The 231,852-nt window shown below is 40.2% G+C and overlaps 4 protein-coding genes and 1 long non-coding RNA gene across 23 annotated transcripts; 3 read left to right on the top strand and 2 right to left on the bottom strand.

Annotated features, from left to right (window-relative positions):
- Positions 1-7,784: 7,784 nt before the first annotated feature.
- On the top strand, positions 7,785-74,813 carry APBB1IP (amyloid beta precursor protein binding family B member 1 interacting protein). Of its 3 annotated transcripts, none has more exons than XM_054192693.1 (14): positions 7,785-7,877; positions 23,761-23,832; positions 24,930-25,017; positions 26,804-27,096; positions 32,848-32,925; positions 35,726-35,885; positions 38,939-39,060; positions 47,205-47,279; positions 48,588-48,731; positions 52,197-52,307; positions 65,307-65,405; positions 66,377-66,494; positions 70,465-70,556; positions 72,902-74,813. In XM_054192693.1, the coding sequence occupies exons 2-14, from the start codon at positions 23,761-23,763 to the stop codon at positions 73,430-73,432; spliced, it is 1,983 nt and encodes a 660-aa protein (XP_054048668.1). In that variant the 5' UTR covers positions 7,785-7,877; the 3' UTR covers positions 73,433-74,813. The 3 variants fall into 3 exon arrangements, with proteins under 3 accessions (XP_054048668.1, XP_054048666.1, XP_054048667.1); XM_054192691.1 differs by having other exon boundaries at positions 70,465-70,562; positions 72,902-74,812; XM_054192692.1 differs by lacking the exon at positions 7,785-7,877 and adding an exon at positions 14,159-15,689 and having other exon boundaries at positions 70,465-70,562; positions 72,902-74,812.
- Positions 74,814-79,966: 5,153 nt separating this feature from the next.
- Positions 79,967-105,287, bottom strand: LOC128905967 (protein adenylyltransferase SelO-like). 4 transcript variants are annotated; one of them, XM_054192694.1, is made up of 19 exons: positions 104,871-105,287; positions 103,412-103,530; positions 103,036-103,164; positions 102,217-102,281; positions 102,057-102,113; positions 101,859-101,957; positions 97,793-97,860; positions 97,008-97,095; positions 95,093-95,162; positions 94,399-94,471; positions 93,593-93,676; positions 91,966-92,095; positions 91,260-91,304; positions 91,092-91,173; positions 90,915-91,007; positions 87,791-87,870; positions 86,867-86,910; positions 81,224-81,303; positions 79,967-80,892 (listed from the first exon to the last, which is right to left on the bottom strand). In XM_054192694.1, exons 1-19 carry the CDS (start codon positions 105,067-105,069, stop codon positions 80,770-80,772), a joined length of 1,728 nt encoding a protein of 575 aa, XP_054048669.1. In that variant the 5' UTR covers positions 105,070-105,287; the 3' UTR covers positions 79,967-80,769. The 4 variants fall into 4 exon arrangements, 3 of the variants coding, with proteins under 3 accessions (XP_054048669.1, XP_054048670.1, XP_054048672.1); XM_054192695.1 differs by lacking the exon at positions 93,593-93,676; XM_054192697.1 differs by lacking the exon at positions 90,915-91,007.
- Positions 105,288-105,297: 10 nt separating this feature from the next.
- PDSS1 (decaprenyl diphosphate synthase subunit 1) lies at positions 105,298-129,877 on the top strand. Of its 3 annotated transcripts, XM_054192712.1 has the most exons (11): positions 105,298-105,675; positions 107,376-107,440; positions 108,324-108,447; positions 108,807-108,937; positions 115,863-116,004; positions 116,783-116,894; positions 116,983-117,092; positions 123,650-123,730; positions 123,919-124,032; positions 127,605-127,685; positions 128,413-129,877. In XM_054192712.1, exons 1-11 carry the CDS (start codon positions 105,439-105,441, stop codon positions 128,551-128,553), a joined length of 1,338 nt encoding a protein of 445 aa, XP_054048687.1. In that variant the 5' UTR covers positions 105,298-105,438; the 3' UTR covers positions 128,554-129,877. The 3 variants fall into 3 exon arrangements, with proteins under 3 accessions (XP_054048687.1, XP_054048688.1, XP_054048689.1); XM_054192713.1 differs by lacking the exons at positions 105,298-105,675; positions 107,376-107,440; positions 108,324-108,447 and adding an exon at positions 114,223-114,317 and having other exon boundaries at positions 108,805-108,937; XM_054192714.1 differs by lacking the exons at positions 105,298-105,675; positions 107,376-107,440; positions 108,324-108,447 and adding an exon at positions 114,220-114,317 and having other exon boundaries at positions 108,842-108,937.
- A 616-nt stretch (positions 129,878-130,493) lies between these two features.
- ABI1 (abl interactor 1) lies at positions 130,494-211,911 on the bottom strand. Of its 11 annotated transcripts, XM_054192708.1 has the most exons (12): positions 211,642-211,911; positions 186,725-186,892; positions 159,425-159,601; positions 149,388-149,402; positions 148,557-148,657; positions 145,014-145,154; positions 142,735-142,835; positions 141,475-141,555; positions 139,765-139,941; positions 136,811-136,897; positions 132,389-132,574; positions 130,494-130,687 (listed from the first exon to the last, which is right to left on the bottom strand). In XM_054192708.1, exons 1-12 carry the CDS (start codon positions 211,756-211,758, stop codon positions 130,512-130,514), a joined length of 1,527 nt encoding a protein of 508 aa, XP_054048683.1. In that variant the 5' UTR covers positions 211,759-211,911; the 3' UTR covers positions 130,494-130,511. The 11 variants fall into 11 exon arrangements, with proteins under 11 accessions (XP_054048683.1, XP_054048673.1, XP_054048674.1 ...); XM_054192698.1 differs by lacking the exon at positions 149,388-149,402 and having other exon boundaries at positions 211,642-211,900; XM_054192699.1 differs by lacking the exon at positions 141,475-141,555 and having other exon boundaries at positions 211,642-211,900.
- Positions 211,912-212,025: 114 nt separating this feature from the next.
- Positions 212,026-220,708, top strand: LOC128905971 (uncharacterized). Of its 2 annotated transcripts, none has more exons than XR_008465035.1 (4): positions 212,026-212,300; positions 212,627-212,802; positions 213,801-216,639; positions 219,734-220,708. It is a non-coding gene; the product is annotated as an uncharacterized LOC128905971 (long non-coding RNA). The 2 variants fall into 2 exon arrangements; XR_008465036.1 differs by having other exon boundaries at positions 212,026-212,133.
- Positions 220,709-231,852: the final 11,144 nt, after the last annotated feature.

Here is a 231,852-nt window from a genome sequence, read left to right on the forward strand (position 1 = left end):
GTAGTACACACACTTGCTACTCTCCTACTGCTACCAGTATTTAGGAAGGTCTCTGTCAGCTGGGGATAATCTAAATGCTGCTGCAAAGGATTTTCATTTGAAAATGAGCAAAAATAATACAGAAGAGTGAAATGTGAAGAGTATACCAACAATTTGAACTACGTTCAGAGATAATCCAAAAGATAAGAATAATGTTACTGTGTCAAAAAGGGAGCAGAAACAGAAACCTCAACATGAATAAGAAAGCACAGAGTATAAACACCAAACACAGTAGACTGAACACAGGTATGGGACAAGCACTTCCTTAATTGCTTTGCTTAAATACAGCCATAAACTAGAACACACCCCTTTTCCAGAAAATCCTGGACAAAATTGGTAAGAGCTTGAAGTTATTTGTTAAGTCTATTTGAAAAAATAATCTGCTTACTTTCAGAAAAACATTATCAGCCAAAAGATCTTTCATGGTTATCATATTTTTAGAGCAGAAGGAACAGTTTTCTCAAAGGCAAGTTTCATTGTTTGAAATACTTTTGGTGAAAATTTTACCCCCAAACGAAAGCCACATCCTGCCTTAATGTGTCCTGCAAGAAACTCTTATAATTGCCACTGACATAGCTGGTACGTAGAAACCCTCATCCCCAGGAACATGAAAGACTGGTAAAGCATATGAGTCTGGGCTGGAATACTCAAGCTGTATAATGATTTCAACTACTGCTGCTGAGACAAAGCTCGCTTTACCTTATTCTCATAGAAAGCTCCTTTGTGGTCAGCAGATGGTTGTGTCACTAGCCAAGAATAGAAATGTCTGACAACTGGGCACTCAAACCATCATATGAGGAAAATATGACAGTATTTGAAGTATTTTTATAACCATATTCTAAAAGTAATACAAACCGTACATTGCAACTGTGCAGTGTAGAAACTTAAGTTATTAAATGGAAGAGGAAGTGACAATTCACTTCCTCCTACTAAAATTCGAAAAAAACCAACCCTACAAAAGGAAGCACAATGCTATTGTCAAGTTCCTCTTTTATATATTATTTGTTTTTTTGAATTCAAATACAGCTCATCTTTGACTTGCATTTTATGGAAAACTATATTGTCAACATCATCTGGAAAATACTGTTAGGTTACAACATCTATCTCAGTAAATCATTCATTGTCTTATGCTCTTGTGAATCATGTGAGATGCTAGTCTTGAGCAAAAGTGATGCAACTGGCCACAGGTGGGGTGATGTCATTTCTTTGCACAGTGGAAGGAGAGTCTCACGTTGACTCTTGCTTGGCTCACAGCACCAATTATAGGCCATGGAGAGCTGTAGAAGAGGAAAGGATAGAAAGGTCAATGTCTCCAAATTCTTAATAGTAATATTCAGAGCTCAGCTGTACATTACCCGAGCAGGGTACGTACTACCCTTCAGGTAATCTATAATTTTATGGAGGCAAATATTTATGGACTCAAGTGAAATTAAAAAGTTCCCTGGAAATCTTACACTTATTTATCAGCAGCAGTGTAAACCATCAAGCATGAGCTGAGATCACCACTGCAGTGTCATCAGCTCTGGCAGGTAGCTTTTCTTTTAGCATGCACCACACAAGATTGTGGTAGGGTGGAAATTGATGAATTTTTACTTGCTTAACAGTTGTCCTGTATCTTACAGAAATCTAACATAATGTTTTGAGGTGGTCAAGACAGGACAAAGCTGTCATGGTGTGACAAAGCTCTTAGCCTCAAATATACCTTTTCTGTAGACTTGCACTGCTATGACATCAATTGGTCTGGCTCATTGGGACCTACCAGAAAGGACTGTCTGTGTACCCAAATTCCATCTGATGATTTCATATGCATGAGTTAATTTCATATGCACCTCCCTTTGTGGTGGGGCAAGAAGATGAAACTCTATCAGTTTTCCCCATCTGATTCCATATTTAGTTCAAGGACTTCAAGCAAGTTCTGCTTCCTTCTTTGGCCCCTTATGAGCAGTAAGGGCCCCACAGCTAAAACCTATCCTGCAGGAACTATCAGGATCTTTTGTTGTAGAAAAAAATAGGTCTGATGACTATTTCTGAAGGTTTCTATCAGTTCCTTGCAGACAGTGCTTATGCTAATGGGAAACAAGTGATTGTGAAAAACCTCCACTTCTCACTTCTTCACATTAGAAAAGAAAATACAGCTACTTTATAGGACTACTTTCCTTGTACTATCCCTCACCCTCACCAGTGTGTAATTTGCACATTATAACCGGCCAAATGCTATCCACTATACATATGCTCCAAGGGACAGATATATTTACTATAAACAGCAGAGAACTTTGCAGCCTGATATTAACACGCAGCTACAGAAAATCAAATGCATGTGCAAAAAGATGTAACATAGCATTTGGACTTGAAAACTACACACTGGGATGGAAAGATGAGTAAATACATACTCAGATTTTGGGGGTACTTTCCAACAAGCCAAAAATACTGACAGTTATTTCCATAAAGCTTTCTGTAAAACACTGTGAAAATTACAGGGGAAGGGGAGTGTGTCTGTGGGGGCGTGATACAGGTTTATTTTGAACCCTGAATAACAGGAAAAAAATCTCAAAATAAAATTATGAAGTTTTTTTCAACTACTATTACATAGTTGTGGGCCTCCAGGCAATGGGGTAAATTTTAATATTCATGTGAATGTAACCAAACAGTCAACAGGGAGCAAGCAAAGGGGAAAGTTTAACACTGGTGTGATCAGGGGATCAACTTCAGAGCTGGCTCTCGCATGAGTTAACACAGGCTGACCTTTGGAAGAAACTGTAAATGAACATTCTACCTGTGTAAATCACGCTTACAAAATTTTAACAATCAGGAAAAAAGTGCACAGGGAAATAAATCACAGAGGAAAGAAATGATTAAGGAAAGGGTTGAACAGCTTCAACCAAGTAAAATACATCATTAATTTATTTCTATTAATGGAGCCAGGTAATTCCATCTTCTTTTGTCTTCAAATGCCTTTTATATTTGCTTCAGTAAGAAGCTTGAAAACCTTGCTCATATCATGCTTAGTTTGTCACACAGGTGAGATCTAACACACAGCATTAATAAAATCAAATGTCCACTTTTAAATGATGCTTCTCATTAGGCTAATTTTTGTACACATTGCTCTGAGCAATGGCTAAAAGCCTATCTTATAAAGCTAAAGAAATACTGTTAATAATAAATGCTGACATTTTCAAATGAAGACCCTCTGGTTACAATTTTCTAGTTAATAACAAGCAGCATTCTGAATAAGTTAGATGAGATTTCAATATTCCATTTCACAATATTCACATTTCCTTTTAGGGGTGCAGACAATTTCATTTTATTATAAGATTAATAAAGCTAATAAACAAGATATGGTAGTCAGGCTTTTCCTACCTCAGCTGCAATTTGTGTTAGATGCTCAGCTGTCACCGTGAAGTGGTCTGACTTGAACAGATGTTTTCGAAGACCAGAAAGGGATATATATCCGCTATGTATAAACAGTCACAAGAAACATGGATGTACACAGAGTGGTATATGTGAGAGCTGGAAAACTTAGGCTCTGATCTAAAACTCATTGAACCCAGGGAAAAAGGCTCCCTCAGGCATCTCCGGCTTTTGAATCAAGGCCTTTGAAATTTTAACAGTGTAAAGCTTGGACACGTAAATTGTTGCCTGAACATATTCTACATGTAGAAATGGAAGCCACTGACTAACCTGAAGCCTTACCATACACAAAGAAAAAAAAAAAGTGGAAATCCATCTTGAAATCATCACAGTGGACAGAACTTTAATAACTAAGCTTTGATCATAAACTTTTCAGAAGTACTTCTGTCATAATTTCCTGCAGTTAAAAGTGTGAATTTGCTAGGTTCACTGCTGACACTTTCAGATAGACTTTGAACCTCTTCTTCAGCTTTTCCTCCAGGTTGGGGTTTCGTTTTGCCTTTGGTTTTCCACTGCAAGAACCAATGTAAATAAGCTTTCCCATGAATAGTTACGGAGAAAAAATTGTATTCTCAGTTCTGAGTCGCTGAAAGATGCCATCAAAAAGACGGAAGGACAGATGGGCAGAAAGAAATTCATCTGGCCACATACCTGCTCTTCAGCACATTGAGATTTTGTTTTTTCATTTGTTCTAATTTTAAAGAATTGTATGTGCTGTGCTTGTTCACTAACTTCTGTATTCAATGCAGTTGTACTCAAATTCAGTTTTCTGTGATTTGTCAAAAGCTATTTTTGGTAATTTCTTACATATAAAATCTCAAATGAGAGCCTTCTGGCTTTCTTATAGAAAGTTTTATAGTTTACAGGTCTTCCACAGTATTGCGCAATCACAAAGGAATATGAAAAAAAAAACCCACCCCAACCTTAAATAGAATTAATTCTTATTGGAAGAGCATAAGAAAGACCTATAGTTGCTACGTGCTTATCCCTATACTTTCTCCTTTTGGCCTTATAATCTAGGAAGATGCCAAACAGAGATACAAATTTTTCCAGAACGCCCTGACATTGCAGTCTGATGTGGTGCTGTAATTCACTTCACACTAATTGCAACCTCTTTAAGGTTTCTGGAAAAAACAGTGTGTTGGTGAAAGAAATTATCCAGTGTACCCCAGAGGATCATCCAGTCACTGTACCAAAGATTTTCACAGTGTCTGCAGGGTACTAACTACTTGAAAAGAGGATACTCCATCCTTTAGATATCACTTGCCTTAAACTGATACTTTTTTATCCTGTTTTGTAGCTTGTATCTATGCCTTTGCCCTCTATGATCAAAACTGTCATTCTTCCATCATTCCCAAAGTTGCTTTGTTTAAATAACAAAAAACCCAAACAAACCTTTTAATTGTATTTTATGAGTTTTGCTATAACAAAAGATCTAATTAATACATTGATTAATATTTATTTTCTTTTTTTTTTTTTACTGTTGGCCAGTGGCACAATGGCTTGGCAGTATTTTACACATCTGCACCCTTTCCATTCATAACGCTGAGGGCTATGGGCTGATCCTGCATTACTCAGGGCAGGTAAGATTCTAGTCAGTGTGGTGTCACGTTTACCCTGTAGAGGAAATAAAGGTCACTCTCTAAAGTCACGCCGTTATCAGTGATGTCAATGAAACTTAAGGGAATGCATATATGGCAAAACACTACCTTTTTTTGCCAATGAAACGCTGGTTTCTTGACACCAGAAACCTATCTATTTGTTCCCTTTCAAAACTAGATGTCCTGCTTTAACTCTAAATTGTCTGCTGCTTTACAGAAACTTACATTTCAATGAAATGCAATCAGCAAGGGCTGTGGAGGTTAATAAAACTCCCCCCCTCCCCGCAGCTGAGGGTGTATAATGACAGCATATCTACCCAGTGATCTACTCTCCCATGCTAAGAAAAGGAAAAGAACGATTTGTAATCGCATGGGTTAGATCTTGAGTCATGCAACTGCTGTGAAACACACGATTGTAACGTGGGTGGGGCGCGTGTCTCTTCTTTTGATCAGAAAAAGAAAAGTTTTTGGAGAAGCGCAGAATGGAGGGCTGGAATTCAGGGGAATGATTCTGCTGCACATTCATTTTAGCTGAGAGAGGAGAAAACAAATTAGGAAGCATTACATATTTCCACCTGCTCTTGCCCCAAACTTTCTCTCTCTAACAGCAGGACACATGCTGTTAATCAAGTCCATATCTGCTGCAATGTTTCACTCACCACATTTCTTCCTTATGAATACATGATGGCCTCCACCCATCCCACTGGAGCACAATGCTCGTGCTCCTGAATGCAGACCAAAACCTTCTCAGATAGCATTAAAATTTTTCTGGGATTTCTATTATTTTCTCCTTGCTTTCTAGAGATGTGCCATTCTCAACTCCACTACTCCTCTTAGGGAGAATGATGACTATCCGTTACAGACAGGTACACAGAGAGCTGGAAAATACTGCCATTCAACTTTCTCAGCCTTATTTCAGGATACTCGGAGAGGACAGGAACAAATCTAGATAGAGAGAAAAGAAAGGCTCATTTGTACAAGCAGAACAGATCTTTTCCACATTATCATAATGAGTATCTTGGTCATGTATTTCAACAACAGCAAAATAAGTGTGAAACCAGGGTGTGACCTTGTTACTGGTAGGTCACATATAGAAGTGAAATAACACTTTTTGACAACAAAATGCACCATCAAATACTATTCTTTTAATACACACAAAGTGTTTACTGCATTAATACACACAAAGTGTTTACTGCAAAGTGTTGATTTGAAAATTGACTTTGGGATAATTACAAAAAAAATTAATTGCCAATCGATCTTTTGAAATCACCTCTTTCCTTGGCACCATAATGATCCCAAAAGGAACAACAGAAAGGTGTCGGCAAAGAGAATATGCAGTATCCATGGAATGTCAGATTCCCAAGCTGCTGAACTAATGACTGTTTATTAGCTATGTGCATGATTTTTCAAATGCTAAGAAGTTTGCCAAATTTAGATGTATTTTCATGTGCCTGGCCAAAGACGCAGCTATGACCTCAACAAAGTCTCTGGTAAATTTTAGCCAGCTTCTCATTGAAATAACTTGGGCTTTTTTAAATAACATGAGCAGAACAATGTACTATTCCCTAAATGCATTCTTAAATATGGCTGAGCTGTCTCAGCTGGAATTTTTCAAAGCAATTACCCCTTAAAGCATTGAAACATATTTGCTGTGCAAAACGTGATGGTAATTTAAAATTCTACCATCCTTCTGCTATAATTATTTTATCTCCAGCAGCGTTGGTAGAACAGAACATGAGATTTCTTGGCTGCTTTGGAGCAAAATGTGGTGTTTTAATATAAATAGCCTGTAAACACAAGATTAAGCTAAACTACCTGATGATCTTTCTAAACTAAAGTAACAGAAGTAGGAGATGGTGACAACTTCACCTTCATTCACTACACTTCACTGTCTGTCAGTGCCTTAGATATCTAAGAAAAAGTTAGCTAAACGCATTGGTTTGGCAAAGTTATGGACAATAAAAATAGGATTTTAGATGAAGAGAGGGGTCTATTTGCATGCCGCCTGCAGCACTTAGAATCTCATCTTTTTAACTTGAGGACATTAACGCTGCCAGGGCCGCACTGAATTTTCTAACTGACATTTGCCTTTTGAACTTCATATGGAAACCCCTGATTATTTTTTTTCTCCCCATCTTTTTATGGAATTTTTTTAAGTGTTATAAGATTATTTCTACTCAGTAAGTACACCTCAAAGTGGCACTTTGCAATGCTACAAAATGACATAAAAATGCCATGAAAGCCATTTGCTGCCCTGCCGCAGCATTATTTAAATAAGACGTAGAGTCACCAAACAGAGTAGGGGAAGAAATATATTTCTGTCTCAAAATCAGGGAGCACCTGATGTTGCTGCCCAGCAGTGGAGGCAGGGCTGGGCTGCCCCGCAGGGCTGCTGCCTCCGCACTGGCCACAGCCTCTCGCCTGGGCCTCCAGCTATGCCGGCCTTGCAGGGCGAGCCGCAGGCTCCATTTTGTGGACACCCCACCTGCCCCTAAGGCTGCGGGGAGGCGGCCGCCGCGGCTCTCCACAGCCCTCGGGTGGGCGTCGAGCGGCGAGTCGAAGCCGTCGCAGGGCGCGAGTCCGGCTCCCCCTGCACCCACAAAGGGGGTGTCACGCCGCGGAGAGCGGGCTGCCCTCAGGGCCGAAGGCGGAGGGCGGTGCTGCCCGCACCGGGGCGGCTCCCGCTGTGGGGCGCCCGGCAGCCCGCGGGGCGGCCCCACTTCCCCACAGGCAGAGGGCGGGCGAGCTCCCGCCGTGCAAGGGCGCCGCAGAACCGCCCTGTTCGCAGCGCCTCCGGGAGCCGGCGGCCCCCGCCGCCCGCCCGCCAAGGTAAGCCGGGCACAGAGGGATGGAGGCGCCGGCCCGCCGAAGGGCTCCCCGCGCCACCCCAGGGGACACCGACGGGGCCGCCGCGGGAAGGGCGAGGCGCCCGTCTGTGGCGGGGCGGGGGGTGTCCCACTCGCGGTGGGGAGGAAGGATGCCGGCAAATGGCGGTGCTCGGGGTGGGGAGAGCTGCCCTGCACCGCCCTGGAGGATGGCGGCCCGGGGCGGCAGCGCGGGTGCCCGCAGAGGGGAGCGCGCCAGCCCCCGCCGTGCCGCCTCGCCGCCCGGGAGGCCTGTGGCGGGGGTCGCCTCGCACACACGGGCCTCCCCCCTCGGGGCAGGGAGCCTTTCGACGGCAAAGGCGGCCTCGGTGGGCTGAAACGGGATAACGGGATTTAGCACTGGGTCCCGGTGTTGGCCGATCCTTTTGGCCAGATTAACCCGAGTCAGACCTTCACTGTGCCCGCGCCCTGAGGGGGCGAGTAGGAGATTGATCCGTTTTCAAGGCGGGATTGCAAAAGCTTCCCCGCAGCCTGGTGAGGCAGGTGGGATCCTGGGTGACACCCGGCTTTGGGCGGCTGTGTTGGGGAGGTGAAGGCGGGCGGGAGGAACTGCAGTCCACCAAGTTGCCTGGCGCAAGCGGCCAAAAAATACACCACGTGCGTGTGGTAATTATCAATCTTAAACTAAGCATGTGAGAAAGTGGTGTGGTTGTGGCAAAACAGCCAGTACTAGCTGCCAAGGAGCACAGTTTACACCACTGCTAGTGGTATATTTGGCCACGTGGTTTAGGGAAGAAATAGGTGAGTCTTTGAGAAGACCCATCCTTCATGATACCCCCATCTGAATACCATGAAGAAGTAACATAAATACAGTCTCTGCAAGCTTGGAGTGGTTTTTCAATCCCTTGTGCGCCAAAAGAGAAGTTATTAAATCTATTCATTGTCGCACTGGGAAGATGTATCTGGTGGGGTCTTTAGGCAAGGTTTCATCCAGCCTGTCTTAACTGTCATTAAAAATTTGGATGCAGGAATACGGCCTACAAACAAAATATGCAGGGTGCCACCAAACTGGGATGGACAGCTTGACTTTTTGAGGTCCCTTCCTGCCCCAGATTACTCTGATTCTGTTATTAGTGTGGCTCCAGCTTGACTCTCCCCCTCAAAACTTCCGTTTGCAGAATTTTGGCAGTCATTTTCCTCTTTGATTCTAGTTCCCTTTGTGAATTATATGACATGCATGTTTTGTCATTTTTTCCTGACTCCCTTCTGAAAAATAACCCATTTCACATATGACTGTATTGATGTCACTGTTAATTAATTGCCCTGCTGCTGCACAACAGTGGTGTAAATGTAGTGTTTCCAGGGCTTGATTTAGTACACCTGTTTCATTAGAGACAAATAGGTAAGGCCCAGTGCTTCAGAGGGCTATACTAGATGACCGGCTCCACCTATGTAGGCTCCTGCTCATTCATTTTCACTAACTTTACAGAGTTTTTTTCTAGAAACTTTGTAAAGAATGTGCATTTAGGTTAAAACTTTATATTTAAACCAGAATGTTTAACTTTTTGCTGAACCTGTTCAGTTGTTTTCCCCTGTGGGCTTTCTAAGGAGACTATTACATTTAATTGTACTTCATGCTTTGTGCAAGAATTGCTTAAAAATGGAGGTAATTTGGTTTGAAATATGGATTACAAATGTCTTTGAGAGGTTTAATCAATGTAGCATTACAGATAGCTGAGTGATCCTTGTTTTGTATTCTCGGAGAATTCTGATCTATCTGGGAACACACATAACTGGAAAAATAGACTGTCTCTGAAAGGGTATTTTTAATCTTTCCCTGTGTCTTGTCTTTCTTCTTTAAATACCTCCTGTGTGTACTACAGACTCTTCTGGTGTTTGGACGCAAATATGACTGAAGGCTCAAAGTAGTTACTGAGTAAATTGTGTTTTAATTGTTCATGCTGGAATCTTTGATTATTTGATGTGCAGTATCTTCACATAGGGTGTGATGATGGGTATAATGCAGGGTATAATGGCTTTGAAGTGCTGGTTTATTTTGTTATCAAATGTATTTATTCCAGCTAAGTTTGATTTTTACAGATCAAAGTTTTGATTCTCACTATACTTGAGCAGTGCCTACTAGATCACACACTATAACTCATGCACCTATGAATCAGGCTGTAAAACTTGATCTTCTAATTTGTAAAGCTTTAGAGACTTAACACATTTGGGAGGGTAACAATTTGCACAAAGGAGGTAACAGTATAAACAGAGGGGCCTGCTGGATGTTGTAATAGCTTAACTCAGTGCTGCAGCCCGAGATTTCTTAGGGAGTAAAGAATTTACCCAACCCACTAAGATTTTGCTTTTGCTGTGTTGCCACCTTTCCTATTAGAAGAAATGTCTTAACAGCAGTGAGCGGAACAAGAGGCAGAAAGCTTTCCTTCTCTTTGTCTGCAGTATGTGGTGAAGGCAGAGGGTAGGACTTGGGCAACCTGTGGATGGAGGGATCAGCTATTCCATCTTTGGCCCTACAAAATGTCTGAGAAAACTACCAGTCTGGAGTACTGCTGGAGCTGAGAGGAGGGGTGGCCTTGTTCAAGAGAGGACCTGTCTTGTTTGCAGATTCATGAACATCTGTCCTTTTAGAAGAAGATTGGGAATGTGGATTTTCTTGAAAGAGTGTTTATGTTTCCGAGGTGGCTTTACAGGAACGTGTCTGAATTTGGTTTTCCTGCGTATCATTCATATTGCAAGGCCCCTGTCCTTTTCTGCCCTCTCTGCAAACTCTGTGTGCTTCTCTTTCCCACAGACCTTTTTTTCACCTTTCATTTCGGTACGTCTTGACTTGTTTTGTTGTAGGCCCATCTCACCTGCTGTGTTGATGACTTCACATGGTCAGGTGCTCATTTGGGGTGAAAGTGAAAATAAGCTCTTTTATTTGCCTTCAGCAAAATAGAAGCTTTAGCTTCTTTCTTTTGGAAGTTCTCTAGTGACAATGGTGACTTGCATTCATGCAGACCTTCTAAAGCACTTCTTAGACTTTATAGGCAGGATCCTCCTCACCCACCTTTAGACATTAGCGTTTTAGTTAGTCACCTGATGTTCTGAGTCACCTTTACAGTCAATGAAGAGAGGTAGATACTGCTAAAACTTGGTTCATCTGCCCAGTTTTAGACAGCTACCATGAATCATGCTCTAGAAAAGTGCCTTTCTTTTGCTTAATTGGCTAAAAGGAGCCTGGCTATGACAAGATCAGATGCAGATGTCATAGAAACTTGACCATATGTCTTTTCATGATTACGAGTCATCCATGTTATAGGAAAATTGCTCTTGGACAAGGCATTTTAGGCAGCTTTCCTTATCATCCAGCCTGTTGATTCATGGCTACCCTAGATATTAATAGTATAGCTGCCAGTCTAGAAGACAATAATGTTGCATTGTGAAAGAAAGAAGCTAGGGTGCCGTTTTCTTCTTAAGTTTCTGTAGGAGATTTTTGAGCATCCAGATGAGCATACATGAACATGTATTCCTCACCATCCCTCAATATTAATTTATAGTATTGTTCCTGGACTGTGAATGAAAAGGAAGCGCAAATTACTTTGATTTGACTTACAACTGTAATGTGGGAATTCACAAACTAGCTTGATAATGACCGTTTAAAAAGTTTAAGCCTCTCATTAGTTTCAAGGCCCTTCTTCCAGTAAAGTGACCTTTTAGATCTGTGGCTAGCTATTTGCTATCAGAATTTTTGCTACAAGAAGCTACATCAGCCTGCACACAGCACTGTTTCTTCTTGTTGAGCGTTGATCCAACATGCCATGAGTTTAGGCTCAAATAAATTAGGGTTGCAGTTATTAGGAGTATTTTGGGGAGCCGTGCATTATGAATCCTAGAAGAAAAAGAATGTCCAGTATATATGAACCAAATTTTTCTACGACACTCTGTTTAAAAATGCATACAGAAACATTTCTGTAACATTTCTGATAGAAGTTTTGCAGTGGATGCATCTCCTCAGTCCATTTCCATTTTTACTTTCATTCTGTATTTGTTTGTAATCTAAAGCAGCAGATGTAAAAGTGTGACATGTAACACTAATACTAGAGGATGAAACTCCCCGCGTATCTGCTGTCAGTGATGGGCATACCCTACATAGCTGATATCACTAACAGCAGAAAGTTCTCAGTTGTCCTCAGACAATCCAACTGATATAATAAAAGTCTGGGTTAAAATTTTGTCATTGTACCCATACCTATGAGGGAGAGAGTATGGGGAGCAAATCTGCTTCTAGTATCATTGCTAGTCCGTCAAGCATAGACAGAACATCGAGAAGCCAAAATCAGAGAGGCGCTCACCTGATGCTTTTGCTGATAAGAATTGCAAATGACCTTCTGAGTTCCCAGTTTCAGGCAAAATAATGTGCTTGCCTACAAGGCAGCTCACCAAGAGGGCGGGCAAGCTCTACAGAATTGTCACTTACCTGCTGGCATCAAGTCCACATGCGCAGCAAGCAAAAACTTGCTCCTTGGTGGCCTTAGTTGAGCCGTTTTGGTACTCTCACAGTATCTTCAGGTAGCACAAACTGCAGACACGTGATTACTTTTCTTCTGCTTCAGAATAATATTTTTATATTATTATGAAGTTTTTATAGTACTTTCTAACAGTACCAGAGGCCCCCATTCTCTCACTTGCTATGGGAATTTCATTGAAGCACAGAAATAAGACGGATGTGTCAGTCAAAAAAGCAGTTTTGCAAGTTGATGTGATTTTTTGCCTCTGATTGCAAATTTAAAAAAAAATAATTATTTAAATAACGGTCAAGTCTATATTGCTGTTCTCTGTGCTTTTTGATGAAATTTTATATTTGGAAGATCTGCTGTACATGTGACTTGGAGGGCCTAAGTTGCTGAGATAACCCTGAGCAAGTGAGAATACATGCTAAAAACATGAACACAGATAACATTCCCAAATACTTGTTGTGGTTACAGCTTAGTTTTGTACTTTGGTGACCACATCCTCATGCCTGAGGGGAAGCTGGCAGACCTAATGTTTGAGAGAGCAAATACAAATGATCCAGTGGATTTGGGTGCCAGTCCTAGGAAGGGATTCAGCATAAATTTAACTGCAGTTTTGTCCCATGGGGGCCGTGTTCTTCCATGAAATTCAGCAAAGCCTTTCATATCTGTCACTAGATTGACGTCCTTTGTCTCCCCTGTGTCATGATGGAGTTGCTATCTCTGACCAGATCAGTTGTTCCACCCCCCCTCAACGTGTTAAGGAAAAAAGAGAGGGAGGCAGTGGTATTTCCTTCTCATGGAAAACCTTACAGAAATGGAAGATTTACACTGGAAATGTCACGAGGTTGTTCTCCTCTTGCTGTGTTTTCTTCCCATAACTCTTTCCTTTGTGTGGTTCAGGGCTTGCTGTGCTGTGGCTAAAGCAGCCACAGCCATACCATATAACACTTCATCTGTGGTGACTCCAGGCTTCCACTTTCCTTGCAGATCTTCATTTGCAACATACTCATTATGACATGTTTGTGATCACTGTGTGTTATATAGACTGAAATAAATAGCTTTTGTATGTGGAAAGTTAATAATGGCCCTTGAAATTGTACCTGACTCTTCAGTCAGTAGAAAAGCTGAGAAAAAGGTTTAGAAAAAAATCTTCATTTAAATTTTCTACCACACTCTGTGGTACTGAGCACTGTACTTCATTGGGATACCTATAAATTCATACTAAAGCATTACTTATTTCATGTGATTTTAATACACAAACTATGTAAGACAAACAAAAGGGTTCAATAAAATTTTTGCATTGCTGTCAGTAATAAAAGCTTGTGATTATAAGAGATAAAATGGTGACTTAGAGCTTTTGCCAATGACTAGGGCCTTGGAATAAGTTATTTGTATGGGTAGACAGTTCTGTCATGGACCCTTAGAGCACATCTTGCACTTACCTCTAATGGCCCCTTGTGGGAGGGAGTGAGTGTTGGAAAAGGTGAACCATTGATTATTCAATGTAGCAGCACCTGCACTTAAATTTTCTACTGTAATTTTTCATTCCTTTTTTCCTCTTCCTAAGTTTGTGCTATTATTTTCATTATTCCACCCTGAACATCTTTTGATTCTGTAGGGAATTTGGGAGGGGAAGGATTTTCCCCCATTGTGAATCCCTGTATGCCTTCCTCTCTCACCTGTGGGCTTCCTTGTCTACCATGTTCTGCTTGTTAGACAGTTTATTCATGGGGGATCAGCCTACCTTATGGATTTTGTGAAGCTAAATACCAAAATCTTCATTTAGTAGAGAGACACAAGACACACTTCCCATAGCTCAGTGACCTGAGGATAGGGAATTCTACGAATAGTTCAAAAGTAGCAAATGAGAATGAAATGCTTATAGCCCATCTGCTCCATTTCAGGGTAGAGTTAGGCTGAGAATTCTGCTGGATCCAAAAATTATTAATAATCATACTGTTCTCATTTGCTGACAATTTTAAGTACAAGTCTTTTGTTGTCATGTAAGTTCCGCATAGCAATGTTGGGTAACTGGAAAAAACGGGAAGGAAAATGTTACACCAACATCAGCAAACTATAGATTATGGGAAGGAATGTGGAAATAGAACAAATTTGTGCTGCTCAAACTTAACGTGACTCTCCCACTATTTTGCTCTCCCTTCAAGGTAGGGACTGGGAGGAATGTAGAACTGAGGTTTGTATTTTCTGGTAGCATGTATGTCTGCAGTTGTTTATACCTGAGTAGAGCTGAAGTAGACGTATTATCAACCCAAGATGAATTAGCCTAGATCAGCTGTTCATTCTTGAGCTGAATCCAGCTCAGGGGACACACTTCCATCTGGATTTCTGCCTTTCCCGGGAGAAGATAAGTTGGGGGAATGGAGATCTTGTTCCTGTGTGCCAGTAATCTGGCACAGAATAGGGAATTGTTTCTTCTGCCAATCTGTGTGAAGATGTAGGACTAGAAATATGTTCCTTCTACCATTTCATTCTACACAGAGTTTGTGCTGCCTGTATGGCTCATGGGGAGAAAGTCCCCCAAACTGGACCATTCTGCAGTAAATAATTCTGTGGCAAAGGAAAAAGATGATGATTGAGTCTGTAGCCGTACAGTATTTCTATAATGTTCTTAGGCCCCCAGGCCAGGCTGAAGCACATTGTCTGTTGGGAGGTTACTATATAAAAATGAACAGAAATGGCACTGCTTTCGAGCTCCATAAAAGCAGTCCCCTTTGGGAGCTGACAGAAGATTACAAAGTGAAGTTCTGGTACACAGAAATAGCTCCCCAGCTTTCTCCTTCCTGAGTTTGTGCTTCACACTGAGGTTTCTTTTTCCCCTTCCATAAGGTCCTTTTAATTCACAGTCCCCAGCTGCTCGATTACATTTGGGATACGTTTTCTGGAACCCGGGATCCAGGCTCTGTGTCTGTGCCTGACAGTGATTCTGGAGAGGAGCTTGGTGAATGAGCTGCCTTGCACGCAGCCCGCATGCCGTATCCCTTTACACCCCTTTTCCATAGCAATAGCATAGGCTGCCTGTCACTGGCTAGTTAAATATTCTTCCTGTTCTCCCTCATCTTAGCACGAGAGCTCTTTGCTAATTCCTCCTCTGGCCTTGAGTAACTTCCTCCCGACACACTGCGCATAAGCTTTTAGGTAGTCCATCGTTGCACTCAGTCTCTCTCTTAACTGAGCCTCCAGGACCATTAGATAATCTTGCCATCCTGCCTCACCCTAAGAACGGGACCCACAGCTGCTTCTCCCAAACACCGCTCTCAGCCAGTGGGATAAAGACGACAGTACGTGTTTGGGGCAGTACATGGGGGAGGGGGGGAGGCTGGGGAGCACAGAGGCGATGGGTGCTGAGGCAGCGTCATCTGAAGGATGGCCTCAGACTCAGTGTCCCGTGGTGCTTTACAAACATACTAAAACTCTGTCTCTCTCTTGCCAGTGGAGAAGGAAGTACTCAAATATATATCACTGAAAAAGATGGTGGTGTACTTGTGCTCAGTTGCTGTACTCGTGCATAGGAGTTCCTGCGGTGTTTAAATTATCATTACCATCTTAGCAAAACGAGGGTAAAATACAACTGTTGTCGTCATCAAAGTGCTGCAGCGTAGCTTTCAGGTCTATGAAATTTGTGTCTTTTGGACTAATAAAGACTTCTTCCAAATTGAGTCCTAGCTGCAGACTTGTTCCTGTAATACAAGTGAGTGTAAATTTCCACAACTGTGAATTTCCAAAACAGCAAAAAAGGGTTCAAGCTTTCAAGAGATTTAATTGTATAAATGTACAATTTCTGTGAAATGGAAGTAGGATCTGTGAGTTTGGGGTGCTCTTATCTAAAGATGTTTGTGTGTATATCTGGATGGATGATTCTGGAATTAGTAATAAGCTTAACTATCAAGTGTGCCTTTAGTCTTGCTAGACAGATTATGAGCAATGTGATACAAGAGAACAAGGCAACTGGAGTCAAAATCGGTTCCACAGCATATGTAAAAATGTGTCTGGAGCAATCAACGTAAAATGCTGTGAAGTGTTTTTTGTGGCATAGTCACCTGAAGATGCTCTAGTGCCCGACGTTAACATTAGAAAAGGATTCTCTCACATTATTGTACTTATCTGCCGGTTTTGTTTTAATCCAAAGTCAAATGCAACTTACTTTTAAACTAGGAAGGATACTCTGCAATTGTATCAGCCTTTCTGCAGCCCCTAGTGTTTTAGTGAGTCGCTGTCATTCCATCACGAGTGGAGTTATGACATGTCACACCCATCCCTGAGATAAATATGCAATGTAATTTCAGCTGCAGATAAGCCTACAGTCATTGGCAGACCAGATTTCCCAGAAGAATAGGTGATGTGAGTAAGAAACTGCTTTCAGAGTTATCTATGTGTGCAAGCTTTTTCTTGGAAAATGCCACGCTTATGAATGTTGGGAAAGTGCAGTGCTGGAAGCAGTCTAATAGCTTTTGACCCATCCTTTTCAAAATATGACTTAGTATTAAAACAGAAGAGAGTTATGTGATGCAAGGTCATCTTATGTAGGTAAGAAAGAGAGAAGTCTTTGGAACGTACTAATTGCCAGATCTGATTGTGATTTTGAAAGCTTGGGAGCACCTGCCATTTCTCCTTTATTAGTCCAAAACTTCATTTTCCTTTCTTAGAACCTACTAGAATTAGTAAATAATTGGATTATTCTTCTAGGCTGAATTATGCAGAGATAGATATTCTTGTATTCTACTTCATAAAAATTGACCTAAATGTCTGTCAGGGACTTTTTACTACCCATGATGCAATAGCTGGTTACGGAACTTCCATCCTCCCTCACTTAAGTGGATAAGAGACACTTGAGTAGTCAGGATTTTTTTTGACAGCTAACTGTAAAAATCATTGTAAGAAAACTGGTTAGATCTTAGCAGGAGGTTGCAGTGCCGGTAGTGGCCATCTGGATAGTCAAACAGCTTGCGTTCATTTTGGTGGACTCGATACTCTGACATTTACACACTGTAGTGCAGGGACTAGGAGGTGGAGGTGTGCTTTTGGTCTTTTTGTGTGACTTGTAAAAATATACTTCACGTATTTTTGTCCTTGCTATTTGCATATGTAACAGTTTAACAACAGTGCTTTGAATTTAATGAATGTGTCCATAACCGTACATCAGATCACTAAGTGGACTGGTTCCCCTAATACTGCTTGTAGCATGAATCTGCTCTCTGTTTTTGTTCTACTGATAGCATGCTGTTCCTCAGTCCTTTTCTGTTTGTAGCCCTCAACTGAGACCGAGTTGCAGAGATGGTAATCTCCTGTGCGACACTGTTGGTGTTTCCTGTTCAGTATTGCACAAGGGCTTTGAGCTTGTTTTCAGATTGCAAGTGCAGAAGCCTCGTTACCATGTGACTTAGACCACTCTTCCTGTTGAGAGGGACTGGCTTTCAGTAACTCTCAGAGGTATCATCAGGTACTAACAGTTCAAACCCTGCTTAGTATAGATCAGGTACTAACAGTTCAAACCCTGCTTAGTATAGTACCATGCCTGGGTTTTTTTGAGCTACACCGTATGATTACCCTGTCAGCTTTCATGATATTTTTTAATAGTTTATTTTTTAAGCAGGGTGAATTTTGTGCCATTGTTTCACCACTCATTCTGTTAGCTTCCTGCCAAGTGATAATGATTCTATCAGACAATTGCATTTCCTATGTATTGTTCATAGACATAGTGCTGTTGTCTTATAAGTGTGCAAATCACAAAACTTTATTCATTCTTAAAAAAATAAAGTTGTTTTATTATTCTCTCTAGTATTTTAACAAATCAAAATGTACGCAACCATGCAGAAATTGTATCCTGATTACAGACTTCATATTATAGACCATGAAAGGCCATTCATGCTCCACCTGTCACTGCATGGCACTAAATAACATAGGTGAGGTTCTACTTAACCCAGGTAAGATTGTGCACCTTGAGAATGAGTGCGAAGACTGCTTCTCCATTCTTGCATCTGAGCAAGAAATTTCTCAGTCAGTGTTTATCTTTGATGCCCTTGAATACTGGACCATCCCCATGGGAAAACAGTGTTCACTGTCAGCAAAGTACGTTGCTCATGCAAGCGCGACAAGTTGGACCAGGGACTGTTTCCTGTCCATCTCTGTGGGCTAGCTTTCTTTATGTGCATCTGCCAAACTTCTCTGGTGTTGGAAGTCAGATAACTTAATTCCAACTCCCTAGCCCATAGCTCAAAAAATGTAGAAATTTCCATCTCAATTTCAAAGTAAAGGTATATATGCAGTAGATATTTAGGAGGGGGAAGAAGTTTTGTGTGGGTCTGTTGCCAAGTTTAGAGCACAGGAGTTTTGTATTGTCATCCAGGGCAGCAGGGCTGGTTCTTGTAAAGAGGAAATGGCTGCAGGCCCCTTCACAGGGGCACTCGAATGGATGCAAGTAGGTCTTTGGAAACGGCAACAAAGTGTGTGATGGAGAAAAGACAGATGCTAACAGGTAAGCAGAAGTAGGAACCAATACACAGAAACCATAATTTTGCCCTGTGTGAGCTGAAATACAAAGATGTACAATAAAGTACAAGAGTTTTGTTATTCACGTCTCTTAATTTTTATTTAAATTATTTTTATCAGCAAAAAGGCTGCTAAATCTGAAATTGGGAAGGTGAAAGAGTAATAGGTCTAGGAAGTCTGGGGGACTTCTGGTAAATGGTGGGACGAATAAATGTATCAATGAGTCAGAATACAATGAGTCAATATTTATTATATAAACCTGTGAGAGTTTAATATGCATAAACTAAATAGTGAGATTTGATGGTTAGAATAGCAAGCTGAAGAGAAAATGCCTCAACCCTTTAGACAGACAGTATGAGAAATGTGGGAGTATTCAAAGAAAAAAGAGAGGTTTTCATGAGAGCTCAATGAAGATTTGAGAATTTGAAATTTTGGGGAAATAGAAGACAAGGAATACCTTTGCCTCTATGCTTGGTGTTTCTTCAAAAAGTCCTCTAGAAGACATCAATCTGAAAATCAATCACATTAAAAATAGCTTAGGTTTCACATAAATGCCTTCCCACAGCTCCCTGCTTAACATGTTTATTCTTAATAACCGCAGTTTCCTCTTTTTATTTTAATTCTGACTTTTTCTCTGCTTAAAATCTTATGCATAACGTGTGAAACATCACAAAACTATTGCATTTATTATGTCTTCAGTATATTGTAGTTAATAGTGATTATAAGAGTTACTAGTATTAGTAACATATACAGAAAAACCTGACAGAAAAGTTACTGTTTAGTGGATATAGAGCAGGACTGAGTATGAAACTCAATATTCTTTTGGGGACTTCGGTAAATCTTTTCCCCTTTTTTGTTAATAATAGGTCCTACAGCTGCAGGTTTCACTTTGAGTTTCTGTTTTGAATAAGTTCAAGGCTATTTATAAAAGTCAAAAGAATTTGCTGGTCCTAAATGTAGCAACATCTTTCTTGAATGGGATAATTCCAATAATCTGCATATTGTTTTGTCTATTTGTTCCTACTGTGGCAATCAAATAAAATAAATGAAAATGATTGTGAGGAGGAGTCAAAGGAGGAGAGTGGATGGACACTCTTTTACAGTACATGAACTGTAAAAGACTCATTTTACTATCTTTTGCTTTTCTAGTTCTTGACAAAATCCCTGATGAAATTGGAGAGTTTTCATATTAATTTAAGAGACCTTTCAGTGTGTTTTAATATAAAAATATTTTCAGGGTATTTGGTGATTATGATAATTTTGTCTTCCTAAATACAAACAATAAAAATTAAAGAGAAAAAAAAAATATACCAGTAGGGGCAATGGTGACAACATGGCTTTATCAGTCTGGTGATGATGCAAGGAAATAATTGCAAGGAAAAAAGCTCTCAATTTACTACAACCTGTAGAAATCCCATAATTTAGTGGAAGTGTTGTATAATCCAGTATTCCGTTATCTTGCCTTTCTGTTTTGCTAAATACTGAAGAGGGTTCTTAGTTGTTGGGTTTTTTTCCTTTTTTAGACAGTTCTTACTCCTCCTCTTGTTAAGGTGTCCTGGTTGTAACCCAAGAATAATTTTTTTGCCATTTTTATATTTCTATTCTGGAAAAATATACAAAGCAGGATTTCAGTTTGTCAAAGGAACCAGTATGAAGACTTTTTCCTGAAAGTAGATCTAGCCAGTACTTTAAAAAAACCACAAAAACATACAAATGGCTAGAGCTGATAAGATTCCCTCAGCAGATATTTTGTTCTCCTAAATCAGAAAACAGGAAAACATTAAATTATTCAGTATTATTTAAGCGCTGATGAGGTGCTTGTCAATATGAACTGCAGCTCCATATTTTTGTTGCGTAGCAAATCAGACTTCACTCTACCTGATCAAATAAGTGCCATTTTATCTATCTTTTTTATGAAATTTGATTCTCCAAATGCCAGGTGTGTAGGAAGCTACACAGCTGTTGATTCAAATAAATGAATTAAGTTTCACTAATCATTTACCCAACCAGTATACTGCTGAATCTACAGAAATGGAATTTTTTTATGGAAAGCTCTGGATGATAACTATGATACATACAGAGAGAGTGAGCCATCCACTGCGGGTTTGTCAGGTGGAAATGAAGCAGATAAGGTGAATTTAGCTGCCCATTCGCTCAGTCCTGTGTGGTCTGTGTTCCCTGTTACATGGGCATAGCTGTGCCATCTCCACCATTGGGCTAGGGTGACCCTTAATCCTGCCAACCACATCCTATCACAATATCTTTAATAGTATCCAATTCCCAAATCTTGAAGTCGTTGATTTCTGGGATCTGAGAGAAACATGAAAGTTCAAAGTACAGTTCCTGGTTGCCTGTGCCTTGTTTAGTTATACCAGCTACAAAAAAAATAAGTCTAAATCAGGTAGAATATGCCCTGAACCTGGCTGATGAAAGATGTACATGCCTACTCCTAATGATGTCCTAATGATGATCCCTGGTGTCGGGGATAACACAGGTGGTAAGAGGACAAGTGGAAATTAGGCTGATCTTGCTTATGTAGATGCCAGAAATACCACGTCCAAAGGAGGCAGAGCAGCTCAGATTGCTCCAGTATTAACTATCGTATTAAAGACATGCTACTGAATAATTCTCAAACAACAGATACTGACTTTAGTGGCCTTTGTCATTTAACTATGGAATAGTTACGTGTCTCAGGGTGCTCTGTTAAAGGAAAAGCATTAAGATTGAAGAATGTCATACTTGCTGGTCTTCCTTTCTTGCCAGTTTTTGTAGCCATTAGAGTTGTTCCTGTCCTCAGTTGATTGCTTTCCTGCATCAGGTTGGTCCTCATCCTGTAAGGTGCTGTGGTGGGTTGACCTTGGCTGGCCATCAGGTGCACACCAGTCCAATCTATCACTCACACTCCTCAGCAGAACAGGGGGAGGATCACTTATCAATTATCTTTCAGCAAAACAGACTCAACATAGGGAAATTAATTTATTGCCAATTAATAAGAAAATAGGATAATGAGAAAAAAGAACAAAACTAAAAACACCTTCCCCCCACCCCTCCCTTCTTCCCAGGCTCAGCTTCATTCCCAACTCTTCTACTTCTTCCCCCTCAAGCAGCACAGGGGGATGGGGAATGGGGATTGCAGTCAGTTCGTAACACTTTGTCTCTGCCGCTCCTTCCTCCACACGTGAATTCCCTGCTCCAGTGTAGGGGCCCTCCCATGGGAGACAGTCCTTCATGAACTTCCCCAGCATGGGACCTTCCCATAGGCTGAAGTTCTTCAAGAACTACACCAGCATGGGTCCTTTCACAAGGTACAGTCCTTCAGAAACAGACTGCACCAGTGTGGGTTCCCCACTGGGTCACAGGTCCTGCCAGAAAACCTGCTCTATGTGGGCTCCTCTCCACAGGCTGCAGTTCCTGCCAGGAGCCTGCTCCAGGGTGGGCACACCATGGCCTGCACCTTCGTTCAGAGCCATGTCCACCTGCTCCAGCATGAGGTCCTCCACAGACTGCACTGTAGGTATCTGCTCCGGCATGGTCCTCCATGGGCTGCAGGGAAACAACCTGCTTTACCATGGGCTTCCCCATGGACTGCAAGGGAATCTCTGCTCCAGCACCCGGAGCACCTCCTCCCCCTCCTTCCTCACTGACCTTGGTGTCTGCAGGGCTATTTCTCTCACATTTTCTCTCTCTTCTCTTACAGCTGCCACGCAGCCTTTTTTAGCCTTTCTTAAATATGTTGTTGCAGAGGTGCCACCAGCATTGCTAATGGACTCAGCTTTGTCCAGCACCAAGTCCAACTTGGAGGCAGCTGGAACTACTGTCTCTCTCTGACAAGAGGGCAGTTCCTGGTGTTTTCTCACAGAAGCCACCCCTGCAGCCCCCCCACTACCAAAACCTTGTGACATAAACCTAATACAGCTGTACACAAACCCAGTGAACCAATAGGACTACTTATATGTTTAAAGTTTGATCCTAGTTTGACCCCCAGTTTTATGTGATCAGTACCAGAGTTCTCAATCTCTTGCGGGGAATTTTTTTGAGCCTCTTAAGAAAATGACGTTTATAGTTCTTGTCTCTGCCGGTGTTCTGTGTCAGACACCCTTTTACGCTACTTCTCTCCCTTCAAAGGAACAAATTTAGAGCAAGAGGAAGAGAATTATTACGGAAGCTGTGTCTTCCTAGTATCTCAGCACCACCAGCGTATGGTGCTGTCCTCGCAAGCCCCCCTCTTACAACAAGAGCCACCATTTTACTGTCATGCAGCATGTACCCATTTTCCTTGTCTCAGTGCTCTCCCTCAGATGTCTTGAGGTTAGGTAAGACTGGAGTTCTCTCAGTGCTCTAGTATTTGAAAGAAAACAGGGAGAAGTATTGAGACAAACCGTTGGTCATGTACTTAACCATAACCAGGTCCTGCACTAGGTAATGAGTAGTAAACTCTTGTTATATTAGTCATCTAAGCGAAAGAAAGCAAGCTTTCAAGATGAAGCATTCAGGAATTTCTCAACCTCAAACTTTGTTTCCCTCACCATCTCTCACTAGCTACATTTCTTTGATGTTTAAAATACAACCGTGGTTTATTAGCTAATGACTTCCTATGATATGTAAATAACACCAGGAGGTTGTTGGAACTCCTAATGAGTGTAGAGCTTAAGGGTGTGTTTAAGCATATATGGGATTGAGATTCTGATCTGTTAGTAGTTATCTCTAAACTATGGATGGAGGTTTTTCCAAGTCGTGAACAGTTGTTTTAAAGTTAATTGGGAACACAATATAAATGAATGTTACATATCCTCTGTTTTTGACCATTGCTGGCTTTGAAATGAACTTCTGGTGATTGCTTGTCGGTGGATTTTTTTCTTTCAGATGGAGCAAACATGTGATGATATAGATGAAATGTTCAGCAATTTACTTGGGGAGATGGACATGCTGACCCAGGTATATAATATTAAGATTAGAAAAATAGCTATTATATGTTAGACAAAAGAGGCAACTTTTCTACATTTTTCATGTACCTCTACTCTGAATAAATACAGATAAATTATTTTGAAAAACCTTCAACTAAATTTCTGTGCTTGACATTTAAAACAAGTGGCCTGACGAATAAGGTAATATCAGTGCAGGCTAGATTGTTAGACAGCTAACTGCTTATGAAAGACGTTTTTTCCAAAAAAAGCAAATAAGCGATTTAAATTCCTCTGGACTCAGTTCCAAGAAATTGAAAGATTCTGTCAAAACAGGAAGAGTCTGAGTCAGAATTTTCAGGTATGAATGCTTTGCTTACATGGGTTAATGGGATGTAGCCTGAGTGTCAAATCTAAACTTTGTAAATGAAACCAACATTTTGAATATATGCATAAGAGTAATCTTTAGCTATGGCAAAATACTAAGTTACAGCTAGGGTGGCATTCAGGAATTTATAGAGACGTTATTGCCAAGTGCAGAATACACCCTTGAGAGGAAACTATAAAACAGCATGAACCTATTTCTAAACCTATAGTCATGGAATACTTCCTGCAAAACTTGATGAAAGGAGAATTTTTATTTCTAAAAAAACCTCACAAGGATGATAAATTTGTTGTATTTTAATAAACGCATGCTTGAAAATATTTAAGCTGTCATCTTGGATACCGTGTGAGTTTGATTGCTTACAGCCTCTGCTTTGAGCGGTCTTTCCTCTTCGGGAATCCCAGTGCTTGTCAAATTAAATACCAATAATTCTGCGACACAGAATAGGAGTTGTGCTTAAACTGTGTGATTTCATATGACTTTCTTAGCTGTCAAATCACAATACTTTGCCCCTTGGTAGCCTTTCTGCTTTTTAAAGGCTTTTTGTAACCATGCATTTTTATTTTATATATATATCTATATAAAGAGGGAGGCATTTAGAGTAATTTAATTTCATTATTATGCCTTGAAAATTAACAAAAGACTGCTTGTCGTTTGACAAATTCAGGTAACTGATTTACAGATGTTAATATCTGTAATAGTAATTATGTCATCAGATACCTTTTTTTTTCCTTCTACCTTAACAGAGTTTAGGAGTGGAGACTCTACCACCGCCATCCCCCAAGGTCTCCAACAATGAATTTAGTTTTACAGTTGGTTTTAAAGATTTAAACGGTAAGTATCTGAATGGATGCCTTCATGCTTTTTATGCTTATTAAAAATACCTCACAGCAACAAATGATAAGAAAAACTTCAAACACCCTTGATCAGAAAACAAACCAACCCAAAACAAAAACAGTTTTGCTGGAGGAGAGGTATATTTGTGTGTCTCGATTTAGGAAACTTCAAAGGGCCCAATTTATTTTTGAAGTGACATTGCTCAGTCTTATATAGGAGTCAGACTTTTTAAAATGTCTGAGAAAAACAAAAATGAGAAGTCCCCAAAAAAACTTTCTAAAATGCAACCTTTTTTATGTAAAGATTTAGCTTAATAGAAGACAAAGTTCCTCAATGTGAGGTCAGAGCTGCATAAGCATTTTTGTCTGGTGGAAGTGTTGGCTTCAGCTGCTTGCACTTTACATTGCTTATTCTCGTTCTGGTTTGCACTGTCACTTTTGCATGTACAGCTGCTTGTTGAGGCTGTTGTGACGAACCAAACAAGGGAGTTTATCCTTTGGTTTTGTTTGTGGGTTTTTTTTCTTTTTACTGGGGGCTGGTTGTATGCATTTGCCTGAGTTGGTTTTAACCTGTGTTTTTGTCCCAGAATCATTTCAGTATTAATCTACCTAATGCCTTTACCAGCAAAGTGGGTAGAGGTATGTAAACAAAGAGGACCGTAAGCCAACTTTCCCACTGAAAAGAAAAGCTTATGAAAATACTCTATTAGCATAACAGGCAAAGCAGAGTAAACTGAGATGGTCTAGTGACATGTTCGCACTTAGCCTGATGAATGACCTATTCTTTGTTAAACTATATTAGCATTTTTGAGTATCTAGTTCAGTGCTCTCCATCCCTTTGCAATATCCCACTTAAAGCTTTACCAATTTGTGATTTATTTTATTTTAACTAGACTCTTCAAAGAGATTTAAACCACTGAATCTGTTGGTACTTAAAGAACCCTTCTTTTCTAGAAAGCTAAATTGTTCCTACAGGATGTTATTCCACAGGATCTCTTATACCGTGGCTAGTGGACAGAACCAAAGAAGAAATTGCGTATGAAGTTCCAGTATAGGAATTTATCTTACACTTTTAACAGAGTAGAAGACAGAAAGCAAAAGTTACAATATTTCTATCTGGTTGATAAGATGCTTTTGAAAAGATACTGTCTTGTTTGTTCTTTGCTTAAAGACTACTCAAAACCCTGCATATTACATGGGGTGTGTCACAGATGTTGATCACACTGATGTGCTACAAATGATACCATACAATTTCTTGTGCCTTAGAACTCTCTGATTCTGCTTCATGTTCATTTTGGAGTTGTAGAATAGTAGTAATATATGAAGATATTGTTGATGTAGCCCTCAGTTACACAGTTCGTTGTGTGTTATACCAAAACTCGCTAAGATTTTGTGTATGTACTTAAGATAAGTAAATAGCCTAATGGGAGCTAATGGAAGTTCTTGCATCCATATCATTAAGCATGTGTCCAGAAACCTTGCTGGATCAGGGCCAGGTTTCGTAACGTCATAAGGGCCTGAGACTGTATCACTGAAAGTGAAGCTTCCTGTCCTGTTTAATTTGTATTTATAGAGTTCCTTGTACTCTGAACTTCAGTATGACCAGGTTAATGGCTATTCCTAAAACACATTTGTTTCTTGAACCCACTTAAAATGTGGTTTCCTTTCCCATGACCCTTATAACTTAGAGTAACCATGCCTTCTGCAATTTAATCTCCACTAAAATGGAAACATAATGTTTTGCATTGCATTCACTCTGACACATTTTGTGGTTTTCTTTACAGAATCCCTAAGTGCCCTAGAGGACAAAGACCTGGATGCTTTAATGGCTGATCTTGTAGCAGACATAAATGATGTTGAACAGAGAACTTTACAAGCCCAGAAAAATTCTTCTGGCAACCAGCAAAGTATGGTCCCTCAGCCTTCAAGAGGCTTGGATAGTGACATTTATTCTAAATCAAGTCCTTATGTTACCATTACTGGACGGTTTGGGGATGACTTGCCTCCTCCACCTCCAGACCCTGATTTAGAGCTTCCACCACCACCACCACCACCTCCTCCTGAGCCACTCACCCAGGTAAGCCTGGGTGGAACCTGTTCTAAGCATTCGCTAGTTCTTGCAATTTTGCAAGGGGTATTTGGCATTGGAACAACAGTGGATATCCCTGGTAGAAACATCTTGGGAGGGTTCTGCAATGATGAAACAGGCATGAACTGTGGAGTGAAAGTTTTCTGTTATTGTAGGCTCAGCAATTCCTGCCTTTTCCTTGACCTATTGCCTATTCCTTCGCTTTTCTAATCATCATTCTGATGGCTCAAGACAGGCATGAATCATTGCAAATGGTTTACTGTAACTGAAAACTTGTCACTGAATTTTTTTAATAATGCTGATCAGTTAATGCCTTCTCATAGAGAACTTGGCTTTGGCGTCAGTGCAAAGCATGGCCAAAGATCCCACCAGTTTGTGAAGCTATCACTGTGTTTGTTAATTGCAGTCTGCACTATTGATGCTGATGAGACAGTTCTGTGGATGTTTTCCAGATCCATTCCTGGCCTAACTTATTTCTTGCAATAGGAAAAGCTGTTCAGTTGCGTAAAACTCAACATTTGCTAGGAGACTGGGTGCAAGGCTGAGCACAAGAAGTACCTCTCCTAATCCCAACACAGAATTGCTCTGCTCTTCTTGGTCTTGTCTTTGAAGGGAAGTAATGAAGACCATCTGCAGTATGGGACACATGCACTTTACTTAGGAGGTGCCAAAGTTATCAGTAGGTACTATTTATAAACAATTGGCTTACCTGTACACTAAAATTTCATACTTATCACAACCTCCTCCACATCTGTGTTTCTTGCAGAGCTGTTTTAACAACTAAAATCAAAGCTGGTATTTCTAGTAGAAGCGTTAGAAGTTTGTTTCTTTGACATGAGGTTGCGGAGAGGGAGATGATGTAAGAATTCTGCCCTGTCACAGCCCTGTGGGGAGCATACGTGCATTAGAAGAGTGATGCAGCCCAAAACCCATGAATCTGAAATCACGAAAGATCTAAAAGTATCTCTTTCAGTATTCATATGCATAGTAACTATGATGGAGAGAAGGTGTTTACATTTAGGGAATGGAAGGATTTTAGGGAATGTGAAAAGTGCTCTGTCAGCCCATGCTGACCCTGTACTGGTCAGTTTTGTTTAAAACCATGGGCAATTCATTGCAGTTTAAAAGTCCACAGAAACTGAATATGAATCACCTCAACATCACTGCTGCCCCTGTGTTTAGCATGATACAGCAGACATATTTAGCTAAAGGAACAGAAAATTTTGTAGGAAGAGGACTTTTCTGATTACACAAAAAGTGTTTCACTGAATAAAGCTTCATTTGGTGCGTAGGTCCTTTCAGTGCTGTTTGAAGAGTGAAAGTTGTAAGCGTGGGAGGAACTCCACCATTTTTCTGTATCTCAAAGATAATAGTTAACTTCCGATCTTAAAGGAATACCAACATTTGCAAAAACAGCAGCTGGACAGCTTCAGAAGCTGAAGTCTTTTATTTAACTAGTATAATTGATATAGAAGAGATACTATCAAGATAAGTTCTACCCATTGTCCTACAAACACGCCCTGATCTTGATTTAGACTCATGACCTTTAAGGAAGTACCAAGCTTCTAAATAGTCTAGTTTGGAATCTGAGGAAGTATGCTCTGGAAGGGTAGCTGGTTAGCTGGGCTGAAATTGGCCAAACTACCAGACTCAATGGGTAGTAATCAATGGTTTGCTGGCTGGTAAGAAGTGGCATCAACACTGGCGCTTGTATTCTTTAACATTTTCATCTGTGACGTGAGTGATGACATAAAAAATCATCTGCAGATATGCTGAAGATGCTTTTAAAGTCACTGACTGACAAGATGAATGGTAGAATTTCAGTGCAGGGTGACCTTGAGAAATGTGAGGACTGGACCAGCAAAACCCTCAGAAACCCAGCAAGGTACAAGGTTCTACATTTGGGGTGAAATAACTCCATGCATTTGTACAGTTTAGGAGGCCACAGGCTGAGCAGCAGCTCTGCTGAAAAGGAGATGGCATCCTGGTGGATGCCACATTGAACAAGACCCGCGAGCGCAAGGTCATCTCAGTATGGGAAACTGGCCTGTGTTGGGAGGAGCATGGCCAGCAGACGGAGGGAACCATTATTCCTTTCTGGTGAGGCCACACCTGGAATATTGCACCCCATTCTGGATGTGGAGATACTGGAGAGTGTCCGGCAGACAGCTACTGGGATGGCCAGGGGCATGGAGTGATCAGGGGCCAGCAAGGACAGGCTGAGGGAGCTAGGCTTGTTTAGTCTGACAGAGGAGTGATCTAATGACAGCCTAAAAATACCTGAAGGGAAGCTACAAAGCTGGTGGACACAAATTCTTCCATGGTAGTGTTAGGTCATATAATAAGGGGCAACAGCTACATATTGCAGGATGGTAGTTTTGGACAGGACATTGGGAAAACCTTTTCAGGCAGTGGTTTAGCATTGGAACAGGCGACCCAGAGAGATCACAGTTTCTCTTTCTTTGGAGATTTTCCAAAATTTGCCGGGCAAAATCATGGCTGACCTGATCTAGTGTTGGTGACAGTCCTTTGGGCAGGGAGCCAGACTACAGATCTCCAGACCTCTCTTCCAAACAGCGCTTTTATGATGCTGTGATCTAAAGCTCACTGAAATCAACAATGCGACACGGTTCTTTCTCTTGAGTCTTGTACTGAGCTAATTCTCTTTTAGCTGGCATCCTGCATTACCTGAGGGTCAAACAAGATTTCAGAGTGAAAAGAGGATACACTTGCTAAACACAGCTGGAATTCTATATGCAAAAACATAGCTGGAAGTCACTTCTGTCTCCCTCAATTAAAGTGTTTCTCTGAGACTGTATGCTGAGTTGAATGTCTAGCAGTGTTTTCTGGTATTTTTCCAGATGCAGGGGGAGGCCAGAGAGGGATGGAAACAGGAGGTAGAGACATTTCTAAGGAAACTGTCTGCAGTAGCTGATTTCCTCATTAAGGCACTGGTTCTGCTTTCTCCCACAACCCTTGCCTCATTTTCTGATACAGGTTGTATTCAAGTGCTGATGGCATACCCATTGCGTGGCTTACTCTCCGCAAAATTGCCTATGGGGTTATTACACAAGTTGCAGTGTGAATGATGGAGATAATAACCATTTAAAATTAATATCGAAAGAACTGATTTCTAATTAATATTTATTGGCTTGGTTAGTATTTACTTTGACATGACATTTCTGCTCAGTAGAATAAATGCAGCTGTCAATGGAATGTATTTTGTTTCATCAAAATCCATGTTCCTGTTAGCCAGGATTGTTGATAAGTGATTCTTGAGCCAGTCAAGGCTGATGTTTTGTTTAACGCTTCTGGTTGTCTGTAGTCAAATAAGAGTAGTGTTAATTATTCCCAGTGCACCTGTGATACTAAGACTCTATTCTCTAACCTTTAAGTGTGCCAAAATTAAGAAGTACAGCCTTTCTTTCGGGGAAGCCTAGGGCTGTCTCATGAGGTTCCATCAACTCTGATGTTTCTTTTTAAACCTGTCCATAAGCTAAATAAGGCTTCTACATTTTCTATGATATTATTTGGATTACTTTTATGTGCTTCTGTTTGAAGATCCAGAAAATGTGGTGATGATACTGTAGTGGGAAAACAAATCTGTTAGGCTGTCAAAGCATTTCTTTAAAGATGCTAAAATTTTGCATCTGATAGCTTATTTACTTTGCATCATTTCCTTTTTCTACATTAAGACAAAGGTTATGAAAACATGAAGGCTTTCAGGCGAGAGCTGTTACACAGATTTGTACAATGTGTGAACTCTGTTCAACACAGGGCGCATGCATGTGAAGCCTGAGTTATACCTGCCTAAAATTTTCAGCAGAAAACCCAGATGCACCACACTCAACCACTTTGGTTAGGAGGCTTTTCCGGCTTCCTGCGGAAAGGTATTTTGAGATGGTAAGGGGAGGGCCATAGTGTGAGAGGCTGTGTGCTCTTCCCTCTGTAGAACGGTCAGCCTCACTGTGAAAGCCACTTTTGTCCAACAGCTTCTCTTCAACTATAGAAGCTATTTTTGAATTCTCAAAGTTCAGCATCTCTGAGCTGTAGCAATGCAAATTTCCATACCTGTGGAGAAAAAAAAAAAACACAAGACTTTTTTAACTGGTTGCCTGGCATTTATAGTGGAGAATTTGACATCAACAAACATGCTTGAAGCCATCTCTTTCAAGTTGCACACCTCACCTTGGTATTTTTAACATCATAAAGGATGCCAGTATCCAGGAGAAGCAGTGATAAAACAAAAGATGTTTAGTTCAGCAAGAGGGATGTCAGTCAGGAGTACTTTAGTTATGGTTGAACCTGCCTCAAAGCTTGGGATGAATAAGATAACCTTCTTAGCTCTTTTTTTGCTTTGGTTCTATGATATCTCTGTAAGAAGGTAGTGGTGGCAATGCTCAGTTAAGTCTAGTTTCTTGCAAGTGCATCTCCTATGAGTTACAGCCATCCTTGGTTTCTCTTAGTCCAAAACCCACTAAAACTACAACTTTAGGGTAGAAATGGAGGCTGAAGGTAACACAGAGAAAAATCTTGTGTGGAAGCAGGGCAGGAACTTTCTCCCACAATCATTGACTGGAAGTTGGATTTGCCTGTGAGTACGGTAGCACAAAATCCTACGCCCAGGAAACTGCGAAAGTGAGAGAGCGCAACAGGGACAGCAAAAATCAGCGAAGAGGTAAGAAAGGAAAGACAGTTTTCAATAGAGGAAGCAGGGATTTAAAGTTGGAAAGAAACCGAACCCTCCAGTAGTACTAACAGTCCAAGGCAGCCACAGGAGCTACAGTTACTTGCTGTCCAAAATGTAGTTTTCCAATTTTGTATGTGACTGGGAGAGACTACTGGAAGACAGATGGCAAAAAGAAATCGTCACAATCTATACACCAGTCACAGAGGCAACAGTAGGCATTAGCATCTGGTACATGTACCTAAAACTCTCAGCCGCTGGGCATCCAGAGTCGTCTTGGATCACAAACCTCACTGATACTAAGAGAGGAGCATGATATTGATAGAGCTGCTTTGTAAAACAAGAGCCAGGTGATACCAAGATTTTTAGGAATCTTACTGTGTCATTCAGCAAAAGCTGGAATTAACTTGAGTGCTCTGTCTAACTGTGTCTGTGTTAATATGAGTATGTCCATTACTAGAATAAAAAGCCATGATATCCTCCAGTTTAAGGAGGTGTTCCTCCCAGTAAGTAAGCGTGCAGTAAAAGCTCATATGTGGCAAGGGAAAGAATTCAAGTAAATGAATGTACTTAACAGTAAGTATAAAATTATAAGTGATATAATTGCAAGCCAAGTTTTCAGTAAGATCCTAAAAACTCTAGTTCTCTTAACCCTGTTGAGTGGCGAGTTTTCTTCCAAGTGGCTGCATCCACAGTGCTGTTTCATTCAGGCTAGATCTTCTTTCATCTTCTCTTTTGTATCAACTGTAACCCATATGGAAACATAGAATAGTCCAGTTTTCAGGCACTCCTGTAGCATTTGAGGAGCACATCCAGTAAGAGCTGTATGACTGGGCAACAAAAGGAAAAAAGGAAGCGCTGGACCTGTAAATCAAAGCTTTGGCTCAAGGATGATAGCTCAAGGAAAGCTGGGGATTCCCTGTAATTATGAAGTTTCCCATAACAAGCCTTATGTTCTGGATATAAATAACAAGAAACAACTCTTTTCAAGTAAACATAAATTGCTGGCCTTACTTATCAAGAAGCATACCAAATATCTTGTGTCTTTTCAGGAAGAACGAGAGGCACAGGCTAAAGCTGACAAGATTAAACTTGCGCTGGAGAAACTGAAGGAAGCCAAAGTTAAAAAGGTGAGCCTTAAAATAGTGAAATGCTACCATAAGAGCTACCAGATAAGTATCTATTATCATTCTTCCTAATAATAAAGTTCTTACTAAAATCGCTGGGGTTTTTCATATTTTGTCTGTAACTTGAGACACCAAAAATATTCTGTGAAGCTGTCTTGTCATCTGCCCGAATATAAGTCTCTGGGCAAATGCTACCTCTGAGAGACTTATTTTTTAAAGAGGACTTGTAATGCTCTGCCTCTTTTTTTTCCAATGTTGGGGCAAAGCCTGCTGTTCTGATATGTTGCTTTAGAGAAAGTGGAATGTACATAAAAATGTTGCTTACTTATGCTGTGCTAATTCCAGAAGTATTAAACTGTTCTTCTACAGTGGATGTGGATTTAGCTAATCCCAATTAAATTAATGAGGGTCTTCTTGCTAAATCTTTTCACAGCAGTGCAGTAATGTACAAGGATAACAGAAATTATTTTCGGTGAACAAATTAGGAAGTTTCCAGGTCGTGTCTGCACAGTGCTGTAGTGTGTCATGTAATTATGCCCACTCATCCTAATCTAGTGTTCCAGCTGAACTCAACGGAAGCTGCAAATGTTCAGTAACTCTGAAAAATGCATGTGAAGAAAAAACAGTCATGACTTTTCAGTCTTGCTCAAATAGGAGATGGGAAGTGCTGTAGATCAGAGCCCACAGAGCTTCCCAGAAGAATTGAAGCTTCCAATAAATTCAGGGGTGTCCAGACTCGAGATGGTTCCCACAGAACACTTTACGTTCATGTACAAATTCTACTTCTGAGAGAATGTGTTGAGAGGATTTCTCCAGTGTTGTCTTTGTAAAGCTCTGTAACTAAAGTTATGACTGCTCATTGATCCTTTTGGAGGAAACATTTATTTTTAAGACTTTTTTTTTTCCCACTTCCTTTTTTCCACCCTGAATATTTGGAACCATAGTGTAGAAGTAAGGCTTAATCTTCTTGTGTCTCTGTAATGAAATTACTGTGTCATTCATGAATTCTAAATTGACTGAATAATTGTCAAGAAAACTGGTCTTCTCTCTTTTACTGAAAGCGGAAGGCAGAAGGAAGGGAGGGTAGTGAAAAGCGAGCTCACAGCCCTGGATTTCAGGAGAGCAGACTTTGGTTTCTTCAAAGGCCTGCTTTGAAGAGTCCCATGGGATAAGGCCCTGGAGAAAAGAGGGGCCCCAGAAAGCTGGTTAGTATTCAAGGATCACCTCGTCCAAGATCAAGAGTTCCATCCCAATGAATGAAGGGCCACAAAGGTGATTAAGGAACTGCAGCATCTCTCCTATGAGAAAAGGCTGAGACTGCGTAGCCTAGAGAAGAGAAGGTTCCGGGGGTATCTTGTCAATCTATAGAAATACCTGAGGGGAGGGTGTAAAGAGGACAGAGCCAGGCTCTTTTCAGTGGTGACCAGTGACAAGACCAGAGGCAATGGGCACAAACCGAAACACAGGAGATTCTATCTGAACATCAGGAAACACTTTTTTACTGTGAGGGTGGCTGAGCACTGGCACAGGTTGCCCAAGGAGGTTGTGGAGTCTCCCTCCTTGGAGGGTACCCAAAAGCCATGTGGACAGGGTCCTGGAAAATGGGCTCTGGGTGACCCTGCTTGAGCAGGGGATTGGACCAGATGACCTCTAGAGGTGTGTTCCAGTCTCAACCATTCTGTGATTCTGTGAAGATGGAAGATGCATGCATGTTTTTGAGCAGTCAACTATAACCACACAAAAATACCCTTATTTCCCCAGACACATTTTAAATTATGCACGTCCAATATTTCTTTTTCTCTATAAACTGCACTATGGCTAGTTGATTATTTTAAAGAGGAAGATACTTACAAGGGTTGGAATCAAACCAAGTTTACATTTTTTGTTACATTTTCTTTTACTTTTCAGAGGTAGTGTAGATTTTCTCTTGGGGATCATCACTCTCTGCGTCTATCTTTAACGGAGATTGTCTCTATAGTACCAAAGCTTCTTATGCACACATTTTAAAATAAGGAGCTGTTTAAACAAGACTATATGGAGAGATCCTCCCAACTCACCAGTTTAGTTCCAATTTCCATCTACAGATCCTGTAGACAATTTTTATTCTGTTTTCAATACTAATGGACCATTTTAAGTACTTTCTTATAATGTATTTGCAGTTCTTTATCACATTTTATGTACTTCAGCATTTTCTTGCTTTGTTCCTCTCTGAAGAAAAGTGCACACTGTTTCTCTTTTAACAAATGCTTCATAGAAGGAAGAAATAGTAAGTGTCTCAGGTTAATTTGGTCAACATAAGTAACTCATCTGTTTGCTTATTGATGGGTGTTGGACTACTGCCCATCTTAGTACAATCTGATTTCAGGTTAGTCTTGCTGACATGGCAAGATTCTTCCATTCTTTTTCTCATTTAAAACTAAACTTTCTGCATATCTAGCTTGCATTAAGGGACACGCTGTCCTATTGTACGTGGTTTCCTTATCAAGCATTTTCCTTAATTGCACATCTAGTAGATTTAGAGAAGAGATTAACTTCTGCATTTTCTCCGTAGCAATTTCACCTTTCCTGAAGTCATGCACAGGACAAGGTTCAATTTCCTTTTTTGAGAAAAGGTCTTTATTTTGGTGGTAATATAATGTGAAAGCTTCCAAGCTGTTTTATTCCCTCAGCTCACTGTGGGACAGGGTGCCTTTGAATCAGTAATAACCTTCAGCCTTAATCTTTCTTATCTGTGTTAGCAGATTCAGACTAGCCTTTTACTTGCTTCTGAAATTAACTGACTCTTCTGTGACTCTGTACTCAGCTTGTTGTCAAGGTGCACATGTACGATAACAGCACAAAGTCACTCATGGTGGATGAGCGTCAGGTGACACGCGATGTTTTAGACAATCTCTTTGAGAAAACCCATTGCGACTGCAACGTCGATTGGTGTCTGTATGAAATGTACCCAGAGCTGCAAATTGGTAAGTGATGAAGTGACAGAGCATATAGCAAATATAGTGCATCGTATGCTATTGATAATCTTGAAAAGATAATTAATAACATTTCTCCTGCCCATGGTGTTGGAACATTGCAGTCTCTAAGGTGAGGGATGCTGCAGGAAGGTACTTGGGCCGTTCTTGCTGTAGAAGCGAGTCTTCTATTTGTGCTGTGAGCTGCAGAAGGCTCCTTGCCCACCACCATTTCCATTATTTTATTTTACACAAAATGAAGGGGCCATGTGAATTTCACTGTGTTTGTCAAGGCAGTGACAGACACAAACACACCAGTACTCCACTCTACTCTTTGAAGAGAGGATGCAGTGCTGAAGTGCTGTCAGCAGGCTGTTACGTACTGGAAAAAAAAAGCTGGAAAAAGCCTGACTGCTCATGAGCAAGGAGATACTCATCTGATTGTAAGAATGGCAGAGACATTAACTGCCAATCTGTTCTTTCTACTCCATTAAGATGATACATGAAGCAATGTTGCTGCATTCTTTTGTACCTGCTTATTGGAAATATCATTAAACCCTAGAAATGTCACAAATATCACTTTGAATAATGTTAGACTCTTTTCTTGTCTTGGAAAGTTGCTCCTTCTGGTCTAGCGTCTGTCACTTGGACAAACATTTCTGAGTGTTAGGATGACAGCATATAAACAGATTGTTTTCCGAATCTCCATAATCATTGAAAAGAATGTACCTGTGTTTCTTCATAATTGGATAGACATTTTGAATTCCCTATCACACAATTAAAACTGAAAGCATCAGGGAGATCATATGCTACAAACATTGGGGTTAATGGTTAGACTTTTTTTTTTTTTTTTTTGGTAAGTAAAAATTACTTGTCTTACCTTAGTCCCAGCTAATGCTAGATGCTTTGGGTTAGGGTATAGTAAGGAATTACTCTCATAATGAATAAAACCTATTTTAAAAGCCAGGACAGAAGAAGAGTAGGAAAGGAAATAAATCAGTATTTGGTTCAAGAGAAAAGGAAAAGTCTATGATCTCCTGATGCAGAGGTCTATCACCAGGTCCAAATTAGCTGGGAATGGAGCATTTTTGTTTGCAAAAGGGAATTTTGATATGGATGGAATGGTACATATTCTTTCTTCTGCTTCCAGTGCACAGCAACATGCAGTTTGTTTTGATTTTGAACAAAATTATGTGAACTATTCTTTGTTCTTGGCAGTTCTAGATAGCTCTATTACTATCTACATGCTTAGAAGAGGCTTTCCTGTACTTGCCCTTTCTGCCTGCTTTCCATGTTAGTATTCAAGAGAATAAAATTACTTTTACTTGAAGAAGAAAATCTGAGCAGCAAATACTTCAGGCTGAACTGAAAGTCCAAGCTAGTTTTATATCAGAAATTCCTTGACAGACTATCTTATATATAGTGTTATTTTGAAAGATGATCATTGCAAATAAAAACTACAGTTTTAGATTAATTGCATGTTAAATATCACAAATCTCAGTAGTGAGATGGTGATATAACACTGGGCTGTACATACCAGCATGTGTTTTGCAATGAAGAGTGTTTCCTTTATAATAGGCATCCAGTTTTGAATTTTTTTTGTAACAATAATTATAAAAAAGACCCTCCTGAGGATGGTAAGATCATACCTTTTATACAAGAAAAGCCTGGTACTGGAAATCAACAAACAAAAGTATATGTGGCAAAAATTATTGTTAAATAACTAATGTTATGACCTGAGAATTATTTTACGGCTATCCTGGACTATAAGATACTGTTTACCCTTCAAATAGTTACTTGGGGTTTATATAGTGCTTTATATTGCCAGTGCATTGCAGAACTATCAGTTGCTAAATGAAAAGTGTTATATTTCTTGTGTTGTTAAAAGTTATTGTGTACATGTGAACTGGCCTTGAAGCTAATCTCACTTTGTAAATTTAGTTAATTCACATTAATTAATTTTGTGAATTTAATTAATTCACAAGTGAACCCTTGTCAAAAGGAACAAGAAGTGTTAAAGAAAGACTACAACATGCGTGCTCTGTTATCTCCTCTTATACTAGGCCAATCTAGGTCCTTGAAAGATGTCATCACCACAGACCACTGAAATGGGAGTACAAATGTTCCCAGGGCATTGCCAAAATCATACAGGAAATTGGAGCTGGGTGAATTCCCTGCCCCAATACTGAATTTGTAGAAAAATGCAGTTTGGGCCCTTCCAAAATTACCTGTTAAATTAAGCTCAATTCCTTTTCCTTCCAAAGGGGGTTTATGTGACTGTTCAGCTACTTTACACAAGTGAAACCGCAGAAGAAGAGATCGGAGTTACCTAACCTCAGCATACCCTGTGGCTTTCCTGGGTGGAGGGTCTGGGTTCAGATCAGCTCAGGAAGGGGGAGAACTGACACTACATCTCCCACATCTCTGGTGAAGTATTTAACTACAGAGGTGCTGGGCGAAACAGTACATCTTCACATCAGTCTCTGTCTTCTTATTTCCTTTCTTTTGCTATTTCTGTTTTTAAATACAGTTGCTTGAAACAAAACGTTTTATTTTCAGTGTATAGAATTCTTCCTGCTGACAAAAAGCAATTTTGCATTTGTTCCAATAAGTAAAAAGACAAGGAAATAAGTTTTTACTCTTTTTTTTTTTTTTTCAATTCAGTAGCCAAAGCAAATATATAACCCCCTCAGTCATACTGCAAACCTTAAAAAAAACAAAAGCAAACAAAAGCAGAAAGCCATTGAGAGACATGGGTGTAACTGTCTGCTCCTAGTGGGTCACTGTTTCCATCCTTTGCAGTCTTTGGTCAGCAGCACAGAGGTGCAGGAGGAATCCAGGAGCATGCGAGAGCTACATAAGGTATCTTCTGTAGCTGATTTGCCTTTCCACGTGACACTGTCTGCATGTGGTTTTGCTCCCTTATGTGCAGTGGAAAAGAGTGCTGGGCTGTCCAGCTCTGAGTGAACATAAGATAATAATTACATTCTTACACAGGAATTTCTGCAGCCTCAGGAGGGGGGAGAGAGTTTGAATGTCTTACATTACCTTTTCTGTCTCTCCAGAAAGGTTTTTTGAAGACCATGAAAACGTTGTTGAAGTGTTGTCAGACTGGACTCGAGACACTGAGAATAAGATTCTGTTTTTGGAAAAAAGTGAAAAATACGCTTTATTTAAAAATCCGCAGGTAAGCTAATATGGTATTTGGATAAGAGTCTAAAATTATGTCATTTAGTCTGTATGCTGTCTATTGCATTAGTAATTTGCTCTCGGCTCTGTCAGTTTGGAATCAGAGAAAGCAAGACTTGTACTTTCAACAAAAAAACCCAGAATATTGAATGCAAGGATTTGAAAATTAGTGCTTTCTGTTTTTCTCTGATACTATTTTAAAGTCCCGTCTGCAGTGGTAAAAAATGAAGCATGTAATTCTCCACTGGTGCAAGCTGTTGCTTAGGCACAGCTCTGAGAACTGGGGTGAGAAGGCACACCTGTGAAAACCTGGCCTTTGTCATTACTACAGTTTCTCCACAATTTTTACTGATGAAAATCAATATTTCCTTGAAGATCCAGTTTTTGACAGTTGCACGTGAAACTTCTTTAAGAATATGTTGAGTACTACAGAGAGTTTATCTGGATTTCATTTAGACTGGGGAGAAGGATTGGGTGAACAGTAGCTTCTGCACACTGACTTTGTAAAAAGAGGGTCTGCGTACTGAATTGTGTGAAATTATTCAGGATAGGTGTATGCACAATTGATTTATTTCCTGTGATATGTGGTCAAACCCATATTTACACCCTAGCACACACAGTTGATGGATTCTGGGGCACTGCATCTTTTCCCCTTCTCAGTGGTCTGTTAGCTCACTGAGCATCTGGTTTGTTCCTGAGGGCAGCAAGAGAAAAATGAGCAATTCAGCATTGCTGAACAAAGGAGTCAAATATATAATTTGGCAGCCAGTCTCACCAAGCTGCTCGTTAGGAAGTTGTTTTTTTTAGGATGAGCCAGTGTTTGAAATAAAACCTGCAGAGAGGAAGTTTCCTTCATTGACATAACAAGTATCCACAGCCAGGGAAAGAAAACTTACCCTGCAGTGTACATGGATTGATGTTGATTTTTAATATGAAACAGCAAAGGCAAGTTTGGAAGTAAAACATACATGACGGCTCAAGATGTCATACTTTAATACACATAAACATACCTAGCAGCAGAGGTTCGATTGTACATTTGATTCCTACACTACTAGTGTTACTTGGGCAAGTGGCTTAGGGCAAGTCTGAGAACCTCCTGCAGGATGTAAATGTTTAATGAAGATTCTGGGCATTTTGATTGCAATGAACTTTAGAAATAAACATGACCTAAAACAAAACCAGAATAAGGGTGTAGCTCTGTCCTCCCATCTCAGGACATGCTGAGCTTGATCTGGACATGTCTGCAGTCCTTCAGCCCCTCTGTGATAAGCTCTAAAATGAACAGCCTAAGGAAACTGGATCAGTTGTGGTTATCACACTATTGAAATATTTTGCCAGTAATTAACCATCTGTCAGGCTTAGTAAATTCAAACATTGTGAGACAGACGGAATACTACAGTCGTATCGGCTGTTTGCCTTTTTGGCAGAAAATAATCAGCATTGTATAGACAGAGCTTACATTAAAGAATGAAACATGGTAAAATACATTATCTGGAGTGAGACCCTGAAAAGGTAAACCAAGTGGAAATGCTGAGTTGGTGGAAGGCAGGGTGTGTGATTTCCTAACTAACTACTTACGGAAGTTATGGTGTAACCAATGAGAAACTGAAATCCAATGCTCTGATACTGTATTCTCAGTATATTCAGGCGCTGCCTCCTAGCTTAGTCAAGGTTGCCTCGTAAACTCATTTTGTGAGTACAGAAATTGCAAAATGCTCTTTTTGACACAGCCAGTGGTGGTAATGCAGCAGTTGGATTCTTTGTTGGGTCTTATTTAGTGCTTATTCTGTCAGAGGTTCTGTGGAGATTCCACAGTTTTGTAACTTGCAGATTTTTCTGTAAAAAAAAAAAAAAAAAAAGGCAAATTCCAAAGGTAGCTGGATGCCTACAATTTATTCTTAGACAAATTAGTGGTGCAAATTTTTCATTACAGAGGTTTGATGCAATTAAATGCTTTAAAAAAATCTTATAGAGATGTCCAGATGCATTGCTAAAACAAGCAGACCTCTGGATAAGGTCTATGACCTGTGCCAATATTCATTGTTTCTTTCTGTGAACTAGCTATATACCTGGTATGGATTAAACAACAATTAATTAAACATGTTTAATTTTCTAAGGAGGAACTGAGGTTTTGAAATGCAGGATTTATCCTCTATGTCTGTGCTAGCAACATGCTGCTCAGCTAATGCCAGTGGCTTTTTTTGAAGACTGTCATTCTCTTGTCATGCAGTACTCTGATATTTTTATGCAGCTTTTTTCTGAAAAGAATTTTTGAAAGTGTTTTTAATACATTTTAGAAAAAACATCTGCAGAATCCTCAGGTGTCCCCCTCTTCATGAAGACAGGCACACATTTGCCCTTTCTGTGATATAATTTACCCTGCAGGGAACTCACAGTAAAAGACCTTTCCATGAATGGCATCAGTGACTCATCTACAGAGGTGGAGCATCACAAGTCTATGACTAAAGAATGAAACAAAAATACGTATTGGTACGTGTGCAAATAAAGAAAACCTTTATAACATAGGTAAGGTGATGCTTTGTCATGTGGTTGAGTGATGCTGTGCTTGACTCTTGAAAGGAAAGGTTGTCAGGTCTCAACACCTCTTTCCAAAAAGCTTGAAGAATAATTCTCAGCTAAGAGGTGAAAGAAAAATGTAGGAAATGCTTTGCTTCATTTAAACAGTGTTATTTTAAGGGGCAGCTGAATCTAAAGTGCTGACTGTAAATGCTGGTCACACTCATAGAACACTGTATTTGATTTTTTGCTGACATGGATTTTGATTTCCTCTGTTTTTCTTTTGTTAGTACAAGCAGACAGGATAAATTCAAACAGTGCAGGTGATGCCACATGCATTTGGGTTTTTTGGTTTTGTTTAATATTATTTTTGGACAGTATTTATGAAATTAATGAAAATCTGTACAGTGAATACTTTATGCTTCTTCTCCCTCATAAGTAAGACAAAAGCAAGAGCTGTACTCTCCAATGGAGAACACATACACTGAATTGACATTTTATTTCTTCTGAAAAGCAAGAGTACTAAACAGTATGAGAAGGAGGTGGAGTAGGAATTTGTAATGCCTTTCATAATAGGACAGCTATAGTGAGTTTCACAGTTGAATATTTATTTTGAAGTCAGTGACATTGGGCTAGTATCCACCAGGAGATACTTTTGTTTTTCACCGCTTTGGCCACCTTTATGAATCAAGGTTTTTCTTTTGTCTCCACTGTTACCCAGTGAAGGAAACAAAGAAGGCTGGTAGGGAGCCTGATTATTGAGTGTGCTGGCAAACGCACAAAGAAATAGAAGTGAGAAAAGGGAAGTGTTTTTCACCATACTCCCACTGTTTAGTAATTTTAATTTCTCTATTAGTGTATTTCAGACCATGGTATAGTTTCAAGTTGAAGATGCTACTTTAATAAATGTATTTCTTTTTCTGACTTGGGACTGTAACACAGAAAGAGTCTTTACACATTTGAACCATTTTTCAGATGACTTTTAATCAGCCTATTGAGTGCTTTGCTGTTAGCTGCATACTAGCTTAGGTACATCTTTCATTTGTTTCATGTTCCCCCATCTTTGATGTCGAACACCATCATCCGCAAGACATGAAAAGTCAGCTGTAGTGATTTCTTCAAACATTATAAAATCAAGTAAAGAAAGTTGAAAATCAGGTTTTTGGGCTTCAGATGAGCTTTGCCTTTAGCTTCATTTATTTACATTTGTGATCTTCAGAGCAATTATAGGTGTCTTCTGATATTTTTAATGTGGGATACATCATGATACGGGTTGCAGGTGTGACTGTGTTCTGTTTCATTTTTTCTGCACAAACCATGCTGCATTCAGTACGCAGTTGCAATGCACTGAAATGGGCTGTGAGCTGGCCAGAACTGCACTCGTTCTGGGGGCAGTTTGGATGAGCGTAAACAGGCAGCTCGTTGCACAAGGAAGATAGTCTGGAGCAGCTGTCTTGTTTGCTGCACACTGTCTGATCTGTGCTGTTGCGGACCTCGCAGATCTTCTGGAATAACAGTTTCGGTAGCTTGAAAGCAAAAATACAACCTAAGCGAAGGGGAAGCAGAGGGAGGATGCTGCCTTGAACACCTATTTTTTGCTGTGTACTGACAAGTAGTTGCTGCTTTCCAGCTTGGATGGGGCTGTACATATGAAAAACATGAAAGGTATGAAAGAGGTGCTGTTTCGTTTAGAAAATTCTTTTTCACGAATATAGAGACATAGAACACCAATCAGAGAGTTTGTCAGCGCAGTAGTTAAGGCTGCTCTTTCTACCATGATCCAGGTTTGGTTTGCTTACATGCCACTGGAGATGTTCTTTGAAACTCTTGAAAACACTTTCTGTCTTACGCTGTTTGAGGGTTATAGAGTGGAGAGAGACAGCCTGAATTTTTTTACCTGCCTTTCCACACAAAAGGAGATGACTGTATTCCCAAGTGGAAAGTTTGTATGCATAGATTAATGGTACTTTACAGTACAAAGCACAAAGTTATCTTAAGCTGGCCATGAAATCTTGACAGGATTTTCTTTTGTGCATATGGAATTTCCTGCTAATGTAAAGCCATAGATGGGTCATCAGCTAGTTTTGTCGCTGTCCTGCATAAGCACAGGGAGAAATGCTGGCATAATGTCTCTTAAGGATGGCATACCTGGCTAGCAGTACATGTCAAAACTGCCACTGTAGCTCTGCATTTACCTGAGTCAGGTAGAATAGCACTGGGGAGCAACTGGGTTTATGTCAGTTTCAGCTGGTCTGGGGTGTGTAGGCACAGGGAATAATTCAGCAAAAACGCTCGACTGCTCATCTCTGCAGCGCATAACTCAAACAGTGCAAAGAAAGCAAACCCAGCGACAAAGTGTGTCAGCATACTTTTTGTTTGTTAAAATACCCTTTATGTTTGCTTTCTTATGTTATCAGCCCAAGAGGAGGAATCCATCCCGTTAAGTAAGCTCAGCTCTCTCTCAAGAGAAAGACATTGTCTTTTGGACATAAAAAATAGTTAATTCTCAAATCTGTAGACATATGCAGAGAGCTGCCCTGTAGTTCCATCTTGTCCCATTAATGACCTGACATCCCAAACCAAACATGCATTTCCCAGTGGTGTCCTCAGACAGGCGAGAGCTTGCTTTTTATCATGACCTTTGACTACTGGACTTGGAATGACCTCTTGTGGATGCATGTGGTTTGCCTCCTATTATGAATGCTTCTGATCAAAAATAGGAGACCACACAGTGATAAAACAAGTACAGTGTACAGTCTGCTCCCCAGGTTTTTAGCCACTGACAAATAACGAGTACCATGTACTTCCAGATTTCAGGGCAGAGACATAAAGGAGGTAATCAGTAATAAATGAAATGTGCATTGACAGGTGAAAGACGACAGTGTACATCTGCATAACGTTGGTTTAGGTGACAGAGCCCTGTTTCCCTAATGAAAAAGCTGCATTGTTAGAGATCCAGCATGGATATCATTATAAACTTTCTCTCCCTCCCATTGATTATGTCAGCACAGGGTGGTCTGTGTTTGTGCTAAATAAATGCCAGATGCCTGAATGTGAATCAGTTGTAATCAGAGGAGCTTTGTTTTCTTATCAGTGCGCTGAAGGCTGACTGAGCCAGATGAATGCTCTCCACACTGTTAGTAAAGCTGATGAGCCAAGCCTTGTTGAGACAGTGGTATGGTGTACTTACCTTGATAAATTTTCATTCTGTATTTTAGGCGTTGTAGTATGTCTTTATAATGATCTTTAGAAGAAGGCGGCTTACAGCTTGCATGTCCCTCTACTTTCCAAATCCATCCCAAAGCCTGGCGGCTCAGCTGAGCCTAACAGTGGCCTCTGAGGTTTCTCTTCATACCTCCATCAATGCAAAAGGGGGTGTGCCAACATTAAGCCAGCAGTGCTGTGTTAGTGCTCCCTGACAAGAAGAGCTGTTGGTCATGTGCAGAGGACTTGGCTGCAGCTGCTCACAACAGTATCTTTTTTTTTTCCAGTGGGATGAGTGCAGCGTTGTCACTCAGTCAGACCTGTGGTTTTGGACTGCATAGGCAGGCGTCTCTGTATGGGTTGTACTGAGAACACACTTCTAAGCGGGTTTTGTTTTGAGCTGGTTTGGGTTTTTTCCACTGTGAATGGTGTCTTCAGATGTAGTCATGAAGCTGTGGTCCTTAGTGTTTGCTTACCTTCGTCGGTGGACTAAAAATGTGCCCAGGCAGTCTGGGGCCAGCTATGTACTGCTGCGTATTCCAGAGAACGTTGCTGTGTTTCCTAGCATAACTGTCTATTGTATTGAATGTTCAAGTTTCTTCTGTTATGTTCATACCACAGATGTGGCATCAGCATAGCCCAGATTGCAGGTGGCTGTGTTTTTGATGTCCCCTGTCTGATTTAATGTGATCTTTTAAGAAAACGGTTTTTAAAGAACTGTTTTTGAGATCATCCACGCCCCTTCCCCTTCCTCTCCTGGTGCCCCTCCAAAAACCGTCTGCTATGAGGCTTGTGTTCTGGCAAACAGCTGTTCACAGCACTGCTTGAAAAAGACGATGTGGTTGTGTGAAGACCAGGGTTTCACTTCAGATAAACCTCCTTGCTGTAAACATGGTACGCTGGTAGGGCAGATTTATTGTTTGTTTCTTTCTTATACTGTAGCAACAGCATGTTCCTTCATTTACACGGTTCTCATTTGTCTTTTGGTAACGTTTGCATTTGTGTGGCAGTTTAGTTGTTGTGGAGTTCTGGGCATGTAAGTATGTTGCCACATTCTCATAGTCTTGAGACATGAGAAAATGGAGAGAGATGAAAAGTCAGATAAACTAGTTTTCTTCTTCTCTGTTTCCTAGACAATGGTGTTTGGTTTATGCCCTTTGTTTGCAAACTTAGCTTTTTGACTAATTCCAGGGAAATCGGTAAGACTGTCCTATGCATCAGGTATTTTCCAAACCCGAGCTCCTCTTCTACATGTACTTTTGTTTAGAAAATGAGAAAACATGAGAACTTTGAGTATTATCATTCTGGCCTCAAGCCCGTGGATCCAAACACCACTTGATGCATGGCATAGCTCCTTCATCTACCTGCTTCCTTCACATCCAGCTGCCTTACTGTCTGCAGGCAGCCAGGCTCTGCTGCCTGGCCATGCTTGCTGTTGAGCAATGCCACTGCACATGCTCCACACACAAGTCCTAGCATGCTCCAGACCTACCTTCCCACTGCCTGAATTTGCACAAATGTTCAAGTGCTGTCCTTTTGTCCACCTGTACAATGCAGATGGATGCAAAATCTGTTTTGCTGTTTAACAGTGGGTGAATTTATTTTTACTGGTAACTGCGTGCATGAGGCGCAGTGCTTCCTTGTTTGCAGGGGCAGACAGGCACTGGGTCCTCTGGGGGCAGCTGCAGCTTCACAGCCCTCTGTAACAGAAACGGGGTCATTTCAAAGTGTAGGTTTTTATTTCATTAGGCTGGAGCATATGTGCCAAGATATCATGGTGATTATTTCTTCCAGTTTCTTCTAGATTTTTGAATACCTTCTTCATTGCATAAAAATATTTTGCAGAGCATGAACGGGGGCTTGAAAGTGGTAACTTTGGATAAAAGCTTTGGCATATAGGCACTTTTATTAAAAATTAAGAGCCGAGTTAAATCCAGAGTGCCAGATATGAAGCATGCAAATTAACAAATTGAGTTGTTAGGAAAAATGCTTCCTAGTCTTTTGATACTACATTGTGTTCATCATATATCTGCATGCAATAAAATCTTATGGTCTTTACTGCCTGTAATAATGCAGGAAGCGGTGAAAATTGGAATGATAAAATCAAACCCGCTGATCCAGAAGAACAGGCAAAAACATAAGCCAGTGTTTTTAAAATTTTTGGAGGCTGTATATACATAGGCAAAAGTAATTTTGTATTACTTTTGAATTATATTCAAAATAAAGAGTTAAGACTCGTGATCAGGCAGCTGTGATTGAAGTTTTCTGTAAGAAGAGTCCATAAGCATCTGCTTCTTGCATCTGCTGGCTTGGGTTCTCAGTATTGAAAGACTGAGTAACTGTTGAATGGGTTTGTAGTGATCTAGTTACTTGTATTGCTGTCTTTATAATGAACATCAATTTCTTTTGTGTCTTAATCAGAATTTCTACCTGGTAAACAAAGGGAAGAATGAAAGCAAAGAAATGAATGATAAAAACAAAGAGGCTTTACTGGAGGTAAGCCAGCTTTCTAGGTTGGTGATGCAAATGTCACCAAAACTCTGCCACCATCTGCATCTGCTCTGCAATGACAGCATTTAGGTCTTTGTGGGCAAATGTGTAACAGGAAATTCTGTGATGGTTGGTCTCTTCGTGTCTAACATTTAATATGTGGATTTTCTTCTGCATCTGCTGCTCACCATTTAAAAAGCATCGTATGCCCTATCAGAGAAATTAAACGATGGAGAATTATTTTGTTGTTATAGACCCCAATGCCATGGAATGTTTTTACTTAGTGTTTCTATGAAAAGTAATGCCATGATAACAATAAAAAACAGTGTTATACAAATATGAATAAAAGAAACATCTGTGCCACATCCTTAGGCCAGCCCTTGTGACTTTATATTGTTAGTAAGGTTGATCAGTAGCAAACAATTATCTTCTGGGTTAGAAGCAGATATACTTCTCACTACCTCAAATTATTAGCTGTACTACAACAGAAAAAGTACCTTTGCACTTTTCTAGAAAGTCTGTTTAGCCTCCTGCCTTTTCTGATGAGGTTTTACTTCAGCTGTATGTTTGAGAGAGAAAAATCCAGAGCTATATGAAGATTATCACAGTTCTCCTGGCACGCATTTTGACCTTAGTAAAAGTTCACAAAGGAAACGTTGTTCTCAGGTGACTGAGCATTCCCATTTCAAAATTAGTGCATCTCATGAAGGCACCAGATGTCAAACAGCAGAAGTCCTGGTAAATTCTGAACGAAAACATTAAGTGATAAGTGAGTTTGCGCTAAAAATTACCCAACAGTGGGTCCTTCAAGCAAACAATGAAGTATATTTGTTTTAAATGCTAGCCTGTATTTCAAAGTGAAAGCAGAGATTGAGGGGGAATTTTTCTTTAGCTGTTTTCAGATCTCTAAGCAGTCCGTAAAGATTCTCTCTACAGAACGTATAGATACAGCAATAGAGAAAAACCAACAGCAGCAGTATCAACTACTCTATTTTATTGCCTTCATTGAGCACGTCTCTGTCTAGTTAAAACATTTTCTAGGTTTTTGCTTGACCCTTTAGAGAATGGAGGTTTTGCGAGCCTTCGTTTCCAGTGTGAGCACCCAATTTGCACAGCTGATTTAGCACATAAGCTTGGAAAAATTTCCTTTGCCTGTCTAAGGTGTTCTTCTCCCTGGTAACTGCATTCCCCATGTTCATATGTTCACTGTGACAGGAAATGTCTTTATTTTTCAAGGGAGCATTTTTCTGCTATTTATTAATAGGGTTGTGCTTAAATCAATTTATTTTCTGTATTATTATTCTTGTTGCACAGGAAAGCTTCTGTGGGACGTCTGTCATTGTGCCAGAGCTTGAAGGGGCCCTTTATTTAAAAGAAGATGGAAAAAAGTCCTGGAAGAGGCGTTATTTTCTTCTACGAGCTTCTGGAATTTATTATGTACCCAAAGGAAAAACCAAGGTCAGGAAGCCAAATAATCCTTTTAGCAGTAAAACAATTCATGGAGGTGGAAGTGAAGAACTCCCAAGGTGACATTTTCAGAGCACTGTCTGGTTGGTGCATCTGAGAGGGTTGGGGTTTTTTTGGTTTAACTTTGACTACACCACTTGTGCAAATATTGGAATGTAGTCACTGAATCCTGTCACGTTTCTCTCCTTTTGATTTCTATGGATAGATAAATGCCTTAATGAAATGGCACTCCTCTGGAAGTCGGTAGGGGAAAGAAAAACAGCACAGCGCCCTTCAGCTGGTGTTACGCTGCCAAAATGCTTCACTGTTATATGGGTTCCCTGTGGAAGAATATTTTAAAAGTTCTCAAGTAAACTAATTTCTTATCACAAAAAAGGTGGAACTTTACTTTGTTTGATATTGACTTTCTGCAACAGTAACCAGCATGCAGAAATGTTATATATTTTTTCCTACAGTGATCTTTACCTAGAGAATGCATTGTTTCTTTTAAGGCTTTTAAAGACTGCCCTTTGTGTAGAAAGAAGTAAGATACGAGCATCCACCTGACCAAATAAAATGCACTGACATTTAGCGTTGCAAAATTTTTAAAGAGTCTGAATTGCCAGCACTGGAGAAGCAAAGGGGTCCTGGACATGTTGCACTTAAGGGTGGCTGGCTTCTCATTTCCACAGTGATGAGGTAGAATGGTGGCTCCTGGGACTGGTGGTATTTTTATTTTATTTTTTTTTTGTATTCTGAAAACCAATTCTGTTATCACTTACAGCTCTGCTAATGCTTCATATTTGAAAATTCTGGTGCTGCTGGTGGAAATTTTACTGTTATAGTTAGTGCTGTGAAACTTAACTGTTCTGCTATTCCCTGAATAAATTAGAAAGGAAAACAATAATTGATAGCTTGTGAAGCAGTGCTGTGCTGCTGCTCCAGTGACCTGTGTTTATAAACAAATTTCAGTGAAACAGAGACCTAGATTACCTTGCTGCTTTTGCAGCAATTTATTTTGATTTTACCTGACCCTGATATAATGGCTTTCAGTCCTCAAATCATGTTGCACACACACAACATCCTATCAATTAGGAACTAGAATGCTATTTGGAAGGCACTTAAGGTGGAGAGTATAAAAATAGTCAAATGAAAAGCCCATCTTGGGCATTTGCTTGTAGCCTGCCTCCAATGATGGCCAGTAGCACAGTGCCAAAGCAGGGCAAGCATATACTCATAGTTACCCAGCCTTTTTTTCATCACCCAGTGATACCTGTTTCAGTGACTTAGTGCAAACAAGGGGAGTGCTTTCTTTTTTTCAGGTGATAGACTGCAAACATAGGCTCAGGATAGAACCCTGCAGTCACCTTGTAACAGCTGGTTTAGTTTAACACTTTCTTGCCTGTTAGTTGTTACAGCCCGTGTACCACCCTGCCTATAACTGAGCCATTTTAAGGAACTGTGTGAGTGCTTCAAACTCACTATGTTACCAGCTCAGCCACTCACAGGGGAATGAGGGCCTTGAATTTAGTTATTTAGGAGGTAGTCACAGCTCTTTAAAATGGTACCACAGTCAAACTGTTTGCTCCGTAACAGCCTTCACAAAAGGATGCGTATGTGCATGCCTCCGCCATTCCAGAGAAAGTCAAGTCTCCTAGCTCAAAACTCTTTTAATGGTGATTTAAGTTAGTTACTGGACTCTGTATTGGAACAGCTGAAGCTCAGGTACACATCTTTTGTGGAGACAGTAATCTCTGGTAAATGAGCAGGGTGCAGTGAGGGTGCCAAACATCTTAAAGCACTGTGGCAGAATTCAGTAGAGCTCTTTAGTCAAAGCCCTTAAATTATGAGAACTCATCCCATGTCAGGGTGGTACGAAGAGTGCACGTGCATCTTGCTGCAGTCATTCAGTTGTGGGTAGAGTGATCTTTCATTGAGGTACAGAAACAAACAGTTGGCGGACAATAGTATCTTCAGCTGCTGCAGCTGTTTTGAAATTCATCATGTTTTCACTTGTTACAAAAAAAGCAAAGAAGTCTGGCATACCTTTGGGGCTTCATGTTAGCTGTAAAATACATTGCAAACATGTGAAAATACAGGGACATGTTCAGGTAGTTTTGCACACATGCCCACCAACCACACATGCCAACACCAAAGGTGTTTTTTGTTGTTTGGGGTTTTTTTGTTAAAAAAACAGTCAGCGCTGCTGTCTTAATTTCTTTCTTCAGTATTACTCTACTTATATCCCATTTAAAAACATGCTGGGTCACAAAAGAACAGAATCATAATTGCAGATACAATTTTAAAATTTGTTTGTTGATTGCATTGCTTTGTCATGTTAACGTAAAAAAAAAAATAAATGTTCCTTACTTAGAAGACAATAACAACTGCATTCATATTGGTCTTAATTGCCATTACCTTGTTTGTAAAGGAAAGGAACAACTCATTATACTGCGTGGATTTGAGCACATTTAGGAACTTACCATGTGGGAAAATCCTGAGTCCACACAGTCAATGGCAAAATCCTTGACATAGGCTTCAGGGGAGACAAGGGAGAGAGAGAAGCCCTGTCTGCACACAGTATAGAGTGTTTCTTCTCCCCACAAATCTTACTTGCAAACTCAATTTGTAAATAACCCAATTCAAGGGCGTATTGTAATGAAAATACGAGTAAGAATGAGAACAACATAGAACAACCATCATATGCAGAAATATAACCCCATTCCTAGGGGTAGAGAGGGTTTGTGGGTTTTTATTTTCTTTTTTCTTCTTTTCACAATTTCCTCATTTCTCAGTTTAGCCAACAGTGACCATGTGACATGGCCGTTTTTGCGTTTCCACTCAAAGGATTGCAAAAGTTATGCTTTGCAGAATTCTGCACTGAGGAGTGTGCCAGCAACAGAAACCTTGTTACTTTAGCAACATATTGTGAACAAGCAAATAATATGATAAACAAAAAAGGAATGATGCCAGAAAATGTGAGAAAATTCAAAGCAAAACAGATGAAATGTGTGCTTATTTCCTGATGAGAGTTTATTTGTTATATATGCCAAAGAAAAACAAGCTCGCAAAGCAATTTAGAACCCCTAACCTTCTTTCTCCACTCAGAATTGTAAGGGTGTGTTTGCAAGGCCTATATCTATTTTACTGAAGTTATTTCTTACTGTGGTGTTCTTTGTGATCTTATTAGCCATAAGCCAAAATCTCCACACAAAGCAATAAAGCACAGCAAAACCAGAATGGCAAAATATTGCACTGTGATATATATTATTCCTAATATGTACTGACGCTCTTCCAATTGTTAGTTTAAGAATGCAAGCACTTAAAATTCATCTTTCTTCAGTCAACTCCATGACAGTTAAAAAAAAAAAAAAGAAAAAACACAGGCATTCATGCACTTGAAAGAAGTCCTATTAATGAGTTTCACATCAAAATTCAGTGTGTTCTAACAATGATATGCTTGGTTTTCGTTTGTAGACATCACGGGATCTGGCATGCTTCCTTCAGTTTGAGAATATGAACGTTTATTACGGTTCTCAACACAAAGTGAAATATAAGGCACCTACAGATCACTGCTTTGTCTTAAAGGTACTGTATGGGAAAAATAAGTTCTGCAAATATCATACACAGTTTCTTTAATTATGTAAAATGTATATTATGTTTGTTAAGTTTGAAGCTCCAGGGACCCTGATGAGATAGAATACCACCTGCAAAATCATGTCTGTTTTCTTCTTTGCTTCATTGTTGATCAGCAACATACCTTTAGGACCTTAATTTTAAGGACTGGTAGTCCTATGATATATGTCTACACTGCATCTATAAAGTTGTCTTCAAAACACGACTGAATATGCTTCTAGTCACTGACTGTTCAGGTGAGTGGACACATCTGGACAAATGGCACATGAGGTAGATACGTGACGAGAAGATGACAGTCCCTAATGTTGATGTTATGAGCCCTATGGACTATGTACTAAAAAGTATGTCTACTTTATATTTGCAGTATAGTCATACCTGTTGAGTGGTTTGTTGAACTGAAATGCTAAATCTTGCAGGAATAGACATCTCAGACGGCACATTTTATTGCACAACTATTTGTGGCAGGAGTGCAAAAGATACTGTTCACCCACTCAGGAAAGTCGGTGCTTGCTGTTGAAGTAAGTAGCTCATTGCTGCCTCTCCAGGTAGTAGCACTGCAAATAGGCTGGGAATTCTGCATTCCTCTCAGGAAAGGAAAAGAAGCCCAAGCCTTTCACATAGTTCAGATAACAGAAATGAAGCTTTGAGGTTGCAGTAATTAGGTCTTGCTTGTTATCTGTCATTAATACAGATTTTAGAATACAGTGGGATTAGAGTGTAAAATACAGAAGATACTCTTGTTGCTGCTTCTCTATTTAAGGCCTGGAGCGCAAACAAGATATTAGAAAACACAGTATCTTGCCATCTCAGAAAAAAGTACGGGAAACATTCACATCAGAGGTCACTTATAATACCACATTTCTGTCTGTAGCTGCACACTTACCAGCACTTTTTTTATTCAGTTTCAAATGTCTGCTAGCCTAATTTACACATGGGCAAGCAGAAGTGGTTTATAGACCCAGACTTATTTTCTGAAGCAGATGTATCTAATTAACACAGATGAGCAGTTTTAATACTATAGTTCTCCACAAAATGCTCTGCAAAAATCACTTTATCCATTTTGTAAAACAGGGGTGAGCCTTCTGAAGTTAGCAGGTAAGCATTATTTCTGAAAAATACAACTTCTGATAAAAAAAAAAAGGAAAAGGGGAGCTGATTTGAAAAATAAGGGGAAATTGATTTTCTAAGCAGATGACTGGTCAAAGGATTATCTGACTAATTTAATTACAGTTATTCACATTCTGTTCAGATGAAAATAAAAGCATGATTTTTGAAGTGTGTGTAGCACTGTGTTTAACTGTTCACAATCATTAGGAAAACTCTGGATTTATTGCCATCTTTTGTGAAAAGAGGTATACTGTAAATAAGAACTTACACCAAAAAAAAGTCACAACTCGACTGAAATACTTGCTTTATTGGATATTGGATGTGTGATGACATATATGTACTCTGTCTATATATATAGCACTAAACAACGTGAAATGTGAAGATCAAAAGCTCACTAGGGTAGTAGGTTTATAAATGTATGAAACCTACTTTGCTCTGATGCTCCTAAAATGTGTTTGCAGTATACTAGAGTAAACATCATATTGATAAAATCATTATATCTGAGCAATGCTACTTAATGATGAATAGATTATGTTACAATGGTAGTTCTTCATTTTAATTCCCACAAATCAGCATTTTGTAGATTCCTGACCAGCTCAGTTTCAGACTTGGCTTCTTTTAATAGCTGTCTCCTGCCGTGGCATGAGTTGGGCGGGAAGTATGGGCAAGTATTGATATGTTCAAATCTTCTGTTGTTTCAAAAGTGGAAGCCTCCCACTTAGGGTGGCTTTCTGAGGCTGATGCAATGGAGAGTTTCATATGTATTACAATTTCTGTACATTAATTTGAATTTGCTCTCTATATATATATACACACACATCTTTTTGAAGGCATGCAGCTGAAATGAGTTCTGCTGTATGCTTCTTTTACCTTTGGAGGTCGGAGGATGTAATACATCTTGAGATCTGTGGGCTGAGGGAAAGAACAAAGTTAAACGTTGGTCTCTGATTGGATGCTTGGTGACACGAAAGTGTGTGGACAGGAACACAGAGCCATTTATTACACTTAGTCACATTTTGTTCCATATGTTTTCATATGGAAGTCTCCCAGAAGGAAAATATCTCTCTTGCTGGGAAACGCTTGTCCTGAGATGTCAAAGGAAAACAAACTGTCATCCTTGAGGTATTTCTCATCCTGCCATAGTTTGAGAATAAAGTCCTTAAGATAAAATGACAGTACTTTTACAGATAGGTGCAGTGAGATTTAACAGGTAAACATTTATGTTTATTAAGCAATTTGGATGCCCAGCTTAGTCCAAGCCAGATGGAAATTTCTGCACAGCCAAGGCTGCATTGCTGTGTCTTGGCTCTTCCATTCCCCTGTGTGTGCCTCGGGACAGTGAGCGCTGCAGAGGTTCTCTTCCAGTTACTTGTTTGTGTTGGCTGCAGAAGATTATCTGTCTTTAAAGCAAATGGGGGAAAGTAATTGGAAGAGTAGCAGGCATAGCCCATCTTAGCTGTTCACTGGGGATGGCTGTGAATCAAAGGAGATTTTTGCATTTTAGAAAATAGGTTAGTCTGCAGCCCTTATTGGCTCCAGCAAGCTCTAACGTCACTTGGAAAGTTTTTGAATAGTAGCATACCACTACATTTTTTTAAAATAATTTTTGTCTTCTGAGGACCCCCTTAGGAGCTGCTGGCTGTGTCAAAACAGTGAGCAGTCGTCAGCTAAGTTACTTGCTCTGCTGTCTTTCAAACTTAACAAAAGAAACTGCCCAGCTCAGAGGCAAGAGACCAGTTTGTACTTCATAGTGCAGGAGAAATGCAAGGACGTGGCAGCTTCAGCAGTATCTTGCTTCTGTGCTAGGTGGAAAATCCTGCTGAATTAAGAACCAGACATAATTTCACAGCTTTGAGCATTGAGTTGAAAAAATACCATATTTATTTCTGAGTGGTTAAGCTAATTGGTATCCTTACTTCAAGAACAGGGGAAATGCCCTTTGCTCGTTCAAATGTCAGCAAATGGCCAGTGAGGTGGGCTGATTTGGAGTTGAATATGGCTTCGTGCTTGAAGAAAGCATCCCTTCTTTTCTCCATTTGAATGACGAGCCTTCTAAAGAAATAACTAGACTAAAACCAGTAACATTTGTACCTGCCTTCAAAGGTCCTGTCTCATATTAGCAGGGAGAAAAGATAGAACGTTTCTTTTTGCCTCCCCCAAACCCCAGTCATCTTTATGGTGTGTCTTTATGGAGGGAAGAGCCCTCGAGAGATATAAAAATGAGCAGAACATTCCTGCCATTTCTGTGTCTGTGTACCAGGCATCACCAAGAACTTATGGGAAAGAGGAACCCTATAACTTAATGTTAATCACAACCTTGGTGACTTGGTTTTAGCTAGAATAATGAGGTTTCTCAGGTTGTCTGACACTGCCCTGAACTATATGGGCTTTTGCCCCTAAGTCTCCATGACGTTTCTTTGAATGTTGCTTCGCCTGGATCTCGGTCCAGGTGGATCCAGGACCTGGATGCAGTCTTTTTTTCAAATTTCTTCTCTTAGACTACAGTCAAGTGAGGGGCTCGCAGAGACAGTGAGCCTTTGATCTTAGTGCCTGTCCTGGCTAACATGCATCCAGTCACCAGGAGCCGGCAGCTCCCTCTGTCCTGTTTCTTTTTTAATCTAGCCATTTAATTTCAACTTGAGCGGTCATACCTGGGTTACTTCTCTGATGCTGGCTTGGGTACTGATGTTAGTGTAGAAGATCAAGAAGATCATGCGCATCATGGGCAGGTTGCTTTGGTACTTAGCCAGAAGCTGGGGTAGGTTTTGCAGCCTGTGATGTTGGAGCTGCACCTAGACTAGCTATTTTAAACTAGCTCAAATATAAATGTGCTTGTTCCTCTTACAGCTAGAGAAGTGTGATGTGTTGTGAGTGATCCTTGCCTATCATTTCTTCCCATTATATCAGCACCCCATTGTATATACTGTGGCTCAGAACAAAAATGGTGTGGTTTTTGCTTATTTGTTAACCATTGAGACACTGAGGAGCTAATGGGGAAAAGGATGGTGTGCCAGAAATAATTCAAAAGCACATCACAGTGTCTACCAGCAAAAGAAAGTGCACTTTGCTGAGCTTATTCAGGAGTTTCTTTCAGGATGATTCGGAGACAATTGCAGTAACTGAACAAAGCGATTGCTTCCTCATATCAGCTCCTCTCAGGCAGCAGAAAGCCCAGCTGGGACAAACCGAAAAGAGCACAGCTGGCCGGTTGGTGTCAGAGAGCAGAGTCACCTTTCGCTGTCCCTGTGCAGCAAACCAGAACCAATGTGGCTGAGTCCTGAGGACGAGAGTGCAGCCTGGCACAGAGGCTCCAGTGGAGTTGGCTTTCAGGGATCCTTGGGCTTTGGGGCAACTATAAAGCTTGAAGAACTGTTTTATTTCACAGTAGCTACTTGTTCTGTGCTGAGCTATAACCTTCTTAAATTGAATTGTTCTGTATCACTGTTAAACAAGCTTTACTCCCTCAAAGGAAGTCCCGCACTTAAAAAAAAAAAGCCAAAAAACCAACAGCCTCTGAATAAAATAAATACTTTTGCAGCATCTGCTCCTATAAACACGCAGATTCTTCCTATTTTCTACTCAGCCTAAATGTAAAGCTTACAAAAATTTAAAGATCCCACCCTTCACTTTGACATCAGATAAAGTGAGTCTTTTCTTAATAGACACCTCCGTATGCAGAAAAGAGGAAGGGAAAGGGCAGCCAAGAGTGAGAGAAGACCCTCACTCAAACCTCCGTCTGTCAAGGTCAGATCTGTCGCTCTGTTCCAGGCAGAGGAGGCAGGAGAGGGTAGCAGCGTGGCTCTCCTCGCCACCGTGTGGAGAGTGCTGGCCACTCCTGGGAGAGGAACGTCGATGGGGCAAAAATCTCTCTCCTTCACAGAAAAAATAAATTCACACACTGCACACAGCAAGTGCGCAAGTTGGAGTGCTTTGGTTCTTCACAGTCACTTTTGCATTTAAAAATGCAAATTTTTATGCATAGATTCCCTGTAGAGCTTCTTTTTCACCATCTACTACGTTACATGGGAAATGCTGTGGAAACGGATGAGACCTTTTGTATGATTTATTTCATATTCTGAAGCTGAAAGCTCTCAAAACCAAGAGATTTCTCCATGAAGGAAGGGATCTGTTCATCGTGCTAGTGACAGCATCCATTGCACTGAGCAGAAATTGTGAACGTAATGTTTATTTTGTGCATTAAGAGTGTCTGTGTGTGTGCACGCGTGCACACACTAGCCCAGGAGCTGGTTTTGTCACACCATGTTGAAAAATCTTTCAAAGCAGACAAATAGCTGGGTAATCTATATGCAAATTTGCTGGTTTAGTCAGTCTGATGTGCCTGTGACAAAGAGTGGATTTAATTATAGTTTATTGGTGCTGGTTGTGCTTGAGTAATCTGGAGGTAATGGTGCATAATGCTGAATTAATCTAGGATGAAAAAAATTGGTTTCCTGGGGATAAACTGAGACAAAGGCAAATCATCCTCTATTTCCACAGCTGGGTACATTTTTCTGTGCAGTCGAAACAGCTAAGTTTTCCTCGTGTCATTTGGAAACTATGATTTTTTAAAAAAAAATTTCTAATGATCCAAAGAATTCTGGAAGTAAATTTTCAAGAAGAATAGCTTCTGTTTGCAACAGTGGTGTCATTCTAGCAGGTAATTTGGTATTTAGTTGCTCTGCACCTGATTCCTTCCTCCCTCACACCCAGTGTGCTCTGTTGCAGACTGAGTCGTGTACATAATACATTCAGCAAAATGACAGTTAAGAAGGTAGAAGGTGAGAATTAGCAGTGTTTGAGATAGAAAATGGTAGGAAGAAGATGTAGAGCAAATTGCTAGTGCAGGCAACGAGGAGAGAAAACAGGAGATTTTCTATTTCTTTATGTGAAAGATTTGAGAATTGTTGTGTTAGCATGAATGCTTCAGATAAATATTTCAGAGTAAAATTCATTGCTAGATAAACTGGAAAAGAAAAAGCAGAAATGTTCTTTATTACAGAACACTTTCAGACATGTGGGTTTACAGTCATAGTACATGCCTGTAGTATTGCAAGATTAGCGCATAAACAATGGGGAGAATATGGTGAGAAATGGAATATAATAGCTTTGGAAAATGTTATTTGCTGTATAAAGCAGTCCTCTGGTTACAATGGCTATTACATACATTTCTAAAGACCTAAAAATTTTGCCTCAGTGGTTAGAGAAACGTAGGTCAAAAGAATAATTTCCTTATCGGAGGACAGTTACTGTTTTATCTGTACAGTTCACATATGTCTTCTTCAAAAGATCAGTTAAGCTTGGTCATCTTAATGCAGGGAGTGCATAGTATCAGAATTTGACTATGTTTAATAGTAGACAGCCAATTTGAACCACTTCAGTGTGATTTTTGGGAGGTGCCAAGTGTTGATTCTATTTGCAGTCATAGGAGCCAGAAGAGTCAGCTTTTCTGAGACGCTATCTCAACATAGCACAAGGTCATCAGAAGAAGATAAGGTATCCAAAAACATTGACTGTTTTGTGAAAATTTGGCCTAAAGCCAAAGCTTTTGATCCAAAGTTAGTCAGTCTTTATGCTTCTGGCTATTGTTTCTGCCTCAGAAACTGAGCAATGATCCATGTATTTTGGGGCAAGGAATCCAATGAGATGCCTGAATAACTTGAGTTTACTTTTCATCTTCAGTGTTGGAAGAAGGCAAAGCAAAAGATTTTATTGGGATAATCTCTAATTTCATGCACACATGGCCTTCAGTCATTTGTTTTGGCACAAACCATAGAAACCACATAGTTCAGTTCCCATTTCTTCAGGTTTTCAATGTGTTCTATCTTTTTTTTTCCTTAGGCAAAGAGTTTACTTTGTATCTGAAAATGTAATCTGTGCACAAATATTTTTTTTTAAACCTCTCCAGAAAATAAGCTCTTTATATTCAAGTGCTTCTGCTTTCTTTATCTCTAGACAGTTGATACTTGTAGAGGAGACAGTGGGTCAGAGGAGAACACTAGATTCTGTTCCAAACCTTTTCAGTGCTTTTCCGGGTGGAACACACCACATCCTTTTGCAGCCTGACATTTGAGGTGCTCAGGCAGGTGTCCAGCACTTCCAAAAATCAGGCCCAATGATGTGACTAATTCATCATTATTAAGAGTTTTGACATTGACAGAGAAAAAAGTTCACTGTAATCAAATTATGTTGCATTTTAATACACCGTCTTATTTCGAAGCACTATTCAATTTTTTTCTGTGAGAAAAATTCTGGAGTCCCCTTCTATTTGCATAACCACTTTTCATTCAAACAATGACTTCTGGGGTGGTTGCTTTTTAAACAGTTGTCGTTCATAATTCGTTTTGGTGCTGCGTGTTTCAGAGGCAAAGGTGATAAACCATTCCAGAGGAGATGTTTTCAGTTTGCTGTCAGATGATTTTAATGACCTTTTCAGGACACAGTATGCACCATGTAACAAAATAATTTATATCTCTCTCTATGTGAGATGTCTAAACTGTGGCATACTGAGCTTAGTGTTACTTTGCCTAAAAATACAGTATTTCTCACATGACTGTCGTGATTGATATTGTTATGACCTCTGTTAGTCTCACAGAGGTGTTACTAGAGAGACTACAAATGTATTTTAGCAAAACCAGACTTGAGTAGTGACTATAGCTCCTTACATCTGTGTGCTGCACTGCACAACTACCCTGAGAGGGAGGAGCTGTGAAAGGAGGAAATTGGTTCACATGGATCTTCGCAGCAAGTCATCATTTCCTTGGACTTTCAGCTGTCCAGATACTTCTCTGAATTGATTATACTGAGTCAGCATTTTTATGTACTGTGTAATAGATTTAGCATATAGCCTGAAGTTTTTAGGGCAGAGTAAAGCTTGTAAAGGTCACCAGCGACAGCAGAGACCTGCTATTTCTGCTGCCAAAGTAATTTTACTATGGTACCGTTCTTCCCAAGTGAGCAAGCTGCTGGGGTGGGATGTGACGTTTCTTGGCTGAAAAATTATACCATCCTATCCAAAGCAGCATGCTTCATGCATCTAGAAACCACAGGAAACCAAATCTGAGCCGCTTTCTAATAATGTTTTACAAGTATAAACCTTCAGTATTAAGCTTGGTCCTGCTGGTGTTCGGTCTTGGGGTCTGGCCTTGCACACAGCTGCAGTAGGCAGCCTCTGCACTGCTAGCGTGGAACAGTCCTCCTTAGACCTGACCCAAAGCCCAGGAAAGGTAGTGGGGATATTTGCAGTCGACTTCAGTGGGCTATGGGTCCAGTACAAAGTTATGTTTTATGTGTCATCGGTAAGGTTACACATAAAAAGAGAGACAGTGCTGCTGCTTCTTGGAAAGTGAGAGAAAATACAGTTCTTAGCTGTTACGAAGTGAAGATACAGACTGCCTGCATGGCATTGAGGTCCTTATGAGAGCTGGGTGCTCAGCAGCTTGCTAGTCTCAACCCTAATTGACAGAATATACTTGTGACTTTGCATTTAATCATGGTTGCTGATTGGAATAATTTAATCAAGGAACTGATTGGGGTAATTTGGAATAGGCCCCACTGGTGAATGTCACTAGTTAAGATAGATTGCCCAGTAGAGACAATAGCTAGTAAAATACAGGGTAGAGAGTAGGCAGTAAATAACTCCCATGATGTTGTCCGTCACGGGAGACTCTAGCCTTGTTCACTGACAGTTCCCTCTCAGCTTCTCAGGATGGTGAGAACCCCCCAGTCTCAAAGTATTCATAGACAGAGTAAGCAGTGAGGTGAGGAAGCTTGCTGATGATGCTACATTATTTAGATAGTTGAGGAAAGGGCAGACAAGAATCCTGGAAGGCCATTGTGAGGCTGAGGTTCTGTACAATAAAACCATAAATAACATATGGTCTAGGTATACACACAATAATGTGCATAGGGACAAAAGTGATCAGAACTGCAGCTGTGAAATTACTAACTTTGAGCTGACCTGTACCATTCAGAAGCAAGATGCTGATACAGTATATACCTTGATGAAAGCTTTGTTTCACTGCTCAGTGGTGGTTAGCTATGTACATCAAGCATTAGGAATGATTAGGAAAGGCATATATGATAAATCAATGAATGTTGCCATACCATGGCACAAGTCCATGGTTGCTTCTCACCTTTGCAGTTCTGGTCTTCTCATCTCAAAGAAGATATAATAAACTTGGAAAAAGGATCAAGGAGGAGCAACAAGGATAAGCAAAAGTAAGGAATAACTTGAAGAATGACTGCAAAGACTAGAAGCCTGTAGGCTGGGTGTTGTGGATGCCACAACTCTCTCTGGACTCAATAAAAAGCTGAAGAAGTACCTGGAGGAGAAATCCCATCCAGCTCAGAAAATCCCCTGACCTGAAAATAGTTGCAGACAGAGAGACTACAGAGAAGGAAGTATCATATATGCTTGTCTTGTTCTTTCTCTGCCCTCAGTATCCATTTGTGGCCACTGTCAAAGTCCAGAAGCTGGATCCGGAGACCTTTAATCTGACACAGTACAGATGTTCTTGTGAAACTGATATTTCTGTAGGGTGCCCAGAGGAGAGGTCTCCAGCAGCCCCTCTGAGCTCCCCAGCAGCAGGTCCCCGTGGCAGGGCTGTGTCTATGTGCAGCACCATTACCTAGCTTGCTCTATGCCATGGCCTCCTCTGCCTTGTTTATGCAGTGTGCACTTTCTTCCAGGTGTTTGCATGAATTATCTGTTAAATTATAGAAGTTTGTGGTTTTTCTTCTAAAAAAAAACTGTTAGTAGGTGTAGTGTTTGAAAATGAGGGGAGATATGTACACCCATTGGATTTTGTTGTCATGAAAAAGGAGGGGGGAAAAAAAACCTTACTTTTTTCATTTTTGAAAGCTTTGGGTGCCATCTGCTGGGTTCAGTAGGACCTTACACACTGGAGCAAAATTGCTAATTGCTGTTTGAAAAGTGCTTGAAGAATTGAATTTACCCAGGGTTGCAGTGCCTTTGTTTGCACCTCCTGGTTCATTTGGGTCTGTTGGTGATAATGTAACCAGGTCTATGGGATGTACTCTGCCACACAGAGAAGTGCCTGCTTACAGTTCCCTTTTAAAGAAGTATTCAGACTGAATTCTCTAATGATTTTCACTGTGTTAAGTCACAAAATGGAGAATGGCAGAAGGAAATAAGGATTGTCAGGCATTGTGTGCTCGCCATGGATTGCAGTAGCAGAGCTTGTTCTGAACAGCGTTCAGGGTGTCTGAGGCTGCTGGGGATGGGGACAGGCAGATGCCGGGAAGCTGGAGAAGGCTGTTTGTCCAGGGGCCCTGGTTACTGCCTCTGTGTGATACGTGGCATAGCAGCAAGATTCAGCCCTGTACGTTGAACTGTGTGAAGGGGTGGTGTGTGAGCGTACCGGGTCGGTGAGGCACAGATCTGTGGAACAGGCGTGGTTAAGGCACCTGGTGAGAGTGAGTTGTCATCTCTGGGCTTGCAATGTGAGATATCCCTAGCTCTCACCTTGAGAGTCCCCAAGAGCAAGTTAATAGCATAAGTCAGCCACGGACCCTCCAGAGGGCTGCAGCAGACTTTGCATATCCATCATCCGGGGGAGATGGCCAGCTATGTATTTGCAGAAAAATGGCAAGCAGTATGACCTGTGTGAGCAGCTGAGTTCAAACAGCAGGGAGCTGTAATGCAGTTACCCACAGCACTGCCTTGGGACACATCTGTCTCTGTGAGACCCTTCAAGAGTAATATCCCTTTGGTTTTTTGTTCCTCACAGTTATCTCCCTGATGTGTTCACTCTTGCTCTGTAATTTGATGATACAGGGCTTTGGCAGCAATACTGGCTTGTGTGGTCCCATCCTCTCATCCATCCCTTGCTGCTACTTCTCTCCCCAAGCCACAGTGCCCCTTATCCCCATGCTGTATATGAGGCCATGCTGTGTACTGCTGGGTTTAAAACAAAACAAAACAAAACAAAAAAAACCACAGCAGGATGAAATGGGTTAAATTTAACCCAGACTAGTTCCTTTTTTTTTTTTTTCAAATCACAATGTGGCCTCCTAAACAGTTGGGACAGCACAAGCAAGGGAAGCCTGGTGTCTGCAGTGCTGAGGGGGGAGCAGGGACACGTGGCTGGGGAGCAAGACCTCTGTGTTCAGCTTTGCTTTTGAATCCATGGGTCACTCAGCTGTGGCCAGGGTTTGGCCTCCACACCAGGGATGCCCAGGCACCAGCAGGCATCGGTGAAGAGATATCTGGCACCTACATCAGCTCTGGGCTGGCTCTGCACTGCGAGGGATCCTGCCGAGCTCCCCATCCAGCACTGCTCTGTTTTGGGGGCTTAATGATATGTATAAAACCAGGGTCCTTGCTGCTAGGTGGAGGTACGCTTACGAAGGTGATCAAGGGACTGGAGCATCTCTCATGAGGGAAGTCTGAGAGACCTGGGTCTGCTTAGCCTGGAGAAGAGAAGACTGAGAGGGGATCTCATCAGTGCTTATAAATACCTAAAGGGCAGGTGTCAAGAGGATGGGGCCAAACTCTTTTCGGTGGTGCCCAGCGGCAGGACAAGAGGCAATGGGCGCAAAGTGGAGCACAGGAAACTCCATCTGAACATAAGGAAAAACTTCTTTACTTTGGGGGTGACAGAGCACTGGAACAGGTTGCCCAGAGAGGTTGTGGAGTCTCCTTCTCTGGAGATATTCAAAACCCACCTGGATGTGATCCTGTCCAACCTGCTTTGGCAGGGGAGTTGGACTAGACGATCTCAGAAGGTCCCTTACGATCCCTACCATTCTGTGAATTTTCAACTGCCCAGGCCACATAGAGTCAATTGACAATAGTGAATCCTTGGAACATATTCACTATCTGTGCACCTATAATTTGTAAGAATATAAATAGACATGAACACGTAAATGAGGGATAACGAAGCCTTTTCCTTTAATTTCATTCTTTCCCTTGCATATCAAGAGATGGCAGTATATTATTCCATCTAAGCTACTAAAGACTTACAACCTTCTCTGCTGTAGCAGGGGAACAAAATTCCTGCAGAGTCTTAGAGAGGATGTTCAATCTCAGGCAAGCAGGCAGCCAGGGATTTTGGTGCTCTTTGAGTTGCAATGGTACATCACCACATACCACTACTATATTGATCACTAAGGGGAAGAGATCCTAAATTGTGTCCAAAAGAACAAAAAAGGTTTAAAAATTGTAAATGTTTCTGGTACAAACAAACAAAAAAGATTACTTCTGATGGCGTTGCACATTTTGAATGATCCTCTATCTAGAACATACGGCAGTACTACAAAACTGTTGGCAAACAACAGCAAAACAGAATAAAAATGTGTAGGAAGAAAGCTAGAACTAGGCCCAAAGAAAGGCAGTCAGTTAGAAGGAAAAATCTGTTTCAGCTGAGAGTTTATGCTTAAACAAATTTAACATACTCTTTGAAAACTAATCATGTTCAGTGTTCGGTCTGAATGCCTTACAGATGACAAACCACAATGAGAAACAGACTTCCTTCCAGTGTTTATACATTGAATGTTAGACCTTGAACCATGGCATTTGTAGACTTCATTGAAATCCAGATCACTATTAGATTTCTGTAGCCCTCGAATTCATATTACAATGCATTAAAATTATTTCAAGCAAATGCTGCCAGTGGCAGCTCAGGTATAGTTCATAGTCACCATCTTTTTTATATTTTCTTATACTCTGTTTTTGCTGCTTCTTATTTTTTCCCAAATCATCTTCAAGTTAACATGATGCCTATAGGCAGTGTTCTCACTGAGGTCACTGTGCAGCGCCTTCACACTTTTGTATAGTGACTTGATTTCGGTGTTTGTCTTACTTTATGAATCAATATCTTTCAGCACCCCCAGATCCAAAAGGAGTCACAGTATATCAAGTACTTATGCTGCGATGATCAAGCAACCCTACATCAATGGGTAACAGGAATAAGAATTGCCAAGGTGAGATTAAAAGTAAATTTTGTTAAATACGTTTTCCGTAAAACCCTGTCTTCCTTAGGTTACTGACTGTCATCACCTCAACTAGAAATATTGTGACAAGAATGGACATTCGTGCTGATTTTATCATAGAAAGAGAAGAAGGGCATGACCAGGATGGATTTGCTGAATGTTCTTATACTCTAGTTATCAATGTGTTTTTCTCATTAACATGAGGGTGAATTCTGTGGCTATAAAACTCATGTACTCGTAAAACTCACTGCACAGTTATCTGGCACAATAGTAAGCTGTGGCTAAGATGTGCAAACTCTGGTCAGTCCAGCTGTGACATTTTTCAGACAGTTCTGCCCAAATTGTCTGCCTCACCCTCTTCAAAAAGATCCACATTCACAGACCATTTTGCTTTGCGCAAAATATTACGGGAGATGGATTTATACACAGCCCAGTATACTGGCTGTACCTGGCTATACAGACCCACTTCTGTTAGGTATATGTTCTTTTCTGCCAGTTCTGCTGCAGGGTGACATCCAACAAAGGTGTGGGGTGAACATTGGATTATTTTGTGTATTACACTGACAGAGCTGTTTGCTCTAGAGGCCCAGGATTCAGTGTCCCAAGTCTCCAGTCTGAAAATGTAATACTTGGAAAGCACTGGAAAAAGATATTTATTGAGAACAGTTGGTTTTAAAGCCAAGTTTCAAGATGTTTGCAGATACTAAACTGAACATTAAATGTGTGAATGATATCAGTAGGACTGTGTTTGGTCACAGGGATTCCTGTTTTATTGTGCTGTTACAGAGATGCTTTCCACCTGGCCCTATACAGAAATAGGCACGGCACTTGTAGAAAACTGCTTTTTAACAAAACTGGGTAGGAAGGAATGGGGTCAGAAAAGCTGTCTGGGAGCAAAATTAATGCTTGGCCTATTTCAGGCTTAATACCATGCTTATTGTATCATTTTGATTGTTTTGCAGTATGGCAAGACGCTATTTGATAATTACAAGTGTGCAGTGAAGAAAGCTGGCTTGTCCTCTCGGTGGACAAATCAAGGGACCGTGGAACCAGCTGCTCCTGCAGGATCCTTATCAGCAGGTACCAATGCTGTCACAGCAGTTGAAATCACATTTATTGCCCTCTTCTGTCATCATCAGTGTTGCAATAGCCTTTGCTCAGAAAACTATCCATCTCATTGATTCAGCAAGATAATATCTTGTTCTAGACAGCCCAGCATAGCTCTAATCTATAACTAAGCTAGCCGCAGAGCTTTCGCTTTAAAGTTAGAGCTTGAAGAATACAAAGACAACCCACCAAAGGTTCGTTTAAATCTGCATAATTTAATAAGGTATTTTTCTGTTGGCATCAGAATACAAATCCTTTATGCTCCCTCTACATTTTACAGACTGATGGTTCATGTCTTGAAGTTTTCTGTTTGCCCATATCTACACTGCCTGTATCAGAGCTTTTCTTCCCATGAGTGGGATATTCTGAGAATGATCATTTCAGAAAGAGATTATTATAGAGTGAGCCACTCTCTTTCCTAGCCTTTCACTCATTTGCATGATAACGGTGTCGGTGTTAGGAGAAGGACATAGAGGAAGAAAGGATTGGGTTATTCCCTAGCTTTACTTTTCCAGGAGCTTCATCATATTGCTGTTACCTATTTTATCATTGTACAGATACAGCAGTGCATGATACTATCTGTAACTTGCATGAATGTTTTTAGTTTACATGCTTAAGGTATGCTTTATTTATTAGGAAGGACATGCTGGCCAAGTACTTACTATCATAAGACACGCAAAGTCAAAATCCGTGTTGACAGTTAATCTTCTGACTTCTCATGTAGACAAATCAAAATCCTCCAAACACCTTTCCAAGGCTCTAGTTTGCCTTTTAGTACATGTGAGAAGAAGGTGGTCTTTCTACTATTCGTTGGAGTCAAATCATGGTAATAAATGCACATTTGGGGTAGGGAGACCCAGTAACAGACTGTTTTGAGATCGGGAGATTTTTGACGGTTGTACACAGGGATATGTTAGTGAGGGTGGATGGGACAGTTGTGGAGCATTTTATGTTCTGGTGTTGATGGCAGTAGAGAGGTGGCTGACCAGTGGGGCTCCATGCTGGTGCTGCAGTCTGTACTGGATGTGGGCAGGATTGAGGCCTTATAAAGCGTATATATACATCTGTATAACTTCAGCTCCTGACTAGAATCCAGGAATACTGCATGTGATTATCAAATACACTGTTAACTAATGGATCCCATTAAATGGTTAAATAGCCTGGAAAGATTTTAGTCATGTATGTTATCTCTATGGAAATATCTCTGAAGGATCATTAGCGTTCTAATTGGGGCAAGTCACTGTGATTGTTCCTGTCATACAGTTATCATTAATGCCCTGTATAAAACCTGGAGCCTGACTGTAATACTATAACCTGAACTGCCTGACTGTGAGTAGTTGTAGGCTCATGTTTTGGAAATGGAACAAAGCATGTTTTCTTCTGTTTTCAAATGGCCGTATAGCCATTTATATGGTCTGATTTCAGTATAGGCTAAAATCTGCTATAGAAAACCACAGTCCTCTGTGAGCTTAGCAGGGGGCTGTACTCTGTTGACTTCAGTGGCAGCCAAAAGCAATGCTTAGGAAGGCAAGTGTGACTTCGTTCTCTCATCTCATGTAGCCTGTGCTCCCTGGTCGCACTGCTGTAGCCAGCATTTGTGTGTTCGCGTATACCCCAAACTGGTCTGTGGTTCTGAAGTGTCCCAAGTGCCAGGTGCATCTGAGGCAAAATATGTTGTTTGCCTCTCTGCCTCACTATGGGTTTCTTTGGACACTAAAAAACAGTGTATGCTGTGTGCCAGCACAATATCATTATGTTTGAAAGATGAAGGATGTTGCTTTATTCAGATGTTCATATCACTACAGGGCTCAATATTTTGCATTCTATGTTTTGGGTATCTATATTTTGCATTATGTTTGCACCACTTCTCTTTTTTTTTTGCTTAAAAAATATTAATTCAACATAAAATTTTTGAGAAACTGACTTGCAAAGAATACTATAACATTTAAAAATAAATCTTGATAGTGGAATGCATGAACTCACATATTGGATTGACTGGGGGTCCTTTAGCTGTCAGACTTTGTGTATAGCATATGTGCAGGTATGTGGCAGGAGTTGATATAGCAAATGTTGCTTTCAAGTCTTGTATAGTTTATGAAATCCATTAACAGAAGAAACAGATTACCATTTATCCAGATCCCAAGTTTCTGGTATATGGTATTTGTCAAGCAGGACACTACACCTTGCACTATATAGAGTGGATCTCTCTCTGCCCTTTCATTTAAATGTTAGTTAAATCTCAGCATGACTGAGGGCTGCGTTCTTGTTGCATCAGTGTGAAGCCCAAACTCCTGCTCTGCTATGGACAGCAGGCGAAGTGGGGAGAGACAGTAACCTGCTCCACTTGAGGGCATGGACACAGAACCCAGGGATTTACTCTCCACTGAGCACTTACAGCCACAAGATTGGTTTTATCTCTTTATTGACTTCCATGTTAATCCTTCAACAAACACAGTCTGTAATTTGAATGATCAAAATAGTGCTTTGGATTAAATATGCTGAAAAACATGCAGGCACAAATATAAAACACAAGGACTTCAGACCACCTTCTGTCATCCCTTGAAGCCTAAATAGCCCTAGTAAACGCAATACACTGCAGAGTTTGTCTTACTTCTCTGTCAGTCGTGTGATTTGCAGGCATGGCAATAAAAAGAATTTATTCTGTTTCTTATCATATTCGTGGAACCTCTTTGCTAATCAGAAAAATACATGTTAAGATTAAAACCATCCTTGTGCTTAGACTTCTAGTGTAGACAGCTAAGGGTTCGCTAGCATCCAAGAAGTACGTGAGTGGAACTTTACTGGATCTCAGAACTGTAAATTATAATAGAGCTAAGGCAGTCATTAAGCTTTACAAATGTATGTATCTAGGCACCAAACACTGTCTACTACTTTGATATGTACAGCTTCCAAAAATCCTAGACTAAACCGGAGAGTTTATTTAATCCTCATCAGGCTATACAGGGGCTCGGTATTTTTTCATAATTAAACACACAAATTTGTCCTTTGGTCTCACATTCACTTACTCCATTTGACAGTACTGGGTTATTTATGCATATCCCTTACAAACACAGTAATGGTCAGCAGACGTTTTGCAGAGTTTTAACTTAGCCAGCTAGCAGATCTTCACTAATCCGAGAATACAGTGAGGTTCACAAATCTTCCATGATTCCAGATGGGGGAGAAGTTTGAGAGCCGTTAGCTCACCTACTAAAGAAAATGAATCAGCCTCTCTGTAGGACTTCAAACCCTCAGCTCTCATGACCCATATTGATATGAAACTATGGCACTTTTAATCTTTAGCCCAAAGTAAAGGAAAAAAACCCATGCAATAAAAACTGGGAATGTAGTAATACTATAGCACGCTATTTCAAAATGCTGTTATGAAAGACAAGTATTTAAACAGTGGAAGGCCAGAGGGTGGGCTTAAGTGTGCCAGTTTGGTTTCTGTTTAGCTTTCGTTCCAAAGCCAGTTCCCCTTCTCTCTTCCTCTGTCAGCCTTAATGGTCCCCTTTTGTAATCACCATTTATAATAGTGAGAAGAAAAAGCTCTTCATTTGTCGACACCTTTACACACTCTCATAATTTCTGTCATATGTCTTCATAATTCTGCCACTTCCACTTCCTGTAGGATTGTCAGCTACAACCATGGAGGCATGTGGACAGATATTAGTTTTAATGTATGGGAACTTGTTTATTTTCCTTTGGTAATGAACTGAATATGAAAAGTCACAAAACAATCCTGAAGCAGAAAACAGACATTCTCATGGATTTTACCAAATTTTGTATAAAAAAAATGTGTGACAAGTGGTTTCTTGGTGGAAGTTGTAAAGATGTTTTTATAGCCTTTTTCTTAGTTTGCTAAGAAACTGGCAAAGATTAACCTTATCTGGTTAATATCACATAAATGTAACGCTCTCTTCCCTCTGTCTCCTCGTCACAGGTGCTGTTCAGTCAAATGGACGGATTCCCCAAATTGTTCGTCGTTCCAGTGCAGAATTTCCTGAGACTCAGAAGACAGTGGATACATCAGAGGTACAGGTCAGCAGTTACTTCCAGTGCACTAGTTAAATGTCACCTGTGAACCACTTCTTCAAGTTTGTTTTTCTTCACCCTCTGTCTTCCCCCCTCAAAGTGCCAGTGTACCGTTGTGACAAGGATTTGGCTCCTGGGTAAAGTGGCTGGTTTGCTGCCCCTCCTCACACTTCACACGCTGCAAACAGCCTGTCCATTGCACAGAAGCAAGGAGCCACTGCCGGCAGGTGAAGGCACAGGCATCCGCCACTTTCATTCTTCAGAACAAGTAGCTGTGAGTTCATGTAGCAGGAATAGGAATGTGCCTACTGGGACAGTCTCAAAGAGTCTGTGCTGTCAGAACCTCGGTGCTGTTTTCTGTCTCTGCCAGAAAATGGGCCTTGCCTTAATAACACAAAGGATACAGTAGTGTTTTCAGCAGGGAACACTGTGCACAGATGAAGATGAGTGTGTAAGAAAGGAGAAAGTGAAGAAGTAAGGGAAAACATCACATGTTTTCCTTAGGCTTTAAATGCATTCCTTGGTTAAGCTCCAAATATCGTCTACTTGCACCATCTCTAGTTGTAAAAATATCAGTAGAGTACAGTATGAGGACTTCGAAAACACACTACAGAAAAAAAACCCTTCATTTGTTTGCAGTTCATTATTCAGAGTCCTTCCATCATGCATAAAGTGCACAGGACAAATGAAATTAAATTCCTAGGATTTTGCAGTCACCTTGCATTACGCATCCTACGCTTCTTGTTTCTGTCTTTGAGTTCCTCCTTTAAAAAGGTCTGTTTCTCTGTTCTGAACCTCACTTCCTCTGGAGTAGATCACGCTCTCAGAACTCAGCCACTGGTTCCCTCCTCCTGTGTTTCGTTTACTTCCATCTTTGTAGGCAAGGAGAGCGAGGAAGAGAAGGCATGCGTCTTAAATTTAGCTAATGCCAGAATTAGTACTGCTGACTGCAGGGTTGCAGACAGAGCAGTTTTCTCTGGCGGAAGCAAACATGTTGCCTCCCTCATCTCACAGCTGCTTACAAGCCTGGGACCAAAGGATCAAGCTGAAGTCTTTCAGGGTGCACAGTGCTACAGTTTGAGCACTAAGCTAGCTGGATCTAAACTGATAAATTAGCACAACTAGAAATGAATGTGTCACAAAGCTTTCTTTTCAGGACAGCAGACTTCTCCACAGGTTTATGAGAATAGATAGCATGTTTGTGTAGTAACTGTCATCAGCTATCAGTTGCTACCTGAAAATAAAAGAAGAGCAAATTATATTCAGGTATCAATAATGGGCTTTATTTATCTTCAGAGTGTCGACCAGCAAATGCAATTGAAAAGAAAAGCCACCTAAACATCTCCGTAATGAACTGCTATCCTACATTTTCTTTTTCTTAACTTGTATGATGGGTGCTTTGATTCATTTTTCCTTCAAAAAAGTTGTCAGAGGGTTTGAACATCTTGTGACCTTGCAAACATGGCTAGAACTTAGTGGCTTCAAGGTCCTGTTTGTCGCACTATTGATTTGGAAGTGGAGGACACGTGCGCATGTGCCTCGCCCAGCAGGAAGACACCCTTCCCCAGGCTTATTAGTGGCCCTTGCCAGGTCACCCAGGGAGCATCTTTCCCCTGCTGTGCACCGCACAGAATGGTGACAGGCGGCTTTCCCAAGTGCCACGCTTCACAGGGAGCCCTCTGTACCACCCTGCGGGTGAATGCATGTCACCCCATGCTGCAGAGTGCGGGGGGCAGTGAATCCAGACATGGAAACTTTAAATTCCCAAATCTCTCCACTTTCTTCCTGGTTCACTGCTTGTTGTGTCTCATGAGTTTGGCAGAGATAGGTGACTTTAGCTTTATCGAGAGATCCAACTCTGGATCTCCAGCTAGAATGGGAGATGGGGACAAGAGCCAAAACTACATCTGCTTTTTATGTTCTCAAATCTTGCTCATTATTTTTGGATGTAAAAACACAGCACGTATTTTTATTTTTTTTTAAGTCTTCATGTTCTCAGGGAATGAACAGCAGGGTGGAACATCAAGAAAGTATCTTTGTATGTCTTACTAACTGCAGTTCTTTGAAATTTAAAAGCACTCATTTTCTGAGGACAGCACTTGACGAAGTGCTATGAATACTCTCAACATAGGGGTTTCCACTGTCAAAGCTCTGTGGGCAGCTCCAGAAAGAAAACAAAATACTCTTTGCACTCTTCAGGCAAAATGTACTCTGCTTCATTTCGCTGTCTGTCTGCCGCACTCTTCTCATATATTTTCACACCTTTTTGCTGCTCTTCAGCAGTGGCATTAGTTTACACATGCACTGACTGTGTCTTGTCCTTTTATTTCTTCTGCTTATTAAAGGCCAAGTCAAATAACGTCACTGCGCCTGCCCTGGCACAGTCAATGATGAGGCCACAGAAATCCCAGAGTAGGAGGAACTCACTGCAGCCTCCTCCTCCACCTGAAAGGCGGTCGTCTGCTATTTCTGTTTCACCAATTCTACCCTCCAAAGTCAAACGAGACAGCGGCGTTTTCCTAACAGATCCAGACAGCTTTCCAGCACCTCCACCTACATTGAAGATTGATTTTCCACCACCATCTGATTTCTGTGAACCTCCTCCTGATTTTGTGCCTCCACCACCACCAGCCTCCAGCAGTGGTAATGGGGACCTGCCACTACCCCCTCCACCTCCACCTCCACCTGTCTCCAGTAAGCCACCACCTCCGACAAAGAAACCTGTGCCACTTCCTTCAAAAAGGCTAGAAAACACAGGACAAGATGGAGAACCACGGTCAGCTGGGCCACCTCTAACTGGGGCTGGAGGCAGGCAAGCAGATTTCATGTCTGACCTAATGAAAGCTCTCGAGAAGAAAAGGGGCACCACCTCCTGAACTCTAGGAACAGGTGGACTTCAAGCTACAGCTGTTTTTGTGAGGCATCATAGCAGGTTGTGCTGGATCAGGCTCCTCCAGGAGGAATTCTCCTTCAGAGTTCCTCCTGGGGGTCTCAAGAAGTAAGGTGGGGTGCCCTCTGTCCCCTACTTTGTCCCTATGACCTGCTTCTTCCCCCTTTGCTCCCCTCTCCTTCCCCCCCCGGCCCTTAACTACAATTCCAGCATCAGACTAAGGTAAGATTTGGCTGTAGAGTCCGTCAGGACAGCAAGGGATGGTGGAGCAGCACTTGCAGAGCTGGCCAGTGACTGAAATGCATCTTCTGTGGCTGCCTCTTAGTAGAATGGGAGCTGAAGGAAAAAAATACAACAATGTTCTCATGTGAATTTTGAGAAGTTGGAAGATCCCTTTTCACAGAGTTCCCCTTAAAGGTTCTTTATCAGGAAACCCCCAATTGTGCGGGTTTTTTTCAATAAAATGACCACCTTTTTAAAAAAAATTGTCTTTCTTAAAAAGTAAAACCTCGGCTAGATTGTTCTGAGATATAAGGCAGGACCAGGGCCATTTCCAGTCAGTGTCACCACAAATGTTACACACTCCTGCTTCTGTATGCAACTCCAGTCATACCTGTCAGCACTCACAGTTGCTGCCTTTAAATGTCACTTAATCTCATTTGGTTAGTCTTAGACAAAGAAAAATTTTATTTCGAAAACATGTATGCTTCCCTTGGTAAGCAGGGATTTTTTTCCTGTTGGTTAATGTTTTTCTTCAAACTACCTAGAAATGGTCTGTCTTCTGAAAGTCTTTGTACCTCATACCTCCTCCTACGTCTTTTTTTTTCATTTATTCTCCCATTTTAATCTCCATTGTTCATTTAGGCAGCGTTCATTATTAATTCTCAAATAAAAGCAGCTTCTATTTTATATCTGTGCAAAGTGTCATAGTTAATGAACAGGCATTTTACTGGCAATTTGTACGACTTCAAATATTTTAAAGAGTTTTTGCCTATACCTTCTAGTCTTTCTTTTTATTTCTTCCAGTCTTTGCCTCTTCTCATGCATACAATCTCTAAGACATCATAAATATTTCTGTAATTTGCAATACAAAAAGCATCAAAAGCAAAGTGTGACATCTAAATAAATAAATAAATACATAAAAGCAGCCGACAGAGCAGGGGGCGAGAGCGCTGCTGTTTGTCAAAATGTAGTCCTGGGTCCAGAAGGGGTGGTGGGAGAAGAGGGCATGGCAAGCTAGAGGCACTGCCACAGCCTGGAAGAGCTTTGGGTCATCTCTTGTCTTATTTTTGGTTTAAGGTTGGTTTGTTAATACCCACGTACCTGCCTAGCACCCTAGCAGAAACGTGAAGGCTATAACCAGAGCTTTATAAAGTGCCTTTCCTTTTGAAATGAGAACCTTCTCTTTTTTCTTTTTTTAAAGCTGAAAACACTAATGATGTGATGAACCACATGCATTTCTTCCTGTCACTGCAATGATTTTGCTTTAAACACCATGGTAAAGCCCACAGCCGTGCCATCTCTGGTGGAAGAAGTGGCTGCTGGAGGCAGGCCAATGAAGGCATCTGTATGTGGGAAAGGGAGGTTGTGGTTAATATTCCTCCCTGGTTTTGAACTTGAAAAAAATGTAAAAGCATTTTAAATACGAGGTTTTACAAGACCGTGTGTGTGTGAGAGATGCTAAGAGCGAGGTACGTATCTACAGAGGTGGCAGGGAGGGCGTTGCCTGCAGGGGCCACTGTTTGAGCGTAGACAAGGAGCATTTTGAGTCTGTTGATGCTATAATGTAGGTGAGGCCCACCTCCTTCCCACCCCCACACCAGTATGTCATGCCACATGTTCCTGCGTTGACCCCACTCCCTGGTGGGGTCTTTGATTTAGGCAAATTATTTGACCAATCTGGAAGTGGTGGGGGACCTTTTAGGCTTTCCAAGGTCATGCAGGTATATCAGGCTACCAAGGCCTGGCCTTCACCCCCCAACACCTTGCAGGCCCTGCACTGACCGACATCAATGAAAACATCCTTGGTGGAGTCCAGAAGTGCAACATTAACCGAGGTGATCGCTGGCCATTACAGCCCCACTTCATCTAAGAGTTGTAGACCCTTATCTTCCACGTTTTCCACAAGTTCACAGCACCAAGAGCCACCCTTTTACCCGAGTACAGAGGGCAGCGCTGGCTGGCCCGTCTCACTTTTGTTCAGATGGTGCCTACTATGTTTTCACGTTTCGATGGCTGCAGGGGCATAGTCCTCCACAAGACGGCAAAGACCAGGACTTTGCTCTGATAAAGCACAAACCAGGAGCACTGCGTATCAGGGAGCCAGACCCCTGATGAGTTGGAGCAATGCAAGGCAAAACACCCACGTCAGCACTAGGAAGAGCAGGAATGAATGCAGTGGGAGTGAAAAGGACAGGCTCTTGGAAGGAGCCAGTGGTGATGGACACAAGAGGAACATGGGGATGCTCAGAGGGTGCTCTAGAACAGGGATGCTTCAGCCAGGGAAGTGCCAGATGAGTGACTAAAAAAAGTTTATGTGACATCCCACAACTTAATTTGTTTTTGGTTGAGACAAGGTGACACTAAGGGATGTTCTCGCTGCAGTAATCATGCCCATCCCCACAGCTACTCAGGAACAGCCATGGGACAGCCACTCCGCGTGTCCTCCTTCCTTCCTTTGGTGTGTCAGCAGCATAAGCATGGGAAGAGTAAGCGAAGCTCGGGGATGGGGGAGTGTCTTACAGCTGCTGTTAACCATTTGTTTGGTCTGCAGCCTGTGGTTGAGGACTGAGCGTTGCTAGCAAGATGTCACAGCTTGTACGCCTGTGTCTCTACGGCTAAATAAAAGAGGATGAGGATGCAAGCTTGAGCTTAGTGCTCACCCGTACTGCCAAAGTGGGCCTAAGCACAGCCCCAGGTGCAATTTAAGGAACTGCCCAGGCCAGGCACCAGAAGACAACATGGACAAGTCCAAAGCAGGGGTCACTCCCAGTACAGAGAGCCCCCATAGTGCGGCTATGGCCAGTTAAGGTATCAGTTCATGGGCCAAGGGGCTAGTTCCTGGCCATCTTACATACCAGTCTAGACAGAGCCTGTGCAACTCTTGATGGTCTTGTAGCTCCCTTGCTTTCAGTGAACTGAGCAAAAAGTTCTCACCAAGTCCCCCATGAACACAAATGTTACCTAGAAGTTTTGAATTGACAAGCTAGTACATCCAAAAGGCATCTCGTCATCTCCAAACAGCCAAAATGAGAAATGCTCTCAAGACCAGTGCAAAGCTCACAAGCTTAGTACAAGTTTTAGTTCCAAGTGCAGGAGAAAAAATACTAACTAGCTAAAAGTAGGAGGGTTAAAATTAGGGGTTAAAAATAGGATTAATGTTTCCCAATTGCTTTCCATACGTAACTGAAGTAAGCATCATGCAGAATCACTGAATGCTAAAAAGCTGGGTGTCATTTTTCTGACAAGGTTTTAGGAGTGCACATCTTTGATACACTTCAGTGGCGACAGCTTCCTGCTATCCGACTATTTTTAAAACAAATGAATTTTCTTTTATGAAATCTATACCCAGCATCAAAATAAAGCAGAACATGTCCTTACAAAAATGCTGCACAATAAGCTAGTTTCTCTGAATTCACAAAATCACTAAGACTTCTGCACGGCTTTCCTAGCATTCACTCTTCCCACCAGAATGCTCAGCCTCCGGCCCTATTTCCTCCCTTCTCTTTTGTTACAGCACAATAAACTCAACTTTATACATTTTACATCTGCAGTCAATATTAACTCATGCACTTAATCTTACACAAAAGACAAAGTGGAGCTTTCTTCGAAACAGAAAGAATCAAAGCCTACAGAAAACTCCAGAAATCAATTAAAATGCTGTGATGATTAGACTTCTATCAACTATTTTGTGTATGTACATGGTTGCATTGAATTTCTGAAATGTAAGCATTCAAACTCTCCATTCAAAAAACAGAGCTACCATCTTAATGATACACAATTATCTGCCTTTATTTGGTACAAAAAAGATGCAGCAAAATACAAAAAGATCTTCCTTTCCAAGACTGTAAATCAAAGCATTTGTAAAACATAGCAATTAATCCTTCCACCTCTATCTAACCTATTGCCATATGAAATTGTCTTATTCCTGTAGATTGCGGTACATTACAAGAGATTACAGTATTTTAGTCTGAAAAGATCTGAAATTGCAGCCTGTTTTTTCTAACCTTTCTCCGTAGCTCAAATGGAAGCAGTCTCGGCAGCTGTCATCTTTGGGCTCTTACAGGGAAGAAGGACCTACTTCAAGCGACCACTTTTCCATCAGTCCTTAGGATTAGAAAGGTTAGAGTCATGTGGAGAAGTCCACGTGTGGGGGATCAACGCTGCTGCCCCCCATAACTGTCCTCTGCTACAGGGAGAGGATGGGAGTAAAACAAGCACCTGTTTGGATTACCAGCCCCAGTATTTTTATTCTCCATCTGCTCTTGCATCACTGCTGTGTTTATGTAACGTGAAGGAAGAGGCAGCTCTGGCACCGCAGGTGGAAGCCAAGGATTTTGGAGAATATATCATGAAACACAGTATTAACGCTTACATTGTCATAATAAACCGTAGTGATTAAAACCTAGAAGTGGAAAGGGAGGTGGTACAAAATGGTGAGCACGGTGTGGGCTCATTTCTCTACTTTTACAAAACATAGTTAAAAGATAGCGTTGAGATGATAACTGTATGCTTCATGTGGTTTTCACACACTCTCTCTCTTTTGAGAGCAGAAAAGTAGAAACTTAAATGGATGATGTGGCAAAACTACGGGACAGAACTATTGTTCGTGGGGTATCATTGACACTCTCGGCGTAACCGAGACCTGTGCATATTCTGGTACGGGGAGAAACGCAGAACAGAAGAGATTCAGTATCATTAAGACATACGAATTCTCATGGTCTTGCAGAATATTCTAAGGCAGTTTGATCGCCATTAGCAGTCCATACTACTATGAAATCAGAATAATTACTAAAAACAGGCAATGTAAACTGCATGGTAAAACTGGGGGGAAAATAATGGAGATTTGCTTTCACATCCTCCATGGAAGGAGGACATGACTGAGTCCATGAATGAACTGCTGGAGAAGGAGCTGACCTACTCTCTGCAGCCAGAGGAATACGTCAAACCAATTTTCAGAACTTGCTTCATTCTTTCAGCTGTTTTTCAAGAACCTGAGAGAAGCCTCACGATGAGCACAGCGGGCAGTACGTGTCGCTGCTTGTAAAACAGCTCTCATTTGGGATGTTCTGGCTTTATATCCTGATGCGAGGCTTTCTTTACCTGTAACTATGGGTCATGCAGAGGTCCGCTTGCTACTAATAGGATTTAACATTTATAAAACCCTTTGAAGAAAAAAGCAGTATAAAAATGTTTTGTATTTATGCGATTGTTCCGTAAGGTCAAGTCGTTTGGCCCACACACAAAAGATACTTCCCGGATGCTTGGTTCAGTGTAAGTTAGAGTTCTTTCCTTTCACCTACGTGGAAACCAGGCCCCAAGTTGCGCTGCTGCTGTATTACCCTGCAGCACAAATACGTTCCTTTCAGATCATCGCTTACTTGCTGTGTAACTCACTCCGCGGCAGGTGGTAATGCTGGCGTTCCTACATTTCATCACCACATGCTGTTTTGCTTGTAATTAGCCAAGAACAGACATCAACGCCAATGTTTCGATAGGTTGGGAACGCAGCCCTCGGCTGAGGGGCTTCTGCAGACCCCCCAGCAGCCCACTCCTTTTCTCTGGAGGCGTTGCCAGCTCCAACGCTAATCCCAATGGTTGCACTTACGACCCGCAGAAGGAATGTTAACCCAGGCTGAACTTGGGCAGGCTGCTTAAACTTCAGACCGGACTTTCAGGAAACTGTATGTAAATATCTATATCGTGCCTCACATTATGATACTACTATTGACATTTGAACAACTGTGTTTATATTTGAACAGATGCATATCTGAGAGGAAACCATCCTGAATAATTGTGTTGATTATAGCTAAGAAGTAAAGGCATTCAAATTTTTTTTTTAGTCACTGAAAAATTTCTAATAATATAATTTTTTTTCCACACTAATTATATTTCTAGAAATAGATCTGTGAAATGCTAATTATACCACTTCATAGCATCTATTTCAGAATCAAGTGGCACTCAAGAGACTTGGAGATTCTAAAACAATCCGTTTTGGATTTGGGAAGAGACAAGGTAGCATCAAGAAGTTATAAAGCCCCCAGATAAGTTATTTTTGCTGTAAATTTTCTAGCGTAACATTGGACCTGATGGCTTATGTATTAATTTTGGCTTAATTACACAGTAAGTTTTCTGATGTGTAATTGGAGTATCAAAGAAGGATAAATAACAAGACCCAGTACTCAAAGACTAGTCTCTTTCTGTTACTCTCTGTAACAGCTTCAGTTGAATTTTAAATACTTTCCCTGCAAGATTTTTGTTAGTCCCTTACAGCATCAGGTGGCCGGATACAAAAGGTGCATTGACCTGACTAACAGGTAGTGAGATACTTCCAAGAAAGTCCTATTTTCATGTCCAACCAGTGAAAATTTCCTGAGGCTTTATATCCATGCACCAACAATCTTTCTACTACTATCAAAAGACAGACTTTCCAAGAGCAGTGGACCAGGTTTGATAGGCACCTGACACTGGCGGAGACATCAACATCTATTTTTGGACAAGTCACTCCCAAGACAGACATCTTTGCTCACTATTTAATTGAATTTCCTTTAAACCTTTATTGGCAGTTTAATGGGAGAAAACAAGGTCAAAAAGAGAAAAGGTCTAAATGTAAGATGATCCTCTGTTCCAACTCTGCAAAAGACTTAAGAACATTTATGTCTTCAGAATACAATTATATTTCAACAGTGTGTAACAGCAAGAACATTCATCAAAATACTGCATGATTAGAATTAGCTTAGATGGATTTTTAAATTGACCAGCCACTAAAACTTATTGAGACCCACCTGATCGGCCATGAATTCTGAGAGGTTAAGTGTGACAGTTTGGCAGAACTTAAACATTGGGACTCAAATTAATGCACAGATGAATACGAAGGGCAGAATTATAAACACCAATATAATTTGCCGATGCAACCATACATAGTGGTCCATTTCTTTAATCTTCAGACTTTTATAAAGTTGGTCAAGCTGTCTGGCCTCGCAGAGTAGCAGATTCCAGTCCACAAAGTACAAGGGAGAAAAGTTCCTGTGGTTTGATCCATTAATCCAGTTTGAAGGTGTGAGCGTTGACCTTGATGATTTTACTGGCTTGTTCGAATTCCTCTCAGGATGAACAGCTGACTTTAAGGTCCTTGGCCCAAGCTGGGGGGCGCAGGGAGTAGCCTGCTTTCTCTGCAGCCTGCTGTCTCTGGAAGGGATGCTGTAAAATCTGCTGTAGAAGATGAACCTGGAAGCAATTAAAATGGGTAAGTTTTTATACAAAATGTTTTCCTGCAAACAAGAAAAGTTTCTTACACTCCATATTATGCACCCTTCTGTCTCCAGAAACTACTAGCTGAGTTGCTTACTATTCTTAGTACTACTATTAATATAGTCACTACTATTTATGTTATAATTAATACCGTTAATAATTTTGTCAATATTTTTAATAGTAATTGGTATTAGATAGTACAATATTGGTCAAAGTGTAGTATAGATTCAAAGTGTGAATGCAACTTTTTCATTAACAATTATGCCAATTATTAATAAATATGTCAAGAAGAAAGAAAGAATTTTACCTCTGAGAAATCATTCAAATTAGCTTTTTGCACTGCTGATTCTGCCATCCAATTCCTCAGAATGTATCTAGGGTTAACAGCTGAAATCAAAAGTAAATCATGCTAAATTTAGTTAGACATATTCAACAAAAAGAAAACACAGTCATTGAAACGTGTCATTGAAACCTTCAAGAAGGTTTAATTTGCAGATGAAGAAAAAAATGCATAAAAAGGAAAAGGAATGAAAAAATCTATTTATTTTTATGAGCTGCTAAAAAGGATTTTTTAAACTTGCACAATCATCAATGCCAAAGTGCCAAACAAAAACTAGAGTAGTACAAAACATCACATCGATGCACAAAGGATCTCCTGTTACCAACACCAGCAGACTTTTCTAATGTGATGAGTTTACCCCGGCTTAGGTTCCTGCTACATTGTTGGAAAGCATATTTCAATGTTGTCAGTACTTTCCCGGAGATCATAAAAATGGATATTATATTACTTAATTTAAAAAGGAATTATTTATTCATTAAAGTATATGTACTTAGATATTCCTTGTTCTATATCATACATCAAAAGTTTAGCCATAAAAGCCTTTGATGTTGCATTTCAGCTCTATTTTTTTAGAAACTACTTTTTCAACTTTCCTTTTAATTTCCTGGTGCGGTCAGGGGGAGCTTCCCCAGTTTTTTCCTGAACTGTCTGCTCTATCTTTTTGGAAACACCCATGACAGCTGCACTGCTTCTCTGGCACGTTCCAGGCTGATTTTGTCTAATTAGTGATCAAGAGATTGTAGGGACGTTGAAAATTAAACTGCTGAATGAGTGAACCAGGTTATATCTTACAGGACAGCAACTGAAAACTCACAGAGTTCTGTCAAACTGTATGCCAAGGACAATTCTCTTAAGCACACATGGCTTTTATTACCCATTTTTTAGCAGATAATGTCAACACAACTCTTATTTTTGCTCTGCAATTAAAGCCTAAGATTCTACTTCAGAAAGTTTTCCCTTTAACTGATGATCAAAAGAATGTTACAGATTAATTGTAACAAACATTTCAAGCTTGCATCGTAAATCTTAATTTGACCTTCGTTTCCATATTTTCCCAAATTCAGTAGGTGATTACATGAAGAGATTAATTAGTGATACCAGAGGCATTTCACCCATGGACTTGAAACCAAAAGCCTGTGATTTATGGACATACACAAACTTCATCTGTTCCTTCCCTTTCCATTGACGTCCCAGTAGGTTTTATATGAATAAACATTAGTTTTATATATCTTTCAAAAAATCCAGGTAGCTTTACTGAATATTCTTATAAATACCCTTACAGCCTATTTGAAAGAAGGTATTAGAGAAAGCAGAGTATTCATCAAAATCACCAGCCCAAATTTCCCTCTACTCAGTTCCTCTAATCAATTAGTTATGATGTTATTTTATTGACAAATAATACATTATATTAGGAGGGGGATGATCAGAAACAATATTTTGGATGAAAGGACTAAGCTTAATCTATTTCCATTTCCCAATTCACTCACATCTTGTACTGCTGCTTCAGCTTGCAAACACAACTTGTTTATCCTAGCTGACTACCAAGACAATTGAGATCTTCGAGAAAAGCTATGACTGGCTCCTTCTAAGGTTCTGTGGTTGGACAGTCACAGGACTTTATTTGTATTTAATAGCTCCCCATACAGAATTAGTGCCTAGCGCACTGAACAGACTTCTCTGTAATATTCACTCCTTCTAAAAAGCACCATTTAACCAGCTGACAAACTAGAATTTACTGAAGCTGTGTAATCAGTGGAACAACACTTGCATGATTATTTTATGTATCACATACAATTAAATTATTTATCTTTACAACTGAATGATAGCCATTTTAAGCCACAAGATTTGCCATACAACAGTATTACACAAAGGGTCTTAATGTTATTTAGAAAAGTAAAGGACAAAAAAAAAAAAAAAAAAATCACTCTACGCTCTAAGTGCTCTAACTCTGACCACTCCTGCTCCTGCCAGAAGGGAGAAGGTGAAGCTCTTTTACAAAATCAGAATATGGGCTGAAATCAGAAGCATCTCAGGTGGCACCACCAGTCCCTCCTTTATGACAACTACCCAGGTAACACAACATCATTCCGGCACAACGTGAACACATGAGAATGAAGCCTGAGATGCGATCCATCCAGATACAGACGTTCATGTTTTTCACATTACCGCTGTTCTGTATGTACTTGCATGTAATTAAAGAAAAGCCAATGGCTTTTTTATATATTAAACAAAAGCCAATAGCCAAAGACTGGCTATTTGGAACCCTGATAACCTTTATATAGTCATAACAACACTCTGCCCTAACTGCTAAAAAAACAGTGTCTTCCCACTTGGCAAAGTAATTTGCTCTGTCCGAGTACTTGATTTAGTCCAGTAAATGGGTCATCAATAGTAAAGTGTGAAAACAATATAAAAAGAATATTTAAAAGGTGGAGAAGTTAACATATGACTCATACAAAAAATGATAATTCACATTAAAACCATGACTCATAGTAGCAGGAGAATATTTGTCTCAGAAATATATTCTTAACAATTGCAAATTGACAAGTTTCACAGTGGCGTTAAAAATATCTGTAATTAACACAAGTGACAAGATAATTATGAGAGAATAAGACAAGCCAGATAAGAAAGGGACAAAGCAGAAGAAATTTTGTGCCCTTATAAGCATTTTATGATCTGGCTTACAGTTTTTTTTACATGTTTCTTTTATAAAGAAACAGAATGATAGACTTGTATGGGGATTTGGATTGTCAAAACTTTTTGATCGACTCCTAAGGAACTATGTTTAGGCAGTACAAGATAAAGTGCTACTAAGGACTAAAAACTAAATGAAGAGAGAAAGAATGAAGATAGATAACGAATAAGTGATCAACTCGAAATGCTTCAACGTAATGTACTTTGGGACATGAGATATTTTACTAGACTTACTAATGATGAGGGAAAGGTGATGAATAACGAGGTGATAATGGCAATATAGTCAAGGTCAGTCAGTTCTAAAGACAGCAACAAGAAATTTAGTGGGACTTACCAACCCATATAAAAATCTGTGAGAGCCCTGACAGTTTTGCCTTTAATGTGAAACGCTGGGTAAAAATGTGCAGTTGGCTGAGTTGAGCCAGATTTGTGCTGCAAGTTGTACTGGCGAGGGACAGCTGTTACAAGCAAATATTAAGAGATCACAGGGGGTGTATCTAAGAGATCTATTTAAATGTAAAAGAGAACAACAACAGCAACAAAACTCTATAAGAAACCTCAGTCACACTGTAATATGGAGAAGCTAGCAAAAATGTAACAAAGTTTTTTTGTTTTAAGAGGAAAATAAGGTTTTAAATAAAACAATAACAAATTAACGTTAGTAGCCTGTTAGGAATATCTGCTAGCTCTGCTGTATGAATATATTGTGATGACCGGTTATATGGAAGAAAACCAACTTAACTAGGAATCTTCACACATCAAGTTTTGGACTGCTGCCAAAGCTGAGACCACTAGCACAAGCCTAGTCCTGGAGGCAAAACCTTTTCCCTGTTTGTTCTGTCTCCTGTACTGTATGATCCTCTGAGATACGTGTAGAAAACCACAATGCTGTTTGGCAGAAGATCATCCCCAAACTGAGATCTTTTTTTCTTGGTAACTGTTTTCATATTAACTTTCTAAAAATGCATGTAAAATTGTAAGAAGCATTCTTAAAAATGGATGGAGCCTTGGCCAGAAAATGTGGATGCAAACGTGAAGGTCCATGTGATGATAATTTGTGCCCTATGTAGTTTTTACTATCTTATTACTGAAAGTTGGCGCTATCTGCTGCCATTTTCCTACTAAATCAATTAGAACTTTTGAAGAAAGTGGCCAATCAATACGTAACAAGAGTACAGCCATTTCTGTTAAAAATGAGAATAAAACACCCTGAAAAGCAGAGTAACACTGAAGTGTACAATACCTCGTGCAGAATTTGATCAGCTCTTCCATTTTCTTTACTCCCTTTTGTCCAGAGATTTTCAGTTGCTCATTGTCTTTTACAGGCAAATTTCACCAATTTACCACAGCTCACTGCAGATCCAAAAAAAATCTCTCCCAGAAAAATTATTATAATTTCATATCTGCTATTTCTGCTGTGATAGACAGCTAAATGCAGTAACTCTTCCATTTTGTATTTAGAATAACTTGGAGAATTAAAGTACCTTCTGTTCATGACTAGAAAGTTCTTTCACAAGTAAGAATTTTTTTCTCCAGGTGCAGAAAAAAAAAAAGTGTGTGCCTTTCAAAAACCTTAATAACCTTTTATAACATGTAGAAAGGATTTGGAAATATTTGAACACTTAGACAAATCTTAGTCCATTGAGCCAGTACAGGATGCCTACCAGAATCTTTCCTGATGTTATCGAGGGTTCATCACCAGGGAAGAACAATGTTCTGAGCAGTGCAAACCAACACATTCACAGACTGCTAAAGGAAGGAAGTACAGATCAAGGAAAACGTGTTGCTTGCACTCAGGAAAAGCAGACATAGCAGAAGAGGAAGGGCGTCTCTCACAAGAAACTCAAATCCTAGGGGACCCTTCCTGGGAGCACCCTACTTTGCAATGAAGAGTTACAACTTGGGGAGCAGCCAGAGCATGTCCACCATTTAAAGATGCTAAGGTGAAGCCCCACTCGAGACATGACAACATACAGATAATCATATTCCCATGGGCCAGCAATTCTTAACTTCTTAAAGGAAATCAAAAGGGAAAAAAAAAATTAATCAAGTCTACAAGCACCAAAGCATAGAACAAGCTGGAGGGTCTGGTATCTCCTGATCACCCAAATGGAAATCATAAAAAAGGGGATTAAAAAAAGTAAGAGAAAAAAGAAATACAAAAAGGTAAACAACAAATAAGGGAAAGAGAAATAAGTAGGTAAATGAAGATGGACATGGAATAGACTATAGCTGGACAGCTGAGCTGGATTGCTTCAGTGTCTGTTGTTCACGTATGGTGTGACACAGGACAGAGCAGCCTTTGTGAATACTGGTGGAAAAGCCTTCTTCATGACATCTTCATAATTTGTGATTTCAGTCACCTGAAATATGAACTGACATGTGCTCTGTCCTCAAAAACAGCAGAATCTAGAGAAGAGCAATTTGGACTAGTAGTTGTGGTGCATTTCCATGATCTCACACGCACCTTCAGTCAACCGATATGATTACAACTATTCACAATAAGAAGGTGTTTGGGCCAGACCAATTTCTTCATAAATGCAGACTTAAATTAAGGATTTTTTTTTTTTTTTTTAAGGAGGGAAAAGGGAGGATGCCAGAGGAGGAAGAGGGCCTCACTGCAGCCAAGGAACATCATGATCATTTAGCTTATATAAAAAGTACATGTATATTCACAAGTCTAGCCATATACACATCGCTGGATTCTAATCACACGATTGGGTGAAACCAGAGCTAGCCACAGTGAATGTATAGTATTACAAGACTTGCAGCAGTGTAACGAGAGTTTCTCCTCTTCAGAAAAACAGTACATTTTAGTTGTCCTCAAAAGGAAAAATAACTAACACTGAAAAAACCTATGTAAATAGATAGCTGCCACCTCCAAGCCTATGAATTCCTTTGGATCATTTTACTCACTTGTCATTCGAGTTCTTCTCTTGGTGTCTGAATCACCCTTGTTACTATACATGAAAAACAAACCAAAAGAAGAAAAAATAAAGTGCTTTAGCTAATGAGGGTTATACTTATTTATTTTTAGAAATACTTTATTTGACTTTCATTAGAATCATTAAGTGTTCTGCCTTTGTGTTCAGTGCAAAATGGTGTGAATCTCTAAGAATGATTAGGCTTGGAAAAAACTGCACACTTTCTTGTAGGTGTTGTATCTAGTATTGATTTTTTTCCCTAAAAAATATTTTTACTGACTAAAATTTCCAAGTACCTGATATATACTTCTTTTGACTACTATCAGCCATGCATACCATCTGTGACTATGAAAAACACATTACATTCTTTATTGATTTAAGATAAAAGAATTGGCAGGATGTTCTGACATGCATGTCGCTGTCTATGCAACACCAGCGGTTTCCAAACACAGTCTGTGTATTCACAACTGTTCAGCTTCCACCTTCTGTCACCCTAAAGCCATATTATTACACAGTAAAAAATATATGTATTACCAGTAATGAAACACTATTCATTCTTATGTATTTGCAAAGCCTAACTTTCAGATTCTTGGACTGAATCCGTAGGACTGGTATTTGAACAAAAGTTATTAACCGAAGAAATCTGATCAGTTGGTCAATGAAAGAAAACAAATACAGACCACTCCTCCAATGTCGGTTTTATGTACCTTTGTATCAAAACAGAACTACACTAGTCATTATTGTGGAATCTAGCACAATCTAGAACCATAAAGAAAAAAAGGCATATGAAACCATGTTTGGTCCAGTTTACCAGACCTACTGACGACTGTTGAAAATCATTGCAGATTAAAGTTGCCTGCTTCTGGCAAATACACACTTGGTGTTATTTTTACACTTGAAACTGCATCAGACTTACCGATTTAATCTCAAGAGGTACATAGTAACCCAGTCTGAAAATAACTTGTGTTTACCCAGATCCTGGAGAGCCCAGAACTCCTAAAGAGAAAGAAACAGTTAATGGCAGGTAATCAGAATTTTGTTCCTGTTAAGCAAAACCAAAGTAAGCAAATGAATATTAAAAGGATATAAGAGGGAAACTTATGATGACCCTTCAAGGAATTTTCTCCCCAAAAATTCTACTAATATCTTTTCCTCTGTATTTAAATTATTTATTTTTGCTAGAGTGATATATCCATATTAATCCATCTCTGTTATGGCACATTCTATCTAAACACCTCTAGCATTTCACCCCTGTTTTTCCATGGCTTATTGTTTGGCCTATTTTATTTTTTTAGGCTACATAACTATAGATTTCACTGTCTTCTGAGTTTTGTAGGTGGACCAGATCTATTTGTAGAGAAGCAGGGTTTTTTTCCAAAATAAGGAAAATATATTGATAAAGAAAGGTAAGGTGCGGAGAAAAAGAGAAACTTAAGGCTACAGGGATGGGAGAAGACTGAGGAGAAGAACAGAGACAGCAGGAGAGGAAGAAGGGAGAGGAGACAGAACTTGGAAAAGGCAAACAGAGAGAAACCAGAGCTTGGGGTTACTGCCTCCAGTGTTGGACGACCACCACAAACACGGCTTCCCGGGCTGAGTACACCGAGCCAACAGCTGCTTCGTATCGCTCGGTCAAGAGAAAGTAGCCAAAGCTCACAGACAAAAAATGAACTTCAGAGAAAGAACAGATTAGAAAGAAATGGACATAGATAAAACATTTCTTTCTGCCACTACTGCAGAAAGAAATGGACATAGATAAAAGGGGGTGAACAGCAGATACCCAAGAAAAAATGGGCAGAAGTTAAGGAAGGGAAATTAAAAGCAAGAACAAAACAAAGTTTTGGTCACATCTGTGTTTTTTTAAAGGAATGGGAGTCAAAAACATAATGAAAAACACAATGAAAAACACATTTGAGGATAAAAATGAGTTAAAATTACAGAAGTGGCTAAGAGCTGTGGGGCAGGCAGGTGGTAACAGGGGAGTGCAGGAGTCAAGCATTTGTTCAAAGATGTGCAGGGTTAGGCTGCTTTAGGAGGAATTTCAGAATGCTTCCAGTTAATAGTAAATGAGAGCACTTCTGCAGTGTTCCCAAAGGCTTCTGGCATTTTTTAGGTCAGTTTTGGTGTGCAGCTGAAAAAAACGTAAGTGATCTACAAACCAATATAAGAACTTACTTCGCTACTGACAAAGTATTAGTGTGTGAATAAACAGCAGGCGAAATTACTTTAATATTCTTTAATATTCTTTAAAATTCTTTAAAAAATTAAAACTTTTTACCAGCATAAAATTGTACCTGCTTTAGCGTATCAGTTTTGGGACTCAGAACTTGCAGGCTAAATAATTTCATTGTGTGAAAAAAAAAAAAGGTCAGCTGCTATCAAGTGAGGGCTGCAAATGACCCTCGGTGTAGTTGCAGGGCCACAACTACACCACGATTGTCAGATCCTCAGCCTGCACCTTCAGAGAAGGGGAGATGGAGTTGTCACAAACGCCACTACTGCAGCGGTCTGGGAATGGCTCCATACTGCATGAGGGGGGCTTCCGTTCTTCCTATCGCATGCAGGCCACTAAGGAATGGAAAAATCCCTTGTATTCTATGACAAAAATACCTTCTCTTACAAACACACCCATCCTCTTATCACCTGCTCTGTACAAATGATTAATCCCACAGCTACAGCTCTCTGTATTTTTGTTGCTTACCACTATAAAATCTCAACTATTAATGGTTTCAAGCTCATAGAAAAGGTCAGGTTAGACCTCTTACTTAACAGAAAAAAACAAGGAAAAACAGAGAATTTGGTCAAAATCACTTAATTATCTAGGACACGACCAGAAAAGAAACTGTAACTCCTCATTTTCATTCTGTACTTTACACACAGTCATTCTGCTCCCTAAAATAACCTCGTAAGCCCACCTACTCTCATTTTACATTAGATTCAAAGACAAATAGAAATAAGTCAGAAGTTACAGAAAGGCAATGGATTCCCAGGCAAAGTGAAGAATATTCCTCACATGGAAAAGGCACTGTACTAAAAAAAAATAAAAATAAAATCCTTTTGTCTCTTGCAAAAAGGCTTCCTTTTTTCCTTTCCAGATCAGGTACTCACAAACTTTCTTTTCAGAATTTCCCCTCTACATTTTTTTCCAATTATTATTTACTTGCTTCATCTTGCTTCAGTTCAAACATTTCAGCCATATTTCCACTTCTAAAGATTGCACAATTTTGAGATAAGAAGTTGATCTCTTTTATTTTAAGGCTCTCATCTCTTTTATGATTATACTTGGTCCTGAAGAATAAGTTTAGGCTGAGTTAGCAGCAACAGAGGATGGGATAGCAGGCTGAGCAGGACACAGCGATAAAACGTGTTCCTATGCTTTAAGCTACATTTAGAACTGATCTTGTCCCCCAGGAAGGGCAGAGACCACTATGGGCTGAGATTCTAGCAAGCGTTTATGATGAGATGGGATCTCACTTGGCATTAGATACCGAGACAAGCTGATGGGCCTGAGAGCTGGTGTTTAGGTCACCTGGTAACCCCATGTTAGGAATATACTGATCAACCCGAGGTCGAAATTTTCCTCATGAGCCCAGTCCAACTTCATTTGTGTCTTACAAAATACTATGAGAAGGTGTTCTTAAGCAAAAAAAAAAAGGGGGGGGGTGAAGGAAGGAAAGTTCTTTCCAGCAGACCCATCTTAAATGTGAAGAAAATTACATTCCCACCTGTGTATAATTTATGACTATTCATATTGGATCTGTACCGGAGGCTGAATGTTTTACTTCAGCACTCTTCATTAACGTAGCTTTCATTAGCACTCTTCGTTAATGTATCCTTCCTTACTAGACACAGGCTTAACATGGGGTGGTAGCATGACACAGATATATTAGCCTCCCTGTCCCTTAATAATGCTACAATGATGTATTTCCCAGGCAAATCATAGTTTGAGACATTCTCTATTACACCAGAGTTATGTGCAACCTGATTTACTCATTTTATAATAAGTGTTCCTAAAATTGGGTGCTTGTATTCATCAATACCTCAGGAATATGGAGTTCCTTTAACTGGTCTTCAGTAATTTCACTGAGCTGTCGAAATGTCATTGTAAAGTCAGCCTTTGTATCTTCCATAAGCTAGTGCAAAAAGATACTTCTATCAGAGTTTTTAAAAGTATGGCATCCAGATGTTTGCCAAGAAAATTAGCAAAGCAAACTTACTTTTAGGAGGAAAGCAATCAAATAGTTATCATCCTCATTCTCCCCAAGAAGACCCAGTTTTGTTTTGAATAGTTCTGTGAAACTGAAAGTAATAACAAAGTAAGGAAATTGTCAGATAACATAATTTATAGTATTGCGACTGCACATTTGAGTTCTGGAAGTCCATACCGGATGTGATAGTGCTCACCATATCCCTCCAAAATCTGGGAAGCTCTGCCAAAAAAAAAAGGAAATGTCAAATTCTATGAAACTACAATCCTACTGTGAGTACAATCCTACTGTACACTAGTCAATGAAAAATTCTTCTGTCTGATATCTCACACACATTGTTATACTGAATCAACTGGGATCTGTAGGGCAAAAAGACTGAGGGGAAACATTTTAACAGGCTTCAAATACATAAATAGCTGCTGCAAAGAAGAAAAATACAATGTTCTTCCTTTTCATACTGAGTAAGAAGTCATGACTTTAAGCCATAGAAAAGAAGACTCATATTAGGAATCTTTACAGTAGGATATTAAAATACTACCTCATTACTTCAGGAGGATGTATAGTCTTCATAAGTAAGCATCTTAAAGAATAAGCTAGACAGACTTAAAAACTACAGGCAAAGGTCCTACCTTAGGGAAAGGAGAACGGACAACAAAACATCTAAGACCACCTTCCAGTTGTATTTTGCTATTATTTATGACCAATGAAAACCTTTCTCCCATCCCTCCACCTTATTCTGGCCAACAATTAATTCAGAATCAATTTCCACTTTGAAAAAAAGATTTTAAAAGTTAACCCCTTGCTTTCCTACACATATGGTGATTTGAGGGTCTCCCATCTCGCTAGTTCTTTTAAGCATTAAGATATTTTAAGGATTACTTACAGCTGCTTTTGCCTGGGATCCAATAAAGGTTTTAGAGCTTGTAACAGCTTGCTCAGATTAAACAGCCCAACATTTGCCTGGTTTCCTATTTTATACCTCCTTTCATCATCAGATGTGTTTGGAACAAAATCTGTTTTAAACAAAACGTTACTTTTCCACAACAGAGTAATTACAATAAACAATCAATGTTAAAATACTGAAATGCATTCATTTTTATACTTACACGGCAAACTAATAAAAGTCCTAAAGTTACTAAATATTTAAAATCAGATCACAAGGATACCTATTTATAGTGAATTAACTCAAGATCTGTTATTTGCAAATCTAAGGAATACATCCTTCACAGACAAGTTCCCACATGTCACAAGTGACATTTTCCTACTTGAAGATATAAAATAAATCAAGATGTTTAAACAGAAAAAGGCTGTTTTTACACTAAAAACAATGTCTTATTCAATGTTTTTACTATATATAGTGCTACTATTTAGCACACAGAGTAAGAAAATAACTGTGCAACCAGATTCAGGATTTATAAGTATTTTTTGAAAAATAACATCTATAAACACGTATTTAAATAAGCAGGTTACCTAAGTGAGATTTGTTTCCGTTGTACAAGCAAGCTTTACGTATTCACATAAAAATTAGGGCTAGCATGTTCCAGTACGCAAATGCATTATTTGGGAGATAATAAATATCTGCTATGCAAGTTACAGGTATCCAGCAGTAAAATGTATGCAGATCTCCAGCACCAGTCTCTGAATGGATGCAGCGTGAACCCCTTGCTCAGATGAAATGCGGATAAGCTGATCAATGCACACTGCATTGCCCGAGTCCTCAGAGGACATTAATAGCAAATGGAGCATGAAGGAGAAGAACTGTGACACATCTATCAGATCTGGTGATTGGTTCAAATCTGAAATTTAACTCACCATATAGAGAAAGATCTAAAACCAGAAAAGCCCTGTTTTTTCAATGCAATAGAAACACTATGACATTTATTCTCATGAGATTTCCTTAATTTGAGGCTGCATGAAAACAGATAGTGAGATAACCACTGCTGGTTCTGAAGCTTACTCAGAAGCAACCTCTAAACAATAATCTAATAATATGCATTTATGTAAATACTGTACTTATATCTATCAATACCAGACTAAGTTCATGCTTTCATAGAAAGGTTGCCATGACTGGGTAGGTTTGATTTATTTTCTTCCAACATATAATTAGCTGCTGTGACTACAAAGCTAGAGCATAATGCATTCAAAATTACTGTATACTACTTTTGCTTTTGGCTGCTCACAGCAATATGCAATTTTTAGTTTTCTAGGTTTCTGTTGTAGCATCAATTCAACCAATGAAGTTTAACTGTAAACATTCTCATGAAAATGGGTTTAATAGTAATATTTCATTAACAAGACTTCTAGCACTTGAGAATGCAACCTGTATAGTGTATCATACAACTGGCCTCTGATATAACTTTTTTCCTTAAAACTCTTCAAACAATACACATGCTTGGGATTTTTCTGCTAATAACGTTAGGAGTTTTCATGCACAGAGAAACTACATAAATTAATACAAAGATTTTATTTTAAGCAAAAAATTGTCTTTTAAAAACATGTGCTACACTCACTTGGGTCATACGAGTCCATAAATCCAAATGGACCGTAATCTATTGTTATGGATAATAAACTGAAGTTATCTGTATTGCACACACCTACAATTAAACAACAAGGAGAAACAAAAGTTAAAATTCCACACTACAGTCTTTAGAAAATTTGCTGTGAAAAAGATCCACTGAATCTAGAAAACTTTGGAGCTGTTACCTTTCAGAAATCAGACTCTGGAAAAGAAACTTGTCTCTCTTACTGTTGACCTGCCATACATTTTAAGTATGAAAATGAGAAACTGTTCGCTATGTTATCTTGTAATCTTGTATCTGGTTTCTATACCTAGGTGGCGGTGTTTCCTTTTCCTTTCAGTGCGATGTCATGCAAATTGGTCACTAGCTGCTCCCTTGCAAGTTGACTGGGTGCTCTATTAGCAAGACAATGCTATTTTGTTTTTCATAATATACACCTAAAACACAGGTGGACAGCACTGTATCTTATACACTATAAAAAGCCAGGTTTTTATGTAGATGCATCAAATTCAGGGCAATTAAACTTATGTATGACATCAATACATGGTCTTCGTACATCAGACTGTTACAACAATTCTGGGAATTCTTGCTTCTGACAGATACAGTCATGCTTTGAAAGATCAGAAAGTGCTCCTAACTCTGTTACAAAAAAACTTGTATATTAATGCATAACAGATACTGCTGTAGGCAAAGATATCAGAAGAACTGACGAATAAATTGACAAATAAAAGCCATCTTTACGTATATAACTATAAAGAGTCACTCCTGTAAACCCGATGCCACCTACTGCAGCTTACCATGTGCAAACCCCACAGACATCCACAATGCAATCAGGTTTGCAGTCTCTGATACGACTGTAGAGAAAAATTCCTAAAATCAAATACATCTTTTACTTCAAGTCTTCTGAATCAAAAATATGGAATACAATAACACAAACATTTTATTCACTTTAGAAAGATGTCAGGCATTCTATTTTTAAGTGTTTATCTCTGTCAGAACTTTTCATTCACATTCTAAATGATGTGGCTGCACAATAACCTTATCCAGCAAAGACAATAGTTAAATAAGTAGATGCCCTAAAAGAAATTAAAAACTCAAAAAAGAAACAAGGACAAAATATATATATTAGTGTATGTACTAGTATTTACTATATGTACTACATTTATACTAGAAAAAGCATAATTCATCACTTCATGACCGCTGCTCACTTAAAATCCGAGCAGTAAGAGAACAAAAACTAACAGAAAATGGAAGCTTCCCAATAAACATTTCAATATTGAAAAGTAGTGAAGGATGTTCATATCTGACTTTGAGAAAAAAAACTTCAAGAAACACGTTTTTATGGAAGAGAACTAATAAACTTTCACTAATAAAACCTGGAAGCGTACTTCAAATTTTAAACCTCTTCAAAATTTGAAATTTTGAAAAGTTTTGTATAATTTTTGTTCACATGCCTGTGGAAAATAAAAATAACTTTTAAAAGAGACTTACCAGATATCTGTTCGAATCATTCATGGCTATTGATGGAAAATGTTCCTGAATGATAAAGTCTAGCAATCTTCTGCAATAGAAGAGGCAGAGTTTTTTAAACAAAACTGGCACTTTTAGAACTGATCATTCAAAATTCTTGTTTTCAAACAGTTAAATGCTGATCTATGGCTTGCTGCAAACAGTTCTTAGAAAACTCAGTCTACTTATTCCAATGAGTCTTGGATTAAGCCCCTCCAAATGCTTAGAGATAAAACCTAAGTATTACTGGAGACTGCCATGTAAAGTTAAAATTATTCCTGTGTGTTAAACTTCCAGAGCACTCCAGGATGTGGTTTTGCACGCAGTAATATCAAAAATTTTTTTGGGGGGGGAGGGGGGAAGTTTGCATACCCCCAAAAAAAGTATACAATTATAAAGAATAATTCTACATCAGAATTCTCACAAAGAAAATTTTATGGCTGAATTCTTATGAAGTAGGGTTACTTGCCATAGTAACAGGCCATTCCCAAAAGAGTGCTGCATAGTCCTTCAAGACAGGCTCAGGAAATTAGGATACATGCATTAAAAATTGCAATGTCTGTCAGATGCATATCTTTGCAGATCTAAAGCTTTAAAGTAGAGCGGCTGGCATTTAGTACATTTAGGAGCTCCCTGTAGGAACCTCTTGTGGTCAGAGCCACCCAGGGCCACTGGCACAGGGGGCTGTGAGCACCACCTACATGTGCGGCAGGCAGCCTGAGCAAGGGTCGGACCTGGCCAAGGGTTGGACACCTGGCCAAGGGTTGTGCCTCCTGTGAACACAAATATCTAGATTTTACCTTCTTATCAGGTTGTTGGAGCAAATCACTGAACTCCCCTCAAACAGTGACAATTTTATCAGAGTACATAGCAACCTGACCTTTAGAAGGGTGTCTAAACTATTGCCTCTGAATTTTAGCTGGTTGCTCCAAGACATCCTCTTTCAGGAAGACCTTCTCTGAGGAGGAAGCACAGAGTCACACTAGCCTTGGCCTGCTCTTGGCCACTCACTCCGAGGGCCCCTCCAAAACAGGGAGGAAGGAGTTGTCTATTCTGCATGAGTACAGGTGATCTTTATGTGCATCCTTAAATCCCATGGGTCACAAATACTTTAACCCAAAAAAAACCCAAAACAAAACTTAAAATCAGTTCCTTAATTTGGTCTTTCAGTTTTATGATAAAAATCTGCTATGAGATTTCAAAAAAAAAGGAAAGAGAGACAGTGCAGAGTCATGCAGGAAGTTAAATTGCATTGCCAGTTACTACAACATACAACTGCTGCTATGAGCTCTTGCCCATTTTTAAGCACCCCAAAACAATTTCTATTGCAAGTGATTATCACCCACTACATTGCTCCTGAGGACAAATGACCAACTTTTAAATATTTACAGTAGACCTAAAAATTTGTCATGCTCCACACACAAATTAATATTGCTAAGAGGCTTAAAACTGCAGTAATTTCTTATCTACTATACTTCTCTGGTTCTAAATGTTTCTGGAGAGCATACCTTATACAACATACTTATGCTAGTGAGTTATTTCATATTTCTGTTAAATTAGCTTCACAGACAGCTATGGGAAACGTAGGAACATATACTCTAAATTTACAAATCTGTCCAAAACAAACAATTCCTCCCTAGTGCTTAGTTACCAGAACTATTTCAGCTATAAAACCTTTCTCATTTTGTAAGATCCAGCCCTTCAAAAACATCTAGGACGTTTTACCCTTATGAGGTAAGATCTTTTGTATGCTTGTATAAAAATAGGAGGTTATCTAAGTTATGCAATATTCCTTTCTAAATAATTTATGTCTAAGTTCCAACTGTATATATGCATTCTAATATATATTTGTTTGTTAAGAAAACTAATATAGTTATTATGAAGATTAAATTCAAACCTTTGTAAGTCCAGTTCTCCAGAATGAGCTAAGATTTCCAACGATCCTATACGAAACCATGATTTGGCAAGACGTAGCACTATTGCACCTTAAATACAGACACATGGGTTTAAATGTAAACAGAGTATAACAACAAAATAAAATAGTTCCATAATAAGGCCATCATGTATTGTTTCTATAGATGCAGAATGTATATATGCATAGTTAAACTGGTATTTTTGTAAGTATGCTCAACACGTAACAGATTAATATGTATAATATTACTTTACTACACATACCTTTTAATCATAAAGCTTAATTGGCAAACACAGCAAACACAGGCAAAATTCCAGTACTGCATTAATACTAGAATTACTCCAGAAATGCTAGCAACAAAGAAAGAAACAACATAAATAGATTTTTACCCATGCTGTGCTATCCCACTCTTTTTCAGAGCAGGTGTAGATGATGTATCAATGGCCCAGCCACAGTAGCATTCCCACCCTTCCAGCATTGCTATTGGAACAATGGAAAATTTCCCTAGTTTTCAATATCATTTTTGTAATGGCAAGTGAAAGTAAAAATTATTGCCCTACAACACATACGCCACAATCATACAGGGCTTCATTTCTTTCACTAAGATATGTCTCAAAGTGATTTCCTCAGGAAAAGTTTTATTTCTTAATAAATGAAATGAAGCCTGTTTAGTACTTTTTATTACACATATATGACATATTAAAATTCATTTTTGCAATGGAGAATTAAGTTACAGTGTTGCAACATATTGTTTTAAATGTGTTCATTACCTCTTTCTTTATTAATATTTCCGTCATAAAACTGGTCTCTCCATACATCATCATCACTTACAACTAAGCTGTAACAAACAAAAACCGAACATTAAAAAGTCATCTCAGGAAAAATAACTTATAATGAAGATCAAGTCATATTTTATATAACTTTATTTCTTTCATAAAAAGGAAGATCTTTTTGCTGGCATAGCTTTGGATTTACAAATGACACCAGCAAACAGTAAGCTGAGGCTTACCAAGCTTCATCAGCAAGGTGCATTTATTTTTTATTTATACAATGTTGTCCAATTTCCATTATTTACACTGTTCTTGGGGAGGGGGCTGCATTCAAAAAATGTACTGCATTCATTTGGAACCTCAGTGACTGATTAGTGTGGTGATAACATTAAATAAGTCACAATTTCCCTGAGGACAACAGCGAAATTAGGAGGACAGAGAAATTAGAAACCAAATTGTTGTATCAGATGGAGGTTCCCCTTTATGTGAGTCAAAACTGTTGTCACGGGAACTTCAAGGACAGATCTGGGACCCTCAGCAATCAGAACTCTTGTAACAGCATCAACACATAACAGGCATAATTTTGATGATACATTGTAATTAGCCCTTTCTTCTTCACTGCTATTTGTACTTGGATTTTTAAAAACAATCTCTTCCTTTCATTTGCCTTAAATTCAGCACATCCTACAAATTTTCATTTTTATCCAACTATTGAGATTTGTGAGTGCTTGGAACAACTTTGCTTGCTCTAAAATATTTCACAACTTATGTTCATTTTACAAAATAACTGATTTCAATGTAATTTCTGTTATATCAGGAAAAATAGAATGGAATCAATCCTCATAACTATGCAAGGGCATCATATTCCCCTAAGGTTAACGTGTAGGAAGTTTTCTCGCCAAAGCAACCGGGATTACACTGACAATCCAGCAGAAGTAATGCTTGGTGCTGTCTTCTGAAAGAGGTGTTGTCCCCTCAATAGGTACAGAAGACTTCTTATTCAAGAGTCTAGCAGCAGGAAAAATTAGCTCATTTTGTATAATTCTTTACCTTTGCTTGCTGATAACTATTAGGTAGTTGAAGACTGCACAGAAGACAGAACCAAACTTTCCTTAGAGACACACAGAAAAGGACAAGAGGCAAATCTAATATTCCATTCATAAATATGACTGAAGACGGTCACAGAATTAAAACAACTCCCATGTGTCAAATTTTGAGAGTACACTAGATTCTGGTTTTACATAATTTAGCATCAAAATTTTAGAAATAATTTAATTGGACCAAAAATGTGGGGTATGCATATAAACATAAATATGTACAAAAAAATAATCATGAAAAGGAATGATTTGTCTGAGTTCTTACACAGTACAGTTGCTTGTAACAGTAACCATGGCTTCAAAACTTTATTATTAATATATTCCATACTTTGCAAAGTATCTAGTAGCTATCCAAACTGAATGCTCCCTGTTAACTGCAAAGAACAGGCAGTGAATTGTTCCAGAAGGAGGGAAAAAGCATCTAGAAATCAAACTGCTCCCATTACTGGAGCTGTACTGATACAAGCAACATCAGGAAATTTTTTCCAAAAAAGACTCTTTTGGAAACAATCATATATGATTGGTATGTCTGTAGGTGTAAGTAGAAAAAGTGCTGACACAAATGAGATGGAAGAAGAAAAACTTAATCCTCCAAGAAAAACAACAATATTCAAAACCAGGGAATGAACCCGACACTAACAAAATAGCGTGTGCATCAGAGCACTAGGGGAGAGGAGTCAGAATAGTAATGCTATTAAATTTTACTGGTTTGAACAGACCTCTGCCAGAAGGCTTGTTTCTTTTTGAGTATGTAATACTTCACAGGCTCCCTGCAAAATTCCTGCAGAACACCAGCACTCCTCTTATTACTGACAAAAAAATCCATGGGGGGCATCAACATTTGGTTAGTTACTAATACGAGTTAATGGACGAGCAACACTTCAGAGCTGGCCAGACAGTGAAGCAGACACATAAAGATAACTACATTACCACTATAAAAATAGTTTCCAAATGGTCCCTGTAGTTGGTAAGTACCGTTACTTGAGAGAAGGCAGCAGGAGACCTGACATACGCTCAACCACAGGAAATGGAGCACTGAAATTGCTTCTACACCAGAGAAGCTGGAACAGCACACACAGGACGGATGGATTATTTCCCTCCCTACCTCTGGCTCTAGCTTAAGGGCTGGACTTCACACTCCTAAGTGCTCCGCTTGCTCTTTTGCATGAACATCAAGCCCTACGCAAGTAAGGGCCAACTCTGAAAACTATGCATATTGGCTCACTTTTTTGACCTAATGCATAAAACTGCTCACTGGTAGCCCCAGAATGCGACTAAAATGGTACCATATGAAGAACTGTCCTTTATCTGGCAGTACAGTCATAAACCATAGCACCCCATTGGGAAAACAGTACTTAAAATTAATAGAGCAAACCAGCCTGCTGGGTGTTCTGGGATAAGCTGTAAGGCCTTTCCCCACACTTCTGCCAAGACTTGACATGACCTCGGTAAGAGCATCCCACCAGCCTCAGTGCAACAGCTCCCCATTGGGAAGAATATGGATATCAGCTGGGGATTTTCCAAATGAAGTCTTGCAAACAGTCTGGAGAGCTTGTACAGCAGTTAAGAGAGCCAGGCATTTAACCGATTTGCCAGCAGAGAACTAAAGCACACTGTGTACTCAAAAGAATATGTGCACAGTTAAGGAGTAATTTCACATTGTTTTTGCACTGAACGATTTGTTGAGACGACAGCAAAGAAAGGCTATAACCTTGCCAGATGCTTTCCTGCTGATATTCAGACAGATTTAAACTTCTGCGTTAACAGCCAACAGCAAAGGGTCTCAAGGTGAAGTCAGTGAATAAACCATCAAAACTGTCATTCACAAACACTGCACTTCGACAGAGCAAATGTGTTAGAATTAATGCTAGAGAGATTTGCAGACACTTTGCAAATACAGACACGTAGCCATGTGGCAGCTAAGTACAGGCCTTTTCTGCAGAACATTTACTTTCTTTGAAGCCTGAAACGCCGAGTACAGACACGAGACCACTTGGAACACAAAATGAACTTGACATTTTAAACACGATCATCTGAAGAATTCAGTTTACTTAATTCTGAGAAAAATCATGCAAATGAGTGAACGTATTAGTCTTCTTTGTCTCAAACAAAATTAATTTTACATTATTTTTTTACGAAATCTTCCTCTCTGCTCAGGAAGTGTTTGCACAAATAAGGAATTAAGAGCAATTACCTACATACAGTGCTATCTCCAGTCTACTCATCTGACCGACAATTTTTCTTACCAATCTTAAAAATTGTGACTAGGTGACTGACAATATAAAAATAGCCACTCTCAACATTTTCCCACTTGGCCTGATTCTAGAAAAATTCGTCCAAATGCTTAACTTTAGTGTAATAAAAGACTCATTTATTAACCATATAAAATGTATTAATAGACTCATTGATTATCTACATACACTAAAGGTATTATTTACAGGGCAGGAATCTAGCCCTGCTGTTTTTGCAAGTCTTTTGGTGAGCAACAAGGGACAGAGCAATTTTATTTTTTTTTAAGAGAAGAAATTCTTGATTGCAGTTTCATAAAAGCTGGAGAGGGCAGTTAGTGTCAGGTATAATCACTCAGTCTAACTTCTATTTTTCACTCTCTTTACAAAATGAACCAGATTTCAAATTAAGATAATTCAGTTAAGAGAGTCTTGCAAGTGAAAGACAGCTGTTCACCGCAAGACAGAGACAGTACACAATATCGTATTTAAATAAAGTACTACTTTAGAGCATACCAAAGACAAAAGCCAATGGATTAATTGCTGGAGCTCATTATTACTGGAAAGTTTTATCCAAAAATCTATGAAACTGGAGGGATATATTTTATCCTGATTGCATAGATATGAAAAGAAAGATCTATCCTCTTGGAAACTAACTGTCCTGCTTTATTGATGCTCAGTGTAAGTCAGTCACAAAATTATCTGTAAATCAGGATGCTGTGAAAAAGAAAAGAAAAATACCTAGCAGCTCTGCTTGTAGGAATTCCAAGATAGTGCATGGCCTCACTACACAAAAACTCTCGCACAGAAGAGCGAAGCACAGCTCTTCCATCGCCATTTCTACAGAGGACAGAAAAATAAGGAATAGGTCATAAAATAAATGCAAATTTCAAAAAGAAAACATCCAGTTTTGGTGTACCTAGATTAACTGCAACTCACCTGGAGTATGGGGTCTTTCCTGACCCTTTTAACTGTAGTTCCCACCTCTCACCATGCCTGCAAAAATACCATCAGCATTTCTAACGGTACACCTCGGGCTAGGCATGAATCAGCTAAACAGAATACAGAGTGGAATGGGACACTTAAAAAAATGTCACACCTGTTTGTATATACTCCGATCAAGTGGGCTCTTCCATCGCCCAGCTGACCTGCCCAGCTACCAAACTGACAAAAATAAAAATCAAGTTACTTTCTTCTATAATTTATAGCAGTTATACTTGAAACAGTGCAAATTACATGTAGGTTCTCTGTGATCTACACAATGTAATGACACATTTGCTCAGGTAGTCATTGAGATATTGATCCCTAAAGCTGCATTTCCACACTCGCACCAATAATGAATCAGAAAACCACAGAAAAAGAATAATGACAGTAATCCCCATTTTTTTTCTCTACCTTCCAGCTATTGTGTACAGCTACAGCCCTGACTCTTTCGTATCATGAGCCTTTAAACTGACACAGCTTGTAATTTTGGTTTTTTTAATTGGAAATTACAAATCAAATTCTACCATTCTTTTCCATGAATAATCCTGCCCATTTCAGTGAAACTTAACTCTTAGTAATCATGGTATTGCAGTGAGGCGCTGTCCTTTTCCACTCCTCTGAACTGATAATACCTGTCATGAATCAGAGCTTGTCAGGCTGCAGGGGTGCTAAGCAGGCTCCGCAGCTAACAGGAGTTAAAAAGATAATTTGCTTCTGGCATGAACAGCAGCAGAGAAAGTAGACATGGTACCGTGAAAGAATATTGTAGTTCCCTTCCATCTGCAACCCCTTTCGAAGAACAAATCTGCAATCACAGTGTTCGTATACTTACAGGCATACAGTCATACACTTACAGGTATTATCAAGGTGATAATGCCTTTTTACATGTAAAGACCTACACAATTTCACCTGGAAGAACAAGCGTTATAGTTACCTGATGACCCCCGTATCTATGGGCCAACGGAATAGACCCAAGTATCACTTTCCCACCGCTGACAAACTGAAGAAAATCAGGTGTTCCTGTGACAGATATATCAAGATCCAAAATATTTTCAAGAACTACCTGTAGAAAAAAATAATACAGATGGTACTTGTATACAATCAAATTTTCAGTGGTAATGAATGTGTTTTTTCTACAGATTTCATTATTAAAAGCCACCTCACAATACGTTTTAAATGTTCTATTTGTTTAAAGTATATCTCGATAAGATGCTTTCACAATAAACAGCATATGAATATTAAAATATATTTTAGTACATGTATGAACAATTTCTACCAATTAGAGAGGGACAAAAAAAATAATAGCCAACCTTTGAAACAGCTACAAGACGAACTCTAGATTCAAAAGGTGTAGGATACACAATTGAAAAAATACAGTTTTTCACATTACGGACATAATTTTCCTGGATCACATCAATTGGAAAAGGATCTGTAAACATAAAACAGACAATAAATGGTTTTTTTTAAAAATTAATCATATTGTTCTTAATACCTTTCCTCTCAAACCCAATCCAAATACTTCAGAAACAACCAAAACCTCACTCTCTACCACAATGTATATTAAGCCTGCATAAAAAGCAAGCCCAAATAAATTCAGGACTTTATTCTGTTTGGGATTTTTGAAAAGAAGGATTGAATTCTGCAGTTAAAGAAACTGGTAGGGCATACTGTTTTTAAGATGTGAAACATTTAAGCATAGCTTCAATTAACTGTCATTAGAACAGTCTCAGGGCAGTTTTATACTGCGCTCAATTATATGCAACCCTAAAAGATATTTGCATGAGACAGCAAAGTTCAGCTGCCCTCACAGCTGAACGATGTCGTGCAACAGATGAAGTCACTGTGCACCAGTAACTGTGCTATACAGTCCACATGCAGCCATGAGCACTAAGAAACCAGCTTGAAATCTTCTGTGAGTAATGTAAACAGCGAATTAAAGGGTCAGAAGATGCATTCCTTGCTGTAGCATAACATATGTACTCAAAAGATGTGCTTCATTCTTCCTTCAGAGCTACTCTGCACCCTGATCCATGGTAACACAGAACAAATATTGTTTTAAAACACTGCATTAATACTGTGTCTTTTAACATCTTTATGGATTTTTGCTTGCAACAATCTTACGATTCCATGTTAATTATAAAGTCCCAGTACCTCAGAGTCACTGTAAAAATTTTAAGTTAGCTAGCAACTCTGGAGACTTGCTGTTAGCCGTGTTTCTCAATACCTCTCACGACAAATCCTGTTATAGCCAGCTGCCACAAGATTTATCACTGATTATGGTTTCTTAATGCTCCCAAGTAATTGTATCACCTGAAGAAATTATTTCTGTAATGTCACCATATAAATTATCTTTATTATTACAGGCAATTCTGTATGCCCGAGAGCTATATCGCTTTGAATACGGTGTCAGGTTATCAATTTTGGATTAACACGTAATTGGGACTCCATGTCTCTCCATTATGATGAATTGAAAAGAAAGGAAAAAGGAAAGAAAGGAAAAAAAGGGGGGAAAAAAAGAGGAAAAAAAAAAAGAAAGAAAGGAAAAAAGGGGGAAAGGGGGGGAAGGTAGGAAAAAAGGAAAGAAGGGAGGGAGGAAAAAGGAAAAAATAGAAAAAAGAGAAGAGGAGAGGAGAGAAAGCTTCTTATGGCCAATCCAGTTTTAATTTTAAAAGTAGCAATTATTCGCCTGTATATGTAAGATCTTGGCTTATTGCTCTAGCGGCTGCTACCACCGGCCAAGCCGAAGCGGCCGGGCAGGGCGGGCTGTACCTCGGAGGCTGTCGGAGGAGAGGGGCCATGAGCACAGGTCGGCCGCCCCCCGCTGCGGCCGGCAGCAGCCGGGCTCCGGCCGGGAGGCGTTGGGGCCGAGCGGAGCCGGGCAGAGCCCGCCGGTGGCGCACAGTGGGGGCGGCCGCCCGGCGCCGGCAGCCCAGGCCAGCCAGGCGGCCAGCCAAGGGGGCCACCACATGTCCCCCCAACCTCGCCTTCGCCGAGTCACCCAAGAGACCGGCGCGAGGTCTCCGTCCCCTCAGAAAAAACCTTAACTCTTCAAAGGGCTTTCAGGGGAGAGCCGGTGCCTGCTCCGAGCGGGAGGGACGGAGCGGCTGTGGCTGAAGCCTCTCTCCCTGCGCTGACCGGGGCCGCCCCGCACAGCCGGGTCCCCGCTGAGGGGCGGCGGCCCACGCCCTGTCCCGCAGCCGGGCGCGGAGGCTGGGCCGGGCCCTGCCAGGCGGCACCGCTCCCCCTGCAGGCCCTCAGCCGCGCTCGGCGCGCCGAGAGAGCGGTGAGAGGCGAGGTGGGGAACGACGAGGCGCAGGGGGGCTCCCCGCCCGCCCGGATGTCCTCCCGGCACCCCTGCCAGAGGGTGGTGGCGGCGCTGGGTTTCCGCGTCCGGGTCGCGGTGGTGCCGGAAGGCGGTGCCGGCGCGGCGGGGCTGGGGGACACCATGGCCTTGCGCTGGTGGTGGCGGTGCGGCGCCTCCTCCCGCCGGGCGCCGCCGCTCGGCTGCCTGCCGCCCCTCCGCCCGCCGGGGCCCGGCTCCCGCACCCCGCCGCCGCCGGCCCCCAGCGCGGCGGTGAGTGCGGCGCGGCGGCGGGCGCCTAGAGGTCACCGGGAATGAATGGGGTGGTGGGGAGGGTACGGGGGACACCGAGCGAGGCGGGCGGTCACAGCTGCCCCCCGTCCCGGCCGCCCCTTCGTCCGCCTTCCTCAGGCCGCGGGAAGCGTGGAGGCCCGAAGGCGGTCGCGGTGGTGAGGGCCGGCGGCGGGCGGGGGGGCCGCTCCCTGCCCGGGGGGGGCTTGCAGGGGGCAGGGGCGGTCTCGTTGCAAGGTTAAGTAGTGGCTTAAGGGTTTTCAGGGTAGGGTTGGTTACTGTTGTGGGGAAGAACCTCTTGGAGCCTTCTCTAGATGGGAGCAAGGAAAGTGATTCTCCTTAGTGTGAGATTTTTGACGTGTTTGCGCGTAAGTTAGCATTGTGAGTTTTAACGGGGACACAGTTCTCTCACCACATTCGTTTACACCTTCCTCACAAGGCCAAGCTACTGTTCTGACCTGCAGTAAAGTGTTGTGGCTGTGATGTGTCCGGCATCACGCATGACCCAGTCTTACAGTGCTAAGCTGCAGTGTAAAGGAGAGAGTCTGTCTGTGCCCTCACCGAAGGAAGAATAGGAAGAGATCAGCTATTTTTTAACAACAGAAAAGTGTGAGAGGTATGAGAGAGTGAACTTATGAAGGTCTTGGACATAGGGCTGGTCACTGAAGTCAGACAGTGGTGAGCTGCAAATCTATGATAAGTTAGGGTTCTTCTTCTTCCCTTGTCTCCTTGCCTGGCCTTTTTTCATATTGCACACAAGAAGGATGGAAGGGTGCCCTGGAGCCCGTGCAGTGCTCTTGTTTCTCTCCCTGTGTCTAAGGAGAGAGAGACTTCAAGCTGCGTACAAGGAGACACTGAGGCATGAGGAGCAAGTTGGGGGAACTCTTCTCCATTCTCCTAGAGCATTTCTATGTGGGCTTTTGGAGAGGCAGTTTGGTGAACATGTGGATTGCGATGATTTCGGGCTGGGTCAGCCCATCTGAGCCCTTTAGTCAGCGTGCACTCCAGGGCAGGGCTGGGTAGTTCTTCGCAGCAACAACAGGAGTGGAGCAAAAGGTGCGTTTCTTTTCTCAGCCTATCTCTGCTGGAATGGTGTACCTGGGACTGAGCCTTCCCCCAGGCTCCTGGGCTCCATCTGCAGGAAGAGATCATTGGAGAGATTTCTAGGTTTGCAGGTTAGGTTCTTGACATTCATCAGGGAAGATGTGCAGGTGTAAATTATCATAAGAAGCAAGCTGAATTAAAATTGCTTTGGGGAAAACAAGGTAGGTAGCGTGGTAGTGTACGGAAACAGCTCTTGTCCTTTCCTCAATGCCTTGACTGATGCAGTCCAGATTTATCTGCAAGACGGGGAACGTTTGAAAATTGCACCTTGCACGAGTGCAAAAGCAAGATTTCATCAGAGCAGTTCTGGGAAGTTAACTATTACGCCTTCTGGGCTGGTCCTGCGAGGGGAGAAAGTCCAACACTCCGGAGCGGAAGAGTCAGTTTAAGTCAGAAGCTAATGTACATGTTGGCAGTTATGTCTCGTGATATGGAAGGAGATTGTGAGACTCCCTTTGCTGCTGCATTGTTAAAATGGAAAAATAGAGCAGTGCTGATGAACAGACAGTTGTCTTTTGTAATCAAATGTTTTCAGTCAGTTTATTCTATTAAATTAACCCAGAATTTTCTTTGTGCAGATATGTCACTTTACCCAAAGAAGTTCAACTTTGTCATTTCCAAAACTATGTAATATATTTTGTCGGTAAGTTGGAGATTCATATTGTTGCTTAATGGGCAAAGACATAGTTATTGGGTGAACTGGGTAGTTACACCTGTGAGCTGTAAACTGTGAAAATAAGGTTATTTGCTCTAGTATATAGCTGGATAATTCTGTGTAGACTGCTGCTATGGTGCTGAGTGCTCCATTCTGGAGAGCAATGGGCAAAACAAGAATGCCTCAAGAAAACCCATGTGGTTCACTTTGAAAAAGGAAACATAAGAGGCATAAACTTCAACTCTAGGGAGCACAAAAATCAGGCCTAAGTCTAGCGCATAGAGTGCCAAAGTCTTAATGCATCCAGGTGGAGCTTTCACCCTTTACTGCTGAACTTTCATAGCATTATCATGCTACCTGGAAGTATTGATTTGATTTATAATTTATAACATAGCTGGGTGTGCAAAGGAGAATTTTCAAATCCAAGTCAGGAATATTTTTCCAGGAGTATACAGGAGAGGGAAGAAAGTAACAGAATAATTGTGTTACTGGAAGATGAAGGCTACATCTCCAAATTTACACTATACCATCAATAGTGTATTCAAAAGGAATATGTTGAGAGCAATGTAGTTTTATGTGTCTCAGAAGACTTCCATAATCTGTTAGGGGCTGGGGGGGTTATTATTTGCTAAATGCTGCTCTTTGCTAGCTCCTAAAATCTATGATCATCAATACGTAGCTGTGCTGTCCTTACATCTTACTAGCTGGCTGAAAAGAGTGTTTTGATGGCTTCTGCTTATGTTTTAGCCATTTGGTAAATTTTGTGTAAGGGGAGAAGAGGAGGAGGAAATGCTTTGAAATGTTTCTGTTTGGGGAATGGGGGAAAGTTTGCTTTTAACAATGTTACTCTCTTGAAAAACACTGTCACTAGGTATCATCACACAAGTATATCTCACTTGTGCAGCTGCAGTAAGACAGCTAGTGATGAAAAATACCAAGACCCTTTTCAACTTGGTAGAAAAGACTTGAAGAATCTCTATGAAGATATTAAAAAGGTAAAGGATTTTGGTGACTATTCTGGGATGTTGTGATGATTCTGATTTTAATAGCAACCCTCGCTTGGGAGGATAGTTATTGTAAGAATATTCTTTATGAACAGCGGTCCGAAATTGAAGGCAAAGAGCATTTCTACATATCTTATAGAACCAGAATGCAGGGTTTTTTCCTCCTGATTCACAGTGCTGGAATACATCATTTATGTTTCAGATTACTCATAGCAATTTTAAAAACAACTTCATCTTACATTGGGTAGCATGAATACAGGCAATAACCTTATACATGCATACAGTTTTGCTTACACTAAAGAGATTGGCTTTGTGATTTTTATGCAGATATGTTATTTTCCTTTTTATAGGAATTACTTGTATCTACAGCAGAACTTAAGGAAATGTGTGATTATTACTTTGATGGTAAAGGAAAGGCCTTTCGACCAATGATTGTGGTGCTAATGGCAAGGGCTTGCAACGTTCACCATAATAATTCCAGGTGAGTTGGTCACTTTTTCAAATATGATGTATGTCCATATGTCTAATTTATCATTTTTGTGTTCCTGAAAAATATGTCTGGTAATTTTATGAAAATAAAAAGCTCCTCAGTAAAACCTGAATTTAAGTTCCATTGTGAAGCTATATTTTTGTAGTTCGCAGTGCAAAAGGAACTACTGGGTTTATTACATGCTTCCATGTGTAAACTTGTGGACTATACTGCAGTTGTAACTGATGATGGATAAATAATGTTACCAAATTATGATATTTGTAAGGCTTTTAGTCAATTTTAGCTTCTTACATAAATGCTTTATTAGAATCTTTAATGATCCTTGAAACTATATGAAGTTAATTAAAAATATTTTTCATTTGTAACTACTCCTGTAGCTATTAAACTCTTGTCACAGGTAAGAAGTTTGCTGCAAGAAGAGACTTTCATAGCTTTTTTTATAAATATGCAGAAGAGCCATTAAGCAGGTGGTATGATTATATTCAAAGCTGTAAGACATTCAAAACAGTCAGAGATTCTTTTTTTTAGCCCCTCCAGGAGCAAGTTTCTACACTTTAATGTAAAATTCAAAGCTTAGAGCTGGTGTAATCCCCATGTTCTTCAAGTTAGTTGTCTTTTGAAAGTAGTTTTGACTGAGCAGAACATCATGCTTGCCCTATACTCTCCGTCACTCCTTGCTCTGGATGATTGCAAACGCTTCTCTCCACATGTTCCTATCAATTGTTATGTTAGCCTTTTGAGGAAGGATGTTGGCTGGAGTGTTCTCTGCCTTCCAGCTACGCTTCCAGTCTTCCCTTGCATAGAATTTTAAATATGAAATCTTTGATCCCTTGCCAGAAGTGTTTCTAGACTAATTTATCAGTCTTAAGGGATTTCTCTCAGCCCTCGCATTGTTTTTTCCTTAGCAGTAGGTTAATGTCTTGTTGGACTTGATTTCTACCTCAGAACATGGCATATATTTTGCTGCTTGATATGGCACCTCTCCCGGTATACCCCCCGCAATGTGACTATAATTTTGAAGGAGAAAGCAAAACCTAATTGGCAGTGTCCTGTCCTGTGTGTGCCAATTCCTCTTGTTTTAGGGAAATGTTGTCCAGAATTAATGAACTTCACTCCAGCTTGATTCTGTTCTCCATTAAGTACTGCTTCTTGTCATTGTCTTAGATGTAGCAAAAGGAACAACTGGTTGTGAAACTCCTTTGTCACAGCACTGATTGGCTTAATATTTTCAGGAGTGATTTTGACATGAAAAGTGATGAGTGTGATGATGGCGCTTTTCAATGACAAAATCATTCTTGATGACTGGTCATCCATGGTGGAATGTAAGGAAGCATAATAAAACAAAATATTCTGCTTGAGCTAGGATGCTCGTGGGTGTCCTGTTAGGGAATAACCCTAATGTCATTTGCAGCCACCTTCTCTATGAAAAACCTTAACAAAATCCTAGCACGCATCAACCACAGTATATCCAGTTCACCTTCAGGAGTGCATATACAAGGGTATGTATATCACACTTTGTGAAATCATCAACATGTCTGATCCTCATGTTCAAAAAAAAGATAAGTCCAGCTCGTTTCAGGGAGGGAGTGCAAGGATAATCAGGGCAAATGAAGGACTTGTGGTCTACAAATTTATCCAGAACAGGGTGAAAGAGCTATTTAAGACATAGGACGAATTTGCTAAGAGGGTGGAAACTTAGGAGACTTAAGAACTGGGGCAGTGAGTTTTTTGGAGCATGCTTCTAGCCAGAATAACATGAAAAATAGTTTTATCTCATTCTAGTGTGTAGCATGAGAAGTTTATGAATGAAATTATGTAGTGTACGTGCAATACTGAGAAGGCTGGAATTGATGTCATATAGTGTAGGAGATGAGCAATGAATCAAAGACAAGAAGTAGCTGTAGTAAGAACTGGATTTGCCTTTATATGGTAAAAGCATATTTGCTGTCTTTTGACATATGTATATGCTCATGGACATATTCTTGTCCATGCGTTATGCTGTCCTAAAACCATCAGGACCAGTTCTGAGACCTGCCCTATGCCAGTGAGGAAAGCGTGATCTCAGAGTTCAAGTGCCACATATGCCTGAGGCAAGTGTTCGCTCTGCAGTAGCTGACCCTCAGCATAAGCGCTCTAATTTGTAGATGCCCATGTCGTTTGGCAGCTTTTGTACGTCTGTTGCAGCTTTTGTCAGCACCTCCAAACTATGTTTAATGTTTAAAAGCCTCCTCATTAATCTGACTGTTCCTTGTATAAGGACAGACTGAGTCACTATCTCTGTCATGTTGTTTTTAGAATGAAATTCTGAGTAGGGAGAACAGAAATGTTTCAGCAAAGGAAGAGAATGAAATCCCAGGATATTTATCTTCCTCTTCTTTGCCTCATACCACTTTTCTCTAAGTCTATATTTGTAATTAAAATTCATGTATGTATATACAAGTCTTCAGTGTACTGCTTTTTGGTTCATGCGTGATGACCAATGTCTTTTGAGGGCTGGGTAGGCCATGCCAAAAGAATATCTTTTCATATTGTGGATACCCGCTTGCTGTGAGTTGATGAAGTTTTATGGGCATTTTCTTCTCTTTTTGCTTTTAAGCTTGTTGAAGTAGGCTGTGTTACACCTGCATTGTGTATACATATACTTCCAGTTCACACTGATACTGTTACTTGTTAAAGCAGCATTGCTTCCAGGTGACAAATTGTTCTTCCAGCTTTTTACTGTTTGTTTCCCTCACAATTTTTCTCCTCTTTCCTTGTATAGAGAAGGAAACACTGCACTTTTGTAACTCTGCTACTCTGCTATAGACCTGAAGGGGAAAAAAATACTTGCTTTCCATTCTGCTTCTCCTGACATATTTTTTTTCCGATGTTTTTCCTCTTTCAACTTGTCATTTCCCTTAAAGCATTTTATCATTCTTTTCCTCAGTTAATATTGATTCTTCTCCCAAACTTGTTTTTCTTTGTTGAAGCTTTGGTTCCCACACATGTAATCAAAGATACTGGCCCCAACATCTGTAGGCTTGTGGGGTGAGACAATATCCTGTGTTCTTCATCCCTAGCATTTTGTTCATTCTGCCTCTGGCGTTTGTGTTACTGGTGTTGAGTTTCTGCTTCGTCTTGCTGCCGTTGTCAACTGTCATATAATTTGCTGGACCTGGCATGCTTTTGCCTGTTCTTTCATTTGTTGTTTGTTTGTTTGTTTGTTCATTTTTTCTTTTGTGCAGTATTAGTAAAAAGGTAATACTCTTCCTTGTTTGGCTGTTAAAATAACGGGACAAAAGTTTGTAAGGTTGTGGGTCTTAAGAGGCAGTCCGCAAAGACCTCTTTGTCTTCACAGAGCCCCAGTGGGGTAGCTGAGTCTTCTCAAGTGCATGGAGGGGAACACCCAGGTAGCTCTGCTTACAGGTTAGGTGACATGATCATTTATGTTTAAATTTGAGGAAGGATAGGTATTTGGACTGCCCTTGACATGTTAACTGTCTCTCTAGAGTGAGGTCACTTTATTGTAGTCATAATAAGGAGAATGACAGTTGTATAAAGAATCTGAACTATTACCAAGAAGATAAGTGTCTGAAGCATTCAAATTGTTTTGTGCTGATATGTTGGGTTTTTTCCTTTGAAGTGTCAGAAGTCCAACTCTGAGTCCTTAGTTCCCTTGAGCAATGGCTTTTTGCTTAATGATAGCAGCTTAGCTTTGTGCGAGAGTGAGAATTGTTGTGAAAGTTTAAGCTGAGGTCATGCAAACCCTCAGTTTCACACATCCTCTGGCGTTTCTTCACATACCTGTGTGCAGAATTTCACAGAATTATCGCTTAGCCTGACTGGACCTAATGTTTCTGTTTAGGGTGTACTCTCCAGAGATGTTTGCAAATAGGAGTTTTTATTTCTACTTCAGCAACCAAAATGAGAGAGACGAACAAAGTAGGGAAGGATAAAGAAGTACAGAGATATCTCAATAGAGAAAATAGCGAGCACAAAAGATTTAGGGGGAAAAAGGGAAATAAATCCATGAGAATAGTGTAAGCGCAATATAATGACCTGGCTAAACTCAATAGAATAATATTTCCTAAAGACATGAGGACCTGCCAGCAACCTTAGTCCTCTTTCTTTCATTCCTCCAAACCACGGTTGTCAGATGTCTGTACTGCATGCTGGTTTTCAGCTGTTCTGTGGTTTGTTTCCATGTTAACACATCCATTCTCTATGCTTTGCCTAGTTTGTAGTGCCCTTCTGTGTCACAGACTGTTTCTCTGAAATGTTCCTTTCTTTCAGCCATGGGGACTTAACAGCAAAAAGGTACTTGGAGGAGTGTGGTCATAACACAGAAATTTTGCAAGTTCTTTTGCAGGTTTCCTGTCTTTAAACTGTCAATATTTACTTACTGGCAAACACATTGCAAAGCCCTTTGTTGCAGTGTGTAAATACTGTTTTGTGTTGTTTTGAGTTTTCCCCTCTTTTTTTTTTTTCTTTTTTTTTGAAGAGGGATATTTGGAGGGAGAGGTGTGTTTGTTTTGTGGTTTTTTTTAACCTGTAAGATCAGCTTGGGTCTTGTTCAGCATACATGAAACAAGTTCTGTAATGGAAAAGACCTCAGGGTACTGTAGGTCTATAAAAGCTTATGGCAGAATCAAGCAGGGGATCCTACTGAAAAATAGAATATGATCAAGGACTGAAAAATTACCATAATGCATATGCAAAAAGATAAACTTACAGTTGTATAAAAATTTTGTGTAAATATATATATCATCTTGGGGCACCTTTACTTTGAGAATGACCTAAAAATGGCATTTTTCCACTTACTGGACTTGTGAGGACCCAGTTACCTACTGACTTGAGTTACTGCTACTTTTTGCTTTTGTTTTGCAGGCGAAGCAGAATGAAAAATTGCAGGGAATGAGAAGGATCCTGTTTCTTGTGTGTTTTCCCTAAAATAGGCATGCTCTGATTCAGAGCTACTCTCACAAGATGTTTGCAGAAAACTATAGCAAAATTTTTTTGCCAGCGATAAGAACCTTGCTTGAGACCTTGCAGAAATAGTAGTTTAAAAAAACTCTTTTGGGTTAAATTATCACGTTTGATATAACGTTTTGGGAACCAGACACATGAACCATGAGCATTCCTATGCCATTTTTTAGTCATTGTCAGAGATGAAATGCACTATAACGCAGAACTTTTCAAAACATGCTTTTGAAATGTCTGACTTTGTGCTGTCTTCATACTACTGAAAGATTTTGGTGTGTCGGTGAGTGTTGCCATTTACTGCTACTTCCCAGCAGGAAGTCCAGTCTGCTGACATAATTAATGAAAAAGGGAGTCCCCAAAAGGAGACCAGTGCATGAAAGAGGCTGGAGACCTTTAAAGTTTTTTGAAGGTAAGTTCTTCTACTTAGTAACAATAGTTTATTTTGGAAAACTACTTACACTGAACTAGCATTTGACTAAATTACTAGTCCACAGTAGAACTTACCTTCAAACAACGGTGAAGGTTTCCAGCTCTTTTTTTCTGTTGTATAAAAGCCACGTTTTCACAGCCTATGAGCCACACATCCTGCTATTGTTCAGGATGTAGAACTCCCACTGACAGCATTGCAGGGTTCTGCACAAAGGTAGGTGTCAGAACGCAATGTTATGTCAGCAGACTGCAAGATGTTTTTTCATTTTGTGATTAATCACTAGATTTTAATAGACATAGGCAATGTAAGAAGATTTTAAATTCCCTTCAGCTGAGCTGAAATTATTATCTTTTGCTTCTATCAGTTCTTTTTCTGTTCTGATGAAAAATAGTGTGATTTGCACTATTATCTGTATATCAGAAATAAGGTATCTATATATCAGAAATACTTTTTCTTTTGTTGGGTTTTTTTGGTTACTGGTTTAGGATTTTTTCTTTTCTTGGGTTGGTATGATTTTTTTTTTTTTTTTTTAACATCCATGTGGGCCTCTTACAGCTATAATGCAAGGCTGACTGGGATCGCCATTTCTGGGATCCTGCGTGCAACCCATGGTGAAAACAGGTAGAAAAAGATAGATACTAGAACAAGGCAGTGGCAGTTGGATACAAGGGTAGATGGTTCTTTGTGTGAGCTAGGTTGGCTCTTTTATGTTGATTTTGCCAACTTTCTTCCCTAGATAATTGCTTCTATGTTCTTCCATTACCTTCTTTTCACCTAGTTTAACAAATAAAGTAGGTGTGAGCTACTGAGAGTTGAATCATCAGTGTTATATCTTCCCAGAGCCTGAATTTCAGTAAGCATTAGGTAGTTAGTGTTTACAGTCCTAAAGTGATTGCACTGTAATTCCAGTTAATTCCTCAGGCTTTTGAAGAACCTCTGAGGTCTTAAGGTAATCAGATAACATAATGGATAAGATCCACGAGTTATTGTCTTTCAAATGTAGAGTACAGGTTTCTGTGCCTGCTGATCTCTCCAGCTTGCAGAGTTAGCCAGCTTTGGAGAGTTTGTGATGCCGCGTCTTATAGGTAGAGCAGCACAGAGATAAGGAAAACTTAAAACTCATGTACAAAGCTACCTGGCATTCTTTTCTGTGCCATTTTCCAGATTTCCATCTCCTTGGAACCAAGCACCCTTGATGCTGTGCTATTTATTGCAGCCTGGATTTAGAGGGATTACAGTCAATAACTCAGGAGTTTTGCAGTACTGTTAATGCAGCAAGGCAGAAACAGGCCTAATAAGGATGGAAACATCCCATTGCACTTACTGTACTAGTACTAACGTGATCTTAACTTTGTTTTGTCTTCCTAATTCCAGGTTTGAAAGATGGGGTTCAGACCATGGAAAAGCTGCAACAGCTGTTTTCAGAGAAACATGTTTTGTTTGCTTTTAATGGATATTTCTTCTAGTTTATTGCAGCACGTATAATTGATTAAATTATTTGACAGTTCTTGTTTTTTATTTTAGGGAGGTGCAAGCAAGCCAGCGCTCTGTGGCCATAATTGCTGAGATGATCCACACAGCTAGCCTAGTTCATGATGATGTTATTGATGATGCAAATTCTCGCAGAGGAAAAATGACAGTCAATCAAATCTGGGGAGAGAGGAAGGTGAGTTTGCTATTACGTGCAAGACTTGCCTTTGAGTTTCAGCAGGGGTTTTGTCACATTACTATCCCTAGGCACAGTGTTGGGATATGCCAGAAAAAGTATGAAGAGGAGTGCACAGATTGTGGGTAAGAAAAATGTGTGTTCCTTTTCTGAACTGTTGGAAGCATTGGATAATGTATGATTGTAGTGTGATCCTTGCTGATTTTACATTCCCTATGCCATTCTCTGCAGTGCTGTTGGAATACTTTGAACTTGGACCTCATCCAGAACCCTATATGTTACTCTGATTCAGTAGTAAACGTAAAGAGGCTTTCAGTCAGCATGAAAAATTTTTTGATTTTTTGGGAGATGTGTTTCTTTATAAAACGCTAAAAGGAAGGTCTTAGTAAATGCAAGGAAAGAAGTACACTGCTGACGCATCAGAACTTACGGCAATTCAGAGATAACATGGCATAACAGTCACAACAGAATGGCCAAATAGAGAGGTAACGTTCAAAAAAACTTCACAGGCAAACACTTATTCAGATATTGCATACAGGGAGGACAGTGCTTTTATAGCACAACAGAAACAGCACTGTAAGACAGGGATTCAAAAATGGTTCAGGTTTTAATATTTGGTTATCCTCTGTTTTCTCTCTGTTACAATGAGAGAGATGTGTGCTTTATGTAGGAAAATGATGTGATGTGAGTAGGCCTGCCAAATAAAGGAAACTGTATTATTGTCTGTACCAACACTTACAGGAAAAGACTTAAAAGATCAATTTTTTTTTATTCTTAGGCTGTTTTAGCTGGTGACTTCATCCTCTCAGCTGCTTCCGTAGCTTTAGCGCGAATTGGAAACACAACTATCATCTCTGTTCTAACTCAGGTGATTGAAGATCTGGTGCGTGGTAAGGTCTTTTTCTATTTTTATCTTCAGATTTGCTTGCCTAAGCAGTAAACCCACAAATAAAAATTCCCATCTGTGCAACTTTTTAGGTGAATTCCTCCAGTTGGGTTCCAAGGAAAATGAAAATGAGAGATTTGCTCACTACCTCGAGAAGACTTTTAAGAAGACTGCAAGTCTCATAGCAAACAGTTGTAAAGCAGTATGTACGTCTGTCTCTTCTAAAATTAACATACCACACTGTAAGCTTCACAGCTAAACTAGTTATTGCTGTTTTCTCTGGAGACCCTCCAAAGCAAACCCTTTAAATGGTATTCTGCCAGAATGTGAATGGGTTTGAGATTGTGCATTTTATCACAGTTCAGCTGTGTGGCCTCCAGTATTGTTTTTCACTTTTTCTTTTCTGTTTTATATTCATACACAGATTTATTGTTACCCTCATTTGAATCAAAATAAGGTTCACAGCGGCAGCTTATAATTTTTGAAATTCTGCAACTTTGAGACAGTGGTTTTAATTTCAGTTGGTAATTCTTGAGCCTGTAATTTGATTTTAAGTCGTCTTTGACATCTGGTCCCATTCATTGGTGCGGAGTGGGACCTTAGGTGATAACAGTGGGAGGAAAAAACTAATTGTGTGTACTTTATATTACATTGTAAAAGATCAGAAGCATGTACTTCTTGATTTATCTGGGGTTTTTTAATTATCAACTGCTATATCCAACCCTATCTGTCACTCAGTTCTATTACTTCATTACAAAAAGATCTGATTCAAGCTGATGTTCTTATTCAAAAAAACATGTTTAGTTTTAGTGCAGAAAATGGAGAAGGTGGCAATAATCTCACCCCAAAAGTATAGCTGGTACATGCTATAGCAAGAGGGGGTTCTAAGAGAATTAGACTAAAAATCTGTGCTAGTGTTAGTCATCCTCCTTTGTTCTCAGAAAACTGGTACATTTGTGCAATAGACAGCAGTTGAAAATTGCTTAAATCAAAAGGATTATGTAGAACAAGAGACACAGATTTTGTGAGGAGGGGAAATATCTTTTATTCTAGTTGGAGGAAAGAAATTAAGTCTTCTGGATCGCTCGTATTAATGGCAATATGACCCTGTCAAGAATTTCCCTTTGCAAGTCTTAATTTATATTAGTGGGCAATTGGACTAGTAAGGAGCATCACAGTATTGTGCTACCCCAAGAAAAACTTACAAGTTTGTATATTTACTTTGACAGTCTCCCTAAAAGAACCTTCAGAGATAGAAGAAGAAATCACCTTCCCAGTGGGTAGAATCTCCTTACAAATGTGCTATTTTGAGTTTTTTTCCTTTTTATAACTCGCGAGAGTTAAGGATTTAAGCACTTCCCTCCAGATTGTGGCTGTGATGCTGATGGAGGGGGGTGTTTGTCTGCTTTTCTTCTAGTGGTTGTTCTGAGTTGTTCCATTGCTGAGTTGCTGGAATTTTATATGCAGTGAAATTTGTATTATAAAGGAAAAATGAGAGAGAGAGGTCTGTCTTTATGGCAAAACCATACTTACTGCATACAGTAGCAATGACTTGTATATATATATGTCCCCCTCAGTTTCTCTCTGCATGGATTAAGAGAACTCTATTGATAGCAGCATAAGGGGGATTTTTTTGGTTTAGCATTTGGGGTTTTTGCTGGGGGGTGTGAGTGTTGTGGCTTTTTTGTACAGGTGGTTTTGGCTTCTAAGGAAAAGCATGGGATCAGAGGAAGTTCTGTTTTCTTTAGCAAAAATGAAAAGGATCATCAGTTCTACCTTGACAGGAAATTCAGTTGGGGAATCAAGAGTATTCACAGCTTGTTTATAGGAACAAAGCTAAGGAGAGAGACTATTGGCTACTGAGAGACTATTGACTATTGGAGACAGGCTACTGTGTCATTAGAAGCAGTTCAGTTCTTCTTAATGATTGAAGAAAACAGTGATTTGTTTCTGTGCATGAATAAGATAAAAGTATTAACTGGAAAGATGATGTCAAGTTCAGGCGGCATCTTAGAATTCTACAGTGTCATGCCATAGAGGTGGAAGAGTAGAGTATTCCTGGAAAAATGATTAAACAAGAAAATAAGTCTGTCAACACTGGCCTAATCACTGTGTTAGATGCCTTCTGCATCACCAAAGCAGTACTGCATTTAAATCAAAAGTCCTTTAAGTTAGCAAAACAATTTTGTTATGGACAGAACAGTCTGTTCAAGATGTCAGAGGCATCCCAGTCTCCAGTTTATTTCTACAATAGTTCTGCATGGGGGAATGTTACCCAAGTTGTAGTCAAAGTAATACATCGCAAAAGGAAATGGTGGCAGATGGCCCAGAGGGTCACTGGAGCCTTAATTACTGAAAGGCATTTTTCAGAGAAACATGAGAGGTGACTTTGGTTCAAGAATTCAGAAACAGTAAAGCTGAAGTGGAATTCCTATTAGTCATCAGGGAAGCTGGAGATGGCAAAATAAGCTGAGCAGGTTCTTTTCCTGTCTTTTTTTATCCTGCTGTAATGTGAATTCCTAACCTTCATAAAGCTGTTTGTATTTTGCACAGCATATTTTTGCTTGTTTTGAGATAAGTGTGAAGTTGCACTAGAGATTCTTGATTTCTCTATTAGGAGAAAGCATGCAGCCTCCTTGTGTAAGGCAAGGCTGGGTATGGAAGGTCTGCCTTGGGACTGAAGGAAGGGAATAGTCTGCAACTCCGGGTCTACCTCTGAGCTCCTGCTTTAACTAGTTCATAGTTTGGTGTGTGCCCAGGGCTCCACCAGAAAAACCTACCAGGGTGTGGAACTGGTGTCTAGAAAAATAAGACCTCTGATGCTCCGCAGCAGAACTGGTCCCCCCAGCCCAACTAGGCTTGCGGAATACAGTAAAGTCCAATGACAGATGTCAGGTAATAGCATCAGTATCATCAGATATTATGGTCAGCCAGTAAACTTCCTTATTTATTATTTTAAATACAGTAACTCCTTTGGGGACGTTTCTTCTTCATAATGTTTGCTATGAAAAAGATCAGTGTTTTCTTCTTCATAATGTTTGCTATGAAAAAGATTAGTGTAACCATATCACAGATATTTGGGCAGATAATCCTCACTTCTGTAAAAGTACAATTCTTCATAAACAAGTAGTTGGTTAACATGTTAAAATATTAATTACTTGAGAAAAGGTCAAATGCATGAAAATGCAGATTCAGGACAAGATAGTTGTCTGCTGTGCGTGGCAGCTTTGGCTGGGTAGACACCTTCCTCTTCCAGGTAGGCCTTCATAACCCCCTTCCCAAGAGCAGTTACCAAAAAAGATTTGAAGAGCCTGGAGGAAAAGTCAGTGGTGTGCCCTGCAGCAGCGAAGGAGAAGAACATACTGGGCTGCATCGCTACCAGCGTACCCAGCCCATCAAGGGAAGCAACTGTTTTCCTCTATTTAGCACATGTGAGACCTCAAGGCTGGGGTCCCTCATACAAGTCAGACTTTCACGTTGTGGAGTGAGTTCAGTGAAGGGCCACCATGATGGCTGGGGGCTGGAGCTGATTTGAGTCTGGAGTAGAGAAGGCTTAGGGGGAATCCTCTTGCTGTCTCCAGCTATGCAATGGGAGGGCGTAGAGAGGATGGAGATGCACAGTGAAAGGACAAGTTGTACCGTGGAAAAACTCAATTAGCCATTATAAAAAAATTTCTCCATGAGGTTGGTCAGACATTGGATCAGGTTGCCCAGACAGGGTGTGGTATCTTCATCCTTGGAGATGCTCGGAATGCAACTGGACACGGCCCTGAGCAACTTGATCTAACTGTGAAGTAAGCTCTGCTTTGAGCAGATGACTGGACCAAATAACTTCCAGAGTTCCCTTCCAGCCTAAATTATTCTGTGGTTCCAGTGGAAAGAGGAACAGTGCTCCTGCCTGGAAAAAGAGTGCTGGATGAGACACGAATGAGAAGACAGGATCCTGACTGCTTCAGGAGATGGGCATGGAGGAGAAAAGGCTGGAAAAGGAGAGTGTGAGAGTAAACATCTCTTGTACTGTCTATTCAAGCTTATCCCTGCCCGAGAGCAGGTTTTCCTCGCTGAGCTACAGGGCACTGGTATAAATGTGCCAGCGCTTTCAACTTGAGCTGCTGTATTCTCACATGATAAATAACAGAGCAGGATGTATCTACACGGAGCTGATGATAGAATATTTTATGGATGTGAAATTCAGTAAAGAGGCAAGATTTGTTTATAGTCTTTCATGTAACATCAAACAATAGAAACAATCGTTTATTTTAAGCGTGTTTGAAATAATGCCAAGCAGATTGACTTGCGTTGCTGAATTCGAAGAACCTTTCTAAAGAATTTGTTCCACTTGGTATTAGGAAGGATTTTTCATCAGGATTTAGTGGAGGACATGTCTGAATTCTTGCATGATTAAATCAACCAGTCATATCAGGGGATAGGATGTTTTCAAAGGGTGAGCTTTGTCATTTAAACTTACACCGTTATATTGACATTGTTATCTTGAGTTGTATTTGTAAATGTGTGCTGTTATCCCAGTATGGCTTTAGTTAAACTTCATCACTCCGAGTGGGACAAGGCTGCCTGCCTGCATCCCAGTGAGTGTCCAGATGGGGGCAATAATCCACAAGAGCCATTTGAGAAATTGGCTCCTGAAGGAACTCCCTGGTAGCCAAGGCCCAGTCATGTTTATGATGTAGTCGTGGTCAGAGAGTTGCTCACGTGAGGTGTGATAGGCATATCAATCTCCTGGATTTTTTAACTTTTTTTTTGTCTTCAGAAGTGTTCATAACCTGAATAAGAGCTAGGTAGGTCTTCTCTTGCAAAGATGCAAGGGTTAATTTTGCATTGATGAATTTTGCTTGTGTTACATTCTGTAACTCACGCTTTTGTTTTTTAAATGTACATATACTGCTGTAATTCTTCAAATAGGTGATGTCTCTGTCCCCAGAAAACTGTCCACCTACAGGAATAGCTCTGCTCTGACCTCTCAGATTAAATGGGAAAGCCCTTCTCTTTACGTCGCACTTCCTCTCCCCATCTACCAACCTGTGCCCACTCTGACCCTTTGCCATTAACCAGAATTTTGTCACTGTTCTACTGAATTCTATATTTTATTTCTCTACATGAAACGTGGTGGTAGGTAAAAATTTCATTGAAACAAGGTAGATGCAGTTCCTCTGCCTTGTTGATATTGTTTGATTTGTACTACCAAAGCAACCAAAAGTTTGCTAGGCATGGCAGAACAGTAGATGATGTTAGCTCTTTGGGGCAAATACTGCCATTTTAAGAAACAGACATCTAAAGGAGGATAAAAGGGCAAAATGTTCTAGTTTGATAGTTCCTAGTTTTAATAGCCTTCAGGATTTTGTATGATTAGATGTAAGTAGCATTATTTTCCTGCTACGCTATCCTTCCTTCTCTTTTAAATAAAATTGGGAAATGGGAGACGCTGTTAATGCCTCAGGCATCCAGATTCCTCTGGGTTTTAACTATTATCCACAGGCTATGACTGGGAAGTGTTCTGATGCTCAGTTGAGAAATGCATCGATGCATGAAATAGTGTCTGATCTTGTGCAAGTTGCATTGCATTTATTAGGATATAATGTTCTGTCTTATTTCCATCTTCATGTTCACCTTCAAAGTTACTACTGGATTCAGGTTTAGTTTGGGGTTGGTTTTGGTTGGGTTTTTTAAATGACCCTACCTTACATAGTCTTAAAGAGTAATTTTTATATATATATACACATATTTTTATGTCATGTGGTTTTCCTAGCGCGTATTTTTAGTCTTACATTAAGTAGAATGTATCTTCGCTCCTTCCATTAGTCACAGCAGATTTGGAATGTCTACAGTAAACCAGGATGGATTTTTGCCCCCTCTTCCTAATTGCTTTATTGAAGGCTGAAATAAATTTGAGTAACCGACCTCATTTTGCAAAGTGTATAATCAATACATAAATGCAAAAGCATAAGTGCCCTTACTTTGAGGCAAGATATTAATTCTCAAATCTTAGTACATGTCCTGTATTTTAGCTTTGTGGAGTTTATTCAGCAAAACTTCTCTCTCAAGTAGTCAATTCCTTTATCTGTACTCAATTAAAAGGTTTTATTTGATAATCTCACTTCAGTGATACTTTTGTCTAGCCTGGTGTACTTTCTTCATTCACTGCCTTTTCTTTGCTAATAATTATCCCTTGATACCTTTGTCTGCAAGCTAATTAGCTCATCTTCCTGAGCAATTCAGTTATAGTTAACATCACCTTTAAAAATAGTCTTCCTTATCTCAACTGTCCCTCCTACACCGGGTGCAACACATCCAGTTTTGGGGATCTTTTATGAGGCATGTGATGTCCATTTATCTGTTGTCTGACCTCCAATTATCCCCTGGCTGATTTATATATGTAATAAATTTAATTCCCCTGTCACTGGACTGTATGTGACTACTAGCCTGCATGTGCAGCGCGTCCACATTTCTTCTCTCTTCATCCTTGCATTATAATTTCGAAGTCTGATAAATATTTAATAAAGCTAATCTCTTTCCAGACTTGAATAGATTTTTAATACTGCACTGCTGTTCAGCCTTGTTTTCTAACAAGCTTGGCTAGTTGTGTGTATCCGTGAACAGAGATAAGCACGAATGGATCTCTGAGTCAGCTTTTTTCCCAGATCCCTATTGTCTGTGCTTGCTATGTCATACCTATCATCAGAGACTAAAAGCAGATGCTAACTAAAGCTTTCTATTTACTTGGGTGGTTTTTTTCCTTTTCAGGTTTCAATTCTAGGCTGCCCTGATCCCAAAGTTCATGAGATTGCATACCAGTATGGAAAAAATGTTGGCATAGCTTTTCAGGTAATGCTTTTGTTGAACTAAATAAAGGGAATCTAAAATCTAAACTTTTCCAAACTGCCTTGGAAATCAAAGTGGGATGTCATAATCCTTTCTGTAAATCTTCTCTTAACAAGGATTATTCTGTATTTAGTTTTTGTTCTTTAAAAAAATAAAGTTTTAAAATAATCTGCATGTTTATCTCCTTCCAGCTAATAGATGATGTGTTGGATTTTACATCGTGTGCCGACCGTCTGGGGAAACCAACAGCAGCAGATCTCAAGCTTGGATTAGCCACAGGCCCTGTCTTATTTGCTTGCCGACAGGTAAGTCAACAGAATTCTGTTTCCCCAAAACAGAGAGTGTACACCGCTCTTCATAGCACACACAGAGGTCCAGCTCGAACACATTAAGTCTGCACCGTAAGTGATGAGCGTGGCCTGGGTAGTGCATTCGAGATCAGCTGGATTTAGTGTGCACAGGTGCGTTCTTTCAGACTGAGAAACACCATCCTGCACAAGTCCTCTTACTGTTAGGCCTTTCTATCAGAAACAGCACGTCTTTTGCTGCCCCAGTTCACGTGCTTAACCTTCGCAAAGGGGCAGGTGTTCAGAGAGAGTTTTGCATGTTTTCTGCAGGTTATTCCTAATTAGCTTCTTGCTTATGTTCTTTCCTGAGACATCTTGTTCTCCCCAGGCTTGACCACATATGTAGGCTTCTTGCCAAGTTCTGGGCTTTGTATCCATCCTGGGGCCAAGACCTTACATCTCTGCCTAGCTTTTAGGTGGTCACCTCTGTTTACTGGATGTGATCGCTTCCTCTCTTTGTCCTTAAGTCTTATGCAGTTACAAATGTGGGAAGCTTTTCCTTCTGAAGGTAAATGTAATAGTAATTTAGATAAGGAAAAAGGAGTATCATAAATAAAATAAGCTTAACATTTTGTCAAGATTTTTAGTGGCTTAAAAATTATTTGGAGGAGTACGAGGCTAACAGAAGTACCAGCAGCACCAAAAGAAACATTAAAATTGGTGCTAACCCATAAAACGGGAAGAAACTGGTTTAATGCGCCTTGCTCAAGTGCTTCTGGTTCACCTAAGGAAAGAAGATTTGGGACTTAGAAAGCAGTCCTTCCTACCAAACTTCACAGCACGATACAAAAACTGGCACAACTGATTCCAGTGGAGCCCTAGTCTGTGATCTCTCTTTGGAATTGCTCAGAGCTTGACATGGAAAAAGTTTTAAATAATTTAGAAAAATAAAACTTTATGGCATTTACTTTCCCCTTTCTTAACGAGCCTGGGGTGGAGGGAGGTGGAACCATATGCATACGTTTGTTTCCTCATCCTTTGGGCATTCACAAGGACATGTGTCTCGGAAAAGACAGGAAAGCAAAGAGTATCAGCCGCTTCAGAATGCAGAGAAATGCATGCCGAGAACAACCTCCACCATGGTCTCCGTTCCTCCCCACAGACTCATCTGGGAGATGCACAAACTTGTTCTTGAGTCATTATTTCAGAATTTGTTGATTAGCAGCAGGATCTTGTTAGGCATCAGCAACTGGAGTTGTCTAAAGAACAGTGAGAGACTCAGGTACAGAAAGAGGATGCAATTACGAAATGGTTGGTTTGTTCCTGTGTTAAAGCCACTTGTAGAGAAAAACAAGGACACGCTGCAAATACTCTTGATTTTGGCAGAGAATGAGCGACACTGGTTATCTTGTAGGTGTTGAATATTCCAATGTTTTTAATTAAAACTATTCTTTTATTCATTTGTTTGGGTTGGCTGTCTCTGACTTTCAACTTCATCTATCACTTAATTAGCTTTATAAGACAAATGAGTTCATAATATGGAAATACAAGAAAATCTGTCAGATCTATTTTAATATTTATCTTACTTGTTCTTCATAGGTCACTTTTAAACGCTTTTCCTCATTTATATCTTTGATAGATGGGAAGCGTAGGTTTTTGCATTGAAAGATAACTTGCTCATCTTGCAAAGTTTTCCGCATTAACCGGAAGGCTTCTTTGCTGAAAATTGCCTGCTGTTTTCAAGAAACTGGAAGAACAGCACTACAGATTTAAGTGATATATAAACAAACTATAAGTGCTAAAAAAATTTGGAGCTTCAACAGACACTTATCTGTGCTGCTACTAAAAGATGTTTCATTTATTTGTATCTGAGAATAAAAACTCCTGAGCCAGGACTTGAAGATAGTCCAAAATGTAACTGTTAGTTATAGACTGTCTTTTCTCTTGAAATTAGTATTACTGCTCTCGTGCCTACCCTTTAGTATATCTGGTAATCCTGACGTTGTCTTCTTGACAAACATACTTTAGTTCTTAACATGCTCCGGAGCTGCAGTGACAGCCGCCTTTTCTTGTCCTCTCCCCTCTCTCGGAAATGCATCTTTGTGCATTAGAATATTAAGGAGAGGCCTTTATACAAGAAATGTTTGGCTTGAAGTGAGACCTATTTATTCAGCATTTGAAGTTAGTTCACTCAGTAAAAAGAAAAAAAAAAAGAAAAAGAAAAAAAGAAAAAAAACCCCAACATTTATTTTTTAAGGAAATACACTAGTATACGCTAAGGCTAAAGCCATTCTTAAACTAGTACCGCTGAAGAATAAGGGTTTATTTTTATTATAAGCATTCCCATCAAATGCTTATGTATGGCCCGTTAAATGTGCAGAACTGCTAATAACAGCTTTGCATTACAGGGTTAGGGATTTTTATATCCTTTAGTGCTTAAAAAAGTGAAAGCATATGCATCCTATATCATTGTAAATATGAATAATATGAAAAAGTATTACATGAACATTGCAATTATATTGTCATTACATGGGAAGAAAGCTAGGATCTAGAGAAAGCCAAGTATGAGTCACCAATAAACTTCTAAACGTATCTTCCAAGAAGACTACCTATGAGTAAGAGGGAAATGTCACAACAATGAAGGATGCTACATGTTCGTTCCCTAACAAGTTTGTAGATCCAGTTTCAGGACCAAAAGTGTGCAAGGAAAGCAAGATCATTGTTTTCAAGTGTACAGCAATAAAATAATCTTTGTTTGACTAGAACCCTTTCAGGCAAGATGAACAAACAACTCTTTCCTTTACAAATAATTCTTCTGCAGCGTAGCGGCCTTGAGTTGTGGCCTTTGTTTGCTTGTTAAGGACCCTTTTTTTCTATTTCTGGACTTTCTGAAGAAAGTGCCTGCAAGTTTAGATAAGTGACGTAGTGACTTTCTCAGACAACTGACTTTAGTTATCTACCTGGAGTTGTAGGGACTTGAGTGTACTAACTAAAAATTCTATGTGATTGAAAGCAAAATATGCTCCAGTTGTCATTTTTCTCATCTAAAAAAAATATCTGTCCTGAGCTTTCCACAGGCAGAGCTTGTCTATATAAACTACCAGAACAATGGAAAGCAGAAGTGGATATAACAGTCCAAAGTATCCTGAAGGGTTCTACAGGTTGAACTGTTCAATATAGATATAACAAACCTCCTGGGTTCTCTGTTGTACATGTGGGGGAAGAGATGCTGCTTTTAGGTGTGCCAACACCAACCATCATTTGTGATGTAAGTACACTTGAACCAGATTATACACCGGGAAGTAGCCACATCAGAAATTATCCCACTGGAGCATCTGCTCAACACAATGAAATGGCAGGTGCTAACTTTTGCTACCAACAGCCAATAGAGCCAGCCAGTTTAAATTTTAAATGCTTGGGCTTTGCTAAACTACAGTCTTATGCAGGTATTAACCTATAGCTGTACCTGTAATGACAACAGTGGCAGGGGAAGAGGTCTGTACTTTGGTTTCTTTTTGTCCCTAGCACAGCAGGCAGCTGCACAGAAAACAACCCATAAGCAGTACAAAACCTTCTCCTTTTGCGCTTAGTTTCCAGAAATGAATGCTATGATCATGAGACGATTCAGTAAGCCAGGAGACGTTGAACGTGCTCGGAAATACGTGTTGCAGGTAGGACTGATACCAAATATTTCATTCCTGAAGTGCTGGGCCTGCTGAAGAGTCAGTTGGAAATTCACTGCCTCTGAAGTAAAATAGCAGGGCTGCGTTTTCCAATACACGTTAAGTGGCATGCTATGTACAATATCAAGTTAGTACTCTTCAGCTGTCCTGCTGGCCCAGTGTTTTAGCAGAAATGCTAGGTACTGAAGAGCCTCTTTTATTATGTGGTTTTTACGCTATTGGAGGGATAAAAGCAAAAAAAAAAAGTAAAAAGCTCATGCACAAACTCAGTTCCTTCAGCTGAAGAGTAGCTGTATCCAACAACTGGTGTAAGCAGCATGTGATTAGTAGTCTTGCAACTGCAGTGCACACTCCCTATCAATTTTAATGGACTCTGGTCTGAAAAGACCGAGTAATTGTGCAAAATTAATACTTGCTTTTTCAGGATAGCTTTTTTTTTGTACATCTTTATGGAGTGGAGGGGTTAAACACTTAGTTTCTAATCCTATTGAATAGTATGTTATTAATAGCAGTGTTGTTTTGTAAGTATGGATGAGTTTAAGTATTTTGACACTTTGGGGAAGAGATGTAGGATTCAATGAATATAAAATGCATCCTCTTCCTAGTGTTCAGGGTACTTACTGACCTTAAAACTTGCCCCTGTAACTGGAAGAGGCAAAAGGTAGGAGGGAGGCTGACCAGTTATCCATTGCCTTTAACTGTCTCCTTACCCAAGAGTGATGGTGTGCAGCAAACAACCTACCTCGCCCAGCGCTACTGCCATGAAGCCACACGAGAGATCAGTAAACTACGGCCATCCCCTGAAAGAGACGCCCTCATTCAGCTGACGGAAATGGTACTCATGCGAGACAAGTGAGAGAACTCCTTCCACTCGTTCTGGCAGCTACTTACCAGACTGTGCCTAAATTTACTTCAAAAGTTATCTGCTTCCAACACAGGCTACCAAAAATTATTTTTTTAAAAAAACTTTTTTTTTTGAAGTTCTACTTTTTTTTTAAAATACAAAAGTTTAAAGTGTTTTATTGTGGGAAGCCATACAATTCAGAACAAATCAAACTGTGCTGTACAATTGTTTTAGTGGGGGCTACTAACCGGGGTGGGGTGGGGAAGATGTTTACATGTTGATGCACAAAGGCCACAATGAGAATAAATATAAATCAGTGTATGAGAAGTGAAGTTGTTCCGAATGTCAATTGTTCACAGCAATAAACAGAGCATGCATGTTACTGTCTGGTAAACTCCTGTGAAGGGAGATGGTTTGAATGCTTTCCTGGCTGTGAAAACTACTGAGGTACCTGAAATTTTATATAGATATATATATATATATGGAAATTGGTTTATTATAAAAGACTATATGCATGCTTTAATTAGTTATATACATCAATGAGAAATTTTCCAATTCACAATGAAATACAGCTATGCTGTTGCCTGCTACTTGCTAGCAGTTAAGAAGATGCAGAATCTGAGACTGCTACAGTTAAAAAAAAGTGAGAGGCTCAGTATTTCTAGCTCACGCTACAAATGACTTGATTCAACAGCCAGTCAAAGCTTCAACTCCCTCACCTTCTGTCACTCATTTATAGAGTATATTCAATACCCTCCTAGAAGGCTGCTTTGAAGTCCCAGACACATTCCTCTTACAGTAATTATCCAGTACTACCACATTCCTTCTCAGGTTATTTAACCCACAGAGTGTGTGGAACAGGGAAGTACATCATCTCTAACTATCTCTGCCTGTGATCCCTTAACACAGTGGCTCAGTTCCTGTGGTGCTTGTTCCCCCTTTGTCATATCTTGAGAGCAGCCCTGGCTTCGCTCAGCTGGGCACATCAACTCAGAGACAGTTTCCACTTACAGATAACTAGATTCAACCGGAAATCCTTGCTAAAATTAATTTTGGAAGAAAAGAACTTCTAAGAGTATGTATAAATGTGTAATTCAGGTTTCATATCTAATTTATTTGCCCTGTGTCAGTGATAAAGTCACATTACAAACATTTGCTTTTTAGTACATTGCCTGGGATAACAACAGCCATGATTTTGCTACGTTAGCATTCCAAACTTCTTTGCCAAGCCAACCAACAAAGTAATGGACAAGACCTTTGGTTCACTTATATATTTATGAATGGAAAAAGTCATAATGTAAATTTACTCATTAAAAAAACTTGGGTACAAATTACACATACATAAGACCACCCATTTTTTGATTCACATGGACACCTTAGACCCAAACAACTCATTGTAATAGACTTTAGTGAGAATACTCCAGGTAAAGATTACAACAGTTGGAAGCATCTTGGATTTTTAAAAAAGTATATTTCAATACATAAGTTTGTATGCATGCTTTAAACAAATATAGTTCAAGAATGAGCAAAGAGTCTAAACAAAAAGTAATATGACCAGCACTAACATTAAACTTCTCATCCAGACTTTAATACGTTAGTCTAACGTAGTGTTAGTTACCATGCTGTACTGAAAAATGTAATGGCACAATCTGATCATGGTTCATTAAATATTATACCCTACTTCCCCAGAATATTTAGGCTGGTCATAAAATTAACAATGCATAAGTAAATAAGTATAACCAGTTATAGACAGTCGCTTGTTTTACAAATTGCCATCAGGTAAGACATACTGTCTCCAGAGACTTAGAGAGAGATGGACATTCAATCATACCATTAAACAGTATGGCCTGAAGAAACGGGCACATTTTTTTTTAAAGTATATTAAGACAATTCTGTTAGCTTTTAGTTACCCCTTGTAAATAATCATGGTATGACTGAATACAAGACCCAACTTTGAAAAGCAAAGGATTTTAATCGGCATAGTGCATGATTGATTCAACATAATTCCCAGGAAACAAGCCAGTTACTCGATTGCAAACTCCTTCATACCAGCCGTCATCATTCTTCTTTATCACATAAATGATTGCACCCTCCATGAACGACAGCTCATCGTCTTTGTCCTTTGTATAGTCATATATAGCAACAACTGTGGATTGAAGAGGAACACATTTAACATTTATTAATAGCACCAGTATTAAGCACAATTGAAGTACAATTATTTTTTAAAAGACTAGTTTGCTCTCCTGGGATTTTCTGTAATGAAGTCGCGTGCTTTCCCTGTTGAACATTAAGTCCGGAAAATGAAATTTCATTTTTTTCACAACATTAGCTACCAGTAAGAAGTGGGTGGTGACTACACTAAACACTGAACTATTGAGAGGGAGGTAGAGTTGACTGTGACACAGTCAAGCAGAGCATATGGACACTTAAAAGCTGAACTATGAAATAAGTGGCTCCATGAGTGTGGCAGTCCTTTCTGGTCAGATTATTTCAAAAGCATATAGATCCCTGTAGAGAGATCTCTTGATTAGAGAAAGCCTAAAAAAAAATAAAAATAAATTCTGTGGAAATGGACCAACAGAAAAAAAAATCCTACACTATGGCTCCTGCAGCTCTATAGCATGTACTTCAGTGTATGAGCTTGTAACACAGCCGCTTACAGCCAGTGTATAGAAATGGATGGGGTTTACTACAGCACTTCTATGTGATAAGCTTTGGCATCACTTTTCAAGGAGCTGGAATGAGTGCAAGTATAGACATTACTGCAGGAAAAAGCAGAAGTGAATTTACAGCAACATTGGCTATTTTTCAGTACCTGCTTAGAGAATACCTTACTCTTACCAACCTCCAACTCACTGTGTGCAGTTAAAGCAGAGATCTCCCTAAGGAAAGTGTCACCACCAATAATACTAGAATTAAAAACTGACGCTATTAATACACAAACTTCGGACATCAGAGCCATACCCTTCAAAACAGTTAACATGGATTTTATGCAACTGATCAGTTTTATGATCAATTTTCAAGAACCTAATATTTTACATATATATATTCTCAGAAATCTGTTGTCTGAATGCCTAGCAAACAACAATTCTGCATATCAGTTATCTTCATCCCCTGAGTACGTCCTGCACACGGTCCAGCTCGGAGTGAGGATGGGACACAGCAGTTCTGCCATCACGGGTACCACAGGTGCCCTACCCCATTGCATACGCACTACAGCACCAGCCACATCATGAGAAAACTTGCAACGTTGCTGTTGACAAAATGGTCATTGAGAGAATACAGACAACTCCACAGGCGGGAAATCAGCATCTCAACTCTTCACGGGAGCAGACTTTTACTATATGAGTTCATACCTAAGCAGAATTTATAGCCTGCTGATCCAGAGTCACTGATAAGTCTACAAGGAAGCCTCGCTACATTTTATAGTTGAAAGTCAAACGATCCACTCTAGTTATCTAGTTTGATGGGATAAATAGAGTTCAGGCTTTCTGGCCTTTCTGCAACACTATTTCCAGATGATTGCCCAGCAATCCTGAGGTAGCTACAGACAGTCCAACAGCTCAGTAAAGACAAAAGCCATCTGATTTACACCTGCTTCTCACAACTAAGGATTTTTTTTATCCATTCTAGAATGCTTGAAGGTATTTTATAATCCTTCCAAAGAAGGATTATATTTTATCATATTAGGTGTAGCCACAGACAAACTAAGGAAACAATGGTTTGAGTTCTGACTTAGCAGGGACAATGACTGTTTTCATCAGACCCAAGCTAAGTCCTTCATTCCCTTCAGATACCGCTAATCCCCTGATACTGCAGTAACACAGAGTTGCAACGTTTCTCTTACCTTTCTCTATATAGTTTTTAGGTGCCCAAGCAGGATCTCCATCTGCATAGGGATCGCTGTACTGCACAACAGCCGCCTCCTCATCCTCATAATCCACGGGGGGTGGGGGTGGAGGAGGAGGAGAGTCATCAAACATCGGCATCTCGTCAGGAGGTGGTGGTGGTGGCGGAGTTGGGCTATCAGCAACTAGAAACGTTGGGAGATTATTTTTTTTTCTTAAATCAAAACAGTGTGGAGATGCAAACAAACCTGAGGCTGTAACACTGTAAGTAAAAAGGGTGGGGGGGAACAACACACGTAGCATGCACTATAATACCATGCACTGATTAGAAACAGAGGCTTTGTATTAACAGCTACAACATACAACTACATTTGTTATTAGTGGTCAAATCTATGTATAAATGCTACTAGAGTCAAAGCACATGCTGCAGGGCATAAGCTGAACACCAGCAGAGAGGAAAGCTTCCTGCCCCGCTGTCCATGCGCTGCGGGGCTAGCTGCAGCATCAGCTATGGGAGGACTCCGAGTGGCACCCTCTGAGCCAGGCAGCAACAGGCCTCTGGTATGGACCAGCAGCTCGATTTATTTATTTTTTTCAAACAAAACCTCTGTCTATATAACTTTAATTTCTTTCTGGACACTGCTTCCTTGGATTCCTTCTCTCTCAGAGCTAGCGTTAGGGGGGCAAAAAAAATCTGGTGTGGTTCATCAAAAAGGGAAGAGACTAATGTTTAAGACTTAACCAGGTAAGAGAAAGTCAAGCAATCGTTCTGCAGAAGAAAAGCTTTGTACAGATCCTTATCTTGCAGACTAGCTTGTGTGTGTGCACACATCCAGGATTCAATTAATAAATGGAAAACTACAACAGGCAGCTGCTGCTTTGGGGGAAAAGTGCTCAAGGAATTAAGTGTATAATCCAAAATGTCAAATCCCTGCCCTGAGATTCTCCAATCTGCACAACTGCAAGTTGCTTCGGGAAAGGGAAAAAGAGAAAAGCATTATGCTACAAATCACTCTGAAAATCAGTTCATCAAATTACTTTACAGTAACGTTTACAGCAGCTGACAACAAAGGAGAGAGAGAGCACACTTAGATGCAATACATCAAGTCACTTATCCTATTCTTTGGGAACTGTGGTCCACTATGCACGTACCTAGATGTAAGCACTATGAAGCCAGAAGTTACTGAAAGGAAGCTACTGTCACTAAACTCAACTTTGTTATATAGCAATACAGATTTAGTTACAAGAGATTTGGGAGTCTGCACATTGAAACAGGCTGAAAACCACTGCTCTAGAAAGGGTTTGACTGTAGGGAGCCATCAGGCTGGGCATGTGCTCCAGAACGTGTAGCTCCAGCCCACTACACTAATTTTGAGAAGAAACCCAACTGCAGGGCAAGGAAAGAACACCACTGAGTGAAGCTTAAGCTACTGCTAGTTACAATGGCCCTGAAGATTAGAAGAGGGTTTCTGTTTGTTTAAATGCTCTTTTCTTCCACCTGGCCACTACTCCATCAGCGACTAACCTTTGCTCTTCAGCCACATGCCCCTGACAAGGGTCTTGAGCATAGCTCCCATGTCCTGCTGGGTCAGACCGGCTGGGCTGGTACAGGGGAAGCCACATCTCCCCCTGCAAGGAGGCAGAAGCCATCGGGAGCTGCTGGGACAGAGGCTGCCTCAGCCCTGGCATCCAGCCCACTCTACCCCTTGAAGAACTAATCCTATTCTTCACCTGAAAACCCAGCTCCTCTTCAGCTTGACCAGCTGAGCTGTACGCCCCACAGCTCTCTCCACCAGTAAGACTGGCTGCCACTGTATTAGTGATTCCTCTCCCATACAGAAGCCCATTTATGTCACTTGGAGACAGACTAACAAAGTCTTTGGCCGAGTGAAAGCTATGTCTTGCCCGTGTTACTGAATAGCACTCACAGGCAGGCTTCATTAATCCACCACAGACACATGACAACACTGTTTATGAATGGATTGGTTTTGTGCAGTAGTTTCAGCACATCTTTCACAAAATGTATTTCCCCCCTTAATTTCCATCTGGAGTCAGGAAAAAAAGCAGCATTGAAACAACAATCCTTTGAGATCTTGAGAAATCCTTACCTTAAGAAATGCAAAAAGTTGTATTTATTCAACAATGAGGTTGCTTATTTCAAAAGAAGAAAAGAGGGCAGGAAATGCAAGTGTGAAAGCACCAACACATACCCTGAGATGCAGTGCAGAAACTGCATGCTTTATGGGAAACATTTAAAACAATTCAACTTCACATTTAAACAAGGGAAGAGAATGGAACAGAAAATTAGACAAGTGCTACCCCATGGAAGTATCCCCTGCCTCTTGGCTTTTAACCTAGACTTTTCCTGGTTCTGAACTTAAAACAGGCAGACCCTAGAACAGCATTACTTTTCCTAGGGGAGGAAAAAAAAAAGGCATACAGAAAACCACAGTAAATGAGAAAGCGTAAAAGGACTAGTATTTACACAGCTCCAAATTGAGACATCTTCTCTTGCATGTGTTCACATCCCTGTTCTTTAAACAGGGACCAGCAGACTCCTTTTGAAAGGACTTGGTGTGACAATACAGCAATCTATACCCAATCAGTTGTCCCTGGGCACCGGACACACTGGAAAACCTCTCTGAAGGAGATACCCACAGTTTGGGCACAGGGCGCAGGAAAAAAGAATAGGCATTGCATAATTTCTAAGCCCTCTGTCCTTGTCCTCTGAAAGAAGTCCACGGAGCAGAAGATGTTGCTTTCCAAACCCACAGATCTTTATGAAAAGGAAAAGACATATCTCCCTGCATGTCTCCCTAACTCCACTCCCCCGTAGGCTTCTTGCAGAAGATGAGGCAGATGAAAGTCTAGCACACAATGCCAAAACTCAACAACAGCCTTGACAGCCAGTTTTGCTGAGCGTATGCGCAGACTGCCACACGCACCCCTGCCTCCGAAATGAGGCGGCAGCAGCTCAAAGCCATACTCGTTACAGAACTTTCAAACCCAAGGGACTGTTAAAAGAAAGAAAATAAAACAAACAATTCCTAAGACCAGATATTTCAAGCTTCAGCTATTTTTGCTGCAATCTCATTCGCAAGTCAGCTTGCATTTTGTGGTTGCACACAAGGATAAGTCTGCCCCTTTCACCTCCGCTCTCCCAAGCGCTGTGTTATCTCCAGGAGGACAATACTTGGAACAATTCAGAAGCAGGTGTCAATTTTCTCAAGTTTATCTGCAAGTGAAGACATTCAGTAACCTTCATCTTCAGTAGGTTCACCTCTACGCTTTGAATTTTGGAAAGATTCATCAACACAATTTTGTGGCATACTACTCTACATCAACACGATTCTTAACGTTTACTAGCACAACACCAAAATACCTTCTTTTCAAATGAGAACCAGAGAGATGCCTCCTTTCTTTAGGGGAATGCTCAGAACATGACCACTGAAAAGCTCTAATGGGAAGCTGAACAGCAGCACTCATCGGACCTGGGGGCCCCTAAATGTATGCTGGAGCTATATAGCTGCTTTGTAGTAGTAGCCCCTGAGATCCCAGCAAACTTTGCTATGGCTCCCAAACACTTTAAAAACATTTTATGCTTACTTCATGCCCTATCTACATTGCATTCTTTTTATTGTTTACAGAACTGCAACATACTCCTACAGCAAAGATGTCCCCAGATCAGGAATGTGACTTTACACCTGCACTAGAATTTGGGACAGTAACACTCACCTGAAACGAATCAAGCAGTAATGGTAAAAGCAGAGTTACCAGTATAAACCACCTTGCAGCACAGACCATAGCCAGGGAGCATCTCTCTCACAAACCTAACAAGCAGAGCTGTGCTGCAAGAAACTCAGTAGGGAAGTTTGGCGAGAGAACACAAAGAAATGGAGAATGAAAGGCTGCCGAGAGCAGAAATACCTTACAAGCTCCTTTGTAATGGCATTAGATCATAAGACTGCACGTTTTCAATTGACTCTACAGCTTCCTGAGAACTACTACGGTAGTAGAATAAATGGTTACACAGTTCGTATTTTGACAGTCTACATAGGCCTTTCTAATAAAAAACAATCAATTATCCCTAGTGAAAAAGCCTCAGGCAGGATGATTCAACATGAAATTAATATTTTTAATTAAGATACATTTCTATTTCACACCAAGCATATGCCACATATTTCACACTGTATTTCTATAATAAATTTGCAGTTCAGAACTTAAATGGGTCAGTAATAATCATGCACGTGTTATAAAATATTGAAGAGTGTGCCCTTCAGCTCCAATAGCATATTGACACTAGAATGCAAGATGGTATTAGCTTCTGGAAAAGGAAACAAAATAAGAGTCTGACTTGCCAGCCATGCATGCTAGAAGAAAGTAGGCTCTACCCTTTAACAGCTCAGCTTGTCCAAACTTACTGTTTTCCTGCACCCTGGCCACGAAGCCTGTGAGAGGTATCTGTGGAGTCAACTGAGGCATAGGGGGAGGGGGTGGAGCAATAGAAACTGGTAGCAACATACACACCATATCAGGGAAAGTCAAACAGACAAAGGAAAAAAAAAAAAGGAAACAAACAAAAGCAGCCGTCAGTAACGAGGACCACAAAACAAAGTATGTAAAGAACAACAAGAACACACACACGGAAGAACCTTCTTCAAGCTTGTGTTTCCAACCAGGCTGAATTCACTGTTAGCCAATTGAGGACTGAAAAGCCAGGCGTGCCCCGGTGTTCAGCTGAATCAAAAGCTGAGCACAGGCTGTGCATCTGGAAGCTCACTGGGTGCACATGTGAAGGGACTTGCTCTGCTTCACATGGGGAGCACACAAAACTGAGCTTTTTGTCTTGTTGACAAATAAGGATTACTTGAATTTAGTGGTTATCTTTTAAAAGTACACTAGTACAAGTGATGTTTCGCAGGATTCTAGACTCATCCCCTAAAATAAATGTAGAGTGCTACATCTAGTGCAGCAAAGCAGCACTGACAGAGAGCTAAAAGCACTGACAACTACTTTACAAGGGAAACAAGGCTGCAAATCAATACTTAATATTCATACATAGAGCACCTCTCGTAGTTTTGTTCTGCAGAGGTGGAGGACAGTGGGTTGGCTTACTTTGGTTTTGCTTTACATAGAAAAAGGGACCTTGTTGCTTGCTGGTAGGTTTAAAGCAGAATAGAGCTTTATTTAAAATTATTAAGTCTTCTGTGGCTCTTATTATTAAGTTCTGTGGCACTCAGAATCCAAGAGTCTGGCAAAGGCTTCAACAGCTACAACTAGCTACATCGGTGCACAGGGCTCCTCAGGAAGCACTTGCAAGCTCTTCTGTGAAGCGTGTACCTACTTGGTGAGTAACAAGCTATGAGACACATGGCATCAGTGCTCAGAGACGCTGGGCTGACAGCGATGTTCAACTCTTCTCTCCACAGGTAGGAAAGGGGCCTGGCAGCAGTAGGGTATGCCATTTCAGCTCTGGCAGGACGGCTCCCCATGAAGGGAGGTGGCAGGGAGAAAACAAAAACAGAAAAACCCACAAAACATCAACTCATTTGTTTACACAGTGCCCCTTCTCAGTGGAATTTCTCTTGCACCAAAGCAGAGAAATCCCTGTGAAGGTGGGAATTCAGCAGGGTAATCCAGTTGGAACCAAATTTGAAAGAGGTTCTGTACTTCCAAGTAAGCAACAGTTTTAAATAAAGCCATAACTAAGATTAATGTTTGATGAATAAAAGTGGAGCATTTAGTTCATTACAAAACCAACAATCAAATAAACTGTATGGGAGAAATGATCAATAAAAGAGGGAGAACAAACGGGTTTCTCACAAAATTGAAGTAAACATCTCAGAAAAAACAGAGTATTTGTTAGCATGAAAAGTAAAACCTTAGGGAAACATGGGACCTGGATTTAATGTCAGGACAGTAGCATTAAAAATAAAAAAAAAAAAATTAAAAAAAATCACCCATTACAGAAACAGAGGAAAACAGTTTAAAGTAGTAAAACACACCCATCAAAATACTGTCTAAAAATGTTGACAATCAGTATTTTGAAAACACCAGAGAGGCTAGATTAAGGAATAGCACCTGCATTTGAGCAAAAAATTGCTTTGGACAAATGTGAATGTTCAGAAACAGTGGTGTGCACAGCATTTACGACAACTGAATTATTTCCAGAAGTAGAGCCCTATTTATTCATCAGAACACAACTGTTCAAACAGGAAGGAGTTTCTGTTGTTATGGTGAATTAATTTGGGGGAACAAGAGTGTGGAGGAAAATGAAGGGCCAGTATGGGAGAGAGAGAGTGGGAAGACAATCAGGATTAGGAAAAAAAAAGAAGATAGTTACTGTGTCTGCATATAAAAATGCTTTCTGATAAATGTAATACTTCTAAACCACTGAGAAAAATGTTCACACCTCAGTGTTTCAAACATTTTACATGCATTCTTTCCTTAAGAGTAAGTACACAGTAGCAAACACTGGTCCAAAGTGATCTTCAGCCCAAACTTCAACTTTTCTTTTCAAAAGAAATATCACTCTGAAGTTTAGAGAGTCAGCACACTGAAGAACACCACCAGAAACCATTAGAGGACTATCACTCCTCTAAGCCTATCCGGCCAAAATTTATGGAAATGGCAAGGAAGAAGTTTCCTGATAGAAACAGCTTTCTGCCAACGCTCAAGTAGATCCTTATTTTGCAGATCCTTCTGCAGTGAACCTCGTTTGCCCTATTGAGTAGGTAGGCAGGATGCCACTGACTAAAACCTGCTCATCTGCCCATGGCATCTGTCCTTCCCCTCATTCATCTCCATCTGTATTACTACTATGTGAAAGCACAGAGGAGTTATCTGCTAAAAAGAGACTGACCTCTTCTTTAACAGTCAAGCTTAGAACTAAGAACAAAGGAGAAACTTGGAATCAGGAAAGGATTTAGGAGAGAGACAGAGACAGGGAGGAACTGGGTAATGGGAAAAGTTTGTTACATGAGCACTGTGCTCTGACAGTACTCTCTTGCCACTACCCCAGTAGTGGAGGGACTGTACTACAACCATATTAGGTCTCCTGCAAAAAAAATCTGGTTTTAGTTTATGCTCTCCAAGCATACCTGAAATGCTAAGTATAATGTGCCTATAATTAGATAGGCAATCATAATAATTTCTTGTCATGAGTAACAGCAAACAAGTCAGAGGGGAAAACAGTATAATTGCATATAGTGCAATCACTGTACAACTTCAATATGGCTTTTCTTGTTTGTTTTTCCTTCTATTTTAGGAAAGAAAGCGGTAATCCGATTGATGCTCTAATGAATTAAAATGCCATGCATGCTTTTACAATCATTTTGCTCAAAACAGTTTGTGATTTCAGAGCTCAGCAGCTTACTTGAATTTTGAGAATAAAGAGGCCCGCCATTAACATGAGGTTGAGCAGAAAATGGGGCAGTCACAGAAGGATTCCGTCTGTATCCACCAGAAGATGCTGAAGAAGTGGTAGAGTTGTGTCGCGAGATTTGCCTGGTCATTGTGCCATACTGGGAACCAGGAGCTGAACCCGGAGCAGCTGAAAAGCATTAGCCAAAGGAACCAAGGAAAAGACTTAAGCAGAGCATTACTTGGGATAGAATGCAGAAAATAGAAAAAAGCCCAGAACATGGGAAATACTTGATTACAGGTCTCCGATAATTTAAGGCCAGTAACAGGAGATTTACAGAAAACAAACATCCCTGTTATAATCAATAATGAGAAAAACCACACAGGACATAAACCAACACTCATATAAAGGGCATTTGAGAAATGCTGAGAACTACTTTGATAGAGTGGATTGGAAAATTGAATCAGCTTCCAACTCCTAAGCATATCTCAATTACTCTACATGCAGTACCCTTTATTAAAAAGCACACAGAAAAAAAATCCACATTCTGCTCAAAGCAAATGTTTTCCATTGTGAACCAGAACTTGTCTCCAATCTAATATAAAAAGACACTCTAACAAAACAGTAAAACAAATGTTACGAGCTTCAGACACATTTATCAACTATATTTGCTAGTTGTGCTTTTATATTGATGGAATTTGCACCAACAAATCGGAATCACCAATGCCAGCTGACAGAAAGACATGTCACTCATTCTTCAGGATGAACACCCATTTTTACCTTCCACATGCTTGCTGCACGAATTTCAAGGTTAATAAAACAATTTAAGTTCCCTGTTGGATTAACCTCTGACAGACGAGAAAAGAATCACACCTTGCAAACTAATGAAACTCACATGTTGAGGTCACATGGATCAATGCAATTTTTAAATGCAAATATTGTTTTGCAATAAAATGTTTTGTGCTTTTATATACATATGTATATATCTTATATAAATATATATAAATATATACGAAAATGCACACACACATACATATACACAAATGGTGTGCGATCAGAACTTTGCAGTCCTGTAACGCTATCCAAAGTCACTTTCGCTTAACACTTCAGTAAGGGAAAGTGCAAAGGGTTATGCGGGTCAAAGCCTCCAAAGCTAGTTTCGTAACACAATCAATGAATTTTGTCATCAGCCTGTGACAGGAAAGGGTGGTGTTTGCCACCCGCCTGCAGCATTACAGAATCAAACACAAGCCACTGTGACAGACACTTCTGCTTTTCAGTCACCTTATGCCCACAGGATAGAATACACACATCACCCTACACATCAGCTACCATTTTTAAGCCAGAGTGTTAACTGTTGTGGCTTAGTTTCAGCTGCAGGAGCAATACAGCACAATACCTATATTCAAGCTGATTTTGAGTTCTTATAGATAAGACTAATTGGATCTTAGCTTTATTGGGAACAGAGATTTCAAGCAACTGGCAGCCTTTTCCCCATACCTTGTCCGTTTACCTTCGGAGGCTTTAACCACGGGAAATTAGTGGAGATTAGATTTGTTTAAAAACAATCAAACAAAAAAATCACAGAACTGATTTTTATATTAAAAATCATGTAGACCCCATTATAGAAGAAAAAAACACCCTCGCTAAGTCCATTAGGAAGAGATGATTATTGATTATGCAGCATGACTGCAATCACTTCAGCATTGACACAAGTCTCACCTATCAGACTGCCCATCGGGAGAGGTGGTGGCAGTGGTGGTGCTGGCGGGGCTCCAGGAGGAGGAGGAACAGAAATGTGTGCTAATAAAATAGTTTATATTCCCAATTAGGCCATTTATTTAAAAAAGAAAAAAGCACGGGCATTTGATAGGCTTTCCAAATAAATACGGAAATTCAACTGTGGTCAACGGATACAAACTGAGGCCCTGATCCTACACAGGGTTCTGTACCTGCAGATCTTTATTCCCATTGATTTTTATGGGATGCCAGACAATAGTAAGATTTCGTGTCTATTTGTACCTCTGCAGGATCAGAAACACCTGGGAAAGGAAAGCCTACATGTGCATAAGAAAGTGAAGACTTGTCATCCAAGGAACAGAAATTTAAGAGATGCAATAGTAAAATTACATTACACCAAAACTCCGCTATTTTTTTGTGCAAATTAGCTTTATGTGCTTACAAAATACACAGACAGTAAACAAGCGACTGAGTTGGTTTATTACCGAGATAATAAACCTGCTGGCTTATAATAAAGAAGGATCTTACACATTCTTACCATTCATTGTTCTTAAAGACAAGGCAGTATGCTTTTGCTGTCAAGAGATCCTGCATGGTTCTCTCTTATTGCTGTGCTATCTTATATGCACTAGTTCTCCCTGACTCTCTCAATGATCTCCACCACAGTCTAGCAACTTCTGACTGTAATCATAGCACAAACAACACTGGTGGATAAGCCTGCATTCTACTACTAACAATGCTTTCTTAGGTCATCTTCTGCATTTTATTTGAAGTAAAGACTTTAATTAAAAAAACCCCATATATATATATATACACCATCATTAGCACAGGGTAAATTTAGAAGGCTACTTCAGAAGAGAACATTTCCCATCAAACGTGTACATAGTTGCTGCTGCTTCTCAGGGCATTCAGAAATGCCAAATTGTAGATAGGCATTTAATAATATACTTAAGCTTTAAAAGGATCACTTCTCTCCTCCTATCCCCCCGCCTTAATTATCTTGTAAAAACATGGACCAACAAAGGTATTTTAACCACGTGCTATTCCATAAGTGATTGTTCTGCAAGTACTTTTGGTAAAGAATTAAAACCTTTAGATGTCCCTCATCACTCATAAGCTATTTCCTGACTAGGACTGTGTTTCAGGATGGTTTCTACCCCATCATATTCAGTCAAAATCCCTCTACAAACACAAGCGACTGACATTACAGCCTTAAGTTAACATGGGAAGAGTCCCGCATACCTGGTCCAATGGTTGGCGGTGAAGGTGTAGGCACGGCAATGGGAATGCCAATACTGCTGCTTCCACTGTTCTCTCGACTGCCACTTCCTCCACTACTACCGCTATAAAAGAAAAACACAAGTATTAGCACAGCACTTCCTACAATGGCCTATCAACAGCCACACTTACTGTGTGAGCTCTGCTGGCCTAACTCAATTATAGAGTGCTGAAAAATCCCCTATAAAATGCCTCTGTCTCTACCTACAGTTGCATACAGCTAATCAAGTCTGGCTGCATTACATTCCTAACAAATGGAATTAGCTAAGCTGATAAACATCACTATGGATAAAATGTCTAATTAAATGCTTTAAAAAATAAAAAGGTAAGCAACCATAACCAATTCTAGGCAATGGAGTAACAACTGCAGGAATAGTTCAGGGGCCTCATAATAAGTGAAAGTAATAAGCCAGGGCTGGAAGAGTTCATGCCTAAACTGTAACTGTTTTTTTAAGATTATTTATGCTGTCAGATGAAGGAGCATTTCCGCTACTTGGAACAGAAGTTTAGATTGAGAACTTTTTAACTGAGAACAGCAGTTGGGGTGATGTATGGTGTGGATAATTTTCTGTATAACTAACACTCTCTCCCACCCGTGCACTCACTTTTTGCGTACGAGAAGTTTGTTTCTATCCCCACTGAAACCAGGACAGTTTCTACGATAGTCTGAAAGGTAACAGTACAGCCAGGTCGCAATTTGTTTAAGTACCATTATATGACATACAAATTAGAAGCCAGTAATACAGATTTTTTTTTTTACAGAACATACTTCTAGTGAACTAGTGGATAACATTTCTACGTGCCTTTGGAGGACACAACACCCCTTTTCAGTGAGGAAGCTGAAAAAGAATCAAGATTCAGGTAGAATCTGTCCTTATTCTTATCCGAGTGTACTCCTCAGGCCAAGGCTTGAATTTACATGGATTAAATGGGTAATACAAAGGCAACTAAGTAGTCAAGATGTTCTGAAGCCAAAACACCACTTTAGCCCATCCATGTTAATTAAAGAGTACTCAGTGATGTTATAGTTTATTCACCATTCCTGGGTAGGTACAAATTGGTGCTGTCAAGAGTCAAGAGCAAATCATTCAAATGTATCTTAAGAAAACAACACTGTTACAAAAAAGAAAATCAACTATCTGAAATGGAAGCCAAGATAATTCCTTCAAAATTAGTGTTCTGTCTGCTGAAGACCTTGATCTTGTCACCATGGTTGCAGATGAATTTTTAACTGCAGTCTACATAAAAGAAGATCTTGTGAGACAAGAGTAGGGAGCATTCACAGTAGCCAGCTAAACAGATTAACAGGATCTTCATTGCAGACAGATTTAGAAGTTATTTCATTCTGGCAATATTTCATTATCAACTGCGTCCAAAATACTCTCTCAACCCCTGTTAGTGACCTACCGTGTTTAACTGCCTACTGGGAGTTATAAAAAAAAATTAAGAAAAGCTCTCTGAAAAATAAGCTAACCTATTACTTCTAACTACATTGAATTCTTTCATCTGTTTTTTCCCTGGAGTTTGAAGCCTATGAGAAAAATCAAGTTGAAAAAACTGCTCACTTAAGAGGCTCAGAGAAAGATCTAGCTTTGCAATTCATGAAAAAAACCCAAACATTAAAAAAGGTACACTTGGAACACCCTTCTCACCCAAAACACACACTACTCTCATCAAAGCCCTTAAGCATGTGGAAACAACTAGCTGATGCCAATACCTGCATCTGTGAATAGGCTTTATTTTCTGCTTTTATCATGCTAGCACTGATTGAGCATTAAGTTTTAGCCAAAAGAAAGCAATCAGCTCTTTCAGACAACCTCATCACAGTGTCTCTAATCAGCAGAAATTTCCCTTTGCAATTAGTGATCTCGAAAACTACAAAAAAAAACCCTGAGTATGTTTTAGGCTAAGGTTAACAATGCAGCTTTAAACCCATTAGGACCCATCACCGCCCTACCTTTCAAGTGCATAAATTTCGAAGTTCTGCTTATTCTTGGGAAACAAATACCATAGAACAATATACATTGGTTATATAAAATAAGGCCTGTGGTTATGAAAGTAAGTTGCTAGATACAATAAGGCTTCTATAGAGTATGACAACACTTCTATGTGTTACAGAAGTCAAAAATACAGTGAAATTCCATTAATGCAGAGTGGTAGAATACAGGCACAAAGCTTCAAAGTGACTTTAGTAAGCATCATCATGCCAGGCAGGAAAGAGTTACAGTGAGAAAATGCTCTACCTGTGTGTTCTTGGTCTCTGGTTCAAGGAAGCTGTCCTTCCCGGACTGTGCTGACTGCCCAGTCTGGCAGGACTGGTCATGTAATCATTGGGGACTGTTGGCGGTTTGACTGGCTCCAGCGTTTTGTAAGGAGTATTTCGTCTGGTCAAGGGGAAAAAAAAAATAAAAAAAAATTGAAGACAGAAAGATAAAGGATCAGAAGATCAAAAGGATAAATGAATGAAGCAGTGAAGCCATTTGTTTTCTTAAGGTTTTCAAGAGAGATCACTGCACAGTGACCCACATTACAGTATATTAAACAGATTCCACCAGGCGGGGTAGACAGGTCACAATAAACTCTCTAAAGTGCTCTCATGTAGGTAGATCCATACAAGTTTGCCTACAGCACGTAAACCGGTTAAAAAAGCCTAAACTAAATTTACTTCCCAAAGCATTTTCTTTGAACTACATAACATACAATAGTTACATCCGCATAATATTCTGGGGTTACCTTTCAGTACACTGCACGTGACAAACTCTTCCACTGTAACACTTTCCTCTTTCCCCCCTTCCCCTCCCCTCCAAATGCTTTCCAAAAGTATTCTTGGCTAAAGGTATTCAACTCATTAAGACAGGAGCAAGGCTGAAAAATTCACAGAACAAGTTACATTTGCAATCACCAGTGCTCTTCCTAGTAGCATTGTTTCACAGAGTAATCAAGCAATCTCGTATCACTTAAGCAGATCTTAAAGCGTCTCATAGATCAACTTCATCATCTCCAATTTGCAGACCAAAGTGGTAAAGCCCTGAGACTTCCAAGGTCACCTCACAGACTGCATCAAGTCAGAAATATAACGCAGATCTTCTGAGATCTATTTACCAGACCCATTACTGCCTTAAGAACAGTGCATTTATTGTACTGAATTGCAGAGCTCTCCAGTTCTTACCAGTAACTAAGAGATCCCTTGCAAGATGTGGAATCTGGCAATGCACCAGCTAAGCAAAAACAAAAATACTAAACTACTGGTATTTAATCATTTGTTCAATTACTGGTCATAACTGAGTTGATAAGTTATACGGCTTCCTGGTATTTTACAATATGGAATGCAACAGTACTAAATTTTAACTATAACATTTTATTATTAAAACCTCGCAAAAAGAAAAGTGGAAATACCATAATTGTTTGCATGCACTGTGGTGTTTGTAAATTAGTTTGTCTATATAAAGAACTCCAGATGATTTATTATGGAGCCTGCCATCACCTATAGATCTGCCAAAAGAGATCAGTCGTGGGAAAAATAAAGAAACTTTGTATTCCAGTTGTGAGAGATAGGGGTCTAAATACCACCAAATGAAATGATAAGCAGGGAAGATTTTAAATGTGCTTCCAACAGATATAACCTTGAAAACTAATGTTTTAAAATATTCTACCTTGGAATGCACTGGCAGTATGAACTGCTACTCAGCTCTGTAGTACTATTTATTTTGCCTCTACAATTTTAAAATATTGTCAAAAGCAAACCCCCACTACATCCTCAGGTTCCACCGTGCCTCAGTTTCTCCTTTCTTCTTCTCAGCTTCATTGAAGAATTCAAACTGCCAAGCACCAGAGAAGTCAAAACTGATCTCTTTCCATCACTCAAGTCCAATTCTTCCCTTTGCTTTTCTGCCAGCCTCACGCAGAGGAGGAAAACGCTCTTTCCTGACACTGCCCAGTGCAGAGCTGATGCCCATTGCCACCAGGGAGAGCTACAGGGAGCCCAAGGCCTTGCTCTGCCCCAGGACCCTCAAGGCACGACTGCAACTTCTCCCTCCATCCAGCTCCAGCAATTCCCTCCTCCTGTGGTACTTCCAGCCTGAGCATCCAAGGTTTTCCTCAGTCTCTCCCTGGTCTGGTGAAGAGACCCCCTGCTTTTCACCCATCCCATTTCTGTGCAGGACGACTCCCTCCCCACCATATTCCTTTAGATAGTCCTGCCTTGGAGGAACAAGCTGCACAATAAGCAGCACGTATTTAAAGGCCTCTGTTACACACCAAGCTCGTTCTGATTTTACACGCTTATCTCTGTTTTCTAGATAGAAAGGAGAAAAATACTATCCTTGTGGTTTCTAGCAATTTTTTCTGCATATATTAGGGAAACAGTCATGCCTATGATATTTCACGCTTTGGCAGAACACGGCTGCTCAAGACAAGAGCTGTACTTCCTGAATAAGAAGGGCAGATAGAAATCTCTGTTACGAACCCACATTATTCCTCCCCCTCAGCCAACTGCTGCCTCTTGTCAAGCTCATCTGGAAACGACATTCAGCTGATTAATCCTTATCAGGCATCAGCTAAGGCAACCCAACAGTTCTGGCTTGTTCAGGGGGGGAGCATTAGAGAGAGGCAGCTCACCAGTACATCAAGGCTGCTGTTTCACTAGAAAACGTCCAAGAGGACATGAAAGCACTACCCAGCTTCCCAAGGCTGATAAACAACTCTTTCCCAGCTGGGATAAGAGAGACAATTGCAATACTGATTGCATGCCCTTGAGCAATGGGAATTTTCACCAAACATGCTGAGGAAACCTCTAGGGTAATTTCTCTGCAGAATACACAACAAACACTGCCATCATGAAGCAGCAAAGCATCAAATCAGGATTCACTAAAATCACTAAGTCACAAAAGGAGTTGCTGCTTCTAATTTTCCTTGATGATCCCCATCCTGTCCGTCTCATTATTCCCCATTTTTCCAGCTCCCCACCTCTCCCAGACAACGTACCTGAAGCCAAAACACCATGCCAGGCAGCTTTACAGTGCCTCAGTCCTACCCACAGCATAAAGGAAAGACTGAGAGTGACAAATAGGTAGAAGGTCTTGTTTAGGACGCCTTTTGGAAGATGTTGGACAGACAAAACCATATGGCACATGCTCTGAGCTTCTCAAGTATTAATGTTCTGCTCTCTAGTAACGACTACTTGCTGGCACACCAAGATAAGCAGATTTCACTCCCCACAGGACCACAGCAGCAAAATAGATGCTAGGGCAGGGAACTCTGGTCACAGTGGGACTTGGGAATAGCAAAACCCTTCCTCATCTAAGCATAAAAATAAAAATGCACAAGCCTGCGAGAATCAACGCTGCCAATATGCTTACAATGCCACAAATTTTCTTTAGATAATGCAACAAATATGGCACTAACAGCCATTTCATACCTCTTACAATATTGAGAAATGAGTAGACAAAAACTTTAACAATGAAGTCTTTCCCCAACTGAAGTTAAAACCTGGTTGATATTCTTTTGTGTCACTAAGGATTTCTCCCCCAAAAATCAGGAATAACAATAGCCTCCTCATTTACCCATATCTATAATAAATCCTTCCCCCATGAAAAAACATTCTTTCAAAAGGTCATCACGAAAATAAGAGTCAATGCAGCTGAAAGGGTTTACACAGGAAAGGTAATTGCATTTTTTGCTAAAAGCAATCAGAATTGCCATTTATCCACATATTTAAAGAAACACCAACACTGACACAATTAAAACTTGCTATTACACAGTCAGGACCAAACAGTCTTCATTCTTACCCCAGAGTTCCCCGGCCTGACATAGGAGGACTTGGTGGTTTTTGTGTAGGCGGATTTGTTCTTGACAAGGTGCCAGTTCTTGCAGGCTGGTTATTTCCATGCTGAAATAAGGGAAAACATGATTTTATTTTTATAACAGAGCAGCTCTATTATTGACAGCTTTTTTTTTTTTTTAAGTGTAAGAATATGAAGTGAGAATTCCCAGACAGCTGTCAAACAGCAAGTTTTCAGCAACACACAAGACAGACACCAGTAAATATAAAGAGTCTAAATACAAGCTCGATGTTATTTTTGCTATTAATTTACAACAGACATCAGAAAGGTAGGCAATTGACAGGTCCATGCACAAATCTCTTATATCCTCTTTTCTTTAAAGGGAAGCCACATTTGTGTTCATCTCCGTTCAGGTGTTAATAATTTAAATCAAACTTTAACACTGACAGTACAATACAGTCAGCACAGGCCCAGAATTTCTCAATTTGCCCCTGCTATTTGACTAGCAGAGTCATTCAGGTTGTCTGGGAAGTCTCCTGCAAAAAATGTAAGTGAAGGGAATCAAGGCATCTACTGAATTCAGAGCAAAGCACTACATGTGTTAGAGAAATTAATGTATCTATGTATAAATGCAGATGTCAATGTATCGCAGATATATTGACACACGCTAAACGCTGTAAATAAAAAAAAATCAAGTATAGCATGTTTAATCTAAATATCCTATGGAAAGCAGAGAAGAGCATAAGAGAGCGCTAGTTTTCAGTTTTAATGGCTCTGCAGCCTCTACTATCAGTCACATGAGGCACTGTGGGTCAAAGGAGAAATAACACTTCTTACCTTGGCTTTTAGCCACTTAACGTTGGCAAAAAAAGGGGGGAAAAAGGTAGAAATTAATGGCAGATCCATCACAACTGATAGGACAGGTTAAACTACAGATAATTACATTAAAAAAATCATTTGTGTCTACTGGTAATTAGCTACGTCCCAGTACGCTAACAGAGATTTTTACTGGCTCGCTCAGTCATCAAAAGTTCTATGTCTGACTACGTGATCACAGGAAAAGTACGTGTCAAAATTAAGTTTAGCCAAGCTTTGCCAGATTTGTTTGCCAGGCTCCTCATGGGCGGTAAAGGCTTAAAAAGCCCTCTGCTGACCATTGCAGTCCAAACCCAAATCAATGCTATTTCAATGGCAACGTGAATTTAAGAACTCGTTCACAAACCCACAGTTTCAGCTATACAGTGCAGAATAGACTTGCCTGTTGTTTTGACACTTAACCTTCACGTGTTTTGAAGAAATCCTAGCTGCTGCATTGAATGGTAAATAAAGAAAAGGGAGATCGCAAACAGGATGAGCCGCATCGCCTTTCACCTCTGGTTTATTGATTGAAATCTGATTCAAGCCAGCACAGTGCTGGCTGCCCAAAACTGTGTTGGCAGTGCTTTAATGACTGTTATTCTGAAATTTTAGCTCTTAGAATCAAGTCACTATATGACTCCACTATATCGTTTTTACAGTCTTCATGATTGCAGAGGGAAAAAAAAATATGAAAACTTGGCTTCATAAGGAAAACAAATGTAAAATTTTAAACAAATTAAAGTTGAGTTCTCTAATGTTATTCAGGGAGGGGAAGACTTGTGTTTTTGAATGGAGAAAATAATTAGTTTCACTGATTTAAAAAACCCAAATAAATACAAACCCCCAAAACATAAAATAATCCCAATGCTTTTTTTTGAGGTTGTTTGGAAATAAACTGTCACTTCCAGAAGCAGCTTCCTAACGCATAGCATTTCAAAGTGCGGCTTGCAATTTCTCCTCCTCTTCCAAGAAACACAGACCAGTTTAAAGGCATCCATAAATTGAGAAAAAAATAATTCATAGAATCATAGAATTACCTAGGTTGGAAAGGACCTTTCAGATCATCTAGTTCAACCATCAATTAAACAACATGCTATAGAGCAATTAAAAAAATGCTACACAGCAAGATGCATATGTGAGATTTCTGACAAAGTCTGCAAAACCACTGAAAGACAGATGGGGTTTACAAACCAAAAGAGGTTGAAAGCCACTGCCCTTATTTATATTACAAGCACAGAAACACAAAACCTGCTCCAAAATTCAAATGAAGAAGTTTAGCTGTGGTAAGTAAATTTGAAGGTCATCCCATTCACTTCCAGTCTGGGCAGAGGTTCATCAGCAGAGCGGCAGAATTAAGGCATTTAAACCAATTCTGTCCCCACATACTTATTTCATGGCAAAGCCTCAGTTTCCAGGATGCCAGGGTAGTCTCCCAAACATTATATTTTTAAAACAGGCTTTTAGCAATTAAATTTGCTTTCCCCTCTCACAGGAATATGTGACCCTTCCCCTTACTTCCCCAGTTGCCAAAGGCAATAGCATAATACAAGGAATTTGTTAAAAGAGACCAAAAAGTAAAACTCGTGGTCCCATCCCTCCCTAGCAGCCACAGATAGAAACCTTTTAAAGGCTTAAAAGGAAGGGTGGCACCGTTTCTTACCCAGCCTCCACTACTAAATTTGCCTGCCTCAAAAATACAAAACCAAGAAGCTTCCTCTCTTTCCTGCCCTTAAGCAGTGTCACTCGGCACTTATGGTGAGTCTTTCCACCTCCTCCCTAATCACTGTTACATTCTGCCTCCACTGCAGCAACAATATGAATACCAAGATCTAGCGCATGATTCAGGAATCTTTATCTTATTTCAAACCTTTCTATGGCTGTTTAACATACTAAACAAATATCTGAAGCCAAACAGCTCTTGATCTTTACTCCTATCTCTACCACTACATCAGGTGAGCTTCATCTCTTTTGCTACTAGTTAAACTATATACAGACAAATACACACACTTTTTTATCGTGCAGAAGAATTAGTAACTGTTGTCATACTGCCTTCTATAAGTAAAAAACTCTGTACACGTCCTCTCTGTTGCTGTCAATATAAGCAAGAGTCATACAGCCAGGAAAACGCAGAAGGAAGGAACACAAAAGGACCAGGCATTCTTATGGGAAAGGAACTCCTGTTCCAAAGACAGAAGTAAGGGAGGAAAGCAAATGAATCAAAGCAAGATGAACCATATGGCTATTTAATCATGGTTAATAAGCTAATTAATTAGGAGGAGACATTTTCTCCTATTTATTGCCTGAGCTTATGAGGTCAAGCTTGCTGTATTTCTTGGTCTGAAAACCAAATGTAGTGCTCTCTAAGCAATTAAAAAAATTGTGTGTAACTGGGAACAGTTTAGGCAGCAAGGTCTAGACTCATTATGATTTTGAGAAAAATATGAAAAAAGACATCAGAAAACCAAAAGGAATAGCAGGTGCATGTTTAATGTAGGTTCATGCATCTCTACAAATGCCTCTAGGCCAGCCAGCCAGTTGGCAGACCATGACCATCATCAACTGCCTGATCAGTACCCAGAAGGTCAGAGTCAGGAAGGAAGGAAATGCAAGGCATGAGGAAAAGAAGCAGCAGTGTGCATAAGGTGCACAGCTTGAAGAGGGAAGAGACTGTTCTGAGAAGGATCTATAAAATAAGAGACAGGAGGTACAAAAGGAAAAGAACTTAATCAAAGAAGAAGAGCAGCACTGAGAACTCCCGCAGAAGCTGTATGGAGCACAACTCCCTTCTCCTCCCGCTCGTTGTATTACTGTGCACACAGGAGAGAGTTTTCAGACATATACCAGCATCCTGGATGACATACACACCAGAACAAAAACACAGTGTGTAGGCTTGCTGGGGATGCTTGCAGTGCCGAGGCAGAGAACTAGACAGATCAGGATGTTCCCAGAAACAACACAGCATGGTAAGCAGCAGTATCGTTTGGGGTTTCTCGCAAGCATCATAGCAGAGAGATGTTTCAAAGAAGCAAGCAGAACAATTTTGCCTTTCCAATGAAAACCCGCCAAGCATGTGGCAGTCCTGGATGAAGTTTTAAAGTTTGTCACAAAATTAAGAGAAAGAAACCACAGTCTCAGGTTCAAGAAATAGGAGTCAGCCTCGCTGCATTTCCAAAAGACATCCGCTAGTGCACATACGCAGGGTTTTAACAGTGTGGGACAGGAGGTTGGCCAAGGACTGACAGTCAGCAGTGGGCTGGAAAGGAGTAATGCAATTAAGGTAATGGGCAAAACAGGTGTTTGCAACAGCCATGCAAGGCATTTATCAAAGCCAAAAGTGAGGCTGCTTCTGTAACTCATGCCAGGAATTCAGAGTACCTGGACTGAGAATTTTAGCTGTGGATTTGGACAGGACAAGCAATGTTTTGGGACAGTTGAGCATTGACTGTAAGTACCAAGTAAGAGGTTTACTTGCTTAAAGGCAACTATTTCAGCAATTCCAGCAAGCTCAGTTCTGGTAGTCTAAACAGTACAGGGGTAGTATGCAGGTTTCTCTAACTGATGCCAAAGGGACGAGACCAAGAACGGCATGAAGGGGTAGGGTGTGAGGCAATCAGAAGTATCTACTGGTAGCCAAAGGATGTCCAGATATTTGAGGAACATTGCTGGCTGGCTCAGGAGGCAGCCATCTAACTAACTGTTTTTAATAGTTTCCATGCCAAGTAACAAGTCATGGGGGAACATTAGTCATGATTCAGGGAACCAGAAAGCTATTATTTGAGTTATAAACTGCGTTTGGAAAACTAGGGCTAGGGACATTCCACACAAGTCATTTATGTGAGCAAATGTATCTATAGGCACAGAAATACAAAAGGCCACCTGCACACTGGAGCAAAAATCCTTATCACAGTCACATCTATCAATTTTTCTCCTGCACATTTCAGCTATGAACTCTCCGATTTCAGATTGCAGAAACTTCAAATCTCTATGCAGGTTGCTTGCACTTCCCCTACTGTATATCACTATTTCTCCAACTCTTGAATTTGAAGAGCCAATTTCACTCTATATCCTGCCATAGGTAGGATCCCTGAAAGCCATCACTAAATACCATCCAATATAAATGCTGATCATTGGAAACAAAGATTTTAAAAGTGTGCCAGTCTAACAGTAAGTGTCTGACAAACTCAGAACTTTTTATATATATGCTGTGCAAAAGCAATAACCAGCCTTAGATCCATCACCTTTGATAAGTAATCACAGCCATGAACCACAACAGAAAAAAGCCCCATGATTGCTCTTGATGACTCTTTAGCCAACCTCATCTTTTACTTAAAAAGGTATTTCCTTTATTAATCAAGGGAGAATTATCTGAGACATCCCTACTGAAAGGCAGCTGGCCATAAGACCGTTTGAAGTGCTGTTACATATCTGCAGCTAGGCAATTCAATTGCCCCATAGGCATCCTCATAGATTTTTGCACAAGATTGCCTCCTGTCTCATCAGTGGAGCAGTTTTGGAGTATTACAAGATGACACGGTCGGAGCAAGAAAAGCAGCTGGAAGGGTACTTCTACATGAAGGTCTGGGATGCCTGAGGAAAGGACACAATAAAGCACCAAGTCTAGAATATGGCTTCCTTACAAGAAATCAAGATATGGACTTAGGGAGAATATGTAATCAAAGATTTTTTCAGAAGGCAGACTGTACGTGGGTGTCAGACACTCAGGTTAACACACTTCTGACACTAGTTCTGTGCAGTTTTAAAGAAATCATTCCTGTCTCGATTTCCTTATCAGAATGGGTGAGAAGCCTTTCTTTGTTCTTTATTTCCTTATAACCTATTGTAAGGCAGATTATTTTGAGAAAATCTAGGTTCCAAATCAATACTTCTTTCAAAACTGAACATGAGTAGGTAAGTTTCTCTTCAGTGAAATTTTACCTTCATCTTTTAACTATAACCTCTCCCAGCATTATTTGCAATCTGCTGATTACATAGTCTTCTGTTAACAGTAACCAGATGTAGCTTGTCGGTATTGCTTCTTCTTTATATTGGTTTTTTGGGTGTTTTTTGGGGTTGTTTGTTTTGGTGTGGGTTTGTTTTTTTTTTTTGAGTTGTCAAACTGAGCAGGCAAAAATTTTGGAGTCACATTTGGCTTTAAAATGGTTTTACATATTAAACTGCTCTTAACGTACAAAAAACTGGTTGTGGATGACAGACAAACTTAATATTGGTCCCTCAGTAGTCTTGTTCGGAGAAAGATACCTAGATTCCTGCCTTTAAATACTTCAAGCTTTTTGAATTCTTTGAGTTGGTAACTTTGTTTCTAGCTACAACAGAATAAGGTTAATGTAAAAAAAATATATTCTTTTCAAAGTCAGAAAATAAAGAGATCTCATAGTTTTTTCTTTGCAAGCAGAAAGGCTTGAAACCTACATTGTATCAGATGACGCTACACGCACTTCTGAATTTCCAGTAGTGAGTACCCTATGAAAAGCACACAGTGTCAACACTCAAAACAGAGTCATTAGAGCTGGCAACAGGAAGAGTTACTTTTCCCCCCCAGAGAAGCGTTCTTTACCCTACAGCAATATTTACTGTTTGGCCATGACCCCAGAGGGATGATGTGACTTTAATGAAATTGGCCACATGACATCCTTTGAAGCGTGAGTGTCTGACAGAGGCTAATACAGGGACAAAGGCATCAGAGGCTCAGGTTCAGGATCCCTGTCTCACTTTGTTTTTATTACAGTGAATTATTTAAAAGTTAATACTCAAGTGGCTAACACATAAAAGGTCTTACCCTAAACGGGAAGCAGGCACAATTAGGTAGCCTTCTACCCCTCACATCAGCACCTCATCTGCATTTTTGTTTTGCACCAACACAGATGTAAGCATGAGGAATGCAGGTGAGTAGGGCAGGCTGAGAAGCATAACAAGGGTCAGCACAATCTTAGTATTTGTTAAGTTTTGGCCCAATCCCTACTTTAAGGGAGGCCTTCCAACTTCCATTTGCTTGAGAAAGACTTCTGAACGCTTAACTCCTGTTTGACTTCCTGGGCTAGAAAGCTTCTTACAGATTTAATGCAGTGAAATGCAAGTGGTTTACAGTGACAAAATTCCAAATTGTTTCTTAAAACAGAGCTGAAAAGTGACCAATCTTTATATACAATTCAAGTTTGCTTTTGAAGAACTATTAGTTCCATAAAACAAACTTGATCCAATTACAGCTATTAGGCATTTCAATTTAGCACATATTCAGCATTTTATCTGCCTTTACCATAAGGCATCATTTTAACTTCCTACTTAGCTGCCATTTTACAAATTACTGCAATTCCACCTGCCTCCTATTTGAAAAAAAAATAAAAAATAAAAAATTCAAAGGCCAACTTTAGTGCTCTTAAGGCAGCTTCCAAGCTTCCTCCTCCTTCTCCCCCCTCTTAAACTGAGGATTTTCTGTATGAGTAATTGTATTTGACCTATTTATTTGCTGGCACACTACCTTTTTTTTTTCCTTGCACAAAAGAAGGGGAAAGAGAAGGAAGGAAATGTTAAAGTATCCTCTGCCTAATAATTTTAACCCAAGCTCTACACAGGAAGGCAGGCTCTCACATCACGACAGCTACTCTTATTTACCAAGAATGACTTCAGCTACATTCCCCTATCCCCAGAGGGTGACAGCTGAGCAACTACTTAACAGACCTGCAAAAATGCTTGCCTGTGCGTTTCTTGGAGCCATCTACACATAATATTTGTGTTGCAAGGGAAAGCCTTCTCACTAGCAAACCAACTTTAAAAGCCTTCCTGATTTTGACTGATGCTAGCCTTGGTTCATAGGCACGTACATGGAAAAAAAAAAAAAAAAAAAAAAAAGCAACTTTACTCCTTTTGGAGACTTCGTTGGTATCTGCCCCTGCAAAGGGAAGGGGCAGGTCATGGAGCAGCTTGGGGCTGTCATGGAGCATTCAGGCCGAAGGAGAAAGCACTTCTGCAATTCTAGGATGCTCTACAAAAAAAAGCTTTTCTAACAGGAAGCTGCTAGAGGAGAAAACAGCACTGCCTTCCAAGGAGGTGTCTCCCATCAGGGAGGAAACCTGCTATAGAGAACAGCTGCTTACCATCACTGCCACCCCCACAAAAACTGCTGCATGTGAGACAGAGTGGGGCATGCAGAGCCCTTCTCCATGCCCCAAGCGTAGGCATCTGCTTTTGTGTCCCCTCTACACAGCCATGAGAAGCATCAGACACACACACAAAGAAAATGAGCTGTGAGTATGTACAGGAGGTGTTTCTGCATGTACTCAGATGGAAGATGTACAGGGGAAGACAGCATTTACTCTGAGGACTACCTACCTTTCTACTTTTATTTTTTTTTAATTCTGTGAAACAGTATTTTTATTTATACTTTTTATATAAAACTATTTAGGATCACCCCTTAAAATATACTGTATATTTTAATGACATTTTTTCCGGAATCAGTATTTCATGAAATAAAAGCAGAAGCAGTATTTTTGATTTCTCTTCCTTGCATTTTTCCTTTCTATTATCAAATCCCGCACTAGAACACAACAGAGTCCCATTAACACCAATAAATTGTTATCTGCAGATTTCAAAGTGTTGCATTATTTTTATTTAATACTTAAATGTCAATGTATGTGTTGTACTGTATTTTATTGACAGTTGCCACAGCAGAAGACATTAAAGGACTTGCAAATTAGTCAAATTAACAATTGCTCTAGGCAGAACTCAGACTTCTTTTCCTCTAAAAAACATGGGTTCTAAAGCCTTATCAAACAAGTTGCTGTCCAACTCGGGGTGAAATCTTTGGTCAAGAAAATAAGACTTAACAGAGTCTGAAGCATTTTCTAAGACCATTCTGGACAAGACAAAGTTTGTAATTCAATTTATTGTATGTTCCCCCCTAATTTGTATGTCCAAGAGGCAACTCAATATTCTCGGCATCATCCGTTATTTGTACGGACTTCCACCAGGGCCTGATCCAGTTTCTTAAGTTGTTTTGGTTTGATTTTCTTATACCAGCACTAGCTGTTTGCAGACAAAGCAAGTTACTTCCTTCAGAGCTATGATCTGTGTCACACTCTCGGAAACCGAGTAATACAATGGCTAAAACATTTAATTATGTCATTCACTATGTCAGCCCACTCTTCTCAACACTGTGTCCAGTGAATGTCAACACTGGTGAAGGTGTCAAATGCATGACAGCCATCTTGAACTATACACCTGAGGCCTGGCTGGCAGCTTATTCCATTTGTGTAACAAGTCTACATAGAAAATACCAATAGCATTTTTCTACTAAGTGCTTCATGCCTTCCACAGTCATAAAACACTTAGGCAAATCACTCAAAGAAACAATAGCAAGGTGTAATTTGTAGCTGACTTGTAATGAGTTGATAATTTGGTTATTACTGGAAGCTATTTTAGCTCAAAACAGACCAAGTTTTTAATGTAGAATTAAACCACTAAGAGTAGAAAAAAAATACTAAAAACATTCCATAGCTGCCTAGAAATAGGTAAACAGCATCTTCTAAAAAATTTCCACCCCTAAACAAATAGGGTCATGTTAATAAAAACAAAGACACCAGTACTCATAAAAGCAAAGAGTCATATAGGAAAATGCAACTTCTGCACCTTAACAACTTTAGCATTTATGGATCAAGCAACCTGTTTTGAGCCTGCACAATACAAGTAGTTCAGCAAAGCATCAACTTCAAAGACTAACAGTAATTATTCTACTTTTAAAACGTCTCTACAGCACTTGATCCCTGGAGCACTTAAATGCAGAAACCAATATCCTGACAATGAATTTGTGGATTCCTGTATTCTCTGTTCATAGAGCTCCCTCCTCAAATGCAGAGACTGTACTGAAAAATTATCAATTCCTCTGACCCCAGTGTTTCTATTTTAGAGTAATTCAGGGCATGTTGTTCAGGCTTCTACATAGAATCGTGCTTCATCCAGTTGGGCTTAAATTATTAGTGTAAAACTACCCTAAGAGTTATAGGTTTAGCAACAAACAAACAAACCAGGTAGTCCAAAGTCACTATGTTAATTCATAGCCTAGAGCTGTCATTGTATAGAGATGCTTTCTAACTTGCATTGGAAATGCTCCTCTGGGCGTTCGGAGTGTTACTGTGAAGGAAGAGGTACCCGGCACTCTCTTTGTTGAGTAATTCTAAAAGATCTGTTCCTCAAGAGCTCAGAAATTCAAAGGGTACATGATGGGCTGATCTATCTGCACAACTGACTGACCAGAGCACATCAAGCTTTAGAGGATACACGGGTGTTGAATAAAAGCTTTTTAATGCCATTCAAGGGACAATTGTTTTGAACTGAATATACCTGGAAGGCCTGCTCTAGGGGGATACAAAGCTATTTTTCATAAAAAGTTGTCCAGGGAGCAAAGGGTGTTACATTAATTCACTTCAACTATGACCATTTCAAGTGAGATAGACTTTAATTTACAAAGGCTTTTTTTTTTTTTTCTAAGAGAAGGAAAATGAGGCTGTCTGAAAGCACAAATGTGAGACACCAAATGCCACAGATTTAAATGCCAACTAGCTGACCTCCTTTCTCCTGACCGCCCTCCAAAAAGCCCCAACAAAAAACCCCACCAGCCAGTTTCCCCATAACAGATGACAATTTTTCTCAATAACAAAAAACCAAAAGGAGTAGCAGAGACAATTTAATCAGAGGAAGGAGTGATAATGTTAAAAGTCATTCATGGCTTTTTTGAGAAGTCATTAGCCTAAGATCATGAGCCATTATTTCCAGACACTGTGACTACCACTGACAGTCACAAGGTTATGGCAAACATTGCTCAAAAAACCCTCACCATAAAACTATCCATTTTGTTATTAAAATGTTTGTACATGGGAGCATATCAAACCCATAATCCTTCCTACCATAAATGAACTAAACATTTTAATGTCAGTAACATTCTGCCCCAACCCTATCTCCTGATCTGTGTTACTTGGAGTCCTCAAGTGTCCGGGTATTCTTACCTTTACGCCATGGCCAACATCATCCAGCACCGTGTAGTCTATAGGTTTTCGAATATACCTTACAGGACGTTCCATGTTCGCTGGCGCTATAATTTTGTGAGTTCTCGATGTGTTCTTATTGGTCGTCAAAATGCCTATCTCTCTGCGAGCGACCTTTTCTTTATGGATGTCCACAGTCTAGATTAAAAACAAGAAAGTACGGGTTTCTTTAGGCATTTGCTGTTTTCTTTACAGAGCTATCTACACATTTAGGCTTCACTATTAAACGAAGAGTCTGAACCGAGTTAATGTTGCTGGAAGTATGCCAGTTTATTGACGAAATGAGTTTAATCTACATGAACATTGTTTGAAAATTACACTTTAATGAAATAACCAATATTAATAATAAAATTACAATTGTACATTACCGCTTTGACACTCTAAAAGACACTGTGCAGATACAGTCCTTGCAGATTAACCCTCAATGTTCGTATGACTGACACTAGTAATAAATTACTCCAACTCCACAGCTGGGAAACCAGGACAGACAAGCTAAGAAATTTGCCCGCAGCCCCAGAGGGGGACTAAGCTTGGGAAGTCTGTGCGGTAATTTCTTTCAGCAAAGCCATCAGTGCATATCAGAGTCTGCATAGAGAAGGACTAATTTCAGCACTGAGGCTAGTTTCAGTCATTCAGCAGCTTTACTAAAAGAATAAAACAGAGCCTTAAAGATGCAAGTAAAGGAACATAAAATATGCTAAGCACCATCATTTTATTAGGAAATACCTAAAGAGACAAAGAAAGACCTGTCCAGTAGTCTGTGAAGGATCAAACTAAGCTTCACATAACAGACACATGCTTCTACATGCAATATAACCACCACTTAAACCCTAGCTGAAGGACAACAAGTACAAATCAAGCATCGGATACCATAGCAAGTCCCACCTCTAGGAAGCCTATTTCAAGATTCAGGGATTGAATTTACTGGTTCAAGTACCTACTAGAACCTCAGGATCTCATTGCAGGAGATGGTATCTGACAAAAAACACCACTCTAAGTGACTTTGAACAAAACCTATCAAACCACCACTTTTTTCACTAAGGAAAATAATTCTCAGTCTGTAAGCAACAATTCCCCCTGGAGAGACTGTCATAGAAACAGAGAGTCAAAGTTCAGAAAGAAAGAAAAATCCTTGTCCATCAGTACTCGTTTGGGGACATCTCTAGAAGTACCCCCTCATCTAAAATGGATATCGTGATGTCCAAGGTTTTGTTTAGTGAAGCAGAGGCAAAGATGAAGCACAAAATTAGTTTATATTTCATATTTTATATTTATATTGCAAGATGATGCAAGGTAAGCATCCAGGAAACAACCGTTTCTGGGAAAGTCGGCATTCAGTGTTCAGAATTCACTATGAAATGCCTTCAATTGAACTGTTTTTTTCCATTAACTGGTGCACACGCTCAAATAATCTTAAATTCTCCTGAGTAAGTACAGAAAGAAATAAAATCCTCCTCAACAGATTTGATACTTGGTATTGCTGATTACAAGTGTGAACACAAGTGAAGTACCTAAAAGCAGTGGTATTGAGCAAGCTTGTTTTCACAGCTTAAAGCTAAGTAACAGACAACTTGTAACATCGCAAAAAGGTTCTTTTACTTTGGAAGTGCACGGAATCTTAACAAAAATAAGAGCTGTGATTTTCCAGAGCAATGCAAGACATTAAATGTGTATGTCTGCACTAGTTTATTTGGAATAAGTTAATTAAATCTCTCAATAAAGCTTTGGAGCAAGCGTTATTGTTCTAAATGCTCATGCCCTGAAAAATCCTGAAGTCAGAAATAAAAGGCACCTTTCCAAATGAGACAATCCTATACATCAAGCATTTACTACTACATCAGTATCAGTTATCAGCCACTGCACCCACATTTTTTTCTCTGGCAGCCAATTTCACAAACAACAGAGCGAAGACTTAAGAACAAGACTACCCGTATTTCTTCAACTCCAGTTATTATTTATTCTTTTCCTTTTAGAGACTAAAATATGCATGTCAGTTCTGCCTTTTAGTTTGCTTTCAGCAAGACCAAGAAACATTATCTGAGTGCTGTCCTACATGTTCTTAGATCATCTCTCTTCCAACTCCTCTGTAAAACCCAAACCCTTTTTTTCAATGATAATACCAGGTCTCAAAGCATCTTACAAAATTCTTTAATAATACGCAACTCTTAATATTTTGTACAACCTGAGTGCTGCATAGGTGAAAAAAACCTTTTATTCAGGGTCACCTAAGCGACATAACAATATAGGAAGCTGAGGAGAACATCCATTTAAGGCACATACTACAATGTTTTAAAAGAGGGTACTCTAAAATACTACTATGCCCCTTGAAATAAATCCATTCTTCTACTTTATGCTCATGAACAGAATCTGTTATTACTAATAAATTCTTTTTTTGTTCAGGGCATGGACAAAAATGCATCTTTATACTAGGAGTTCTCTTAACATTAATAGAAAAAAAAAAAAGAAAACAAAAACAAAGCCCTTCACGCTACAAAAAGATGTATCTTCTCCCAGAAGGTAGTCCATGAAAACTGACTTTTCCTCCCTGCAACGCACAATGAAAATTCTATAAATTACTAGTGCAGAGGATAAGCAATTCCAGGAACAGATGCTGTACCATACATGCTTTGGAAAATTATCTAAGTAATTTTGCAACTAATTCTTGCTAACCAAAAAAAAAAAAAAAAACAAACAAACAAACTTAGAACAGGAAAAGAGCATATATTAGTTATATCAGACAGCTTATCCAAAATTAAATATAGAGCAGCAATTTGTAAAGTCTTTCCACAGATTTCAGTAATGTAAACCAAGCAAAGAGAAAACTATCTCTAGCACAGAGCAGGGCCAGAAACTTAGTGCACATATTTAAGTCTTGAACAGCATGCCGGCGTGCCTGTGCAAGAGACTAATTCACTGTTCAAAGCAAAAGAGACTGCAACTCTTACCACATCTGGTACACCGGAAAAGCAAGGCGGTATTTTGCCTCTGTGCAAAGCAAAGGCTCCCAGCATATGCTTTGCCCACAGCAATATGCTGTCCATCAGCTACTAGACAGCATCTTGCTTCGTCAAGAAGAAATGACTTTTTCTAGATCTATAAAGACTGCATATTATTAATTGTTATCTGATCATTATGCAAAACAAAGTATATAACAGTTGTTCATTTTTGTACTTTTATTTATACCTATTTGCTTGATGTTGATGTGGAAATGTATTGTATAGTCATAGGCAATGTCTTTCACTTCCAAAAGAGGAAAAACCCAAAACACACGCAATTTTTAGCAGAATAGCATAGCTACTCAGCTAGTCAACAGTTAATTCCCAAGAGAGACAAGCCAGGTACCACGTAACAGCCAAACCAGACCAAACCAGACCGTTCTCAAAGCTCTGGCAACACTTGGCACCTGTAGCTATGAGTAAATGTCCACTGTGATATGGTAATAAGACAGCTAAACAGTAGTTAGTTTGTGATTTCATGCATAAAACCTACTTTTAAACATCAAAGATGGAGAGGAGTAAAGTATTGCAAACTGGCTTGGGTTAACACAGGTTAAAAAGCAATAGCAAACAATGAGATCGGCTTCAAGTATGCTTGGCCTATGCTGAAACATAAATACACAGCACAATTTAAAATCTGGGGAACAGGGGTGAAATTCTCACTCCTAGACAACGTAATCCAGCAAGAAAAAGTCCAGCATTGTACTGATTTGGCGAAGAAGGAGAAGACAGCCCTTCCAAACACACAACATGTTTTCTTTGCAAAGCAAATTTAAACTAAACCAAACAAACCCTTTGCCATTATAACTGGGTGCTAGGGACCATGCCAGCTAATCCTAGAAGCAAAGTTAAGCTTGTAGGTTGAAGGAACTGTTAATGATTAGCTGCCTCCACTATCTGTCTGCTTCAAACCATATGAAAAAAAAAGAGTTGATCAACAGGATGTGGAGTTAAAATTTAACTGTTTCCTTACAAGTAGCCTCAAGGCCAAGTGCAGCCCAGCAATGATAGGGCGAATAGTTGTTTGTTTCTCTCTTTTTTTCCTGTGCTGCAGATAACGTTCTACACATGTGCTACAGGATGCAATCCCAGGACAAACACCTTACAAGAAACAGAGACTGTGGTACATTTGGCCAAGCTAATTTGAGGATATATCTAAATATTTCAATAAAGCCCACATATATGGGGATATTTTTAAAAAAGGAAAAAGAAAAACAGCTTCAAGCTTTGACTACCTTTTTAATCCTGAACCACTGCAATTCATATTTATGAGCCAGATACTCACGCAGTCGCTGTTTCTCTCACTAAATGGACACACAGATGGTAAAGAGCAGGGGGGAAAAAAAATATCTCTATCAAATCAATTTAGTAACCAGGCACTGCCAGCTTCAGGCTATCCTGAAGGACAACTCACTACATTAATACCACAGATTTATACCAAGCAAATATAATTTAGATTTGCATTAAATTAACTGATACTAGAGAAGTACTGGGCAGGAAGTCTCCACTTCAGGTTTCCTACTCTGCTCCTCTCCAGTTCCTGAAGAATTAAGCTGTAACAGCACACACACTCACCTGGCAGAGGGGACAGGAGAAGCATTGTGTGGTGCTGCACAGCTACCTTACCAGCAAGCTGGAAAAAGCTGCCAGGCTCTTGGGAAGAGCAGAGTGACAGCAGAGAGAAGAACAGCTGCCTAGTCCTTAACAGTGAAAATCGTGGCTATCAGGTAAAAACAGTAGACAAACAAAACCCCCCAAAAGAGAGTCTAATGTACGGTGTAGGAAGCTACCAGTTAAAAAAAAAATACAAAAAAACCCCACCAAAACAAAAAAAAATAATCAAACCACCACACACTTTCACCCATGAATTTGAAAATGAGTGAAAAGTCACTTCAAGGGCATTTCCTTCATTTAAAAATCTAACATACAAAACACATGAGACAAAAAAAAATACCCTAAAATTACACCACCAGTTTTACTGCCAGTTTATCAGGCCGTTTCATGCAATGGTTTTAAGAACTTTTATTTTCACATAATGAACATCCTTCAAACCAACGTCCTGTGCTGCACAGAGCTGTAAGTCAGTAACTTTTCAATTTGTCCCTAGGCTCACTCAGACAAGAAGGAACGTAGGCTCAAACTCCACAGCCTTCTTCAAGCTGCTACTTTAGAGAAAACAAGGAGAAAAGGAAGGCCAAACAGCTTGTTATTAGCAACAGTCTTCTGTAATTTTGACTTCGTTTCACTTTTTCACTTTCTCAGTTTGTGGTTGAATATAGGGTTGGGTCTGTTACTAACACATTATTTCAAATAAATAAAGCCCTGGTTACAGGGTAATCAGTGTTATACATATCTCTAAATGTTAGCAGAATAGATCAGAATTACTTTACGCAAGCAAAACCACAGACATATCAGCCATGCACACAGCATGACCTGTTACCACTTCCCACCCCCGTTTTCCTAGCATACTTGGTGTAATCACACTGACTGAGTCTCGGTAACCTGTTGTGCACAGTTGGTGCTGTACTTGCCCAATGTAATCCGTTCCACACCTCAAGTGCTGCGTGCAGTTTTGGGTGCCTCAGTGCAAGAAGGACATCGAACTATTAGAGTGTGTCTAGAGGAAGGCAACGAAGATGGTGAAAAGTCTCAAGGGCAGGACTTTCGAGGAGCAGTTGAGGTCACCTGGTTTGTTCAGCTGGGAGAAGAGAAGGCTGAGAGGTGACCTCATGGCAGCCTACACCTTCCTCGAGGGGGGCAGTTGGAGCGGGAGGTGCTGATCTCCTCTCTCTGGTGACCAGCAACAGGACACAAGGAAATAGAATGAAGCTGCGTCAGGGGAAGTTCACATTGGACATTAGGAAAAGGTTCTTCATTGGGAGGGTGGCTAGCCACTAGAACAGACTCCCCAGGGTAGTGGTCAGGGCCCCAAGCCTGTCAAGAGTTCAGGTATGATGCTCTTAGTCATATGGTTTAGTTTTAGGTAGTCCGTGAGGAGCAGGGAGTTGGACTCAATGATCTGTATGGGTTCCTTCCAACTTGAGATGATTCTATACTAAAGTCATCGTTACCAAAAGGCAAGTTAATGGAAAGAACAATATTTCATTCATTCTAATCTGAGAGCAGTGAAATTCCCTTAAGCAAAGGGCATTGCTGGCAGTATAAGAGAAAAGAATGGCACAAGAAAAAAAAGAAAAAAAGAGTAAGATTTCTAGACAAAGACAAGCCAATTGGAACACCAGATCTGAGGTATCAAGTCAGGTTAGCAATTCGTCAAATATAGTTATTTCCTTTCAGCAGAAACCGTGCCTATGTTACACAAAATACTGGGCAAAGACACCGGTTTCAGATTGAACCTAGTCAATAAAATTATGTAATACATGGGACAGTAAGTAGTGCAGAGAAAGGAGTTTAGTTTCCTTCCTCGAGCTCTAGGACAATTGTCTGGATTCCAAGCTTACTTGTTTATGTTGTGTGAAATTCGAGTCCCTAATTAACTTTGAAAAAATCTTCATCTGAAACTTTATACTGGTTATCTTTCACAGTAAAAAGGGGAAAGGTCCTCCTTACCATCCCTCCCTCAAGAGATGAATTCAAGACACCTTTAACTCCCCTTTCTACAGTCACCAGAACCAAGTCTGCTAAAAAGTACTGTCAACTTATCAGTCAATCCACAGAAAAAAGCCAGTGCTAGCAACAAGCAAGAGTAACTGGAGGAGAAGAAAAATAAAACAAACCAGAGGTGCTTTTTTTCAGTTCCCCAAATTCTTTTAAGAATATAAGGATTTCAAGGCTTTATTATTTCACATACACAATCCTTCAATCCAATTTTCACTAAGGCTAGAAGTCAGTTGCCTGAACACCAGCGTCTAATGTCATCTGAGAACTCTAAGAATGTCCTGCCATGCCTTCTGAAGCTGCGCCATAAAAGACAGGTCTCCTGTCACCTCTGAAGCATTTAGACATTTAAGTTTCACCTTGTGTGTTTGCTTTGTATGTGGTGCTGGCAATGTAGGAGGCAACTGAAATAGATTTAAGAGTTGTACTTCCAGAGCTGCATATCCAGCAATGTTTTCTTGTAGGTTTATAGACAGAAGTTTATCACACATTCCCTTCAGCATACAGATGAGTTACAATAGTAGGACAGGCTCTCCAGAAAGCTTCATCTCCTGAAGTCCTGGTAAATCCAGGTCTCCTAAGGTAAAAGGCTAGAGGAGCCAGATAAGCCATGTCTCATGTAATCTGATATATCACCTTCCTTTTCCTGCAGAGAGGATTCAAAATCAAGAGCTTTTACAGATTAACACAATGAACTAAGGCCATCAACACATATACACCAACTTGCACAGTCTATAAAATGTTCACCATTGTTAGAAGGGGAAGGCACCAGACAGAACAAAGGAAAAATAATGAAAGAAATACTAAATCCTATTTTCAGTGGTAACACATATGTAAGTGCACACATTTTTATATCTTTATATACATAAACAATATATATTTATATATATATATAAAAACACAATGCTAACAATGCATTTTACTAATATCATTCAATGTCGTGGGGGGTTGAAAAGTAATGGTTGTGTTTATTTTGACAGTTTATCACTGGATTTCTTCAATTATGTCTGAACGCAAATTATATGCCAGTTTAGTTCTATGGAGCTAGCCCTTGACTTAAGAATTTAAATCTTTCTTTATATACACTAGCAGACTTTCTGATTCTCCCAGCAACCACCATCGGCATAAAGCAGACCAGATTTCAGCAAAGGTTTGAAGATATTTTCTACCTTTACATAAGTAGATCAGGACAGTTGGAAGAGGGTGTCAGGGAGGGATGTATACCATAGGCATCCCATCCACTCAGAACAGTTTGCTTGCTGTATGGTTTTAGAACTCAGAAGCACAGACTGCAAAACAACAATGCACATAGTCCATAGCATGTCCTGCTCCAGAATTATGTTTCTTAAGAGGTAGCAATTTCCATGCAAGGCATACTTGAAAGAAAATTGATTCCTGACTAACAGAACATGTGCTAGCAAGTGTGAAAATATGCATATGTCTTAAAAAAATAATTAAAAAAAAAAAGTGGGGGCGTCGATAATCTTCATTAGAATCAAGAAACTGAAAACAAGAGCTAGAGAAACATGCTTAAAGCTTACTGGCCATAGACAAATAGCCTCACCTTTACCCCTCTTGCTCTTATGAAACTGGAAGCCTTTCTTCCAAAAGGAAAACTATGATTCACTGAGAATTGGACTCAACAATCCCAATTTCCAAGACACAATCTGTGAAGTGGCACATACACCTATACAACAGCATTGAAAAGGAGGGGGAAGAGAGGTCTGTTCAGCTAAAGGATTATTTATATAGATGATTTTCAGAGTACCCTATTAGCAAGTCTAGTCACATATTCTGCTGGAGAAACTGAGCAGAAAGGGGACACTCACAAAGGGACAAGGACAGACCAGAGGAGCTGGGAGCGGGTGCATGACATTCTAGGACAAGAATCAGAGCAAAGAAACCAGTCCACTCGTCCAAGAGCCAGACTTGAGTTCATGTCTGATTTTTCTTTCCTGCTGCCAACTGGAAATGGGAGGACTGCTATGGAGGTCACGAATTCATCCTTCAGACAGGACAGAAGCTTCTCACATTATTCTCTAATGGCTACTTCAGAGCTTGTTCATGCAAGATGCTGAGAACATAAAATGGGGCAGCTGAAGGAAATCAGTAAGTCGCGCCTGCGAAACACCACCTCACAGAATTAGGCTCTACAAATGAGTATCATCTATGGCGAGATACAGGGGCATCTAATCACACCCTCACCCTCTGGCCCCCACCATCCCCAGCCAAAAGGAAGATGATGTTAACACGGAGCATACGGAGGGGAGGTCTGCAGGAGCATCTTTGGGAACAGGGAGAGGGATGTGGGAAGGAAGACCGGCAGATGGCAACTGAAGCAAACAGAGCTTAAGTTCTACAGAGGAAGAGATTTTTAGCAGCTCTATGGAGGCCCTCGTTATGGAAAGAAAACAGTTAAGACAACAGTCCTCCCTCCTCCCAGTTGCATTGGTGAAATACCACAAGCACTTTGTTAAAGTTCACATAAATATGGGAGAAATGGAACTTCAAACATCTGGAGTATGGAGGTCAGACAGCGCTGCAGAAGCAGCTGGCCCTGCACGCAGGAGACAGCTGTCTGTGGGGATGTCTGTCAAGTGAAGGGAAGAGGTGGGATGGGTCTGTGGCTAGGGGCAAGAGCCCGGAAAACGGCAGATTGAAGCTCTGTTCCTGGCTCCGGCAGACTTCCTGTGCTACACCAAACAAGTTGCTTCGCTGCTCAGGCCAGCTTCTTGGAGCTGCCCACCTGCAGCAGCTTTGAGAACAGAGACAGACAGGGTGTAGGTGGGCATAGGTATAGGCAACGCTGCTATCACTGTCTGCTCTGAGCACAGTGAAACACAGCAACAGAGACATCCAGGATTTGTCTGTAAAACAGCTTCCACCGATGTTTTTAATTGCTACTGAAAATGCAGAAGTGAGTTATGGATCATGTGCTTTGGCAAACCCTACTGCCAGTTTTAACTGTTTGAGCAAACTAAACGTACATACACTTCAATAAGAAGTGTGTTTTGAACATTACTCATTAAAAAAAAAAAAAACCAAGCCCTCCAATGACCTCTGATACATGTTTATGGGGAACACAACATGAATTTTTGCATTCTAGCTAACTTTTTTTCCTGTCTTTCAAATTCAACCTCTTCAAGAGGCTGAGTATAATAAACAAGTAGCAAAAAAATGCATCACTAATGTAGATCTCTGTGGGAGGACACAGAGAAGGGGAGATTATTTGCAATTATCTCCTACATGCCTCCTAAAGTCTATGGCTGTTCAGCATCAAAATCTGGGAGCAGTGGAGATCGAGAAGTAGCTTCCATGGTGTTATTCCCTGTTCTAACACAAAATCCTGGATCACTCTAGACTACATTTTCTAGTATTTGCTGGTGATTCAGCTGTGGCTGAACAACACACTCCACTGCTATTGTGCACCAGGAAGTACAGACCCAGACATACAGATGCTCTGCATCACATCAAAACCACACCGTGTGGCAAATTAACAATTGCTAACCACACACTTGAGTTTTCATGCTGTACGACAAATACCTTTTTCAAGTACAGTTCTCTTACTCCACCCTCCCTCTGCCCCCATCGTCTTCCCTTCACCAAGACAGGATTCTGATGAGGGAACTACCAAGGCACATCCCCTCTCCTCTAGTGAGCTGTAGATGTTCTACACAGTGAACTGAATAGACATCTCAACGATTTACTAACACCAGTTGCATTGATAATACAAGTTTCCAGAGGAAAAACTATCTAAATGGAACCAAAGACTTAATAATTATATTTGAACACAAGCCAGAAATGCAAAAATCTGCTGATTAGAAACAGTCCTTAAAATAGAAGACACTTCAAAAGAGAAGTATTTCAAGTGTACAATCCTAATGATTGATTTCGACAGAACGACAGTTGGGATGTGCAGTCATAACATGTTACATTTGTATTCAGTCTTAAAAAGCACAAAAGGCAGATAAATGCTTTTGATTATGCAAAGTCAAAATCCCAACCGTATCTGTGAGTGTATTTCAGTACCTGAAATTAGATTTTAGTCATTTCAGATTTCTTTTTTGCTGGGTATTCCTCAAGATACGCATGCATGAGTAGGCTCATTAAAAAAAATAAAATAGAAGAAACAAAATATGCTTATGCAAACTCCCACATGAGAGTTTCAGCATTTTAAAGTGGCTGAATGAGTCCCTCTTTTCCTTACTAGAAGCAATGCACTTGTCTAGAATTAAACAAAACATACAAAGCTAAACATATTCTTGACTGAAGGAAAGCACAAGGACAGAAAGGAAAAATTAAAAGGCTTCTTCAGTAGTTTGGACTCACTAAAGAACCACCATGGGAGTAAGTAGAACAAAATTGTATGTCTAACGAAAAGCATTATGTGTGCCAAAAAAAGCAACTTCATAGGAGATGAACATGTGCAATTGCAGAGAGCACTGCAGGTGGCTGAAAAGGAAATAATCTAAAAAAAGCCTATAAAAAAAATAAACTCAACAGAACAAGTTTGAACTTTCTGAAAGTTTGACTGAGGTAAGGACCCAAGAAAGCTGGAATAATGACAAGTCAGAATGGTGAGGCCTGAACAACCCCCCCAAAAAAGCCAAACCCCTCACATTTAGTTGTAATTTGGCATTTTAAATTGGGAGGGAGGGCTGGGCAGGGGGATGGGGATGACAACAACCCACCAAAAGCAGCAAGATAACATAGCCTTAGCTTTAATTTATCACCTCTTTAGTGCCTCTAATAGCAAAAATAAAATATTTTCCTACAATAAAGGTTATGTTACATGGTTGGGATAGTGGATTTATTGCATATCTCAAAATAATCATTATGCTAAAGAATAAAAAAACTACCACATAAAACCTAGTCTGATTTGTCATATGAACTTACTTGAATGTTTTCTGAATTTATTTTCAGGCACATATTTTTCTTAAAAAAACCCAAAAACAATAACAACCAACTCAAAACCAGCAAAAAAACCCCAAGCAAAATCCACACATACACACAAAGATTCCTCTCCCAAGCAGCTCCCTTCTCCCTGTGAATCCAGGGCCTATGAGGTGTGATTGACAGTCCTGGGGCAGATTGTTTCCCTAAGACATAAAACAGGGACAATATATGTGGAAATGACGCTGAGTATCCTTTAGCCACCTGCCAACATAATCAACTACAAATCATCCAAGGCACAATGTTATTTCTATGCCTCTTTGTTCATATCTCATTTGATGGCACTGATATAAGCTAGTGGGAAATCTCCTGTTTTTCAGTTGGGTCAGCACTGCACCAAGAGTACCCACAAGTATTAATTAAACAGCCATCAGATGGCTAAAGGCCATATTATCTACATCACAAATCCTCTTGGCTTAGTGCCACAAACAACACTTACCACACATTAAATTTCTTTTTCTCTTCCTTTGTTTCCTAAACATACAAAGGTTGAAAATCACATTTCTCCAGAAAAGAACTACTACAATTCTGGATTTTTTCAAGATTTTGTACAAAGCAAGCAAGGCTCTACAGCAAACAACTTTGTTGCAACACTATGAGGTGCTACTGCAACGGGTGAATAACCAGCAATGGCCAGTTTTTTCCTCTTGTCCCCATTGCCAATGAGTCTTACCAGTAAAATAAGAGGGCAGGAACAACCCTTAGCCACTACAGATCCCACTGAAAAGTTTTCACTGTACTTATTCTACTCTGAAGTTAACTTACTACCCATACTACCACCTTCAGCATATTATTGCAACAAAGAGCTCTTCCATGTCACTTTAATATCAAAACAATTAGGATCTGACAAGCTCCTCAGTTTTGTTTTCGAAGACAAATATAGAACAAGACAGTTCAACTCTCAGACCCAGTCTCCCCTTTCTCAACCCCCTCTTCAGTAACCAGCTATCCCTTCTGAAGGTACATCAACAGTGGAAAAGCTTAGAAGCATCACGAACTTCACTCAGCTCAAACTTCTTCTGAAATCCCAGTGTCCACAGCATTGTGCATGGAAGCCTCTTAAGATACCCTAGCAAAAAAAGGAGAGTTAACAACAATTCCCTCACATGTTTCCTAAGACTGCATTACTATTTTGGACTGAGTCATACAGACTTCTTGTAATTTGGGATATATTAAGTAAAAGCAAAAGACAAACAAACAAATCACAAGCACGTATGATAAATTTACCAGCTTAATAGGGTGGGGAGGAAGGGACAGAACAGAGATGGAATTGCTAAGGCTGCTCTACTTCTCCATTGCCATTTTAATTTCCACACACAACTAAACCAGGAAGTTGCACATTGTTTCTGTAAATGGATTTCCCTTAACCTCCTACTCTTGGCCACAACCAATACGAAATACTGCAATTATATCTGCTAGGAACATTCACATGGCTTCAAAAGTCCTAGCAACACTTACTCCATCCTGAGTCACAATCTTCCCCAGACAAAACTTTTCCAGACTAAAGCTGAGCACTCTGGCAGAGGACCCTGGCCCAAAAAGAAACCATTCCACCAGTCTACCCCTCCTCCAGGACCACATCTCAAACTTGTACATGCACACACCCAGCAGCGAGTTCTTGGCTTTGACCTGTGCAAGTGCACCTGAACACAAACACTGCAGCCTGATAAGAAGTCTTGTGCGTCGGCACAGACAGGACGACATCGCTATGTACCCCCTGATGAATGCATTATCCCACTACCGTTACAGTAAATTCATTAGTCAGACTGATCACGTGTTCAGAAATTAGACATTTCCACTGTGCAGTTATTAGCATAATGATTATACTTGATTGCAAATGCTTGGGGAGAAGAGGAGTGTCAGCCATTGGGGATGACACAGAAAGAAGCTGCCAGAAGTAGGTAGTTTTCAAGATCTTGTCTCCAGAATAATTGAGGCCACAATTCAGAGGTAGGGTGGGACGGAGAGGCAGAGAACGAAACACTGTCTGTCACCAGAGAATGGCAGGAAAAAAAAAGACTGGCCACCTCTCAATGTCACTTTAGGCAAAAGTCAGACATACGCTACACAAATACTGACCAGCGAAGTGTTTAAAGCTAACTGAGGACGGTACATTGGTGCCCTGGGTCAAGGTGCTCAAAACACTGTGGTGGGTTACAAGTGTCTGAACTATACCACAGCATTTCAAGAGGTCGCCTTACAGCCATGGATGGACTCATGCATGAGTGGCCACTGACCTGTGCAATACTGGACAGCTACACACATGCAGAAGAGTTACTGAACTTCTGCAAGAAACCTAACTGCCTGCGAAAGTGGCTGGAATTAACGTACTGCTACAGTTAACCTTAATCAGGGAGGGAGGCATTGCTAAGGAGTAAAATATTTCCCTGAAAGATAAAGGGGTACATCAGGACACAATTTAATGGACTACAAAAAAGACAGCTGTGCAAAAACTTCTGTGGCCTGCCTCCTCCCCACTGCTTTGGTAAAGCCTGGTTTTCCTAAGTGAGGTCAATATACTTTTTGGATTTGAATTGCGTATATCCATCCATCGATACAGTCATTTTTTACTCCCAGAAGTATATCGCTAATGTAAACAACAACTATGCATTTGTTTTAAGAACTACCACGATGAAGAAATCTAGGCAAATGGGCCAGAGGGGGAGACTACAGAGGAAAAGTATATTTATTCAAATAAGATCTGCAGACTGCTCACAGTCTGTTTTTCCAGGATGTTTGCTTAAGTCACATAATTGTTTGCAGAACCTCTGCTTTCTAAAAATGCATTTGGAAACATTCACACCATATTTTCTTTATTCTGTTTTTACTGATTAGATGATGCTTTTAAACACTATCAAACTAGGTGACCGTTATCCAATAACAACCAGTCAGAAGCATTCTGTCTTATTTCAGGCAAACGTTTCACATGGAAAACAGTCTTTTAAAGGTTTTTCAAATAATTTCCAAAAGAATAAATACTTTAGATACACTTATTCCAGGTAATTCAGACAGCCCTAGTAGGGAACATCTCTGAAGAGTTTCTGCATGGACTGAAGGACTACGTATTTAACGCAGACCAGGGAAATACAGTTTTGTAGAGATGTTGTGTTGAAAATAAGATGCAAGTCACTTGGAGTTGTGGTCCCATCAAGATCCTTTTGCTCACAGGTATGGAGGTCTAAAAGTAAGAAGCAAGTTAAATGGGACTGACGCTTGATAATGTTTGCCAGCCAAGAGGCACGCTGCACTGCGGGATGAATGCTTAAAGCAGCAAAATCCCAAGTGATTTAACTTGAATTTCTCTCAGTGACAGCTTACGAAAACCATCCCCCACTTCCTCAAGTTTAATTATTTGTTAACGTGCCACCACCTGCACTAGGAAAAGGGATAACCACAGTATTTTAACCAAAATACCATGAACACCCCAAGAAGTCCTCTCCTCTAGTTTCAGACACCTCCAGATTCCAGAGTAGCACCAAACACTACCACTGCATCAGGGATGCTTTAAAACTGTATATCATGGATAAGCACTTCTGTGGTCAGCTGTCGTGTTACTGTCAAAACAGGGCACTGACAGACACATCTACAGGTCACATGGATGAACACCATTCATATACCACAGAAAGATATACTTCATTATACATGGACTTAGGAGGAGGCTAAAACGATACATAAGCAGTGAACAGACCATCTTCAGTGTGCAGAGAGGAACAAATGAAATAAAGGATGGTTTAGCTCCTGTCAGCACTGTCTCTTAACATGAGATTTAGGGTGTATGGGGAAATTAAATCCAAACACAGTGGCATAGGTAAGAGATTAGATAGTTGAGAAAGTCTGATTTGTTTCAGGCTGTTTGACTGGACCTCTCATTTTACCTTAATGACCCATAATTACATGAAGATAGCACATTTATGGTATGACTTAGAGGTTGCACCTCTGAAATGTCCTCAGTTACTTCAATGTCTCACTCATCACCAGAGCAGGCAAAAGACACCCTGAGTTGCAGCACTGAAATAACATCATATCCACTCTTGAACACCATGTTTCATCTGCCACAATACATATGCAGATCAACAGCATAATTTCAAGCTAAGTTTATTTTTTAAAAAACATTCAGGTTTAAACAGTATTTGAATTGCTTCTCTAATTAAGAGGAATAAACAATTTGCTAGTCCACATGAGCTGGCATGTTATTAGTTTACCATATACTACCTATCAGCTAGTAGAGATCAAAAATACGTACACTGCTCAAAAACTTCAGTAACACCTTTCCAGCCTAGCGTCGAAGTCAAGCCTTACCCACAGTACAACTCATCTCTTTTAGTCCTGTACTACAACTGGCCATTGCTGCATCTCGCCTAATACTTGACTTAACCATACACATAAGAAAATCCTATAAATGCACAAAAAAGGATCAGCTTCCCAAAGATGACATTTATCCCCTTTCCAGTCAGATAAAGGTTGATTTGTGGTTTGAAGGCTTATCCTGCAACCTTATACAGCCTAGTTTTGAACACAGTTCACATAACTTAAGAAGAAAAAACAACCCCATAAGACACTGAGTTCAACAAGAAAGCAGAATCAAGCTCTTCAGTCATTATTCAGTATTTCCTTGTTCTTATATTTTCAAAAGATGGCCCAACTGACCTTTCCTGAAGCAATTATGTGTTTTATTATTTCCATCATGATCCCTCTTAACTCTAAGGTCCCCATCCTACTTGTTCTCACTTTGTATAGAAGCCTGATAGCTTTTCATCACACCCTTGTTGCTCCTGGTTTCACCACATAAAGGAATTTGAGATAGCATGACAAGATCAGGTTGACAAGACATTATTTTTCTCTTGCAAGCAAAGAACAGAGGAGCTAGTTAGAGAAATAGCAAGCTATACTTCAATCCCTGTGTGACACCACACTGAATTGTACTGATGGATCCATTGTCAATAGCCATCCCAGGACAACATATGAGGGGGAAAAAAAATAATCAAGTGCTCTTAAGCACGAACAGATGAAGCTACAAAACCACTGCACATTAGCACTCCTACAAGGGTACACTGAGGAAAAAGTCATACTTATTTAGCAGATTCTCAAACAGGAAGCAAACAAAATATAAGATCTGTGATCCTACGGTCATGTACTACTTACATTCTCATGCCCATAAGATATACTTAGGCACAATATCAGGCAAAATTATTAAACAATGTAACTATTCACTGGAACCAGGAATGAACATTAGAAAGGAAAACAACAGCTTTACTAATCTATTTTTTGAAATGGAGGGAGAGGCAGACATACTTTTATGGTGGTTACTTCTACATGCATGACAGCATTCCAAATGGGAATGACTGATAAAAGCGAAACGCTGCCTCCACTAATTGTCACTCAAACTGTGCTAGTCCAAAACATATTCTGATTTTTCTTTAAAAAGAAAAATCCTATATATGATAAAACTTTTAACCAAACAAATCCACAATTTTATTTCCACTGCCACCATGATGCCCTTTCTGTGATGGCACTAGCAGCAGGGTCAATTAAGAATCAACAATATTCTCCATCAGAATAAGTAGTTCTGAAAAAATATTTATGGTAGCCTATTTCTATTTAGGTGATTAGTCATAAGTTTTATCAATTAATACAATTTCACACACACTTTTTTCCATTACGGTAAAGGGTAACTTTTCACTTTGTGTTCTGCAACTGCCCCAGTGATGCAGATGTTGTTGGAGAAGGGATACATAATGGGGCACAGCAGCCACAGGACAAGTGTTTGATAAGATTAACACAGTTGGACAGACTTCCACACTTCACACACGCTTTTTCAAAATTACAATAAAACAACAGAAGTTGTCACAGCTTTAGAAGAGCAGCTAGTAAGTCATTCATATACCTCCCATAAACTAATAAAAGAGTTTGTTCACTGAATAAATATAACCTGTAAGGGGACTTTTACAAGACATGCATAACGTCCCAAAGGGCTGCTAGTAAAGAGAACAAAGTCAAACCAGCAGCAGTATAAAGAGTAGCAGAACGTTACTCCTGGCTTATAAAACACTCATGTAAATCATTACATGAGTTTTCCATCTGCAGATCAACATTAACTAAGCGCTTTCATGCCCCCCAATAAAACCAGTCAGCAGAAAGCACTAAGCAATTCCCTTCAGAAGCACAAGCACCCAGCAGCACACGTTCGTGTGCTTGAGTGGCAGATTATGAAGAGTGACGCAGAGACTCATCTGCTCCACAATAAGCTTCTTGTACTTGCTTTTCCCCTCCTTTTCCCCAAATATAGTCAACTCAAGCATAACACTGCCCAGCTACCATGAAAACCAATGTCCCAAGTAGCTGCACTGGATGGCGCAGATACACTGACCAACTTAATACTCTGTTAGCTCATTACCTGCTGTCTAATGACACAATGTTCTTATAACCATCACCTCATACACTGCATTTCCTTTTTGCTTTGCCCTTATGCCACTAAAACATTGACAGAGATAAGAAAACACTAATTCAACGTCAAACAGGAGCTATTCACATACGAGGACTGAGACTTGAAATAGAAGGAAAATTAATTTCAGGCAACAATCTAATCAGATGCATCTGAAGAAAAAAAAAAGACTCCTTGAAAAGTCCAATATGTGACTTTATAGCAGGTTAGTGACGCATTTCATTTATGTGGTGTATCTTCCAGATATGAGAGGTTTTCATTAAAAGAGAAAGATTGCAAACACACCCTTGATTCCTTTGTTGCCCAAAATTACCAAAAAAGCCTTTCAGAATAATGTTCACAGTCCTGGGATTTTTGGCTTTGCATTCAGAAAACAAGAAGCTGCATCATGTCCTCTTAATTTAGTATTTAGTGAGGTATCTAGAGCTTTCGGCCAAATACCCATTCAGCAGAAAGGAGGTTTTACTGATCTAAAACGCATTGAAAACTATGCATTCAGACTGCCCTTCTACTAGAATGAGAATCTGCGTATGAAGGAATTCACTACAGTCAATGGCTATTAAAGTTCGCAACTTTCCTCACTCCCCAAAAAACAAGTTGAAACCCTGCATTCACCAAAAAAAAAGTGGGAATAAAGAATGACAGGAAACATAAGTTTCTGGCTCAGTTTATTCTTCTCCACCAAAGCAACTGCCCTTCCCCATCACGCAAAGGCTGATGGTTGTGTCCAGCTCTGGGCTCCCCCGTTCAAGAGAGACAGGGAACTACTGGAGAGAGTCCAGCGTAGGGCAACAAAGATGATGGAGGGATTGGAGCATCTCCCTTATGAGGAAAGGCTGAGAGAGCTGGGACTCTTTAGCCTGGAGAAGAGAAGGCTGAGGGGAGACCTTATTAATGTTTACAAGTGTCTAAAGGGTGGGTTTAAGGAGGATGGAGCCAGACACTTTTCAGTGGCTCCCAGTAACAGGACGAGGGGTAACGGGCACAAGCTGGAACATAGCAAGTTCCAAACAAATATGAGAAAGAACTGCTTTATGATGAGGGTGACCATGCACTGGAGCAGGCTGCCCAGGGAGGTTGTGGAGTCCCCTTCTCTGGAGACTTTCAAGACCCACCTGGATGCAGTCCTGAGTAATGTGCTCTAGGCAATCCTGCTTTGGCAGGGGAGTTGGACTAGATGATCTCTAGAGGTCCTTTCCAACTCTGAAAAATTCTGTGATTCCGTGGTTGTTCTCTCAGAGGTGTACATAACTAGGTATCATGGGGGGTTTTTTTGTTTGTTTGGGGATTTTTTGTCAGTAACGTGGTAGGTTTTTTTGACTGCATCAGCTGAACCGTACAGGAATTACAGACAGATCCTATGTATACTCATTTGTGGTCATGAAGGGAATTTCCCAACAGAAGAGCTAACGAGGCAACCCTTACACATTATAGTACATTCTGAACAATTTATGCATATCGTGTAGAAGTTGATATGCACAAAGTTAACAACAATTTTCATAAGCAGACAGATAACCAGAGCAAGCACAGTAAAACTTGTTGGAGCCTTGGCCTCTATCTCAGAGAGTACAGGAAGAACAGGATGTGAAGCAAAGGCCACCGAGATAACTGTCAGCACTTTATTGGGAGAATGTCACCCAAGGCAAAGTTAATCTAAACAAAATGTGCAAGTTTCTTTGCCATATTTAGAATATTTGCATCTGCTGACAAGCAAGGGCAACCCAAGAGAAACAGAGAGAAGACGTTATCTTTCTAACATATACAACATTAGATAACGTAGAGACACTTGGTCTCTTCACACACTTTCAGGTGTGCGGCAAGGAAAGTTTGTATGGAAATGGAGCTAACAAGGATCTGTAGACATGGAGTGGCAGCTTCTACCCTGACTTTGCAATTGTCTCCCCCCTCACCATTTACTTCCTATAACTTATGACATGCCTTCAAGGATGCAAAGTCAGCTTTTACAATATATCCAGCTACTGCAGTGTAACACTGAGAAGAGTCACAGCAGGGGGTAACCTGTTCCAGTGCTACGCCACCCTACAAAATAAAAAGGATTTTCCCAGCTCCAGGTACAAACCTACTGAGCTTCAACTTGTGACTAACTGTTCAACATTACTCTGTCACTACCAAAAGAAAGACTAATTGCACAAAGATGTCAGAGCCAGACTGAAGTACCATTACATCACTGCTTTGCCCCCTCTTTGTCAGACTAAACAAGCACAACTTCTCCAACCTCTCCTTGAAGGCTGCATGCTCCATGCCCTGACTGCCTCAGCATCCCTCTCTGCTGGACTATCTCCAGTTTCCCTAAATCACTCTTGAACAAGGCAGGGGTAACAAAAAATGGACACAGCGCTCCAGGTGAAGCCTCATCATTGCAGAGCAGATGACAATCACTGCCCTTCATTGGCCAGCCACGCTCTTCCCGACACAGTCCTGCCATGCTGTTTAACTGATTCAGATGGTCTTGTGCTGTTGTCTCATGCTTACCACAGCATCCACCAGCACACCAGCTCCTTTTCAGCAAGTCAGCTACTCACACAGTCACCTCTCAGCAAATACAAATGCATGGGGTTACTCCACCTCAGGTGTAGGTCCTTGCACCTTGCCCAGTCTCCCAAGGTTTTTGCTGGCTCAAGGTTCCTCTGCACTGAAGCTCTGCCATTCAGCATATGAATCACCTTTCCTAATTTAGAGTTATCCCCAGATTTGCTGAGGACACGCTTTACGTCCTGAATGGTCTCCAAAGAATACTGTGAACAGTGTGGGCTCCAGTACCAAGCCTGCTTGTTAGCAGCCATCAACCATTTGCTAGTTCTGGCTAATTTCCTTTCCAGTTAACAGTGCTTTCATCCAGACCATATGTTCTTCATGTCAGAGAAAAAGACCTGAGTCTTACACATCCTCTCCTTTTTAAAGGGGCAACTTCAAGGTAAAAGCACCTGGACAACTGTCCTTTGGAAGCACAGTCATCACTAAGAGGAACTGGAGAGGTCTTTTGCTCCCATCCATAAAGCATGCTAGAGTACTTCACACAATTGCTTGTTCCTAGGCATGACTACCCACACTCATCAGCAGATGATTTGTCACATTTTCTACCCTCTTTCTGCTTCTTGGCTTTCAAAAATGAATTTGAACTGTGTTGTGATCATATACCGCAATCCACAAATGCAGTATCACATTAATCCAAAGGACAGGCACATAAACTCTGAAAAAAAGCGCTAGAAAGCTCTTTCCCACAAACTCCAACATAAGGAGTCCCCACTGTACGTCCACTGCCTTATGCCTCTTCAAACACCAGAGGCCTACTGCTGAGCACCTAACAGCTCTCATGCTCTTCTTCCCTGGCATCGAACACCAGTTATCCTCTTCGCAACTTGCTACTGCTTAGGAGCTCACCCCTTCAAGCCCCAGGACATCTTCAGCAGAGCTTCTCTGAAACCTAATCTACATCAGTCCTGGCTGGTTGCTCACCCAATGGAAAAGGCCTTAGCATTTGGGGATGGGGGTGGTGTGTATGTGCGATTCAACACAGGCTACAGCTGTAGGTTTCAGAAGTCCTACAATAAAAGATAACATCTGTGTATTTCATTATTGCCTCTGACTTTAGCTAGACAACCATAATACAGAAACAGAAGGAATTTGGCTTTCTGCTTGCATGCAGTATTTGAATTACACATGCAATGAATTAGACATGGATGGTGACAGAGATTTTATTAGTTTTCTTTATTTTTTTTAGTTCAAAAGCTTCAAGCTTTTAATGGTGACAATGGATACATTTTTTTTTTTGCTGAGAGTTATGCTTTCATAACATATTGTTCTGTAATAGTCCCTATTTCACATTAGAGACAAGTTTCAGGTGCAGAAGAAAATCTTAACACTGAATGTTTAAGGGGTGCAGCGTTTCCTGGTGCAAATCATAATTTCTTTAAACGGAGTCGATTGCTTCCTTCATGCTTCAAGAGGCATGGTTTTAAATTCTGAGCTATTTAAAAAACTCTTTATGTCCAGGAAAAAAAAAGAGGCATAGCTGCTACACCCAGTACTGCAGCTGCTCTGACATAAATGTGAGCGCTGATGAGTTACATTTTTCAGTTTTGACACAGTAAACAAAGATGTGACTGTCAACCTCTCTCTCCTCTGATGAATCTGGCTCTGTCCCATCTTCATTCTCTTAAAGTTTGTGCAAGTGAAGCAGCAAATATCTTAAAGTACATGTTTAAGTCAGGTCTTATTTCCAAGAGGAGGAGGAGGAGAGGGGAGAACCAAGAAACATCAAGTCAAAAGATCACGAGAACACAGGCCCACATTTCTAGAGCAGTTTTCCCTGGTCAAATATTCAAGCTATGACAAGCTGAATTTTTAACTCCTCTACTAAGAGACACTGATTTTCAGAACGAATGGAGGGATACAAGAGGATTTTTTTCGCTGTACTTTTTAAAGAATTAACTCATTGGCTCAGGGACCCATGCAAGAATGATATAAATGAACAATGTGAGTTTAAACAGCAAAGCAGAATTTCATTTAATACACATAGGAAATAAATATAACGAAGCATAAACTGCATTCAGAGCACAAATACACAATGTCTTGCTTAATTCATCATCAGGGTGCACAGAAAAATCCTGGGTTTATTTTAGTGGCAGCACACCTCAAGAAATATCAAACGATGAACGTTAAGGTCTTCATTCCTTTCCCACCTCAATGTCCAAGGTCCTTCCCAGTATCTCCAATTGGAGGCAAACCCTCAGCTTCTCCTTTCCCCTTTCACTGTCCAGTCCATGGAGTCACTCATCTTTCCTAAAATTGCTACAAAAGAAAATACTACCTATTCTAGCCACCTTACACTTCATATGCTATGAAGAAAGCAAAACACCTGGTTATTGCTGTTTGACCTTCTTCAAGGAAAATTTCTTTTTGGCTGCTGCAACTGAAGGCAATCTATACCGTAGCAGAACTGCTGCTCTGCTACTACAGCATTTGTGGATGGACAAGTCAGCAGTGATTATTAGGAACTACATGGAGCTAAAGTCCTCCCTCCATTGCCTTTTTACGCCAGTGGTTTTCTCCCCATAGAGAAAGTCAAGATGGTGCACTATAACAGTGCAGCAATCAGGTTGGCTCTGCTGTCACATCTCAGATCAAAACCAGCTCAACTTGTAACTGAAATTTCTCTTCTAAGCATGGCCATTCTCAAGGCAAATAGAAACAAAGTAAAGCACCAATTAGGAACTGACAGAAATATGTAATGTGACTGTGACTGCAACAGAAAGCTCCTAGTAGGCAGTCTAGAGGTATATATGCCCTAATGTCTTTCGCAAAGCCTTGATGCTCACATTGGACTGAAGTATAGACTTGCTGTTTTTCCCCCTCCCAAGTCTTGCCTAACAGGATGAGCAGGATCTCTTACACTAGAAGGGTTTGCGAACTTTTTCAGAACAGTGATCAAGTCTTTGCTCTGCCATACCAGAGCAGCTTCGAAAGGTCAAATCAGCATTAAGAGTTTAAGCCAAAAAGCTGGGCTGTATGTGCACAGCTCTGTATATTGGGTGCAGTAAATAACATGTGGCAGGTCACTCCAGACCCACACAGTCCAGCTGAAAGACAACTGCAGAAAATATAGATGCAGCTGGGCAGGGTTCTGCTCTGGCTGCTATGTGAAAGCCATTCCTGGAGCTGTTCCCTGCCTCCATGGGCTCAGAGCAGTGCTCCCTCACCACAGTGTAATTACTCATGTGAAGCCTCTCTGTTTGCTCTTGACAAGATACCAAAGCTGAATTAATTTTTTTGCTATAAAAGCAAGCAAACTTTTCATCTGTAAAATTAAGCTCCAGTAACAAGAACTGAACACACCACTCCATCACATAACTTTTCATGAGTGCTTTTTCCAGTGAAGGAGGTACACAGCTAGGAAAAATATTGAGTAGCTACTAATCAAGATTAGCTATCCAGCCATTCAGTCTACAGTCATTCTGGAAAACACGCATAGAGAACTGAAACACAGTAGGGGAACAGAAACTGCCTGCAGGTCAGAACAGCCACAGGATTTTCTTCCATAGAAAGAAGAAAGGTTTTTTTTAACCAGAAAAACTATCAAATTGCACCTTATCTCACAGATATCTGCTCTGTGTTGCAAAACCCAGAATTGAGTAATTGACTGGCAATGCCTTAGATCTGTGTTTCTAGGCAATAATTCTTTCATGGAGAAGAATTCCATTTTCAGAGTGCTCATCTCCATGCTTTAGTGGCATGAAAATATTCACCACTGATACAAACACAGGGAAAGACAATCTGGAGACCTCAGAGAATTTAGAAACAGTCTATCAAAGCAACTGCATAGCAGGTTTAAGATATGCAGTTGAAGCATTTGAGCAGAAACATTTCAAAGCAAATAGCTGAGCTGGTATGTGCGCATTATCTGCATCCAGTGTAATTCTACAAAATTAGTCTGCAGAGGTTCATTTATAAGCAAGGATTAGTTTTAGGAAAGACCAACCAGGACAGAAACTACAAGCAAGTGACCTTGCTAAACACTCCTCAAAAGCTCTACAAAGCACTAATTGTTCACAGTCTTTAGCAAACAGTTCATGTATCAGGTGACTCAATGGGTTTCAGCATACTGCCTTCAATTCAAGCAGAAAACAGTACAGACGGGTTAACACCTTTTGTGCTAGCATCAAACACTTTGGCTTTTTCCATGGTTAGTCATATCAGTGGGCCAATGAGAATTTAACAATAATAGCTTCACACACACTGCAGCTCTGAAAACACATAAGAAAAGATGTGCTCAGTATGAAAGGACATCCAGTGCTTGGGAAAGCCTGTAGGTTCTGTCCCTTACCTAGTCATTTCTACAAAGGTAGTCATAATCCTAGCATCAAGAAATCTCTGATTACTTGACAGAACAAGAAGCTCATCTACAGCAATTGTACTTCCTCCTACTTTCCTGTTTCAGTGGCAGGTACTTTTTAAATACTTGATACAGCTTTTAACACTATGTAGTTCTTAGCACATACTAACTTGTCAAGCCTTTTCGAAAGGTTTGTTACTAGGAGGGCCCTTCCACATGCACTGGAATCTTCTCCCTGCTGACATGCTTTCAGTAAACTACTGTGTTGCCATTTAACAGAGATTTTTAGAAACCACAATTACTCTAAAAGAACAGTAAACAGGTTAGCAAGGCCTACAGGGAGACAGACAGCAGAGCCCATGGGAAGCATTTTCTTTCAAGTATTTGGTCTAAGGTGCACCACTAACAAGGTATCAGTTGACCAACAAAGGTTTTAAATTCACCAACTGCACTGAAGAAAATTTTAGGTTGAATCCTCTGAGATTTGTTTATGAAATGTCTCAGATAGGCACAGGACATAAAGCCCAGTAAAGATCCAACTAAATTTCAGCAAGAGCATGTGAGAAATAAATTCCGGTTCAAATGAAATAGGCTCAGGCAGAATCCTCTGTGGAGCACATTTTTATTCACGTTCTTGCAAGAGTGGGTGACCTAGCAAGTAGGCACACTTTCAGTTCTCGAAACACACCTTTTTATTTCCTAATCCCGGATGAATTTTTCCCTCCCCTGTTTCCCATTGGTTAGGTACTCTAGGGTTCACAGTCTGTCCGAGGCGCCTAAAATTCTTCCCGGATGTCTTGCCTCTGTTTACTTCTCTTTATGCTACACCTAAAGGGATTATCTGACTAGTTTCTTTCTTTCCTTTTTGGTAAAAAAAAAAAAAATGCTCAATGTCATTAGCCCTGGTTAAATGTTTGACTACCCTTCTAGACACTAATCCAGTATGAATCAGTTTGTCCGCATGATAAGAGATGTTCTACAAGTCTTTGCTGGAGCCTCTTTGTCATTCCCTTATGTCACCTCTGATGGAAATGGCTTTTCTCCTCTGCAAAAGCAATACCTGCCTTCCTTACAATTTCCCCATTTCCTTTTTCATAATCTTATTGTCTTTTGCATTTCTAGGGCATGGTTCCATATGAGGCCTCTAGAGCCGACAGCATGATGTTACATTCTTCTTCTTCTTCTCAAGAGTTTTTATTTTCTTCTAGATGAAGCATTTTTCCAGGGTATGGGGGAGGGTCTACTTCCATTCGTTTTGTTAGGGCAGTTTCAATTAATCATTGAACTAATCCTCGCACACAGGGAATGATACAGCATCCTACAGCCACTAACATTACCGCTACCATTATAAGAGAAATCAATATTGATACCACCATATCTTTCCATTTCCCCAACTAGGAATCTAGCCAACTTGTCAGTGTGGTGTCTATTCCAGAGTTCTCAGCTAACTCATCAGCTAGAGTGGTGAGCCCTTGAAGGGCTTTAGTTATAGTACCATCTGGAGCTGGTATATGACAGCAGACGCTGGGCCCTCAACAACTCACTCAAGCCCACTTCAGAACAGCAATGTACGGGCAAAATAACTGAGTGGATCCTGTCCCTCCCTTCCTTGGCACTAGTATGGCACCCACCTGATTATGCAATAAGCCACTTCCAGGTTACACACAGCAGACATTTTTTGGCCAAGCTACCATACAATCAGACCAGTGCCAGATCAGGTACAAGGCAGGCAGCAGTAACTCTCCCCCCTCAGCAGCAGTTAGCTAGGATGAAGCTTCAGCCAAGGGAACACAAGGCTGCCACTGATAGGGATGGGCCTGTTCTTTCCCGTCATGTATTTCCATCTCCTCCCTGCACCAACACTAGCAATGCAGCAATCACAGTACAAGTCAGGTCAGCTCACTCATCCAACTGCCTTGACTTGGACAGAGTTTGGCTTAAGCAGGTAGCGGCAGCATGCAAACCTCTCTCCCTGGCCACACAGCTCACGAAATTACATCCTGCAAGGGCATGAAAACAGGTGAGATTACTGCATATGTTGCAACACTAAATAAAATACCACGACTTATGCACTACTTCTATCTGAATTTCCTTCAGAAACAGAATCCTTCTCTCTACCCCTCCCTCAACTGCAACTTCAGATCTTGCAATCTTAATTATTAACTCCTGCTTTAAACCAAATATAATCTCAGTGCTTCTTGATAAAGGAACTGTTTTGTTTCAGTCATGACCTCCATCACAAAGTGGCTTTCATAAATATTAAAAACATCTTACCGTTTTCTATCATGTTGCTCAGAGAATTCAAAGATGTCAACATAAACTATCCAGCTCAATAATACAAGAGACAAGATAATGCCTCCTCCAGTGTTGTCAGTCCTCTATTTAAAAAAAGAGATTACCTGAGAGATATGGTTGATGGAGGACTCCATCCTCCGTAGCTGGGATGCTTGGATGTCCAGCAGTTGTAATACATTGTTGGCCAGTGCATTGATCTGATAAGCAACACTGGCTAGAGATTGAGTTGTGTAGGCTTTGGTCTCTTCTAATGCTTTCCTTTTATCTGGAGCCTGTAAAGCAAAAGAACAAGACGTTTGCTTAAGGCCAGGAACAAAAAAGACAACCCACATTTAGAAGAATCTGTAATCAAGGAGATCTGACTGTGCAGTTTAAGTACTCAATCTACATGTACATTTAAAAAATTCAGAATACTAAGGAGCAGATAAAGAATTTGAAAAAAACATAGTAACATTACATGCCAAGAAACAATTCATTCGGCAGAAAACCCAAGCCTGCCCAATCCTTCATTTCCAGAAAAGCCTTCAATTCCCCAGGAACACTGAAACGCAGCTTTTTCCACCTCTTATGAGGTCACGCAGACAAGTTAAAGACAAAAATATTTTCCCACAGTTTGGTGTCCCCTAATGCACATGCCACCTACAAAGCCAACCCTCCAGCTATGCTGGCTACTACTCCCACAGTCCAGGAGAAGGGTGAGCAGAACATAAGGATGGCATGCACACAGGGCTCCTGCATGCAGGAGTATTTGTGAAATTATCTCTCCTCACACAAAAGCTTAATAAACTTTCCTTGACAGCTGAGAAAGTTCATCATTGACTGAGAAGACACACATATTTTTGAAGTGTCAGAAAGAAGCACAGCTTCCCTCCAAAGGGTAAAAAATATAAGGAAAGGGTGACTCTCCCACTGAAATCACACCTTGCTAAGGTAAAGTGCTCAATCTGTCCTGAGGCATCACTCCCTACTCAGAGGGCAGGTTACTTGTTTGAGATCAGCAACTGCTTACATGACTTGAACCTCACGGCCCAAGTGCCTTCTCACTGGCAGCACCTTCACCTAGAAAATACACACACACCCCACTGTGAAACACACCCCTGTATCATAGCTTGGGAGTTGGCAGTGGAGACCGTGTACTTCAGCTGTTACCCAATTTGCAAATTGCAGCTATCCAGAATTCTCTTTTCTTCCCTTTGTAGGAAAGGTGCACTGCATAAGGAAGGATTTGCAGTACATGATGACTCACTGCTAGCAGTTTCTTCCATGTTTTATTTATTTGTAGAATAGTCAGTCGATCTCAGCAACCAAAAGGAAAGGTTTACATTAATAGTCCCTTCCAACTAGACTTGTGGGTTTTTTGTTGATTTCTTTTAATAACACACACATTGTGTGCAACAGTTACAATATTAAGAACAAAGTCAGGAAACAAAGAAATTCCGTTTGCATTCAGCTGAGGCCTATGTTTTCCAGTTTCCATGCACTCATTCATTCTTAAATCCTGCTTCTTATTTCTTCACCTCAGTATTTTAGTTTAACATTCACAAGTGTTAAATCTGACCCCGAGTTAAAGCACAAAAAGATGCAACAGCTAATAAGGAATCCTTCTTGTCTCTCTTGCTTTAAGGAAAAAAACAGAAGGCAAGCTGTTCACATACATTATAAAGTTGCATCATGACCTAAATACTGCAATACAAGCTATGCTATGCTACCTTTTAATTAAAGATTTTTTTAAAACAAGGATGAATTCCCCCCAATCCAGAAAATTCGTTCATATTTGTGATTAACATTCCTAGCACTGTTTTGACACGTATTAGAACACTTGGTTAGCACCATCCTTCTAAAAGAATTCACATACAGATGCCTTCTACAATGTGAAGCAGCAAGAACAGTTTAATGAAATCTGTTGCAAAAAGGTAGAACAGCTACTGCACATACCAATGCCACACTACGCAAAACTCCACTTTTAGTATTTCCAAATCCAAACAAAGCCACTTTTCATCTAAAAGAATATTGACATTTCTAGCTGTCAGAAAACATTAGTAAGCATCATTTTGCTTCTTTAGAAAACAAACTTTGGTGGTGAAGGATCTGTAAAACAACTACAAAAGGTTCAAAAAACAAGCTTCCCAAAGCACCCTGGCTTTCCAAAGAGGCGATTTAAACTTCAAATCGTCAGTAGCAATGACTTTAAAAAATACTGTCCTACTGAGATGGAGCCTAAAGAAAACAACTGATGATTTATACTTGAATTTCTACTACTCTGGACAATGGTGAAAATACAGGTAGCAGCTTCAGAGATATCTGAAATAAAAGATTTACTGAACTAGACACAGCCAATAAGGTGTTAGTCAACATGACCCTAACTGAATCATGATTCTAAGCTGAAGTGTATATCTGTAGCCTTTACTCAAACACTTTTCTTATTACAAAGTTTCAATTAAGTAATTCCAGGCTGAACACCAACAGGTTACAAAGCCACAGCACTCAATTACTGGGTGTTGTCAAATGAGAAAACTTCAGTGTATAAAAAGTTTTTTTCTTCTCTAATGATTTGTTGATCAAATGCCTTGCCCTCATTTGCCTAAGCACCTAACGTTTTAGTTATTTGCTCAAATGACTAGTTTGGTAGCAGGATTAGATGAACATAGCTGTGATATGGAACATATTTCACGTCCTAACAGAATTAGAAACATTTTCAAGCTTTGCAGATAATTCACGCAATTTCAGTTTGCGGTTTAACAGTTTAGATTAGAACTAATTTGACATATAGTCCTTTGCATTTTTTAATTAGAACTGCTGGCATCCACAAGATATAAACCAAGAGCTTCACAGCCAGCAAAAGGGAAAGGGGGAGAGGGAAAAGAAAAGAGCTATGTGGCAGCAACAGGAGGGAGAAGGGATTTCCAGTGTTCTTCAACTGTTACTTTCAACTCCCTCTAAGCAAAAACTCAAAGTGGTATAGAAGATAATGCAGATGTTTACATGCATGCCTTCAGATACTTTAGTATAATACATGAGCACCAGTTAACTATTCAAAGACAATGCAAAGGCTGTCAAGTGACTTGTTTTCCTAATAATTCAGAATTACTTTATGACCTCGCATTAAAAGCTTCAAAAATGCAGTTGTTTCTCAAGGAGCCCTTGATATAAATGGAAGTTTGAGTGTCCTTTAGGAGCAAAGTGAGTATTCTTTAAATCCAGAACACCACAGGTTTTGAAGTTTCCCTCTTAAAGTAAGCTCCCATCTGTATCCCCAGCTCACCCTAAACAGTCATATTACTATGGCAAAATTGGAGTTTGGCATTGCTTTCACATAAGTAAATTTAATACTAAAAAAAGAAAACCACTCCTATAATCCAAGTGGATACATAAAGAGACAATTAAACTTGCATGCCATTCCACACTGCATGTATTTTTGTCAAATGCAAACTTGTATCATAAAGATTTCTTAAAAAAATTACATAATGACTAGAGTCAAAACAAAACTGATTCTGCACCCAAGCAATTGCCATAGTAAGAAGAGAGTAAGAGCTTATTTACTGATTTTTCAGTTCAGTGACACATCATGGTCAAGTGACAAGGAACCTGTCCATTGCTTGGCACTCTTTACAAGTTGCACAGTCAGTCGATTTTTCCTTCCCCCTCTCCAAACTGCCACCCACATAGGCACATCCCCACAACAGTATCTGTGCAGTGTTCAAACCACCCACACTCCGAGCTCTCTCTCTCATTAGCTCATTCCCATCATCTTCTAGTTCATACAGCATGCAGCTATGCGTACAAGCTCCCTCCAAAAATCACATCAGCTCACACTGCAAAGCATCTTCAGAAGCCAAACCTTCTTTTGCAAGCACACTGGTCCATACCCTCATTACCTGTTCTCTGACCTCTGTTTTCCCTCTTTCCACTTCAGTTCCATTCACTGTGCTTGAAACTCCCTGTAAGACAAACACTCCACCAGAAGAACTGGCTCCACTCAACAGAGGTCAGAAAGCAGCTCATCAGCTCACACCAAGACTGGCTGCCATAGTAGAAACAAATTAATTCACCACTTCAGTATGTGGCATGTGCTGCTCCACATTTTTCATCTTCATCTGTGGGAACATGTGCAAACTCAAGCACAGAAAAACCCACACAGGATATACTAACAGAACACTGCCCTAAAGCAGCCCAATAACCACTAAGCTAAACAGAGCCGTAATTATTCAGTGCCCAATACCTGTTCAGATGCTTGGCATTCTGTTCTAGGGCTTGATCACTCTCAGCAATCAAGTTCTGGGAACAGCTTTACACTCAGTTTTATATGACTTTGCTGTTACTGCTCATGCACATTTAATGAATTCAACAGTTTAGGACATTTGTGTTTGCTTCACAAGTAAACACAAGATAATTGTTTAGCTTTACATCTTGGTTGTCTTTTTTTTAAAAAAAAAAAAGACTTCCACTTTTAATTAACTGATTAAAGAGAAAATTAGAATTACTACAATCATTTGCCACATGGATTTAGCAATCTTTATCATGTATCAGCATTCACAGAATGTAACTATGCCAAAGTCATCAATATGGCCATATGTATTGTCTTTTTTCCATGTTGTCATTTATCTATTTTTAACATTTACAGCATGCACACTTCCTGATAAAACAGATACTACAGTTGAGGTTTCAAAGTACTACTTCCTTCACTAAAGTCTTGCCATTTTAGGTCAGAGATCTAGTCCCAACAAACTCAGGAATTAAATTTTACTATAAAACAACCAACCAAAAAACCACCAAAATCCAAACACCAACAAAAACCAAACAAAACACACCCAGCCAAAACTTTTAGCTTAAGTTAGCTACAGTCTACAGCACCTCATTTTTCAAGTCAATTGGAAGTACTTTTATAGAATGGTGAAGATGTACATCCAGGCAGTGTCTTAGAGACTTCTAGATATCAATGCTAAACCTCCCTGAGAAATAGCTGGGGACGCTCCAAGGTGGAAGGAATGCATTTCTGAAAAGTGTCTTGCCCACTCAGAAAACAGGTGCACTCAGACCTCCCTAAAGCAAGAACCTGTAACATTATGTAGAACTTCCGGATGCATCTATGAGTTTGGAGTTGCTGCTTCACTGATCTGATAAGACTTTTAAAAACCCTTAAGATCAGCTTTGAGTTAATTTGTTACTTCTGACTACTAATGACAAAAGACTTGGGCATTTCTAAACTATTCACAATGTACGCTCAGCTTAGACCAAGTATTCCACATCCAAGCTGCAGTAATGTGTTTCAAAGGTCTAAATATGCCATACATGCTAGATAACATTTACCTACTGAGCCAAATGTCTAATTTACATTGGATACCAAGAACTATCAACCCAGAGATCACTGTAAATAACTAAGGAGCTACATACTGAAATAAGTAGCCTATGGATACTAGATCCCCCTTATCGACAGTTCATGAAGCTTGTTAAGACTGCTTCGTAAACATGCTGCACCATGGTAGACTTTTTGGTTGTTACTGATAGTTACTACACCAGAATATTCAGTTATAAATGAGTGAAGAAAGTCAAACTGACAAGTCACAGCAGCGAGTGCCACAAGTTTCTATGTTGTGAAGAACTTTCAGGAGCCAACTACCTACCTGGAAGCCATCCAAGGAGATCTAAACAGACTGTGGTTATTACTAGCTGGTGCTCAGGAGTGAGCATTCGGGGTTTCTCTCATCACACATATAGCCTTAAGGGACATGTATCATTCTAGAGTAGCAGGGGAAACTAAAGGTTTCAAAATTTACAAACAGGGGCTGCTTACACTATGTATGCCATCCAGGTAAGGACACAGTATGAATCAGATACATTCATCATCTCCTGGAACAGGCTTACTGTGCTCATGCTGTACAGCAATCTCATTGAAGAAATTCTGCAATGCATTAGGCTAGCATTTACTTCAAGGGGATGATGCACTATTTCCCAAATCCACAAAGCTACACTACACCTGGTATTTACCTGCCTACAAGTTACAGACAGTTCCTTACTGATCAGCACCTCAATTTCTCCACTGGTAAGTGAAGTAAGCCATCAGGAGAGTTAGTCCAGAAGTTTAAGCTCAACCTTTGCCCACATACTAGCACAAGAGACATCCTCCCATACCACCACAGGTAAGACTTCAGAGGGTTACCAATATGCCTCATCTACTACTGTCTGTCTTCAACATAATCAGTCCCGGATCAGCCACCACCACTATTCTTGTCACTGGAACCATCTGCTTTGCCATTCATATCCTTACTATCATTAGTAAAAACAACTGTGGGAAATTCAAAAATAAAACATTTACAAGGGGACGAGGAACAGGAAGGGACTTAGTACAAGCACAGCCTGATAAAACGACAGGGCAAACCCAGCCTCCATAGGAAGGGGAACTAAAGCACATTCCAGAGCACAGGCAAATCTCAACTAAAACCCTGCATCACAAAGATCAGTACTACAATACGTGTAGCAGAAAAATATACAAGTGTTTTACTGAAGTGATTTGCCGTAACTTGTCATTTTGTTGTACTTTTCTACTATTCCTGAACTTGTATGGGAGGTTGAAAGCTCAAGATTTTAATTACCCAATAGCTTGCAAGCTATTAATAGCAATATATTGCAGGCACTGAACATGTCCACCTCCTGTCCAAGGCCTTCTCTCCAGGGGACTGGCAGTCAATCCTTCACTAACAGTGAAAACAAGAAATAGAACAGACTATCCAACACACCTCTCCCTACACAGTGAGAGGCGGTGTCAAATAGAAGCAGCAAAGCTCTCAACCACTTAAATAACTGGTTGTTCCAGGAGTACAAAGGAATTTAGAGAAGGGGGAGGCACAGAAGGATGCCTAACCATTCAGAACAGCTCTAAAACCCAAGATCACTCTCACTACAGTAACCCCCAAATTAAAACCAGGATGATGAAATTCTTTCGAGTCCATTCAGTAAACAGTAATTCTTCCCATCTGCTGAGGCAGAAATCCTCAATAAACACAGCCAGGCTAGCACCTACAATTCAACTCAAGTGAACTTCCTTCCAGCATCCACAACAAAAAAGCCCATTGGTATGAAATAATACCATGTCTGTTGAGTTTCTCTAAGATAAGATGCAGCAACTCAGCTATACCACGCACAGAGGAACTGGCAGAACTTGAAATCTCTTCTCCCCAGGTAAAGATCTTGCACAATAAAACTGGCATTCATTCAAGGCACCAGACGATAAGGTGATCACCACCACAGCAACAACCACACCACAGCCCAACAAGCAAGATTTCAGTCTGTTTCTTTTCAGAAACACTATCTAGACAGAAATCATTGCCCAGTCTGCTATTCCATCTCAAGGATCAAGACACATACCAAATCATTTTAGTTTAACAAACACATAGGATAGTGTAACAAGCCCTGCCTGTAATTCAAAAGCCCTGCTTCAGACAGACCCTTCCCCCAAATCCTGTACATGCTAGACAATCAGCCAGAAGCAAATCCTTCATTTCCATCAATAATATTCCCCTGACCAGTCCTGAATAGCCTTGATAGCAAATTAGCATTTCTATGGGCCGAGACAAATTTAGCCAATCTGCCTGTGTCCTTGCAGATTTTCTTTTACTTACAAGTTGCTTTTCATTCTGCTGATTAACTGTAAAAAGAAGAGTCTCAATTTTTCTAATCATTATCTATTTTGGGGAAGGTAGAGGGAGAAAAGTTTCTTCATTAAGGGGAGAAGTTCATTCCAAAGGAGAGTTTAAGGGACATACACTTATATTATACATACACACACACACACGACCCACAGTGGCAAAAGTGTATGAGTTTTAATAACAAAAAATGCAAGATGAATTTGTATATTGATTTTTTTATTAAAAAAAGTGTTTAACTGTATCAGATACACTGATACAGGTTATCATCAGATCCCAGCCCATTCTGACCTGTGTGTAGACAGCAGAGAAACAAGTCTTTGAGATTAAGCTTCCAATAACTACCTTACCCTCATATGTGGTTTTTACTTAAGCTAAGACAAGTCCACATGAGGTAGCATTCACAACACTGATGCAGGCTTAAATAGATCTGTAAAGGACAGCAGAAATAGCCTACAAAAACACTTTTTTCCCCTAAACAGTAAATAACTAAAAAGAAAAAAACCTAAACTTAGGAATTCCATTTTAATCCAGGCAGCAACCATTATAGCAAGAAATTAATCTATCCAATAGGAGAGCGATTTACAAAGCAATGCTGACTCTGACAGATGGAGCCTGGGAAGATATATGCCAGCTGCTCTGTTAGCAGCATTTTCTGCCCAATGCAGAAAACAGTGTTCATGTTGGCTCCAGACTAAACCACTCCCCTTATTAAAAACCAAAATACATATACATAAATATTGTTGAAAGCACAATTTTCAATTCTTCTGCCAAATCCAATAGAGGAGATGTCATAGTAAGCATATATGTTGGCACAATACATTGTTAGTGTCAGTTGTTACAGTCTGTGTATACAACCAAAATAGCACGCAACACTGAATTAAAGTGACAGAAGGAGACATGCTCATGTGTCATTTTCACACAACCCTTGTACACTGAATCAGTCAGACTTCAAGACTGCATATGCAGCAAGCTTAAGAAGTTTTATCTGAGTCTTATTTTCTATGTTTAACATGATTTAGACAACCCAAGCTCCAGGACAGAAACAACATCTTCCATTCTTGTAAAGCACTGCACAGTAGAGGCATGTACAGTTGCTTCAAAATCACACTTTTAACTTCCTTGCAGTGCCTATGATTTGTCTTAGGACATTAAACACACACATTTCTTCAGAGCTGAGACAAAGCAGGCTCTGACATAAGAGACATCAGCCAGAGCTCCAAATACAGACTAATGCCACCCTCAGACTGTCAGCCAGGGAAAGAAACCCTTGGCACTTCCATTGCAGTCTTCCTTCTTCAACACTAAGAAAGCTACTCAAGGCTTCAGAGCGTATGATTATTTCAGCACGCTAGACAGCAGATAATAGCGAATTAGAGAACTTATGTTCCATTTGTTTCATTATATACTGTCTCTCAAATATCGATCTTTTGTTTTCCGTTTGTAATGGGGCTTGAAATTAAAATGGCTTTCTGTTTACTTTAAGTGCCAGCACCAACCCACAAATTTTAGCTCATCTAGCAAGAACATACTCACTGATCACAGAATGGTTTGGGTTGGAAGGGACCTTTAAGATCATCTAGTTCCAAACCTGCCATGGGCAGGGACACCTCCCACTAGACAAGGTTGCTCAAAGCCCCATCCAACCTAGCCTTGAACGCTCCCAGGGAAGGGGCATCCACAACTTCTCAGAGCAACCTGTTCCACAGCCCCACCACCCCCACAGTAAAGAATTTCTTCCTAATATCCAATCTAAATCTACCCTCTTTTAGTTTAAAACCATTGCCCCTCGTCCTATCACTCCACTCCCTTATAGAATCCCTCCCCATCTTTCCTGCAGGCCCCCTTTAGGTACTGGAAGGCCACTACAAGGTCTCCTTGGAGCCTTCTCTTCTCCAGGCTGAACAACCCCAACTCTCTCAGCCTGTCCTCACAGCAGAGGTGCTCCAGTCCTCTGATCATCTTCGTGGCCCTCTTCTAGACCTGCTCCAACAGTTCCACATCTTTCCTGTGCTGATGGCTCCAGAGCTCCATGCAGTACTCCAGGTGGGGACTCACCAGAGCGGAGTAGAGGAGTAGAATCACCTCCTTGATCTGCCGGCCATGCTGCTTTTGACGCAGCCCAGGATGCAGTTGGCTTTCCGTGCTGGAAGCACACATTGTCAGATAATGTTGAGCTTCTCATCCACCAACACCCCCAAGTCCTTCTCCCCAGGGCTGCTCTCAATCCATTCTCCACCCAACCTGTATTTGTGCTTGGGACTGCCCTGACCCACATGCACTAGCATGCACTTGGTCTTGTTGAACTTCCTGAGGTTTGCACAGGCTCACCTCTCAAGCCTGTCAAGGTCCCTCTGGATGGCGTCCCTTCCCTCCAGTGCACTGACCACACCACACAGCTTGGTGTCACTGGCAAACGTGCTGAGGGTGCACTCAATCCCACTGTCCACATCACCAACAAAGATGTTAAACAGCACCAGTCCCAGGGTCAGTGATAGTCAGTGTCTGATAAGTCAGAGACTTATTTTCCCCTTTTTTTTTTTGTGGGAATAGGAAGGAGACATTTCAGCACTTATTAGTTACCTTAACATCCTCTTTGTAATATAGTGGCAGCAACACAGAACCTAACTGGAGTGAAAAATCAGAACTGGGTAGGTTTTCATGCCATGCAGGCCTTTGAATCAAAACAGCTCAGAGTACCTGTTTTGGGGCAAAGCTCTTCAGCTTGTACTGTGTGAGAAGCAGTGCCTTCTATGGATTTTATTTATCTTTGCAGTTTACTCTCAAGGACTGGCAAGTGCTCATACAGTCAAAAGTTTATCATCTCAGTTTTGACAAATCAAACTGAAGGAATAAGAACAGAATACTACAATAAATCTGTATGTGAAGAAAAGCAACATGCTAAAATTTGATGACCTTTTATAGGTGAGCTTCCAAGACTCTTTCTTTCCAGACCCTCGCTTTTTAAGTCCTCCCTACCCTCTAGACAGGCCTGGAATATGAGACAGCATTAAGCAAGCAAGGTTAAGACAACAAGATTTAGCATAAAGGATCAAATTACAGTGTCACCTCAGCATGTCCTGGTATCACAGACTGTATTATGTCAACAGTACTCTGAACCCGTGCAACAGGGCAACCTCAGCTGCTGTTTGCAAGACAGCTCAATACTGAATGTCAGCATCTGCAAAAGGGTTGGTCCAAATGCAACTACGCTTAAAGCTACGCTCTGCAACACAACAGGTTTCTCCACACAGATGTCAGAGATGTCGCAGGACAACAGAGCAGGGAGGGAAGTGGGGAAGGAGAGCATGGAAAGTCATTAGCAGGCCTGTCCAACTCCAGGAAGAATCTCAAGGCACTAAAATGTAGAGCCAAGAGTTACACAGGCCTTCTGACATTCAGCAAATGTCTGGACTGCAAGCATTCCTAATTCAGGAAGAGTTCTCATGTTTAAGAAAGTAACTTTTGACACAGCCGCTGCCCAGATTTTACAGCTCAAGCAGTTCCCAAACATCATGGTATTTTTAAAACAAAGTAGTAAACAATGGCAATTACAGTGCCTAATTCTCTTTTTGTACTTCGTAGCGCTACACTACTGACTATTTAGCTTCTTGAAGATCAATATACTCACTCCAGCAGGAAGCCATCCAAGGGCTTGCACATATATCACAACACTGGTGGCAAGGTGCTTAAACCAGAAACCAGTAGATCCCCAGTTTTGTAGTAGCTCGCTTCCCAGCACAAGGCATACTGTCACACAGCACACAGGCTAAACAGTGATCTCATGGTAGTAAAGTAATGGACTGCAATACAAGGACTGATTGTTTTTACAAGAACTTGCACGTAAGTGGGGAAACTCTGATCACATAAACAGCTGCTAATATTGCCTAGACTTTTACCTACTCCTGGACCCGACTATACAATTTCTATCTGATAGTGGTTGTAAGCACACTATATCCAGTTTCTTTTTTAATAATTACTATTTATTATGTTAAAATTTTAGCCTATGGTTAGCAACAGCATTCTAAAACCTTATATACATAACTCTTTGGAATACTGGCTTATTTCAGTTGCAGCAAGGAGGAATTTAGCTCCTCAAAAAACCAAACACACACAACAGAACAAAACAGATGGCTCAGGAGAATGGAGAGAAGGAGAGCAAGACAGGAATGGCGAGTCAATAATTTACCATTGTTTCTTTCCCCCCAAAAACCCCATGAACAGGACAGTGAGTAACAAAAAGTAAAAAAATATGGTAATCTCCATACCCAGCAACAGATAAAATTTAACTTAGAGACACCAAAAGAACACAGAAAGCAAGTTCTTCAATAGAAAATACAGTGTCAAATTCAGGAGTGAGGGGGTTGTTTTGTGGTGGTTTTTTTGTTTTGTTGGTTTGTTTTGGGTTTTTTGTTGTTTTGGTTTTTTTTAAAAAAACAAAAAAATCCTTGGAGAGACAGTTGCTGTGGCATTAGCACAGCCGTAGTTTAAGTGAGTAACTTTTCCTAGAAATACAGCTGCAATGCCTCTGGCACACACAATTACAGCAAAGTTTGCTAATTCATGTTGAAGTTCCACTGGTGTTTTGATGCTGTTTGTTCACACGATTTTAAGGACTGCTTTCCCTTCATGTACAATATAGAGGAGGGCAGCTTTAGGCAGATGCAGGAGGTGCAGAAAGTCATTCAGGTGACAGCAGTGCTTGCACTTCCATGCAACCAGACTCATGAGAATAGTCACATCCACATCACTCCCTGATCCTGCCTTGGTAGTAACACAATCCCTGAACTATTCTATTTCAGCACTTGTAGTAGGGCCACCAGGACACCTTGCTACTATCTCATCTGTAATCAGCTTGACAGATGAGTGGCCTTATTACAGCTACAGACGAGCTGCATTCAGAGAAACAGTCCTTTCACAACAGGAACACGTCAGCCACAGTTGCGTATCCACCCATACCCACACTGCTGTCTATCTGCACATCTCTGTGCCCCAGAGGAAGCTGAGCACCTGCCCCTATCTAGTTAAAACACAGGGGAGGCCAAGGGAGGACACGCACAACCATGGAGCAGCATGTGGGACAGTGTACCTGGCATATCCAACTGCTTCAAAGCTTGGGATGGCTTCTCTATGCTGCAAAGAGAAGCAGGAGAAGTAATCCAAGCAAATTATATGCCAATTAAGTCTGCAGGCAAGACTTAGCTACCAGAGATAAGATTCCTACCCGTGATGCGAGCAGAGGCAAGCAAGCCCAGGACTGGAACAATTACGTTTCAAACTCTTTAATTTAAAACAGCAAGAAGTGGCTGTGTCAGTAGCAAAAAGAAGTTATACCCTAAAAACATGCTCTCAGTTTTACCAAAGAATATGCAGTACTTGTAAATAAAACCCTGCATGAACAAAATAATGTAAATAAAACAATTGTAAATAAATAAATTAATAAAAACGAATAAAATAATTGTAAATAAAACATGTAAATAAAACCCTGCATGAATAGGAGGATTGAAAAAAGAAAGACTTTGTATACAAAAACAGCCTAAATACTGAAGATATGTCCAAAGCAAAACTGGAGACTGGTCTTTTTTCCATCTCCCCTTCTAACCAGTTCTTAAAATAACTGCTTTTCAACTTCCCACTTGTCTTTTTTTTAAATTTTTTTTTAAAGGAAATTGGAAACGAACTTTTCAACAACTACAGAAATTCATTTTCCTAGTCACAAAGAGAAGTTTCTTATGATCATGAACGGCCACATTTTTGCACCATCTATACTTAATGATGATGCATTTTTCTTAACTTTTGCAGTGGTTAGTTTGTGTTTAGTTATTTTCCGTTGAGAAAAGAAGCTTAAATTAGTATGTTTTGCTCATTATTTATGTTCTCTATTTGCATAACTCCTTCACAACTGCTCCATTAAACACCTCTTCCCCTCCAAGGCCAATTTTAAAAAGCCTCCTGCTTTATGAGACTGACAAGCATGACTCACAGTATTCCCCACATTCATTCCCCCAGGCCTCATGAGATGTTATACAGCCAGTAAATACCTGCTTCAGTTCATACTCCCCCACAGACCCAGTGCTGCTGCAGTAACCCCTTACAGCTATATGAGGAAAAACAAGTAAAGCTACCTCTCTAGCTGTCTGCTGTATGTAGGAAGCAAATCGTAACAGTATTTGCTTTTCATGTTGTCCTTCTACTATGTCAGAGTTTGCAAGAGAGAGTGGCTGAAGAGAGGTACGCAGTTAAGGAGGGTTACACACTCTCCCCCGTTCCTCCTGTGCTTTTATTCTACCAGAAACTGAGTTGTTCAAGATTCTCAACTTGCTTTTCAATCATCCTTCAAACCATTCCCATTTTCTATCAGCAAGGGAGAAAGTTATTCAACAAATTATTTTTTATCAATTCTTAAGCCCTTTCCATGCCCAAGGAACACACTCAAATCCCCCACACGTCCCACATTCAGGACCAAAACCAGCAACTTTCCCCTCCTCAGCAGCGGAGCAGGAGCCTACAGGTACCATATCCCTGCATACTTCACTCCTATCCCCAGTAAATGAGCCTCTCTAAAAAATTACAACAAATACCTCCCTCAGTCTCCCTCATGAACGATCAATATTCACTACAGAGTACTGACAGGAGCCAATTTTACAGTTCCTGTTCATGGATAGGTTTCCAGAGAGGGAACATGTGCTAGAAAGCTTTTCATTGACTGTTATCCTTCTCTGTTGGTTTAAAGGACAGACTGCTGAAGAGGAATGAAATACACATCCAGAAATGACACAGCCACTACTCAGGTGATAAAAGACTTCTTACAAAGTAAGCAGCATTGTATGAGCCTAAGCTTCAATTACATCTATGGCAACAACAATTTTCTCTAATATTCAAAGCTAAAGAGATCTTAGAAATTAGACATAAAATCTGTTGCCATTTAAGACAACATGTACTTGCAATGCTCCCAGACAATTCTCAGGACTACTGTGGCAACCAGATCATTTCAATGCTCAAGAACATACGGTATACTGCAGCAGGAAACACACCCACGGTATTTGAAGAGAACCCTTGTAGAGCCACGCACTTCCAAACCAGATGCACATTTTACCTAACACAGCTAAAGCCTGGAGTTTGCATCACAGAAACAATAGCTCCTCCCACAGATTTAGAAATCCTGCAAGTCAGCCAGCAAATCAAAAGCCTAACAGCCCCCAGCCAGGCCTCCAAGGATCTTGCCAACATAAGTGCATCGATCCATCATATCTCTATTTGTTAGTTTGATACTCTCTGAACCTTGATTGAAGCATCGTTCAAGCCACCTGCCACGAGGCCTCACAGTGGGAACCCTGGAGGCTATAATCATATTTTATAAAAACCCTTCATGATCAGGCCCAGCCCTGCTTCATGGATACATACCTACTAACTTACATTAACAGAGTGCCAACCCCCCTGACCCGTCCACCTTTCCCTCACTGTTAAAGAGATCCAAAGACCTCCAAGCAGAGATATTTTATTAAGTCCTTTCCACTCCTTGGTCTCAGAGTAACAAAAGGACCAGCTTCCTAAACAAGACAGATTTCTTATAAAGGAAAGGCCTGGCCACATATATCTGAGAGGCCTCTAGTAGACAGAATCATGTCAGTCCAATTGCATACCGCATCTCCCCAGCAGCCTTTTTTTCTTCTGTATCCTGCTCACCACGGCTTCCCCATGTGGTTACAGGCCATTTCACAGCCAAGGCCTTAGCCTCAACTCAGTGCCAATAAAGATAATGTAAAAAAAAAAAAAAGAAGCGTGAATAAATGCCTTCAGTAGCTGCAGGTTTCAAATTATTCAAACTCATGATAGCAGAAGCTGTTTGTCTGAACGGTATCATGAAAAACAACTGCATCACTTAAGCTGCAAAGCAGTAAGATATGCAGTTAAATATTAGAAAGAGATTAATTAAAAGAAACAGGCAAGGAAGAAGAGTTTTTTAGATGAGATCTGAAATGAGACTGAAAGTCAATGAGGTAGAGAACAAGCATGTGAGTCCGTTACAGAGGCAGATGCTGCAATGACAGCACGCTTGCATCAATGGCAGCAAAAGAGAAAGTCCACAGTATTTCTCAGTAGGGGAAGAGCAAATGAGACAACAGGGCTAAGAAATGGCCTGCAGCAAGCAGACAGAAGACTTCAACGGTGAGAGAAAAATCAGCAAATTCATATTAAGATCACAGCCAAGAGAAGCACCTGGGAAGAGAGAAATGTAGTCACTAGTAACATTTAGTGACATAATAGTGACTAACATTATTAGGTGTACGAATGTGAAAAGACAAGCCATGGCATGGCGTTCTGCAGCTCAGATATTACTACAGTAGTCTGATACAGCTGCCTGGACACCTTGTTCTTGTTTGTCTATTTGGTTTATGCAGATGTTTTCTTATCTTAGGCTCCAGAAAACACAGAATTATGCACAGGGACCACAGCTCAACAGCACAATTGCTACAATAAAGTCAAGTAAGATGCTCAACTGACAATGATTGCTGCAGTACAAATACTAGTTGGCGGATTTGCTGACCCCAAAGTACAAGGAGATCAGAGGATGAAAGTGAAGATACGCATCTGGTGAAAGATTAGCTGGGAAAAAAAAAGCCAACAAAAACCCCCACGCTTGCCTGATAAAGTATAGCTTACAAAAAAAAAATTATCTTGTGAAACACTGGTGTGAAAGTAGCCAGTAGAGTCTACACTTCAATTTTTTTCCAAGGATATCAAAGAATTGTTATGCTTCAAGTAGTAAACAAGCAATTTTTTTTCCTGGAACTATTTATAACCTTAAGACCACCCAGTAAGAACATTATGTTCAACTCTAAGGATGTCAAACCAGCATTTGTTTTCGTAAGCCTCCTCTGCCCGAGTTCCGAAAAGCCTCCCTGCCTTCTTAACAAAAGTAGGAACTGTACCACGTTTTACTCCTATTTGTCATTGAGGTTACAATAAAATAAGGAAAGCGATGCAGAGTCTCTTTCCCATGAGTTCTTTAACTGCTCATCAGGACAGTATCAGAGCCTCGTTGCACACAGAGCAGCGTGCTTGCTCTTTAACTTCTGCTGGAGAAAAAGTACACAGAGTTGATTATTTTGGGCTCTTTGGAGAGAGAGGGAGGAAGGAAGAGGAAGGGAAGACACTATCACAAATACATCTATCTTAACATAAGAAAGCTGTATCTCATTGCAGAAGAGACAAATTTTACCGTTCTTTTAAAATATTCTACCATGGCAGAAGATACAGTACAGAATACATCATCTGCAGCTGTGATGAAGAGACTTCATCATAGGAAAGGCCCAAACCAAGAGAAGTTTTGAATTTCAGAGCCTTTTTCAGTTTGCCAAACATATTTGATCTGGAATCTTAGACAAGAATATTATTAAAAATAAACTCACCTTGTAAGCAGTCAGTCTTTTTCAGACTGAAACTAATCTGCTTTGTTAGCTTAGCCAGCAAGTTGGCTACCAATTTCATCTCACATTAATACAGATAGTTGAATTTTACAAGTTGTATCTGAAAGTGCTGCACTCATGTTTTACTCCAAGCTGAAATTCTCCTGCAGGGTGTCCCCACCACCACCCCTTTTTTTCCTAAAATATTGGAACCATGGTAACAAATCTACACTCTGCAAAGCATACATGGCTCCTGTTACCAGCACTAAGAGCTTGCATAAGTAACAAGTAACACTATTTGCCTAGTTTCAAGCAAAGGTGGCATCTACTCTCTTACTAATTAACCCAAGGAAAAAGAGGCATTCCCTCCTATACCAAGTGGAGGAGTTTTGAGTTCTGCTTTCATTTGCTGTACAATAAATGGTTTCCTCAAAGAACCCACCTGTTAGGAGCACTGTATATTTTGTTTCACTACCTGGTCCTAAGCCAACAAAACACTTGACTGAGCCCTTCCAGCGAAGCCAGAAGGGCATGCTGACAGGCTGGAGACAAAGGAGGAAAGGTACCTCCAGATACCATCTTGGTCACAGAGCTCTGCTCAGGAGCACATTGTGACCTATTATCCACAGCACCCTGGTCTTGGCCCCCAAGGGCTCTGCGCAAGTTTTGAGCTGCAAAGGGTTATTTCTACAGACCACGGGAGACATCAAGTCTCTGTCCGCAGCAGCTGCCTCACCAGCAACATCAGGAAAAGGGAGGATCCACACTGGGGCACCGTATCTATTACAAATTCAGCACTTACTTCCCTTTTCTTAGGGGTGGAGGAAAGGGAGGATCCCTATGACCAAGCCCACCTGCCTCTGCCACCAGTGCTCAGATTTGGAAAGGGGGGCCAAGTGTGAGGGGTGGTGGCGGAAGCAATAGCATCAGAGGAACGCTGCTCTGGGTAAGATTAATATTACAGAGAGCAAAAATACTCAGGTAATTATGAACAAGCCTGGACACTGAGTAACTGAGGGCCTGAAAGTCATTTTCTACCAAGTAACAACAAATAAAAACTACATCATGCTCTTTTTGACTCCAAGTTACAAATTAAGGACTGGACAGAGGCACAGAGAGAGTAAGATACCCTCTTTTCCCTCAAGGATGTCTTGCTACACCAGAACTGACATTTCGTCTACACAGCTGGCACCCTGTTGTTCTGTGGATAAGTAAGATTCCAGTCACAAGAACTATCAAACACAGATTGCTTTCACTAAGGAGAAAGAGAGCGGTATCTTCTAGTGCCTCTGCCAGGACCCAGAGACCCACCACCATGCAGACAGACAGTACTGTGAGCATTACGTAACCCCAGAAGTTTGCAAAGCCAAAAATTAGAATCTCAAGGTTTTTATGAGAGGACATATACAAAACTCTTAAAGAGTAATTGCTGCTAATGAGTTCAATGACGGTTTCAGGTGCATCTTTTCCCAAGGGTTTCATTGCACTGTCTCCATGGACACTGTCTCCACATTTCTGCAAATAGGCACTTTTTGCTGTGTTGTAGTATAACAGAGGCAATTCGTAAAGGCCAGGGCAGGGGGGGACAACCCTTGTGCCCAGCACTGGAAGTCCAAACAATCAGGTTCTGTTCCCAAATCTGACAGCATGTCCCTATATGACCTTCCACAAGTCAGTTATAAACTCCATGCCTCCATTTATGCTTCTGTAAAATGAAGACAGTTCAAAATACTAAACAAAGATATTGGGAAGTTGCATCCATTTTTTTTTTGTTTGTTTCAGAGTTTGAGGTTTTTAGTTGTTAAACTTAGATCAGTAGCACAAATACTAATAGGAACTTTGCCCTCAGAGGTACAATGCTTCCTACTTGTACACAGCCTGTTCCTGTACTCTTACCTTTATTATAATGTGATCCACCCTATGAGCCCTCCTCAAGGCCCATCTATTTTCTCTTTACCATAAGAGCTACTTAGCACAACAAGCTCCCAGAGATAGGGAGGGAGGTAAGCATTAGACAGTTGCCCCTCTTACTCATATCTTCCTTCTTCCTTCCAAGGATTCCACAGGTCTGGGCACAGCGATAGCAGCAGAGAGCAAGGATCACACTTAATATACACTGACAACAGACAACCTGTAAGCTTCTTCCTTCTAACATATGTGCAAACAGAAGGGAGCAGATAGTGCTTCCTTTGTGGAAGAAGTGGTACACACCTGTAAAAGCTTATCCCAATCCACTTTACTGCACCTGATTAAGGTAGCACAATGCTGACACAAATCACCTGCTGAAATACTAATGAAAAAGCGTATCAGAAAAAGCAGATGACATTTTGCTGGTTTCTTAAACCAAATGTACCAAAATTAATCGAAACATTTCAAATTTGGAAAAACTGGTCTCGTACCATCTACCTCCTTTGGACAAAAAACAGACACACAACACTCCAGGATCCGTTTCCTGTATACACAGGGTAATTGCTTGCTGATTCAGTGAAGCTGCACTATTGTCTTACTGCTGCTTTCAAGCTAAATATAAAGCTGTATTTTCCAAAACACAGACAACGCGCTGGCACAGAAGACCTATACAATGCCCAGAAGAGCTACAAGCCTGTACCCAAATTATTATTATTAAAAAAAAACCCACACAAAAACGCACACACAGAACAGCCAGTGCCTTTTACAATGATGGCAAACTTAAATGCTTAAACAACCTTAAAAAAGAACAGTATTTAAAAGTATAAGCTAACACCTTTTATTAAATATGATTTAAACCTACCTAGGGTAATGGATGGTATATCCATAATTTCTCACTGCTCTCAAGCTCTCTAATTTTGAATTATATTTTGGCATTATAGAAAGTGAACTAGCTTGATTTGTGTGGGTTTTTTGTTTGGCTTTTTTTTTTGTAGTGTTCCAAATTTAGCAATGAAACCAGGAAAAAAAAAATCACTGTATTTACTCTCGATACAAACTAATTAACCTATGAACATAAAACATGCAAGTTCTTACAGCATGTAAAAGATTTGTATTAGTGACAATTTAAGAAGTTTATCCTTTTAAAGCAGGTCATTTCCTGAATTAGACATTCTGAGTGAACTTCTTTGTACTGAACTAAGCTAAGCCACTTTCCGCACACCAGGCAACAAAACCAAGCGTCAGATCTGATAACAACATTTAAGGAAAAAGAAAAAACACAAAAAAGTTATTTCCTTTCCAATATGTACTATCTACTGTATAAGAAGTACAGAACATTCAACCTATCAAACAGAAATGATTCCCATATGCATACTGGAAGATAACAAAAGGATTTGTGAAACTTTTGTATGCAACACTTCTGCTCAACCTCAAACATTTATTTTTCTACCAACTGGAAAGAGACTTTAAATTTTTTAATAGCAGTCAAACTGAAATCTCTCCCTGCTTTCGTCTCTTTTACCCAGAATAGCTTGTTAACTCACCGTTCAGTTTCCACATACCAGTTGGAAGCTACAGAAGGAAATAACATCACAACAAAAAAACCCACGCATTTAGGCAACACAGCACTTACTTCCTTAAAAGGTCTCTCAATTTATTTTCTAAAGCTGCTAAATCTACCCACGAGAGACCATGAAGATCAGAATTTACACAAGTAGTACATATTCCAAGCTCTTAATTTAAAGGTTTTCACAGTGATATTAAAATCATATTTGAGCTTAAAACAAAAAATTACAAATGAATCCTCCAAGCGGTAAGGAAGCAAAAAGACTGATGAAAACTATATATCTGCCTATGCGTAAACAAGACTATAAGAAACATCCAATTTAGACGGTTGGGGAGAGTTGTAAGCAGTGTTTTATAGCACAGACAGGCCTCTCTGCTACACCAGTCACCTGAAGTTGTTCAAAAGGAAGGGAAGGTTTCCTGGCATCATTCTAATGCTTCATAAGCTAGTTATTGTAAAATAAGTTATTAAAAACCTGAAAGAAATTCAATTCAGCCAGGAAATTGACTGGAGAATCTCTGTGGACATTAATATTTTCAGCTGAAGAATCATTAATTAGAACTGTAAGTGCTTTAACTCCCTATGTTATTTCTGTATTAGCACTGATAAAGTTCATTCTGTTTAGGACACTGATGAAATTCCTCACTAGTATCTTCAGCTTTATGCTACTGATTTTCAGATAACCTTTCACGGTTACATGCACACTGAAAGGGGTTAGTCCCAGATTTTATTTGCAGGCAAAAGGATTTGGGGAAGGCATTAGGTACTGGAACTTACATTTATATGGCATCTAAGAAGCAGCTTCATTTATTTCCGTTATAAGACAGTTTCATCACTCCTCCTCTCACTCAATCTCACTGTACATTATTATAAACGTATACAATTCACAAGCTAACATCTCCACCATAAGAGAGCAGAGTCATATCAGTATTCTAAACACAGACAGAAAAAACGTTTAGAAAATATCAGGAAAAATGTGATTTCCCTATATTTAGAAAAACTTACTTCAGGAGACAAAAACATGCTTCCATTTAAAGATTCAAGGTCGAAAACCTGCTCTTAAAACTGCTCAGTTTAAGTCTCTGATCTAAAAGGAAATAGGAATCTAATTTTTTACCTGCTTGTCACTGAAGCTTCCAACCAGAAACAACAGATTTTAAATCCTGTCACAAATTAAATACAGTAATGTACTTATGCTACCTTTTTCCTTCTAGTCAAAGCCAAAACCCCCACCAATAACATCACAACTTCCTTCACTTACTACTTCTACATTTGGTTTCCTTTCCCTTTTTTCTGTCTCCCTCTCTCTCCCATCCCCCCCAAGACTACCCCCACACAGTACTTTCCTTTTAGCACTGCAGATCTTCCTTAGAAACTTATTTGCTCTGCTTCTCCCAAATTCTTTTCCTTTCCTATCAGATAAACCTTCTAGATAACCAGAATACAGATGGTCTGGAGGGCAAACTACTGCCTGGCATTCCAATTCATTCACAATTTACCTTAGCAAGAAACTGCTTCCCACTTTTCCAAGAACGGCAATTTTCAACTTGAGTGTTGCAAATGCTGTTATCTTTCCTAAATGCTTCAGTAAAAGGATGCTTACTGTCAACAGAGGTACCTTCATCAGTAGGGAGACAAGTTCCACCCAGCAGTTTCCCTCCCTCCCTTTTTTTTCCCTGAGTAATCCCTAAACACATCGAAGCCATATTCTCTTCAAAACAATCAGCACGACTGAAATTTTATCAAAAGTTTCCCAGATTAAGTGAAAGAGACAAAATAGATTCATATGTTTTCAGATCCAAAAATACAGCTAGTTTGAATATAGCAATACTGGGGGTAGGAAACAACTTTCCTGCTTAAATAAGCAAAGAATATAAAACATAAGACCAAGAACATCAAGACTTTCTGAATAAATAACCGAGTGCTATTACAGTTACTATAAATTGTTAGCATCAGCACTCAGAATAGTCAGACAAACTTGTTCCACCTCAATACCACAATGCAGAGGGGGTGACAGCGCACAGCAAGTTTTCCTACTAAGAGTAAATAAGCCTTTCCCACAGAATGAGAGAAAGCTCTCCAAATTCAAAGCTATCCAAACTCAAAGAGGCCAGATTGAGTCAGTTATGTGCAACGGGTTAAATTACGATGTGTAGCCACTTCTGAACTATTTTAACACTCACTTCATGGCCAGGTTCTCTGTTCTGGCCTGCCTTTTTTATAAAATGCTTAATTACATTAAATACAAATGCTTCGTATTATGTGTTGGTTAAGCCTCTTCCTCTCCTTTCCTCCCTTCCCATCCCACAATACACACACACTCCCAGATCTCATAACCCAGTGCCCTGTGTCACATTGCCTAATCCTGCAGTGGCCCCACCACAGGCACTGGAAGTATAATCTGTTCAGTAGTCCAACTGGAGCGCAGATGGCTTTATACAAAGTGCTGATTAAAAAACCCACCTCCATCACACATTAAAAAAAAAGATATATGTGATTTTATCAATATATTTGCCATTTTTATTGAGTAAACGTATAATGAGGGTACAATACAAGCAGGGTATGCATTTTTCAAAGCTACTGCAGCAGTCCTCATTAGGAATTTTGGAACTCCAGCTTCCTTTCAAAAGGGGTAAACACAGCTGTACACAGATAAAACAGACCGCACCAATCCCACATCCAGCTGCCCTTGATACTTGAGGTGAAAATGAGATACCAATTTAAAAAAAAAAAGAAAAAGAAAACCCACCCCAAATGACTGGATGAGAACTAGCTCAAGTGTTGTGTTTTTTTATTTGTTTGCTTGAAGAAAAGACAAGTTTTAGGACTCCAAAGAAAATGATGTAAGTGAAGATTCTCTGTAACTTTCTGACATAGGGGAAAAAGTCAGGAGCAGGAGACAGGTCAAAACTTGTGCTGCAATTACCACGCTCATGTACTTGTCATATTTCCCATGAGTAAAACCAAATGAACCTCGCCTCTTAGAAGCATTTATATCAGCAGCTTTCTTTGGGTGGAGCAAACAACTCGGAAGAGTAAATAGACATTAACTCATACTACCTCACATACCACAAAAAAAAAAATCTGAAAAAATATGGCTTGTTAGAGCAGTTGTTTTTTTTTTTTTTTAAATGAACTACTTGGATTAAAACAACTTCATATTATTAAAGCTGTGTTCTCAAATTTGCTGCTCCATTACTGAAAACAGTAGGACAGCTTACCAACAAGGAAGGAGGACAGATAATTTAACAACTTGTATTAACTAGTCATGACAGATAGCCTTGTATTAGATTCAACAAGTTCACTTTACAAGCTGTCTAGTAAGTACAGTGGAGCTTATTTGCTTTTCCTCTTCAATTTTTTGACTAAAAGGAAAAAGTTGAATTTGAGAATCTCTAGATGGTTCTGTATCCAGATCAGCATGACTAAATATACAGACTTAGAGAGTTATGTGCTGCAAATCCTGAAAAAATAATAATAATAGTAAATTGTGCTTAAAGTGGCTTCAGAAAGACAGACTTCAAGCAAGGCAAAAAATCGCTGGCCATCTAAGGGGGTAAAAAAAAATCCACACCGACTGGTGGAGACACGCTACAACCAGCGGAGCCTCTTCCGGCACCGGAGCCCCGGCCCGCTGTTACCGTGGCCGGGTGTTTGCACGACAGAGCCTGCGGGCGGCACAGATTGCCATTTTGAAACGCCACCTCCCGCTCCCCCATCCGCGCCGGTACGCGGGCAGCTCCCCGCCGCCGCAAACCCTTCGCTGCGGCGCTGCGGACCCCACGCCACCAACGCGGCTCCCCTCGGGCCTCGCCGCGGAGGACCCGCCGCACCGCGGATTGCCGCCCATGACCGAATTCGTGATGTCAGCGGCGTGCGGGGCCCCTTCCGCCCCCCGAGGATGGCGGCCCCGCCGCTCCGGCGGAGGGGCCGCCCGGTACCCGCGCTCCACGTGAGGCGCGGCGCTGCCCGCCTCAGCAACCGTCACCAACCGCCACCAACCGCCGCCCCGGGGCCCGCCGGCTTCCCCCCGGGAGGGAGCCGCGCCGCCGGGAAGCGAGGGCGGGTGGGGGGTGGGGGGAAACCTGAGGTACCGGGTCTGAGGCGGCCACACGGAGCGGCTCACCAGCCCTCACACCCCACTCACCCTCCGCCCAGGGAGGTCTCCGGGATGTGACTCATAATAAATAAATACAGAAGAAGAAAAAAAAAAAAGAAGAAAAAAAAAAAGGAAAAAAAAAAAGACACACCCTCCGAGCCGGACTGACATAATAACCCCCTCCCTTCCCCTTCGGAGCCGGGGGGAGGGAAGCCCGGTCATTCGGCTGGAAAAGTTGAAAGAAAAGGCAAAGCCGGGGGAGCGGCTGCAGGGCGGGGAGCCGCGGCGGGGGCAGCCGGGCGCCGCGCTGCCCCTCAAGGCGGCTCCGGCCCCACCGCCCGCACCGGAGAGCCGAGCCTCCCCGCCGGCCCCGGTGCGCTGCCCCGCCACCCCTCACCTGGATGTAGTTGTTTTCGCAGTAGTCGGCGACTCGAGTGAGGTTCTGGTAGCTCTCGAGCAGAGCCCGCTTGCCAGAAGGGATTTCCTCCTCTAGCAACATCTGCAACTCTGCCATTTTCCACCCCTCCGCATCGCTTCCTCTTGCATTAAAGAGACAGCGGCAGCGCCGGGCTCGCAACCCGCCTGGTATTGTGGGATTCCTCCTCGCCTCGCTTTCGTGAGCGCTCGCTTTCCCCACCCATCCTTCCCCCTCCGAGGGGAGGGGAAAAAAAAAAAAAAGAAGAAAAAAAAAAAAAAAGAAAGAATCCCCACCCCCGCTTTGCAAAGCAAGCCGGGAGCTGTAGGCAGCGCCGCGCCCACAGCGCGCAGGCGCGGAGTGAGGGGAGGCGGAGCGGGCGCTACTCATGGCCGCCGCCCACGGCCGCTATGGGGAGATGGCGGGCCCCTGCGGCGGGAGGGCGGCAGCAGGGCTGGTTGACCGTCCCTCTGGGTTTGTGTCCTTCCCCCGTCCCCCTCACGAAAAGCCCCTGCCCCACCAGTGGTGGCCTGAGGCCGTCCGTCTCCCCGGGAGAGGCCAAAAGTGTCTGGGAGGGAAGCGCTGCCCTGATTATCTGGCCTCCCGTCAGGCTAGAGATTTGCAAGGTGACAACAAAACTGGTAAAGCAATAAGAGCATCGCGGTTAGGGGTAATTAATCCCTTCCCAGAGGGTTATCCCAAGGTGGAGGGAGAAATACTGATTCTAAGCTGTGTAGATCTTTGTGAAGTCTTGCGTAGAAGTAATAATTGACAATTAGCATTTTTCTGATTTTAGTTTCATAAGAAGAATTTAAATGGCTGAGATAGATACATTATTCCCGCCACTCTTTTACCTCAGTTGTTGAATCACCATTAAGGGCCTCCTCTGGTTGTTGCGAAGGTGTGGAAAATAAGGGTCTGGTGATTGTTTAATACAATCTTTCTCGCATGTTTTTGTTTTAAGCAGAATCCTGTTTCTGTGATCATACCAGAAGAAAAGCCAATAACAGCAGGTGGCTTCTATGCTGGGGTGTCCAAGCCTGCCTTTGCAGTGAGTAAGAGCTCCAGAAGAAGCTGTCTCCGAGGCCCGTTATTCACGCCTTGGCTGCGTGTGCTGTGTGTTCGCAGTTACAAACGCAACCGGTAACAGTACTTGCATTTTAGTAGTTGTCCCAGAGAAACCCACAGCGGTGAAAAGTTAGCACGTTTCGGTAAAAAATATTCTCAAACAAATTATAGTAAGAGCAGACTGCCTCATCTCTGTATAATTGTATGGTATTTTGCACGTCCTCTGGACTCCTGTTTGCAGCACTGGAAACCGTTCCAGTCAGGATCCTTTGGTATACCTGCTGGTGTCTCTAAATCAAGGTGGAGAGGAAAAATAGCTCTCCCTTCCCCTCTGAGGTCAGCAAAATCCAGCACCTCGGTCTAGAACCATGGAAGTGAGGATGAATGGTACGGAGCCTGGGAAGGTCTTTGTAGCTGGAGTTAGGAAAAACCACCCCCTGGCCAGGAACAGTTAGACAAGTGCTGGGAGAGGTATTTGAGTGCTGTCTGGGACAGCAGAGGAAGGAGCTGGTACATTCGCAGCACTTGCTGTGGGATAGAAATGCATCTACATTGCTGTCTTCTGATGGTTAATTCATTTGGCAGCTTAGCAAAATTGTTTCCAAAGTGGCTTCAATAACTCTCTTTAGGACAGCATGTGATTTCCAATAAAACATTTTATTTTGGGTTCTAAGTACCCTTTTAATGTAAAATAATTAAATTTTATCTGCAACAGTATTGAGATATAGACGAGCTTTTAATGGGTCCCAGGGCAAGAGTGATCAGAAACCATCTTGAGCACTTCTTGTTTCCAGCTATCATAATACAAAGAGAAATTTGATTTCTCTAGTCAGTCTGGCTCCAAATTGCTTAACACCCATTGGCTTGGATGAGTCTGTAATTGCCTACAGATCACGGATTGACTTCGTGGAAGCTGTTAACATCCTCAAATGTAGCACAACTGTTGTCAGCTCTTCTTAAAATGTTATTGCTGCCCCTATACCAAGAGATGGCAGATGTGTGGAGCCTTGCACATCAACTTTTTTCAGCATGAGAAAAATGAGTTGCTAAATGTATCGTGCTTCACTTTGCAGGCAACCAAGTCCTACAGCAGATGGCAGGACAGCAGTTGAGCGGGGCAGTGCCGGCTCCCAGTAAATGCACCCGCCTCAAGCAATAGAGCAGAGGCTTCAGGAGGGCTTACAGCCCCTTTCCCCCCAACGGATCTCGACCCAAAAGGCCTTGCACAAACCAAAAACCCTACCAATTCTACCTCCAAATGGGCTCACAACGCAAGACCTTGGAAGACCGCGTCAAAGAGCGCCACCTTGTGACATCTGCGTTGTGACTTTTCTTCAGCCTTCCTGGCACTGCCGGGCCTTATCCTGATGCCTGGTACGTGGACCTGTGGTAGACACAGAAACACCCAAGCTGGCTCCACGCTGAGCTAAGTCACCTCCAGCAGGACTTTTAAACTTAGTCCCATAGAACCACAGCAGTACTGCTGCGAGGGCCACACAATACAAGATGCACTGGGAATTGTGGTGAGGACGTGCTCAACTGATTAGATCAACAGGCCTTATTAGCTCCTGCCTCGTGCTAGCCCTCCTGCTTTCAAAATGACTCTCTGCAGGGTCACTTGAGTGTCTTCACAGTGTGTTCCTCATATCTGAGGTTCTTGGAGGGTTCATTAACTCAGATGCAGTAGACCCAAGCTGGCTCCATGAGTGTGCACAGTGTGTACACCAAGCGATTCCAGAGTACCTGAAAGCACAGTGAACATTCAGGTGGCTATGCAAATGCCAGCCAAATTTAGCAGAGCCATCTCTGAGCCAGAGCCAATAAACCTTGGATTTCAGCTGACCTTTGCTCAAGATACTAGTGTGCATCTGAACTGTGTTCACTGTGTTTTTCTTCAGAAACTATTATGTTCTGGTTTGTTTTGTTTTGGGTTTGGTTTGTTGTTTTTTTTTTTTTTTAAATTATCGCGCTTTCTCATTGCTCCAGACAATAAACCACTGATTAGAAGGAAAAGTAACTTTCTTAAGATACTTCAGGTGCGCAAGAGAGCTGGGAATGAAAACTTTCCTGTCTGAGGCAGCTGGACTGGTAAAGGAAAAAATGTAATGCTGCTTTTCAAGCTCCACCCAAACGATCACCTGAATGAGTTCCCATCCAGAGTAAAATGTGCTTATATACCTCTCAGCATCTCAACTGTCCATACTTCTCCTCAGTGGGGCATGATTGATCTCCAGGGGCAATACTGTCCTTCTGGGACATAGCCCATTTTTGACCAGGAGAGAAAAATGTGACTATGTTCTAAATGCACCTGTTCAGAACAGCATCAAAGTAGCAGCATCAAAGCGACTTCTGCACTGTAATTTGTGTAGCTCTGTAACTGTCTATTCCCTTTTCTAGGCCACAGATTGACACGTGTCTTTGTTTTTCCCTTGGGAAGAGTACTTGCTTCGGTAGTGTTGATTGGAAAATAACAATTTTTTGTTGGACTGTTTCTCAGCTGGATCAATTCCTGATTTGGTTGGTTAGCCACACAAGCACTTTGGACAGTGCAATGCAAAGGGAGGTGAGGGATCTGAAGGGGCAGCAGGAAGCACAGAAGGGCTGTTCAGATCAGTCACATCAGCTCTACTGCCAAATGCCAAGTCCCATGTTCTTGTAAGAAAATTTTGCTGATTACAGTGATATACTTACAAAAGTGTGGCTGTACTGGGACAATCTTGCATGAATACTTAATGCTGCTTTTTTTTTTTCTTCTTTTTTTTTTTTTCTGGGAGCAAAAGTCACCTTTTTGGTATTTCCTATACCAAATTAGAAGTAGCCATCAAGAAGCTACATAGCTGTGTTGGTTTGCCTTCCTGTGCTTTAGATCTAGCCCACAGAGCCTTACTTAAGAAATGGAATAATTACCCGTATTGATATTTCAGTTTTCATCACGGTGTGTCTGAGTATTGCAGAGATGAATGGGGCTGTTCCCACTTCCCAGAGACAATTTGTCAGGCTCTCCGCGCTCTCATGGGCATGTCTGTGTGCCCTTTTTTCCAATTAATGTTATTAAGGTTTTCATCACAGCTGTAGCAACTGGAGATGCTCCCTCCTGCCTTGCCACGGGAGCAGGGGTGTTTGGGGAAGGGCTGCATCCCTGAGCCTGGTCCAGGGACCCCATCGCACCCCCCTGCCAGTTGCTAGGCAGCCAGCGAGCTCTGTGAGGCACAGCCAGCACACGCCAGCCAGGCATTGCTAGGCAGCCTGAGCTGCCGGAGAGCACAAAAATAATAAGATTCAAAATTGCGGCTTCAAGAATGCACAAGAGTGGCACAAAAATAAATAGTTTTACTGTATTTTGACATGACCTTTCTCCTCTAATGTATTTTCACTCGCAGGATTTGCCTTCTGTCTCAACCTCATTTTTCATAAAACTCTCTCCTCTTCATCCTTCCTCTGTGCTTATCTTCGCTCCTCAGCAGTGCTGTGATGTCAACAGTCCTTCCTTTTCTCTCACCCCCACTAGCCTTTTCTCAGTCTGGCATCTCACTTGTTCCCCTCCCATGTTCCACTGAATCCCCTGTTCCTTTGGCCTCTTTCATTTTTGGTGTTCATTCTTTCATCTTTCTCAGCTCAGCCTCCAGCCACCAGGTTGCCTCCTGATTTTGCCTTTCCTTTTTCATTGCATCAAAGAATTCCTCCCATATCTTCTGTTCCCAGCTCCCCATCTTGGTCCTTTCTGCTGCTGTCATTTCCAGCTGCCCACCGCAAGGCAGGCATATCTTAATCCCTCAAAATACTGGCAAGGCAGAGGAGGCATCCACTGCCCTAAGAGCATGGGAAAAGTGGAGCATCCAGACCCTGGTCATGCAGCTGTACATACGCAGAACCTCAAGAAAACCCGTTTCTTTCTTCCTAGATCTAAACCAGGTAACATGGGTATTGTGTGACAAATGACAAGATGGCTTTCTTCTTACACCAGTAACAAATGAGGCTAAACTATTTTATTATAAAAACATTTTGAGGAAGGGCTGGCTTTAAAGCAACCACTTAAAGGAGGAGGTGAATTTCTAGCAGTAATCCTTTTTATTAGCAAATGTTTTTTGGCCTTCTTTTATTTAATGGCTTTGGGGGGTAGTTTAAATATGGAAAGAATCAATCCCGTTGCAAAGGGTAGGTACTGAGTGAAAGTCAGCTTTCTGAATAGACCCGTGCAGGCTTGGCCCACTCATTAGAGGGCAGGTTGGAATTTCCTGATTAAATAGCTGTTTGTTGGAGGATGCCAGTCCTTTAAAATGTAAGACTTTCTTTGATATGTATATATGAAATAAAACTTTCCCTGGGAAAGGTTTCTCACCCCGCATAGAGCTTCTGGTCAAAAGCAGAAAGAAAGACACCTTGCCCAGAAGAAAGCAATATTTGGATAATTAGCAGTGAAAGGGAATGTAGCAGATCCAAAGGCAAGTCTCCTGCGTCCCTGACTTGAAAGCAGGCACTGAAAAGGTGGGTGCCCCATGTCAGTAGTGTCCTACTCACTTAGCTTTTTGGAGTGAGCATCTCTAGCAGGAAAAAAACACTGCTCAAGCTCTTGAGAAATGTTTTAAAGTTTGAAAATACCATTAGCACCATTTCTGTCCTGTTTTGCACTGCTTGATAAAGGCTATGAACAAAAATGATCCAGAGTGAATGCATATACTTGTAGGGCCACCCCAGGCTTAGTGGGGCTTATTGGCTCAGACATTATTTGCAGGGTCATCAGGAGTATAACTGCTTCCTTGAGATATAGAGCCTAAAATGGCTTTGCAAATTCATGTAACACTGCAAGTGGTGTCTTGAGACCACTGGCTAGTGCTGAATCCAGAGTTAATAAGCTCTTCTGGACGATATTTACTCTATAGAGAACTGAAGTGTCTCTGGTGTTCCTTGGAGCATCTCTAATATTGAGGTTTTTCGGTTCTCCGTGAGAACAAAATGGTTCCTAGTCTCCCGTGATCCCAGATAATGGAGAGTTGCCTGTAATAGTACCATCATCTAGTTTACCTGCACATCAAAATTGATTAGTCCACACTCATGGCTATACCTAACTGCAATCTCTAGCCTAATTTATTTTCTATCTTCAGTACTAAGTGTCTGTACATAAATTGGATGGGTAAAAAACAGAAAGCAGTGAACATCTATGTTTCAGTTCTCAGTGTTTCAGAACTAACATTTGATCTATCTCTATGGATTTTTGAATTTTTTTATCAATTGAAATTATTTATGTATGTCCACTTTTATGCTAAATACAAAGAAATCAAAGACTCATCAAAATGTTCTTAGCATAATGCAAAGCCTTAAAAGATTATATTATTGTGAAGATAATTTAATTGCACAATTGCAGTTTTTCATTGTATTTGAGAAAGTGTGAGCATGGATAGGAATTACTTTTATATACTTCCTATTTAAAAGATTGGTGTTTTTCCAAGCCCCACAGTGTTTTTGATGCAGATTAAAAGCATTCATATTCTGTACTGATTAATGGGTATGCCTCTTTTGCATTTAAATATATACTTCATTGAATTGCAGCTTTCCATCATAAAGCAGAAAAGAAAAAATAATTAAATGATAACATCATGCTACTACAGAAAGAGTGCTATTTTCCCAATAAAAATAAATATTTGACAGCAATTCTGCAGTGATAATACTTCTCAGCACAATATTTGGATGGCAAAATAAGGCAAGCATAATAGTATTTTTTTTCAACAAGTAAAAACCATCACAGTTATTGGGTCTGTTCCAGCTCCCAGTGAAAGAGTAAAGCTTCAACTGGAAGCAATATGGAGTCTGTGGGGTTCAGCAGTGTTTTGAAAAGGAATATCTTCAATAGGTATTGAAGGAAAAAGGAACGGGATTGGATGCACGGCAACCCCCAGGTGCAGTTGTCTGCTAGAAAATTATTTCCACACTAAGATAACATTGACATCCTCCTTGGTATTGTCCCAGGCAGAGCCCAAACACAGACTGTGCAGATAATGAGGGTAAAAGTCATTACAGATAGACTAAGGCTATTCTCTGTTGGGAATGTTTAAAAATAAATCAGGCCATTTAGCGCAATCCAAATGAATTTAAAGGGTAAGCATGGCTATTCAGAATAAATAGGGGTTTTCTTTCCTGTTAGTTTTCATTGCATAACAGGAACAATCTCATGTGCCTATGAGATTGATTACATGTCTCAAACTTAGTTTAGATATTAATCAATCTCAGCAACCACTTATTGTGGTAGAATGCAGTAAAAATTGTCCTTTAATTACCACTAATGAAAGTTACCTGCAGTGAAAGCGAATATATGCCACTGGAGAATGACTTGGTTCAGAGGGCAGCAAATGCAAATATGAACTATCTTTATGATGCACAGGCACAATTAGAAGTGAATATGTAAATTACCGATGGCAGCTTCCTGCTATGCTCAACTATTTGATGTCAACATTAGCTGTGGATATTTCAATTTATTTGGTCATAACTATAATAATCCCACAGTATTTTTTCTGGCCAATGTGTTTCCTAAAGGGTTGGGATTTTTAAACACTGACATGTAATAAATATGTACTTACTCTATTAAAAGTGTCCGGTCATTCTTTAAATAATTCTGAGTGTGAAGCGGGTTAATTATGCTTGTCAGCACTTCTCTTTAAATGTCTGACTCTTCACTCTGTACCTGACATGTTTGTACTTCTCAAAATTTCTTCAGTATATCAGGTGGAGCCTATCTAGGTTTTTACATCAATTGCAAGACATCTCATAACTAGATACCTTTGCTTAAACATTAAGGAAAAAAAGATTTATTATTTATTTATCTGACTGCAAAAGAGATCGAGATGCTGTTTTACATGGAAGATATAGTATAGATACCTCACTGTACTGTATGTGAAATTTCTAGTTAAGTTTCCCTTTGTAATGCTTTGCTTTCAGTTGCTTATACCTTTGTCAGTCTTAATTTAGCCCTAGTAGCACATATTTCTATTTCAGACTTTTTTTTCCCCTACAGGGAACTTGTGAGAAGGAAACAAGAAGAAATGTGTTCTATTGAATCCATTACGAATATTTCAGCCAAGAGATCAAAGCCCAGCAGCTCTATATTTTGAATGAGGACTTTCAAATTTGGCACAAGGCTATATTAACGGACATACCTCCTGCTCTTCCTGAGAAAACCTGACATTTGGTTAATTCCTAAGTTTCTAAAAGCAATATATTTGCATACTCTCAGTAGAGTTTTTAAGAGTTAAGGTACATCCACTGAGGAATTGGGCTGTGCTGATGATGTTTCACTGTGCATTGCAAGGGCTAAGAAATTTTTTCTGCATTTATTCATTCGAATACACGGTATCATTGTGATGGATGATGGTACAGAAGGATTGTATTCCCTGGCACCTGGAATATAACAGTAGGATGAATTCTGGGACAAGAAAGTGGAGAGATTTACAGGAGCCAAAAAGAAAGGGCAAGTACAGGTGTGAAAGAGGGGGAGGAGAAGAATAGGTCAGAGGAACAGTGATGTAGATTGTTTAGGTATGTGGTGTAACAGGATGAGATGATGATGGCAGAGAACAGGCGGGCTGAGGAGAGCACTAAAAAAATAGAGACACTTCCCACACAAGATGAAGACTTGGACTCAGGAGCTTATTTTCTCTCTCTTTCTCACAATAGTTTACAGAGAACTGTGGACCACAGTCTACGATCATTGCCAGTTATTCCTGCTATGTATTTGGCTGAAAAGCCAAATCCTGATGTTGGTGCTGATGTTAACTGTACACTTAACTCTTTAACAGGTTGAAGTAATATATTGACCATTTAATTATCTAGTGAGTGCCATCATCCTAGAGCCTCATAGACAACATGATACTTGGCCAGGTATTGCCATACAGGCTGATAAAGGGGGCAGGCCTTTTTTATCCCAGATTTTTGTGGAAACGGACTCTCTTTTGAAAAATCTTTTGGTTTCCAGTGGAAGAAAACTGTTTTGTCAAAAAGAATTGGGCTGAATATCTTTGTTCAAAAGGCTGATATACATAATTTTTAATTATTTTTATTGTGTGGCCTGAAAGGTTACTTATCTCATTTCAGATAGATAAAAGAATTCAGTATTCAAGTGCTTTCTTGTTCTGCGATAGGGAAAGAGCACCAAATCTGATATATGGTACCTCATTCAAAGACATTATGTCTTCATAACTGAAAAAGCCTCATTTCAGTTAACTCTTAGTGTTATTTAGAAAAGCCTCGTGCTATGATAGTCTATTAGAACAATAAAATTGCGATAAAGTGATTTTCCATTACAGTTCTGTGGTGGATATAAACGACATCAACCTGTAAGACAAGCCTATAGCTTACATTATTCTGTTGCTGCAGTTCAACAGAAAGCCAGGTGGTGTTGATTGAAGTAGCACGTGAGCCAGTCACAACCCAGCTACCCTCCAGCGTGGTCACCACTAGCCATGACACACCAGCACTGGCTGGTAGCTACTAACTGTTCCCTTGTCACGTGGCAGACACCTGCATTTTCTGAGTCAGGGTATCACTTATTTTACCCCTGAGGCAATATTAATAAGAGTTAGGAAATGACGATGAGAATTTTGCGTGTATCAGTAGAAGATATTAATAGGAAGACCTAGCAGGCCATCCGGTCCTTCTCTTGAATATGGCAAAATTGTCCTCTGTACTTCACAGCCCAGCTTTTTATGCTCTCTAATTTTAAATGTTCCCACTGAAAACGGCCTGGAGCTTCCAATACATCAGCTGCCAGACTGTTCCACGGCCCGCTATGGTACTGCACAACTTGTACAATGCTAAGGGTGACATTGCCATACGACTTTTCACAGATTTGCATACAAATGTACTTTTCAAAGGTTTAGTGAAGCCACAGGGGAATATATTTATTTATAAGTGCCCAGGAATAAGGGTCACAGCAACAATCTAACAATTCATGTTTAATCCATTGCTAGGGCTTATTCACAAAATAGATTGTATAAATTATGCTGTCCAATGCATAACCATTTTTGTGTGAAAGTTTTTAATCAAATAAAAAGAAGTATTTTGTCTCAAAGTAGCTCACAAGATACAAAAGGTAAAATAAGCAAAAAGGTTATTCATCATGAAATAAGGGTTTTCCTATGCAGGGTAATACCGAACAATTATACCAATTTCTAATTCATGTCAGAAATCTCACAATAGCAGGCTGGTTTTGTGTGTTTGCTCCTCACAAAGCAGATCTCTTGTATCATTTAGCATCTGAATTCGTGTAGAAAAACTCAAAAATATTGAAAGAACATGTTTTGCCCTAAGTTGGCATATATCTATTTATTAAAGCAATACACCAGTTGTTTTACATAGTAGTGGCTAAAACTGCATTTGATATAACTCCCATTTCTTAACCTTCTCTGTTGGTTTGTAGGAAGAGATTTAGTCACAAGAGAGTTTGTTTTCGTATAAATCAGTATTCTGAAAGCTAAATTCAGGACACGAAGGCAATATGTAAGTCTCTGGTTCTAGCTGGAGGGTTGGTATGAATGGTATTTCTTCCTTCTCGCTATTACTGACATTTAGAAATCTCCTTTGATATTTGATTATATTACTCAATAATTAATTCAGGATAATTTAGCACATCTTCCCCTACCAATTAAAGTTATTTGTTTTACTTAGCCATTTCTCAATATCATACCTGTAGAAAGGAAAGGACAGAAATCTGTTTACTATAAAACACACTGCCACGTCTATTATTCAGGGAGGGCCACATTACATGAATGAAATTATGTCACAGCGGGATGAAAGAATTGATCCTATCTGCCTACCTAACCCAGATGTTTAGGACACACCTGACTTCTGTGTGGGTGTGAATGAATTAGCATGTCTACCTCATAAATATAAAAGCACAAATAAAACAAAAAGTGTGCTTCAGTAGGATAGAAATTCCTGTTATTGCATTGCCGAAGTGCTTCAGTTCATCTGCGGGGGCCTGGTTCTTCACTACAAGGTGGAGTAACTAACCCTGGTGACAATACCAACTGTGCCATCACCGTGGAGGTTTGCATCCATGCAAGAGGCTTGTGCTGGCACAGTTTTGTAGCCAAGGCTTGGCCATCCTCACACAGCCCCACCAAGACAAATCTGTGGTGAGGACTTGGTCAGCCCCTTTAAACTGTTTAACTAAATCGGGCTGAAATGAGCAGAGGAGCATTTACGAGAGCGGTTCCAGAGGGCAGCAGTCAGCAGCTGTAGATGTGCAGGAGATGGTCACCTCTTCAGCCATCTCAGAAGCAGCTGGCAGGGAATGCCTGAATGCAGCCTGTGTTCATGGAAAGAGGTTTAAAAATGTATTTACTTTATTAAAATGTAGTTTAACTCTGTCAATTAAAAGAGGGTAAAACTTGAAAATTAGTAATTTTTGTCTACTTTGTTTTTAATTCCCAGCCTTTGACTAAACTGGGAATTCAGTTTCACTGAAGAGTAAGTTGAAACCCTTGTTCTAGCACTAGTCTACTCTTTTGAATAGCGCCTGATCTGTGAGCTAATCTGATAAATGAAGACATTTTGTGCACACATGGTATGCATTTTAAAGAGCTTCAGTGTGTTAGCAAACTGTTCTGAATATGGTGGGCCCCACCAGGAAGCACGTAACTTGAGGCACATGAGAAGGAGATGCAGACTGGAGGAAGTAAAGATGGTCCATTTGGAATGACTGAGCAGGCACCACAGAGCTGCTTTCTAGGGTGGGCATGAGCCTTCATTCACTTTTAATACAACTGTTTTAAGTGTGTTTTCTCAAGTCATTCCCAACCTGTCTTCTATACCTCTTTTCAATAATGTAAAATAGCCAAACCCATTGATTTGGGGACTTGTCCTACTTCTGTGTACCTTCAAATTTCCCATTTCAAGACATGTAAGACAACGTCATATTTTCAATATCTGAGGTCAAAAATGTAATCGTTTGATCATTTTTGTGCGTATTTGTTCTGTTATCATCAACTCCCTATACCAGTTATGCCACAGAGATTTTTTAATGAAATATAGCAAAATGATGTTTTAGTAATGCAGATGACAGCATCTAGCAAACATGAAACTCCTTCACAATGATTCAGAAAATATCCATCTGTGAGTCCTACTTTGAATGCAAATCTGAGTCAAGAAATAAGGGTAATGGCAGGTGGCAGAAGAAAAACACAAGGCCAGAATTCCCGACAGCCAAGAGCTCCACCTTGTAAATGTACACAGGACTTCATTTCACTATCGCAAAATCTGTGGGATGCTCAGGATGTTGAGCTTGAACATGTGCATAATCACAGACTTCATCAGTGCAACTGCTATTTTGTCTTCAAAAGACACATATTTGGGCTCTGGTTACAGTGGTTTAGTCTCTGTATTGTGAATGTCTGTGATTCCTTTCTCTTCCCCCCCAACAATTTTGGATTTGTTTATGCAGAAGAAAGGGGGAGCCATGGTGGGAGTGGTGCAGCCAGAAGAGCACCCCACTGCCATGGGAGCCACAGCACAACCCACCTACTCCAGGGAGGAACGGGCTCTCCAGTCCCTTCCTTTGATCTGTTTAAAAATAATATGTTGCTTTTACCAACAGCTCATAATGTATTCATCGATTTTATATATAACATCAGGGATTTATACATTATGTATGTACAAATATATGTGTGTGTATAGTCGGTTATTGCATTGTTTCTTCTATTATAAACCAGAAATATGTTCATGCACTTTCTCCAAAGATTTAAATATTTTTTTTAATTTTTTTGAAAAAGGAAGTCAGTAAATAGCATCCACAGTACAGTTATCATGACATAGAAATATAGACTTTGGGATAGACAACCCAACTAATCAAAAACTGTAGGTTTTAAGGTTATTTTTTTTTAGAACTACCATGCAAAAGAATGAGAGAGCACACCAAAAGCTATTAAGTGAAAAATGAACAACAACCTCCTCCTGCAAAGGTTAGAAACAGGATTGAGCTGCTTATAATGCATGATTTGCTAAGGTAGCTGACAGACATTTATCTCAAGGGTTCATACAAGTCAAAGGTAATCTGCAAAGAAATGTGTAGCTCCCTTTTAAAAAAAAATCTTTAGAAATTCAGAGCCCCTTCCACCTGCAGGATTTTGAACAGAGAGTGAAACTGTAAAATATCAGGAGAGTGAACAGAGCAAGAAAAAGAGATCTTTAATCACAGTGTTTAAAACACTTTTTACATTAAAAGGAAAATCAAAGGAGATCTAGTTATGTGCAGGTTCTAAATTTAGATCTTCTTAAATCAGCATGTACAGATTAGTCACATCCAAGAGTTTTAAATGACCCAACAAAGAGCATTATGGACTGTTAATATTCATTCTCAGTCAGTTTCTAAATGTTGGAGAAGTTCCAGAGCACTGAAAGAAAACAAAGGTTGTGCCAATATTGAAAAAAGATATATAGGTGTTGTAGTCCTATCAACTTAATATTGATCCCAGGTATACAACAGAATGACTGATAGGAGATTCCATTACAAAAGAATTAAAGGAGGATAATTTAATTAATGCAAATCAATAGGAATGTATAGAGAAGTATACATCTATTCAGGATAACTCAATATCCTTTTCTGTGAGAATACAAATTTGATAGATAAACATAACTGTGTTGTAGAAATGTATTTATGTTTCCCTAAAATATCTGACTGCATAAAATTTTGATTGAGAAACTACAATAAAATTTTTAAAAACAAATTATTATTGTAATAGAAAAACATCATGGTGAATATCAAGTTAAAAAAATGACTGACAGACTTCAAATGTGGTCATAAAGGGTGTATTGACCTTGACTCCTTGTTGTTTAACTTATTTTGAATAATCTACAAGAAAACAATAAAATCACTGCTGATAAAATTTGCAGGGAGCACAGTGATTAGGAGAGTGACAAATAATTAAAAGAACAGGCTGGTGCGATAGATTAATCCCATAAACTATTTGCAAAACCAGCATAACTGAATACAAGCAAATACCATTCCATCACTCTGAACAAAAGCTTTAAGAGTACGCACTTACAACGTGGGTACTCAGCTACCAGTAGGGTATGAGGATCCTGTGCTTTGAGGCCTTCACCCACCTCTACGTCCAAAAGGCTCAATGAATTCTGGACATAGGAATGAGAATATTGAGTTTGGAGAAGGCAATACCTCAGCCCTCTGTTGCCTCTGATGTTTATACAAGTATTACTGTAGCACTGTACCTAGCAGTAGCATCCATGATTCAAGAAAGATGTTAAAATATTGGAATGACATAAGAATGAAAGAATGAATTCACTGGAGTGAAAGCATCACTGAATTCAATTCTAAATAAAAGAAATCGGGGGGTTGCTTGATTTCTATTTATAAGGATTCGTAGGATAGTTAGAGAACCCTTCAGGAGGATAATAGTGAGCGCTCTAATACAGGAAACAAAGCTACAGAAAGATTAAAAACTGATAATAAAAGCTAGGCAAACAAATAGAAGAAATAGGCCATATTTTGTTGTTCTGTTTCTTTTGCACAGCAAATTTGTAGCACAAACTTTTGTTTTCAGGATATTTTAAAGCAATCTCTATGACACTGAAGACTTGGGCTTTTTAATGGCTACATCTTTGGTTAAAGACTTACAATGCCTCCCGAAACTGCCCTCTGCCCTCTGCTGGATTGCTCAGTGTGACAAACAGGCTCCAATGTAACTGTTGTCACAGTGACATGACTGCCCAGCTCCCCGCTTAGTTTAGGGCTGCATTTCCATCTTTATCTGCAGCAGAGTGACTTGACTTTTAAACACCTCTTTTTAGGTACGTTCAAAGACTTCTGTGGATTCAGTGATCATTTCTATTTCATACAGCTCAGTTGTCTCTGTTTCTTGGGTTTTTCTTAGAAACCAACAGTAATTTACTCAGAAAACTGTTCAGCAGTTTCTTTGATATATTTTTACACTTTTTGGGGAACAAGAACTGGCAAATGTCTTTCCTCATTAACCTTTCTGGCATTTACAGAAGCTTTGATATTGAGCTTGTCATGCTGAACATACGTTATAGTAACCAGAACATTTTAGTGCAAAGGAAAGTAAAAAACCACTTAAGACAGTTAATTTCCTAAGTTTTCATCCATACCATTTTTTCATCCAATAATCTTCTGCTTAAGAATTCTCAGCCTAAGAATTAATTCTGTGTTTTAAATGGCAAAACCCAGGAGGTTCTGATCTTGAGATGCTGTACGTTGCTGTAGTTCACTCCTCTCCCTCACCTCAGTGAAACGGGCAGGCCTTATCAACCCAGAACTCTGAAGCAGAGATGACTCCTTTATTTCAGTTGAGCAGAAGTGATCTAACAGTATAAACTGAAGCAGTTCCTGAATGTCAAATTCCTTTCTCAATAAAGCTTCCCAGATAAACTTCCTTGGATAATGTCCAGTACCAGACCTGACCTGAATATGAGCATGAAGAAGCCATGGTTTGTACCTGGAAAAAGTGTCTAGCTGGCACTGACTTCTAAGGAAGTCTGTTTTTTTGCTAGGACCCATACGGCCACAGATCCGGGTACTTACAGGGATTGCAATGAAGTGGTGGTCCTATGCTGAGACACCCAATTAAACTCAGTCTTAAATCCTTCTGAGAACTTGTTTGTTGGAGGACTCGCTCTAGTAAGTCACCCCTAATCTGTTTGATTAGGTTGTTGAGACTCATTGACCAAAATCCCAGTGGTATATTTTCTGCCTGAATAAATATCCAAAATGATAGACATGGGCCTGAAAATGCTTGAATTCATTTATATTCCAGGTTTTGCACCGTGCTAAACATGTGTCATGAAAACATTTCCGCAAAGCCATTTTTCAGATTCACTATAAAGAATAATAGCCTTCTTTTTCTCTAATTTTAAAAGAACGTGCATAAACTATGGGTGTTTGTTTTTTTCCCTTAAACTATGGGTGTTTGTTTTTTTCCCCTACAGATATTGGGGAAAAAAAAAATCACAAGAGATGTCTGGCTATAAATATGCCATTGCATAATCACATTAATATGATACAGTCACAGTATTTTGTTTGCTATTCCCAAGAGGCAAATTACACAAGGATAGGCTTCTAAAACTTTAGCAGCAGTAGTTGTGATGATAAGAAGCAAAATGTCAAAACAGAAATAATATACCAGACATAGTTTGATTTTTCAGAGTCAAATTCTACTCATTTGCATTATGAAAATGGGTAGCACCATAAATATCCCCAAATCAACCAAGTAACTCCAAATTTATATCCCTGTAAATGACAGCACAATTTGACCTCCAGACATTGTATTTTTTACTGAGGGGAAAAGAACTCATATTTGTTATGAGCTGTCTGCTGCTGTTGTTTATAATGAGACACAGTTTGTCATTGCTGCAAGATGAAACCACATACTTTTCAAAGCTCAGTTCATGGCTGTGTAACGGAACAGGATTTTTCAAATGTTCTTTCTAAAATATGCAAAAACTGAGCAATTCTGTTATAACTATCTGCTGGCTCTACAAGAATAATACCTTGAGGCAATAAGGAAAACTGAACTTTATTAAAAAATCCATAAAAGAAATTAATAGTAAGCTTGGACAAAAAAGAGGGGCTTAAGACACAATATGGCACTGTGTTATACTTTAGACCTGCAAAGATATAAACCTGTAAAAGGTTTTGACTTCAGAAGTACTGTATAGTTCAATGCAAAGTGAAATGCTGCTAAATGTCTTTGGAAGTATGATCACATTTTGTTCTTCAAAGAGCACTTTATGAAATGGATCTAAGCTTATACTTTTGTTACTGCATCCTCTTTTTTGAGATATGTGAGAAGTGGGGAGGGTGGGGGAAACCAAAATGCAGCTCAAAATGTATTGATTACTGAAAGACCTGAGATGCCTGAAATGAATAGCACAAAGACACTTGAAATGGGATATATTACCTTTAATGCCTTTGACAACATGAAGCCTAATCCTTAGGCAAAGTGGCTGCCATTAATAATGGTTAAAAATAATTCCATTACTTAATCCCCGACTGTGAAATGAATTGGTATTTCTAGTCGAGTCATTAAGGGGTGTATCTGAACCTCACAAGGAAACCTCCATCCCCAAAAGCATTCTTTCTTGTGTCAAACTAGTCCTTTGCCCAAAGGGCTTTTTGTGAAGAACAGGGATTGGCCTACATAGGTGGACAAACTTCAGCTGCTGTTTTTGCCATATTCATGATAGGGGAATAGTTCTCTTTCTCCAGAGCTGTCGATTTGGACACAAATATTCTTCATTATTTCATTAAAAAATCCTTTAAGTAAATGTCATTTGATACACTAGCCTTTCTGCTGTAAACAATGTAGAAAACTATTCCTTACAAAATGCTCTGCCCTTCTTAGACAAGATCTTTCCATTCTTCATCAGCATGTAGATTTGACTGAGAAATTGTAATGCTAATTCAGTTCTTCATAATTATGACTATTAGGTTTTAAATAATTCATTCTCCCTCCTCGCTGGATTATATACTTCAAAAAGTAAGCTTTGCTAAAATTACACGCTCTTGGATCTGGTAGCTTACAGAACTTGCTCATAATGCATATGAGACTATGGTCTACTTTCTTAGGAAACATTTTAAAATATTTCTGTAAAATACACTGCTATGATTCAGACCCTTAAGGAAGCAATAGGCATAATTGGTTCCAGTTTCTGCTTTAAGTGACTCTTTTGTCCCTCAAGTCAAATGAAGGTGCTTTTCCAGCTGGACTGGGGTGTAGCTTGGCACTGGATGCAACTGCTAGAAAACTAAGGCAGACCTGGGTTACAGATGAGAACAACATGAAGGGACAGTGGCAGCTTACGCACAGCACAAAGTGAGGGTTGTAAGGTAGCTCAACACATCAGACTTTGATAGACTGTCCTGTGCCATAACACCACTGCACTAGTCCACCTGTGAAGCGTAGGTCCAAGGTTACACTCAGGATCACGCTTGTCTCCCTTTTCCCTGGGCATCCCCTCAGTCTGCTCCTTCAGGGACTACAACAGCATGCTTCCATACCTATTTTATGTGTCTCACCATTGCCAGGACTGCCTCATATTAGCAACTTACAGGCTCTCCATAAGTAGTTTGTGAAACACGAAGTGAAGTGTGAGGACAGCAAAGCACTCAAACATGTTGTCACACATTGCGCTCACCACCAAATCACACCGGTAGCAGAGTACCATGGCCTCTCCTCTCTTTCACCTCAACTGATGGGCATCACTGGTCAGTCTTTCCATCACAGTTCCCGAAGTTTAGCTTCTCATACATTGGATCGACAAAAGAACAAGAGCTGGTCATACTTATGATTCCTTTGGCGACTGCTCTTGTGAAGCAATAGAAAGACAACCCAGTTCAACATATAGATTATAATTGGATTTTACAAGCATGTGATCATTCCCAATTACCAGTTACCTGCTGAGACCTCTGTCTCAGCAGACAACAGAGAAACATCATATAATTTTATTCCTTAAAGAATGGAGTCTAGATCCTCAGCTTGAGCTAAAGCTACAGGTCCATTCCTGGATGTCTGCAACAGATGAGACGGTCTCCTTTATCACCTGTACTCCACAGTTGATTACTGTTAATCCTACACGGAAGTCACTGCAATGAGAATGCAAAATGTATACATAGGGACAGCTAATAGCACTGCTAGTTAGTATTATATATGAGCATTTAAATTAACTAGCCCTTTGTGGTATGTTCTCACAGTGCTCAAAATTTGCCTCTCATTTACTATTTCATCCTTGTCTCAGGGCATGACGGTACTGATTATTTTAGGTTACTTCAAGTGCCTCATTCTGGATCTGCAGATCTCGCGCTCTCACACTTCAGTGCAAAGAGGGCAGCTTCTGTTTGTGCGCACAGCCATTAAATAGGTTGTCATTTGCATCTCTTTTAAAGCCTACTTCCAGTGAAAGTCTGGGAACATTCATTATAAAAATGCAGCCTGCATTTCTCTTAATTAAAACACCAAATGTCATTATAGATTTTCTCAGGTAAATAGATTTTACACACCAGCTGGCCTCATAAGAGGCCCTTATTTTTTTTATTACTTTTTTGCAATTAACTCCTTGCATGCTGAAAGAATCCATATTTTTACAGAGACCCACTTATCTTCAAACAAACACTTACCTTTGATCTGAGCTTCTGTCATTCCTACCTTCATGGATAAAAAAGATGATAGATCTTAGTACGTAGCTCACAAGAGCTTTAGAAATCTAGCACGCAAACCAAAAAATTCAGAGAAATTAATCTTTAACATTCACATGAGTGTTCATAACAGCGGTTCATCGTTTGCTGAGTGTGAGGAATCCTGTTTGAACACCTCTGGAAGTGTCAGCTTCTCTCCAGCAAAGCTCTGGCTTGGCCAGCTGGCTGCTGACCTTGTGGAATGTGGGAGCTCAGCAGAACAGGGGCTGATCTGCTCTAATTCCCTCTCTCCGGAGCTTTTCTTTCCCACCAGAGGGCATACACTGTGAGCACACAACTGCCTCCAAAAGAATTTAAAATATATATTGTGTACCAGATAAATGCAGTGACTCGAATGCCAAGATTTTGTACTCAGTTCTATTCAAACCCTGTTGCTCACTGGGTACATTATTCCACTTGCTACAAAAGCAGTTGGTTTAGCATACTTTTGTTTGACTTCGTAGAGTGCTGGGCGCGCAGCCGCTTTTGAATAAGGCCATTCATTTATTCAGCTACTGGGCTAGCTGGTGGTACTGCACTGGTATTCATCCTTGTCTCCAAATACCATGGAAATAGTTACTCCCGGGGTTCTAGGTTTTTAAAACCTCATGCCTAAAATTTTAATGTAAATAGAAGTCATTAAAGCTGTTACAAAAATATGTGGCTACAGTGGTAATTGAGGGGAAGGATGTGGAGCTTAGGTGTGGGTAGGAGGATGGCTGCGAGCAGGGGAGGAAGAAGCGAAGCAGGGGGGATCTCCTGGGGATAACTCGGGCCCATAAAATAGGTGGAATATGGCATGTTTTGAAGTGTTCATTATCGTGTAATTGTAGCTATGCAGGCAGGGAAGAGAAAGGGTAGGAAGAGGAAGGAAGCAGAGAAAAAGAAACAAGGGGAAAAAAGAATGAAAAACATAAAGGCAAGCACTGTTC

The sequence above is a fragment of the Rissa tridactyla genome, chromosome 2, assembly GCF_028500815.1.
Source record: "Rissa tridactyla isolate bRisTri1 chromosome 2, bRisTri1.patW.cur.20221130, whole genome shotgun sequence".
Classification (NCBI taxonomy): domain Eukaryota; kingdom Metazoa; phylum Chordata; class Aves; order Charadriiformes; family Laridae; genus Rissa; species Rissa tridactyla.

Excerpts from the sequence above, each read along its gene's own strand:
- APBB1IP (XM_054192691.1), top strand. The coding sequence starts at position 23,761 with ATGGAGCAAACATGTGATGATATAGATGAAATGTTCAGCAATTTACTT. Across the intron at positions 23,833-24,929 it reads AGATGGACATGCTGACCCAG|AGTTTAGGAGTGGAGACTCT; the intron begins GTATATAATATT and ends CTACCTTAACAG. Across the intron at positions 65,406-66,376 it reads CAGGAATAAGAATTGCCAAG|TATGGCAAGACGCTATTTGA; the intron begins GTGAGATTAAAA and ends ATTGTTTTGCAG.
- LOC128905967 (XM_054192694.1), bottom strand. The coding sequence starts at position 105,069 with ATGTGGTGGCCCCCTTGGCTGGCCGCCTGGCTGGCCTGGGCTGCCGGC. Across the intron at positions 102,114-102,216 it reads ATCGGAGTATATACAAACAG|GCATGGTGAGAGGTGGGAAC; the intron begins GTGTGACATTTT and ends GTATTTTTGCAG. Across the intron at positions 101,958-102,056 it reads GGAAAGACCCCATACTCCAG|AAATGGCGATGGAAGAGCTG; the intron begins GTGAGTTGCAGT and ends TGTCCTCTGTAG.
- PDSS1 (XM_054192712.1), top strand. The coding sequence starts at position 105,439 with ATGTCCTCCCGGCACCCCTGCCAGAGGGTGGTGGCGGCGCTGGGTTTC. Across the intron at positions 108,448-108,806 it reads TCTATGAAGATATTAAAAAG|GAATTACTTGTATCTACAGC; the intron begins GTAAAGGATTTT and ends TCCTTTTTATAG. Across the intron at positions 116,005-116,782 it reads AAATCTGGGGAGAGAGGAAG|GCTGTTTTAGCTGGTGACTT; the intron begins GTGAGTTTGCTA and ends TTTTATTCTTAG.
- ABI1 (XM_054192708.1), bottom strand. The coding sequence starts at position 211,758 with ATGGCAGAGTTGCAGATGTTGCTAGAGGAGGAAATCCCTTCTGGCAAG. Across the intron at positions 159,602-186,724 it reads CCATCAACCATATCTCTCAG|ACTGTGGACATCCATAAAGA; the intron begins GTAATCTCTTTT and ends TTTTTAATCTAG. Across the intron at positions 141,556-142,734 it reads ACCGCCAACCATTGGACCAG|CACACATTTCTGTTCCTCCT; the intron begins GTATGCGGGACT and ends CTATTTTATTAG.